General features: G+C 41.1%; 5 protein-coding genes and 1 pseudogene across 11 annotated transcripts; 2 read left to right on the top strand and 4 right to left on the bottom strand.

Moving 5' to 3' along the window:
- The first annotated feature begins 12447 nt into the window (after window positions 1-12447).
- On the top strand, window positions 12448-25056 carry sharpin (SHANK-associated RH domain interacting protein). Of its 4 annotated transcripts, none has more exons than XM_030774364.1 (9): window positions 12448-12859; window positions 13450-13624; window positions 14411-14497; window positions 17157-17298; window positions 18169-18259; window positions 18552-18864; window positions 22404-22504; window positions 22815-22925; window positions 23524-25056. In XM_030774364.1, the coding sequence occupies exons 1-9, from the start codon at window positions 12602-12604 to the stop codon at window positions 23566-23568; spliced, it is 1323 nt and encodes a 440-aa protein (XP_030630224.1). In that variant the 5' UTR covers window positions 12448-12601; the 3' UTR covers window positions 23569-25056. The 4 variants fall into 4 exon arrangements, with proteins under 4 accessions (XP_030630224.1, XP_030630222.1, XP_030630223.1 ...); XM_030774362.1 differs by having other exon boundaries at window positions 22819-22925; XM_030774363.1 differs by having other exon boundaries at window positions 17160-17298; window positions 22819-22925.
- A 503-nt stretch (window positions 25057-25559) lies between these two features.
- Window positions 25560-36018, bottom strand: gpaa1 (glycosylphosphatidylinositol anchor attachment 1). 2 transcript variants are annotated; one of them, XM_030775498.1, is made up of 13 exons: window positions 35942-36018; window positions 35024-35164; window positions 34617-34796; window positions 34393-34504; window positions 33246-33393; window positions 32861-32962; window positions 30725-30921; window positions 28970-29166; window positions 28558-28711; window positions 28354-28425; window positions 27987-28183; window positions 27403-27573; window positions 25560-27132 (listed from the first exon to the last, which is right to left on the bottom strand). In XM_030775498.1, exons 2-13 carry the CDS (start codon window positions 35095-35097, stop codon window positions 26889-26891), a joined length of 1848 nt encoding a protein of 615 aa, XP_030631358.1. In that variant the 5' UTR covers window positions 35098-35164; window positions 35942-36018; the 3' UTR covers window positions 25560-26888. The 2 variants fall into 2 exon arrangements, with proteins under 2 accessions (XP_030631358.1, XP_030631359.1); XM_030775499.1 differs by having other exon boundaries at window positions 35024-35161; window positions 35942-35955.
- Window positions 36019-36372: 354 nt separating this feature from the next.
- exosc4 (exosome component 4) lies at window positions 36373-38709 on the bottom strand. The gene is made up of 3 exons (XM_030775429.1): window positions 38496-38709; window positions 37546-37752; window positions 36373-37183 (listed from the first exon to the last, which is right to left on the bottom strand). Exons 1-3 carry the CDS (start codon window positions 38664-38666, stop codon window positions 36824-36826), a joined length of 738 nt encoding a protein of 245 aa, XP_030631289.1. The 5' UTR covers window positions 38667-38709; the 3' UTR covers window positions 36373-36823.
- A 3114-nt stretch (window positions 38710-41823) lies between these two features.
- prkacbb (protein kinase, cAMP-dependent, catalytic, beta b) lies at window positions 41824-54780 on the bottom strand. 3 transcript variants are annotated; one of them, XM_030773286.1, is made up of 11 exons: window positions 54496-54780; window positions 50177-50185; window positions 49501-49562; window positions 48644-48772; window positions 48351-48449; window positions 48171-48253; window positions 47127-47253; window positions 46415-46510; window positions 45835-45957; window positions 45287-45451; window positions 41824-42236 (listed from the first exon to the last, which is right to left on the bottom strand). In XM_030773286.1, the coding sequence occupies exons 1-11, from the start codon at window positions 54539-54541 to the stop codon at window positions 42111-42113; spliced, it is 1065 nt and encodes a 354-aa protein (XP_030629146.1). In that variant the 5' UTR covers window positions 54542-54780; the 3' UTR covers window positions 41824-42110. The 3 variants fall into 3 exon arrangements, with proteins under 3 accessions (XP_030629146.1, XP_030629145.1, XP_030629147.1); XM_030773285.1 differs by lacking the exon at window positions 50177-50185; XM_030773287.1 differs by lacking the exons at window positions 50177-50185; window positions 54496-54780 and adding an exon at window positions 49730-49739.
- Window positions 54781-71706: 16926 nt separating this feature from the next.
- Window positions 71707-167003, top strand: LOC115812343 (uncharacterized; annotated as a pseudogene).
- Window positions 167004-167487: 484 nt separating this feature from the next.
- On the bottom strand, window positions 167488-243547 carry adgrl2b.1 (adhesion G protein-coupled receptor L2b, tandem duplicate 1). The gene is made up of 24 exons (XM_030774827.1): window positions 243486-243547; window positions 241976-242000; window positions 241798-241901; window positions 222814-223089; window positions 217593-217702; window positions 215987-216001; window positions 213980-214780; window positions 203962-204264; window positions 203543-203646; window positions 202506-202691; window positions 200851-200889; window positions 197260-197443; window positions 192910-193032; window positions 190582-190787; window positions 190000-190173; window positions 188667-188876; window positions 187982-188202; window positions 186651-186717; window positions 182815-182906; window positions 180472-180640; window positions 179430-179558; window positions 177320-177416; window positions 173288-173416; window positions 167488-168386 (listed from the first exon to the last, which is right to left on the bottom strand). Exons 1-24 carry the CDS (start codon window positions 243545-243547, stop codon window positions 167488-167490), a joined length of 4725 nt encoding a protein of 1574 aa, XP_030630687.1.
- Between the last annotated feature and the right edge of the window lie 13090 nt (window positions 243548-256637).

Genomic DNA, 256637 nt, shown 5'->3' on the forward strand with positions numbered 1-256637 from the left:
CACCATCATCGGCTGCATCACTGACGGTGACGATTTTGCTTACAGAGCTGAGGTGAGAGCCCTGACATCGTAGTGTCAGGACAACAACCTCCTGCTCAATGTCAGCAAGACCAAAGAACTGATCGTGGACTACAGGAGACTACAGGGAGAGAGACACACCTCCATCCACATCGGGGGAACAGCAGTGGAGAGGGTCAGCAGCTTCAGATTCCTGGGGATTAACATCAGCGAGGATCTAAGCTGGTCACACCATACAGGAGTGGTCGTGAAAGCAGCAAGACAGCGGCTCTTCTTCCTCCGACGACTGAGAAGGTTCAGGACGGACCCCTGGATATTCACCAACTTCTACAGGTGTACCATAGAGAGTATCCTGACTGGCAGCATCATGGCCTGGTCTGGCAGCTGCACCGCCCACGACCACAAAGCTCTGCAGAGGGTGGTCAGATCAGCGCAGCACATCATCAGGACTGAGCTGCCAGCCATCCAGGACCTCTACAGCCAGCGCTGCAGGAGGAAGACACAGCGGATCCTCACTGACCCCAGCCATCCCAGCCATAGACTGTTCATGCTCTTGCCATCTGGCAAACGGTACAGGAGCATCCGGACCCGTACCAGCAGGTTCAGAGACAGCTTTTCCCTCCCAAGCAATCAGACTACTGAACCACTGACACTACACATGCACACACTGCTTGGACCCTTAGACTGATAACTGTCTGTATAACTGTCTGCAATACATTACACTGCATACCCACTCCACATTGCACTGTTCACCTACTCAATTCGCTGCTGTGTACACCACAACTGTCTAAGCTGTTGCACATGCACTTAAAATTGCTTCACTCAGGGACTGTACATCCACTACACATTCTTATATTCTTATACTCTTATATTTTTATATTTCTACATTTCTGTCCTCTACTTATTGCACACGTATATATTTCCTTTTTTATATCTCTCTTTTTATTACCTTTATATTTACCTTTAATTGTTTTTATTATCTACTTACTACATTGTGCCCATGAATTTCATTACTGATAGTGATGTCCACGTTATTATCTAGTAAATGACAATAAAACTTGAAACCTGAAACTTGAAAAACTTGAAACTTAGTGCTGACACTTGAATAAATCCCCCTTCAGGCGAACCGAACATACACACACGGAGGGCGGGCCTCTCCCGAAACTCCCACAAACATGCGCCCCAGCCAACAGTGCAACATTCTTTAAAATTGTTTATTTTAAACAGTTTTCCGCTTCACATCAGGGTCTTGCATCACCCTGTCAGGGTTTATTTCGCTATAATGACGGCTCACTGTACATTATGCCTTACTTATTACACGGATTTGTTGAATACTTGACTCTGATTGGTCAATTATGGCATTCTACAATCTGTTATTTCTGAAGAGCAGACCGCTGCTATGAATAACAGACCGTTGCTATGGAACATTTTTTTTAGCAGAGGCAATAAAATAATTTTTAAATCAAAAGAATCATTTTCAAATCAATATTTTGTGTCAAATTATTGATTGCTTTATTAAGTTGCTGTGTAATAGTGGGATAATGTACAGCTAGCTGGTCATTACAGCGAAATAAACCCCTGTAACTGTACATCTCAAGTAACTAAACTGTGCACATCTGATAACTTTATACACCATGGTGAACCTGAAAACGCTACAGGACCTTTCAAGGAAGGGAGCCAAATTCCAAAGGCAATTGGTGAAGAGATGGCCCAAACAGCTACAGAAATAGTGAATAGTCTCTTAACCAACCGTATTCTTATAGCTCAATGGCATGTTCATGCGTACACCAAACTACGGAGGAAGAGGTCTGCACAGTCTTTTGCCGAGGCTTTCAACCATTTTCCTGCTCTTGTTCACAACCTGATGCAAGTTTAAGTTAAGTTTCACTGTGAACAGTGAATTTGTATCTGCATTTAACCCATCCAACACACCAGTAGTGAACACACACCAGACACAGGAGCAGTGGGCAGCCTTCCTTGGTGAGCATTGGGGTTAAGTGCCTTGCTCAAGGGCACAAGGGCACACAGCTGTGGATGTTGGGCCTGGGAATTGAACCGGCAACCCTCCAGTTACAAGCCCAGTTCGCTAACCTTTAGACCACAGCTGCCCTGCATTGCTATATATAAGGAATTCAAAGGATGTGCTGTATTATCATCACTCCTTTATCTATTACACACCAACACACACAAACATTCCTCATAGAGGTAAACCTACTTGGCAATAAACCAAATTCTGATTGATTCTATTAGCATACAGTATCAGCACTGATTAGATGTTTGTTATATGACCACTTTAAACAGGCTATTGCAATGCAATATGAAAAGAAAAACACACAATGAAAGCTTTCCTTTAAAGAGTTAATAACTGTATTTTGTACAATATTTGTCGTTTTTTTGGTCTGTACACATAGAAAACATGGTGTTGTTTGTCTGTGTTGATAAAGTTACCCAACCATTTTTATAGTCATAGCAAAGCCAGCCACAGTGACGTATGACCTGGAAATTGAACCCGGGGCTCTTGCTTGAAAGCCCAGAGCCTTACCCTGGTGCCAAGTGCAAGACCCAAATGCAGAAAGCAAGACAAAAGTAATACAGAAAAAGTGATTCTTTTAATGGGTGAATCAGGGCAGAGGTATCCAAGGGAGTCAGGCAAAAATCAGTAAACAATTCCAGGCAGAAGTCAAAACCAGTCAGCAGAGATATCCAGTATCAAATCCAGAGAAAACAGCAGGCAGAATCTTAGTCCAAAAAACAGAGGTTCAGCAACAGGGGACAATCCAAGAAAACACACAGAGCTTACTGGAAGGCCTGATCAGGAATCATACACTAAATAGCAACTCAAGACTGAGCAAAGAAAAGAGGCTTAAATAGACAGACAGAACAAGACACAGGTGAAAACAATACATCAATGATGAACTAAACAGGCACAAACAAAGACTGAGGACACCACATGGCCAAAACAAAAACTACACATCCCAAATACATGACAACTCTATGCGTACAAGTGTGGCAAGCAAACAAACACTAACTCATCTTTTCAAAATATTCAGCAAATGCCAGTCCAATCAAGTTAACCTCCCTTAGCTTCACAGCTAGTAAAAAGCTAATGTTAGACAGCTGATGCTGAGCTAACATGTTTGCTAACCGTCCATTGGCACTAACATTAACTTGTCTTTCGCATTACCAAGTGACTGGCTGACCTATTCGGATGCATTTTGAGGTGTCTGATAAAATTTGATGTGGTCGATCCAGCAGTCTTTATTTTGATACTGCTTACTTTGCATTTAGCCATTCTTTTGTTTGGGCTTTGTGTGAAGGCATCATAGCCAAAAGTTACCAGAAATGGCACAGCAGCTGCAGCTGTGCTTGCCATGGCCACAGTGTTGTTGCTGCAGTTTACAGTAGTGATGTGTCACGAACAATTCGTTCATTGTGAACTAATCTTTTGTATGACTCGGGAGTAACAAGTCGTCTAAGTGAATGATTCGTTCATTTTTTCCTAAGCTGCGCATGTGCACCACTCAGGCTCAGCTTTTTTCACAAACGGGTCTTTCGGGTCTGTGTCTTCCATTCACTTGTCACATAACTGCTGCACAGGCTTAGTGTAGGACTGAGTGATTCGTTCAAGACTCATAACTATGGGTCTTCGGGTCTTGAGTCTTTGATTTACTTGTCACATGGCCGCTGTGCAGGCTCGGTGTAGGAAGGACTGATTCGTTCACGACTGATAACTATGGGTCTTCGTGTCCTGAGTCTCTCGTTCACTTGTTACATGGCCGCTGCACAGGTCCAGTGTAGGAATGACTGATTCGTTCACGACTCATAACTGTGGGTCTAAGGGTCCTGAGTCTCTCGTTCACTTGTTACATGGCCGCTGCGCAGGCTCAGTGTAGGAATGACTGATTTGTTCATGACTCATAACATCTTTGGGTCAGTGAGTCTCTTGTTCGCTTGTCACATGACTGCTGCATATTCTCAGTGTAGGGACGACTGATTCATTCACGACTCATAATTACGGGTCTTCAGGCCTGAGTCTTTCGTTCATGATTCATGTGTTTACAGCAGTAACATGACCAATCCTATTATTACTGGTGAGGAGGGCTTGCTAACGTTAGCTGGTCAACCAGAACATTTTCGTAGATAGCTAGCTAGCTGTGTGTAATGTAGATACTGAATGGATGTTTAATTTGCCTCTCCTTTGAAAGAGTTTATACACTACAGGTCCCCAATGACCAGGTAGGCTAACGTGAATAGCTATCATAGAATGAATAGAATAATATTTTTTATTGATGAGCGCAGCTCTCTCGTATGGGCAGTTAAACATATGGTACATAGTGTTCTTAAGATATTTTCTATATATTTTTATTGTTTTCCTTTATCTCTACTTACTTATACCTGAACAGCATTCAGAGTGGAAGGCAAAGTAATTTCATTGTACAGGGAAACTTGTTATAACTGTGCATGCGACAATAAATGCTTTGACTTTGACTTTTGAATTGAGGTAATCAGTCATTTCAACTGAATAGCTTAAGAAAAGTGAACTTGTGTATTATACTTTACCAAGTGAAGCAAACCATATTGCTCTTAGTGTTTGAGAACCATGCTCTTGCTCTGTCTGTCATCACTCGGATGACAGCTACATCACCACACTAGTTCCAATGAATGAAATGAACGAATTACTTGAAAAATGATTTGTTCATTTTACTGAACGTGATTCAAAGATCGGGGTCAGTAAAAAGATCTTCCCATCACTAGCTTACAGTCAACTTTGACCCTCACATGCGTGAAGTTACACATAAAAAAAGGGAGTGAATAACATCCATCTCGACAGACATTAATGTTAATGCGCTTAAAAAAACAAATAAATAAACAAATAAATATTGTTCACGAGTCCCAAATCTCGAGTCCGAGTCAAGTCTCAAGGACGAATCTCAAGTCAAGTCACAAGTCACGGTGTGTCAAGGTTATAATAGTTTTCCATTTTCGAATTCGTTTTTATTTCGATAAAATGTTTATATTCAGTCTGAATTTCTGTTTAGCTTCGGTTAGTTTCACCAGTGGTTTCATTAGTTTCAGTTTAGTTTTTGACTCATTTCTATTTCAATTTATCATAGTTTCAGCTTTAGTTTTAGTAAGTTTAGTTAAGGACAAAAACTGTCAAGGATTAGTGCAACGTGAAAAATAATCTGCTTATCATGGGTTTTCAGAGTCAACTCTACCCGTATAGTTAACTAAAAATCCATAAAGAACTGAATTTACAGGTTGTTAAAAACTTGTTAAATTTGTTAAATTCTAGCCACTTGTTAAGATTGTCCCTCACAAACTGTCTTGCTACTTCTTTTTGCATGAATAATGTATTCCCCCTGATGGCAACTCTGAAGGTGAACTTTAAATTTGTTGGATTTTCCCCTTTGATTTCTACGCCACAGATGCTGTTACCTGAATTTACCATGCATTTGCTTATACCGCTTTCACAATTAAATTCGAAATAGTCCCATACAGGACTCATACGTTTCCAGCCTGACATATTTGACTTCTTCACTTGACAATAAGGCCTACTTCCATTAGTTAGCAAGTGTAGGTCCTGACACGCTATATCGCCATCCTATGGTTGTCGACAATAGCTACACAGAATTTTGGTTGTGTGATACCCACTATCTTGAAATGATAACGACAATTATTATTTGGCTTTTCTTATTTAATTTTTTGTTAGTTTTTTTAGCAATCATTATTAGTTTCGTTTTGTTTTAATTTTACATTTTCTTCAGGTAAATATTTATTTCAGTTAACGACAGTGTCTCCAAACAATTAGTTTTCGTCTTAGTTTTAGTTTTAGTATACGATAATAACCATACTGTGTGCGGCTTCAGTGTGACTTGAGTCCCCATGTTAAGGCCCGTGCCTCTACCACTGGGTGGCTTGTATGCTCATTCACGTCCTGGGTGTGACAGATTTTATAATACAGTAATCCAACTGTTCAGAATCTGACTTTCATTCTGAGACAGTGTACACTTACTGTCCTGGGAATGTGATTCCCTGACAAACTGCACAAGAACTTAACTCTGATTACAATGCTACATAAACATTTGCTTGCAGGAAAACCCATTTGTCTACATTTGCCTAATACGGGGAAATCCATTTAAGTTTGCTTAAGTGTGAATCCATTTCCATTTCCAAAGTCCATTTACTTAAGCTTGCTCAATGGTGAAAAATCCATTTTGACTTTACTTTTGGTGTCATTACTCCAAAGTATTTCTTAACTACAGTAATTACAAAGTGCAGACTGGTATAATGTTGTAAAATTGACCTGAACTGAATGCAGGATAGCACATAAATAGTCACCTTTTCCAGTGGTGCTCAGAATCACAGAGGCTACGGAGCTACACCCAATTCCATAGTCAATTTAAGGTACAAAACTGAAGATAATTTCATTTATGATGAATGATGATGTGTGTGATAATTGATAATAATTGTGTCTACTAAAGAGCTAATTGGGGTGTCTGTACTTTTCAGTGTGAGCAGGACAGTAGCCATGATGTTTCCGAGTGGACTGAGGATTCTCTGTGTGTTTTCCCTGGCATCACTTGCATTTGGTAAGAATCTCCCTTGCTGTTATTCCAGATCATAAGTGGCATGTTTTAGATGCTCAAAATCAGACCATTCATTGTGAGACGAGGTGTATGATGAACTTTAACTGGTTTAAGATGGAAGATGACTTTCCTTCACTGGAAAAACAACAAACAGTACTATGATTAATTCATAATTTGCACTAAGCAGGCATTAGTAAATGGTTATTACAGCATAATTTTTATTTTATGAATTACCTTTTATTATCATACATTATTTTATTACTGTTAGTCACAGACAATAACTAAAAATAGAGTATCTTGGTTCTGTTAGAAAGAAAACTCTTCTGACATCATCTTTTAAAATCTGCTTTTTGTTTTGTTTTGGTTTGGTTTGGTTTTTTTGTTTGTTTGTTTTTTTTTCAGCTGAAGAGGTCATACTGGGTACAGGTAAGTGAAAAATGATTGTGGTTTAAATGAGTACTATCCAGAACTTGTTTACTTGCTTTATTTTCTTCAAGCACAGTTGTCACAGTGCTGCATGTATGCTGTGTGTGTGTCTCTCTCTACTTGTAAATACATACATATATATATATATATATATATATATATATATATATATATATATGTATATATACCTGGATTCACTCTGACGGTCATTGTTTTAAGTATACTGCCACTAAGATGGATTGGGCTGCTGCTGAGGTAGCTCTTGGAGTTTTCATTTCTTAATGCAAATGTTTTGTACTGAATGACACTTAGTTGAATTCACTCACAGAAGGATATGATCTCTCTTTTGCTCCATCCAAACAGTTGCATTGTGTTTCCATGGGTGCTCATTTGCCTTCAGTGCACAGTGAAAATGAGTATCAGTTCCTCAAGAGTCTAGTCCGTAATTTTGACCCTGCTGAAACTCCCACTTGGCTTGGACTTTCAAACTGTCAGAAGGTACAGTAGTGCTCAGTGGAAGTTAATAATTTTGGAAATGAGAACAATTAAAAATTTCCAAGAGGCTCTCTTCATTTTAAAGAAGTATATTTAACATTTGTGAAACATTTGCAATTTTGCAATGAGTCCACAAAGAGTAAAAGGAAAACATTATTTTTTAAGTCTTAAATAGTTCTCCCAAAGTGTACATTAGGAAGACCTCTATGAAGATCTCTTGTTTTTCACAACAGAGAAACATTTGGTTTTGGTCTGATGGCACCAAAGTGGACTACACCAAGTGGAACTCGGGTGAACTGAATTGGTCCAACAATGAGTGCTGTGTCCACTTCAACTGGTCTGGTATGTGAGAAATGCATCCTAGTCTTACACCAACTATTCTCAGCTCCAGTCTGAGGGGTCCACAAGGCAACACCATTTTGCTGTAGCCCAGCATTGTCACACCTGACTTCACTTATCTACTGATTACTGAGTGTCTCAAGTTAGTTTTGCTGGTGTGTGACACTGATTAAAAGGTGCTGTGTGGTGGGTCCTCAGGACTGGAGCTGAGAGACACTGCCTTGCACAGCCATCATGAAGCCTTTCTTCGTTCTCACAGTTGTGCTACTGCTGCAACTGAGATAAAACCATAAATAACTGTGTTTATTTTGTTTGCAGGGCAGAAAAATTGGAATGACATACCTTTAATCATACTTAATCATACCTACCCCTTTATCTGTTTGAAGAAGGCCAGTGTGAATAGTGAAAGTTAATGTCCTCATGTTGTGTTGATCCATTAAAATGTGATTCAACATGTGTATATAAATGGAACCTCTTTAATGTCAAAGGATGAGTTTGAGGACACAAGGTGTTCAGTAAGACTCTGTCTCTACTGAACAATAATAAAACACCGTACAAATTCATTCACTGACTTTTCTTTAATACTCTGCAAAATGACACTGAATGAAAACTCAAATATGATTCATTGCTTTAATATTAGACAGGGCCTTTGACAGTGTGAGAATGCCCCTTGCCAACATTATAAACTGCACTATCCATTATACTTTATTTGTTAAAGTGTGTTGCTCACATAAAACATTATTTATCTGAATTTGTACATAGATAATCATTTCTTTACAGAGAATTTCAACTTATAAAATCCCTTTGTGAGACACAATGTCCTCATAATGTTAAATATAAAAAGTGCACACAAACTCTGTTGGTAGATATGCAGAAGTATCTCATACAATACATGTAGAAGTGTGAAGAATTTGTGTGAACAGTCAACTCAGCTTGACCCAGTGGTTCATAGAGACCATACTGATGTGCTGAGTTAGAGCCTTCATTCAAATAGTTCACTTTTTCACAATTCCAATCTAACAGGCAAAGTTCAATAACCAGGCAAACAGAAAACACTAAAATAGACTTGAACGAATCCAAAAACATGACAGGGGTTGATACACAGAGACAGCAAACAAACCAAGCTGACAAATTCAAAGGTAAGGGCAAGGTGTAACGACCTCGTCTCCTCCCTTGCCGGTTTCATCCATTCTGTGCTCAGCTTCGCCGGTTTACTAATCACCAGTCTGATCACTCTCATCCTGCGCACCTGCTCTCACTTTGGTTTTCTCTGAAGCAACTCACTATTTAAACCCCTCTGCTGAATCAGTCATTGCGAAGTCATTCTATGTGTTTACTGAGCCGTATCTAGTCCGTATCTAGTTTGGTTCCTTTGCTTTGGCCTCCTGGTCCCCTGGTAAGCCGTCTGAGCTTTCCTTGTTTTCATTAAATATGAACTGGTTACTCCGCACTTGTGTCCAGCTCCATGGTCCTGCCTGACAGTATGAGAGACTAAATGCAAACAGAAGCAACCTACAAAAGTCTCGATTGCAATACAAAGGATTTGAAAGTAATAAAAAAAAACTGCTACACGCAGCAAAATCGGTAGTGTGAATTGGTGTTAATTTTCCAGTGAAAATTATTTCAAGTTGATGGGTGTTGATTTGGGTGGGGGTTTTTTATGCACTCGCAGTGTTGAAATAGCTCTGGGGTGGTGCTCTTTAAGTGAGCTGGTTGCATGCACTCCTAAGTTAATTATACATCAGGTTTTAACGGACTCTTTTCCTTGAAGTCACAGTGACAGTAGAGAAAACCCAGTGTCTTGAATATACTATTAAAAAAGGTAAGAACCAAATGTATTTACCTGGACAACCTGGATATTTAACTGTTCATTAACTTATCTTTAGATAGTTCTGTCAGGCGAACAGTGGTCACCAATGATTTTTTTTACCTGCTGGCAGGCTGGCACCAAAAATAGCTTGGAACTCACGGTGGTGAGGTCGACTGTAGCTGGTGTTTGAGGCCAAATCTAGCATTAGGTCATCTTGATATCTAGCAAGCTCATAGCTTTTCAGGCCCAGGGGTAAGAAACATGCTCAGTCACATAATATGTTAAGACTCCGTCTAAAGTAACCTATATATAAAATATGGCTCCTGTCCATCCAACCGAATAGCAGAGACCAGTATCAGCTGCAAACACTGTGACATTAGAAATTTTGGGATTGACTGACAGGTCTTCCATCAGTAAATTCTGCATGTAGCCTCCGGTAGGCTTACATAAATGGTTGGTTGAGTATTTTTGAAGCTATATGTTGCATAGAGCACTAAAGTAGCTTTTAAGCAGGGGTTGGAAATGTAAAAATAGAAGTAATCTTCCTATAACTTATAACAAAAAAAGTGCTTTAAATAGACTTAAATTGTCCTTCCTGAAAAGTATGTGTGAGTAAAATAGTCACTCGTTTACAATTTGCAAAAACAGTTGTCAGTTTAACTCAGAGTATTTTTTTTTTCAGCAAGAGTACTTCTACTTTTACTTTTTCCACCCCTATTCTTAATAGTTTGTAATTAGCTAGTAATTAGCTTCTGCCTCATCATAGAATTATTTAGCACTGCCAGTGCAGGTCATTTGGGGAATTTAACCACTTCTTTCTGAATTAATAATGTAGTATGTTGGGGGTAGAGGGGCCGAGCATCCCGGCATGCGCTGGGGCGACAAACTGTAAATTAGCCCCAGTTTGCTATTGATGGTTCATGTTTCCCTTTTTGTGTCTAGTCAAAGTATATGTGTGTTGTTTATCATGTTGTCTTTGTGTTGTGGTATTAAATTTATGTGACAGCTGTCAACCGTAATTGTACTTGTCTGTGTGGATGAGGTATCCCCCTCTTATCGTGTCATAACAGTAAATGTAAAACTTTTTAGTTATTTCCTACATGTGCTGCTGATTGCCCTTGAAAGGGTATTACTAAGCTATGGAAAGAGAAAAAAATTTAATATTATAAAATGCTATATGTTTGCCACAATAGTATAGTGATTCTTTCTTGACAGTTTTGAAGTAAACTTCAGTACAATGTTTTAACAGCCTGACTTGAAATTAAGTTAACTTCCTTCACTTGAGAAGCTGAAGCAGTTAAGTTTCTCCGACGTGTGCAGTTTTCTATAGGATGTCATCATGTTGCCAAGGGTGAAATACCAACATACCAAGAAGTACATCAGATTACAGTCAGGTTTCACCTCTTTGGAATTTATCAGTGAAGGTGAGTAGCCATCTTGTGTAAACAAAATGTATAGCTGCCTTAACAAATAGAAGCACAAGGTTTTATATGGCCAAGATATTTCAAGCCACGCTTGGGAAGTGCCATTTCATTTGGAAACCAGTTTGTCTGTCATTGCAGCAAGAGACATGAGCAGTTAAACTGACGGCTAGTGGCGCTTGTGGTTTTCAACTTGCGTATGAATTTTACTGTTTGTCTTGTATGCTCTAATGATGGTAATGACCAAAATGCAACACCATAATACTGCTGTTCACAAGTGAAAGCAATGTGCAGTGTGTTGGATTAGTTTTACAGTTAAACTGGTTGATCAGTCATTCATTATGTGCAGTTTAAAACCTGCTTCTGGTATCTTTATCTGGTGTCATGCTAATCTTCCTGTAGTCAAAAACAAGTTTGGGCTTCCCGATGCAGCTGAACTGCACATTTTTGATGAAACTGACACAGCAGTGGAGGAAGACTTTCTGAACTGATAGAGGCCAATTCTGACTGTCCATGACAGCATTTCAGGAAAAGGTAGGTTTCATTATTAAATCTGTTATAATCAATGCCCAGGGTTTTTCTGCTGCACAAATATTGTCTAGGTGAGACCCCTTTATGTCCCTGACTGTCTGACTACTGTGACAAAGTAGATTGACAAAGAAACAATATTTAAGCAAAAGATCAGCATGCAATTGTCAAAACAGTTTGAAAATGTGGGTTTGGTTGTGATTGTCCCATGCTTGTGTTACACAAGGTCACAGTTTGCTATGTCAAAATTGTTCTGAATTTGTGAGGTTGAAAAATAATGGCTTGAATATTACCTGACAAATAATGAAGATTGTATTTTAACAGCCGAATATTTTGGAACTGTACTTTAGGAAGGTGAATATTTGTGCTCTGAATTTTGAATGCTGGATTTGTTTTTTGTTTTTTTTCAGACTGAATATACAACCCCAGAAAAATTCAAGCATCATAAATGCTATGGGATTTTTTTCAGTTTGTGTCAAATTGCAATGCAGAAAAATTCAAGCATTGTTATTGCGATATGTTTTCATTCAGTTCACGTAATTCAACATGTGATTTTGCATTGAGGACTTTTGGCACTATTATACTTCCATACGTGTCATAGCTGACACTTCAAAGCTTGCGTGAGACAGCACGCTTCACTTCGTCAATTTCGTTTTACAAATTCAGTCAGCACCTTGATTATTTTTTTAAATAACCCTTTATTTAATAAGAACACAATTCACATAAATTGTGGTCCGAACGAAAATACGCATACAATGTTTTAACATTTTAGTTATGAAAATCTGCTTGCTTTTACAGACCACATTCTCCTTAACCGCTGTTTCCAAGGAGCTTAAATAACAGACGGACCAGCTTCCTGTTTTGATTTATTCGTCTTGTCTCAATGGTCTGATGTGTTGACGGCAATGGGGCTTATACTTTATTCTATTAGGCTAGTTGTTTAGGAATAACTTTGCAGTTTAACAGTTCCTAACATGGCTTTGAGCTCAGGCGGCTGGGCTCAGGTCCCTCCACCCGCACCGTTGCTTAATGTTCATGGAACAGCGGCTCGGTCCGGTTGCAGCACTGTGCTGATGTCGGTCCGAGTGTCGGTGTGTCATTCAGGACTTCGACCGCTCTGTCTGCCGGTCACCGTCGACGAGACGCTCCGTCTTCAGCTGAGTATGGACCCCAGTCGGGCTGGAGAGTTTCGCCTGGCCCTCAGAGACACCACCAGCAGCGGTCGCAGTGTGGTAAGATACAGTCTAGTCTAGCTTCACTTGGAATACATTTGCGTTACTTCCCTGGATCAGTGCCACGAGGTAAAATCATTGCTTAAGCGTCTGAATGCCTGCTCACGGCTTATTACTCCAAAACAGACTCTGGGAATGGTTGGGGCTGTAGTGAACCGATTAGACTAAAGGTAGGTCCAAGGGTGAACCAGCTGACGTGAAATGTTTTGAAGTCAACTTACCATTAGAATATGTTTTGACAACTTGACCAGCGAAATACTTGTCTATATAATCTTTCTAAGTGGTCACAGTCTCAGGCATTAATTTTTGACTAAATGTATTGTATAGTGAAAGAGTGTTAGTGCTTGAAAACTCTATCTCTCTCTCTCTCTCTCTCTCTCTCTCACACACACACACACACACACACACAAATTCATTCACTCACTCTCCCTCTCTCTCTCTCTCTCTCTCTCTCTCTCTCTCTCTCTCACACACACACACACACACACACACACACACACACACACACACACACACACACACACACACAAATTCATTCACTCTCTCTTTCTGTCACACACACACACACACACACACACACACACACACAGGTCCTGGTGGAGTTTGACCTACGCACGGTGCTGTATGACATTAAGTCACCTCGTTGCCATGAGCTACGGCTTCTGACACCACCTCATGACTATTTCACCTTTGGGTTCCGCAGTGAGCAGGAGGCGCAGGAGTGGAGCACAGTGGTCATGTCATCCCTGAGGGAGGCACACAGAGGTTTACAAAAATCTTAAGCTTATTCTTGCTCTTCCAGCATGCATTCTGAGTGATTCGCGCCACTGTGCAACAGATAGCATCTGAATACGCACAGCCACTTAATGTTCTTGTTGCTCCAAGCAGTCTTGATTAAAATACAAAGAGCTTGATAATTAGATGACACTGTAAACCAAGGCTGTGAGATGTTTGGGAGGCTCAGAGGCTTAAATAGAAAATGGCAATTAGCTAGTGCTTCTACTTCTTTATATTATGTGGTCCCACTAACAGTTTTCAAAGTTATAGGTCCAGAATATTGCACAGAAGTAAAAATGTACTAATGGTAAAGAAAAGTAAAGTTGTAGTGCATCTTTACAAAGAGGACACCTCTGTTACATGCTGTTTTCACGTAAGCATGTTTAATGGGGGTAGTTGATATGTAGTTGGGCTTCGTTGTATTTAACATGGACAGTTTTCAGTGTTGTTGCTGAACTAACACTTAGATATCAAGCTAATGTCTGTAGCTATGAGCAGGAGAAAACCAAACTGCACAGATTATACCTGCCATCAGACTATAACTTTGAATGTGATCCTGATTGGCTAAGAGCCATAATGTCACTGATCTTAGCTTAAATTGAACCTTGTGCTGGCAGAAGTGGCTGTACTTTTACTCTCAAGCTTCTACAGAGAGAGAAACTGCTGCATGCCATTCCATCATTTCAAACAAAACTCGAATGCGTCATTCAGAAGCAGACAGATTGAATTGTTGTTTTCTTTCATTCTGGCCTCTCTCTTTGACCCTTTTTTCAGTTGCAAACATGTCTGGTCATGTTGTTACGGATGGACAACTCACAAAAGAAACACAACAGAGTGACAGATTGTCCTTGTCTGAGAAAGGTAAAGATTCAGTGTTTTTAACACATACCTTACACCCCCCCCCCCCCCCCCCCCCCCCCAATGAAGTCCCCTCCCACCTGTCCCACTGAAGACCCTTCCCATTCATCCCACTGTGGACCTCTTCAAACCAATAACCACCTAAAACATATCAGTCTCATATATATATATATATATATATATATATATATATATATATATATATATATATATATATATATATATATATATATATATATATATATGTGTGTGTATATATATATATATGTATATATATGTGTATATATATATGTGTGTGTGTGTGTGTGTGTGTGTGTGTATATATATATATATATATATATATATATATATATATGTTTCTGATTGGCTAACAGCTCAGTAACCCTGGTAAACCCTTTCATTGCTCAGACCTGAGTTTCTTAGCCACAGAAGGTCACCATTAGGTCAAGCATCAATGAATGTGACTGAAGTTAAAGTGGCTAATCACTACCCAGTTGAAATCAGGTGTGATAGAGCTGGGTTAGAACGGATATGCATTTGCATGGTCTCAATGATGAAGTTTGAGTAACACTGGTGTTAAAAACCTCATCTATACTACAGAGATACCCAAACACATTTTATGTTGATTTATGTTTCTTTTTCTAAAAGTTCATTCCATATTTTAATTCGATTTCAGTTTCAATTTATTTTAATTGTATAGCACTTTTAACAAGGGGCATTGTCACGAGGCAGCTTTACAGAAATATATAAATTCCAGATAAAATTTTTAATATATAAATTTATCCCTAATGAGCAAGCTGGAGGTGACGGTGGCAAGGAAAACTCCCTGAGAAGATGTGAGGAGGAAACCTTTAAAGGAACCAGACTCAAAAGAGAACCCATCCTCATTTGGGTGACACTGGATAGTGCAATTATAAATAATGCCATTCTGTAACTGTGTGCTATATAGTCAAAAAGTGCAATTGTGTAACCAGGGAATTCATTATAATTTTAACGTGAAGTCTGTTTTGTTGAGGTTATCAACTGTTCACTGATGGAAACTTGAGTACAAAACTGTTTGTGGCAATTGCTGTCCTAAAGCTATCATGGCAATTGTAGTCCTAAGCCATCGTTACAAAACTGTTTGTGTAAATTTCAGTCCAAAGCCATCTTCAGTTTCTAAGTGTATTTTTGGGCTGTCCATGTGGGGCCATACTCAGCTGTACCAAGTGGTGTCCAAATGATGAGAACTCCAACCAGAAGTAGGGCATCAGGAGAGCAGGAAGGGTCAGGATCACTGGTATCTCAGGAGTAGCATGTGTAGAGAGAGAGAGAGAGAGAGAGAGAGAGAGACTGTTAGGTGTGCTCATTGTCACGTAATGATTAAGGACAGTGTACATCATGTGCTTAGTGCAAGCACAGACTCCGGCAAGACTAGCTATGACAACATAACTAAAATGGCACCCTGGGACATAAGGCGGCCAGCCACTCAACCGTCAACAAACCTGAGTGAACACGTGGGAGTGGGAGGGCGACAGCATCCAAACATCTTATTTCACCAAATTCACTCTATGCCTGAGAACCCTCCAGATCTGCTCCTTTACCTAATAAAAAGCTATTAACAAAAGGCTTGGCTAAACAAATATGTTTTCAACCTAGACTTAAACCTAGACTGTGTCTGAGTCTCAAATACTAACTGGGAGGCAGTTCCATAATTGTGGGGCTCTGCCCTCTGCTGTAGCCTTCACAATTCGAGGTACCAACAAATAGCCTGCACCTTTTGATCTAAGTAGGCGTTGCGGATCATAAAAGACCAGGAGTTCGCTCAGGTACTGTGGTGCAAGAACATTCAGTGCTTTATAGGTCAAATTTGATTGGGAGCCAGTGCAGTGTGGACAGGACAGGGGTGAGGTGATCATATCTTCCGGTTTTAGTAATGACTCTGGCTGCTGCGTTCTGGACTAACCGGAGCTTGTTTATGCACCTACTGGAACATCCAGACAGTGAGACACTACAATAATCTAACCTAGAGGTTAGGAAGGCATGAACTAGTTTTTCTGGATTGTGTAATGACATTATATTTCTTATCTTAGTAATATTTCTGAGATTAAAGAAGGCCATCTTTGTAACATTATTTACATGAGTTTCAAATGAAAGACTGGGGTCAATAATCACACCAAGGTCTTTTACAGCTGCACATGGTGAAACAGAAAGGCCATCCAGAGTTGGCCTATATAATAAGAGAGCTTACTCCTAGCTGCACATGATCCTAGTACAAGTACTTCTGTCTTTTCAGAGTTAAGTGAGAGGAAGTTAGTAAGCTTCCAGTGTCTAATGTCCTTTACACATTCCTCAGTTTTATTAAGCTGGTGTCTCTCATCTGGCTTTGCTGAAACATACAACTGTAGAATTGATTATTTTTAGAAGAGGTTCGATTGCTTCTTGTAGTATCTGTTTGAAGAAATATGAAAATTAACCAGAAAATTAACCAGAAATATTTGCCACTTGGCTGTTCTTTGCTGTTCCTATACCTTGCACAGTGTTGGAATTCCATTTTATCTACTCTATTGTGGATGGGGCTTTAGATGGGCCTAGGAGGTCTACCTGTGGAGTGTGAGGGTAGTGTGAATTTGGATTCAGTAATCTTTCGACCTCTGCTCATCCTCATGTGTCCTGGCCACAGAAGAACTGTGTGCAGAACTTTCCAGAGCCATAGAAGCGGGTGATGCCACTGCCGCCATTCACAGCGCCACCTCTCTCGCCAGCCACCAGGTGGTGGTGCAGATCCAGCCGTCTGAGCACAGCTACGAGGATGGGGAGATCAGGTGGGTGTGAGGGAATGAGCCGAACCCATATTAGCAGGACACCCTGACACCTCACAACACACAACTCAGGCCGCCCTCATTCTCCTCTGCTTCTCCCATTTTCAGCTTATTTTACTGGTGGAACTTGCATTTACTAAGTATAACTGAAGTGTCTCTTAAGTGTGCAGAAGTATAACCTTTCCTACAAGTGTGCTGTCTCTACCCTCTGCTTGGGTTTTGCCACAGTGTGTGTCTCTGATTGACTTGATATCGTGAAGAAATCATCCACCACATGCACATGTACACGTAATTCACTGAATTTCACTTTTGCTTTTTTTAATTAGACATAGTGCTTATATCATGTGAGATGTCAGCGAGCGAATATGTAGGCTACATACGAGTTCGTACTTCCGCGTAAGCAGAGGACGTCAGTTGAGTAGGTGGTCGTTCGATGTGGTCAAGTTCGCATTTGCGTTTACACTGCTATAAGAATGTGGTCATATGTGGTCCAGACCACCTCTGAATGTGGTCATAGGCCCTGTTTGCACATTGCGTTAAGATCCGATTTAAGATCTGATCACAAGTGGACAGCATACATATGCGTCTGTTTACACCTGGCTTTAGAGTCCGTATCGGTGATCGGATCTCGATGCGAGCTCAATGCACATTGGATGCGTTTACACCTGTACTTTTGAGCTGTCCACTTGTGATCGGATCACCAAAATCAGATCTTAATGCAAGGTGTAAACAGGGCCTTATATGATGTTTTTCCATTTGTAGTTTTTCTCAACCCAAATAGGCTTGGAGTTCACAACAGAATTATGGAGATTTTTTCCATTAGCTTTTGGTTTGCATTTTGTGTGCATATATGTGTGTGTGTGTGTGTTGCAGCCTGGCAGTAGCAGTAGAGGATGCTTCTTCTTCCTGTTGTGTCACAGTAAAAGTTTTCCTCCACATGACGGTGGCTTCCCTCAAACAGCAGGTGAGAGGTGAAGTACAGTGTGTGTGTGTGTGTGTGTGTGTGTGTGTGTGTGTGTGGGACAGAGAGAGAAAGGAGAGACAAATAAAAGGAGAGATGAGACTAGATGAGAAAACACTCACTTGCTATCATGCTGTATTAATGATGTCAGTTTGTGAGCTTACAGTAGATACACATGTAGAACAAAGCATGTGAAAACAGGTGCTGTGTGCAAAAGCCCTTAATTCAGTCTTTTTGTAGGGTGCATCTCTCCAGGCTCAAAATGATGACGTTTTCATGTTCTCTCTCTCCTCAGATGTTTCTAGACTATGGTTTTCACCCACGTGTGCAGCGCTGGGTGATTGGTCAGTGTCTGTGCTCAGACACCCGTTCCTTAGCGTCCTATGGTGTGTGTCGGGACGGGGACACAGCTTTCCTGTACCTCCTCTCTGCTCGGCAGGCACGTCTGAGCCGCCAGCTGTGCCAACAAGACCAGGAAAACGCTCTCCTTATGTCCACGCCCACGCCCGGCCTGCTACCAACTGCAAAACTGGTGAGCAACGGACCAGCTAGTCAGGAGTGGAGAAGCTACAGCACACTGCCTCCCCGACTGAGTCATGGAAGTACAGGTCAGAGTTAGCACATACTCACACACACTCACCCACCGGCCCGCTCACACTCACTGACACAAGCACACACTCGCACACACTCACTGACACTCACTCACGCACACACTCGCAAACACTCACTGATGCTCACTCACTCACTCACACATGCGCACGCACTCGCTCACACTCACACACACACACACTCATTGACACTCACTCACTCACTCACTCACTCACTCACTCACTCACTCACTCACTCACTCACTCACTCACTCACTCACTCACACACACTTATGCACATACTTGTGCACACACTCGCTCTCACTCACACACACACACACACACACACACTCACTGACACACACTCAGTCGTATTCACACACACTCACTCACACATATAGAACAGCTTCAGTGTGTCCTGGCATGGATTCTACAGCAGACTAAGAGACTGATGGTAGCAGATGTTACTTGCAGGGTTGAAGTCATCCGGTGGGTTACAGGTGAAGGTTGACTGAGAACAGACAAGACGGGGTGAATGAGAACAGTCAGAGGGGCAATTAAGAACAGTCAGAGGGGCAATTAAGAACAGACAGAGGGGCAATTAAGAACAGACAGAGGGGTAATTAAGAACAGGCAGAGGTGACTCATCTGGCCAGTGACTCTTATTTTCCACTGCCTGTCCTCTTTGCACTGTTTTACATGCAATCATGTATTTTAAAGGATTTACGCACTTTAACCTGGCCAGAGTGTTGCTCTCTTTGAAGCTCTTTATGGAGAATGCTTCACGAAAGGCCTCTGGATGTCTTAGATGGATACTTGTGGTCAGCTGTTCCATTTTTTTTACATTGCCCTGCATCTTGAACCACTGTGTGTACATATCTTTTCCTCAGACTTCAGACCAACGTGCCTCAACCACGATTAGCTGTGACACATCAGTTTCCTGTCAACAGTACACCAGCAACCACTCCTCTTTTTGAAACAGAGTTAGTGACACCTCCTCCTCTGGCCCCAGCAACCAGTCCACTTTTATACAGAGTCATTGACACCTCCTCCTCTGGCCATGGGAGCCAGTATAACCAGTGACTGGGCATAATGAGAACCTGTGTGGAAGCATCTGCTTGCAGTACTCAGTGTGTCCCTCATTTCCCTAAAGCCTCCATCATTCTGTGATTGACAGTGCACACATAGCTACCTGAATGTTTGCATGAGACTGTCAGTTGTTTCTGTGGTCAGCTCTTAAAACTGTTCTCACGTATACTGTGTGGTTGAGAGCCCTTGTCTACTGTGTTTTTTTTTTAATAGAGAGTTTGCATTTTGTTCATCACCGATTGGCAAAATAGAGTTTTGCCACAATGTGTGTCTCTGATTGACTTGATATCGTGAAGAAATCATCCACCACATGCACATGTACACGTAATTCACTGAATTTCACTTTTGCTTTTTTTAATTAGACATAGTGCTTATATCATGTCAGCGAGTGAATATGTAGGCTACATACGAGTTCGTACTTCCGCGTAAGCAGAGGACGTCAGTTGAGTAGGCGGTACACATTGCATTAAGATCCGATTTAAGATCTGATCACAAGTGGACAGCATACATATGCATCTGTTTACACCTGGCTTTAGAGTCCGTATCGGTGATCGGATCTCGATGCGAGCTCAATGCACATTGGATGCGTTTACACCTGCACTTTTAAGCTGTCCACTAGTGATCGGATCACCAAAATCGGATCTTAATGCAAGGTGTAAACAGGGCCTTATATGATGTTTTTCCATTTGTAGTTTTTCTCAACCCAAATAGGCTTGGAGTTCACAACAGAATTATGGAGATTTTTTCCATTAGCTTTTGGTTTGCATTTTTATTCACTCCTCCAATGGCATGAGGATGAATTTGATGTTGAATGGAGATTTGCTGTAATGTGGTTCTCTGACTGGTTGAACAGCTCTGGTTTTCAAGTTCAAGTTTATTTAGAGCCCAACATCACTGTTTACAGTCTCAAAGGGCTTTACAGGCCACAACAGTCAAATCAAAATATGATGGCACTCCCTGACTTAATCCTCATGGCGGGCAAGAAAAAACTCTCCAAAAACCCAAGAGGGAAATGGGAAAATGGGAGAAATCTTGAGGAGGACCACAGAGAGAGGAGACCCCTCCTAGGCCAGACAGGCGTGCAATAGGTGCCGACCACGTGGGCAGTTACAAATGAAAGTAAATTGGGGCATGAACAAAGGGGATGGCGATGTAGACAGGAGGCTGACAGGGGGATGAAAGATGATAACACCAGGATGGATCGGTCCACAGGGCGGGAGGAGTCAGGATCACTGGTGTCTCAGGAGTAGCATGTGTGGCCCGACAGAGAGAGAGAGAGAGAGAGAGAAAAAAAGAGAGAGAGAGAGAGAGAGAGAGAGAGACACACACACATTGTTAGATGTTCATTTCCACATAATAGTTAAGGTAAATATACATCGTGTGCCGAGTGCAGGCAGAGACTCTAGCAAGACTAGCTAGTACAGCATAGTTAAAAGGGAGAGCTAGAAGGTAATACGGACATGATGGCACTCTGGGACACAAGGCGGCCACCCACTCCACAGTCAACAAACCTGAGTGAACATGTTAGAGTGGGGGGGCGACAGCATCCAAACATCCCAGTTCACCAAACATTCTATGCCCGAGAACCCTCCAGATCTGCTCCTTTGCCTAGTAAAGAGCTGTTAGCAAAAGGCTTGGCTAAACAGATAAGTTTTCAGCCTTGACTTAAACATAGAGACTGTGTCTGAGTCTCGAACATTAATTGGGAGGCTATTCCATAACTGTGGGGCTCTGTAAGAGAAGGCTCTGCCCCCTGCTGTAGCCATCATAACTCGAGGTACCAACAAATAGCCTGGATCATAAAAGACCAGGAGTTCGCGCAGGTACTGTGGCGCAAGACCATTTAGTGCTCTATAGGTTAATAGTAAGATTTTATAATCAATACGAGATTTGACTGGGAGCCAGTGCAGTATGGATAAGATAGGGCTGATGTGATCATACCTTTTGGTTCTAGTAAGAACTCTGGCTGCTGCATTCTGAACTAACTGTAGCTTATTTATACATCTGTTAGAACACCCAGACAGTAAGGCATTACAGTAGTCTAACCTAGAGGTAATGAAAGCATGAACCAATTTTTCAGCATCTTGAAATGACAATGCATGTCTTATCCTGTTAATATTTCTAAGATGAAAGAAGGCTATCCTGGTAATATTATCTACATGAGCTTCAAATGAAAGACTGGGGTCAATAATTACACCAAGGTCTTTTACTGCCGCACCTGATGAAAGAGAAAGGCCATCCAGAGTAACTATGTGATCGGAAAGCTTACTCCTATCTGCATGTGATCCTAGTACAAGTACTTCTGTGTTTTCAGAGTTAAGTGAGAGGAAGTTAGTAAGCATCCAGTGCCTAATATCCTTTAGACATTCCTCAATTTTGTTAAGCTGGTGTCTCTCATCTGGCTTCGCTGAGACATACAACTGTGTGTTTTCTGATTGGTTAACCAGTTCTTATTCTGATTTGTTGAGCAGGCAGTAGTGGAGCAGCATCAGAGAAGCACAGCACTGGTGACATCATCAACCTTGATATGTTGCAACTCAGTGGTCCAACTGTGAAGACAAATAACGCACAGGTAATAGCACATTACACAGCTTTACTGTACACACACAATCATACACACACATATACACTCATGTGTGTGTGTGTGTGTGTGTGTGTGTGTGTATATATATACACACACATACACACACATTTATGTGTGTGTGTGTGTGTGTCTGTGTGTGTGTGCACACAAACAACACACACACAATGCACACATGATATAAATCACCATTCTATTACTTACTACCAGAATATTATTTTAAATAATCAGAGCCAATATCCGATACACACTCACCCCCCCCCCCCCCCCCCCCCCCCCCCCTTCCTCCATCCGTCTCCAGGCAGGCTGGTCCTGTCCTTCCTGTACTTTCATTAACAGACCCACCAGACCAGGCTGTGAAATCTGTAGCACAGAGCGTCCAAGCCTGCCCGAGCGGAACCTCATACAGCAGGTTGTAACACACATGCACACATACATACAGATACACATATATACACACACATAGACATGCACACTTTCACGCATACGTGTACGCACATGCATGCACATACACAGTGGCTCTGTGTTTCTCTGGTTAAACATGTTTAACTGTACTTTGAAACAGCTATAATTAGCCCATGGGTCATTTTTTATTGTTAAGTTCTAGAATCTTCATTCACCTTTTAAAGTCAGTGTAACTGATTTCAGTATGAATGAAAATCCTTACTACAGTGCCACTGTAAACCAGTACATCAGTACACACAGGCTCTCGTCCTTGTCCATGCTAAATAAAAAGTAGCTGCCAAATTAAAGTTTATTAAGCCCATAGATAAAGTTGAACTGGTGCCTTTGGTTTCAGCACCACTGTACTCCAAAACAAACAGGGCTTTCTGCTCCACCCTATGAAATATGTCTAATGAATTTCAGTAGAACTCCAGACTTAAGGGTTTTTTTGTTGTTTTTTATGACTTATACTGGCACAGTGCCTTTTCTCTGTTTGGTTGTCTGCCTGCACATGACAGGTTTGCGTCTGTTGGCCTGTACTGACGTCCCTGACTTATGTCTCATAGGAGAAAGGGAGAGGAGCCGGTCAAGGCAATCACCAGGGCCTCTAATAAGAACCATGTTGGTACATAAGAACACAGACTCACACATCGCCTGCCTCACGCTGCTGTACACTTTGCCCCAAAACCAAGCCGTCACCTCGGGATGTCCCCTTGTTTCTCCAAAAGTAAGGTTGAAGTATGACCCGCTCCTCTCTGAGCTGTGGCCAGTTTCACTGGGCAGAAATATAAGGGACACCATAAGACAGACACAGGCGTCTTTTTCTCTGCAACTCTCTCTAAAAATTCAAGATCCGAAGTCTACTGCCCTTCCTAAATCTGAAAATCTGGAGCCTCGTTTATCTGATGTCGTGCCCAGTACTGAAGACACATACTCACTCACATTCCTGAACCACTCTTCCCAGTACTGTAGATACATACACCCATCTCCAGACCACTATATCCAGTACTACAGCTCTTCAGGCCCCTCCCTTTTCCTTTGTCTCTGATGCTGAGGAATCATGGTGGATGCTTTCAGTTCTCGTCTTTTCATTTGGAAGTCCAGGTTATCTCCAGGATATATTGTCATGTGGAAACAGTATTTTCATTTTTTCCATCGAGGGTGTATGGATAAATGGCCAAAAGATGAGACACTTGCACCAATGCCAAATGGACTGCTACAGTGGTAATGCATGAATTTCAGGCCCTGTCCTAACTGCTTGACAAACCTTCCTCTCTTTCCCTCCTGTTCCCTGTAAAGACCAGAATGGAATAACCTGAATAGTGAGACCGCCAATTTCCTGCCACTCAGTCTTTAAGTAGAAATGTAACACAATAAATACCCCAACACACATTTTACCCCCAGCACTTCAAACACCCTGACCCATGGGACCTGTTTTTCAGATAATTTGACGTAAATAAATTGAGCAAAACGTGTTGTAGCATGCTCTGTCTGACATCAGCAGGTTTTAGGACTTGGACACGCCCTCACATCTTGGATACTGCTGTGTCTGGAGGATGGGGGTGGTGACATAAAAATGCTGAGCAATCATTCCTCTGGCCTGAGTGGGTTTGCTGTACTGTTATTGTAAATGGACGTTGCCTTTTCACTGATGTTTTTCCACATTTGAACCTCTGTATCCTTGTTATAAGTGTTTGAACAGGAGAAGCTAATGAAATGAAGGACACAAGTGTGAACTGAAGTCTGTAAATACTCCAGAGCATAGTTCCCTGTTTGTTGGACTTGTTAGTAGTTTTAAGGCCTTTCGATTAGAGCTGAATAGTATTTTCATTAGCAATACACAGCAGGGTTATGAGTCACTCATAATGCTTATGTCAATAACATTACACTCGCACATAAACCACCTTCCCTTCATTCCATTATGTGGAGTATCCAGTAAGTGGAAATGTCATGTTCTTTGGAGGTAATAATACGTTATGTAGTGCTAATGAGGCCATCATGGAGCTCTTTCGTAGGACTCTACAGCTAAGGCATGAGTCTTACATTGGTAACAGACTCTTATACATCCACAGCATGTGCTCTGATTGGACAGTCACAGGGTCCCATTCCATACTTTAATTTATATATATAGCATATTTTATTTAAAGATGTTTTATGAATGTGATTTGTTTTAAACATTGTGATGATAGTAATTAACTGTGTTTTTTGCATACCTGTCAGGAATAAACAAACAGACCATAACGGATGCAAAATAAAAGGGATACAAAGCCTGCTCTCCTGTCATCTGACATCACTGACTGATCTTTAAGGCTCTGCTAAAACAGCCATCTGACATCACTGACTGATCTTTAAGGCTCTACTAAAACAGCCATCGGACAACACTGACTGATCTTTAAGGCTCTGCTAAAACAACCATCTGACATCACTGACTGATCTTTAAGGCTCTGCTAAAACAGCCATCTGACATCACTGACTGATCTTTAAGGCTCTGCTAAAACAGCCATCGGACAACACTGACTGATCTTTAAGGCTCTGCTAAAACAGCTATCTGACCACTCTAACACAGGAGGCTAGTTACTGTAGAGAGTCTTTTATTCATGTTTCAGGGTGATCTTACAGGACATCAGTGAAAGGAACACATGGTATTTAAAATAATAATAAAAAAACCCAGGGAGAAGTAGTTGACAAGGTTCCAGTTTCCACAGAGCGACAGCAGTCAGACAGGAACACAGCAGTGGGACGGGTTTGCATTTAAAGAGACAGTCTGAATTTACACAGGTTTCTTACCCATCACTGGTGACACCAGCACTAAAGTAAGCATGGAAAGTCATATTCCCATGGGATTTAGACCTGTGAAGCCTGGACCCTAATTTCACATGTAAAATTTCATTGGATGTGTAAAATAATTTTGGACTATCATTTCAGCAACTACTATACAACTCCTAATTCTCATTTTTAAAGACCATCTGAAGTTCTCTTGTGTACATTTGTAAGAACACAGAAAACATTAGGAATGTTAGGAAACCTAATTATAATTAGTGGAATTCTCAGCACGGCGTATTAATGAAGCGTAATTTCTCCTTTAGTTGGGAGTGTTTAATGCATAATAATGAAGTTGGACTTAGTTAGTCATGGATAAATGAAAGAGAGTGTTAATCAATCATCCAATACATTTATTAATCAAAAATGAATGCAAAACATATTTGTGCAGTCAATAGGAGTTGGAAAATGGAAACTCGCTTTTTTCTTTAATGTAAAATCCTCATTTTGTTCACTAATTTGTTCCAGAGGAAGAACATTAACAAATCACTGTCTTAACTTCATGTGTTCTTCCTCTGCATCACAGACATGATTGACTGACAAGCTTCTCAGCCAATCAGAGTTTTGACACACAATCTGTGTGACTCCCAGTTACAGACCGCTTCACACTCCCTATCACAACAGTGAACAGTTCCTTTGTTTAAGGTTTAAGATATACAAATTTCTCTTCGTATTTTGGTAGGCTATTTTTTGTTATTGAATTTCTCTGTATTACTTTATGAATTCATCCCTGATGTATAAACCAGTTTCAGGCTTAGCTGAGGCAGCTTAGCCCTGTCCATATCCAAGCCCCCAAAAGAGAATAAGATGAACATTCCAACTGAACATCAGAGATGAACACAAACACAAACCCTGCCAAAAAAAACACAGCCATTATTTCTGTCCTCTGTGCCCTGATAAGACCCCTCTGTACACCCAGACCTTGTAGATCTCCAAGGAGGATTTTAACTCCAGCCCCTTAAATCTATCCACTGCCATTCATCAAGCTGCCTCCAGCCCCGACAGGTGAGTTCTTCTGCCCCACAACAGCTGTTCTAAGATCAGTTTCTTAGGACTGGCACAAATTTGAGACAAGACAGCTGCCGTTCCAGAATCAGTGTCTAAAATTCCTCTACTTCCAGAAAAGAATGTTCCAGAACAGCAGCCAGCAGGGGTAGATGAGCAGTGCCAACAGCGGATAGACCAGAGAGCCATAGAGGGTGTGGTCGAGAATACCCTGAGAGATGACGGACAGAAAAATCATCCAACCCTCGATGAGAGAGACAGGGGCTTCCTGTAACTCCTGGTAGATGAAGATGCAGTAGAGCAGAGTGAAGCCAGGACTCAGCATCACCATGACGACGGCACTCAGAGCCCTAAAAGACAGAGAACCTGTCAGAGGCTCACACAATGACTGGACAACACAGAGAAACTTTTTTTTCTTTTTAGGATATTTATAAGAAATGGTGATGAGGAAAAAATCACTGAAAGATTGACATTTTTTGGATTTGAGAGAGCACTCCATTCTAATGTTCTGCTCCCTACAGTCATGGGCATAGCTTGTACACACTACACTGCTGATCAATTCAGCCTCATTTCAAATGCACATTAAACAAAGGAAAACCCTGTGTGTCTGTGTTTGTTACTTGGGCACGTGTGGAGTGACGAAGGCACCAATGGGAACCAGTGTGACGGCGAGGATAAAGCCAAGGGAGAAGTTAATCAGTGCTACGCAGCCCAGTAACACAGCCAAATACAACAGGGCCACCAGCTTCAACACCTTCCAGCCCTGCTCTGTCCCTTCACCTGACAGCAGCCTGAGAGAGAGAGACAGGGACGTTATCTTCAACAAAAACCTGGCAAAAACAGAGAGACTTGACACATCAAACAGACAGCTGACTGAGTTGCATGTCCAGCAGAAAACTGACTTGTATAGGGATCTGCTTAGATGACAACTGATTGGACCTGTAAGGCGGTGCAGCTAAGGCTAAGTGCTGCATGTCCCAGGAGAAAGCCAGCAAATTTTACTGACATTATTCGCTAAATTTGGACACTAGTAGAATTACTACTTTTATAGCTGTTATGCAACAAAAAGGGACCATTCCATGAACATGGTGTTGTGTGAGTGTGTGTGAATCTATGGGTGTGGGTGTGTGTGTACATATATATATGTGTGCGTGTGTGTGTATGTATATGTATTTGGTGTGTTTGTCTGAGACAGTGAGTATACTTGTGAGTGTTGTGTGGGAGGGCCAGGCCAGCAGTGTAGATAGCGATGGCAGTGAGTACGACAGCCTCAGTCTCAGACACAGGGAAGTGTTCCACGGCTGTTTCCTGTGAGCGGACAGGCAGAGTGTACAACGCCATGCCGGTCAGGTGACTGATCACCACCGGTGTCAGAACAGACAACATGCCCGGACCGGATGGCTAGAGAGATGGACACAGAGAGAGAACTCACACACTGGACAGACCAAGAAGGACCACTCTGTAATCAGCGTACAGCTGATGACTGACTAACAACGACTTATTGGTGGGTGAGCTAATTATTTATCTTATTCTTCACACGCCAATGAAAGCGGTTGGTGATTGAGACTGACCTGTTGGAATTCAGCAGGTCCATCTTCAGTTACAGGAGGTGGAGTCCCCAGCTGGACCCACAGATCCAAAGCCTGTGTTTTCATCAAGGTCACTAAGAAATTGACAATGACAATCTACGACACACGTGTATTTTACTCAACTGTTTTCATTTTTTGACGGAACAATAGTTTGCACATGCAGACACACACACACACAAAGGATACTCGGAGCAGTAGGATGACGGCCAGTAGGCCAAAGGCAGGCATGTAGTAGCCAATGGAGACAAAGCGAGAGAGTGATGGCATGAGATAGAAGAAGTAAGACTGGTGTAGACGCTCTAGGAGGTTATTCAGCTTACGGAACATTCCCTCAAGCAACCTGAGAGAGAGAGAGAGAGAGAGAGAGAGAGAGAGAGAGAAAGAGAGAGTGTGTGTAGCAGTAGTAGAAGATCTACTGTTTGAGATACAGATTTTGTTTGTATCATTCTGTTTGTACACTCCTGACACATCTGCTGTGTGCAGTGTCACACCCTGTATTCCTCGTTGGAGAAATCAGATGGACCACAACGCTTCATCTGACCCTTTGGACACCAGGACAGCTGAAATAAGAGCAGAGGGATTTGGGGAAGGGGCGTACCTGCCGATGGTGGTGGCATCGGTTTTATACTGCCGAAAACTGTTGATCCCACGAATAGTGGCTGCCTCGATGTGGTAGCGTAGGAAGAGACCGTGGTCGCCCCAGGGTCGCCCGCTGGCCTGTTTTAGAACCATGAGTGTCATGGTTTGAACTGCGTGGGTGTAACCCTCAGCTGTATCCCAGTCACTTCTCGGCAGCTGAAAACACAACAGGACAGATTTACTAACACTGACAGCCTTAACCAACACTGGCCTTTACTAACACCAACCTTTACCAACACTGGCCTTTACTAACACTAACCTTTACCCACACTAACTGTATAAAAGGCTCGGACATTTTTGGTTGACTGTTACTTTAATGTGCACGTCTCATGGCTGAAAGGGGATGACGTACATGCTTGCTAGTTTTTGGATTTCTGCTTGTGTAAAAGGGGAACGAGTACCTAGGTTCAGCGCGTACCACACTGTGATTTGGATTTACTTACCGCTGACGTTTAATCCTCCTTATTTCTTCTTTTAACTTAATATTCGATTGTAGAGTCAATGACCAAAAGTAAGTACTTCTTGTTTCGCTGTTATGTGGACACCATTTAGGGTATCGTCATTGTTTATGTAACCTGGTCAATGCTACCTACGCGAAGTTATAGTTTGTTTTTTTCTCAAAAGTAATATGCTCATCTGAATGTAACACTTAGCACCGTTTCTGTTAAAAGGAGTATAGTGATGTTTAACAATGTTCATGCCTCAATAAGTCCCAGAGGCTCATTTTCGTTTGTAATGTAGACATCCCTTTATTCATGTTTACAGTCACTTATGTCTTGTTGCTGCTAATGATGCTAGGGCTTAATTGTGATTTATTTGTTCTTTCAGACTGATTACAATACTGGATATTACCTTGTCTGGATACACACAATAAAACAATACAGTTTGGATAAGGAATTGCGTCTCCCTCCCTCATTCCAGTGTTCTGACAGACACACCATCATGTTTACTGTCAAACCCTAGACCAACTAGCTTGTTCTCACTACCTCATAAACACTAGCCTTTACCAACACTAGCCTTTACCAACACTAACAGCCTTTACTTAACACTGGCCTTTCCCAACACTAACAGCCTTTACTTAACACTGGCCTTTACCAACACTAAAAGCCTTTATTTAACACTGGCTTTACCAACACTAAAAGACTTTATTTAACACTGGCCTTTACCAACACAAAAAGCCTTTACTTAACACTGGCCTTTACCAACACTAAAAGCCTTTGTTTAACACTGGTCTCTACTAATACCAAGTATTTACTTAACACTGGCCTTTGCTGACACTAACATTTACCAACAGTGGTCTTTACTAACACTAACAGCCATTACTTAACACTGGTCTTTACCAACATTAACATTTACCAACACTGGCCTTCACCAACACTAGCTGCCTTTACTTAACGCTAACCTTTACCAAGACTGGCCTTGACCAACACTAGTGTTGTAACTCTATTTAAAATACAGATTTTACATCGACTGGAAATAAGGACTGTAGCCTACTGTGAATTCTTTCATGATGCCAAGGATTAGAGTGATATTACATTTGAAACACAAAGACAGGGAACAGAATGTAGTCTTGCTTCAGTTCATGTAAATTGAGATGCAAATAGCTGAACGAGCCTCATTAAATTTCTTAAAAAGGATGGTTGTTTGACATCATTAATAATTAGTTAAATCAATGAGAGAAAATAAAAAGGGTACAAAGGGAAGAGGGCTCTACCTTTCCTTGGATGGTACACAGCACTCCGATCTTCTGACAGAAAGCGCTGAAGAGGTTGGCCAGGTCCAGGTTCGGGAGTTGCCCGTTAAGACCTTCCAGAACCAGGTCCAGACTGGTGATGACATCACTGCTGAGCTCCAGGGACAGGGCAGCCTGAATGGACCCAGCTCGACCCTGCAGAGGTGTCCAGTCCATGCCTGACTCGAAGACAAGTACAATACAAAATCACACTTAATTACACGGCACTGCAGCATATACAGAAGAATGGTCATTTAGTTTATCTAATTCCATTTTTAAAGACAATGTGACCTAGTTGGCCGGTGAGGTTTTCACTGACAGATGTTCTTTCCAATATAAATTAAATGAATGTTGGTATGTTTTAAGAGTTGTGTAGTGCAGTCAAAAATACATATCAAACAAAATACAATCACAATTATGGACTGTTAATATCACATTCTTCCATTACTGCAACAATACTTATGGAAGAACAGTGTCTGTGTAAGTGTGGGTGAGGGAGAGAGAGAGAGAGAGAGAGAGAGAGAGAAAGAGAGAGAGAGAGAAAATAGAAGAAGAGGCAGAGAAATGGATATTGGTGAACAGATCAGGTTGGTGGACAGATCAGAAGACTAGGAGTGACCAGTAAGGAAATAAAGGAATAAAGGTTCTCTGCTACTCCAGTAAGGAAATGAAGGAATAAAGGTTCTCTGCTACTCCAGTAAGGAAATGAAGGAATAAATGTAACTCTGCTACTCCAGTAAGGAAATGAAGGAATAAAGGTTCTCTGCTACTCCAGTAAGGAAATGAAGGAAGAAAGGTTCTCTGCTACTCCAGTACGGAAATGAAGGAATAAAGGTTCTCTGCTACTCCAGTAAGGAAATGAAGGAATAAAGGTAACTCTGCTACTCCAGTAAGGAAATGAAGGAATAAATGTAACTCTGCTACTCCAGTAAGGAAATGAAGGAATAAAGGTTCTCTGCTACTCCAGTAAGGAAATGAAGGAATAAAGGTAACTCTGCTACTCCAGTAAGGAAATGAAGGAATAAATGTAACTCTGCTACTCCAGTAAGGAAATGAAGGAAGAAAGGTTCTCTGCTACTCCAGTACGGAAATGAAGGAATAAAGGTTCTCTGCTACTCCAGTAAGGAAATGAAGGAATAAATGTAACTCTGCTACTCCAGTAAGGAAATGAAGGAATAAAGGTTCTCTGCTACTCCAGTAAGGAAATGAAGGAATAAAGGTTCTCTGTTACTCCAGTAAGGAAATGAAGGAGTAAAGGTAACTCTGCTACTCCAGTAGTATTTGAGCAATTTTGTATTCTGTCTGAGTATCAACATATGAGCAGCTCTCTTTTTCTACATCTATAAACAGATGATATACTTTTTACTTCTGTACTACATTTTTGCTGACAATTGCCGTTTCATTTAGCATTCTTATTCATAGGCAAGTGTTTTTTAATTTACTTTTAATTTTTAATTTTTATCGTGTGTTGGATGACTGAATGTGTGCAGGAATACCACCACCTCAGTGTGTTACAAACATGTCTGTGGCATGACCTAACTGATGTGGATGTACACAAACAGGTGCAAGATCATGTGTAATTATGTGTCTTGCTAATAGGCCAAGCTACACTACTGACCCTGGCATGTACCCTTAACTACTAATGTGAAAGCATTAGCTGGCTTGAAACTCTGAGAGGGCAAAGCAGATGGCAGCAGAGAGCCAGTAAGCCACCAATACTACCAACACATCCATGGCCTTGTTTGAAAGAAATGTTTTCATTTGTTGGTGCATGAGATGGTTCATACAGGATAACATGCCTACACTGTTCACTGTTGGTGGTTCATACAGGATAACATGCCTACACTGTTCACTGTTGGGCTTGGAAATAAGGGCCCTAAAGAAGTGGCCATCAGATCTCAGGTCATGTTTTTGGTCCTGCTGTATTAATTGCATTGTGTTTATTTCAGCTTGTTCTTTTGAAAACTTGAGTGTATTAAAAGCCTGACTTAAAAGTCATTTTTAATGGGTGACTTGTCTCTAGTGACTAGTGTCTTTCTTTTACGGTTTGCATCTTTAACTCGAATGTAACATGTGAATACTTTTACCACATTGCCAAAGGCTGACAGTTTCTCTCACCAGTGATGTTGGTGTGATGGTAACCCTCGAGCCAGGCCTGCATTCCAATCAGGTCATGTTCATTCACCAGGAATATGACATCTTTAGCCCAGTAAATCTGACCTGACAACCGAGCACAAACACACCAGGTCAAACTAAACATCAGCACACACACACACTTACAAATGACCTACAGGCAAATTAACTCTATTTCACTATCTACATGTTACCACAAAAATTGTAGAAACAATCTCATGTGCTAGAAAAAAGACAGGACACTTCACTCTAAGCAGATGGTAGGTTTTATTACGCGAGTGTGTGAGAGCCTTGGGAGGCCATACAGACTGTGTGGGGTTAACCAGTGTGAAACAGGTGTGATAAAGAGAAAAAAAGAGTGTTCTCTCACTCCTGAAGTACTGGGCCAGGCCAAGTAGCAATCCCACGGCCTGGTTATCATTACTGCCTGGACTGCAGGGGGCACTAAAGACCAGAGCCTCTGTCCGCGGGGCACGGGGAGCCCGCAAGATCCCGTACACATTAGTGCCCTTCACCATCTGACAGAGAAAGAGAGAAAGAGAGAGAGATGGAGAGGGAGAGAGAGAGATGGAATTATGGCACTTGACAAAAATGTGAAATTTTGTGGTTTTGTGTGTTCTTCGTCATTGTGAGTGTTCTACGGCACAGATCCCTGTCAAGTGGGTGAAGAAACAAAGGCTAAATTCACACTACAGGTAAAAGTGAACAAATTCTGATTTGTAATCCCGTCTATGACACTAATGCGATACATGAAGAGCAGTGCATACAGCAAAAAATCTTTTCAGTTCTGATTAGGGCCACATCTAAAAAACTAATGACATGCTACGTGTATGTGATCTGAATGAGAACAGCTAACTTGGAAGGGTTCAAAGTTTAATGTGGTGCATATTTTCATATTTTCTGGTATTTTCATTACTTTTAACTCTATCATAACGCTGCATTATATATCTGTGGGGGAAAATAAATAAATAAATAAATATATACATATACATAGATACACACACACACACACACACACACACACATATATATATATATATATATATATATATATATATATATATATATATATATGTGTGTGTGTGTGTGTGATTTTTTTCTTTTTCTCTTTTTATTCCTAATCGAGCGATCATGATAGCCTTGAAATACGAATTGTCTTCTGCTATGATGGTGGCTTCCAACGTTAACACAGCTGACCGTTTGAAGACAGAGATCTGTTCACACTTAAATCTGATTTGGTCACTTTCAAAAAATAGTACAGTCATATGATGACATAAAAAATGGAGTTGCCTACTGTGTGAATTTAGTCTAAAAGTGAATAACTGTACAGGGTCAGTTTTAGCATATCAGCCAATGTAAAAATAATGCAGAAAATCATGTAATTTATCAGATGAATGGAAAGATGAAAGTGAATCTCATTTTTGACAACACACTGAATCTGAGCCAGTTGAAGGTCCTGGTGTGTCATTTAGTGTCTGCTATAGGATTATGTATAAAAAACACAAGAGCACACTCACATATCTCTCTTTGATCTCATCAGTGAAAGGCAAGGTGCGAGAAAAGCTCTGAGTAAACACTTCCAGACCTCTGGCCTGCATGGCCTTCGCCAACCAATCAACAGGCATCCCACTGGAGAGAGAGAGGGAGAGAAGATAGCTGATCTGTGCTGATCAGATTCAGCTCTCTCTATTGACAGAACCAAGCCTAAGTGTCTGCAGTGAGTCGTCTTGCCTCTACTTACTTTGCCTTCTTTTTGTGGACAGCAAACTCCCTGCCCATGGCCAAGGCTCTCTCCCCTGCTGGAAACCGCTCCTCAACCATGGTGGAGCCCATGGCATTTTCAGACATGTATGTTCGCAGTGTGAACGGCTCAAAGGCAAGTCCCATGAACCAGGCTATACCTGCCAAATAGCACACCAGACTACAAACCACACCGAAGAGAGGATATGGATACAGAATTAGAGATTGAACTTAGAACAGTTGCTTTGTTTTCTAAACATGGCTTTAATATTCACATATTTGAGTATATATATATATATATATATATATATATATATATATATATATATATATATATATATGTGTGTGTGTGTGTGTGTGTGTGTGTGTACATACTCATTGATATTTTGTTTAATTTTTCCACGTTACCAGATAGGCGTGTTCAGCCGGGTAAGGAGGTTGATCAGTGCCTTCCTTCGGTTCGGGTCAGATAACAGACCCATGCTGTCTTTGATACCCACTTCTCCGTACTGGGGCAAAACACGGGCTTTTGCACAAGGCGACTCACTACTGCGGGGGTGCAGGTTAATGTTAGTGCATTACACCGTCGTGAATCTGTCTAATTTAAAACTTAAGTTTCAACCGGGCAAACCTTGGTCAGTCCTTTTGTTCAACCCTAATCGCTTAGAGCTGTAGTCGCATACGAATACAGCCATGTGTAATTAATACCATGTTACTCAACATATATCAAAGTCAAAATACCGTTAAAATATGGCAAAAAACCAATTTATTCTCTAGGTTTCCAAGTTATTACAAAGGCACCGCATGTGAGTTAAACGCATTCATAAATGATACTACTATGTGACACAGGTGAGCTGGAAACAGGTCATGCTCTGAACCAAGATTTACACTTCACATTCCTCCCTAAGATGCGTTTCAACGCTTAGACTCACTTTGGGGAAAGCATATACTAGTAAAGGACGATCACAGATGTACAAGGGAGGAGCTAGAAAAATCTGTCAATAATTTTGACAAGCACGGTATTGTTAACCAAACCTTAAACCACAAAAGTAGCCCGTTGCAGGTGAATTAAGCGACCGAATATAACCGAAAACAGGACTGATGTCGCTGTCACAGGTTCATTGATTTTCCAGTTTTTAACCGAATGAGAAAGGTCATCGCTTCCTGCTCAGTATCTACTGCATGGCTTCATTATGTACGGAGACATCGGCACCTCCAGTTACACACTAAATGATTTTTGCTCCTAAATTCTGAACTACGTGCAATTACCTTACATTTCTGGAAGAACTCTTTAGAGTCTTTGATTTACGAGTATACATTTCTTACCTCGGAGGAATGATCAATACAGCTACACCCTACAATGTGCAAGGTGCAGGGGAATTATGTCCTCCTTGTTTCCCCCCGGAGAGAAAATGCTGTGGAGCAGCTTCCTTCGAAACATAACCACAATGTGCGGCTTCAGTGAACAAATGAATTTGCTGCCGCCTTCTGGTTGGGATGTATGAGTCCTACGTTAGCACCTTTGACGTGCCTCTCTAACTTTGTTCTGTGCCTTGTTAAGTTTGAAACCGTTTTCTCTGGTTTCCAACAAAGATGATTGGTGTAAGGTATTTATTTTCACTCAGTCTGTGCAAACAACAAGGCTGAATGGAAAATAGAAGTGTTTTTCCTTCCTGACCTTCACAAAACTTTAGCACAGCACATTTTATGAGTTTTCAAATCTTTATGGAAGAGCCAGGGAAAAACAGGACAAAACAGTATTTTGAACAATATTCTGAACAATTTATAAAGTAAAATACAAAATCTATATGAAAAAGAGAGAGAAAGAAAAAAGCATCTGACCACACTGACCTCCAACGCTGTTGCTTTAATCCAGCTGCTGTGACCTGCCTTACATTTACTCCTGTAAATCTGGTCTTTCCTAAACAGCCAGTGAACGCTTTGTGTGCTGGGAGCAAGGATAATCTCAGAAAAGATTCATACTACCATCTAAGTCATTGTTTTGCACACAGAAGCACTTTACAAAGATAAAAAAGCAAACAAAAACAAAAAACTGGTATACCAAGTCCATCTAGCCTACTCAGCCCTCTCCAGGACTTTTTCACAGACAATAAGACAGAGAGAGAAAGTCTTGTCCAAAGAGTGTGCAGGAGATTGAACATGCTCAGGTGATCAGATCCAGTACGCCTCCCACGGTCTCCGTTCTCCTCAGTCCCGTGTGAGCACCGACACCTCCTGGAGGTGTTGCCTGACCACTCCGTCCAGCACCTTGCTCAGACCCCTGCATGCCTCTGCAGCCGCCTCCATCAGCATGTCCAGGTGGTCCTGGTGCAGACGGGCATCCATCTGAACCAGGGCGATGTGCCTGCTGCGAGGTAGCAGCGCCAGGGCTAATGTTGTACCCCCGCCACTCTCCTCAGCATGGCACAGGTCAGCCAGGGGTGTGTCCTCCACAAAACCTGCGGTGCATGCACACACATAGTCACGCATGGGGATGCCAGCGTCGACCAGGGCCAAGGTGGCGGCGTTTACACAGGCACTATAATTCCCACCGTCCGACTGCAGGATCTAACAGGGGAACAGCAACAGTTTGGGGGTTTAATGGACAAGCAGTCAGCCTGAATTTCTCAGCTGTTTGGGGAGGAGGACTACTCTGTACTGCCAGAAGATATTTCAGCTCTTTGTGTCTGAATGAACAACTGGTCTGCCTGTCTGTGTGCAGTCATACTTCTTTCCATTACTTATGAACATGGTGATGATCAACAGCTGATTAATTAAAGCACTTGTACCAGTTTTAAGGATGTTAACTTCTCCCTGCGTGGCTGAACTGAGGAAAGAGCGCTTTAGTTAGACAGACCACTGGACCAGAGCATAAGAACACTTTTTAGCCCTAAGAGCTACGTCTCTTGGCTAAGAGCACTGTAATTTACCTTGACGTAAATGTCGATCTGTGAACGCGGGTAGAGCTGAGTGAGAACAGCAGCTTCGAAAGTTTGCTTTAAGTGAAGACTCATCTCACTCGACTTGCGGTCCCCGTGGGGTCGTCTTTTCCTCTCCGCTGTGCTGAATGTAGCCATGCTGTACTGACAGTTGATGACAGCCCGGTCATGCATAGTTCGGCTGCGCGAGCCTCGAACCTGAACAGGAAAAGAATGAAAAAAAAAAATCATATAGCCACAGCCTGTGATAAAAAAAAAAAAAAAAAAATTGACAAGCGACACAAAAAAAAACAAAAAAAAAAACATGGAAGCAACAACAACGACAAAACTAGAGTAGTAGTGGTGTACACTGCACTGAATGCAGCAAACGAAATAGCGCAAGCGAACAAACGTTACTGCAGTTTAAAAGCAGTTAAGTTCACACACTGTAGTACCGCTAAAATATTAAAATACAACCCATGCTAGAAAAGACATCTTTAACGGTTCAAATGACCTGCTCAAATTGTGTACCTGTAATCTCACTGACTTTAACCAAAACAACCCGCTTCAAGTGACCACTATTTGCTCACAAATTTTTTTGTTCCTTAAAATCAGGATTACCTAGTAGAACCACACCGAATTTGCTCACCTACAGCACAGCTCTGACGGCCAACTTCCAATGTTTTTCCCGCTGCAGGTGTTTGGCAGCATGCGTATACATGAGACAACTACAAATCAGTAATTCAACCTGGTTAGATCATTCTACAACTCCTCTCTGACCTATAATCAACTGAATTGCAAGTGCAACGCACTAGCTCCTCGACACAAACCACAGAAGAGATGTGTTCGCTCTAGGGCACTCGAAATGGCTACATGTGAAAAAGTAGCGTTAATGTTTACTGAGAAATAGAGAGTACTGGGACTCACGCGTGCTTCCAGTCAAACCTCGGTTTTGTACTTACCTCATGAGGGCCATACACTACTGCAAGCGCTTTCGTATTGCCTTGTTCGATGTAAGCGGATCCATCGGCTTGGGCAAATACACCCATACGGGCCTGTACTTTGCGGAGCTCCGACGCTTTCCTTCCATCCAGCCGATATCCCTGGTCCGACAGCAACTCAACACCTGCCATGTTTAATACAAAACAGTTGAAAGATCCTTCCAGCTAAGGTTCCTTGCAGAAAAACTCTCCCACACACGTGCGTCACTAGACTCAACAAGGTACGGAACGTCACTTAGTCCATACTTCATGGGTCAAACGCTTCTTTCAGCAAAATGAGCCATGTAAGAGCCATCCGGAGAGTGAGCTTCTTACACGCAAAGATGGGATGAAACTCATTCAAAACTATTAAAATTTTCAAAAGACCCATGTTTGGCATCTCATTTGAGTACATTATTTAAAAGGTAAGGATTTGGAAAAACTAAGCAAAATTTCAAATTTTAAAAATCAAACCGTCGTGATGGACGTCTCCAGCATTTATTCAAATTTTGGTTCATAAATGACAACTAAGTAGCTGTAGAGCTGTTCCACGTATCGCTACATACGTTACAACAAGTTCCCTTGAGTCTACCTATTTATTATGGTACCACGGGTATAGGGTTATAGAAGGATGCTCTGTTTTAAGTTTTACAACTGTATTGTATGTGTGATTGTATAAAATGCAGTGTTTGTGTTCTCTCCTGACTGCTCTGCTGTGCAAAGGAGAGATAAAGAGGATAAAACAAGGAGTGCCAATGGTAAAAACCACAGTAGAGTCATCAGATGTGTCTAAGTGAATCTTCCCCCCAAAGTACAACAAGAACAATTCACTTTTAAAAATAAAATTTATTAGCATCTCTCTAATATGTGTATAAATAAAAACATATATAAGAAATGCATATATGCTTTATGAGCTGAACAATAACTGGATAATAAGTGATACAAAGGGGCAGAGGCTACAAACCTCAGCCAGTTTTTTTTTTCTTTTTGTGTATGTTTTTCTGTCGTTTAATAAGTGTGTGCATGTGTGAGAGAATGTACCTTGAATCAAGCCTCTTAAACAATATTCACACTAACAGGTTGCAACTCTACATTCTGTTAAAAGAACTTAAAAAAATCCAACGAGGGGCAAAAACATGGAATTTTGGCAGTTTTACAATTTCCTTTCATGAGTACAGAAGAGTGCTGGCACCACTTGGAGAAAAAAAACAAATTACAATTGCATTTCAACATTTAACATGAAAATCTGCTTTTATTCTTAATTTCAACTCTAATCTCAAAGTAAATTTCATGAATAAATTCACATACAAGTCAAGACTGAAGTTGAAACTATATTTCAGGAATAAGCTCATAATCTCAAAATTTCAATTTTTTTTAAAATTGAGTTCAAACTCGAAACTTCAAGAACAAAATCAAAATTTCGAGTTAGATCTTGAAATGCTGTCATTTTTTATTCCTCTCCAGGTGGCCCTAATACTCTTCCATGGAGGAAAAATAAAAATGATTGCACTTTGAGATTGATCTCAAACTTCAGTCACAAAATTTTGATTTTATCCTTGAAATTCTGTTTCAATTAAATCTCAAAATTTCAACTTTAATCTCGAAATGCAGTTTTAACTGAATTCTCAAAATTCAGTTTCAGCTTTAATTTCAAATTAATTTAGCAATTTCTTAAGCTTAAACTTTTAAAATCTGAGAACAAAGTCCACATTTTTTTTATATTAAACATGAAATTTAGACTAAACCCACAAGATTACTAAATTAATTTCAAGATACAGGTGAAAGTTTAAAAAAAAAAAAAAAAAAAAAAAAGGCAAAATTCTTAGTTAAATCACGAAATACAATTTTTTTTTTTTTTCCTTTTCCTCCCTGGGTGGCCCTAATACTCTTTTGTACACGAGAACTTTGCAAAACAGCTTTTGACAAACAACTTAAGAAGTGGGGGAGACCATCTAAAAGCCTGTGTAAAGAAGGCAAACCACCATTATGAAACTAGCTCAGTGGTTCTCCAGCCCAGGACTAACACTCTTAGACGTTGGGAAGCCCACTCCTAGCCCAAGGTAATCTGACAGGCTATCATCCACAGATACACATGGTGTACAGCTCCCAGACCATAACAATGTCATAAAAACAACACAAACAACAGCTACCATGTTCTCTCACACATTACACGTTTGGTATTAACAACCTAGTTGACACACGCGGGCCTGCTGCTCTTTGGAGTGCAACTTAAATCCATGTTTGTTCATCCTCCTCACTGAGTGGTGACTGCTACGTGACCGTACGTCTGTCAGTCCAGAAAGTCTTTTCATGAGTGATTTTGCAAATAAGCTAGGTAAGCAAACCGTGTGCAGTCAAGGCAGCTTGTAGGAAAAACATAGTGCCTTGAAACGTGCAACAGTGTAAGCAACCAGCAGCCTACCAAGCTCCACATAAGTGAACCACGGAGCCAGCAGAGCAAATCCAAAGGCAATGTGGAGCAGATATTTTATCTGTTGGACATCTGCATTTTCAGAGTTTGTTGAAAACATACAGTACTTATATGCATAACTGAAGTGTTCTACGGGGGCTCAATCTGAGGGTGCACCTGACAGTTTGCACCAAAAACTTACCCGAAACAGACAAATTTCAAAATGAACATGAAGCGTATGTGAGCGTTGGTCAAACACAGTAACTTATGAGGCCTGGTCAGTGCATCTGTGTTTTAGCTCTCTGTAGTGTGGATTTAGCTTACTATGCACTGAACAGATTCTCGCTGTGACACTGCACATTCCATGGGTTGGGGATATTTAAGGTAGAAGAAGAAATTTCTGTACATCTTCTCAGCCGGTCGTTATATTCATGATTTTGGTCATGCTTTCAACACTCATGGTGTTTTGAAAATAAAAATATTGAGACAGATATGCACAGAAGAAACAGTACTACTTCTGAAAGCTGGCCAAACAAAGTTGTCAGTGGTCTAGTCTGAGGTAAGAAAACATTTCTCATTACTTCAAAATAACATTTGTCAAAACAAAGAATTATTATTTAAAAAACAAAAACAAAAAAAAAAAAAACACAGTTTCGGACATGTAACAGACAAACCTGTCAGTAGCCAGAGGCAACACCCCTCTTTCAGGTTAGAGCTTCAGTGAGATACTGCCCAGAACAACAGGGTTTCACTTATATACTATGTTGACACTTGATGTTTAATTGGCCTTTGCTTTTCAAGTTCTAGTTTTTTTTTTTTCCTACATCTTACTTTCACTCTGTTTTTATTAGAAAGATACCACCTTTCAAAAGGAGAACACAACATCCAAGACAAGGACAACGCTTTCCTAGTTGAAAAGCAAAGAGCAGGTTGAATGGGAAAAGAAAGAAAAAGCCTGTGATGTGTTTGCTTTACCATGCCAGCATATGGCAATTAAATGCTGACTGAGCACAAGGACAATGGTGACCCTCCGAACGGCCACATGGAATGAAGGACTACTTCATAAAATTCAGTGATCCTCTGGTCTCTGCTCCTTCTCTTGTCTTTTAGACAGTAACAATCCCCTTATATTTTAAGTGTGGTGTAATAATCATAGTATAGCCCTGATGTTTCCATGTTCTTGCAAGCTAAAATTCAGAAAACTCCTTTGCACATTTTTCTGTAACAGACACACGAATGTCCTCCTCCTCGTAGTCGTCAAAGTTGCTCGTGTCGCCAGGTCCTCTGCACTTTGGTATGAATGGAGCTTCTACCTGAAAGTACAAAGGGGAAAAAAAAACACTGAGATGGTCTGTCAGTACATTAGTATAAACACCCAAAACTGGTAAACAGCATCACTGCTGACTAAGAATGCAATAACTGCCAAAGCAGCAGCTGTCAAGTCATTCTGATAGTTTTGTGCTAACCTCTGTAGCCAAGTTTGCTGTGCTATGAAAGTGAAACTGAAACAAATATAACAAATCACACAAATTAAAATGTGCTGATAGTACAGTGAGCTAGATAATCACTTAGCAGAGACGCTTACTTCAGCCAACAATGGTAATATGAGCTAACTTAATATCAACAATACAAATGCAAACTGGATACAAACTCATACATCACACTGTGCTGGAAGTTTTCTTAAAACTTAAAAGGCTAGATTCTGGAGTTTTCTGGAGTTGGAGGTTCTCCTATAGAATCCACTTCTATTAATACTTTTTACGCAGATGTACAGCACAATGTAATGGGACAGTGTCTGTTTTTTCTTACTTAACAAGATGTGGACATTTCACCAAAAGGTCACACTAATGTTAACGCTTAAAACAACTGTAAAGGACAGTTTCATCTCATAAATATAGCTGCACGCAGCAATGCCGGGGCCAAGCAGCTCATAGGCACCATGTAGACAAGCCCATGTAGATCAGAACGACCCTGGAACAAGACACAAGTCCATCACAGTGTGGGGGGCAGACTGACCCCCACTCTTAGAGCTTTAGCAGATGCCAAGAAAATCCACATAGCACTCCCATGGCGTGTCATAAAAAACCACAGAAAAAAAAGGATAATACCAAGATGGCTATAGAACAAAATGGACAACGCAGAGGCTTCATAATTTCTCAACTAGGGTCTTTTACTGTGATAACTCACAATAATTTTTGATGAAATATCTGCTTTTCTCTGAAGTAATTGGTATTTTACTACATTTTTACTGGTATAGTGCCCCCATGTGGCCAAATTTCGTGAAACTTGGTTGGTACTTAGTAATCCCCCTGGCAATCACCAAGTTTGGCATCAATCCACACAAGCATTGCTGAGAGAAACTCACTTCCTGTTTTAGAGGCCAAGACATCAAAGTTCATTGGACAACAGCGGCAATATCCTTTGGCCTAGCAAAATTCTTTATACAACTTTAGGCCAGACTGGTCTGTAGATGTGTACCATTTGGTGGTGATAGGATCAACGGTCTAGGACTAGTTCACAAAAGTAGGTTTTTCAAAAAACTCAAAATGCCGGATAATCCAATATGGCAGATTTTCGAGAAATGGATCCATTCTCCTCAGCATGACCCAGGCAATAAGGTGACACAAAGGTCAGCACTCTATGTCAATCGGTTCAAAAGTTATAAGCAAAAAAGTACTGTGGAATTTGGCCTGTTGGTGGTGCTAGAGCCAATGATGGAATGACACCAAATTTCGTGATTGGATACCTTTTACTCTGCTCTATGAGGGTGCCAAATTTCATCATGACCCATGAAGGGCTTCTATGGTCTGCCATTGAAAATTACTAATTCCAAGATGGCCAACGAACAAAATGGCTGACGGCTAGGGGTCATAGTATTCCAGTTAGGGCTTGATACTGTGATGATGCACAAGAAGTTTCGATGAAATATCTGCTTTTGTCTTGGAGTTATGGGTATTTGAATACATTTTTTAATGTTTTTCTGGTATAGTGCCACCATGTGGCCAAATTTCATGAGACTTAGTGGGTATCCAGTACACTGCTAGTCAATGAAGTGTACCAAGTTTGGCATCAATCCAACCAAGCATGGCGGAAAATCTAGTTAGGTGGGCTGTGTTATGGTCCTGAATGAGGCGGACTCATCATGGCCCAAGGATTCAGGGAAAGAAAGATCACAGGACAAGCGGTTCAGAAGTTATAGACCAAAGTGTGTAACAATTCGCCTTACTAAAAATTTAAGGAGAACAGCACAACGCAAAATTTTAGGTACGGGCGGATCTGATTTCTGCTGCCTATGGACGCTACCAGCTGGGCCTACGAAAATGTCTGAAAGAAATAAGTGGCAACCGACAAAACTCACCCTTTGATCACCGTAAATAATACATAGCAGACTTGCCGTGCAAAAAAAAACCACATATATTAACATGAATCGAATTAGACCACGTCCGATTTTGGACGAGCCCTACAAAATGCACAACAAATTAAACAGAATATTTCCCTTGATGAATAAAGTCCCACACAAAAAACGAAATCCTCCAGTGTTCGGCTTAAGCAATATGAGACGCCGCGGTCTATAAACGACAGAAAAAACCACGCAATCTCACCAGAGCATCCCGTTTAGAAAAATGAGGTCCTTGTCATGCGGTATTCCAGTGATTCCTTTTTAACAGTATAATCCATAAGCGGAAAGGTAGATCTACTGTTCATCAACTCCTGGTAGTTCCGCGTTTGCCAGACCTCCAAACGTCGCCTTGCTCTCCTGTTTTCGCGCTTCGACAACAGGTAGCACGTCATTCCCGTTCCTCCGCATTTAAACATAAAAGTGTGCATAAAAGTCCATCCCCAAAAGCCGTGTTAACATCGGAAACTGAAAACATGTATAGCATTTAAATTAATTGATAAAAATTAAAAAAACAAATACATGTTTTTCTCATCACGACAATGCCATACACGAAGGTAGACCTTTAAGTAACCATTACAAGTGTACCTTGAAGTTTGGCCTGTTGGTGGCGCTAGAGGGCTGCATGGATTGACCCCAAATTTGGGGCCTAGATACCTTGGACTGTCCTCTAACAATGTGCCAAATTTCATCAAGATCCTGCCATAGACTTCCAGAGGAGAAAATGTAATAATAATAATAATAATAGTGAAAAATTCTAACAATTACAAAAGGGTTCCTGGAGCTTCACTGCTTGGCCCCTAATTATGCATCTTATAACAATAGGTACAGACAGTTTCGTCTCATAAGTCTCTAAACCAAGCTGAACGTAACAGTACCAAAGGCTGTCCTCACCCCTGCATTAAGACAATACCATAGAATGTTCTAGACTTTGACTTGCTCTCTGAAGCCAGGTTTAGGGCCTACCTTTCTCTCATAAATGGCGATCCAATCTGTCGTGGCAAACCATTTGTGGTTTTTGATGTCGTTCACACCGTTCTTTAGGTTGCCATAGCGCTTGGTCAGGTCCACCTGCAGCAGGTTCCGTAGCAGATCTTTCAGGTCAGAGCTGAAGTGTGAGGGGAATCGGACCTTAAGGGAGGATACATGAGAGGCAAGCTTTATTTATGATAAAATTAACAGCTCTCCATGACTGCTATAACTATGAACACTTTCTATGACTTGGCTCCTCTGTTCTCCCTCATGTGGAAGCCCAGATACCGAGCCAACCTGCCTCAAGGCCATGTTTAACAAATCCTCTGTTTACTTCAATATTCTCAGTGGTTTATCTCTGCTCTCTACTACGTTCAAAACTCTCACATGTACTTCAAATTAATGTTTCAGTTCCATTTTTCTGTCCTATCTCCGTGATTATAAATTCCTTGAGACGGGACGTAACCCTTCTTGGCATGATGCGGTTTTACACTGATCCCATGGTGTTTTGCAGGAAGTTAAACTCTGCTCCACTTTCATACCTTTCCAGACACAATCTTCTCATATATCTGGATGGGCTGGTCTGCGAAGAATGGAGGGTAGCCAGCTGCCATTTCATAAATGAGGACACCCAGTGCCCACCAGTCTACAGCTTTGTTATAACCCTACAAACACACACATACACACACACACACACACACACACACACACACACACACACACACACACACAGAACCACAGAGTCAACATTTGTATTCCTCTGATAAAAACAAGATAACTGGCACTCCCCTCGCTTTTATTGTAATAATGTTAAACACAATCATGCCATTCAATTCTGTACCAATTGTGGACACATTAATAAATTCTGCCCTTACTGAACGAGGTGGTGAAGTTGTTGGCCTGGGGTGTGGTACTGAATGAGGTGGTGGACCGGTGTGGGTTGTGTTATGGTCCTGAATGAGGTGGTGGACCAGTGTGGGTTGTGTTATGGTCCTGAATGAGGTGGTGGACCAGTGTGGGCTGTGTTATGGTCCTGAATGAGGTGGCGGACCAGTGCGGGCTGTGTTATGGTCCTGAATGAGGTGGTGGACCAGTGTGGGCTGTGACAGGGGAAAAACTCACCTTGCTGAGGATGATTTCTGGAGCCAAGTACTCTGGTGTTCCACACAGTGTCCAGGTTCTGCCCTTCACTCTTTTTGCAAACCCAAAATCTGTGACCTATGTGATATCAGAAGACCCAGTTAAAACCAAAGTTGCAGTTTTATTTTAAATAAAATACTGACATAGCATTACAGACTGTGTATGTTTCAATCATAGCCATAAATCAAACTGTTTGAAATAACGACTGCGGAGCAACTGTTTGAAATGGCTGTGGAGCCAGGCCTTGTCCAGCCTTAGCATGTGGCCGGAGCAGCAGAGACACACATTTAGGACAAAGTTTAGAGGAACACTCATTTACACCGAGGGATTCTAAAAGCTTCAAATATATCCAAGTCTTTTACCTTTGCCTACTCTCTGAAAAATTGACTGTTGCTAGCATTGTCTTCCAGAACCCAACACAACATGACTCACAGTATTAAAGACAGGGACAGTGGACAGGACTCACAGTACTGAACACAGGGAGGGACAAGAGTATTGATATCAAACTACAATCAAGAAGCATAGTAACTAGGGCAAAGTAACATGGTTCATGGTTAGTTATTAGGAAACCCGTATTTTTCTGTTGATTTTAACAGGCTTATTCACACTGAGGAGCCCTCCACAGGCATGTTGCTGTTAGCTGCTTTTGGAGGCTGCTCAATTAAACAAGTCAAACAAACTGAAAGAAGTCTACCTGTATGTATCCATGCTGATCGATTAACAAGTTCTCTGGCTTGAGATCTCTGTAGATGAGGTCTAGTGAGTGGAGGTACTCAAAAGTCAGGACTATCTGTGCTGCATAAAATCGCGCATGAGGTTCACTGTGGGGGTCAAAGAAAAACACCATGCTAGCCACAGACACATCAATAAAAACTAGCAAACGTGTCAGTAAAACTCAAATTTACTTTACACAGCAGTAATCTTTAAAAGAAAAACTTTACACAACAGCAATATTTAAAAGAAATTTTTAATTTACACAACAGTAACCTCAGAATTTTCTGAATTCATTTCCAAAATGCATATTTACTTCACATAGTGTGGCAGGCAGTTTTAATGGATGCACCCAATATCAGCAATTCTGTCACGATCATAAATAACCTCTCTTTTCAAAAAATGGTCCTCATTTAGCTACTCTACTATAGACAAACTGGCATCAAGACCTCAGTAGGCAGGAACACACTTAAATGGACATGAATGCACAGTCAAAATAGCTGAATGAATGCAATGATTTTCTTTAATATCTCGTACTGATATTTCAAGTTCCTCATGTCTACCGTATCCCTTTTGACATCAAATGTGCGTAGAAGTCTCCTTTTTAGTATGCAAATATGCACAGTACATGTAATATCTACCCCAGAAAGGGGTAATTCAGATTTCTATAATCAATTCAGTTACTTCAGCTAAAGATGCTTATCATGAATCCCTACCTATGTGTATGTGTATGATTGTAGTTAACCTGTTTGCCATGTCTTTGTGTTCTGTCTTTCTCAGTTCCTGTGAGCTTTAAAATATACTGCACAGTGTTGTAATGTTTAGCAAACAGGCTCCACAGAAGTACTGTACTATAACTCAAACTGACTGTTTAGTTACTCATTTAGTTGCTCATTTTTCCACCACATTTGACTGTGTAGGTGACAATAGGCAAAGAAATTTCAGACTGTCAAACACCTAACAGCACCATAAAATCACCTGGGTGATGTGGGACCATGTAAAATACCACCAGCTAAAAGCAGCTCACCTGAACCTGCCAATTCTTCTAAGATGTGAAAACATCTCTCCTCCTGGAACATATTCCATCACCATATACAAGTTGGAGTTGTCCTAAGAGAAGGTCACAGTGTGAGTGAATGGAGGCAACCCCTGCACATTGGTGCAAACACACTTGGGAAGAGGGAATATATAACGACAGTCACCATACCTTGAAGGCATATTCCAATCTGACAAGGAAAGGGAATGATACAGCTTGCAATATTCTTTTCTCATTTAGTGTGTGTTCTATTTGCTTCAGTTTCACCACCTGACGTGCATGCGGAGAGGGAAAAAAAATGAGGCAATTTTTAAAGGGCAGTTCCGGAAATGGACTAAAGTGTACACTGTACCTATTACCCAGTTTCAGACACATCAGAGGAGGTCTACAGATGACTGAATAGTACTACCAATCTGCAGACAGTTAAATGATTATCTGAGTGCAGGGTCACAGTATATACCCACCTTTTGTTTGTCCAGAATTTTCATGGCATAGAACTGCTCTGTTCCCTTGTGTTTTACTAACATGACTCTCCCAAAGGAACCTGTACCCAGTGTCTTCAGTCTCTCAAAGTCATCTAGGCCAGTTGTGCTCTGGACCAGACAAACACACAGAGTTACAAACACATCTCCTTGTGTCCACTCACTTTTACATTCATCATCCTACCGGATGAGTACACAAAAGGCCTCCAATCCTTACTATCTCACAATATCTCAATTACAAGAGCACTACAGCACTCAGAGGAGTTCACTTCAAACATCCTACAAAACTATTCTGGCTTTCAAAGATCATTTCATACATCCATCTGAACTTGGCTGAATTCACCACAGAACAAAAGGACAGAAGCAGAAGTGTCTGTTGAATGAAAAGGAGGTGGGCATTACCCAGCTACAGAAATAACCCAATCTGACTGAATCAGTTAGCAAGCGGTAGCTGCTAGCTCTGCCCACAGACAATACCAGTGGCTACTGCTCGGCCAACCAATGTATTCACATCTTCCTGTTATGTGTAATAATTTGAAATGTTAGATTTTAAATTAAATAAACACGCTAAGAACCGTTTACACAGAGTGGAACTAGCTGATGATATAAAGGCTCAGTAAATGAGGCCGCGATGTTGTTTGTAAACACCACGTTGTACTCACGCAGATTTTGCAGGAGAAAAAATACCTTTTTTTCACTAGAGTTTATATTGATTAAAGCGCTGATTAAGACTGTACCTGTCTAAGACATTCACATGGTTTCCAACAGTCATAAATGAATGAGCAGATGTGAGTTATTGACATGGGTAAAGTGACAAAGAAACTGGCGACACAGCTCACCTGTGGTGGGCACTCCCACTTCCGCAGGAAATCCTCTTTGGCTTTGGCTAGAAATTCTTTTACTGTGAGGGACAAGAAGGAAAAACACACAGATAATCAGCACACAAAACCATCAGAACATTTCTCAGCACTGCCAACACACAACATGGATCTGAGACAGATAAATCTTTTACTGCATGTGAACAGTGTGAAACAGACAGATCTGCCAGAGCTTATTCAAACCAATGACTGACCCCCATGGTTCCACTCACATTTACAGTAAATTACTAAACTAACTGTAAGCTAACACACATCTCTGCAGCTCCACTCTGTCCAACAGGGCAAACACAGGCAGTGTGGGCTGTGGTTGTGGGGACTATCTGAGTTTGACAGAAGCCTACAGTCATGGGGCAGGGAAGAGGACCATTCTCATGTAACATGCTGCCACAGGTTCTTAGCATGGAGCTCAAAATAAAGCTAGCATAACAGTGCTAAAGCTAACAGTACTCACATAGACAGGATACAGGGGAAAAAAAACCCCAAAACATTACACAGATAAACACACAGCCGATTCTAGATGACCAGAATGAGAGGAAAGCCAAAGGCCGATCAGAAACATATGCCTTGTATGAGGTTGGAGGTAGCAAAAATGGCTTCCTGTCATTGTGGCCATCTAAATGAGAGAATGGGATCATACCAAACGTTTCTGCGTCAGCAAGGATTGGCAGGAGCAGTGAGCCACATGGATGGGATAACAGAAAGACAGACGGAGAGAGAGAGAGAAAGAGAAAGAGAAAGGGGAAGATTTATGTACAGCAAGTACATTAGATACACGAAAACATGGATTAGACCTCCTGACTACAAACACGCAGACATCATTATTTTAGTCATTCAGAATAGTAATAAAAAAAAATAGGAAAAGGAGAGAGAAAGCAAGAGAGATTGGTTAACAGAGAAATACTTTCAAATAAATTTCATTTAGAGAACAGCGCACATGCGTGCGCATGGTCACACACAAACACACACAGTTAGAGCTGAGTGACTGTCCTACAGTGTGCATTACAAGCATTCAGCAGGACATCCAAAGGCCATCCAGGATAAAAAAAAGTTCAGCATTTTACTTACATAAAAAACAGGTTTTTGGATCGTTCATTTCTCTGCTGTGCTGTTTACTGCATCAACAGGTATTAGTTTCATGCTATTTTGGGCAAAACTGATGTGATGCTTTTCAGAGTTTAATCTCTGGAACCTGGCCACACGAATGAAACATGGGCATAGAGTGCATGGTAGCCTGCATACCATTCCTCATTACAAACACTCCTCCTTACTTGTGTTTCCCAAAACTTGGCTCACTTTACCCTGAGACCCTGTGTCCATTGTCCAATCAGCCTGTAGGAGCTCACACTAAAACTCTCTGCTCCCCTTTTATGGTCTATCAAATTTAGAACACTCACACAGACACACACAGTAACACAAACGCATCACACACACACAAACTGCAACGATACAGGACGATGGCATATAAAGAGTTGCAATAGTTGTGAGTGTGTGTGAAGAATGGTCCTGGATAGCTTAAAGAGATTTGTTTGAGGAGAGAGAGTCTGCAGGACAAGGCTTCTCGCCATCACATCCTTTTAAGGCAAACTGTTTCCTCAGGAGTGTGTGTAGGCCTGGAGCAGCCCATTAAGCCTCACACAAACTGTACAACCTTCATCGCGGGAACTAACAGAGCCGAGACATTCTAAACCACCCCAGGTTCAGACAGTTCGCCCTGTCATCACTGCCTACTGCACTCTTCCCATAGTCTTTTCAGTCAAATCCTCACATTTACTACCAATGTTTTCTTTTGTAATCCTGTCTTTTAGTTGTCTGAGGAAGCTATTCATTGTAAACATTAGAAAAGAAACTTTTACAGATAGGCAGCTGCACTAGACTGATGTCACTAAGAATATATGTTAGATAAACTTTCTTTGTTCTATATATAATATGATCTGCTCAGTTTACTGCCTAATATTAAAGCATTGAGCCATAAGCAAAATACAAATTTGCACAGACAAATTCCGTTCTGTGCGTCCATGTAATATTACTCTATTTTTTCCCCTCTCCAAGTGACAGAGACACATGGGCAGCTCAAAGCCAACTGACCTGGGGCAGTCCCTTTCCAACAAAACTCCTGTGTGGAAAAATGACTTCCAGGTACTGATTGATAAACACCATGACTCAAAGCCGCCCTGTAGATAAGAGGGTTGCGTGAGGAAAGACACACCAGACCAGGGTCATTCTCCTCAGAAACTGTAGCTGTGTGATTATCAACAGACTGCAGTCCTTTGCCACAGTGCTGTCAGAGTGACACTACAGTTCCTCCTCATTTACATGACTTCCGTTTTAAAACTTGGCACATGTAAACATGACAGAAAACACTTGAACTGTGTGAACAGAGCCATTGATGTTAGCAGGGTGCAACAAGCTTATGGCAAAACAGGTCAAAATTACCGTTCTGACTGAACCAATTTATTAATTTATTTTTCTGTCTGCTCCTTTTCTCCTCCTCATTACACATGCCACAGTAAATGTGTGTGTGTGTGTGTTCATAACACAGAGCAGCATGACAGACCGTGATCACTGACCAGCTGTCTAAAACCTACAGATCTGCAGTCAATGTCTCCTGTATTGAATCACCCGTTTGCCATAACCCCACACCTCCTGCTTTACCGTAACCCAGCCTCTCTTTGCCGCTTTTCACAGTATAGCTCAAAGTGTTCTACTGTCAAACTTAGACATTTAGAATAAAATGTTCATGTTGTCTCTGTCCCACTACTTTACACTGTTTAAACACATACAAATCATACAATGTCCACAGAGCTTACATTCATTTTACTGTTAAAACAACTGATACTAACAAGTGTACCACAGTAATCTACTAGTTAACGCTCACTCTGCGTGTGTGTGTCTGGGTCACAGACAGGACAATTTTTGTTCATGGGGACCTAATCCAGCTCTACAGTACTGATCAGTGCCTTACCTATCAGCACGCGTCAAAGTGTCACACTCAAACTAATACAAGCCCTGATTACGTCAAGCCCTTCGAAGCTCGTAATTACACTTATCCTCTGACGAAGGTCTGATGACAAGCTGTTCCAGTCAATGACAAATGCTCTGTTTGTCTCTCTCTTTCTCTGCAAGTGTATACAAGTGTGTGTGTGTGTATATTAGGGGAGAGAGAGAGAGAGAGAGAGACAGCTGGGGGCTTTCACATCAGTGAGATTACAGAAAGGGTTGGCTCTCCAAACACACAGACTGCAAATAAATCACAAGCAGGTTGGCAGGTTGTGCTGAGAGCCAGTTTTATGAATGGGAGTTGAGCATTAGTCATTTTTTCGCCATATTCGGTCACTGTTTAGTGATGCCCTGGTTAAACAAAAGTAGAGAAGTAATTTACAGAACAACATTAGGACTGAAGAGAATCCGCATGGAATCTCTTCAGACACATCTATTAAACTGTCTAACTGCTAAAGGAAAACAATGTGAAGTAGCACCACATTGTGATACAAAGATAGACCGTGATGTAGGTTCACTTCAAATTTGAGGAAAATATGCAAGTAAATCGCGCCATTTTCAAGAGCTAACCGGGTGTAATTTGTGTGTCGGTGACAGGGGAGTAAAAGCATACGGCCGAGTAGACGACCTGAGGGGTAATGGCCGTAAAAACATAATACTGAAAACAGATGACTTGCTCATTGCCTGACTCAACACCCTGTAGTCTGGGTTTACATCCATCGCAGTGACTTTTGTTATCTTTAAACAATTTGGATAACTTGCTTAGATTCACTAGTTTTCCTGTATTGCAAAAAGATGTAGCACTATGTTCACAAGCAAGAAGTACTTTCCCTCGACAGCTTTAAATAACATTGAAGATTTCTGTCGAAGCGACTCAGAACTACTGCTCTAAATTATTACGTCGCTGTTAGCGGTAGCTAACTCAACTTGCATTCAACGAACATGAAGACGAGATTCATGCAACTTTAGGTATTCGCTAACGGAAATTATCTAAATTAAATTAAAACTGAAAAAACAAACAGTTATATCCAGCAGCCAGCTAGGCTAACACTTTATTGCTGATAACACTATCCTTGACGTTAGAGAAAGACAACTGGCATGCAAGGCTTTGAATAGGCCTGTACAATCATGAATATTAGCTAGTTAGCCTGCTAGTCAAATCGGTTAGCCAGCACAACACCGTCCTAACCTAGTTTAGGTTACATGTCAGATCTATGGAGATCACTAGCTCAGGATGGCTAATACTATCAGCGTCCAATTCTAATTTGACTAGCCGTCTGATCTTAACAAGGTTAATCCTTGACGCAAAGTAAACTAGCATGTTTGGACATTATTCTCCTGGGTTAGTTAGCAAGCAAATTACCAAGCAGACACATAAGATAAACAATACTATTTCATTGCACTCTGTTATGATGTTAAAATGACGTGCCACATATTGTGAAAACAACAGTGCCTGTATTAGGCTCTACTTCTGAATGCAACTCCGGGCCTTGCCTAGCCGTAACATTGACAGTGACTACCTGGCTAGATAAGTTAGCGGTTCACCGCAAAATATTGACAGGCTACTCTAGAAAGCGAACAATCGCTATTTAATTTATTAGGTGTGTGTAACAATGACCAAGAGTCTCAGTAAGCTTTTGCTGGCTTATTTAATATCAAAATAAAAATATCAACAACATAGGCCTCTAGCTATGGACTCATCGTTTCCATGTAGCCAGTTAGCTAAGTTTGTTTCCCGACAACTCACATTACTGGTAGCTAGCCAACATAAACAGGATAGCTATCTAGAAGCTAGTTAGCAAATATGCACACTGTAGATACTGGCAATCACAGCCAACAGGGTACTAAATAACTAAGGAACCGTACTCCAATAAAGCAACAAGAAACCACTGACATTTCCAAATAATTAATTATCTAATTGTATTCAGGCCGTTATAATGGCAAAACACTTCCACTTACCGCTCTCTAGCTCATTGCCTTTCTTGGCGGTTGCAGCGTTTCCCATCGTGAGGAAGACACGGCAGTTGCTCGGAGTGCAAGAGATGGCAATACACCTAGTTTAAATGTTCTCCGCGCCCTATTCCTTGTCCTGATTTATGCAAAATATAGATTAATGCGTATTATCAGGCACAGAGAGTGGAGAAATGCTCTGATATTAAGCCTTGTCCTACTCGTTTTGTAGCCAACACCGGTGAATCCCTTATCTCCGCTACAAAGCGGTAGCGGAGTCTTGCCTTACTCAGACCCTTTCCTCAACTATGGTGATAATTGTAGCTCAAGATTACTTGTGTAGAGAGACCCCGCTCCACCGACTTCCGCTCTTTCTCAAGCCATACGCCAAAGACTGTATACTTTGTGGAGTCAAATGCGTTCTTACTGGTGTACTACAGTAAACATTTGGGGGAGGACAAAACCCGTTAATTTCAGAAGGGTGATAACTTTTGAAGAGGAGAAGGTTATTTAGAAGGATGAATGCATTTCTGAACATTCGAACGACAGGTTTGAAAACTCGTGGACAGATTTTCACTCCTCTTTATAGAGTTATATAGTACTCGAGAAGGAAATCAAGATAGCTATCATCACTTTGATATCTTTCTAATAATGTATTTTTCGACGTCATCCTTCAATCGGAGCAAACCGGAAATAGACGGAGGTCAACAGAAGAGTAGTCGCACAGCGACGCTTAATGGCAATGTGTATGTAGCCGATGTGTAAATATAATAGGTTTTTTTTATTCTATTTCACCAATAATCCATTTTCAGTTTCTGTATGCGCTTTGTTCTTTGTTGTTTTTTTGTATACATGTGCTTATGTATGTTTTTCCTTTGGGGAGCTTTTAATTTGTTTCTTGTAATTTTGTTGTGTGACCTCTGACCATCTCGTGATGTTACTTTGTAAATTCGCGGGTTTCTCCTCAGTTGACTGGACGCTGTAATGAGGAGAGGTAGGTTTGCCCCGATACTCATGCTATAGTATGGTAAAGTGGGTGTAGAAATACTAAATGGAGGCTAAAATCTTACCCCGAACATGTCACAGATGCTGTTTCTTTTGTTGGTGTAATATTTGTTTTGTGTGTATGTACATTTTCTTTATTATTTATCGTGTACAGTACTTTTGCATAGAATGTTAGTCTCTGGCTAGGCTAGCGGAACGCGAGTTTGGTCTACACTGTTTAATTGTCTGTTTTGCTCTTCTGTTAGAGACATACGGGTATAGACGATCGCGTGAGGTTCTGTACTGTTGTTTTTTTGTTTGTCACGCAGGTATGTAAGCTCCCCCTTTTTGTTACTTTGTTGTGTCAATTTGTTTTGTGTGATTAATCTTGTTTTACGTAAGCATAGTGTATATTTTGTTACAATATCATATTTTCGTTTAACTTTAATACTAGCTTTTAGCATTTAAATGGTAAATTCGCGGGTTTCTCCTCAGTTGACTGGACGCTGTAATGAGGAGAGAGACATACGGGTATAGACGATCGCGTGAGGTTCTGTACTGTTGTTTTTTGTTTGTCACGCAGAGTCGGTTGGACGCTGTTAAAGGAAAAAAAGGAAAGAATAAATGCTGCCCCCTGATTGGTTAACCAAAGATTGTCGCCTCACTATACATTCAAACAACACAACGCAGAATTCTAACAGTGACAGACCAGACCGGTCACATGTAGTAACACACAAGCTCTTCACACTGGGTACTTAATAGCGGGAAAATTGAAAGTGACCTTTCGTAGAATATATCGTTATCTGAATATGTTACAGAGCGTTCTCGATATATGTTGTGAAATCATATGTAACCAAGTAGCAATCAGTGAACCGTTAAAAGCTTGCTGAGCTTTTAGATGATGGTTTCACAGGGCTCACAGCGTTTGGGCGGCGTCTGTATACAGCGTCCATATTTCTGCACCGTCTAAACACTGCAATTATATTAATCAAACTCTCAGCTAAACTATGACCCTTGTCTCCTAAGTGGAACTTACTATCTTAGGCAAGTCAGATAAAGGCAGTGTGTAAGGAGGGTCAAGTTGCATTGTTTAAATTAATTTAACATCAGAGGAACACAGCTATCTCACAGAGCTGTATGGCCCTTATCACCTTGGACAAGATAAATGCTGCATTGCACATGTTGTAGGTACAAGTTCTTCGGCCCAGCTCGTAAACATAGAGAGCATTAGACTATTCCACTCATGTGGCTGCAAGCCACCATGACGTTGGTGCCACACTAGTTTCCTGCCACATCCTTTTGTTGCCCTTTGGCTCCACACAAAACATTCCTAACTCCAGGAATCAGTCCCTTGAGAATTAATGCTTTGTTGGCACTCTAGAGTAAGAGATATGGGCTTGGAACCACTGATCTGAGGCACTGTTTTTTACATCCAGGCCTCCAGACCTTCTACACCACATTTCATTACCCATACATTCAGCTAATCAGTCAGTAAGTAAGTAACTAACCAGCTACCTTTGACATTGAACTCTTGTTTAAACTCACATACTAGGCCACTGCATTAGGTTAAAAAAAAAAAAAAAAGGCAAGCAGCCAGACCAGTATTTGCATTGAGCGTGCAACAGACTTTGCTGATTTTTATCTGATCTTTGATGAGAGTGAAGCTGGAATTCAAACAGCTATCTTTACGGGTAATTGTCAGTTTAAAATATTAAAACATGGGCATTATGTCTGATAATATAAATATGAAATAACTAAAAAATATGCAGCAAATGCATTAGCATTAAATTAATGCTACCATCACTAAATACCTATCTTAAGTAATGCTAACTCCTGGTGTTAATTTAACACTTTCTTTGTAAATTTAACACTGGCAAAGTTACTATGTAAATATTAAATACTGAAAATGAAAATAATTCTCCTACATTGCTTCTAATTAATTTTCCAAAACCAGTGGCTTTGCTTGTCCTGTGACATATTTGCTCAAACCACACAGTAGTTTCTTTGGCAGACAATGCTGGGGAAGCATAAAGCAAACTACTCATCAGGATCTGACTCAGGAAAAGCGATAAGATAAAAGGCTTAGAGCAGGGGTGGGCAAATCTGGTCCTGGAGGTCCGATGTTATTCCGGTTTTTGTTTTCACCTTTTAGTTACCTGTTGATTTTCACCTTGAAAACAGGTGTGCACACTCTTCAGCAAATCACAGATTGTCTTTAGTTAGTCAACAAGAAAAACAGCAGGACCATGGCCCTCCAGGGCTGGGTTTGCCCACCCCTGGCTTAGAGTGTTTCAGGACACATATGTGGGTATATATATGGATGTTGGTGCTACTTCTATTCTTATTCTACTTGATCTGAGTGCAGCATTTGACATGGTCGATCACACTATATTGTTAAAGTGCCTGGAAAATCAAATTTGCATTTGTGGCCTGGTGCTCTCTTAGATTAAATCAGTGTGTCCACTATAATAATATGACCTCTGAGTACCATGAGCTTAACTATGGTGTTCCTCAAGGATCGGTCCTTGGCCCTCTCCTATTCTCTATTTACATGCTCCCTTTGGGTGACATTATTTGTAGTTACAACATTAACTTCCATTGTTATGCTGATGATACTCAGATTTTCTTACCTATCCAGCACAATGACCACTCTGAACTGGCTAACGTTGAGGCATGTCTTTGTGCTATTAAGAGCTGGATGTCTTCAAACTTCCTGATGCTTAACACAGGCAAGACTGAAATGCTGGTCATTGGTTCCCCTATGCATAATCATCTTTTTAGTGATCTTACCCTAAATTTTGACAGCTGCAGCATCTCTCAAAACTCTTTTGCTGGTGACTCATATCAAAAACACAACCAAAACTGCCTTTTATTACCTCTGTAATAAATATGGCTGATGCAACCATTGTTCATGCATTGTCATATCTTGCCTCTATTACTGCAATGTTCTGTACTCTGGTCTGCTTTCCTCTAGTACCAAAAGTCTTCAGCTGGTCCAGAATGCTGCTGCCAGAATCCTGACCAGAGCAAGCAAGTTTGACCACATTTCACCTGTCCTGGCCTTTCTTCATTGGCTCCAAATTCATGTAAGGGCAGATTTACAGACACACACCCACACACACCACCAACCCTGCACCCTGCGTTGTCAAGACTCTGGACTATTAGCCATTCCAAGAGTTAAAAAGAAGTTCGCTGGCTACTGAGCCTTTTCCTACTGGTCTCCCTTCCTTTGGAATAGTCTACCTACAGAAATTAGGGAGGCAAATTCTCTTCATACCTTTAAAACTAAACAAAAGACTTATCTAACTTATTGGTAATATATTTTGATTTGACTTTGTTGTGGACATGTAAAGCCCTTTGAGACTATAAATAGTAACATTGGGCTCTAAACAAATTTGTATTCTTCTTCTTCTTATTGTATAGATGTAGAATAAGATTGTAGATCTAAGAAAGGCAAACACTTCTGATTGCATCAGTGATCTTGTTTTGGATCTGTGAGGAGGCTCAGGAAAGACAAATCACACATTCCTTTGAAAGTCGAGTTGAGGCTACAACTAAATGGTTAATACATGAGAATACAATGGCAAGATTAGGGTAATAACATAATTATCTTTTCTTACCGTTCATGATGAATGGTTTTGCACCCATGTAAGGTTGAGTCTGTGCTGATTTTGTAGTGACTTACATCCAGGCTTGATGGCTTTAAACCAGGGGCTCCATGCGTCCTCCCGTCACTGCCAGACCATGCTGAGGTAGTGAGGTGTTTACAGGAATTGTAGTGTATAACTACACATTTTTTGGGTGTGTTTGTGAGTTCAGGCACTTGTCTCTCTGCATTCCGCAGGTGTAGCAGGAAAGACACGTTTCCTTGAATAACCCTAACTATGAAATACAGTGATGATTAGACCACACCTTAGTGTGGAGTAACTGAAGGATAACAGAGGCTAATCTACAGCTGTACAGTGGTTGGCTGTAACTTTCCAGTATTACAGTTCTTAGATCTGTTGCAGTGCTGCAGTTTAACTGAAGTAAACATATACTGCCGAAGATTATTGCTGTAAATGTTGCACAAAACATTTCCCAGAATAGACAGTCTTGTATGCAGTTAAAGAAGAAGAACAGTTCTCTCACATTTGCTGGCTTAGGACAGTCATATTAGGGAACATGTTAAAGGGAAATAAGGGGTTTCCCTCTCCTCCTGTGTCCTGGCTTGTCTTTGACGTGCCTAACCTGCAGATGGCAGTATTTCATGAGTCAGGGAGTGTGCAGTCATTGTTCTGTGCAGTCAAATTTTCCTTAAGACTGTTTTCAACATTGTCTGTGGTTTGTGGTTTGTTCTTTGTTCTAATTCCCCCTTCCCCCTTTTTAACTCTTCCATTGTGTGTATCTATGTATGGAAGATGTGGGAAAGTTTTGGATGGCATTCAAATACTGGCACATTAGGCCTTCTGCACAAACCATTCTGTGCTTTCTCTTTTCCTTCATAGACCACAGCATTGTCTAACAGGTAAATCATCCACACTTTTGTGTACATTTTTTTTGCGTGCGTGCGTGTGTAAAAGAAAAAAAAACCTTTTGCCTCTTTGTTTGAGATGTGCTTTAATATATATATATATATATATGTGTGTGTGTGTGTGTGTGTGTGTGTGTGTGTGTGTGTGTGTGTATGTATATGTATATGTAGAATATATATACACACACACGCGCACACACACACACACACACACACACATATATATATATATATATATATGTGTATGTATGTAGAATGCGTCTTTGTGTTCAGTGTTTAAAAGCTCTGCTAAATATGCTACACTTCGTGGCTGTGCAGACTCCCAAGCCATGGGCCTCATGAAATCCAGACGCTGCACTCAGGACTCAACCGCCTGCCAAAACCCTGCCCCCTCAAATGAAGGATTGATGTGGCAGCAAATCACAGCAATTATAAAGAAAGGAGAACTCAACACAAAACGAGTGTGTAAAAGCAGTTATATTTATTTATTATTTTACATTTTATTATTTCATTGCTAATTACACTTGAAAGTGGTTTAAATCAAATCTGAGACCTCCCCTTTTGACTTATTTCTATCTATATCTGAGGAATAGCGTTGTGTTGGACATTTTCTGATGAAATATGTGCATAACCATAGTTGGAGATATAAATGGTAATAGAAAACCAGTCGTGTCTGTGAAACAGAGCTCAGCTCTAGCTGAGAGAGCTGATTCCTCTTTCAGCATTGGCTGCTTCTCTCGGGACAGTGTCTTGCCATGTAAAAATGCAAGTCCTTAAGGAGTATTCATCCTGAGAAAGTATTCATCATCAGGAAGACTGTGTGTCTTGCTGCCGTTTCGCCTGTTTTCCACTCTGTTGATATGTAAATCCTGCTGATGCGGTCTGTCTCTGAGGCCTTGTCCCATGCTCGGTGGTAACTACTCTATGCAATGGGCTTGATTAACTTCCAGCTGGGGGGGATTTGTCCTGACCTGGAGTGGATTTGGAAACCCACTCCCTCTCTCACTTTGCTCCTCCTTTTTTTCTCCTCCTCAGTTAGATGCAGATGGGGTGACAAATCTTTCCTAGCATTGTTTCACATACCTATATGCAGACTAATGCAGCACTACATCTCAATACAAGATTCTACATTTTTCTGATTTTTTAAAATACAGTGTTGTTTTATAAAGAGTGGCTGTAAGCGTTTTTATCCTCCAAAAAGCCGCTCTCTCTAGGACACACAAAACCTGCTGAGCACGTCCAGACAACGGATGTAAGCGAACCAGGAGCGTTCAGGTGCGACACGACAGGTAGAGGAAGTGAGAGAGACCGCAATGTTACCTGGGCCGGTATTTATAAACAATGACCATGACCCATATGCAGATGCCATGTTTTTTTTTTTTTTAAATATTTCATTATAGGGAGACATGTTTTTATCACCACACACTCATATATAGACAAACTCATATTCATACATTCCTGAGGAGGCCTCTCTAAGACTACAGGTGAAACAGTGGCAAAAAAAAAAAAAAAAAAAAGTTACAAAAAAACCTTGCAAAAATCACGCGTTTTCTTCCTTTGAAACATAATATGTAGTCGTTATCCTGCCACAAACATGAGGTCGTTTTCCTGAATTCAACTACTGACTAGTATTACAATCTGTCAAACAGCGCCACCCTCACCCCAGGTGACAATATGAACATCTATAAGTTCACTACCATGGATATGTTGTCCATTACTTCCAATGTAATTCTAGATCACCTACCAGATCGTCTCCCCTCTGCAGTTAAACGGACTCCCCTCTGCAGTTAAAAGTCCCGCCCCGTGAAGCAGAGCTTACCTGATATAATAGGCTACAATTATGCGCGTTCTCGACTTCTATGATTGTCACAAAACTCTCCGACCAATCACTGCCTTTGTTAACTAGTCATCATTTCACTTTTTTTGATCACGTTAGCTTGCAGGCATTGCCACCGCCACTATGAACATCGTTGACCGCATCTTACAGTATTCTTTCAATTCTTTTTCCTATGAGGAGAAATTAAGAGTGAAAGCAGAAGGGAGACCAAGATCTCCTGTGAAAATAACACAGGTAGTGAGTACTACGGTAAAGAGACACTTCAATTGTTTGATTTATGACAAGGTAGACTGGTTAACGGGGAGTCTACTGACAAACCACCTTTACTGCTGGCCTTGTGTGATGTTCAAGAATGCTGCTGTAGGTGATGGCTGTTCAAAGTTTGCCAGAGATGGATTTGATGACATCCAAAATCTTATTTGATCTGTCAAACTTCATGAGAAATCAAAGGATCACATCAACGCAGCTGTTCAGTTAAGTCTCTAAGGGAGTGTGAGAATTGATGCTCTGATTGATGAGGGCTTGCGACTCCAGTTAGCAAAGCACAATGACACTGTAAGGAAGAATCGTGACATTATGAAAAGACTGACTGATGTGACCTCATTTTTGGGTCGTCAGGAGCTTGCTTTCAGGGGGCACGATGAAAGTGCAAATTCGGATAATAGAGGCAACTACAAAGAGTTAGCAGATGTGCTCTCCCGTCATGATGACGTCTTGGCTGCCCATTTAAAATCAACTGTTTTTTCAGGAATGTCAAAGACGATTCAAAACGATCTGATTGAGGCAGTTGCTACTACTATTCAGGAGGAGAGTAAAAAGGAGATAGACGCAGCACCGTTTTTCGCTTGGCAGATTGACGAGACCACTGACATTTCCTGCAAAGCACAACTGTCTATAATCGTGTGATATGTTGATGTTGCTGGAGTGATTCAGGAACGTTTTGTCGGATTCTTCAACGTGTCAGGAAGCAGGGATGCAGAGTCCATGTTTAATTTTGTAGAGAAGGAAATGGCAACTTATTATTACAGAGAAAAACTTGTTGGGCAAACATATAATGGGGCAGCTGTCATGGCATCATCACTGAATGGACTGTAGGCCAAAGTGAAAGCTGTTGCTCCGTATGCACAGTTCGTTCACTGTTGTGCACACTGGCTCAATCTAGTGCTGAGTTAAGGAGCAAAGTGCATCCCAGAGGCAAAAATGTTCTTTGCCACTTTGTCTGGCTTTTCAGCATTTTTCCGCAAGTCAACTAAGAGAATAATGTTTTTGGAGGAAAGTGATTGCATGCGCCTTCTTAGAAATGTCCCCACTTGCTGGAACTTTTCTTCAAGAATTGTCAGCACAGTTGCATAGTTCCAAACAACTATGAGAAGCTACTTGCCGCTTTTGAGAGGATGCTTGAGTCCGAGAGTGTGAATGAAGAGGACACAATAAATGGAGCAAATGGATTCATCAGAACTTTGGAGGATTTTGAATTTTTTTTCATGTTGCTCACATATAATCAGATTGTGGCAGAAACTGATGTTTTTGACATTTTGCAACAGAGAGCTGCAGATGTTGTCTTCTGCAAAAAATGGATAAACTCTCTTTTGTTCTTTGCCACGGAGAAGACATCAGAAGCGTCATTCTGCACTATTTATGAAAAGGCTGCCAGTATAACCAGTGACCCAGCACATGTCCCAAGGAAAAGAAGATGCTTAAGTTCAGCTGCTCAAGATCCAAAACAGCACTACAGGGGTGTGTACATGGCTGTCTTAAACAACCTCATCAAACAAATCACTGAGCGCTTTGCCAACATGGATGGAATGCGTTTCCTTGAACTGCTCAGTCCAGCTAAATTTCAAGAAATGGCATATAACTGTCCAACTGAGGCCCTCAACTGCTTAGCAAATGGATATGGCCATTTATTTGATTCTGACAGGTTAAAGGCAGAGTTGCAAGTTCTGCACTCAGACAGGGTTCTTCACAGCTGCAAAGAAAAGCTTTGTCACCTCATTGCATTTTTTAAACAGAATGAGCTTGACAAGGTAATGCCACAGGTCTATAAACTGATGTGCTTTATTGCAACAATAGGTGTGACATCTGCTGGCGTGGAGAGAAGCTTTTCATGTCTAAAACGTTTGAAAACATGGGACAGGAGTGATACCGAAACTTGGCGTTTCTTTCAATAGAAAGGAAAATAGTTAAATCCTTGGAGCGTAATCCCTGTTGGTATGACAGAGTGATTGACAACTTTGCCAAGAAGACTAGGGGGGCAGAATTGATCTACAAGGTAAGAGAGAAGTTTTGTATGTTTACTTGTGTCCTTGCCAGGTTGTTACTTCACTTAGTAGTCAAATACATGGGGGGTTGCGGTGTTGCTTCACCAAAAAATTTGGTCACCAGCCGCTACTGACACATTCAGATATATATACTCATATATAAACTCATATAAACTCATAAACTCATATACAAACTCAGTTATTGCTTTGGTTCTTTTGGTGACCCCTGCTGGTTGTTTCCATAGATGTCACTGTGCCAGGAAGTGTGTGACAGGAAGTGAGAGTACCGAGGAAGTAAGTGCAATGGGAGCAATGGCAGAGCATGTTGTAGCCTGTATCCAGGGAAAATCCTTTGCAATCCTCTATTGTTGTCCCTTTAGATGGCATTCCCTGCAAGTAAACCTGTTATTATCCATCTTTAGTTTGAGTACATCTTTATAGTGAAATGTGGGTTGTGTTGTGTATATTTGATAGCATTCTGTCAGGTTCTGTTGAATGTACAGTATATTACCTCACGCTTTTACAGTATTTCAAGTTGTTTTTACGGACAATGGTTAATTTCAGTTAATACTTACCTGTATACTCACCTGTATAGATTGCCATTTCACTGTGCTTTGTCCTCTTGACCTATAAGGTAGTTACAGCAATTGTTGTACCTGTAAATGTTACCATATTTACCTGAAATTTATGTATGTGATACTTATCAGTGTATGTATTTGTATTTTCAGTTTCACACTGTTCATCTATAAAAACCCTCTCAACATTGCATCATGGTCCTCATTCATTATATGGAGGGGTTTAGCTTGCTGGATAAGTATATGGGAGATTCATTAAGACCAGTAAAGTGAAAGGGGAAACCTGCAAGCAAGACTCCCCAGATGGTCAGATTCAAGATTCAATACTTTATTGCCATACAACTTAGTTGTTAGGAATTTGTCTCAGTGTGCTTATGACAAGACAACAAACAATCACATAATAAGAAATAAATATAATACATAATCCCCACCCCATAAAACATAACACATAATAAGAAATAAAAATGCATAACACATAATCCCCACCCCATAAAACATTTCATACATCCGTGAATGTAAGATCAAACTCTTTGAGCTAGTACAGGAAAAGGAGTCTTTGGTGGGCTTTTTTGCGGAAGCAGATCGAGTTGTCATCCCATTTCAGAGAGGAGCAGATAGTTTCAAGTTTCTCAGAACAACAATCTCTACCTCCAGACCATTGATGGTCAGTGGCGGGAGAGCTTTTCCATCTCTTTGAAAGTTGGCCACCAGTTCTTTAGTTTCAAGTTGTGGAGAGAGCACCATTTGATCAGAGACAAGACCTCATTTCTGTAGGCTGGTTCTTTGCCAAATGAGATCAGCCCCACCACTGTCAGCAAATCTGAACATTTTAACAGAGTCGCAATGTACAATACAGTCGTTTATGTACAATGAATATAGGATAGGTGATAGTGCGCAACCCTGAGGGGCACCAGTGTTTATGTATTGGGTTTTAGAGTCTGTTGTTTATTTTGACTACCTGTGTTCCATAGTGTAGAAAGTCTAAAATCCTATGACATAAAGTTATTGACTCCTAGTTGCCATAAGTTATCAAAAAGTTTTGAAGGTAAGATCGTATACATTCATAAAAGCAAAGCTGTAGTCCACAAAGAGAACCCATGCATGTGGAAGGAGCTTCCAAGTGCTGAAGGATGGAATGGAGACAGAGGGACACAGCATCCTCTACAGACCTATTTGCCCTGTATGCAAACTGGTAGGGGTCCAAGCTGATCACGTTGGATAGGTGTTTACATATCAGGTGCTCAAAGATTTTCATTATTAAAGATATAAATGCGACAGGTCTCTAATCATTCAGGAAACTGATATTGGATGTCTTAGGCACAGGGATTATGACAGCTGACTTAAAACATGCAGGAACTTGGCATTCCTTAAGAGACCTGTTAAAAATATCAGTGAAGACCGTAAGAAGTTCACCTGCACAACATTTTAGGATGGCAGAGGATACAAGATCAGGGCCTGCTGCTTTCCTGCTGTTCTGTCTTCGCAGCAGGTTGCTCACCTCATACTCCCTTATGACAAAAAGCTGGCCACTGTTGGGTGTGTTGTTAGGCTTTGATTATCAAAGCGACAATGGAATTCATTGAGACTGTCAGGCAGCTTGGTGTCATCATTGACTACTGAAACAGTGGTTTTATACTTAGTGATCTGTTTAAGGCCTTGCCATACACCCCTGCTGTCAGTGGCCTTAAGTTTGTTTTCCAATTTGCACTTGTAGTTAGCTTTGACCTAAGTTTTGACCTAAGACGGCATTGTGTGCACATCGCGAGGCTCAGTGTCTTACCAGATTTAGCAAAACAGTGTTAATTGATCTGGTTGTCTCCTACGTGTTTGCCCGATTCAGCTACGCAAACTTCACATGCAGCAGACTCTTTTGGATATTAACTATCGGTGCACCTACGTAGTTTTGGACTATCCATTCAACTTTGACGAACTACCAATGGAGTTAGAAAGGACACTGTGGTCGGGTGGACAACTCACCCGGAAGTGTCCAGCGGCGGTGTCGAGACCGTAAACAAAGACAGGGGAAGCGTGGAGGTCTGCATGCTAGGCTAAGGCTAAATCCGCACCGACCAGTGTTACCTAGCATCTTCCTCGCTAATGTACGGTCTCTAGCGAACAAGCTGGATGAACTAAGGACTTGGACCCTCACACAGAGAAGGCTTATGGACTGCAACTTCATGTTTTTTATGGAAACATGGCTAAACAATGATGTCCCAAACAACGTGGTGGAATTGGAGGGGCGTACGGTCTTCAGGGCTGACAGAGCTGCAGTAGCAACAGGTAAAAGCAGGGGTGGTGGTTTATGCATCTATGTGAATAAATCATGGTGCACTGACTCTACCATTGCTAACACTTATTCCTCTGCTGATCTGGAATACCTGATTATTAAGTGCAGACCTTTTTATCTACCACAAGAGTTTTCTTGCATCATTGCTGGCGCAGTTTATGTACCACAGGATGCTAATGCAAAAGTGGCCATGAGAGACCTCAGTGCCACTATTAGCAAACTGCAATCACTGCATCCAGACGGGGCCTTTATTGTTGCTGGGACTCCAGTCACTGCAACCTGCGTACTGTGCTTCCACTGTTCTATCAAAATGTCTCATGCATCACAAGGGGACATAAAACCTTGGATCATGTCTACACAAATGTGGCCGATGCCTACAAAGCCACTCCCCTCCCCCACCTGGGACAGTCTGATTATCCTTCATTGTTCCTGCTTCCCAAGTACAGCCCAGTCATTAAACGTTTGAAACCCACAATGAGGACCGTCAAGATCTGGTTGGAGGGTGCTGACTTTGCTCTTCAGCACCAATTCCAGCACACAGACTAGAGTATGTTTGCTGCCCATGCCACCACAGACTCTCAGACTAACATTGACCCATATTCCAACTCTGTCTTGGATCACATCAACAAGTGTGTGGACAGAGTGACAACACAAAAACAAATAAAAGCTTTCCCCAATCAGAAACCCTTGATGAACAGAGAGGTTCACCTCCTGCTCAAACCCAAAGATGCAGCCTTTAGGTCTGGAGACCAGGAGGCTACAGCTCAGCCAGGGCCAACTTGAGGAGGGGAATCTCCCAAGCTAAACATATATACAAACAAAATATTGAGGAGCACTTCAACTCCTCGGACCCCCAGCGCGTGTGGCAGGGCATATAGACCATCACAGACCACAAACCACCCAGTACTGTGCCCCCATCCAGCTCTGCCTCCCTCCCTGATGAACTCAACCACTTCTACGCTCGCTTTGACCAGGAAAACAAGGAGGTCACCCTCAAAGCGGATCTCCCTCCTGGTGAACTGCCTCTCTCACTTTCCAGCTCTAATGTTTGCACCAACCTGAGCAGGGTGAATGTACGGAAGGCAGCTGGTCCAGATGGAATACTTGGCTGTGTGCTCAGAGTCTGTGCAGGGCAGCTGGCTAGGGTCTTCACGGACATTTTCAATCTGTTCCTGGCCCAGGAAGTTGTCCCCACAAGCTTCAAGACTGCCACCATCGTGCCAGTGCCAAAGCACTCCACTGCTATGGCCTTGAATAACTTCCGGCCAGTGGCACTCACCCCCATCATTGAAAAGTGCTTTGAGAGACTGGTTCTAACGCATCTCAAATCCTGTTTGCCCTCTACCCTGAATCCCCATCAATTTGCCTACTGCACCAACACGTCAGCAGAGGACGCCATCTCCATGGCACTCCACTCTGTTCTGACCAACCTAGACAGTCCCAACTTTTACGTCAGAATGCTGTTCATTGACTTCAGCTCAGCATTCAACACGGTGATTCCCTCCAAGCTGATCTCCAAGCTTAGCCAGCTTAGTATTAGCACATCCCTTTGCAACTGGACTCTGGACTTTCTGACTAACAGACCCCAGTCTATTAAGTTAGATCACCTCTCCTCTTCCACTCTCACCCTGAACACTGGCGTGCCACAAGGCTGTGTGCTGAGCCCTCTCCCATACTCCCTCCTCACCTACGACTGCGTCCCTGTCCATGGTTCCAACACCATAATCAAGTTTGCAGACAACACCACGGTGGTAGGCCCGATCAGAGAGGACGACGAGACGGCCTACAGTGACGAGGTCGAGAACCTGGCTGCGTGGTGTGCTGACAACAATCTGGCCCTTAACACCCAGAAGACCAAGGAGATCATTGTGGACTTCAGGCGTGCTAGGAGCAAAGCACATGCCCCCATCTACATCAGTTGAGCTGTAGTGGAGCATGTACCTAGCTTCAAACTCCTTGGCGTCCACATCTCTGACAATCTCACATGGTCCCTGAACTCCTCCATCCTCATCAAAAAGGCACAACAGCGGCTATATTTCCTGCGGAGCCTTAGGAAAGCTCATCTGTGGTCCAGGACACTGGTGGGCTTTTACCGCTGTACTATTGAGAGCATACTCACCAACTCTCAGTGTGGTGTGGCAGATGCTCCGCAGCAGACCATAAAGCACTCCAGTGGGTGGTGAAAACTGCCCAATGGATCACCATTGAGAACATTTGCATTAAACGCTGCCTGGGCAGGGCGAAAAGCATCATCAAGGATGCATCCCACCCTAACTATGGACTTTTTACCCTCCTCCCATCTGGCAGGCATTACAAGAGTTTCCGCTCCCTCACCAGCCGGCTCAGGAAGAGCTTCTTTCATGAGGCTTTGACCCTGCTGAACTCCACACCGCAGCGCTAAGCTGCATCATTACTGCACTGTCTCAGTACTTTCATATTTGCACTGCTTTTTTTTGCACTGGCTGAACCTCTCATGTTGTTCAGATTACCCTATTTACACTGTACATACAACTTACTGTAAATATTGTCTATATGTACATACAACCCATACATATACACTCCCCTTTCCTACTCTGTCAGCTTCATGTCAATGTATAACATAATTAATGTATTAATGTATATGTATATCTGTATATATTGCTCACCACTGTCTATAATGCTGTACATACTGTAAGGTATAGCATCACTTATGCTGTAGTATTCAGTTATACCTGCACTTCTCTGTAAATAATACTATGCTTTTGCACTTCTGTTAAGATGCTACTGCATTTCATTGGCTTTGTACCTGTACTCTGTACAATGACAATAAAGTTGAATCTAATCTAATCTACACACGCACCTTAAAATTTACCACTCAAAAATTAGAACGTAAATGGCACCAAACTAAATTGGCAGTATTCCAGTTAGCATGGAAGGAGAGCCTCCTGAGCTATAGAAAAGCTCTTAGTGCTGCTAGATCAATGCATCTTTCCACCCTAATAGAAGACAACAAAAATAATCCTAGATTTTTATTTAATATTGTATCAAAACTAACTGGGAATAAGAGCACCTCGGAAACAGGCACACCATCAATATTCAGTGGCGACCCCTTCATGAATTTTTTCAATAGCAAAATTGAAAATATCAGGCAAACAATTCAGACTATAAATTTAAAATCAGATAATTTGATAACTAACACTTTAGATAACAATATAACTATATCAGATCAGCGATTAGAATGTTTTACTCCCCTTCAAACGACCGAATTAACCTCACTAATTTCTTCATCAAAATCACCAACTTGTGTATTAGATCCCTTACCTACACGTTTCCTCAAACAGGTACTACCAGTAGTCATCAAACCTCTTCTAACAATAATCAATTCCTGCCTTAGCACTGGTTACGTACCTAGATCCTTTAAAGTAGCAGTTTTCAAACCTCTAATTAAAAAACCTGACCTCGACCCCTGTTTGTTGTCCAACTATAGGCCAATATCTAACCTCCCCTTTATCTCCAAGATCCTAGAAAAGGCCGTAGCACAGCAGTTATGCTCATACCTACATAGGAATAACATTCATGAAATGTATCAGTCAGGATTTAGGCTTCATCATCACACAGAGACAGCACTGGTTGCAAATGACCTATTACTGGCCTCTGATCAGGGTTGTGTCTCCTTGCTTGTGTTGCTTGACCTTAGTGCAGCCTTTGATCTTTCATCCCCCTGTCAGCATTGCCATCCCCTTTGTTCGTGCTCTGAATTTACTTGCAATTGTAATTGCGGCGCCTATTGCACACCTGTCTGGCCAAGAAGGAGTCTCCTCTCTCTGTGGTCCTTCTCAAGATTTCTCACACTTTCCCATTTCCCTTTTGGGTTTTTGGAGAGTTTTTTCTTGCCCGCCATGAGGATTAAGTCAGGGGGTGCCATCCTGTTTTGATTTTGACTGTTGTGGCCTGTAAAGCCCTTTGAGACTGTAAACAGTGATATTGGGCTCTAAATAAACTTGAAACTTGAAACTTAATCTAATCTAATCTAATCTAATCTTATCTTTAGCTTTTCTGACAGCTCTCTCAAAATCATATTTTGACGCCTTCCCTGTCTTAACCCTTAAAGATACTGGGCTTATTTTTTCCATAATTTTCCCATAATTTTTCTACTGAACCATTGCTTTTTGTTGCTGTATGTAATCACAGACTTAGATGGAACACACACATTTTTAGAAGTTAATGTAGGGAGTTACCACATCAGTATATTTATCAAGAACATGACATGATGCTCTGAAAACAGACCAATCAGTATTGTTCCGACAGTCCCTTAGTCAACCCATTGCTTGGGAAGACCATTGTTTAACTACTTTAGTCATTGGTTTAACAGATTTCAGTTTCTGGTGGTAAACAGGGATGAGAAGGATCAGATTATGGTCTGACTGCCCAAGGCGGGCCAAAGATACAGTGTGAAAGGCGTAAGCAATAGTGCTATAGCATTGATTGATGATGCTGTATCATACCTAGCAGGGTCATGAATTTACTCTTTAAACCATAGCGATGTCCTCTTCAAGTTAATGTGGTTAAAATCCCAGAGTACCAGTATTGTTGAGTCTGGGTAGGAGTTTTCCATTTTCATGATGTGGGCTGATAGCTGCTGGGCTGCCTCAGTGGCTGCTGCTTGTGGAGGTATGTAAACCGCAACATAGAAATGCACACCTTCACCTTTCAGCCTGTGTGACACCTCGGTGTGATCGGCTCAGTGTAGAGAGAAACCTTCCTGGTGTAATGCTGAGTCCAGGATGCCCGCGTTCAGCCAGGTTTCGGTGAAGCACAGTATGGAGCAGTCTGCAATATCCTGTCTGCTGTTGATAAGGATGGCCAGTTCATCCTGCTTATTAACCAGGAAGCATACATTAGAAAGTAAAATACTCAGCAGCAATGTTGAGGGTAACAAGCAGAGGTGTGGACTCGAGTCACATGACTTGGAATTGAATCAGACTCTAATCACGATTATGATGACTTCAGACTCAACTCAAGAAAATGAAAAATCTTGACTTTGACTTTATTATCAATGACTCTAGACTTCACTTGGATTTTACCTTTTTGACTTGTAATGATTTTGACATATTTCATAGGTAAAAATGTTAAATTTATGTATCTTATCAAAAAAGCGTGCAGCTATTTCCTGGTATTCTTGCCCACACAGGACTTCAGCAGAGCCTACAATCAACACAGATGATGTTGCATACACATCAGAAAGACTACACTGTTGTAAACAGCAAATGGAAAGCAATATGTAAAACATGCAGAACTAAAATAACAGATGGTGAAGCAACAACGTCCAACTTTGTTTGAGATTTTATGCTGCACAAAGACTGGTAAATTAAGTATAATGATCTGTGTAGTAATCTTTGGTAAACAATGGCTTTCGCTAGCAAGATACTTGTAAGAGCTAGTATGGGTCTGCCTAGCTCTAGCTAGACTATAAACCTTAAAACAATGAGCTCTCGACACACTCAGTGTGGTTGCACAATCTTGTCTTACTCATTCATTCTTATTCACTAAATCACTCATTCACTCACCCACACACACCTCATTTACTCACACGCCGCACTCATTCACCCACTCAGTTCAAGTTGCTTTATTAGCATGACTGTTAGGATGCAGTGTTCAGAAGTCAAAGCCGTTATTCAGTATTCACTCTCACTTGTTTCATCTGTGAGAAAATGAAGAATTCTTTGTTAGTCTTTGGGCTCGTTATCGTTAGCCCTTTAAAACATTTCAGTTTGGAAAGTTTGAAAATATAATGTGTTAATTTGAAAATATGCTGTTTAATCAGTCTTTGATTTCTAAAGTTTATTCGAATAAACATTTTAAAAGGCATTCACTGTTTGTGTTAATTTAGTACACTAACTGTTACTTTGCAGGCAAAAATGCGAGAGCATTAAATTAGTTGAAGAGTGCAAAGTGACTTGTTTATGACTTGAAACATAAGGTTAAGCAATTGGACTTGGTCATCCTTGACTTGGGACTTTCTTGTAACTTCTCTGTCTTGACTTGGTACTTTATTGTTAGGGCTTGAGACTTACTTGTTACTTGCCAAATAATGCCCCACCTCTGGTAACAAGTTACAAAAGAACATGTTACTGTAATTATACTACTCTCCACCATAACAAAGTAAAGCATTACAGTTCAAATTTCAGTAATCACATTACAGTTACTGGATTATTAAAATGTCTTTTCCTGCATTACACATACCTTTTCAAAACAATGTTTTTCGTGCTGAATATTTAAATTTAACTTATGAAACGGATAGTTCTGGTCCTGGGTGCTCATTGGTCAATGCAGTGTTCCAGCGATGTTAAAATACATGATTATAGAACGAGCTATTACGTGCCACACACCTGTTCACCTTAATTGTGTATCTATAATATGACCACCCACTGTCACCAAGGAGAGATTGGGTCCTTGACCGTTAAATGGAACAAGACTGATGACCGGTTTGTTAGCTAGCTAGCAAGGTCCGCTACATTTGTGAACACCTGAAAATACAGTGTAGCCAACCAGAACAACAATATGGAGAGCTTTAATGTTACTTCTAATCACAAAATTGCTCTGTTTACTCTGTTTTCGTTCGCGTTTGCTTCCGTAGCCACAATTTCTGTTTTCTCTGTTGCTTGTTATTTGCCTGAGTAGCCGCGATCTCTCTTTGCTCTGTTTTCTCAGTTGCCGTATATTACTTACTTCGTGGTAGATTCTTTCAGCTTTTGACTAGGTTTCTTTATCGATTTATAACTGTGTGTTCTGTCTGGTAGCATCACTAGTTTATTTTACTTGGTAGTTTGAATTCCTGTCGCGTCAGCTGTTGAGTTGCTGATCTGCATTTGTTTGTTTGTCAGTTTGGGCCACAGCTGATTTCCAGTTTGTTCTGGTCCCTGATTCCTGAGGGGGCGGGGCTGTAGCCAGACCATAACCTGCAAGCGCTGTGAGTCACAAGGCTCTTTAAGGAGTAGTGCTTCCACTAAGTGGCAGCTGTAGCGGCAGCTGGAGTGGTCTCGTCAGACGAAGACTCGGTCGGACTGAGACAAAGGAGTCTACCTGCGCGAGTTCACCAAGGAAGAACAACGAGGAAGCCAAGACAACTGCTGCCTGCCTGCTACTCACGTGTGTCATCTCCCCATTCCTGTTCAAGTTTCCCCTCTCAGTCTTTGCAGGTGGTGGTCTCTGCATCCTCGCAGTCATAACCTAACCTCATCCATCCGCTGTGCTCTGCTGACGCTACTGTTGTAATTTCAGGTGGCCTATGGAACTGTCAATCGGCAGTACAGAAGGCCAACTTCATCTCTGCTCAAGCCTCCATGCTGTCCCTGCACTTACTGGCCCTCACTGAGACGTGGATCACGCCGGAGAACACAGCCACTCCTGCTGCCCTCTCCTCTGCCTTTGCCTTCTCCTACACCCCCAGTCCCTCGGGGTGGGGTGGAGGAACTGGCTTCCTGATCTCCCCCTCATGGAGCTTCCGAGTAACCTCTCTCCCTTCTATCTCCCCCACATCTTTTGAATTTCATGCTGTTTCTGTTTCTTCCCCTTGTAAACTGCACATGACTATCGTCCACAAGGCCCTCTGCAGTCATTCCTGGATGAACTGGACACCCCCCTCAGCTCCTTCCCTGAGGACAGCACTCCCATCCTGCTGCTAGGAGACTTCCGCTGACTTCTACTCAGTCTGCTGGCCTCCTCTCCCTCCTCCAGTCCTTCAACTTCACCCTAGTGGAGTCCCCTGCAACGCACAAGGGTGGCAACCAGCTGGACCCTCTCTTCACAAGAGATTGTTCTGTTCCTTATCTCACAGTCACACCTCTCCACGCCTCGAATCACTTTTTCCTGTCCCTTTGCCTCTCGATCTCACCCTCTCTGGAAATCCTCTGCTCTGCTCCCAGTCTCAGCTAGACGTAACCTTCGCACCCGCTCCTTCTCTTCCGCGGTCTACTTCTCTCTCCCCTCTGCAGAAGCCTTCTCACTTCTTCCTCATCCCTATCTGTTGATGACTTTGTCTCCTTCTTTGCGAAGAAGGTCAAAGACATCTGTGACTCCTTCCCCCCATCTCCTCCCACCCTGGATCCTGCACCCTCCGAACTCTCCCACCACCTTTTCCTCCTTCTCCCCTTCATCTGACTCTGAAGTTCTTCTGCTAATAAAATTCCACCGTCGTACTACTTGTCCTCTTGACCCCATACCCTCCTCTCTCTTTCAGGCCATCTCTGAGGATATTCTGCCCTTCATTTCATCCTTGATCAACAGCTCCCTGTCTACCAGTATAGTTCCCTCAGCCCTGAAGAGGGCACGGGTCAAGCCACTGCTTAACCCTCTGGAGTTGGCCATCCTGTATGCGGGAAAAAACAGAAGTTTTGACAAACCACTTCGAGAACTCTGCGAGTTTCTGTCCCAGAAACATGAAAAAAAACGAGGAGCTACAAGATGGCACAATCACGCATCTCTCTGTTTCGAGTCAAATTGGACGGATCCTAGGAGTTTCTGGTAAGTGTTTGTGTTTACTGCTGGTCGTTAGCAAAACTAGCCTGCTAGCTGTTGTTATGGCAACAAAAGACACTCTTATTTTCCCATTGAAAATGAGTGGGGAAAGTTTTACAGCTCGGAGGGTTTGCACACAGCGGTAGCAGATAGTTGGATTCGGTGATCTTTTGCTCCGCGAAGTGATTGATCATGTTTAGAGTTATTAATGTGATTGCTGAATGTACATAGCCTGATTGCTGGCATTCTGCTAGGTAAACAACCTCACATAGTCAGCACGTTGCTGTCTGTGGCTGAGAATCACTGTTTTTTTGCAAAAGGTGCAGAGCTTTTAATTATAATGTATTATAATGTTGACTGCTGTTTGGTTGGTTCACTAGTTGTTTTTTTTAATTGCCGTTTTATTTTCCCATTGAAAATGAATGGGGAAAGTCTTTACTGGTATGACGACGGATTGCACACAGCGCCGTGTTCAGAGGAACATATCAGGCCCCTGTAGCGTAATATTGTGTGCTATACAAAATAAGAGTGGTATAATCATTGGAGCCAACTAAATCAGACTCATTGAGGTTATACTGCCCTTATTGTGACAATTAGTCTGATCAGTGCAGGCTATTGTAATGCATTTAGTAATGCATTACAATAGCCTACACTGATGAGACTAATAACTTGAACTTCTGTTATCTATTGTATCTTTGGGTTTGAACACAGCATTTTCAATGAACTGTGAAAAGGCCTTTATTGTCTCTTCTTTTCTTACAACTCACACTGACTTTCCAAACACAATGACAGGCCACAATGACATTCCAGACTGATGGGCCATTACCTTTGACAGTGGGGCGGGGGACTATTACAGGTGTGTTGACACCTACCTCATCAATTTACATTGTGTAGGCCACTGGCTTTGAAAAAAATAGTGTCAGTCCAAAGTTATAACAATTCAGTAGTCAAACCACATGAAATTTCTGAATGCTTGAATCACCTATGTGTAGCCAACACCTGTGTTTACAAGGTTCAGAGCTCAAAAGTCTTGGCCAGAAAGGTTTATAATGTGGCTTTTTTTACAAGATCTCAGCACCTCTGAAAACAGGTTTTTTAAAAGTGTATGTTTACAGTTGATTTAAACAAAAAATAGATTAATGAAATTCTTACTGCTCTCAGATTATTGGTGTTGAGTTTGTGCTGAATATAAGCATATGTAACACTTTGGGATCAATGTTTTTTAGATAGGTGAAATTTATAAAAATGTCAAGGCATGTCAGACTACCTCAAAACTGGCTGACAGGCCTCAGACTCCAGAGGGTTAAAAAGCCCACTCTAAAACCCGGCTGATGTCAGTAGCTACCATCCAGTATCGCTTCTACCATTTCTCTCTAAAACCCTGGAACATGCAGTCTATAACCAACTCTCTCCTTATCTTCTCCAGAACAATCTCCTGGATCAGAATCAGTCAGGATTCAAGGCTGGCCACTCCACTGAGACGACCCTCCTCGCTGTTACAGAAGAGCTTCACTTGGCCAGAGTGAAGTCGCCCAGCTCTGTCCTCATACTTCTAGACCTCTCCGCAGCATTTGACAATGTTAACCACCAGATTCTCCTCTCATCCCTTGCTGGGATGGGCTTCGTGGGATCTGCACTCACATGGTTCGAGTCCTACCTGTCTGACCGTGCTTACCAGGTTTCTTGGAAGGAATCGGTTTCCTCTTGTCGCCCTTTCCAGACTGGGGTCCCACAAGGTTCCGTACTTGGTCCACTCCTTTTCTCTCTTTACACTAGATCACTCGGACAAGTTATCTCTGCCCACGGTCTTTCTTACCACTGCTACGCCGATGACACACAGCTGTTCTTCTCATTCTCCCCCACCAACTCTCAGGTCCAGCCATGGATTGCAGCCTGCTTAGCCGATATCACCTCCTGGATGTCCGCTAACCATCTCAAGCTCAACCTGGAGAAAATGGAGCTTCTCTTTTTTCCTTCTAAGAGCTCCCCAACGATTGATGCTTCAATCACCATTGGGGGGGGGGGGGGGGGGGGGTTCTGTGGTATCCCCCTCCAGAGCAGCCAAAAGCTTTGGCGTGACCCTGGACGACCAGTTGAACTACGGTGGTCACTCAATCCTGTAGATTCTTCCTCTACAACATCAGGAGGATCCGCCCCTGCCTCACACAGCAAGCAACCCAGCTCTTGGTCCAAGAACTTGTCATCTCTTGACTACTGCAACACCTTACTGGTTGGCTGACCGGCCTGCGGCATCAGGCCGCTTCAGCTTGTTCAGAATGCCGCTGCATGACTGGTATTCAACCTCCCAAAACACTCTCGTGTCACTCTGCTTCTTACTTCACTCCACTGGCTTCCGGTAGCAGCCCACATCCAGTTCAGGACACTGGTGCTGGCCTACCAGGCCACAAGAGGCTCCGCCCCATCCTACCTTCAGACTCTGATAACTTCCAGCCAGAGCTCTCTGCTCTACCACCTCTGGTCAGCTGGTGGTCCCCTCACTTCGGGAACCTGGCAGCTGCTCTTCTCGACGACGCCTCTTCTCTGCCATGGTCTTGCTCCGCGGTGGTGGAACGACCGTCCTCACTCAGTCAGGACTGCGGAATCTCTTGCCATCTTCCGCAGGAAACTGAAAACCCACCATTTCAGTACCCACTGCCCAATCCATAAAAAAAAAAAAAAAAATCAAAATCATTTATATTGTTTAATTGTCACAGAATTCCAGGAGCTTGATACTGAGGGTAATTAATCTATAGCCTTATTGTGATGTTTGCTTATGGGGCAATGTGATGTGATCGATGCACTTATTGTAAGTTGCTTTGGTTAAACGTATTACTAGCTACCTCAGAAACTACCGGTAATAGAGCCCGACCAATATATCAGCGTGTCGATATTATCGGCCGATATGAGCTACTTGCCGATAAATCGGTATTGGCGGTTATGATGGCTGACAAATGACAATTAAAGAAATGGAGAGACAGAAGACACTGGGAGTGTTGTCATTACATAGTTTGTCCTCTAGAGGGCACACTACAACTCCATTGTTGGCAACACACGTGCGAAAACAACGAATGACAACAATCGGTTGTCCCAAGCAGAGTCGGACAGAGTAGCCCACGATGGAGATCATCTGTGTTCACGGTAAGCTGATAATTGTCACGTGAAATACATTACTCAAATAATAATAAACTCCTGCCATCACTTCTCCTCTAAGCCCAAATAAGCCTGACAACATTCATGTAAGCCAAGCCTGGTTTTGCTGCAGTAAAGTGAAAGCCCGTACCATCAGTCAAACATCAAAATTATGTTAAATGTTAGGGTATTTGAGTGGTGTAGGCTAAGCTGTCGCAAACTTAATTGTAGGTTTATTTATTAAACAGTGCAGCAGTTGTAGTGAGTAAACAAACAATGGTCCTATCATTTCTCCCTCTTCCGTTCTAAACATTTTCTGGCAACGTTGCTTACAGCAGGTTATAACACTATCCGTTGCTAAATGAGGTTACCCACAAAGCTAGTTAATGCCATGTTTATCAGTGGAAGACTGCTAACATTAGTGCGCGGTTAAACTATAGCGTTTATCATAATTCTGCATAAATGAAGCAATGGTAAATATATCTGCGAAATGTATGTCTGTCGGCTCATTGGAAATTATTAAACCAGAGGGGACACGTAAATAAATGTGAGCTGAGCAAGTATCTAACATGACTTGGTAGTCAAACAAAGTTATCTAGCTTCTCTTTAAAATGTGTAATGTGAAATCCCAAGTCCTCGTTGCAGACAGTCTTGTGGTACTAGATGCATTCAGCAGCAGCGTTTACTCTAGGTCACTATCAGTTTACTGCATAGTCTAAGATGGTATGTTTTAAACGGCGCCAATTGGTGGTTGAAAAATGTATTTTTATACATTTGACTTTTATTTATCAAAACTTTAATATATTTTGTTGTACCTTTGCTCAAAGTACTATTTATGGCAACAAAACAAGTTTGTATTTAAACTGCATTATGTCTCATTTTTTTGGTGAGGACTACACATAACAAATGTTAGGGTAAATCTTTGTTTATGTCATGGGTTTCTTGAAAAAAAAAAAAAGAATATCGGCCGACATTTCAGTATCGTTTTTTTTTTTTTAAATCCTCAAATATCAAAATCGGTATCAGTCTAAAAAATCCTGTATTGGTTGGGCTCTAGTAGTAAACCATTGGTCAAAAATGTGAACTCATGAATGAGGCTGCACTTTAGAGTTATTTTAAAACAGCTAAAGGGTGTTCTTAGGCACTATGCAAAGTGCATATGTGCTGAGGCTGAGCTAGTGCTATAGTTGCTGTAAACAAAGATTGATTTGAGTCACAGATGTTTCTAGAAAGGAAATTTTAACATGGCGGAAGAGACAGAGATACTCTCGTTATTTTCAGTTTACTGCATGAAAAGACAAGAATATTACTGTGAAATGTAAGCTATGCCCAGGTTAGACACACCTTTCTACTCAGAGTACCTCAAAAGTAAAGTAATGAGTAGTGTAATTACTTTTCAAAGGAGTAAGGAGTAAAGCAATCCCATTACAATTTAAAGAAGCCATTGGTAACTTATAACTAATTACTTTTTTTGAGTAACTACCCCAGCACTGCTAGGCAGCGGGGAGCGATGTTTCCGTCCCCTAAGCCAAACCAAAGTACCAGCTCTTTGGCCTCGCTTCCTTGGCCATGGCTGGTGTTTGGGGCCAGCGTTAGCTCCACCTGTGCTAACCCTGGTATCCGTGGAACCAACAACAAATCTGTCACCTCCCGTGCGACTAAGTCCTCTTGTTCAGTTGAGTCTTCCACTGTTTCAAGCACCAGTATAACAGCGACAAAAGCATGTGCTAAGGTCGAAGCTGCCCAAGCAAGAGTTCCATTCTCAAAGAAGCAGACTGAGATAGAAATAGAGAAGGCCTGTCTAGAAGCCACATTAGATGCTTTGTAGAGAGAGAGAGAAGCAGAGGCTGCTCTGGCTGAGGCAGCTGTGATGGAGGCTGCAGCTGCAAACATAGAGGCAGCAGAGGTTGAACACAGGACTCAAACACTGTTCATACAAAGCCCGCAACAACGTACTGAGGAGTATGTGAATGAACATAGTCACATCAACAGCAGGCAGTCACCTGGGGACACATATTGCAACAATGGCTGCATGCTACGCACTCAAACCCCCCAACTTAGTAGCAATTGAAGAGTTGGAAGAAATCCCCCAGCACCAGGGGGCCAACTACCATCTAGCCATCTTGCAGAGCATCAAAGCCATCCTACCCCCTTTAACAGTCAGTCGCAATGAACGCATCTGTATCAATCCCTTACTTTGGTCACCATAACTGTTACCTGACCACTGCTAGCTATCACTTCACTGACCCAGCCTCATCTGAGTTAGCAAAATATCTGGCACGAAGACAGGCACGAAGACAGACCGGGTTCGGTGACTGGTCTGAGAATTATTTATCCTGGAAATCATCATTTCTTAATGTGATTGGGAGTTTAGGTCTTACTGCAGGAGAAGAGACAGATTTGTGAATCAAATGGCTAGGAACAGACTCCGCAGAACATGCACGTCGCATTAGATCAGCAAACGTGAGAAACCCATCTGCAGGGTTAGATCTCATCTGGGAGAGGTTGGAGGAGATTTATGGGTCACCAGAAGCCATAGAAAGTGCTCTGGTGCTGTGAAGCAACTGTCAAATGTTCTGAATGCAACAGTGACAGGCATCCAACTGCCTTCCATCCAGGCCCAGCTCCATAGATTACTAAGTTCTCTCCTCCCCTTATACAGCGTGGCAGGAAGAGGAAAGAAGCATCAGATGCTGCTGTTACATCTAAATGCACTGAGGTGTGTGGAGAAGGCTTTAGTGGGAAATCATGCTCCAAAATAATGCTCTAAAATATGTGAAAGTTTACCCAGCTGGCAACCGCAGCAAAAGCACAAGGATGTACACCATGTTGGACGACCAAAGCAAAAGATTACTGGCGCAGTCAGAGTTTTTCAACATATTTGACATAGATGGTCCAGCGAACCTGCACACATTGAAAACCTACTCTGGAATACCTAAAACAGCTTGTAGATGAGCAATTGGCTACATCGTCGAGTCTGCATATGGTAAAGTGAATGTTCCTCTACCCACACTCTTTGAGTGCAATACAATCCCTGACAATAGAGATGAAATTCCTACTCCAGCAGCTGCACACAGCCATTGCCACCTCAAAACCATAGCTCATGAGATACCACCTCTAGACACAGGCCCTGTTTACACCTTGCATTAAGATCCGATTTTGGAGATCCCATCACAAGTGGACAGCTCAAAAGTACAGGTGTGAATGCATCCAATGCGCATTGAGGTCGCATCGAGATCCAACCACTCAGACCACATTCGGAGGTGGTCTGGACCGCATATGACCACAGTCTTATAGCAGAGTAAACGCAAATGCGAACTCAATCGCATTGAACGAGCGCCTACTCACCTGATGTCCTCTGCATACGCAGAAGTACGAACTCCTTCGCATATGTGGCCTACATATTCGCTCGCCCGTTCACAGGCAACAACAACTACAACAACAGGCAAAATGGATATAGTTTTGATTTCTTCTTCTTCCTCTTCTTCTTCTTCTTCTTCTTCTTCTAATTTCCGACAGACTAGGCACGGGAAGTGCATTGATGCCTTCCGCCAATTAAAAACAACAACATTTAACGTGAAAAAGCTTAACGTGGCTTAATGTTCCAAAACTGCGATCAATGATCACCAGATTTCTCTCAGACATCTCTTGTTAGAAATGCTTCCTCCTGTCAAAAAATCAAAATTGAAGTCCTAGGAGTATGGTCGTTATCTCACGTTAAGAAGAAGTAATATGAAGAAGTACGTCCTCGAGAATGGCAGACCTAGTCACTTTTGTCCTTGTGAGAACCATATGACAGTCAAAGAGAAATTTAGCTCCTCTAAGCGGCACCAGCCTTTAAAGCTACTCAACTGGTGTTTATAATGATTTTGGCCAGTTAGTTTTCTGCCAAACTAAAAATGACAACAAACTGGCATCTTCAATGGAAGACTTTTTATTTCTCAGAACTATGGAGAATTAATTCTTCCAAGATTACACAAATAGCTGGGTAGCCCCACTACCCTTTCGCAAGCCACAGAAGCATCTGCCCAATAACAAAATATGCCATGAGTCACTTTAAGTCTTTACGCCACACCCTTGAAAAACATCCAGTGATGAAAGCTCATTTTATGGAATTTATGCAGAAGATACTGGACAGTGGCCATGCAGAGCTAACACCTCCAATACAGGAAGGCAAGGAGCACTGGTATTTGCCCTTTTTTGGGGTGTATCACCTGCAAACACCTAACCAAATACGTGTGGTTTTTGATTCTAGTGCTCAGTTTGAAGGGGTTTTCTTTAACGATGTGCTGCTCTCTGGGCCAGACATGAACAACAGCCTGTTGGGCATCCTTATAAGATTCAGGAAGAACCCTGCTGCCATCTGACATCCAACAGATGATTCACTGCTTTCTGGTGCGGGAAGACTGCAGGTATATGTTTCCTTTGGCATCATAACAACAACTTAAGCAAAGGGTTGTCGATTATAGAGTGAAGGTGCACGTTTTTGGCACCAGCCCCTCGCTGGCGGTGGCCATCTATGGGTTGAGGAGAGCTGTACAAGAGGGAGAAAAGGAGTATGGCAGTGATTTTTACGTGGATTACGCCTTAAAGTCTGTCTCCACTGTGGAGGAAGAGGTCGATCTTCTGGATGCATTTCCAGTAGAGGAGCAAGCCAAAATGTCCAAAATCTTGACCTGGTTGTGGACAACCTACCTGATCAGTGAAGCCTTGGGGTAAGATGAAGTATCATGTCGGACCTGTTTACATTCCATGTCCCTGAAGTTGAAAGATCCTGCAAACAAAGGGGAGTGCTTTCAACGATCAACAGTCTGTATGACCCGCTGGGGTTCTTGGCACCAGTAACCACTCAGGGCTGACTACTGCTCAGAGAACTCTCAACACATACCAGTGACTGGGACTCCACCCTCCCTGAGAATAGCGGGAAAAGAGGAGGGAATGCCAAAATTCACTGCAATACCTCAAAGATATCCATGTACCCTGCATATGTACTACCATTCCCCCCTCAAAAGCCCTGCACATGGAGCTATGTGTCTTTTAAGACACTTCTGTTATGGCCATTTCTGCTGTCGCTTACCTCAGAGTCACTGGTTATGATGGGCTAACAGAAGCAGGCTCCGTCCTTGGCAAGGCAAGACTTGCCCCTCAGGCTGAACTCACAGTCCCCAGATTGGAGCTGTTCGCAGCAGTGATGGCTGTGGAGATTGCCAGAGGTCATTTTGGAGGAGATAGGCCTCAGACTTGACTCAGTTTCCATACGAACAGCAAAGTGGTTTTGGGTTATATTCATGACCAGTCAAGACGCTTCTATGTTCATGTAAATAATTGAGTACAATTCATTAGGCAGTCTGCTACACCTGAACAATGGCTCTGTGTGCCAACAGAAGAAAACCCTGCTGACTATGGCTCAAAATCCATCCCGAGGTAAAACTTTTGTCCATTTGCATCTCTGAGAGCCACTTGTATTCAAAATGGTGGGAACGCTTCTCCAAATGGAAATCTGTAGTCAAATCTGTGGCTCATCTCTGCCACATTACTCGCTGCTTTGCTCATCCAACAAAGGTTGAAGACCTTTGTAAGAAAAGCTTCTCAGATGACTCACTAGAAAAGGCTGAGAAATTAATCATCAGGAATGTACAGCGTGAAGTATATTCAGAGGAATTCAGGTACATCAGGGGAAAACATGATCTTCCCTCTCAGAGTCCACTTGTGAAGCGGGACCCCACACTTGATAGCAGTGGCCTGTTCCGAGTTGGTGGATGCATCAGTCATTCAGGCCTTGAATTGAACGAAACAAATCTTGTCATTATTCCTTGCAGTCACCATGCAACTCTTCTTGTAAGGCATCACCACGAGAAAGTCCAGCATCAGGGAAGGCACTTGACAGAAGGTGCAGTCAGAGCAGGTGGCTTGTGGCTAGTCGGAGCCAAATGGTGCATAGGTAAAATGCTCAATAGATGTGTTATTTGCAAGGAGCTCAGAGACAAGGTAGAGGAGCAGCAGATGTGTGCCAGCGGAGCAGCTCCAAATGGATCCTCCCTTCTCATATATTTGTATGGACATGCTCGGTCCATGGGAAGTGTCCACGAGGCGCACGAGAGGAGGCCGGGGCAAACAGTAAAAGGTGGGCGGTACTGTTTACTTGCTTGTGTACCAGGGCAGCCCATATTTAAGTTGTTGAAGAAATGAGCTCTTCGAACTTCATTAATGCACTAAGGTGTGGTTCAAACAACTGCACCCAGACTGCGACACCAATTTCATTGGTGCATGTAAGGAGATGCGGATGGATACCTTAGAGCAGAAAAATGTACAGGAGTACTTGCAAGACCAAAGATGCGCATGGGTCTTCAATCCACCCCATTAATCCTGTGTGGGCGAAGTGTGGGAGTACATGATTGGGGTGGTGCGGTTCATATTGAATTGTATGCTGTCGCAGGCTGGTTAAGCACGGCTTACATATGAAGTCTCAACAATATTCATGGCAAAGATCACAGCTATAATTAACACATATCCCCTGGTACCTGTTTAATCTGACCCTGAGCATCCTCACATCCTAACACCCTCTATGTTGCTGACCCAAAAGACAGACACACCTCTTCACCCTCATAGTGACTTCAGCCTAAGGGAGATGCTGAAACATCAATGGGAGCATGTTCAATGCCTGGCTGATGAATTCAGGAATAGGTTGCAAAAAGAATACCTCAGCATTCTGCAATCGTATCAGAAGTGGCAACATAAAAGCCCAACATCAAAGAGGGTGATCTTGTCCTTCTTAAAGAGAAGAAAGTCAGGAGGAATGAGTTGCCTACTGGGGTCGTAGTGAAGGCTTTTCCAGCAAAGATGGACTGATAAGGAAAGCTTAGGTAAAGGTTGTTCAACAAGGGGCAGCAAAGATCTTCTACCAACCCATCTCAGGACTGGTTGTCCTCCTATCCCCTAATTAAACTGTCTAGCTCACATGTAGTAGTGGTATCTTAAAGATACCAGACAGGGAGTGTTCTGGCCCTGCCAATTATTGTTTTGGTTGTCTTGGTGACCCCTGCTGGTTGTTTCCATAAATGTCACTGTGACAGAAAGTGTGTGATAGGAAGTGAGAGTACCCAGGAAGCGAGTGCAGTAGGAGCAATAGTAGAGCATGTTGTAGTCTGTATCCAGGGAAAATCCTTTGCAATCCTCAGTTGTTATCCCTTTAGAAGGCATTCCCTGCAAATAAATCTGTTTGTTATTATCCATCTTTAGTTTGAGTACATCTTAATAGTGAAATGTTAGTTGTGTCGTGTATATTTGATAGCATTCTGTCAGGTTCTGTTGAATGTGTATTACCTTACGCTTTTACAGTATTTCACGTTGTTTTTACGGACAACAGTTAATTTCTAAATACTTACCTGTATACTCACCTGTATAGATTGCCATTTCACTGTGCTTTGTCCTCTTGACCTATAAGGTAGTTACAGCAGTTGTTGTACCTGTAATGTTACCATACTTACCTGGCATTTATGTATTCGATACTTATCAGTGTATGTATTTGTATTTTCAGTTTCACACCATTCATATGATAAAATCACTCTCAACATCACACCGTGGTTCAGAGAGTCATTATTTGGAGAGTTTTATCTTGCTGGATAAGTGAATGGGAGATTCATTGAGGCCACTATATAGTACATACACTCATATACATGCAGTCATATATGCACCCATACATATACACTCACATACTTGCATTCATACAAATCAGTAAATTACTGTCAGTTGTCTTCAGTTAATGTATATTGTCTTAAGTTAATGCATACACACACACACACACATTGTTCTGCTTAAATTATTTAATCTATATTAATCAATAAGACTGTCTGATAAATATAAACATCAGTCTATATGCATATATGTATATAGATCAGCATATTCAATAATTTGTATCACCTCTACTGTAGTCTAGAGAGCAAGAAGGAATTTCTCCTTATGCTTTAATGAGCATTCACACAGAAATGCAAGAAATGCAAATTTCCTTAGAGAAACTTAGCGAAAAAAAAAAAAAAAACTTGTTTACAAAGTGGATAAAACACAGGTTTGATATGTAAGCCACAGTGCTTATTGAAGTAAGCATTACGTCAATATTTAGTACAGAACAATGCTGACATAGCCTTGTAATGCAAACAGTTTACAGTCACTGAAGAATGGAATATTGTTCTATTTGGACTGCACTTCAAGTGCTCAACAAATGTGCTCGAGAAAAAATGTCTCTTTTAAACTCTTTTTTTCTTTAAAAGTCTAAACAAAGACTAATCATCTAGCTGCTCTGTTGCACGGGTCTCTCTCTCTCTCTTTGACACAGACATAAATGTATGCATATTCACACACGCACACAGACACACACTTACATGCACACTCATGAATTGAGCATGAATTTCTTTGGCATATTAATTCTTCCTTGTCATGACATTAGCGCTTTGAATATGAGATGGATGATGTAGCACTGAATGAGCCAGAGTAATTCAGACTTTTGCCCCAGTTTTGGACAAGCTCACCTGATTCAGCCACACAAAGCTCTCATGTGGTTTTCAATAGCTGTGAGGTCTGGATGGTTGGTCTGGAGTACAGCCTCTGTCTCCACAGAAAAGTCAGAAATCAAACAAAAACATCCAAACCAAAACCAAAAATTATTCACCATTACATAACTCACTGACCACTCATAACAGAGAGGCCAAAGCACTGTAGTTTGTGAAGTCTCAGGATAATATGCTGTCTGTAGAAATAGTATAATTCTGAAATAATGACATCACAGTGGTCACTTACAGAACATGAGGGGGCGTGGCTTTGGTTTGTTGCATTGTAACATTGTAGTCAGTCCTGCCATCAGTTTGTTAAGGCTCAGAGTGTTAAAAAGATGAAAAAAATCAAACTAGGCATCACTAAACCAATTTAAAATTTACAATGGATTCTAATACTCCCTTACTCGTATGAAACCCTTTCTTTTGGTACGGAGACAGAGGTAAATGAAATGGAAATTTCCAACAGTCAGCTTTTATGGACATGCATGGGATACATGGGATCTTTTCAATATATAGAGGGGGAATTCAAAGTCATTCTCTTTCAAAGCTGTTAAAATGTATTAACTTATTCTTAACAAAGTTAATTCCCCTGTCTCTCATGTGGAAATGTGTACCAGACTGAGCAGACCCAAGTGCCAGATCCAATGAAGTACACAATAAAAGCATCCCCTTTTTTCAGCCAACACAGTCATAGAAACAAGCCCGGGAAAACCGCCAAGCATAAATTCAACATTTGTTAAATTGTAGTTCATGATTCCCTGCTGCTCAATGTCAAATTAAAAGCTTGGAAGGAGGAGACAAAATATGCCTCAAGACTTTAGATAAACTCTTCTGCTGTATTTTTTAAAAATATCTTTTAAGGTTTTTCTCTAATTAGATCTGTATTTTTTGTTTGTTTGTTTATAATACCTGTCGAGACACTGGTCTTAGAACACGATATTTCTTTTTAAAAGGGGAGTCATTGTCTGCTCAGGGTTTAACAGAGAAATTAAAAGAGATCACACACATTTTCACATAAAAGCATAGGGAGCTGAGGAAACTTAAATGTAAGTGAAAAAAAAAGCCCTGCACAGAATTTCCAACGCTTTCACTTATTGTGTCAGCATTTTGAAAGCATGCTACTTTCTTCATAATATCATATGGTGTTTATCATTGTGGTTCATTCAGAGGAGCAGGATAGAAAGAAAAAAGTGAGACACACTCCAATGACACATTCTTGGTCTGGGAGGAATGTTAAAACAGTCATTTAGATGGTCTGACGGTGGCTGTATTCACTGCATTGCTATTAGTGTGACAGTAATTACATCTCTCCTGGCTCCCACCCCTGTCTCTACAAACAGAGGCCCGTATGTTTTCTACTTGCTGTGATGCGTATGTCACATGAATCATACCCATTTAAATGGTATGACTCCTTTTATATTGTCATCAAACAACTGCACATTTATGTTTTACTGTTGATTCAGTAATAGTTTGTGCTGTTGAGTCAGTAATAGACTGTTTGTTTTTGTTTAGTCAATAATAGATTGTTTGTGGTGTTTAGTCTATAATAGACTTTTTGTGGTGTGTAGTCAGACTGAAACTGTTGTTGTGTTGAGTCAGTAATAGATTGTTTGCTGTGTTGAATCAATAAAATGTTAAGATTTTGGTTACCAAAATTTGACTGCTTTATGAGATGGCCTTTTCATATGTTACTCTTTATGATGTCACACATGCAAGCAAGTGGAAAAATGAACCCCCTCCTGCTCTCTCTCTCTCTCTCTCTCTCTCTCTCTCACACACACACACACACACACACACCCTTCTTCTGACATTTCTTCAAACCAATAAACAGTGTGTTGTGTCCATAGCGAATGCCCAGCTGTTTGCCATATTGGCTTTCATATGCTGAATGAACAGAAAGCCCTTCCTTGCTTTCAGAGCCCATGATTGATTGTATGAAAGAATCCAGTGCCTGTGGTCCAGTTGGTGACTCACGCAGGACATGCCGGGACTGTCTGTCACGCACTGTCTGTTAGTCCCATCGGCTCTGCTCTGAAGCGGACATAACTCTAAATTGATATGACATGAAATCTTGGCTGTGTATTTGTGTTCATGTAGTTATAGTTTTTGAACAGTGTAATAGATAAGACCACAGTCTGTTGACTGGGTGTCTCACAGTGTTGTTTGGTGGGATAGCATAGGCAGGCATCAAACTGCACATTTTTCATTCAGTATATGAGACTAAAATAGAGTAAAGATTTTTAAAAAGCTTTGAGATGGTATATTACATTTTTCGTTGCAGGAATGCAATCTTTCAGCTATAAAAACACAGATGTACATATATCACCAGGTGGTACACTACTTAATCTTTGCCAATTATAAAGAAAAAAATGCAGTGTCACTGGTGGTGACTTGTTTTCTTTTTTTTTTTTTTCTTTTTTTTTGATAGGGGTGAGGTGGGGGGTGGGATTACGTATTCTACTTGTGAACGTGAGACTAGTGCCTGGGAAATGGAGACCATATTTCCAACCACACTGCCACTATACTCCATACTTATTAACATACTTGACTGCAGAGAAACAGCCCACGTGCCTTTGCTTTAAATCACCTCATGCGTTCCAATTAATTGGTGATTTCAAATCATTTTGAACATAAAAGCATTGCCAACATTATTTATTAAACTTCCCGGGGGGTCTAGTCTGCTGTCTCCATTTCATTTGTTTTTCTGCATTTTTTAAGCCAGGTGTTGAACATTTGCATAAATACAAACATGTGGTTATGATGGATTGTTCATCTGATCAATGTTAAGATATGTATCAAATGTCATGACCAAATAAACAGCTCAGTAAAGAACAATGCTCTTTTATGGTATAAATATGAATTCCAGTCATTGGCTGTTTGGGATTCTCAGATTATTATGAACTTTAGCTGTGTCTGTATTTGTGCGTGAAAGAGACAGAGACAGAAACAGAGAGAGAGAGACAGCAGAGGGGAAGAGAAACATGTTCTGGCAGTTTCTTCATTATCAATCACCAGCTCCTATTACAATGCTGAATGTGGTTCCAAGACATTACCCATTTCCTCCTCTTTATGTGAGAGTCACCCCCTCCCTCTTTCCCCCTCCTCTCCCCCCCTACCCTAATGCATTCCAGATGAGCTCAGCAGGACGTTTGATTTAGCGTTACAGAAAAGACATGTACACAGTTTGCTCCTGATGGCCTTATCTAATTAGGCTTGAGAAATGTCAGAGCCCAGGGCTTCTCAGGCAAACTCAGTGCTGTGTCACTGCCTGCTCCAGGCCTGCAGTGATGTTTACACTACCTAGGCCCAAGAATGGGACAGGCCACTGCTGCTCTGCACAGAACCAACGAGCAACAGAGCTCAACTTTTCCAGTCTTTTTTCAGTCTTGGTAGGATTTACAGATATTTATATTGGAAGTGTTCTGTTGTGACGCATTTACAAAAGATTACTATAGGTTATACAGCTGAGTTATCTTATCATAAATATTTCTTATTTTGGAAAAAAAACACAAAAAAAGACTGTCATTATGTAGTGCTCTACATTAACGAGCAAAACTTTCCAGAAACAGGGGTTCTGTATCGTCAGTCTGTGTTGTGAGGGAGGTGTGGGTGAGTGAGATACATGGATGTCAGCAAAGCAGCTGGCTGAGTTCACCCCTTAACATCATGCTCCTTCTGAACAATCTGAACAACTCTTCTATGTATCATTCAGCTGAATCCATGTCCCTAATAAAAGCGAATGTGAACTCTTTTCAGAGCTTTTTATTATGTATTTCATTAGTAACTGTCATCATGGACTTTTGTGCCCCATGAAACGTAGTTCTCTTCATATAAAACATCCCACAGTTTTATATTTTCATTAGCATGTATTCAGTGTGGTCATGAAATGAGAGCTAGACTTGAGAGTTGATGCCTGGGGGGAAATGAATTGTAAAAATGTAATTCGAGAACAAATGGCTCAGGATGTGGAGGACGGGAATTCGGCTCATTCTTAGAAAAACAAGTTCATATGATATAATGGGCAGAGCTACTGAGCAGACTGGCTGTAAATGTAAAGGTAATTGATGGACTGCCTTTCTCCCAATTCTCAGCAATGATTCCTTTCCACTCACGTATTTCCTTGGTTAGAGAATTTCTCATTGTACTGAACAAGTAAAAGAAATCTCAGGGACACTTCACTTGACTGCTACACAAGGCCTCGGTTCTTTATTGGTCCAGTCCATGCAAGGCTGTGGAGAAAGAAAATGAAGAAGTGGGGGAACACTGAACTACTGGCTATTCTTCAAACATAGATCTGACATGACCATTGCATTCAAACCTCTGGTCAACTTATCAAAAGAAAAGAACAGTGAGTGTTCACAGACCATCGACAGGAGAGCAGCTCTTTGTTTGCTGTCACCTTCATCTACGACTTTATCCAGAACTTAGCTGCTGCCAGCACAAAATGGAAAATTTCAAAACTGATATATGTTGTCATATTTCTCATTGACCTGCCATCAGAATATAGCTATCGTGCAACCAGCCCAATGTCATTAGCTAAATTCTTTGCTGATGGGTGTGGGTACAGTAGCAAGCCTAACATGGGGGCACCAAAAGTTGTAGGTACAATAGGATAATCAACTCATGTAAGTCTCATGTAAGTCAGTCTCATATAAATCAGTCTCATAAAATTATTAACCATGAATTTTGGTGTTTAATACTCCTAATAATTAAACTAATAAAATTAATAGAATGATCTAGTTGTAACACTGTACTACAGTCTTAGTGAGTATTGCAGTACTAATGTATTGCAGTTACACTACTAAATCTATAACACACATGAACAACCAGGTTGATGGAGGCAGTTGGAGTACTTTGATGGCAGAGGTTGGCATTCAGTGAATATTCCAGCAAAAACAGACAACAGTATCAGTACATCTGTCAGGATTGGGGAATTTGGCCACCCTGCTGGCCATTCTGTGTATTGTTATGCCTTGTGCTTTTGTTTGTTTTGGTATTGCCATGTGCTTCAGTTTGTCCCTGTGTACTCCTGTCCGCGCCCCCCACCTGATCCCTATTATTACCTGGTTTGTTTCCTCCAATAGTCTGTCTCTGCTGTTAATTGTTCTGTGAATTTAAGTCCTGTGTTTGTACCTGTTCCTTGTCATATTGTGACCTTTTGTTCTTTCTGCTAGTCCGTGTGAGTTTTGCCCTCTGTGATTTGTAAGTTTGACTGTGTTTACCTGGACCTGTTTTTGCCTAACGATTTGGATTTGTTTGCCCTCTGGATTAAACCTTTGACTGGGCACTGTTTTGAGATAGCCTTCTGGTTTTTTGAATAAATCTAATTCTACCCAGTGGGTCTGCAATTGGGTCTTGGTCTGTCAAAACCTCACAAACAATTTATTCCAAAAATACCATTTATTAAAATAATCAACACTACTTATCAACTAATACTGATATGGTAGAATCAGTAATCAGCAGCAAGTAGAATGATCAAGGCACAAATGACAATAAGAGGTAATGAGGCTATGTATAGGTTTTACAGTGTAGGATCAGATAAGTGTAGGTGGACTGGATGCTAGAGTGAGAGAGGAAATGTGTGTGGGTGTCTATGTATGTGTGTGGCTGTGCATTGAACAGAGAAGGAGGAGCAAGGGAGAGAGACTTGGCGCAGGCGCACAGGCAAGAGGTAGGTGTGGCATGTGAGTGTAGTACGCAAGCGTCTGTACTAGGCACCAACGAGAGTGGGGATGGGCACAAGAAGTGCGTGCGAGGGAGAGAAACAAAGGATCTCAAACCTAGGAGCTAGTCTCAACTAGGCCCTAAACCCAAACGTCTACCCAACCTTTAACTAATCCTGAAATCCCAATGTTGAAGTGTGGGGTGTGACGGAGGAAGTTAGAAAGAGAGAAAGAAAGCATGCACGCTCTATCTAATACAGATAGTAAACAAGGAAAACACAACACACTGTCTAAGACCGAATCTCACGTGAATTACAGTGTGTACATCTAACCCACGAATGAATTCAAATAACAACACGTTCCCCCTATTAACTAAACACAATTAAGGCTAACAATTTCCCAGATGCCAGCCTTCCTTGAGATCGCTCTTGCATAGCGACCGAAGGTACGTCCTCTGTTGTCCGGTGAACAGTGCGGAACGCAGGTCCAAGGAGAGCAGTTCTTTTCCTTTCACAGCTCGTCAGCTGAAGATCCTCGGGGCTCCGTAGCTTGTCCGATGATCTTTGAAGGAATATTAATGAAAGGTCGTCGACGTCTTGAGAAATGAAAAGGGTCGCCTTCTCTTTCTTCGAATACTGCGTGGGCTACAGTATAGATAACCGAGATGATCATCTCGGTTATCTATACTGTAGCCCACGCAGTACTTCGAAAGTCGGAACTGCGTGAGAGAAAGTACATTGAACTTTGGCCAGAAGTTCGGTACAAACGGCTCGCTTCGTTGTTCTTGGTTCTTCTTTCTGCAGAGTAACAGTATCTCTTTATGAGCGAGAAATTCACGGCCAGAGAGTAACGGGTATCTCTTTATACGGATAGGATCACTCGCTAGGGATATCCACTGCCAGAGAGAAAGAATTTCGATTTCGCCGCGTTCTTTAAGGGAATTATGTGCTACGGGGCTGGCAGCCCCTTCATGGGGCTGACACTGAATGGTGTAGAGTAGATTTAGTGCTGTGTCTAAGACTGTGTCCCATATCCCTGTACATTACAAACGCAAAAATACGAGTGGAAACCTTGAGCAGGTACAGGGCTTCCCCTTAGCAATATGGTCCAACAGCTGAGGTAACGCAGGGGCAATTGGAGGGAGGCTTTTCTTGATCCCAGGTGGAAATGGAATGCTATTGTGTTTTTAGGAACGTATCCATCTGGAGCACAACGAGTAGCATGGGCATGATTATGGAGCATCTAAAGGAATGAGTAATGACTATGTCTCTGAGGTAGAGAGAAAGTACACTGATAATAATGAGCGAACAGTGACACACACACACACACACACACACGCACACAATTACAGTAGCTAGTCTTTGCCTCAATGAGTCATAGTTTTAATCACCCTTTTGGATGGGCTGCTGTGTGTGTGTGTGCGCTAGGCAGAGACAACAGAGCGAGAGACAGAGAAAGAGATAAAAATCAGGGAAATATTTGAAATTGTACTAGCTTATTACTTTTCCCAGACACAGCTCTGTCTACTTCCCTGGGCTACAGTGTTCTCTGAGCCATTTGAAAAGACCTGATTTAAATAACCTAAACCTCTCCTGTAAGAAACACTCTCATATCACTTTGTAATCATTTTATCTTTGAACCTGAACACACATATGATAACTAAATAAGAAATTAAAAAAAAAAATTCTAGACATTTTTATTTCATATTTAGTTATTAATTTAATTTTCTATAATCAGAGAATTACTCTTTTATTTCAAAAATGTGACAAAAAAGATTCTGAATATTTCTTAAGGGCAAAAGGTTTACTGTGCATACACTAAAACTCTGTGTTAGAAAAGGCAGAGAAATCAACCATTGTGACACTCTGGTTTTGTAACTGCAGCTGCACAAAGCATGTGGACAGAGAGGCCTTCACATGAAAGCTGAGGGCTTTTTCAAGATTAAAAAAAATCATTTTCAGGGTTCACACTTACACTGATGTATTGGTGTGTTTAAAAATTGTTAGCAAGTAATTTTGAAAGTCATGTTATGGCTTGATTAAATCGAACCCTGTTCTATCAAAATAAAATGCTGCTCAGTATGTACTGAATATCTTTAGTGGATGTAGAAATAAAACTCTGTTTTTATGAATTATCCTTCAACATGAACAATGTGAAAATCCAACAAAGACACACTGCACAGGTTGTACAGAGTGGAGAGAGGAGAGACCCTGGGGTGTTCCTGGAGTTTGTCAGGCAGTGATACTGAAATGCCTCCTTCCAGTGTTCTCTGTATATGTGTATGAGCTGCTTGCCTCACTCCCAGGTCCTGGAGGAGTTAAGCAGACTGTACAGCTTGATTCCAGAGTGGGTTATGAGTTCAAATGATGATGGAGTTATGTACAATCTGAACTATGTCTATGCTTTGTCATGAAGACACACAGTTCTCTCAGAGCAATTTCCCCCACACAGAAGAATACTTTAAATGTATTGTGTCTGTGGAAATGTGATGGCTAATTCACTAATATGTAGCATAATGTGTGTCTGATAATAGTTCTACAGAGTAAGAAGAAATCTATCAGGTAAGAAGAAATGGAACACAATTTTAATTTGTGAGTGGAGTGCTCATTCATTTGATCACATAATGTGTCAAACTGCTACACGTTGAGTGTATGAGTCTCTCTCTCTCTCTCTCTCTCTCTCTCTCTGTATGTGTGTGTTTGTGTGTGTGTGTGTGTGTGTGTGTGTGTGGAAGGGGGGTTGAAATGGCCATAGAGTTACAAGTACCATAGAATGAACAATTGTGTACAACATGTTATGAATCACATTAAAAGCAAAGGAAAGATATACAGACAAATAAAGATTTCCTTGACTGTCTCCTTGGACATTCTTTAATCTCTTCTTGGATCTTTCTTTGCCTTGAATGTCCTCGTGTCACACAAGGTGTAAATGAAAATCAGACATCCACACAGAGAGCATCACACATTTCAAATCAGGAGAGAAATCAATGACTCATTGACTCCAATCCCCTGGCTTCTTATATGATGTTGTTGGACTGAGTTCACAAACCAGCACAGCTCCCTGTGAAACCCTGTGCTGTGAAACTAAGTTGGCAATTTGTGAAACTGAGGGCCTTTCCTCTCAAAGCAGAAGCAGGAGAATAGGAAGATAATATTGCGTGACAAGACTGTGTGAGCGAGATCAAAGCCCAGAAAATCAAAGGGAGAGAGAGTGAGAGAGGGGAAAGGATAAGAGAGAGACAGAAAAGGAGATAGAACTCAATGACTTTTGCCTAAAATGTCTGGAATCCTGTGCTTTAAAATGTCTTCTCTTTCCACCCCACTCCCCCACCCCCCTGTTGCATCACCATCCTCAGTGGTTGCTATGGCACCTCTGGAACTCTCATGAGTTCAGCAGCCTCTCTGTTCTCTGACAGGACTACCTAGTTAACCTACATACAGGACCAACGAGAGCTAAATGCCTCAAACAGCCAACACCAGATACTGATTGGCTGATGGACATGAAGTACCCGCCCACTCCGCTGGTGCCTTACATTATCTTTCAGCTTGGTTTTTTTGGTCCATTGCATAAGTAGACCAATGATTTGTTTTGAATACAGATAACTTATAATGGATAGTAATATCTTGGCTTTATATGCGCTATTTTAATGCTTGATTTTACTGTGTTGTAGGTTTTTTTTAAACATAAGATTATTCTGTTGCTGTGTTTCTGTCTGTATGGGCATGGTCTAGACAGCTTCTGAGTCCTCTTTTATGTTTGCACATCACAAAATCAACAATGCAAGATAGCTCTGAGGATTGTCACAGTAATAAGGAAGAAGAAGAAGAAGAGGAAGGGGGAAATATATTGCAGAATAGTTTAATTAATTTGAGCCTGTGTAGTATTCATTTGAACTGGTAAATTGCTATTACATGCTGTGTACATAGACTGACAGGGTAGTTAGTTTGATTTGCTGAATGAAATATTTTTAGATTGCAAGTTTTTTACTTCCTTTGATGTGACATCAGTGAAAAAACAAGACAACATGGTTTGGATTGCAAACATGCATGTTGCCTCTTTCCACCAGCTGAACTGACAGACAGATGAGGTGATAAATTAAATGCTGAATTGAATCCAACCTTGTCTCACAAAGGAGAGGCCCACAGAGACCTGCACAGTGCTGTCTGGTCTATGGGTGTATAATTCCTCAGTAGCAGAGACCACTGAATAGCCTGTAGGATGTGTATGTAGACAGGGAAGCACCTCAAGGCTGTGGATGTTTCTTTCCAAAGGAAACCTACATTAAAAACTTCATATGAGAAGATTTCTCAGGGTTATGGAGTCCCTCGCCACGCATTTTAGTTCAAAATTTCAACAATATATCCCATCCATTCCTCCATCCATCCATCCATCCATCCATCCATCTGTCTATCCATGATTTAATTTGCATTGTAAAATTTATACTTACATTAAATATTAATGTTTTCCTGACACATAGTTAGAAAACACTGCTTTGCAACAGAGAATGTATGGTTCTTGTTGGGAGAGACAGCCCAGCATCCTTAGGGTGGAAATGTTCTCTTTGCTGCTTCACATTTCACAGAACCCTTTGAAGTTTTTTTCTCCCTTTCCTCCAAAGGGTTTTTGCTCAGCTTGCAAAAGCATTTATTTTACTTTGAGTCATCTAGAGCCCTAATACCCCTGTGGGAAATTACTCCTCTAATTATATAAGCACACCTTGGTCAAAGGGAGACTGCTCACTGCAAATCTGTCCTTACTGCAGTGCTGTACTGACAGGCCCAGAAAATGAGGGGAATTATTCCAGCCAGACTTTTTTTTAGCTTTTCTTTTTTTTTCTTACAGACATTCTTGTGAGTAAATTAGGACAGATGATTACCAAGCTATACCTGGTAAGCAGAAACACTTGACTATTGGCCCATATAAAAAAGCTAAGACTACATTTTCCACTTTATGCCTAATTGAAAAAAAAACCCTCACAAACATAATGCAAATGCATAAAATAAATTCACAGCCGTGATGTATGTAATCCCAACTGCTCTGTTAAAACTACTGTGTATTATAAAAGAACCTGAACTGGAACCCACGTGTGCCCTAGCATATGACACAACTGGTCTGCACTGACCCTTAAAACAGATCTGTGTTTTTTCACAGGAAGGGACCATCTTGCTGTCGAATAAGGCTTACCAATTTTAGCTTCAAAAGTAGCAGCACTGGAGTTGTTGAAGTTCAAAACAACAGCTGAGAAGAAATGGTAGAATCAGGGACATCAGAAGTAAAATAAAAGTAAAATGCAAAATACTCAAGGTCTGTGGCCCACGGTAAGCTTCCAGAATGATTGGAGCCAACAGAGGGTGAGCAGTTCCATGTGATAAAATAATTTTCTTTACTTTACTTGATAATGACCTGGGGGGTATTCCAGAAAGTGGGTTTAGTGAAAACTCAGTTAGTGAACTCAGAATAAGTAGTAAACCTCCTAAGGGAAGAGTCCCATGGCTTCATTTCTCCTTGCAAAACAAAGCCATAGGGCTCCTCTATCAGGAGGTTTACTACTTGTTCTGAGTTAACTAACTCAGAGTTTTCACTAAACCCACTTTCTGGAACACCCCCTTGATGTTTCATATCTTGTATCAGTGTTGTTTTTGGAAATTCTGTGTTTTCTATAATTATGTTGTACTGACATTCCTCTTCCTCTTTAACACTTTGGTAGGGTGAGAAAGAGAGATGGGACTGCAAATTTGAACTCGGTCTTGTTGGTTAACTGCAGCCAGCAGCCAATAAGAGCCAGCCTGTGTTTAAGACTGTAACTTCGCACTCTATTCTTTTGAGCCCATTTTACAACATGACTTAAAACCTAAAACAAGAGCCAATGGGCCACATGGAAAGCATGGAAACACACTCCATCACTGTCCGTAGTTTTATAGCCATGTTTGCATCATTAAAATTAATAATCATTTCAAAGGGAAACAGCAGTATTCACAGTAGTAGTGCTTTTTTCTTTTTTCATTTGCTTTAAATGTCCATTGTATGTTAAATAAACTTCCATTTGCAAAACTCTTACATTAGTTCAAGTACTTATTATGATTACCCATCTAAAAATTTGAAAGGCCAGAAAGTAATAACTTTGTTTTCATCCCCAAATGTTGTCACAGTATCATTACTGAGTGTGACAGTGTGAGTAAATATAAGAAAATGAAGTGATTTTTTGGGCTTATTAAGACATTAGTTCAGTGAGGTTATTAGTTCAGTCAGTCCTAAACAACCAGTTTTGTTGACTCTTAACAGCTGAGGAGTATTGTCTGTTGGCTTTAATTGTGTATTTTTCCACTGGACAATCACTCTTTCAAGCCCTAATAATGTAGATTTACCCCCAAGGAAAACATATCCTTTCCTTTCTGTTCTTTCAAGCGGAAAAATGTATTTTCATTTTGTTTGTTGCTTGGTCTGCCTGATTTGTTGAATTAGAATCTGTTGCATTTGTCTTTTAGCCCATGGTGGTTTCTGTGTCTGACTGTAATGCAATTGTGGTGCTGGTGTCCACTACTAACCTTCAGTTTTGCTCCCCAAAATTAATTAGAGTAGAGGCAGTCGCTGGTGCCAGGGCAGCTAAAGAACTTGCGACAGCGGCTTATTTTCGTGAGAAAAAGTTTTTTAATGTCCTTAAGAGCCTTTCAGATATGGTCCTTTGTCTCCTGTTCCCTCATGGTCTGGCTGACTGAGAGCCACACCAATCAGGACACGTACCAATGACATTCACTCAGAGTGGATGAAGCGATGGTTCACAGACGGGAGCAGACAAAGCTCAGTACACTTCAGTTCATCTTCCTTCTGTTCCCTTGCAGTTGAAAAATCACCGCTAATATGAGCCCCCTTACGCATAATTAACACAGGCAAACTACTTTGCTTAGAGCCAGCCGTAGTCGCAAAGCAGACCCCAGCAGACCAAAGACTTGGAGCTGGAGACTCCACCGCTTGCTAGCAGTTTTATTATTCAGTGCTTTTGAATATAAATGCAAAATTGCATGCATAAGTTTAAGACAGATTGGTTGTTTTATTTATGGTGATTTGTAGATGAAGATGGTGATAATGAATAAAAATGCCATTGGCTCAGCTTGCTAAAGATGTTGTGGATTTAAACAGGAGTCAGTGACACTGGAGTCAAGGTCATTTGTCCGAGCTTTACGGTCCAGTCCCCTCCATGGTTGGCTGACCTCTATGTCACACTCACATTATGCAGATGAACACAAGCTAAATTCAGTTTTTGACCATTTGCTGAAATTCCATGAATATACCTCTATACTTGATTCAAAAGCTGAAATGAACATCTACAGACCAACAAAGAAAACACCTTAAGAATTAGTGGCTCAGGAAGTGTTTATGCTTATCGCTGACCAATCCTGGAATCGGAAACTGTTTAGACTGTTGGGTCCATACATCCTCCTGCGGGAATTTGGCCACTTGTGGTGGAGCCTGTGTTTAGCTGATGCTCTCAGCAGATGTCCCAGTTAGGGATTCCATCTTGTCTGCCTCAGATGAATTACACTGCCATACTTTGTCTCGAGGCCAAGCTCAGTTAAATCCCTCTTGTAGGAGGGAGTAGACACAGTCTGGTGATTTGAGATCAGTAACACTGTTGTACTCACAATGAGAAAGATCAAGAAAAAGACTTTAGAAAACTGATGCCAGTTCTGCTGTGAGTGATAGAGAGTAACTTGAGCTTTCTGAAAAACCTCTGTGAACTTGGACTTGAATTGCTTGAGTTGTTGCCAAGAAACAATGTATACAACACTGTGTCTTTGGCTGTCTTGGATCTGTCCCGTTTCTCTTTGGGCACCACTTCAAAATACCAGAGCCACATGGCAACAGACTTGGAGTTAGAGTCGTGAAGCCTTGTCCCTGTGTCCTCAAAGTCTAATGTATAGGGTTAGGAGAGCACTGACGATACTGCTGTACACTGGACCGGTAAGGCTTAGCATTACTGAAACACACAGGCATGTGTTTTAACACAGGTATGGTTCTCAACATAAATGTATCAGAATTATTACTGTACTTGGCAGTCATACAAAGCATTCCTTGCATATAGTCTGATTGTGGTTAATTAAAAACTGAAACTAATTATCCCACAGATGTCAGGAAATCTCAGAGCTGGCTTTGTTTGATCAGTTGCTAGATGACATGTAGCTCATGTTTTTAAAAAAAAAAATACTCCAGTGTAAAAAAATAGTGATTTCAGGAAATATACAAAATGTGGAGAAACTGGAGAGATTTAACATAAGTGTTTGATTCCATTCATTCCCCTTTTTTTGGAACAGGCAATGACATATTTAGAAATTTCTCTTCTCTGAGGTTTTTTCAGCTTGGTTGTTATAACAACGTTATAGTTGGCACCAAAACAAGGTGATTACGCCAGCAATCTAATGGTTTCTGACAATTCTTTCTTTTCTGTTAGGTTTTCTATTTTTAGGTACCCTTAACTGCCACTGTTCAAGGTGGATTTTGTTTTAGAAATAAAAGATTTTGGCCAGAAAATGAAAAGCAAGCAAAGCAGTATTGTCAGTTTGTAAATTATATATCTCTTACTCAGGGAAGTATTGCTGTTGTTGCATAACACAGTAAAACAGGAAAAAAAAGGGGGGAAGTACTGGTCATTTCTTTGAATGTAACAAATTACAATAACTGTTTCAGTGACTCTTTAATTAAACTTTAATTTTGAAATTATGATTATGGCTAAATGTCCTAGGAGCTCTGTGATTTGTGAAGTGCTTTGAATTGTGTATTTTTAAGCACAGGTAAAATCAATTCACCATTTGGAGGATCAGTTTCACCACCAGCAGCCCAGGCAGCAAAAGACAAACTTCAGACATTTATGTGGGCGCTCAGTTGTGGGTCTGTTTCTCACACTGTGCACAGCTCTAAGCATGCTCAGGTGCCATATCCTTTACTGTCAAAGCAAGATATTCTCACAAGCTCATTATCATTATATTAATCATTATTTGCCAATCATTCTCATAATCAGTTTAGCTTACAATATTTTGAGATTTGTATCAGAACCTGTCAATATAGACCAGTAAATCTGGGTGTCTAAAGTCTATTCTTTTACTGAATTGAAAATTTTAATTATCATTTTTCTCTATGTGCCCAAATATTGCTCTATGTCTAGTCTCAAGCATATCTCAATACATACAAAATACATACATAGACACATGTTCCATCCAGTGCTTAAAGTATCATTTAAATTTAATGTTAAACATTCATTTAATTCCAAAAATGTCTACTTTACCTAAGTATAATTTTAAGTGTAATTAGAGCTGTTTTTGCCTTTTGAATATGTAGTATTTTTATTGTAAGGTTGTGAGACTGGAGTGTCTGGGATAGCTACACAGATGTTACCAGTCTACCACATTTTATGATAATGTCTTATGAAGAAATAAATTCTGTTTTCAAGGATGTTAATGGTTGCATTTGGCCAAGTTCAATGTAGATGAAGACAGATTACAGTAAGCACTGAAAATATTATTCTCATTCTTCTTGCTATTATTACTATTCATCATCATCATCATCAATAACAAGAAGAAGAAGAAGAACAGCAACAACAATAAAAATATTAACATTAATATTAATATTATTATTATTATTATTAATACTACTACTACTACTACTACTACTACTACTAATAATAATAATAACCATAAAAGGTATTGGTGATTTAATTCATGAAGGTAGACTTCTAAGTTAAGCTAATTTTTGCTCTTCCAAAGTGCATAACAAACAGCATATTCATTTAGCAGGTGCAAGGTTTGCTAGAGCTCATTCTCATCAGCATTTATTTATTTATTTATTGGCCCTCCACCACCCCCCCCCCTCTTTGCAGGACAACTTTATTTATTTATTTTAAACAAGTGCAGATTCAGTACCTTCAGTGAAGTCGCTCCGTAACCCACCCACCCACTCACCCACTCTTCCTCCCTCATAATTCCTAGACAGACAGACAGACAGACAGGACAGACCTACAGATAGAAGAATGATGAGACATAATAACAACAAGCAAAAGGACAGATAGGCACATAAAGACACAAGCATGAAAAGACATGACAAGACTAAGTAGGCAGGCAGACAGACAGACAGACTGACATAACAAGACAAGACATGACCAGGTATTGCATACAATGAGTTGTATGGAAGTAAATGGGGAAGTATATGTGTGGATGTGGGCGGTACGAGATCCGAGTGTAAGATGATGAAAGGGAGGAAGTAAGATTTCATAGGGGATTGTAATGTGTGTGTGTGTGTGTGAGTGTGTTTGTGTTGGTGGAGTTAGTTAATAGAGAAGTCCAATGAGCTGATAAAAGAACCCCAAATATTTTCGAAGTGTGAGATTTGATGCTGGGATGAAATTTGTTCCATGGACATGTAATCTTTGAGGAGGTTTAACCATTGTGTGATGCTTAATGTATTCCTAGTTTTCCAGTTTAGTAGGATTGTTTTCTTGGTGATAGTTAAGGCGATGAGTATAGTTTTTGGGTTCTGGATTGGTGGTTTAATTACTGAGAGATCTCCGAGTAGACAGAAGGATGGTGATAGTGGAATGCTACAGCCCATAATAAGAGAAGTTCTGTCAATGACTTGTTGCCAGAAATGTTGAGTTGGAGGGCATAGCCAGGTTGAGTAGAAATAATTATCTGGGATATTTAGTGAGCAGTGTGAGTATATGTCATAGTCTGTGAGTCCCATTTTATACATCCTGTGCTGAGTGATGTGTGCTCTGTGTGTTACCTTGTACTGTATTAGTTGTAGGTTGGTATTTTTTGTCATTGTGAAGGCGTTCCTGGAGATTTGGGTCCAGAATTCAGTAAGTAAGAATTCAGATGTAAGTGACAGGTCTTTTTCCCATGCTTTAATTGGAATGGAGATGAGTCTGTGGTGGATATTAGTTTATATAATTTTGAAAGAATTTTCTTCTGGTTGGTTATTTTTTTTATTTCTTCTACAAGTGGGGGAGGTAGTAAGTTGTTATTTGATAAACTGATTTTGGATTTTAAAATAGACTTTAATTGAAGGTATTGAAGATATTGTTCTTTCCCTACGTTGTAGTTTTGGACCAGATGTTGAAAAGTGATAAAATTGTTATTCTGGAAAAGATGGTGGAGGTGCGTGATACTCCTTTGTTTCCATGTGTTGAAGATAAGTGGTGTCTTGTTTAGTAGAAAGTCAGGGTTGTGCCAAATTGGAGTATATTTACAGAGTTTCATTTCAGATTTGAAGATTTTGTAAATTTTCCACCAAGCTGTCAGAGTTGTTGAAATTACTGTGTTATTAAAGCAGTTATGGTGTTTTATCGTGTTGCTGAGAAACGGGAGGTCGGATATTGAAATTTCTTTACATTCTGATTGTTTTATTTCTAACCATGAGTTGTTCTGCTGGTTTGGGCAAATCCAGTTGGTGATATACTGTAGCTGATTTGCCAGATAGTAATTTTGGAAGTTTGGGGCTTCTAATCCTCCTTGAGTTTTGTGTTTCTGTAATGTGGCCAAGTTTGATTCGGGGTGTTTTATTTTTCCAGTAGAATTGCTTGTTCTGGAGTTTAATGAGTTGAACCATTTAGTGGTGGGCCGGGTTGGAATCATTGTGAAAAGGTAATTGATTTTTGGTAATATGATCATTTTTACGGTTGCTATTCTACCAATTAATGAGAGAGGTAAATTTATCCAGCGGTTTAAGTCGTCTTCTATTGTTTTTATTAATGTGGTGAAGTTCAGGTGGAACAACTCTGACAGTCTGGTGGAGATGTTAATGCCCAAATACTTAATCTGTCCAGTGGGAATGGGAAGATGTGGGTTTTGAGCTGCAGCATTCCAGTTGTCACCACCAACGGGTAGAATTGTTGATTTGGTCCAATTTATTGCATAGTCTGAGAGCTCGGAGAATGAGTTAATGACCATGATGGCTTCTTGTAGAGAGTTAGATGGTTCTTGTAAATAAAGCAATACATCATCTGCATAAAGGCTAATCTTGTGGTGAGTGTTGAGGGTTTGGATTCCTTTAATGTTGTTGTTTTGACGTATTGCAGCAGCGAGAGGTTCGATGAACAGGGCAAAAAGTGATGGAGAGAGTGGGCATCCTTGTCTGGTTCCCCTGTGCAGTGTGAAGCTCTGTGATGTTAACCCATTAGTAACAACTGTGGCCATTGGTGAACTGTACAGAATTCTTATCCATTGGAGGAATGACTCTCTGAAACTAAGTCTGTGTAGTGTTGCAAATAAGAATTTCCAGGTTACTCTATCGAAAGCTTTTTCTGCATCTAATGATACTATTATTGTTTTCAATTTGTTTTGTTTTGATACATTAATTAGATTAAGTAATCTGCGCATGTTGTTTGAAGAGTGTCTTCCTTTAATGAAGCCAGTTTGATCTGAGTGGATTAATGACGGGATTACAGTTTCAATTCGGGTGGCTAGTGCTTTGCTGATGATTTTGATATCTGTGTTGATGAGTGATAGGGGGCGGTAGCTGGAACAGAGAGTTGGGTCTTTTTCAGGTTTCAGTAGTACTGAGATGAGGGCAGTGTTCATGTGAGGTGGGATTGTTGAGTTTTGTTTAATATTGGGAACCAAAAATGTTTATAAAACTCGGCAGGAAAGCCGTCAGGTCCTGGAGCTTTATTGTTTGGCATCTTATTAAATGCTTTGTGGAGTTCATTAGGTGTTATTGGTGTGTCCAGTTCATCTGCTTGTTCCTTATTAAGTCGGGGAAGTTCTATATTACTGAGGAAGGTGTTCATATCTATTAAATTGGGTTCTTTGTCAGGTGTATATAATTTGTTGTAGAATTCTCTGAATACGTCATTTATGTCTTGGGGTGACTGCATAGTGCTTCCTATGGAATTCTTTATAGCTGGTATAAATGGTTTTTCTTTATTTTGTTCGAGTTGATTTACCAGATATTTTCCTGATTTGTTGTTATGTTCAAAATGATCGTGTTTGAGTCTGATTCAGGAATTGGTTTTTTTTGTTTATGATATGGTTGAGCTGCGATTTAGTCTCTGTCAGTTCCTTTTGAATTTGCTCTATGGGGTTTTTAGCATATGTGTCAGTCAGTGCTTTAATTTTTTGCTCAAGAATATTTTCAAGTTCTTGTTCCTTTTTTTTCTTGTATGATGAGTATGATATAATTCTTCCTCTCAATACTGCTTTTGCTGTTTCCCAAAGTAGGGTAGATGAGATTTCCAGAGAGTCGTTAGTTTCCATGAAGGATGCCCACTCTTTTATAAAAAATGTATTAAAGTCAGGATCTTTAAGCAAGGAAGTGTTAAATCTCCATCTGGATATGGGTTGTTTGACTTGTTTGGTGTTTAGATTAAATGATACAGGAGCATGATCGCTGATTATGATGGGATGAATTTTAGGATCTGTAATGTTGGATATAATCGATTTACTGGTGAGAGAAAAAGTCAATACGAGAGAAAGATTGATGGGGTGGAGGAAAGTGTGAGTATTCTTTGAGTGATGGGTTATTCAGTCGCCAACTATTGCCAAGACCAAAGTCATTCATGTATTGTTTTAATATTTCAGTGGAGCACCAGTTTCTGGAATTAGCTGTTGTAGAAGATCTGTCCAAAGTGGGATTAATAACTGTATGAAAGTCACCTCCAATTATGACTGTAGAATCTGATAAGTTAGATAGTGAATCGAAAAATGTGTGGTAGAAAGCAGGGTCATCGGTGTTGGGTCCATATATATTAGCAATAGTGTGGTTGTTGTTGTTAATGGTAGTGTTGATAATAACATATCGTCCTTCAGGGTCAGTGACAGTGGTACTATGGATTAATTGAACTTGCAGTGTGTTTCAATTATATTTTGAGATGATATATAAAAATAGTAAAAGCAGAAATGTTGATAACACTGTGAAGCAGCTTCACCATAATCGCCCCTATTACAATACCATATAAATTCCCTTTCTCCCACATTTTCCAAACTAGCTGTGACAGACAGACATGGACAGACAAGAGACAAACACAAATAATATGCATACGCGGAGAATCTGAGAAAATCAGAGAAAAAGAGAGAGCGAGACAGACAAATAGTGATTGTAGGGTCAACAGTGAGCGTAACAGCAGGGTGTTAGTTTTAGAGTGCTATTTTGGTGCTGACGTGTGGACTGTTAGCCTATGTATTTGGATGACTGAATCCAAGTGGTGATGTTGCGATCATGGTAGAGTTGCCCGTCGATATACAGCTTGTCCACAGATAAAGTCGCTCGTCTTCCCTTCTCCCGAAGTTGCTTCAAGATCGGGAGAAGTTTTTTTCTTCTTTCTTGTATTTCTCTGGGGAATTGGTCATTGAGGCCGTAACTTTTCCCTTTCAGTTCCTTTCCTTTGCTTTTAATGAGTTCTTTTTGTTTGTAATGTTCGAATTTTGCGACGATGCCTCTTGGTCTTTCATTGTTGGTGTTTTTTGCGCTGAGGTGGTGAACTCTGTGAAACGTTATGTTGTTCACTGTATCTGGTGGTAGTTTCAGGGCTAACTGCAGAAATTGTTTGATTGCGGCTTCTGGATTATATGGTGTTCGTTCTGGGATTCAGGAGAAAATCAGATTGTCGCACATGCTGTGGCACTGGAGATCCAAGATTGTGTCTTTCATGGCTTTGTTTTCGTTCACAAGGTTAGTAATTTGAGTGTCTAGAATTTTGACGGTTCCTTTTAGTTCGTTGGTTTCTTTTTGTAGTGTTTCAATTTGTAATTGAGAAAATTCGAGACTGGATTTCAGCTCTTTGATGTCTGCGTGCAATAATTCCAATATTGAGAGTCTATTGGTGATGGATTGGAGTACACTGACCTCGACTGTGGTTGTTTCTTCCTCCGTCTCGGTAGACCAGTCTCGTCTCGGTTGTTTTTTGCTGGGTTTCGCTGCCATTATGGACAGGTTGTAGAAGTAGTCGTCGATGAATGTGAACAGGTTTTCCAGGGTTGAAGAGTTGGACGATTCGGTGTTGGCAATGGAGTGATGAGAATAACCGGGGGTAAGTTTGGTTGCAGTGTTTCAGTTTGCTAGGAGTTTAGGAGAGGGTCGCCGCCATTTTCAGTCTCATTCGCTGTCTCGCGATGTTCTCAGAGCTCCGCCATTCCAATCACCTCAGAGCCTCATCAGCATTTAAAGGGAATACTTATATTTTCTCTTCAATATTACATTCTACCCACTGAATTTCTTGATCTCAGGATCTTTAGTACATGGAATTATCTTTTTTGTTCTTAAGAAAAAGCTATTTTGTAGTAATTTTACATAATACAGTAATTTTATTATCTAAATTCATTGCAGTGCCTGTAAACCCTGTCGTATCTGATACAAAAAGATATATTTCTTCATCTATATCTGTATCTGTGTGCCATACAGATAGATAGATAGATAGATAGGTAGAGCACTGTGTTAACTGAATTGCAGAATTAATGTTTTAATAATAAGCTTGCTGTACAGGTTTGAGTCCAGTTTTTATTTTCAAGCATTGTGGCTTGAACATGACCTGCATCAAGACAAAGGTAACTACCGAATTTCTCACTCACTCACTCATTATCTAAGCCGCTTATCCTGATTAGGGTCACGGGGGGTGCTGGAGCCTATCCCAGCGCACATAGGGCGAAAGGCGGGGAAACACCCTGGACAGGTCGCCAGTCCATCGCAGGGCAGACACACACACTCACACACACATTCATACCTAAGGGCAATTTAGTGTCTCCAATTCACCTAACCTGCATGTCTTTGGACTGTGGGAGGAAACCGGAGCTCCCGGAGGAAACCCACGCAGACACGGGGAAACATGCAAACTCCACACAGAAAGGACCCTGAGTACCCGGCAGGGAACCGAACCCGAAACCTTCTTGCTGTGAGGCAACAGCGCTACCCACTGCGCCACCGTGCCGCCCCTACCGAATTTCTGAGGGTCTTTAAATTGCTGTTACTTTGATGTGTGAATATTGCTTGATATGAGTATCATGCTTTTGTATGCCATTGTTCGTTAAACGGGAATTTGAGAAAATTAGTGGATTATTAATTTTTTAATAAAAGTTAATAAGTTACTAGTTACTAAAAGTTCCCCCTTTTGATTATGATGATGATGATTTTTGTTGTTGTTGTTGTTTTTGTTTGTTGTTATTATCATTATTGTTATTATTATTATTATTAGTAGTAGTAGTAGTAGTAGTAGTATTAACAACAATATACATTTTGATTCTTTGTTCCCTTTATTCTTATAAGTTCAGATTTTCAGATTTTACTGTTAGGCCCTCACTGAACAGCGAAGTATCCCAAATCTGTTATGATTCTCTTGTTTGTTTCTTGTCTTCATGTGAGTTTAAGTGTAAGAATCATGCACATGCTCAGACTAGTACAGTAAAGAGTTGTCTGGCCCTCTTCAGCATTACAGTTAAGTCCCTACTTCAGTTAAAAAAACGAACAAACTGAACTATCAAACCCAATGTGAACGCCTTCCAACCTCTGGCCATCTTACTAACTCTTTAGTAGTTTTAACTGCAGCCATATGGGGGCGCTATTTGTACTTTTCTGACGCTAAATAGGCCTGTTTTAACTTTTCAGCCTGTTGGTTGATATTCATTAAAAATGAGGCTTGATAATAAGTCCCACAGACCATATGATGTCGTGATGAGGGCTTTTTACATTACACACACACACACACACGCACACGCATATACAAATATGTGCTAGAGACACCTACACATAGAGCTCATCTCTTTCAGATGTGTACAAAAACCCTTTCCACTGACCTGCAGTAAAATACATGTATATGACTACTCTAGGCCACTGTCCGATGCTGTATGGAAATCAACGCCATCATGCAGGTCACCTGCTTTATGCCTGTGACTAGGTTGTTATATGAAATCAGTGAGAGTGTTCAGCAATGCCACATGCGTCACGAACCCCAGAAAAATGCAGGCAGCTAATGCAGGCATGTAACGTCCGACATGTTTGCCAACTGTTCAGAGGACTGTGTGTGAATCGGTTCATCTTCATTCCTAAATCCTCTCAGCCCCACGAGGTGTGCATTGGCTGGATGCAGCATTTTTCTGCCTTTTCCCCTCTCTCTGCATTCAAACCCAGATGTCACACACACACACACACACACACACACACACCACACACAAACACACACACACACACACACAAACACACACCACATCCCCTCACTGTTCTAGAATATTCTTTGCAATACCGCATCAGCAGAATAGCAAATTCTATTTACATACCACACCCATTTGACAGAAAAAAAGAAAAAAAAGGAAAATCCAGTCAATTTTGTTACAAGTGGTCTCCTCCCAACAACCATCACTATCACCATCACCATCAGCTCCATCCTCACCCAAAAATGACACTGCGGTTTGATGAGATCTGTTTATTCATTACAGACAGGCAGGAGCAGCTCAGTGAAGGATGTTTTTTGGGGAGGGTTGTGCGGAGGGTGGGGGGGCACTCTTGGAGACTTCCTTCACACTTATTACCTCTCGTGTTGTGTGTGTAAAAGTGCACAGCTGTGACAACAAGTCCCTCTGACTTATGCATGAGGTTATGGAAATTGTCAGCATCCACCAGACGAGAACAGCAACAATAAGTTTCTCTCTTTCTCTCCCTAGGGAGCAAAGCAACAGACTACTCTTCATCTCACAGATCCCTTTTGGTGTATAAATATCACCTGCAATATACATGCAAAAGTGAAGAGTAATGTTGCGATGTAGGAAGAAAGGACAAAATATTTACTCTAAATTTTAGGCGAGAAATTCAAAAGACATACATCTGTCTTTCTGTCTGTCTGTCAGTCCGTCTGTCTACATACCAAGTTGTCATTCAGTGTGCTCATGCTCAAATATGAAGGTAACTGGAATAGGGCACTGGAGCTAGCGTATTGGCCACACCCCCTCTCCAGTGATTAGCATATATGATTTGACCACACCTATACTCTGATCTCTGTCCAGTAATTTCTCACATTTATCTCAGTGCTGGGTGAGGGAGATCGTGACAGTTCACAGAGACACTTTACAGATTGGAACTTAAGGCAACACATTTAGCCTATCTGTATGTATGCTGACTTAACGGCAGCTACTAGGCTAAACTATGCCAGGAGACACTACGGCAGAGACTGAGCCTCACCGGATGGTCAGTTTAAAATTATGCTATCCATACGATACAGAGAATAAATGAGTCTTTAGTTTGGTTTTAAAGGTAGCAAGAGAGTTTGCCCCTTTGATTTCTATAGGTAGGCTGTTCCAGAGAAAGGGTGCACATTAGGCAAAGGTGCAATGGCCAGCAGACTTCTTTTTAACTCTTGAAACAACTAATAATTTAGCATCCTGAGAGCGCAGGGTGCGGGGGGGAGGGGGGGGGGGTGTAATTAATTCGGATAGATTGGCCGGTGCAAGCACATGGAGAATTTTAAATGTTAATAGGAGGACTGTAAAATCAGCCCTCATGTGAACTGGGAGCCAGTGAAGGGAAGCTAGGACGGGAGTGATATGATCGAAGTTCCTAGTTCAGGTCAGGATTCTGGCAGCAGCATTCTGGACGAGTTGAAGACTTCTGGTACTAGAGGCAGGCAGACCAGAGTACAGAACATTGCAGTAGTCAAGGTGAGACATGACAAATGCATGAACAATGGTTTCTGCATCAGCCAAACATAGTAGGGGCCTAATTTTGGCGACATTGCAGAGATGATGAAAGGCCGTTTTGGTAGTGTTCTTGATATGAGTGACGAGCGAGAGACTAGAGTCAAAAACCAAGGTTTTCATCTGTGGAATTTTGCGAGTGAATGCAGTTGTCAAAATTTAATGTAAGATTATTAAAAAGATGCTTATGCGCAGGGGGACCAATGACTAGCATTTCTGTCTTACCTGCGTTAAGCATGAGGAAGTTTGAAGACATCCAATTTTTAATGGCAAAGAGACATGCCTCAAGGTTGGCCAATTCAGAGCGGTCACTATGCTTGATTGGTAAGTAGATCTGAGTATCATCAGCATAACAGTGGAAGCTAATGTTATAGCTGCGAATAATGTCTCCAAGAAGGAGCATGTAAATAGAGAATAGGAGAGGGCCAAGGACCGACCCCTGAGGGACACCACAGTTAAGCTCTCGGTACTCAGATGTCACATTATTGTAGTGGACACACTGCTTTCTCTCTGAGAAATAAGATTTGAACCAGGAGAGCGCCAGGCCACGGTTGCCAATTTGATTTTCCAGGCGCTTTAACAGTATGGTGTGATCGACTGTGTCGAATGCTGCACTCAGATCGAGAAGGATAAGTATTGAGGTATCACCAGCATCCATGGCTAGTAATAAATCATTGGTCACTTTAGTTAGTGGAGTTTCAGTGGAATGAAAACACCTAAAGCCTGACTGAAACACTTCAAACAGGCTGTTGGAGGACATATCAGTGATGAGTTGAGCAGCTACAATTTTTTCGAGTATTTTAGAAAGAAACGGGAGATTAGAGATTGGCCTATAATTATTCAAGCTTTCTGGGTCGAGGTTAGGTCTTTTACGTAGGGGGCTAATCACGGCTGTTTTAAAAGCAGAAGGTAGGACGCCCGACTTAATTGACAGATTTAAAAGGTTGAGGATTGTAGGGCCGAGGATCGAGAAAAGTTCTACGTAAAGTCTAGGAGGTAGGGGATCGAGCAGGGAAGAGGCTGGTTTAGCGGAGTGCACCAGTTTGGAGAGCGCGTCTAGGGAGATTTTGGGCTCAAATTGGGTTAAAGAGTGCACATCCTGATTATGCTCTGGGGCAGCGATGAGGAGTATACCGGCGCATTGATTTTGTTGACTACTTTGAGTATCACAACGGATTAAGTCTATTTTTTGCAAGAAAAATTTGACAAAGTTGCATGCAGTAATAGAGCTGGATTGAGGGGAGTGATTCTGGGTCAATTTTGACACTGTATCAAATAGGAATCTCGGGTTGTTTTTGTTGAGATTAATTATTTTTGAATAATAGGTGGATTTGGCCGTGGAGAGGGGGCATTTATAGGCTATCAAGCTATCATGCCAGGCGAGGCGGAAGACCTCCAGTTTAGTGGCAGACAGTATAAACTGGAGGGTACAGTTTATACTGTCTGTCAGATCGTTCAAAGACCCTTGTTGATCATCAAGGGAGGTGAGGGCAGCGGGAAGCAAGTTAGCGAGCACGGCAGTGGTGGGAGCATTAATGCAGCGGCAGCAACGAACCACGGTAGAGACTACAGGAGGAGAGGGGAGCGTGACCTGGAAGGTAACGAGAAAATGGTCAGATAGGGCAGTGGAATAGGGAGATACAACCACATGAGAGATAGTTACGCCGTGAGCTAGAATAAGATCTAAGGTATTGCCATTGGAATGAGTGGGCTCGCAGACGTATTGGTTGAAGCCAAAAGTGTCTAAAATAAACGTAAATGCTTTATTAAGAGAATCACAGTTGTCATTGATGTGGATATTAAAATCCCTCATTATATGGATTTTATCCACCGTAGTTATAATGTTAGAGATGGATTCAGAGAATTCATCTAGAAATTGACTTTATGGCCGAGGGGGCCAATAGATCACTACTATAAGGAAGGATGAGGTAGAGCAGGATTGCTTCAAAGAGAGCAGCTCAAAGGAGGCAAAGTTTGGTACATTAAAGATGCTAGGAGAGAATTCAGTGTTATAAATTAGGGCTACACCCCCACCTTTCTTCGCTGCTCTAGCAGCATGTGAAAAGGAATAATTGGGGGGTGAGGCTTCATTTAAAGAAAAATAAACATCTGGCTTCAACCAAGTTTCACACAAACCCATCATGTCAAGGTTAAGATTAGTGATAAGATCACTGACCTGCAAGGCCTTATGGGAGAGCGATCTAATATTAATAAAACCTAACTTCAGGGTTATCGGGCTTACAACGATCAAATTGGAAGAGGGGGTCAGTTGAATTGGAAGTAAGTTGTTGTGAGAAATGGGCTGTCTAAATCTAGACCAAAGTGGTCTGCGAGGGCGTGAGAGTACGTTACTAGCAAAAACCAAATTGCTGCTGACAGAGGGATGACCATAGTGCAGGTTATGTTGAGCAACTGAGGCAGAATGAGGACCAGGCTTAAAGAGGGAGCTAGTCACTGCTGAAGCCTCTTCACTAAATGAATAACTACTCATATTAATCTTAGCCTTATGTTGGAGGAGAGGAGTCATTGACTCATGGGACTCAGCAGCCTCTGAGGGGTTTTCCTTAGCAGGTTCTCTAATCACCTGTGACCTGGCCTGCTCTAGTGAAAGATGTCATAGCTGACTCAAACATCTATCTATGTTGCCTGATAAAACAGCGGCGCCGTGCCCATTAGGGTGCAGGCCGTCCGCTTTTAGCAAGCCAGGTCTACCCCAGAAAGAGGGCCAGTTATCTACTGAGTGCCCTATAACTAAGGTACGGGGCTTAGGGTGGTCGAGGGAGGCAGAGGACCCGGGCTGGCAAACAGGAGAAACAAGAGTAGCATAGCGATTCACCACCAGGAGCGGCTGTGAGTCGGGCCGTACAGATGACGGCTGGTATCGGCGTCGGCGAGACCTCCTGCCACTCACGACCGTAACAAACTCCTTTTCTGCCGGCAAAACTGCACTAAAGGGAGAGACTGAGCTGAGACCGGCTCAGAGGCTAAACTAATGCTATCTGGGGTGCCCGTCGTATCTATAGTAATAAAACTAGAACTAGCGCTACCCTCCTCTAGCTGACGGACACATCTCTCTAGGAGAGACAACTTCTCTACGAGAGTGAGGCAGCGAGAGCGAGACATAGTGGCAGATAATGAGAGGTAACGTAACTGTTAATTATCAACACACTATTGCTGTGTAAGTAAGGTTAACAAGAAGGCTAAGCTGGTGTTAGCAAGCTAGCAGCCAAACAGTAGAAAGAATGTGTTGATAGAACGCTAACGAAGCAGACACAGAGCTCAATTAAAACAAGCACACAAGCACACACGATTACAAGTGCAGCACAACGTAATTGTTAACGACAGACCGTAGAGCAGTGACGAAAATCAGCACAACAGCGACAGCAGACTTGCACAGGTATGAACCAGAAACCGGAAAATAAGCAGATAGGACAAAGACAAATTTGGTCCCTGATTGAATGATTGAATTATTGTTCTTATTCACTCAAACCTTACTGTTCTTACTGTTCAGGCTGTGTGAGTATGATCTTAGAGTGTGACGGATTCAGCGGACTTCCATTTGTTTAGATTTAAATTGTTTAGCCTACCTGCTACACCTTGTAAATGGAGACAGAGAAGGAAGCGAGGCAAAAGAGCTGGAGCACTGGTCAGGCAGAGACAACAGAAACAACAAGAAAACCGTCGCCCTCTTCGAAGTATCCTTCTAACGAATAATGTTCATCGTAATGAACATCATAATGTTAAGACTAATATGACTATGTATATAGCTAGTAGTGACATTTTTCCCATTAGTGTACTTTCATGCCCTTGTAGCTCATTTCGGTCTAGAGTCAAACAGACCATATTTCGTAGCAATTTAGTTCCAATTCAACTGACTCCCTCCTCCGATATGATTACTGTAAGCCCGGTTATGCTGAAGTTAGGTTTTTGTCAATATCAGATCGCTTTCACCTAAGGCGTTGCTTGTTAGTGACTTGATCAGTGATCTTAGCCTTGACATGATGGGTTTGTGTGAAACTTGGTTAAAGCCAGACGTTTTTTTTTTCCCTTTAAATGAAGCTTCATCCCCTAACTATTCCTTTTCCTGTGCTGCTAGGGCAGCAAAGAAAGGTGGGGGTGTAGCTCTAATCTATAATACTAAATTTACTCCTAACACCCTTAGTTTACCTAATTTTGCCTCTTTTGAGTTGCTCTCTGTGAAGCAATATGGTACTGCCTCAACTTTTCTCATAGCAGTACTCTACCGTCCCCCGGGGCCCTATAGTCAATTTCTAGATGAGTTTTCTGAATTTATCTCTGTTATTCTTACTAGAGTGGATAAAATCCTGATCTTGGGGGACTTTAATATTCACATCAATAACAATTCTGATTCACTTAATAAAGCTTTTACAACTATCATAGACACTTTTGGCTTTAACCAATATGTCCACGAACCAACTCATCTCAGTGGCAACACTTTAGATCTTATTCTAGCTCGCAGACTAGATATCTCTCATGTTGTCGTCTCTCCTTACTCCGCTGCCCTCTCAGACCATTTTCTTATTACTTTCCAAGTAACTCTTCCATTGACGCTAATTGTCTCTACTGCGGTTTGTAGCTGCCATCACGTTAATGTTTCCAAAACTGCTGTGCTCGCTGATCTGCTTCCTACTGCTCTCGACTCTTTCAATGATCAGCAGAGATCTTTGAACGACTTGACGGACAGCATAAATTCTACCCTTCATAATGTACTAGATGTGGTAGCACCTTGGTTTAATAAAGAAACTCGCGCGCTGAAGCAGGTGTGTAGGAAATTGAAACGAAACTGGCGGGCAACCAAACTAGAGGTTATTCGCCTTGCATGGCACGACAGCCTGATAGATTATAAACGCGCTCTCTACGCAGCCAGATCCGCGTATTACTCGAAAATAATTAATGTTAACAAAAATAACCCCAGGTTCCTTTTTGATACAATATCTAAACTTACCCAGAATCACTCCCCTCAATCTAGCCCTTTTACCGCAAACGATTTTGTTGAATTTTTCTCGCAAAAAATAGACTTAATTCGTCGTAATATTCAAATTAATTTATCAAATCAGACTGCCTGCACGCTCTCTGTTACTGCGCCTAAAATTAGTCAGGATGTGAAGCCTTTAACTCAATTTAACCCTATCTCTCTAGACGCACTGTCCAAATTGGTGCACTCTGCTAAACCAGCCTCTTGCCTCCTTGATCCCCTACCTGCTAAACTTTATATCGAGCTTTTCTCGGTTCTTGGCCCAACAATCCTAAACACTCTAAATATGTCACTTAAATCTGGTATTGTACCCTCCTCTTTTAAAACAGCCGTGATCAGGCCTTTACTTAAAAAAACAAATCTTGACCCTGAAGCCTTAAATAATTATAGGCCAATCTCTAATCTCCCTTTTCTTTCTAGTTTACTTAAAAAATTGTAGCTGCTCCGCTGATAGCCCGTATGTCCTCTAACAGTCTGTTTGAAATATTTCAGTCAGGCTTCAGGTGTTTTCACTCTACTGAAACCACCCTTACTAGAGTAACTAATGATCTTTTATTAGCCATGGATGCTGGTGCTACCTCTGTTCTTATTTTGCCTGATCTGAGTGCAGCATTTGACACGGTCGATCACACTATATTGTTAAAGTGCTTGGAAAACCAAACTGGCATTCGTGGCCTGGCGCTCTCTTGGTTTAAATCTTATCTCTCTGAGAGAAAGCAGTGTGTCCACTATAATAATGTGACCTCTGAATACCACAAGCTTAACTATGGTGTTCCTCAGGGATCAGTCCTTGGCCCTCTTCTATTCTCTATTTACATGCTCCCTTTGGGTGACATTCTTCGTAGTTACAACATTAACTTCCATTGTTATGCTGATGATACTCAGATTTTCTTACCTATCCAGCATAATGACCACTCTGATTTGGCCAACCTTGAGGCATGTCTTTGTGCTATTAAGGGTTGGATGTCTTCAAATTTCCTGATGCTTAACGCAGTCAAGACTGAAATGCTGGTCATTGGTCCCCCTACGCATAAGCATCTTTTTAGTGATCTAGCTCTAAATTTTGACAACTGCATCATCTCTCAAAACTCTTCAGCTAAGAACCTTGGTGTGATTTTTGACTCTAGTCTATCGCTAATCACTCATATCAAGAACACAATCAAAACGGCCTTTTATCACCTCCGTAACATTACTAAAATTAGGCCCTTTCTAAGTATGGCTGATGCAGAAACCATTGTTCATGCATTCGTCACATTTCGCCTCGATTACTGCAATGTTCTTTACTCTGGCCTGCCTGCCTCTAGTACCAATAGTCTTCAGCTGGTCCAGAATGCTGCTGCTAGAATTCTGACCCGAACGAAGAAGTTTGATCACATTAGCCCTGTCCTGGCTTCCCTTCACTGGCTCCCAATTCATGCAAGAGCAGATTTTAAGGTCCTCTTATTAACATATAAAATTTTACATGGGCTTGCGCCTTCCTACCTGTCTGGCTTAATTACACCCTATAACCCACCTCGCACCCTGCGCTCTCAAGATTCTGGATTATTAGTCATTCCAAGAGTTAAAAAGAAGTCCGCTGGCAACCGAGCCTTTTCCTACCACTCTCCCCTCCTTTGGAAAGGTTTACCTAAAGAAGTTAGAGAAGCAAACTCTCTCAATACCTTTAAAACAAAACTAAAGACTTATCTATTTTCTCGAAATTATGCATGATATAATTTTGATTTGACTTTGTTATAGACATGTAAAGCCCTTTGAGACTATAAATAGTGATATTGGGCTCTAAATAAATATTATTATTATCATTATTATTACTGGTCTCAGGCTGAGTGAGTATGATCTTAGACTGTGACTGGTCTCAGGCTGTGTGAGTATGATCTTAGTGTGTGACTGGTCTCAGGCTGTGTGAGTATGATCTTAGTGTGTGACTGGTCTCAGGCTGTGTGAGTATGATCTCAGAGTGTGACTGGTCTCAGGCTGTGTGAGTATGATCTTACAGTGTGACTGGTCTCGGGCTGTGTGAGTATGATCTTAGAGTGTGACTGGTCTCAGGCTGTGTGAGTATGATCTTAGAGTGTGACTGGTCTCAGGCTGTGTGAGTATGATCTTAGTGTGTGACTGGTCTCAGGCCGTGTGAGTATGATCTCAGAGTGTGACTGGTCTCAGGCTGAGTATGATCTTAGAGTGTGACTGGTCTCAGGCTGTGTGAGTATGATCTTAGAGTGTGACTGGTTTCAGGCTGTGTGAGTATGATCTTAGACTGTGACTGGTCTCAGGCTGTGTGAGTATGATCTTAGAGTGTGACTGGTCTCAGGCTGTGTGAGTATGATCTTAGAGTGTGACTGGTCTCAGGCTGTGTGAGTATGATCTTAGTGTGTGACTGGTCTCAGGCTGTGTGAGTATGATCTCAGAGTGTGACTGGTCTCAGGCTGTGTGAGTATGATCTTAGACTGTGACTGGTCTCAGGCTGTGAGAGTATGATCTTAGAGTGTGACTGGTCTCAGGCTGTGTGAGTATGATCTTAGTGTGTGACTGGTCTCAGGCTGTGTGAGTATGATCTCAGAGTGTGACTGGTCTCAGGCTGTGTGAGTATGATCTTAGACTGTGACTGGTCTCAGGCTGTGTGAGTATGATCTTAGAGTGTGACTGGTCTCAGGCTGTGTGAGTATGATCTTAGTGTGTGACTGGTCTCAGGCTGTGTGAGTATGATCTTAGTGTGAGACTGGTCTCAGGCTGTGTGAGTATGATCTTAGAGTGTGACTGGTCTCAGGCTGTGTGAGTATGATCTTAGAGTGTGACTGGTCTCAGGCTGTGTGAGTATGATCTTAGAGTGTGACTGGTCTCAGGCTGTGTGAGTATGATCTTAGAGTGTGACTGGTCTCAGGCTGTGTGAGAATAAGGAACTGAGGGGGAGGGAGAGACACTGAATGATCTCACAGGTAAAATGAACAATATGAAAAATTTGATCTCTGTGTGTTATGGGTGTGCATGGCATGTTTATGCTCCCTACAAAATTTGCCTGTTGGAAATTAGAGGAAAGGAAATACACCCTGATAATGTAGTGAAATTTTGCTGCAGGAGATATGTGGCTGACCTGTATTTGCCCTTGAAAACGAAAGCATTCTCTTTGGTGGTCTTTGTTTGATTTTGTCTCATTTCAGTAAAACTGTTTAATTTGATGGCCTCCATAAAGCAGTGACACTATGCTGTTCTGTTCTTCCATTCAAATTAAAAAAAGGAACATCACTTGCTATGAATAAGAAAATGAGCAAGGCTTCCATAATGTAATAAACATTCACGTGACCTGACACAAAACACAAATTCTGCAATGATAACATGTTATAATCTATGCTATATATGGACAAACCAGTTTAGTCTAAATTTGTCAGTCATGTGAATATTCAGGCGTTCATTTTTGCCTTTCTCCAGGGAGGAAGTGACGCTCTGACAAATTGCGCAGACACATGCGACACGAGGCTTTCTGCTTCTACATCGAATATTTGATTTGTAAGGGAATCGGATTTGGAGTTGATACTTCTCGTGTATCTATGTAAATGAATACTACAGTGTCAGCATGTGGAGGGAAAGGCTGGATATGTAATACAATTAAGACTTGCTGAAGATTTGGTTTATGCTAATTTTACCACAACTGCACAAGAGACAGAGATATGAAAGGGATTAATTCAAACGTTTTCCCTGTTCCCAATAAAAACACAATGTTCTTTTTTTGTTTACTGTGTGCAAAAACAACAGTGCTGACAAATGGGAGCAATTAAGCAATGAAATCTCATCCTCCTAACCTGATTTACAGATGAGAAAACGAATGCATTATGGTATAATATCAAAGCAAGGAATCACTGGATGAAGTGCTGAAGGTGTAAAGGAGGGGCCATTTAAAGCGTAGTTGACAGTGTAAATCACAACGCTTCACTAACATAGTCCTTCAAACCCACGTGGACAGCTGGATCTGACTGTACAGCCAAGAAGTGCTGTTCTGATGATAACTGACACCCTTAGTGCTGAAGCAGTGATTGGGGAGTATGGCTATGAAATGATGAATTAATGGTATTATAGATATGCACATACTCACATCCTCCAAGGTTAAAAGTTCATAAAACATATCAGACTGTAGGAACTGAATTCTTCTGAGAAGTTGAATAGTGTTCTTTGGAGGCACTTCATTCTTTAATGAAGTTAAAGGTCAAGCAGGGTGTTTGCATAGTTTTATCTGTGTAGCCTGTTTGTTGTTATGACCAAAATATAGAGTGTCACTGGTACACCATACTAAAAAGATGTCATGGATTGGTATGGACTATTAGAACTGAATCTAAACTGAATCTCAGTTTAGCTTTATGGGACTTTTTCCTCTATGCAGCCTTCATGTGGGTAGGGGTTATATGCTGTTTTGAGTTTATGGTTTTTAAAGAGAGTTGTGTATAATACAGAGTGGAAAAGCTGTCACAATGTTATCAACAATTCCATTTGTGACAGGATTACAATGATTGCAGATTTGTTGCTGTGGAAACGTATTAGTGGTCACAGTCTATTGTCAGTGTAACCCTGCGCTCACACTGGCAGCGACTTTTTGTCGCTGTGTCGCTGTCACTAGCAGTCGCTTAGCTGTTGCTTGCCACCAGCTTGTGGGTGTTGCCAACGTAGTTTTGTGGAAGTTGTCTACAAATGTACTGACAGGAGATGCCAAAAAAGCATATACTGATAAATATTACAAATATATATGTTATATTTATTTATATGCTATATTTACATTGTCTTTGCTATATTCATCATGGAGTTGTATGTTTGTCTTTTGTGAAAGGCAAGCCTATTAATATATCGCCCAATATATGTGTGAACAAATCAGGTGCATTCTGGCAGAAAAATATGTTTTGGAGGTAATTTATTTTCCTATAAATAGTGTGATCTTGCTTCAATCATTACCGTTTCACCATGGACTGCAAAGTAGCATTTGCAGTCACCACTATCCATGTGGGGAGACAACACTGGGAACCAAATGCTAATATAGGAACTAAAGTTTACGAAAATGTTTTACAGCGAAAGAATATAAGAGGAACACATCTGCCTTCTGATTGGCCGTCACTTGACTCTGTCGCTGCTCATTTGCATAAAGTTGAACGTTGCTCAACTTTTTTTGTCACTAAGTGGCGCCGATTTTGTCACTCAGTGACTATAGTCGCGCCGTGTCGCTTAGTGTCGCCCAGCGACCATTGGAAATGAATGACTTCCTGTTGCTTTGTTGCTTGTTGTCGCTGCTGGTGTGAACACAGGGTAAGAGGGAAGACACTGAGCGTGATTAGATAATACACACTCATTTTGAGATATTATATGTTTCATGTTTTCTAAGATTCTTTCCTTTATTTTTCACTTTGAATAACTACTGTCCTACACTTCTCAGGTCTGTCAGAGGAAAGAGAGGGGACTGATATCCTTATATGCAACTAAGGGAAAAAACATCCTTTCACAGTTTGTGCATGGTTTGCATAATCTAGCTTGTTTAAGGCAATGTTTTTCACAGTATGTTTTTAAATCAATTTTACGAAAACAAACAAGCAAGTACATACTTGTATACAATAAGCTACCTCACTGGACTGATAGAACTGCAAATTTCTGTTTATTCAAAGAAAAAGAAAACTCAAAGGGAAAATAATAGTTCTAAATTGTAGAAGTAATAGAAAGTACTGAAAAACACAAAAACATTTTGTAGGACTGTGGCCAGTAACATATCTTTACACACACAAACACACACACGCACGCACAAAATCCACACAACCACTCATTTGTGTACACTTGATGTACACAAATTTACATTTAAATTTGAGATTTAAATAACAGTTAAATATGTCCCCTGATTTCAGTCCAGTCTATCCTTTCACTGTCAGTATCCTGTAAAGACAAGGACACATCCTCTGTCTTTGCCTGGATGCAACCTGTTTGTAAAAGTAGCAAGCATTTTGTCAGTTAGGTGCCCATCACTCTTATCACCTCTAGTTTCATAGCTATCACCTCTGGCCCTTTGCAGATATTCAATTTGATTCATTTTATTCAGTTCAATTCAACGCGGTTCAATTTGGTTGGCACTTTTTATCACAGGCATAGTCACGCACCAGGTTTACAGAACACAGGGCCAGAGATATCCAGTGGACAAGCTTAAGGTGACGGCTGTGAAAAACAAACAAACTGGGGTTAAAATAGACTGAAACTTTGAGAGCAACCAAGACTGAAAAGGGGTTACGGCCATCTTTCTCCGGATGACACGGGGTTGTTAAAATAAAGTTTCAGGGAAATGAGACTAAAATGATTAGAAAGTGAGTAGCTGGATTGACTAGGGGACTGACAAAAGAAATGTAACATCTGATTTAAGACATTTTTTTATGTGGGTGTGGAGACAATGAGTATTAAGGAGGTCTTTTTGTCTGCATGTGTATAATTCATGCATTACATTATGTTCACTGCATAATACCTATGTACTGACAAATACATTCCTCAGACTGCATTGTCACAATACTGAGTCTTTCTTCTCATAACACTGAAAATGAAGAAAGAAAATATTAAAGCTCCCTCTGCTATCATATTTCTTTAGAAAATTGTTACAGCATTATAAGTAGATCCTGATTAGTCTTTCGAGAAAAGCTAATGACTTTAGAATTCAGTGCTGTACAGATGTGTTTCATATTTTTAAATTTGTTAAAAAACCACCTCATAAACAGCAGATTGCCTAATGAGAATTCTTAATAAAAAGAAAGAAAGAAAGAAAGAAAGAAAGAAAGAAAGGAAAAGAAAGAAAGAAAGAAAGAAAGAAAGAAAGAAAGGCAAGAGTAATAAAATTTAGAGAAAACCTCTCTCACTGTCTGGCTGCCAAAGTCCATGAGAGCACATCAGATTTTCCATATACGCCCTAGATGTGTGTATGCATATTGGCCATGAGCAGACGCTCGCTGTTTTCCCAGAGATGATGCGATGCATAGTTTAGCTGTCCTGCCTCATTATGGAGTTACCTAGTGCCGTCACTGAGATTAAGCACATTTGCAGAGGCACTCGCAATTCTTTGCCAAGTGTCGGTACCTTGGAAAGCGGAAGGGTGCTTTAGATGAAGACATACCTGAGGTGACACAAACTTGGCAAAGACCAAATCATTTCCAGATATTTAATTAACCTTCCTTGACGGGTACACTGGGAACAGCCATGGTCTTGGTGTTTGGAGGATAAATACAGCCGTTTGCGTTGACATGTCTTGGCACGTTTGTCTTCAGTCTGTCATGTGCTCTTGTATGGCCAGCATTTCCTGTGCTCCAGTTGTAATGGGATTTTTCAGGTGAAACTGGTCAAAAAAGACAGAAAAAACCATCAAACAAGGTTTCAGGGTTAAATGTCAGACATGCCTTGTATTGTAAATCAAATAGTAAGAGTAAGAGATGACAGGGGGGAAAAAACAGACCAAAAAAAACCATGTTTAGCATATGCTGTGGCATATGATATGAGGTGCTGCAGCATCATGGGAATTTTCCCCTGAATGCATATGTCGAGTCACTGATATGAGGACACAAAGAGCCAGTGGTTAATAATGTAATGAGGAATCTAAGTGCTAACACAAATGACAAAATGAAGATAATCTCAGAGTACACAATGGAGAATCACACCATGAGGAACAAACCTTCTCAAAATGCTTCAGTTTAGCACTGTGTGATTGAACTTCAAGATAAATAGTACACACAGTACAGTTACATAGTTACTTTCCACATTCCTTTATTCTCTCTCTCTCTCCCTTTTTCTTCCAGGCCGTGAAATGATGGCTTGTCCACATGTCTTGTATTTGGCTCGCTAAAACAAACCAACAGTAAATCAAATCCGTCTTGTAGAGCGATAACGTGAACGAGATTTTTTTTACGGGGCAATGGCTTGTGTGGCTGCCAACCCTTGGCAAACAGCGCATGTGTTTGAATTACATTAGTCCAAAGCTAATTAAATCCATTTGGAGGGCAATGGTGCTCCACTTGCTGAACAGGAAAATAAAGGTAGCACTTCAAACATGACTAGTTTCAAGCACTGAGCTGTTAAACACCCACTGCTATCTAATTAGCCGTAAATTCAGCACATGTAGCTGGGGGGTAGGCAGGGTTTGGCAGGGTAATGCATACCAGTCAGTTATGCGTGATGATTATATTGTCTCATAACCCCAGAGTGACACTAGCAATGACAGTTAGGATTTCACCATATCACACACGCTTAGCAATTAACTTAGCTACGGGCTGAGAACATTGGTTTGGTCCCAAACGCTCTCATCAGCATGATGCTCATGGGGAAAGCAGCTGGAAGGAATGAACACAGAGAAACTTCAAAGAGACACTGCTCAGAATCAGCGACAGTCGTCGGATGGTTGTCAGTGTACTTGGACTTGATAAACTGTTGCTCTAATCTTCACCCTCTTCACTGAGGTGCTGATATGAGGCTCTGACTGGATTACATGTGGCTTGGGCCTCTTTAGCAGGAGGCCTAGACTGAGAAAGCAGTCTTCTTTTATGACAGCTCGTGATGAGAAAGACTTTTCCCCAGCAGGAGTAATTAAAGCCAGACAGACCTGGAGGGGTGTGTTAAGGCCAAGTGTTAACATTTAGTTTTTACTGTGTCATTCTGAGCCTTCAGCTTCAGAGAATCTGCAGTATGACAGTGATCAAGCTGAACTGTTCCACGTTAGACCCAAAAACCAGTGTTACTACCAGTAACCAGATGTCAAGCACAGAAGATGAGTTTTAGGTTGAATAAAAAAGGCTTTGATATAGCAGTGTGAGTGCTGAGTTTGGAAGACATTTCCATGTGTTTCCAGGACAACAGCAGAGTGTCATACTGGGAGACATGACCCATCATTTCCTGTGAGATGTGGTTTTTGAGGATATTAGATGAGTGAAACGTACCTCACAAACAAGGACAAACGGTTTTAATATACATTGAATTTGGGTGGAGGAGCTGAAGAGAAAAAAAGAAGAGAGAAAGAGACACAGAATAGCACTGCTTTGTCTCTTGGCTGAAATGGTTCTTAAGAAACAGAGCAACAGCCAGTAGCATACAGCCAAAGCCTTTAGCTGCTATTTTTGTTATTGTGTTTCAGAAGGGGGAAGTGAAAGCAGGAGCCCTCAGCTAGCTTGATAATGTTCAGCTGAAAAACTATATTGTCCAGTAAAAAGAGGAAGAATGTGATCCACAATATTCCCCACTAAACCTCTACTAAAACTGAATGTTACATTACATTTGCAACTACCTATTCAATTTGGGCCACAGTCCCAAGGTTTGCGATGAATGTAATTGAGAAATGCTTTAGATGGTTTCACCCAGTTGCGCTCCTAAACATCACTCCTAGCATTTATCCTGCTGTTATCTTTATGCAGTTTATTTCTAAACTTTGGGCCTGAAAATGTTTAAATCTTTTAGACTGATCTCCTGGAAGGTGATTCCAGTTCCGTCCCTCAGCAGAGCCAATACAAAACGTCAGCACCGCCACGTTGACAGGACTATGGCTGTACAGAACTTCTCCTGACTTGTGTCCTCGTTATTGCTGTATATACACACATTAATTCCAATTATTGGGCTCTATCTACTTCATTAATGTGTGTGGTTGTGTATAGTGAGGGAGGGGGTGGGGTGTGTGAGGGTTGCATAGTGTTAAAATATGCTTGGTGGTCAAAGTCAAACAAACCTGAGTAGAAACATCTGTGGGATCACAACCCTTTGCCTCGTCGGGAAAGAAGGACGAAGGGGGGAGGGGGGGGGCGGAGAAGAGATCATACATGTCAGTCGGAATGAGCATGGGAATGGTGAAGATGGATCCGAAGTGAAAGAGGGAGTGATGTCTCTGGCAGTGCATGCAATTCTTTAGAATTAATAGGAAACAGCTGGACTGAGCTAGAGTGGCCAGCAATGGATGTCAGCAATATTAATTTTATACAGGTGGTTTTTTTTTCTTTTTCTTTCTTTTATTTTCCTGTGTCCCATCTCTTCTAGGCTGTGATATCTTAGCTGTGGATTTAAGAGTCCACATGCAGTTGTCTTCGATACCATGATTAATAATTCTCTGTTTTAATGGGTAACAAACAACATGGTAAAGAAAAGAAATTTTCATGGTTAGGCTGTGTGACAGAGATGTTTTTGTATACGCTCTGGGTGTGTTTTGATAGTGTATGTGCTTTGAGTGCATTGGTGGAGTTGTGCTTTGAATGTGTTGGTATTGTGTGTGTGAGTTTATTTTTCCTTTGTTAAATAAAAACTATAACTTCCTTTGTGAATGTCCAGGTGCAAACCTACCTAACTTTTGGTTGGACCGTGTGTCAATCAATCACATTTGTGCAACTGTTTGGGACAAAATACGGAATTACTTTGACCCACATAGATGTTTTTGAATATTTTTGAATACTCAGATGGTACATTTTGAAAAGAAGATTAGTTAAAACTGTAACTGGGTCCCAGAGCTGTAATGCATACACAGCATTTGCAGGTTGAGCTGTGTTCTGTATGTAACTGTTTAAAGCAACCCCATGATTCGTTGGGGTAGTTTCAAAATAGATTTCACAAGTGCTACCAAAGACATTGTCAAGATTTCCAGACTTTGCATTTGGCAGCCTCATAGCTTTTAAGGACTTATGATGGCAGATATTTACATTGTTGGCATTTTGGAATGGTTTAGTTTATTTCATTTGGCATATCTCAGATATGTGGAATGATGGCCAAGAGATATATGCTGCAGAAAAAAAAAGATCATATCATTTTGAGGAGGTCAAAGTTAAACGGGCATGTAAACAGGAAAGCCTGCATAAAATGAGTCAACTTCAGTTGAAGTTTCTGACAGAAGTATGGAGTGCTCTGACACAACAGAGTATGTTATTATTATGTACAGTATGCCTGACCCTGGTCAATAGAGTGGTAATGCTGGAGAGAGGAGGAATCTTCACTGGCACTGTGCAACGCCCAGTTTCTCTGGACTGCCAAACTTTCCTCAAGCCAAAGAAAACAGTGCTATACTTTTCAGTAATTTGTTAAGGGAAACTCACAAAAACCCTCACCAGGTTATTAGTACACCCCTCAATGCCAGGCACAATTTGGTTAAGAGTCTTTCTGATGCTTTCTCGATGTCGTCCTTCCCCAAGCCCCATTTTTCTTTTCTTTTTTTCTTTTTTTCCACCATGGAGCTCCTGTCAAACTCATTTGTGTTGTTGTAGGCTGGCCAGGGTGAGTTTACTCAGGGAGGGGTTGTCTATATAGAGGGAGGTATTTGTCTTGCATTCACAGGGCTGCCTGAGCCCAAAACACATCCAGATTTTTAAGGGGTTGAGAGGAAAGGTGCCCAAGTTGTTTACACTGGGAACATCGGCACTCCCTGATGGCTAGCGCATCACTGCTCTGGAATTCTCTGCCCGTTGACCTGCATCTGGATTTCTTTGCTGGCGGTCGGCCCAGCCCGCCCTTCACAAAAGACTAGAAAGCAGCAGGAGCACCAGACACAACCAGACCATGCCCCCAGGCCCTGCAAATCACTCTTAAGAACACTCATGACAAAGGACATTAAAAAATAAATAAACACATAAAAAAATGCATCATATTTGAGTTAACGATGAGTGTGAAAAGGTGTTAAAGGCTTTAATTCAAACTCCCTTTTGACTGCTAACTGTCACAGCAAAATTAATCAGAGAGTGAAACTGAATTTCACATCTGGGTTCCTCCCCTTCTCTTTGTTGAGCAGAAAGACAAGGAGAGTTTAACGGTTCCACCAACAGGAATAATTGAAAGGGAGCAGTGAGGAGAAGCTCTCACAAGCAGGAGTAGCTGAGACAGAGACAGAGACAGAGAGGACAAACTCTCACAAGCAGGAGTCGCAGAGACAGAGACAGAGACAGAAAGGAGAAGCTCTCACGAGCAGAAGTCTCTGAGACAGGGTTTCCAAAAGCAGCTTTTCCAAAAGCAGCTTTTAATCCAATCATTAGAGACACTGGTTCACCTGTAATCATTCATCCAAGTTTCATTTTAGCAGCTCCAGAGGGGAGCAGGGGAGAGGTTGGTTGGTTCAGATGAAGTTGGAGTGCATTCAGCTTTTTTGAATGGTCCTGGGAAACATTGGGGTGAATGATACTGGAACAACTGGTTCATGAATTTATGAGCAGACTGAGAGCAAGGCAGGAATTCACTGGATGGAAAAGAACTTTAGCTGAGTCCTCAGATTTAGAGGTAGCTGAATGCTAAACTTATATTTCAGCATCTGCCAGTGTTGATATAACTCTCAGAGACAATAAATACAAACATACACATACACACGTATCATAAAGCACACATAAAGTAATGCAGTAGATTTCCCATATTACAGACATACAACATTATGACACATTCATTGTCATTATGACAGGATGAGAGGAGAAAGTTAGTGATTCATTTCCATATCGCCATTTTCTGAACATTCTATGTAATCCATATTCATGCAGCTACTGTGCACATGAATGCCTATCATAAAGACATTAACACAAATAATGAATAAATAACATTGTGTTTGTGTCTTTTGGAGGTTTTCTGCTGTTTGACAGAGTTCTGTGACAATGTTCTAGAAGCACTCATTGAGACTGTTGGCCAGGTGTTTTCATGAGGGGCACACGAGTGGTTCTGAGGTCTGTAAAACAGTTTAATTCCCCTTTGTGTCATTTTGACACTTACATGATTCATATTGGCAAGTACAGAAGGTGCTGGTTCTCCCTCCCCCTGCCTCTGACCAGAGGGAACAGGGTCAGTAAAGCAGAGGATATTACCTGGCTGATGTGGGAAACGTTTGCCTCTTGTGGTTAGTTTGATACCTCGAGGGATCTCTAGCAGTCTCCGTTTGAATGATAGAACCCACATGTATACCTGCCTTTTCAGGTATGTTAGAATCAAGGTCACAGGCTCTTTTGCTGCTTTTTTCATTCTCAGTCTCATTCTAGAGAGGAACTGTTCTGTGTCAGAGCCAGTGTGCAGGGACTTGTCTTCAGCCTCCCAGTAGTAGACAGACCCAGATAGACACAGTTAGTGTAATAGTAAAAGGTAGACACAAAGAGACACAGTTAGTGTAATAGTAAAAGGTAGACACAGAGGGAAACAGTTTGTGAAAGTCTCAGCTAAATATTCTCACTGTCTAAAGCATATTTGTGTTCAAAGTATGTTTTTGTCATCTTTTTTTCTCAAATGCAGCCACTAACACTTGGTGCTATGTTTCGGTTTCTCATCAATATACAAATGTAATCGTATTAGATTCAAACGTATGTTTCATGACAGTATGTTTCATGACAGTTCAGATGGTCCTCACAGGATGAAGATGTGGTCACCTCTCCATATCTTCTGTATGAGGACATTCATTCATAGAGGAATCAGCTGAAGAATGGTGATAACAATGAATGCACACATAGGTATGTTGGCTCAGTTTCAGTAAACTATCAAATACCACGTATAAATGATACAAAAATTAGTCATTGTTGCCATAGAAATAACATCACCAAGAGATTTTGTTACCATTTTAGACAAACAGAACCTTTGCATATTGTGACATCATCAGTGTCAAATTTAATTCAGAATAGAATCACTCTTTATTAGCAATTCTTCCAATTCCAGGTGTAGCTGTAACTTTTAACCTGTAGTTTGTTAGCTGCCCACTTTCACCCCAGTAAGTGGGCTCTATGCTGAAGAATGTCATCTCAGATTTACATTGAAATCGACACTGATATTTATAATATTAAAATCAATACAATGTTTTAAAACAAAGATTATTAAAACAAATAAAATGATAGTAAATATGTAATATAAAAATCTGCTTGTAGTAAACTGTAAGTGGAGTCTCTGCTTTCCGTTTGAGAAGCATTACAGTCAGACATGTTTTCTGCTCCCAAGCCCACTCTGCACTAGGGATGTACCCAAATTCAAATGCATTATATGGGAAAGCACAAATAATGTGATGGAAACAGATATTTCTTCTACCCAAAGTTGCTCATTATTATTCGGGGGGAAAAAAAAAAAATTAGTGTGTCAGCCATTATGTTTCTTCAAATCGATTCATATCACTGTGGATGGAAATAAGATAAAAATGCCCATACTGTTTGTACTGTTTGTAACTGTTTGTACTGTTTGTAAGGACTTTGATTTCACTAACCAGTCGTTTTGTTTACTACACAGTATTGAAAAGTGATCACTGTATTCTGTAGTTGCCCCCACCAAGTCAGGTATGGGAGCTAGCGAGACAAAAGCCTGGTGTGGCAGCTGGATTACCCCTGCAACTTGTACATCAAAATGAAGCCTAGAACTTGTCATTTTAGGTGTATGTGTTAATTTCCTCCATTTAAAAAACCCAGTCGAAAGTCGTTTCATTTACTACACATTATTGAAAAGTGATTGCTATATACTGTGCAAATTACTGTTGTAAAATAGTAATTCACGTTTCCCTAGTGAACCGCAGTAACATTAACACATCAAGAATCATGAATGCAGCATCATTAGCGCTTGAGCACCAGAGGCCGTATGCACCAGAGCTACATGGCCCTATTGCTTTCCTCAGGATAGGGCCTGAGCACCGGAGGTGCTGCACCTCCGGCATCCACCAGACACATTCACTGGAGGTGCAAGGCCCTATTGCTTTGCTAAGGATTATTATTATCAGGGTCCAAGCACTGGAGGTCATGTTTTTATTATTATTATTATTATTATTATTATTATTATTATTATTATTATTATTATTATTATTATTATAGCACATTCACCTGTTTTTCAGGCATTTGTGAGGCTTGAAAACAAAAGAAATTCGGCAAACGCATCATACTTGCTGAAAATCAAAAAGTTACGTAGTGCATGGGCTTGGGCGAGGTTGGGGAGCTCCACAGTAATAGCAATGGTCAGAATAAAGTTGCTTGGAGGTGCACAAGATTTGTTATGCCAATTGCTCTCATCATATCAGACAAAGTTCACTTGGTTGTATCTGACTCTAACCAACAGGAAGTCAGCCATGTTGGATGGAATATTGTAGGATTTTCAAATTTTCACAGTGTCTTGAAGGTCTTACAATGGCTGGAAACTCATGGAACTTTACATCTGCATTTATCTCAGGACAACTTTTGATTTGATATCACAACTCAGCATAGGCGTACTACACTGGCTCCATAGCACCCCCCCTAGTTCGAAAATGCATATTTGGCGCCCTCTGATGCCTTTGGAATGCTCAAAAACTCAAGAAATTTGGTACACTCATTAAAGTTTGGCAAAGTTTTAGAATTGTTTGGTCAGTTGCCTTGGGAGTGGCCAGTGGACTCCATAGCGCCCCCTATCATTTCTGAATGAGTTTATTGCTGTGGTTGCCACGAGGTTTGTCCAGTATTCAAGAATTTTGGTTGGGACATTGTCCTCATCATGTCAGACCTAATTTCCATTGGCTTGTATTAGCTACGCCAAACAGGAAGTCAGACATTTTGAAATTTAACATTTTTCACAAAATTTTCTATGAACTCTTTTGATCTCCATCTACACAGTTCATCAGATTCCCTTGAAATTTGGTTAGTATAAACTCCAGACATGTGTGATGATAAATTGCGAAGGATTAGTGGATACCTCAAATGAGGATGGCGGGCAATTGATTTGCTTGAGACAAAACCCTAAACCAGATGCAAGGGTCTACATGGTCAGGACACAGTTGCTTTGACATTCATTAAATTTGGCATGAGCATGACTATGATCATTTTTGAAATTTTTAGCATTGGTTCGAGTGATTCCGTCCAACAGAAAGTCAGCCATTTTGGAATTTGTGCATTTTTCACATATTTTACATACATACATAAGAAACTTTATTGTCATTGTACTGCTGTGCAAGACATCAACACAACGAAATTATGGTGGCATTCCCTGAATTGAAAACACTATTAAATACAATTAAAAATATAGCTGCAAGTGGCGATCAGCGGGGTCCAAGTAGGTCAGGTAAAAAGACTAAAGAGGTCAAAATTTAAAACATACTAAGAGTAATAGATCAATTTTCATATGAATGGCTATTAGACACACCCTACACAATCCTGCAAAGTGTCAAGATATGTCTTAGCAAAGCTAGTTTAAGGGCTGCTGAAAGTTGATTGGCTAATGGCAGGCATTTGTTTTTAGCTATGACCTTGTCTATGTAGACTTTATTTCAACTTTTGACCAAGACGGAGTACACAAAATTGTAAGTTCGTCAGTCAGTTGGTTTAGGAATTAGGACCGTTTCCTTGCTACAATGCCACCTATGGATGGATTTACACCAAATTTTGTCAGCTTAGTCTCATGTCCTATAAAGGTCATGTCTCAAGTTTTGTGACGATCGGACATTGCGTTCAGGAATTAGACCTCATTATATCAATAGAGACCACACCCCAAAATTTCATTGGCTTACTGCAGCCAAGTTTTTCAACATAGCAACTTTCTTTAGATAGTAGTCTGAAAAGGTTGTGTACCAAATGTCACGCAAACTGGCCAAACTGTCTAGGAGGAGAACTGGTTTCATGTTTGCAGGACAAAGAGGTCAAATGACCTGTTAAATCTGCACATATTTCACAATGCTCTATAGTGCCACCATTGGGACAACTGGAAAAATATTCATACAGATTGCTCTTTGACACATCGTAAACAATCCTACAAAGTTTCATGATGACAGGCCATAGTTAAGTCAGTTTAAGGGCTGCTGAAATTTGATTGGCTGATGTCGGCCATCTTGTTTGAGCGATCAGCTTGCCCTTGTAGCCACCATTAGGACTTCTGACCAAGACACAGCATCCAAAGTTTGAACTTGATCGGGCAACAGGTTTAGGAGTTATAACCATTTTTTTGCTATAGCACTCCCAATTGTTGAATTTACACGAAATTTTGAAAGCTTAAGCCTCATTACTTATTATAAATTTCATGTGTCAAGTTTTGTGATGATTAGACATTGCATTCAGGAGTTACACCTCACTATATCGATGGAGGCCACACCAAAAAAATTCATTGGTTAATTGTAGCTGCGTTTAGTAATGCAGCAACTTTCTTTATATAACTTAAAGATACTGGTCTGAAGATGTTGTGTACCAAATTTCATGCAAATCAGACATAATAATAAAAATCAGAACAAACACAATAGGGTTCCAGCAGTTTCACTGCTTGGACCCCTAACAATTAAAAAGTCAAAAAGAGCATTTAAAAAGTCAGAAAGAGCAGTAGTCAAAGTGCAGACCGGTGTGCAAATAAACTATAAATAATAAATAGTAAGCAGCTAGCAGCATAAACATTTAGCAGCATCACAATTGAATGGGCTCATGTAAACAAGTATAGCATATGGGCATATTGCAAGGTTGAGAGTTCAGTCAGTAGGAGTTTGCATGTATGTATGGTATGTGGTATGTATGTATCTCTGTATGAGTGTGTGTCCGTTTTTGCATTGTAGTGGGTGTGTGGGTGGGGAGTGGGGGGGGGGGGGGTGGGTATCAGGCCATGTTCAACAGTTTGACAGCTTTGGGGAAGAAGCTGTTTTTCAGTCTTGTGGTGCATGCATGTATTGTCCTGTATCATCTGCCAGACATTGAAATTTGGTTGGAATAAACTTCAGACATAAGTGATGATAAATTGCGAAGGAACAGTGGATACCTGAAATGAAGAAATAATGGCAGTAGATTGATTTGCATGAGCGGTCTCACCAAAACAGGAAGTGGATATAACTTGGTGACACTTGGTTTGATCAGCCTCAAATCATGCATGGCTACTAATGGGCTACTTCTGATAACAATAATGTGGCAATTATGAGTCATAGTTATAGTGCCACCTATACTGAAATAATTATACTACACTTTGAGATAGGCTTTATATGGGTTTACCGTATGGATTTATATGGGTTTGCCAGAGGGTTTATCTGATTTGCCTCAAATGTAGTCACCAAAGCCTACAAATTAAGGTGCAGCATTAAGCAGAATAGGGTCACTTGATGTGTTGTTGTGTCAGGGTTGCCACTGTGATGAATGATGCCATGCCAAACAGTAAGTGAGAGTAACTCTGTGCTGCTTTGGATGATGGGCCTCAAATTTACCCCGCCTTTTTCCCAAAACCATTCATATCCAGCCCCTCTTCTGACCCATTTGGCGGTTTCCCCTGGCTACCCCTTGCACTGTAGTGCGAAGGCCCACAAGGAAGGACCCCTTGTTATTTGTCATCTTCAAGACTTTGCCATTTTTGAGGTGGTTCCCATGGATGAAAACTCATGAAATTTGGTACACACATCAGTGCTTGTGTCAGTTACTCAGGGACAGAGGCTTGGCCCTGAGTGTGGCCCGGGGACTCCATAGCACCCCCATATGTCATTGAGTCTTGTGCCCAGAATATAGTTTCACCTGCACACACCAAATCTGGTAAGCATGTGGGTCTCACCAAGATGAAGAAATTTACACTTAGATTGTATTAGCCATGCCCAACAGGAAGTGAGTTCTTTTGGATTTTGCGCACATTGATAATTGTTACATTTTGACATACTCTTCCTAGACGAGTCATGTCAGATTTTCTATATATGAAGCCAAGATGTTGCTGATTTGAAATTGCAAAGGGATTTTTGATATCTTACAAGGTGTTGAAATGGCAAAATGATGAATTTATGTCTTGCCACGCAAACAGGAATGCATCATAAATTTGCCATGCATTACTTGATACGGCTCAAACTTCACAGGTTATTGGTTATGATGGTTACGATGACATCCACATGCCCAGAGTGACATTCTGGTATATCACCACTATCTGGCAACAAAAAGTGTGGCTTTTTCACCAATCTTGGCTATAGAGCTCCTACATGGTTCATTGGATTTGTTTCAGACTTGGTGTACATGGAGTCATGAGTGTCCTGATTTTATATTATGAAGGGATTTTTATTATGTTGAACAGTGTAGCCATAGGAAAAGGCTCTGAACAGATTTTTGGGTTGTTTCACCAGTCTGATGAGTGACAGGATGTTTAAGCAATCAAATGAATGAGTTGTAGCATGGAGGTTGGTTTAGAAGTGCCTACGTTATGATATACCCCTCGAGATACATTCGGACAAGGGTTGCCGCCATGTTTGTTTATGTGTTTAGAGCACATTTGCAGTGTTGCTAATGCTATTGTGTCAGGAGGCATGAAGGATATTTTTCTATATATCTTTACTCTAAATAGTTTCTATTTCCAATCCAATGCAAAATAGAATCTTTCGATTTCTAAAACATTTTTTCAGTTTCTGATTGTTCAGTGTCCCCCAATTAAAGGAGTGGGGGAGGGGGAGGGGGAGGGGGGGTCAGACAGTTCATAAAACTTAGTTTAGTTAAAAATAGAGAGAGAGAGAGAGAGAGAGAGCGAGAGAGAGAGATGAGAAGTACAGTAGGAGGATGTTGAAATATATTTATATATATAATTAATTATATGCAATATTAAATCAAGTTGATGCTTTGAAGGCACAAAAAATTGCATTGCTAATGAATATTAGGTTAGAAAATACAACATTTGCCCAATTTAACGTGACATCTGGTATAAACCACGCCCACTTCCAGTCTACTATCCAAATACAGATACAGAGACAGATAATTTTATTGGCTGAACAGATACAGATACAGATACAAATAATGACGTCTCTGTACACCTCTACTCTGCACACTGAATGGGTGTGGATTGTCCACATTAGATTTACTGCCATTTTCTGACATTCAGAGAACACAACCCAGTACAACCAAGAGCTGTCAGTCATTCGTTGGTCTATGTGCTTGGAGAGCTTAGTGTGCATGTGAGTTTTTTTTTTCTTTTTGTTTGACAACCATTAAATCTTGGTTTATTCAAATTCCATTTCTATCAGAACACTGTTAAATGTGTCTTACATGAAACAGCCTGTGTGTTTTCTAAGTGACATGCTTCACATCTAGCAGCACATAAGCTGTCTTTGCAGACACAGTGAATTTTCTTTGTCAGTACACACAGCTTACCATGCAACCCCCACCCCCCACCCCAAAAGAAAACTGACCCTGCAGGAAACTGCCATTATCACAAAGTACAGCACTTACAAAGCCCCTGATGTCCCTCTGGATTACTCATAGACCTTAAACCATATGGTTTAAAACCATTAATATCCGCACTGACCAAAAACTGTGCCACACACCGGAGAGTGTGTGTTAGAGATTTTTTTTTTTTCTCGTGGCATGAGCTGGACTTGGTTTGGTTGAGCGCACTGAGCTGAGGCAGGATTCAGCACTGACAGTGACGTGTGGGGCAGACGGACCACTGAAGTCCGGTATGATACCAGGGGGAGAGAAGAGAGGAGTTCTGCTTCGTTGATCCACTGTGACACTGATGGACAGATTCTGAGATAGTTGCTGATAGATAGATAGAACTGATAGTTGCTGTTTTTTTTTTTCTTTTTTTTCTTTTTTTCTTTTGCCATGGGCTTTTTTTTCCTTTTTTTTTTAAATTTTGCTTCAAGCTGGACACGTTGGTGAATGTATGGGAGGGATGGGCATGTTGGTGAATGTATGGGAGAGATGGACACATTGGTGAATGTATGGGAGGGATGGGCACGTTGGTGAATGTATGGGAGGGATGGGCATGTTGGTGAATGTATGAGAGGAATGGACGTGTTGGTGAATGTATGGGAGGGATGGACGTGTTGGTGAATGTATGGGAGGAATGGACGTGTTGGTGAATGTATGAGAGGAATGGACGTGTTGGTGAATGTATGGGAGGGATGGACACATTGGTGAATGTATGGGAGGGATGGGCACGTTGGTGAATGTATGGGAGGGATGGGCATGTTGGTGAATGTATGAGAGGAATGGACGTGTTGGTGAATGTATGGGAGGGATGGACGTGTTGGTGAATGTATGGGAGGAATGGACGTGTTGGTGAATGTATGAGAGGAATGGACGTGTTGGTGAATGTATGGGAGGGATGGGCATGTTGGTGAATGTATGGGAGGGATGGACATGTTGGTGAATGTATGGGAAGGATGAGTCACATTTTTCACAGTCAGAGATTTACCAGATGAGTCAGGCTTTTCTTCTCATTTCTTTTCTTTTCTCTCTTTCTCTGTTTTAAAGAAGCTGTTCCTCAAGAACCAGATATATTATGTACCTCTATGGCCCCAATCCCCACAAAAACTATTGGTTTTGAAGCACATATAAATGTTCAGGAACATGAACAGAATTTCTGAGCACCTGTGGGATCCCAATGGATGCTAGGCATTTTTTGCCTGATTGGCTACTTGTCTTCTCTTGTTTCAAGTTTCAAGTTTATTTAGAGCCCAATATCACTGTTTACAGTCTCAAAGGGCTTTACAGGCCACAACAGTCGAAATCAAAACGGGATGGCACCCCCAGACTTAATCTTCATGGCGGGCAAGAAACTCCCCAAAAACCCAATAGGGAAATGGGAAAATGGGAGAAATCTTGAGAAGGACCACAGAGAGAGGAGACCCCTTCTTGGCCAGACAGGTGTGCAATAGGTGCCGCAATTACAATTGCAAGTAAATTCAGAGCACGAACAAAGGGGATGGCGATGCTGACAGGGGGATGAAAGATGATAACACCAAGATGGATCGGTCCACAGGGCGGGAGGAGTCAGGATCACTGGTGTCTCAGGAGTAGCACGTGTTGCTCGACAGAGAGAGAGAGAGAGAGAAAGAGACATTAGATTAGTTAGATGTTCATTTCCACATAATGGTTAAGGGAAAATGTACATCGCTATTAGCTATTACAGCATAGCTAAAAGGGAGAGCTAGAAGGTAATACGGACATGAGGGCACTCTGGGACACAAGACGGCCACCCACTCCACCGTCAACAAACCTGAGTGAACATGTTAGAGTAGGGGGGCGACAGCATCCGAACATCCCAGTTCACCAAACATTCTATGCCCGAGAACCCTCCAGATCTGCTCCTTTACCTAATAAAGAGCTGTTAGCAAAAGGCTTGGCTAAACAGATAAGTTTTCAGCCATGACTTAAACATAGAGACTGTGTCTGAGTTTAGAACATTAATTGGGAGGCTGTTCCATAATTGTGGGGCTCTGTAAGAGAAGGCTCTGCCCCCTGCTGTAGCCGTCACAACTCGAGGTACCAACAAATGGCCTGCACCTTTTGATCTAAGTAGGCGTGGTGGATCATAAAAGACCAGGAGTTTGCTCAGGTACAGTGGCGCAAGACCATTTAGTGCTCTATAGGTTAATAGTAAGATTTTATAATCAGTCCGAGATTTGACTGGGAGCCAGTGCAGTGTGGATAAGATAGGAGTGATGTGGTCATATCTTTTGGTTCTAGTAAGAACTCTGGCTGCTGCATTCTGAACTAACTGCAGCTTTTTTATACACCTATTAGAACATCCAGATAGTAAAGTATTACAATAGTCTAACCTGGAGGTAATGAAAGCATGAACTAGTTTTTGAGCATCTTGAAATGACAATGCATTTCTTATCCTGTTGATATTTCTAAGATGAAAGAAGGCTATCCTGGTAATGTTATCTACATGAGCTTCAAATGAAAGACTGGAGTCAGTAATTACACCAAGGTCTTTTACTGCTGCACATGATGAAAAAGAAAGGCCATCCAGAGTTACTATGTGATTGGAAAGCTTACTCTTAGCCACACGTGATCCTTGTACAAGTACTTCTGTCTTTTCAGAGTTAAGTGAGAGTAAGTTAGTAAGCATCCAGTGCCTAATATCCTTTGGACATTCCTCAATTTTGTTAAGCTGGTGTCTCTCGTCTGGCTCCACTGAGACATACAACTGCGTGTCATCAGCATAGCAGTGGAAGCTAATACCGTGTTTACAAATAATATTACCTAGAGGTAGCATATATAAAGAAAAAATCAGTGGGCCTAAAACAGAACCTTGCGGAACTCCAAACTTTACCTCAGTATGTGTAGAGAAGTCACCATTTACATCGACAAACTGATCAGTCAAGTAGGACCTAAGCCATAAGAGGGCCGTTCCCTTAACTCCAACAACATTTTCTAGTCTATCAAGGAGAATAGTACGATTGATGGTGTCAAAGGCTGCACTAAGGTCAAGCAACACAAGCAAGGAGACACAACCCTGATCAGAGGCCAGTAATAGGTCATTTGCAACCAGTGCTGTCTCTGTGCTATGATGAAGCCTAAATCCTGACTGATACATTTCATGAATGTTATTCCTATGTAGGTATGAGCATAACTGCTGTGCTACAGCCTTTTCTAGGATCTTGGAGATAAAGGGGAGGTTAGATATTGGCCTATAGTTGGACAACAAACAGGGGTTGAGGTCAGGTTTTTTAATTAGAGGTTTAATAACTGCTACTTTAAAGGATTTAGGTACGTAACCAGTGCTAAGGCAGGAATTGATTATTGTTAGAAGAGGTTTGATGACTACTGGTAGTACCTGTTTGAGGAAACGTGTAGGTAAGGGATCTAATACACAAGTTGGTGATTTTGATGAAGAAATTAGTGAGGTTAATTCGGTTGCTTGAAGGGGAGTAAAACATTCTAATCGCTGATCTGATATAGTTATATTGTTATCTAAAGTGTTAGTTATCAAATTATCTGATTTTAAATTTATAGTCTGAATTGTTTGCCTGATATTTTCAATTTTGCTATTGAAAAAATTCATGAAGGCGTCGCTACTATATATTGATGGTGTGCCTGTTTCCGAGGTGCTCTTATTCCCAGTTAGTTTTGATACAATATTAAATAAAAATCTAGGATTATTTTTGTTGTCTTCTATTAGGGTGGAAACATGCATTGATCTAGCGGCACCAAGAGCTTTTCTATAGCTCAGGAGGCTCTCCTTCCATGCTAACTGGAATACTGCCAATTTAGTTTGCCGCCATTTACATTCTAATTTTCGAGTGGTAAGTTTTAAGGTGCGTGTGTGCTCATTATACCAGGGAGCTAGTTTTTTCTCTCTGATTATTTTCCTTTTAAGTGGGGCCACATTATCTAAGGTGTTGCGGAACGCTGACTCTAAGGATTCAGTTGCCTGATCAAGTTCTATGGGGTGTGACAGTGATCCAGTCAAAGTTGATAACTCTGCGAGATTATTGATAAAGTTCTGCGTAGTAGTTGGCGTAAATGTACGTTTATTATGATAGCGTTGCGAGGTGCATATATTATTACTAAGAAACATTTTGAATGAGATAAGATAATGATCTGAGATAGCTTCAGATTGTGGAAATGTGACTATACTTCCTACATTTAATCTGAGTGTTAGTATAAGATCGAGGGTGTGGCCACCATTATGAGTGGGCGCTATGACCGTCTGATTAATCCCTACTGAATCTAGAATGGACACGAACGCTGTTCTCAGAGGATCTTCTGGGTTATCAAAATGAATGTTAAAGTCTCTGACATTTAGAGCTTTGTCTAAAGAAATAACGAGGTTTGAGATGAAATCTGCAAATTCACAGAGGAATTCAGAGTACAGCCCGGGGGATTTATAAATTATAAATAATAATTAGTGTGATAGACTGGGTAGACTTATTTTTTTATGGCTACATATGTTATGTTTGTATAAAGAACTTCAAATGCACTGAATTTATGTAAAGGTTTTTGTATGACGCCCAGATTATCATTATAAATAACTGCAACGCCTCCTCCTCTGCTAGTGTAGAGCTAACTAATGTACATTTAGCACAAACAGAGCTGTTATTAATGACGGAGGAAGAATGGCTAAACATCCTGCTAAACACTGAACAAGCTGAGTATTTGCCATAGTGAGTGTTTCACGTACCTTAGTCGGAGATTTGATTGGTATTAAATTAGGCATCGGTATTTAAATTAGGCAGTTCATTCATAGAGCAGCAGCAGAGTCGCACAGGAACAAACCAGAAACTGGAAACAACCTCTCTTGTTCTCTTGTCCACTTATCTTTACAAATATCATATAGTGACTGGGTTGAGACCAGTCCTTGTAAAATCAGTTTGGCAGACCGGAGGGTTCAAATGAATTTTCCTTTGCTGGTAAGTGGTGTTGGTCAGCATTAGGACAAATCTAGATCCAAACAGACAGTTCTCTAGCCCAAAGATTACAGGCAGTAACTGAGACGCGTGTCCCCACAACCATGACTTTTATAAAGGCTCTGATGGAGATGGCAGCTAAGTCTATATGCTCAATAAAAAGTTGGATGCACCTGTATCTAGATGTGTTGGTTATACTGTAATATGGTTTAGTGGGGATGATAGGTTGGACACAGAGGGACTTCAGTCTGCCGCATTAAGCCCTGCCCTGTTCCACTTGCAGCTATGCACACTGGTCAGGGTTTTTTTCTCACTCGCCAACTAATTAATTCAAGAACAAATGTCCCTGAAGGCAGCAATTAATGATAAACTTATTAGACACTAATGCCCCTTTGGGGCTGAGGATGTAATCTGGAACGTCATGCCTACAGTTGCACCACTTACTCAACTGTCAGGGCTGATGATTCACCAAAATGAACACAGGAAGGACTCAAATCTGTCTGTGTGTCTGCATCTGTGTGTGTGTGTGTGTGTGTGTGTGTGTGTGTGTGTGAACTAACACTTTTGGCTGATACTTGAAATGTTTCGGTCAGTGGTAGACTAGTTTGTCTTTTGCAAAATTAAATATATTTGCCATATCATATAACGGGTGGAGAAGATAATGGAAACACATGAAATAGATCTTAAACTTGAAACAACATCACAATTGCAGGGGCAAGCACAGAGGGGTTAACTGAATGTTAAATGACCAGTGTGTTAGATATTAAAGAGCTTTGACAAGCAGCATTTTAATGTGAATTTCAGATGCATCATGAGACACCAAACGACTTTTGAAAAAGTAGCTAGTGCCCTGCAAACAGTTGCTAGCTTAAAATGCAATGCACCAGTCAGAAAAAATGGCTAAATGCTTTAATGTGGCACAGTGAACAGTGGTACAATAGTAACGTCAAGAAAAGACAAGCAGCCACCACAAGTCTCAACTCATTGACAGGAAGAGATTGACACATAGCATAACAGTTGCTAAAAAACCCAAAACAACTGCCTCAAAAATGACCAGAGAATTGAACAAACACCTCTGAGCTTAGACCTGGTCTCTATGCCAACAGCACGTCCTAAGCATCACAAAGCTGCGCGTAAGGCTGCCATCTGAAAATTATTTGTAGCCATGGCCAAGGTGGCAAAAGGCAGAACACAGTATAACAAGCACAAAACACCAACCCATTGAGTGGTGGAAAAGTAACAGTAAAAGTTTTTGGCTTTTTCCTCCATCCAGGCAGGTTTAGGTTTGGAGAAGGTAGACAAATACACTCAGTGTGTACTGCCTGTTATAATCCATCAGCCGAAGTGAGAGAGCAGGGCAATAAACTGTCCTGAAGTTTTGAGTTTACACATTAGTGTTACTGTAGGCTAGGGCTATTGTCACAATGAACTCAACTGCTTGCGTTCAACCATTAAGAAACAGCATCTGGAAAGCAAACTCAAAGCTTTCCCACTCAAAAATGATCCAGTATCCCACAGAAGACAGTTCAGACCTTGTATTATAACATTTCAGAGGACTGAAGCTGATCTGCAGGTGAGGAATAGCCACATTACTTATTAGTTAATGGAAATCACTGCTTCTTGGCAATGATTCATTGCAAAATGTGTGCCGTGACCAGTCTATACTGGCCTCTTACAGATCAGACCTAATCAGATAGTATCAGGTGTTTCTACAGTGTTCCCAGACTTGTTCCTGGCAGACCTTTATGGGCAGTGGTAATCTTGACAATCCTGACACGTAGAACCAGTAAGCCATGGGCAAAAACACAGTTTTGTAATATGCTAATTTGTCACCCAGGTGATCGCATGAGAAACAGCTGTCTTTGCACAAAAGCTGAGGAGGGAATTGGGTTACCACTTTGCTATAAGACTGCCCTTATAAAGGATTTATAAATGGTTTACAATTAGGCTATTAATTAGGTCGTAAACACTTTATAAATCATTAATAAACAATTATAAACAAGTTATAACATGGTTTTCATACATCAACACAGGCTCACAATTTGGCAAGATCAAGCTACTGCTGCACTTTTTATCTCTCTGTGTTAAACAAAGTGCAAAACATAGCCCCATTTTCCAGTGAGTTACTAATATGTTTAACTGCCAAAAGGGTGCCATGTTGTAAAGTGTGAAAGACATCGCCATTTACTAATGAGTTACTAACATTTCTAACTGGCAAAAGGAAACCTTATTATAAATGTAAAACACTTCACCATTTATTATGAGTTGCTGGGTTTTCTCTACAGTGATGACACTGGCTTTGCTCTTTTTGCAACACACCTTTTATTTTGCAACAGTGCAAACCAGAAAGTAACACTTAACTTGCTGACACAGTTGGAGGGAAGTACATCTTTTACGCAGACATTTACATTTACGCTACACAGATAACATTAAACTATCACAAGAATTAACAACACAATGCAAAGACTACATGATGAACAGTACACAAAAACTTGATTGAAAATCTATTTTTTATGAAGAAACAACTAGACACAATGGGAAACATAAACTGAACAATAATGAACTGGGGCTAAACAATAACCCATCGCCCAAAGGCATGCTGGGAAGCCCTGCCCATCTACCCCCCCAACACGCCTCACAATATGCCAATTTAATATCCAGTGTGCATAACAAGCTGATAGCATATGTCATATCAACACCTGTGATAATAATTAGTACGGCTGCTGATACCATACTAAAAAAGGCAAGGTAAACAATATTGCCATAGCCTTAGTGTATGAATCTTGTAATTTGATATTTTAATTTGATATGCCATAATTTTATATCCCAAATGAAACTTTTTGACTATTAAAATATGCTGAAGGTGGTTAAATGCTAGTAACTTATTAACAACTTTCTGATGAAGCTGACTGGCTGATGGAGAAAACAAAGTAAGCTAAGTAACCAATGAGATCAGAGGCTTAACAGTACAAATAAATGTAGGATCACTATTTGGCAAGCAGCAGGTCACAGTTGCCCTTTTTATCTAATATGTTATAACAGCTTATTAATGATTTATAAAGTGTTCACAACCAAATTAATAAGCTAATTAGAAACCATTCATAAACCCTTTATAAGGGTAGTCTTATTGTAAAGTGGTACCGGAATTTGTATATTGAATGAAAATAATCAATAGCAGAATAAAGACTAGCATACAGCTAAAAATGGGCCGACAATGACTCACAGTTAAACGAATGCGAAAGCCTTTACTAAAGATCTCTTGGTGTTGCTGAACATACAAATGCAGTTCAACAGTGCAGTTCAAAAAGTAAGATCTTTGAAAGGGAAGAAAATACATGGATCCATTCTTCAAGGAGGCTCTTTCAAGGCTGTGATTATGTCTGTTTTGGTTCTGTTCCCTTTTTCTCTCTTTCTCCATTCAGGGTTGTGCTGTTTCAGGAGGAGAGCAGGTCTACCACACTACAATACTATTATGATAAAACTCTGAACTCTCTTGTCATTTGTACTGCATTTGCTTCTGAGTAACCTGCTAGCTAGGCATGATACATAATGGCAAAATGAATGTTTTTTTTTTTTAATCCGTTCATTAACATTATTACTGTTACATCCTAAGATGTATTTGTTGTTTCGGGTGTCTCTCTCTCTCTCTCTCTCTCTCTCTCTCTCTCTCTCTCTCTCTCTCCTCCTCCTCCTCCTCCTCCCCATTTCTTTTCCAGATTGCTGGCAGTTTACCATTGGCTGGATGATGGGTGCGGGAGGTTTGAAAAGACAACTGCTGTGCTAGGCACGGAGAGCTCATCCTCCTGAAAAACCTCTGCCGCCACGCGAAAAGCTTGTCGAAATCTATTGCACATAAGATGTGGAGTCAGGTTTCCACATCGAGAGCTTATTGTACATAGTTGTAAATAGTCCTGTTGTATTGGGTTGTGTTGTGTTGTGTTAAAAATACTTTTTGTTCAATGTTTGTCAGCACTGGTAGGGGGTGGGTGCCGTTTTATTTTGGCTCACGTTTTTCTCCTGTTTATGTTGGTTAGGGAGGCAGGGAACTTTATTTGTATTTCTTTTTCTTAATATTATTTTGGGTAGGTAAGGTAGTTCCCTCTCCTCTTGGTTAGTGGTGTTTTGTTTATTATTTTGGCCTTGCCCACCCCTGAAGTCTTTTACGTTTCATTAATATTTAAAATAAAGCTGACTAACGATTCCAAACATTATTATGTTCACCCTACCCTAGACGGGTCGTAACAATCACTTTGTTACCCCTGAGAAAATATGTCATGTTACTGGTATGTTATTATAACTTTGATGTGTAATATATGCACCTCTAATGTGCTCCCAGTACTGGTATTTTCCTTCTGGCACCTGCTGCTATGCAAATCACGCAGAACCATTCCACTTATTTACAGAGACTATTTGATGCCATTTTCCAGGGATGAATCATTGAGAGTTCATCAAATTCTGAGTGATTTTTTTACATTTTAAACCATCAGCATCTTTCATTCACCTATGTCAAGTATACAGAAGGAATGCATCAAATAAATGCGTGAATACACAGTTCAGTGTATGCGAATATAAAGCATGCATATTCCAGTTCAGTGCCCTTCAAGAGTAGATAGTGGAGAGATACTGACACCACACTGATCAACAGACATTTGAAAAGACCCTCAGATAAGTTAAGTAATGTGTCTTTCTGAACCTTATTTTTTCATGTTATAATAGAATGACTTGACAATAACCCTACCATTCAAATGTCTCTTTCTTCCTGGTTGTCACTGCAACTGTATGTAGTTTTGACAACCTTGGGGGGGGGGGGCGAGGGAGGGGGGGGGTGAAAGAAAGCCTGGAAGTGTGAAGGACCAAGAGCGGTTAAAAAAAAAAGATAGCGAGCCCTTTGGTTTCATTATTGCTAAGGTTCTGATGCTCCCTCAGATAAATACACACTAATTTAAAGAGATGTTTAGAACTTTGTCGCTGGCCTGTGAAACTGAACAGTTCAGTTTTTTTTTTTGTCTTTTTTGCTCAGATGTGAGGAACTGTCGTGTTGACAACACTGGGCTAATGGGACTTGTCAATGTTTCAATGTCACTACACAAATTCTCAGAAAGTATGTCAAAAGGGAATTTGAAGCACCTGGAGGTGGCATTCAAATAGGGCTCTTTTTGAAATGAACTGAATGAAGGCAAAGAGGAGAAGTGCACTCCAAGGCTACTGCACATTGGACTGAAGACTTACAGCACTTGCTGAAGAACTCAGTTCTCTTTTTTTCTCGGGGCCATTACACTTCAGTTTCCCTGACTACTCTAATTTATTCTGAATGACTAATTCTCTAGGCAAAACTTGAACATTTTCCAAATACAGAGGTTTTTTTGTCATTATAAATGCAGACTACATCCCCACACACTCTAAACTGACATAATCAGCCTCAATTTTCTTACAATCCTTTCCTTTTCATCACAAATCAACTGAAAATTAAGGGGGAGAAAATGTAATCAACAACTGCAACAATTATAGCATTACGTCAATTCCACAATAAGCACCAGACGGTTGAGATGGGACTGTTTAAAAGCATGTGAGTTAATATCTAGCTGATACTTCAGTTATTCAATGTTTATTAGATCAGCTGTTCAACAGGATGAGTGCAGACTCTGTTTAACGATGGTCTCAAAAGCCCCATCACAGTGGCTCACCTTTCAAATAAATCTTAATTACCAAGATACAAATAGACAGCTTACTTATGAGGACAGTGTTCCTTTTGTAAATATTTATGTGCCACCCAATCACTAAATATATTTAAATGGAAAGAGTGCATCGATGTTTGCACTGCAAACACAGGACAGCTATGCCTGCAAGCAGCTTGAGTTCAGCTTAATTATACTGATGTACATTAACAGTACAACTCTAGGACTGGTCTTGCTGGTGTAAGCTGGTGGGTGTCAGTGACACTTTAATTGAAATCAGTGACACTTTAACAATGAAAATGTTCACCCCTTTTGACTGATAGACTTAGTACTCTTACCTCAGTTCTTATGAGCCCCTCGAATGTTTTTTTAAAGTTTTTTTGATTTAGTGCCATTCATGGTTATGACTTTGAGATATTAAAGTGAATACATGGTTTTTAAAATGTAGAACAGGTGAAAAAAAAGACATAATATTTTCCTGCCCAGGGTTTACTGAAAGAAGTATAGTTATGCTGATATTGTTCTTGTTTTTTACCCACACCAGGCAGCAACGTCTTTTATTATTGCCCTTAAGACAAAACATAATGTTATTTGACCTTGGTCAGCTGTGCTTGAATTGCTTACTGAATGTCAAAATTTACACAAAAACACTGACCAGTCTATGGAAATAACACATAAGTAACACGACTGTGTTGATATTTTCTTTACAAAGAGGCAAATGTCAAAATAAACTTATATCAATAAGGATAAACTTCCTCTTTAGAGTATATATTTATATTACTACAATATATTACATTTTTCTAATGAACAAACTACAGGGAAATGCAAGAAGTCCTCTCAGCATATCCTATTTTCTGCCATGCAATTTTTCTGCCATGAGTTTTTTACCATGCAATGCGGGCGTCTCCCAGGGTGGTTAGTTCAATAGACGGTAGAGGTGTACAGAGACATCATTATCTGTATCTGTATCTGTATCTGTTCAACCAACAAAATGATCCATCTCTGTGTCTGTATTTGGATAGTAGGGCAGAAGGGTGTGGTTTATATAGGAAGTCGCATTAAATCGGGCAAATGTTGTATTCTCTAACCTAATATTCATTGGCAATGCAATTTTTCTGCCTTCACAGCATCATTGATTTAATATTGACATATAATTAATTATGAAATATATTTTCACATCCTCATACTGTACTTTTCATCTCACTTTTTTTATTTTTACTTTAAACTAAACTAAGTTTTATGAACTGACTGAACCCCCCACCCCCTTCAACGGGGGGACATTGAACAATCAGAAACTGAAAAAAATTATTTATAAATCAAAAGATTCTGTTTTGCATTGGAAATAGAAACTATTTACAGTAAAGATATATAGAAAAGTATCCCTCTGGAAATAATCTTAAATTGCAGTGATGCTGCGTTTGCGATTCTTGATGTGTTAACGTTACTGCAGTTCACTTGGGAAACGTAACTTAAACGTAACGTAACGTAAACGTAAATGTAAACGTATCAACAGTAACTTGCGCTGACTTGTTGGGGGCGATGACAGAATATAGCGATCACTTTTCAGTGTTGTGTAGTGAATGAAACGACTTTTGACTGTTTTTTTAAATGGAGGAAATTAACATATACAGCTAAAAACTACAGGTTGCGAGGACAAACCTGCTGCCACACTAGGCTTTTGTCACACTAGCTCCCGCACCTGACTCTGTGGGGCCAACTATAGAATACAGCGATCACTTTCAGTAATCTGTAGTAAATTAAACAACTAGGCTAGTTAGTGAAATCGAAGTCCTATGCTGCAAACAGAATGGGCATTTTTATCTTGTGGCCATTCACAATGATATGAATCAGTTTAAAGAAACATAATGGCTGACGCACAGACATGTCAAACATATATTTTTCCCCGAATAATAATGAGCAACTTCGGGTGGAAGAAATATCTGTCTCCATTGCATTATTTGTAAAATCTCAAACTCCTTCTAATAAGGTCCACACAAGAACAGTCATAAAACATACCTTTAAATGTTTTCACTGTTAAAACCGTGTAATATTGGAAGCAAACAGTTCTGTGAGATTGGAACAGAAATAAACACATGCACCGACTAAACAAGTGCAGTACGCTTGACCATGCTTCTGTCGAGCCTATAACAACCCAGCGTGACAATGCAGTTTGTCTTATTACAGGTATGCAGCACTGAATTAAGAAAAGAAACTCCCTTTTTATGTTTATAAATTCCAGCTCCACTTTGGTTGGTCTTTGGAAAAATTTGGGTGACTTGTTTGTGTTTTTTGATCTGAAAAACGCCAAAGGCTAGAAATGGCACAGACTTTGAGAGTTGTTGAGAGCAGTTTGATTTTTCTCTTGCTATCACTTCATTTCCCTCTGTGCTTAAGATTCATTTTGCTCAGGCTCGTTGCTATGAAAATAGGATTTTCACTGTCACATGGCACAAAGGTAGTCACATAACAACAGCGTCTGTGTACTTTATTTTTATTTTTTTGGACAGGACATTCAAATGTTGCCCTCCTTTTTGTTGCCCACTGTGAGATGCTCCAAGCTGCAAGGTTCTGATAGCAGCAGACATGGTACACTGACAGGATTGCTAATACACAGCCAAAGATCCAAAGGTTCCACAGTCATCTTTCAGCTCTCATGGTCGAGCCTGAATTTCCTGTCAGCCTGTCGCCAAACCATTTTGACAGAATATTCACTGTCTTTTCTTATTTTATTCCCATTTTCTGGACTGACTTTGGAATGCTCAATTACCCATAGGGTTTCCCAAGAGTCTGAGTGAGTAAGGCTTAGGCTGTTACATGGGTTCCGGCTATGCATGTGAAACCAGTCTGTGACACTGCCACATGAAATGTGTTTTTAAATTAAATAAATATGTAGCACCTCATTATAAGGAAAGGGTTTAAAGCTAAAAGCCTTGCAAGAGTAAGCCTTTTCTGGGGGGCTAATATATATATTGAAACTGTATGTTCTTGTTGTCAAAGCCACGTTTTATACAGGGGACCAAAATGCATTGTCTTTTGTTTTTATTGTAATGTAACGATGCCTTTAACAACATTGCTGGCAATGCAAGGGGCGGAGCTTCTGCGAACAGGAAGAGCAGCAGAAGTATATCCAGGTTGGCCTGAGGAGGAAGGAGGAAAAAGGCCCAAGGAGGAAAAATGGCAGTGTGAGGAGGGAAGAGCAGTGTTTGGTGTGTTTGGGAGTAAAACACAATATCTCAAATCCACAAACTGAACCCTATAAGACCAACTTTACGTGTGGTATCCCTGATCCAAAATCCAAGATCAAAAGGAACTCAAAAATTAAAGATTACTCTTCAAACTCTTGGGGAATCTTGGGAAATCAGGCCTGCATGAGCCGGTGAGACCCAGCTGGTTATTTATGCTTATTTTTTGCAATGCGTTGCTAAGCACTTGCTCTTTTTGGTTAATCATTTTTGTTTTGCTTTGTTTTTGGCCTTCTGCACATTCTGGTTTGGATTGGACTTCGGAAAAACTGGGGAAGGGAGATGTATATATTGTATATATTGCTTATATGGTGCTTGTTTTGGTAGTATTTGATTGTGCTGGTTTTGGTATTGTTTGCGTGGGATGATTTGGTTTTGTGCTTGTTTTTTTTGTTGTTGTTTGTCATTGATTGTTCACCACTTTGCACAATACAGTTTCTTGGGGAGAATATAAATTGACTGACTGGCGTTTAATTATTCATACAACTTCTAAGCAGATACAGTGTATTTTCGTCGAACCTTTAGTGTAACTTCTAGCTGATAAGAAAGTCAGGGGGATTGTTACAAGTCAGTGCAGGCTGTCTGCTCACAGCACACTGTGTTTGTGTGGCTGTATCCATAGTTACACTCTTGTCTGACCACGAGTGACCATCAGCCAGAACCTCACAGGGTTTATGGCCCACTCACCATCCCAAGGGAGCAGCCTTTAACCAACGCAGTCCGTTAATGTGACCCAGCTGAGAGGTTAGCCATGCATATCAGGATGCATCTTTGTGCTGATAGCCAAGGGCAAAATACAGTTTGACTAATCTTACAAAATGGACATTTTGGATGGACAGAAAATCAGTTTTCTTCACATTCCTTTGTGGTCCTAAGTAGCTAAACAGTTTCCCTCTGGTAAAGTTGTCATATATATTCATTTTGACACTTATTTGAGGTTTGTATGAAGTCTGACAGGCTGAGCATAAAGGTTTGGTGTGCAATGCATATCCAGTTTCTTCAGTAACCAAACCAATAAAGTCCAGATGGTCATGGTTCAAATTTAGGGAGAGGGGTCTCACCCCTCTAATAAAGACTTGGGCCCCCCCAAAAGAGGTAAAAACAACAGTTTGGAGAGGGGGGGGGGGCGGGGTCGAAACATTGATCTATCCTGTGCTATACAGCCCTAGACAAAAAGTCGACCCCTCAACTGTCATTGTATAATTCACACTCTGCAGATGGTCTGTTTTCATTCTGGAAACTGTCTGCCGCCTTTTTGTGGGGGTCTGTGTGCATGGACTGGTAGTGCCTTCCGCTCCTTTCCACTCAGTGTTTGCACCAAAACAAATGCATCAGAGTCAAGACATCAGCTGTAGTGCATGACCAGTTTATGTTAAAATCATTTGTCAGTGTTTGCATAAAAGCACTTTGTCAGATTCATATAAACCAACTGTACCTAAGTCTATAATGTTCTAACAGAGATATCTGTGAGACATGATTATTTATGTCTAGCCTTTTCATGTGTGACTCTGGCTCTATCACAGTCGGTCCAGTCAACACAGAATGATGAATAAGATAAAGATGATGCTGCATATCTCTGAGTGAGAGAGAAGAAGCCAAAATGGCACAAAACCTGAAATGCAAATCCTCAATGCAAAGGGACGAATGTGAAAACAGGAAACTGCAGTGGAGTGAAGACAATTTAACACAAAAAATGTGGTTGCTGTGTTATAAGAAGCTAATGATAACTTCAAAATATTGTTTAGAAAAGTCTGGCTGCCAACACATAAGGCTTGTTGCCAGGTAATGGTGGGAAACTTCTACGAGCAGCCTGATTCTCAAAGAATGCCTCCTCTCAAGGTTGTACAAACAAACATGCTAGCAACTGCAACCTTTGATTCTTTTTTTTATATACGTACTAATAAAGGAGCCATGCTGAATGTAAACAGACGTTATGTGAACATGTTGCAAATTGCCCTTGCTCAAAAGCTGTGTATATGTTGCCCTTGAGAAAAGGAACACTTGTCAAACCTCCGCTGTCAATTTGTGATGCTGGAGCTGTTGTCATTTGTGTGATGTTGCCCTGTGTAGACTCTGTAGCTGCCCTCTTTTCAGTATCGTGTATGGAATCAAGACAGGTTTATCTCTGCGTCTTTCAGTGACTTTCAGAAAGGCTGTCAACAATGAATGCTGCTTCTGTGGTCCAAGTGTCACATCTCTGTTGTTGTTTGATTGTAAGAACAGAATCTTCAAATTCCCATAATATCTTCAAATGCCCACAAATTGAAACACTGAATAGACAAAAAAAAAAAAAAAAAAATTGTAATTCTTTTGCGCTGATGGATAATATCCTTTTGCATTTTGCTAATGAACAGTATAGAGGAAATATTTGACAATAATCCTTTGCAGGCCATAACACACTACTGAATGGGATTTTGACACCATATAAGGGTTTGAAATATTTCCCACTGCTTCTTTCTATGGTTATGATCAAAAACTCACTACACTGACAATAGCCACAGTATCAAATATAGACTTTCATTTTCTGGTCATGAGTAAAATCTTCAGTTAAGTCGTAAAAACATTTGGAAACCAATATAGACATTTTATTCCTAATCTGCAATTAGAACTTTACAAACTACAATGAAATCCCACCTTGCATTTACAGTGACTGACAACAGATATGGCAATCCTTCCCATCTTCACATGGCAATCCTTCCCATCTTCCAGTGAACTTGCAGGTAAAACACATTCATATCCGTAGACTTCACTTATCTTAGTAACAGTCCCAACCTTAAACATAACTGTCTATGTGGATCTTCACCCTCAGTTCCTAAAGCAGTGACTCTAAGTCAGGAGGAAACACTGTTGTTCCTAAAAACAACCATTCTATGGTGTGGCATCAATTTTCATAGCTCTATGATTATCTCCATATGGCCCTTGTCAGTGTTAAGGATTTTTTTTTCTTTGTGAGAGAGTTATTCAGCGTGAGCACTTGCTGTGTTCTGGAAACAGTGACATAAGTAAATTAGCTGTGAATATGTGCTGGTGGGAGCCCAGCATTAATCCAAGACACCCTGCTGTCCATGGCTCTAATCCACCCCCCCCCCCCACCCCCCCACCTTTTGGGGCTTCAGCACTGAATCAGGGAGAAGAGAACAAGCCGCCTGAAAACACCATTGTCAGATGCCAATTAATGGCAAGGCAATGCATCTTTGATTACAAATTACATTACATTTTTGGAAACATTACCATTCTTATCTGATAGAGATATTGCTAAATGCATTTCAATAACTTGAGAGGCTTAGCAGGTCTGCATATTTTATTTTGAAAAACTTCACTTCTTCTTTGCTTGATTGCATCAAATATTTCAATCTGCAAAAAAGACTCCCCTGGCATTGCTGCAGATATATGTCTCAGAGGGTGGCCCATCCCTGCAGGACTGACAATGGGATTAAGAAAGTGCATTTAATATGCTGCCATCTCGGCTCCGGTGGGAAAAGCTTTTCCAATAACAGCACTGGTCAGGGCCACCAAAAGGCCCACCCAGCGCTGTGCTTCTCTCATAGACTAATGAGACTGCCAGATCACTGCAGGCCCACCAGCATTACAGAGACACCCGCACACACACACACACACACACACACACACAGACACTCACCCATGCACGCACGCAGACACGCATGCACCCAGGCAAGCTGTGTGCATACCCACGCTCTTATATTCTTACATCATCTCTTTCCTCTTCCTCTCTTTTTCTCTCTCTAACACACACACACACACACACACACACACTTGCAGTCTGAGCACTCTGCCTCTCTCTCTCCCTCCACAGAAACACACACGTGCGCGTCCTTTACATCATACTAAATCCACTGTGACCTACATAAAATACAACATCACCCAGGGAAGAGCAGTAAATCCAGGCCTGGGGCAGAGGCTTGCTCTGAGGGGGTTGGGGGGAGACTGGAGGGCATGTAATTTTATATTGTCCTTACTCAGCTCCATTCACCCTCTCAACTGCTCAGAGCTCAGAGCTGACACCAGCACAGCTCCTCCTAGCCTGAGAACCAGCCCTGAGACACAAAAGACCAGTCTAATGTGATGTTAGTGACTCCCCTCCAGGTTCTTCTCTCTTCTTTTTTTAAAGCCCCATTGGCACATTCAGCAGTGGGATTAGCAATAGTTTATTGCTCTTACTTTACATCAGTCTCTTACATTATAAATGCAGCACACTTTTGAAGGAGAGAATGCCTGTGATATGGTTGCAGTATAAATTGCTGTCTAACGTCATAACACTCAGGAACATAGAGCCACAGGCAGTGTTACGTCATTATTTGTCAAGCAAAATGGCTGCAGCTTTACCAGGCTGTAATTTACCTGCAATTATAATAGGCACCCATGACTGGCACATTATAAGGGTTTTCTATTTGACTGAAATTGACCATGAAAGGGCTCTTAAGAAGTTGGTTTACACTGCTCAGCTAACTAGCCTACTGCAACTGATGTGTCGCTGGACCACACAGATGCACGCATGCAGACACACACATATACACATGGTTCTGATCTCTGGGCTCCCTGTACATGGACTGTCAGAGATCTAGCTAGCTAGATCTCTGTATTAAATATCACTGTCTGTTACCACTCATTTCCAATAGAATGGATAGCAATAGTCTGTCTCTCTGTCTGACAGACATTCTCATCTATAGATTATACTGTACTGGTTTTACAGAATATTTGTAGTTAAAAGTAAATAAATAAATAAGATTCTCTCCAGAAAACGAAATAAGCTTGTAAAATTAATTGTTATATCTAATTGTGTTTTGTCTTAGTCTTTAATTGTTTATGCCAGTTAAAACAAAGCACAGAACTTATTTATTTATTAAAATAGAAATTATTATAATTGTAAAATGATTTATTAGATGTAGTTTTATATGAAAATTACATTAAAAAATATTACCAGATTTTATCCCTGTAATTTATTTGATCACAACACACAGCTGATTTTGTCAAATTTTCACTGTAATTTATTTTTACCATTTAAGTCTTGAACCCAGTGCTGCCATGGATGGCTGTGTGTGTGTGTGTGTGTGTGTGTGTGCGTGCGCGCGTGCGTGCGTGCGTGTATGTATGTATATTCATGCATGCATGTGCATGTGTGTGTGTTTTAACTTTTTAACAGCGTGTCCTTTAAGCAGGCTGTGTTGTACCTCAGTAGTGTTTCCTCTGAGTTTTATAACCAAGGCAGAGTATCGCTCATGTTAAATGAACTGAAAAGAAAACAAAACAACACACTGTACTGTTTTGACACATGACCAATCACATGTGATATGGAATGTTTACCATCCTCTGTCTGCTAAGTCTGTTACTCCTGTGTGTTTCTGAGACTGCAGTAAATACTAACTCTGTTACTCCTGTGTGTTGCTGAGACTGCAGTAAATACTAACTCTTTTACTCCTGTGTGTTGCTGAGACTGCAGTAAATACTCAGTGCAGATTCACAGACTGACCAGACAACAGTAATCCAATGGTGTACATGTCACTGCTGGATTATTATAAAGGTAAAAAAAAAAACAGTAGAAATAATGTTGATAAACGCATGTTCTTCGCAAAACTGCTGTCAGTAAGTTACTGCTGATTTACAAAGACATATTTTACTGCAATCTTAAAATTATAGTAACAGGTCAAACTGCACGCAAATTTTTTTTAAAATTAAAGGCACTGTTCAGCAGTGGGTAGAGTAGCCAGAAACTGAACACAGGTAAAGGTGTTGTTACTCTAAAGTAATAGGAGCACAGATAGTCATTCAGGTAACTACCTGAGTAAGAGTAAGAAACTATCTAGTGAAAAGACTACTCCAGTATTATATTACTTATACGATCTGATTTCAAATTCAGAACATGCAGCGTAATTTCTGTGAAACTGCACAATCACAGTTTGATATGCAGCAAAATTAATGCAAATAAAACGTCCACATGCCCAAATATAAAATTCAAACATGCTCTTTCAGTTAAATCGTTATAAAATAAACAAAATATAAATCTAAATCATATACTGTTATAATAAAACAATACACAATAATAAAAAAAATCTTTGCCAGACAACATAAATAAGTCTGTTTCAGCTCCAAGAAAGAGCACTAACGAAGCTCTGTGGCAAATCCTCCATGTTTCTCTTCAGAAGTCTTAAAGCCCTCAGGCACTGGATTTACATACAAACCAAGTGAAAAACATTCTCTTCTATCACTCTCTTTTTCACAACATAAAGCTTTTGAAAGAAACACCTAGTTAACGATGTTGTGTATGAACTCCTCAGACTTAGAGGTTATTTACAGTCTTTGCAGTGACGGGTTGAAAAAAATCAGGGAATGTGACACTGAGCATGTGTGTATAGATGAATATGTGTTTTTTGAAGGTATGTTATTTTGTGTGTGTGTGAGTGTGCTGGTGAAAGTGAGCGTGTGACGGTAGTGGGACTATTTTTATTTTAACAGTTCGGGCGCCAGGTGAAATCCACCACCACTCAGACAGTTAAAAATAAAAATATTATAATAATAAATGTTACTGATGCCGGCCTAAGCTACAGTGAACCAAACACAACAGGCACAGTTATTCAGTTATTTATTTATTTGTCTAAAGAAAGTAAATCCTGACCGCAAGCTTCCAAAGATGCGTTGTATTTTCGTAGTCGGTGCGCAGTAACCAAAGTCTCTTGGGGTTAGGAAGTTGGGGAAGCGTGGACAAAACAACGAAAACCAACAAAACAAAACAAAAAAAGAAAGAAGAAGAAAGAAAAAAGTCCGTTTGAGCCCCTGCTTCCAAAAGAAACAATTTCCAAACAATTATGTTCAAAATTATACACGTGACATTACGACAATCCGACTTTTGAAGTTGCTGTAACAGAATAACCTTAAACACAATTTCCAATACATCAACAATAAGAGGGCAACCCGGGCGCCATAGGAAAATAACAATAAAATAAAACAAAACTGAAATAAATGGAGAACAGAAGAGCTATCCCAAGGTTAAAAAAAACCCTTTCGCAAGGGAAAAAAAACCCAAGCCGTAGCCCAAGGTTACGGCTTCTAAAGAGCGGTCAGTATGGAACCGGAAAAAAAAGAAAAATCACAATAAAGTCTTAAGCAGGAACTGAACTACCGGTTGAACTTGTAGGGTTCAAAAGGTTCAGAATAGAGAAAAAGAAAACCTCGCTCTCTCTCCGATACTCAAAAGAAAACCCCAAGCGCGTCCGGACAGCGCAGACACCTCAAGGTGTCCTAAAAGCGCACAAGTGCGACACACCAGGCAGAGGAAGTGGAGGAGAGACCGCAATGTTACCTGGGCCAGGTATTTATAGACACGGATCATGACCCGTATGCAAACGCCATGTTTTTAAAAAGAATATTTTATTATAAGGGGACATGGCTCTTATCGCCACAAGCGTGTTCATGGTCTGAAGAATCACTTTGCTGAACTTTGAAAGTATCTGGCTCTGAAGACTTTTGCAGTGAAATTGTGATCCTTTGGGAGTCAGGGTCATGACCAAAACTAAAAAAGATGGTTTTTATGCCTGACATTATTTGCTCACTAGTTAGCATGGCTAACTGTGTAAATAATCTAATCTAAGTGAAGTCAGGGAACTCAGGTTAATTGTTAGCATTATGACATCCAGCAGCCGCAGCCACAACCACAACTTACCACAACATGTTTTCCCAATTCAAGCATCTGTCTTTAATAATAAATTTTATTTACAACTGACTGTTATCAGAAAAAAAAACCTTACAGGATACTCATTGCAGTATGTAAAAAATATTACTGAATCTTATTCTTAATTTAAAGATGGGGGAGACTACACATTCTATTTGTGCTCTTTTCTCACAGTGAGACCAGATTAAGAAAGATACCTCAGTAGCTAATATGGAGGCCAACTTGTTCTGTTTCACACAGACACAGACGGAGGATCAAGTGTCATCACCCCATAAGCTGATAATGCGTCTGCACTGTACCATTGCTGTGACAGGACTGTCTCACAGAGGCAATAATAGCATATGTAGTCACAGCAAGAGTGGTATTATTCATGCTGGAGCCTGCTGAAGCTAATGTATGATAGGACTTCCAGCTATTGTCACTACTGAGGTCATAGGAACAGCTGTTGTCTCAATTGTGTTAACAAAGGTATCTGTGTTTACTTTCAGTGTGGGTAAATATAATAATTATACACGGTCAGGCAAACCGACCTTAAATTTTGTTGTTCACAAAATGAGACTTCTGTGTTTGGCCGATTTTATTGACTAATTGGATTTGTTTTTGTTACTAATAAGACAGAACACAATTGGTATATAAAGGTAATGTAACAAAGGTTGGTGTCAGCACCATAGGCAAACATTATTTTTTAGCATAGCCCCATTTATATTTGTGTGCTCTGACATCCTTGATTGACTGACACATTGACTTCACTCCTGTTAGTCAATGCAGATGAATGGAAATAGTCAAAATGTGTGTATGTTTTCACTGGAAGAATCAACAGAGATTCCATGGCTGAGTCAGAGTGACTGAGTTACATTAATACAAAGATCACAGTGTTTGATGAGAGTCACTGGATCAATAGAGCATATAATACACACCATCTGTGTGATTGTAGTAAATCTGTATGATGTGCTATGTGACCTTTTTCCACTTCTCTAGCATTTCTGTAGTGTTTACAAACCACACATGAGCCTTGTGGAGTATCACTGTTAGTAATGAAGTCACATTACCATGGAGAACAAGTCAGATGCTAGCTTTTGTTCCCTTTAAATAAACTGTCATTTCAGCTTTTATTTTGTCTTTGCCTTATGTTTTGTGTCAGACTAAATGCCATTTGTTTTGTGTTGGGCTTAATGCCTTTTATCTCAGACATTCATTAATTCTTATTGAGTAGAACATTCTTCTTAACAGTGTGGCTGCAACTTCAGTAGGATTTGTATGAAGTCAGAGGTAAAATGGATAGTTGTATCCTGGATGCTGATTGGTCAATGCAGCATCCCAGCCATTTGTATAATGACACTATAGAATGGCATGTATTGGATTTGTTTTGGTTTTCTATTGTTTTCTCCCCAGTTTGTCCATGTTCAGAGTCTCACCACAGCATGACCCAGTGACCTGTGTGTCAGGGTGAACACTTACACGTGTGCCCTCTGACACATGCCAAGTCAGCCACCATCTCTCTTCATCTGTCAAGGTACAACTGTTTCCATATATATATATATATATATATATATATATAGCTGGTTTAAAAATGCGTAAAGTTGAATTTTTTCAGGTCTGTCTCTGTCTTTTGGGGGGTGTGGTCATGGACAAATAAAGAGAGAGTGTGGCAAGGATGGCCATATGTGTGTGGGCACTGCTCTGGAAATGACAACCAATCAGGATGAACAGAGTAAATTTATGATGAAAACATACAGCAGCTCAAACACTACACGTTCAGTTGTCTCATTGGTCAGGACAATGACAGAATATCAAGGTTGATTTGATGTCTATTAAAAAAATGTTTATGAAGTCTTAAACATTTCTGTGGATCACTGAAGATGACCATGACTGTGTGAGTAGTTCTTGTCTGAATAACTAAGGCTACATAAGCACCATGCTCTAGAAACTGCCCTGATGACTAACCAAGGACAGTGAGCTCATATCGTTGTTATTAGGGTGGTGAAACACTGCTAGCAAACTAGCTTCCTGACCCTGTTACATTTGGAACACTAACATCTGGCTTTGTGTCAGACAACACTGAATAAATGATATGAGAAATTTGACACAGCAGTCAAAAAAAAAAAAAAAAAAAAAAAAAAAAGATTATATAAATAATTAATTCATGTGGCATGGACTGTTATGCTATGTTTTTTGTTTCAAATTGTAAGGTTCAGCAGTAACTAATCATGTCACAAACATGAACCTGATAGCACAGCAGCCTAAAAAGTCCTGGCCACTGACAGCTGTGCATATATTACCTCACGTCAGTGTGAACGGAGAGCACAGATATTCCAGAAATATAACTTCAGATCAGTGTGAACGGAGAGGATCGCTATTCCAGAAATATAACTTCAGTGTGAACGGAGAGGATAGTTATTCCAGAAATATAACTTCAGATCAGTGTGAACAGAGAGGATAACCATTCCAGAAATATAACTTCAGATCAGTGTGAACGGAGAGGATAACCATTCCAGAAATATAACTTCAGATCAGTGTGAACGGAGAGGATAGCTATTCCAGAAATATAACTTCAGATCAGTGTGAACGGAGAGGATAGTTATTCCAGAAATAAAACTTCAGGTCAGTGTGAATGGAGAGGATAGCTATTCCAGAAATATAACTTCAGGTCAGTATGAATGGAGACGATAGCTATTCCAGAAGTATAGCTTTAAGCTGACTTGGAGTAAAAAAAATTTAAGAGACTTTGCAGTATTTGGCCTGTGAGATTGTAGCTTTCTCCTGAGATAAAGAGGTAATGGGCTAAATATATTAAATGGCAAGAGTTAACTGTAAACTGTTAAATTTAAACTTTCTTCTCCCATCAGCAGGGCAACAGGACCCAGTGGACACAGCCAGACCCCAGAGTAGCTATCCAAATCCGTTTAGCTATCCAAATCCGTTAAGTAAGACAACAACAACAACAGCAAGATCAACAACGATAATAATAATCACATTACTTCACACACACACACACACACACACACACACACACACACACACACACACACACACACACACACACACATCACCCTGAGACCTGGTTTCATACCATTAAAAAAGTCCCATGACACTCCCTATAACCAGTGAACAACAGGACAGTTATTTACACACACACACACACACACACACACACACATACGGTCTGATGGTGATAATGTATCATTTTGTCAGAGGGGCTCCCGTCGTGTTTCAGACCTCCTGCTCCAGTGATCACCCTTTGTCCAGCTGTGTCCAGAGTTTATTTATTTCATCCTACCTTTATTTAACTGGGCAGTCCAACTGGGACCAATGTCTTATTCTCACCCATGATTCAGTGGCCCAGATATTGGGATGGAGATCTCTTTACAGCTTAGTCTGTACACCTGGCCAAAGAGCCATTGGATATTTAATGACCTCAGTGCATTGAACTCACAGAAAGCTCTCTTGGCAGAGCTAGATCTCCCTCCATGGCCTGATGCACTGAATTCAATTTTATTCTGAGAGAAAAGTATCTGTCCTTAAGGGTTCACTTTCAATAATAAAATCAGCAATGATGAGGTTGTTTGTCACAGCTTCAACGGCACTGTAAAAATACAATACCACATGAATGAAAACATCAGTTACAAAGGCACAAACACATACTCTCATCTCAGATTTCTCACTAAGGACAAAATGAGCATGGTTCTATCATTGTTAAAATACTAATTTGGGTTACAGTGACAAACAAATAGATAGAAACAAATAGATACCTATGTTATATACCTACATGCACCGATGCCGGTACATGAGAACACAGAAATTTACACACGCTCTCCCTGGCCCAAAACCAAAGGAAGAGGTAAAATGTCCTTTTTTAAGAATACTATAGATAATCCCTGTTTCCTTAATAACACATGTATGCGTATTCTCTTCAAAGGAAAGACACATACACACACACCAATGAAAAATGGAGAGGAATGTGGGTCTGATGTTGTGCACCGGGCCCTGAGGTAACATTAGACTGCTCCTGGTCTGCATGTGCTGCCGTAATGCAATTATGCAGTTTCCGCATCTGCACAAGTCTGGTATTCCTTAACAAAACATTTTGCCAAGGACAGACACTTCTCTTTTTAGAGAACATCATTCCTCATCACTCATTAAAAATAAATAAAATAAAATAAGTAAAACAGATGCTGGTTCAGAAGCATAATGGTGTTTGAAAACACTGTACGGTTCTAAACTTCAGTATGTTTGGGTTTCTGGATTATTCTCCCAGTGGTATTTTCTCATTCCTGCAGTATTTTACCACACACATCATCATGTGATTTTGGGGGACCAGAACTTTTCTATTTGTCCATCAAAAAAAAAAAATCCTTTCAAAGCACACTGACACACTTTGAAAAATACTCACCATTTTCTTTGATGTACTCACCAAGTCAGTAGATATAAATAAATAAAAAGTCACTGATTAAAATAAGCCAAGATTATATGCATGTTTCACTTGAGGAAAAAAAAGTTTTCATTTTCATTCAGTTGCCATTAAAATTATATGCTTTCACTGCACTCCAAGAAATGAGCCATCCTTTTTTTCCTGACAAATGACATAAACATCCACTGCATTTTCTATCTCAGGAGGGTCACTCACATACACTGGTGACATTTTCTACATTGATTTTGACTCAAAAGGCTTCACACTGTCATGTTCTTAGTGTGCATTTCCTTATTTAAATCAATAAATCCTTTGATGGACATGAGTAATATCCAAGGGGTAGAGAATTCATGAGAGATCTTAGGCAATATTTTTCTATCTCTGTGATTGGAATGCAAGCACTGAATCTCACGTTTGATGTCGTTTGAAGATAGACGTGAAGGAAAAAAAAATCACTGCCAAGCACACCAACATCAAGATCTGAGGGAAATGAAAGCATCTAATTTGAAGCAGCCCTCCGAGGGTTAATTTGGTGGGGGTGGGGGTTGGGGTAGGAGTTTGCTAACATCTCCTGCATAGTGATGCTATTGACAGTCACTGGGCTATCGGCTTCTCCCGGCAAATTGAAAATTGATGGATGAGGGAACTTGTCCCATAAACTAACCTGCTGATGTGGTGTGAAGTCTTAGCTTCTGATATCAATACATTTATGAAGTTTTCTTACAGTGTTGGGACAAAATCATGTATAATGTTTTGGCAAATACTTCATGCATTGTCACAAAGTCTATTACAAATGAATCGGGAATAGCAGGCCTGCGGGTTTAATGTAGTGACAGTAAATAATGTCTTATGTTACACTGACATTATTTACACTCTCTGCAGTTCAGGCTCACTATGAGTCTGAACTGTTCTGGAGTTTATACTTTTTAAAGGCTTTATAATACATTTTTCAAATTTTGTAAAGTCCTTAGAAACATTTCCTGAACTTGTTAATGATGTATGCTACAAACAAACAAAAAAACCCAACCAATCTCAGCTGCTGATGGAGTGAATTTTACAGGGCTTTTGTATCACTCATAAAAATGGCAAAACCATCTGATGCTTGATAAAGTGATGTATGGCATGTTTCTGCAGACACATACACATACACACACACTAATAGATGCTACTATCAATAAATTAACATATATTCCTTGTTTGTACTACGTATGCGACCACTCATGCAGTTATTGTCACAACACAGCCGTGTTGTCTGTGACCGGTAAGATTCTCTCTAATGACTGAGAGTGAAGTTTAGTTTCATGTCAAAAGTACAGCAGTGTCTGCAGCTTTATATGAAATGGAGTGAGATAATTAGATTCCTGAAAAGTTTTTTTTTTTTTTTTTTTTTCAAAAAACGTATTTGGACTTATCTGGAGTTATCTGATCTTCAGTCACTATATTAATGTGACATGATATAAAAAATGACAGCAATAAATATTCTTTGCAATTATTTGACAACAAAAATTAATGGAAAGGCACTATCCTGGGTCAGACAGAGTAAGTGAGTGAAGGCATCTTTTCAGTGGCTGTTTTTTCCCTCTCTTCAAACACATCAGGTTTGACTGTTTACTGCATTACCAATCAGGTCAAACAGTCAGTTCTGTTGTCCTTGCTGTTCCTGCTGTAGAGGGCATAAAATCCTTTCATCTAAGACAAGCACACTCCATTAAACTGTTCCTGTCAACAGACTCCTACTGCCATCAGTGTTGTAATCAGCACTCACATAAGATACGACTGTTATGATAATGTAAAATAGATAAGAACTATGGCATTGTCAGCAGTTTGCATCGAGCAGTTAATGTGTCTTATCATGTCTAAAGGTGATAATTACATGGGGACAGAATGGGACACACTGTTCGCCCAGCAACAATGAGCCAATATACATGCATAATACCACAGAAGCTTGCAAAAAGATAAGACTTTCAATAGGCCTTTGTCTCATATTCCAGCAGATCACTGACTGGCTAACGCAGCATAGCACCAAATATCTATGTCCTTTTTGTATGTGGCACTGTTTGCCAGTGTTTATCTACAAAGTTTTCACTCTGACGCCTGCACCAGGTAAACGGTAATCTCACCTTACCATGGGACCAGGATGTGACCAAAAGCTGGTGGGTGCTGTCAATTTTCCTCAGTTCATTTCCAAGCCCAGTGTGGTGTTGATGGGAAATCCTGTGGGGGAAGCTCCACTCCTCCAAAATGGGCCAAAAGGGGTGTGAAAGGGCCACTCTTCCATGCCTTTGTTTTATTAATGAAATGGACGACTGCTCCAGAAAACTCTTGTTTGAACTGAGATGATATGAAATGTTTAGGGAGCCAAACATATCTGACAAGAAAACGCACAATGAGCTTTTGGGAATCGTTTTTGTGAATCGTGTGTCTAGGCCTTACCCTTCAGACTGGTTTCCAAAGGTCAGGAAACAGGAGTTTATAAACATTGTCTTCATTCAGGATGTTGGAGGAGGTAACAAACTTCAAAAGATCGGAGATTAAATTAGGATTTATAGGGTTTGAATAAAATGAGAGCTGTTTATGAAAAAAAAAATATTTACATATGGCACATGCTTGTTAATACTGGTCATAATTAATAATAGTTAACTTGCCAAAATATCCAGAGAATAATCTTCAACAGGGCAGACTTCATATTGCATCGAACTTTAGTTTAAAACAATTTGTATGTGTATAGATGGTATGTATATGAGGTAACAAGGGAAAAAGTAAAGAACTGTAAAACAAATATTCTTGAAAAGGATTCCAGTCTCTCAGTTAGACAGTAACAGCGGGAAGGCTTAGACAGTGCTTTTCAGTCTAAAGATGACATTTCTCAGGTAAATACTGGACAACAAAGCTTTTCTCAGCCCAAGATAAAACCCCGTCAGTTTACTGTGAGTCACAAAGATACCCAGAGACTCTCCCTGTGATTGAGATGTATGCCACAGTCCCAAGGACATCTGTTCCCTCATACTGCACACATCTCTATGCACGTGGACACACTGCAGCCCGACTGGATGTCACTGGGACGTCAGGACCAAATATGAACCATCGGGACAAAAAAGCGATGGAGAGTGGCTGTTATGAAAGACATGTAATAAAATACCCCCCTATACTTGTTTATATCAGTGTATGTCTACAGGCAACACCTGTAATAGTTACATAAACTGGCAGACTTCCTGTTACCCAAACAGTCCGATTTTCCACTTCTCCTGGTTTCGGATCTGTTGGTGTGTCCTGTGGGCACAAACAAAAACCAACACGTCCCAGTCAGCCCACGGGGACCATCTGCTGTCTCCAGTTTAAGTGTCTGAGTGCACTGTTGGCGGAGTCTCTTCCTCTCTTCCTCAGCAAACCCTTCACCCAAAGACATCAGTCTTCAATTCAACTCTCCCTCCTGATTTGGACTTACCAAATACATTAACTCCAACACACTCATACCTAATGCTGTGCATTAAATATGCCTTATTCAAAACCTATAAATAATAACTGATGAAGAAGACGGCCTGTGATGTTGTATAATGCTTGTTGACCCACAGTAAACTTTGCTGATATTTCACTGAAAATAAGCACAGTATTCATGCATTTGCAAACAAGAAAAAAAATTCTCACATTTATTCAATATCAAACAAGAGTTGAATTTTACATCAGTGTCTGAGAATGGGCTCTTACAAAAGACTGAAATGAATATAAACATTTGATGATGCATTTTCTCTCTTCCTCTCTCTCTCTCTGTCTTTTTCTCTGTCTCTCTCTCATTCACACACACACACACACACACACACACACATACACACACACACACACACTTCAACCCTTCACGTTTGTGATTTTTATAACACTTCCAATAAATTATTTAGTGTCAAAGGCGGAGACATGTTGTAGAGACGTTGTGGTGATGTAGAGATATTTTGATTCTTGACAAATTTCTGTTTCTGTAAATCTTTATACAGTAAAATAAATTACATATTAATCCAATTCCCTCCAAATTTGTGCAAGGTGTAGCTTTTTTTAAAGTTGAAAATGAGTAAAAATTTCCACTGTACACATATGTTGGCAAAAAAAAAAACCCACACATTTTTTCTGGCAAAATCCATAAACGGATGAAAGCAAATACGCTGTTCACAAGTGAAAATGTGATGATGACTTAATGGGTTTCTTCTTCTTGTGTCTGAGGATTCTACAATGTGTAAAGTTTGGGAAGAATTGACACATTTCAGTACGAATGTACCGTCTCCTCCCTTATGATCTCTTTCACTGAAATGTCTCAGTTACAGTCACCATAATTATTATTAGCATCATTCTCATTTTCCCCCTCTTTTACACTTGTGGTACAGCAAAATATAACTTCTTTAGCTGTCATTCTTACAACAGTTACATGTGCAATAAGAGGAAATATAAGGCCTGAGACTGGAGTAGTGGTTCTTCATTTCTCTTTTTTTTCTCTCCCTCCTTTTTCAGCTCTCATGATATTTGTAGAGGAAACCCCTCGTGATAGAGCAGTGGAATGGGAGGCCATGGCCACCCAGGCCAGAATGCTCCCCGTGTGAAAGAGCACATCAGGAACTGCTTTAAGGTCTTACAAAATCAAAATAAAAACAAAACAAAATAAAATAAGACAAGAAAAAAGACAATAGCATTGGTGTGTTCTCTAAGACATCATACATGGCATGTCCCAGGTGAGCCTCATCGTCTGCCTTCTCACAGACACCACGCAACGTTTTCCCACCTCCAAAGACAACACGCAACCATAACATTTTCCCACCTCAAAGTTCAATACCAGAGCTGTTTTAAACACACAGAAGGCTTGTCCTTCAGAACAAACGGTGTGTGAAATTTTTTGTTTGTTTTGGCTCATCATGAGTCCAAGCGAAAAGAAAAAAAAAATCATTATTATGCCTCCCACGAGCTGTTTCTTTGCCACCTCAAAGAGAATGGATAGAGCGAAAAGGAGGAGGGGAATTTTTCAGGGAAGAGAGAGGGAGGAGGTGTTTTGTTGAGACAAGATGGGAAGGAGCTCTGACCCTTGTTTACTCAGAGGCTAGTGATGAGTTGCATTTGTCCATCTTTGTGAGGTTCTCCCTCGGCAGGACCACAGGCTTCGGGGACTCCTGTGCCGACGTAGCCCTCACTGCTGCCATGGCGACTGATGTGGTAGTAGGAGAGCGGGGTTGGGCCATCACCCAGGTCCGGCATGCTCTTATGGCACAGCTCCTCAGCCCCGCTGCGCGTGGAGGACGACGGCGACGGTTCGTCCTCTCCATGAGCTGGGTATGGAGAGTCTGACGACGAGTCTCTCAGGTTAGGCATGCTCGTATACAGAGAGTCCCTGTTACTGGGAGACTGTATGCAATTGTCTCCTGCCACCCTCTGTCCCTCCTCTTCCTCACCCTGCTCCTCCTCCTCCGCCTGCGGCCTGGCCAGTCTGTGTGGGCCACGCTGGGCGCTGTAGAGCAGTGAGTGAGTCCGCAGGGGCAGCAGAGGAGCGTCCAGAGCCTCCCGCCGCTGTTGATGCAGGAGCAGCTCCAACGCCGGGTGAATGGTGCTAGCTGGAGGCAGGGCGGAGTCCTCCACATCATCTGCCACGATAGCATCGTCCTCACTCGCACTGCTGCTTCCGCCCATGCCACCGTCAACACTGACACGAGTCTGGACCAGCGTCCTGTCCCGCCCACACTCATCCTCACGCTCCTTTTGGGCGTTGGTGTGGCCCCTGGGCACGCCACGGGGCCGCAGGTTATTGTGGACCATCTCTGAGATGATCATCTTCTCAAAGGCGGCCTCATCCAGGCCCAGGCCACACTCTGTGGGACAGCTCAGGGCAGGGTCCTCGTAGTCGTCAGGGCGAAGCAGGTAGCTGTTGTTGAGGTTACCATTGAGAGGGAGGGTGTCCATGGCACTGACATCCCGGCTGGTGGTTAGAGAGTGTTGGCCTACAGTCAGAGAAAACACAGTCAGCATTCAGTCCCAGCAGCACATTTCTCTTTAGCACAGTAACACACCAGTCTAACCACATTTATCCATGAGAACCGTTCAATACTGCTCAGGACACACTCACTGGTTTGGTCTTCAGTAATGGAAGGTCCAATCAAAAATCACTTAGTTTCTGCATGTTTCCTATATGATTTTTTAAAGGCTCCATTCACAAACCAATCCAATAAATCAGGATTTGCAGAACATAGTATTTTTTTCACTTTCTTTTAAATAATAAAAATAAATATATCCTGTTTGTCCTTTACAATATTAAAAACAGACAGATAAACATTAAACATTCACAAACATATGTTACTGCAAGTACACGCAAGGCTACCACAGAGCACAATGAGCAGATGTGTAAATAATAATAAAAATAATGCTAATAACAACAATAATCTTTAAAAATGATTAAAAAAAATAAAAAGAAACTCTGGCAAAAGGAAATGAAAGTGGATTTGAGTGGCTTAGAGACGTGTCGAGCCCACAGATGGCTAGTCGACAGCACAGACAGGTAGACAGACAGGTGGGCAGGCAGACAGACAGGCACGGTGTAATGAGTCACTTTGCCACCACTCACATTCATGTGTGTCTGCTCAGGCTAGCTGGCCTGATAGCTGCCGACGCGCCAAAGAAAAAGTCAAACACAACGCTTTTTTTATTAGCAAAATGACACAGGTGTGAAGTCACCAAAAAGAAAGAAACAAAGAAAAACTGGTGCCTGAATTCAGTCCATCCTCCTGTGGATCTGGCTGTGTTTCAGAAAGCAGTGAATAATTAGCCAAATCTGAGGACACTTATATGTTAGGGATGTTATTAAGGATGACAGTGATTGGTATTCAGTACAATAGTGAGACTCTATTGATTGCAGAGTTACAGGTACATAGGGATAATCAAATCAAATCAATGCACAAATTTTGAACAAATCTACTGAGTCATCTACATTTCTCTCAATGATATTTATTAATCTCCTTGATCTGAAGGGAGCAATTGACACAGCATTTGCAAGCAGAGTTTGCAAGCAGAGTGTAACAGAGTGTTGTCTTACTGGCATGATTGAACCAGAAAAACAGATCTGATGGATGGTTGAATTCAGGATGTGGCAAGTGTAAAGGTTTAGCAGCAAGCAACCACAGCCTCTAGTTTTCCAAACTATTGCCCATTTACGTTTGTGCAGGTAGCTAAATATTTCCAGTCTATGGTCTATAGGAGTTCAGGGAGCCTGATATAAAGTTTCTACACTGAGGTCCTCTCCAATGGTAGTGATTAACCAATAAATTCAAACAATTAAAATGAAAGCAAAAACAGCAGGTAAAGGCGAGAGAAAAGGAGAAAAAAAAGAGAGAATGGATGGAAAGATACAGGTAAAGGGGATGAGGCCCATTTTCTTGTTTGCAGCTGCGGTTCACCTTGGACAGACTTTTGTTTTCCACACCAGACAGACACAGCAGTGAGATAGCAGGGAAGACAGAGAAAGGGAGAGAAAGAGAAAAGGAAGGAAAGAAAGAGAGACAGAAGGATAAGAAGAAGGAGATGAGGAGAAAAAAGAAGAGAACAAAAGAGAGAGAAAATCTGTATTCTGCTATGACGTGCCATGGTTGAGATAAGAAATGTTTCTTTTGCAGAGTGGGAAAAGAAAGTAAAAACAGACATCAAAGAGTTTAACGGGTGACAGAACAGGGGAGGGGGGAGGAAAAAAAGGAGGAGGCAGAAGAAAAAAAGAAGATATTGAAAGACCATGGTACACTGCTACTGCCAAGATAATTTGCATTTGTTTATTTACTGCCAATGGCATTCTTTCCATCAGGTAGAATCTGGATAGAGGGAACCCAGACACAGGGGAACACAAAATGACTGGACATACTAAGCCAGTTGCATTCTGGGAGCCTGGCCATCTCAAGCCTCACCCCATGCCTTTTACTTTCAGACACCCAGTCAAACTCAAAAAGTATAAAAAAAAAATCTACAGTCATCTTCAACATGTATTAGATGAGAATGGATGGTGAGGGATGTAGGAGGGCCTTGTTAAGGTCTTTATTTTGACTGGGTTTTTATTCTCCTGCTTTAAGATCTTGATCAAAACTAATATCAAAGGATTATAGCACCCAACTGGCCCAGATCTGCAGTCAAATCATTAACTGTGAGTAGAGAAAAGAGACGTGAGTACAAAGCTACACAGCACTACGATGCTTTTTCTCTGTCTCTCTCTTTCCCTTTCTCTGTTTCTCTCTCTCCATGTCTTTCAACTCCCATGTCTGAGCTCTTGGGCTGAATGGGACATTCTTACTTTTGAAAATGGAGAGAGACACTTTAGATATTTAGGAGTTCATATGAGAAATCATTCCTCTGATTGTTTAAATAATTCTGGATTTTGTAACATTTCATTAAGTTCTACAGAGTATTTCTCAATATGCGTTCTTGTGTACTCTTGGATTCTCATGTTCTTATGAGTCCGTTTTTGCCAGTGAATTTGGCAAGAGCATTCGTCTCAAGGATGCTTGTGTTCCTGGTGATGAGAAACAGGTGAAAGGTCGGACAGCAATCCAAACATATTGCTTGGATTTGGACATTTAACTAAAAACTATCCTTGCAGGTATTATTACTACTAAAAGCTGCCCCCCCCACACACACAGTTTATACTGATCTCCCAGACAAAAAAAAATAGACCTCTTTAAAAAAAAAAGGGGGGGGGGGCATTGAAATGAGTTTTCACCTTCATTTTTAAGCAGAAAAGACATTTGCGTTTTGTGTGAGATTACTGGTGTATTTTTGGCTAATGATGCCTTCTCCAGGTCTAATCTGTAATGCAGAAAAAAATCCAGTGTTTGCTTGAACGCAAATTCTTCCAGAAGAAAAAAGGTTAAAACCTGAGAGAGGTGGGGAAAGTGGAAGAAAATGGCAATCTGTGGATGATTATAAGGGTGACAATGGCTCAGTTTGATTTGAGATGATTAAAAAAAAAATAGCATGACAGAACTCAACGTCTGCTGTGTAAATGGTGCGTAGCAGGCTAGAGACAGATTCATGTTTAGAAATTTTCATTGCTGCTTTTATGACCTGATTTTTACCTGCTCTTTTTAGGCATCATATTTTTCATCCAATTATCACCCTTTTCATGTTAAAAATAAACAGAAATTCCCAAATAAATAAATACATTCTGAAAAACAGGAACCACAAATATAATTTTTTATGGGCCATTTGCATCTCAGGTACCACATGCTGCTTTCTTACTTATATTTTCTTTTTTCTTTTCTGTTTTTTTCTCTCTGAGTAAAGAAAAATCCAACACATTGTTATCAGACTTACGATGGATTACACACATGGAGCACTGATATATTTATACATATATAGCCATACATAAAAACAATTCTCACTGAACACGAAAACCCCCTTTATACAGTCGCATTTACTTAAACACATCTCCTGTTTGCTTTGTGTAACTTAAGGCATTGAAAATGCCTCTTACTGCGCACACAGCGTATTACCATTCATTTAAGAGCATTACTGTTCATTTTTTCAGTGGCGGAGGCACTGTGCAGACATGAGTATTTTGCGCTCGAGCTTGTTCGATGGTAATCCTTTCCGTAATTAAGTCGAGTGGATGGTATCTGTTAGCCTCCCGCCGAGCTCTGACGCTAACGCTCGATAATAGAACTATTCTTTCCATTTTAATGTGTGTGTGTGATCTTCCAAAGAGCATAGACATCTCTGTGGGGGGCTCTGAGCTGGGGGAAGGGAAGGGGGACAAAAAAGGGCACTGAGCACTGAACTTGGTGAAGCTATCTGCTGTCACCATCAGTTGTTTATTCATTTATTTAAAATCATATTTCACCGAGTTTATTATCCATTCATATATACACAATGTTGTGAGTACATTTTTCTCAGACGCAACCTATTTATTTCTGTCTTGCTGAGGTGCACACTGAAAAGGTTAGTGACAGTGGTTGACAGTACAAAGTTGTAGAATTCCATTGCCCCGATATACCCTAACCTAGATTGCATCTTAGTGTGAAATGTCGAAAAATCATATGCGTTTTTTTTTTTATCTGAACGGTGATTATCACTTATCTCCCCTTCACAACAAGCATGACAGAGTAATGCTCAGAAACGGAAATCTGTCTCTCATTTCAGTTTCGACAATGTCGTCCACAATATCAGCGCTAGGACCATAGGAGAGTCAGTCCCCATTAAATTTTAAACGTGCATACTACAGGACAGTCAGACAAATTGTAAAATTTATCATTTGGCTGTGCTCTCCGCTGGCTAACCTCTCCGTGCAGCTTTTCTTCACTCCTGTCGGTCTCTCATCGACAAACCCTGTCAAATTGAGTTCTCACACAAAACAGTAGTGCGATACATTATACGGTAAATAGATTTGTTTGCGCTTATTTTGGGGGAGGAAAAGTAGGTTGAAGACAACACTGACAAACTGCCAATCACACCAAGTCTGGCTTGTTTTCGCAAATTTTAGGAGTCAGATGAAGAAATGAAATTAATAGCAGGAATATTAATAATAATAATAATAATAATAATAATAATAATAATAATAATAAAGCCTGCCTGTACATTAGCATGATGTACTGCTGGACAGATGTATAATACAATACAGAGAGCATTTTGGCACTGGGGAAAATGGGAGTATGAACTTGCAGTGGGAATGGGTTCACTGAGAAGCCTGTTGAAAGACTGAGAAACAAAGCCCTCACAAAAGAGGAAAAGAAACAGCAAAAAATGTATATCTCCATATGCTCTGAATGCTATGAAGGAACAAAAGCATCTAACACCGCAATGGAAGAAATCCCCCCTCTCTCTCTGGCTTGCATGCACACATGGAGATCAGTAAAAGGTAGGCATGGAGCACCTGGTGAGTGAAATGCTGGAGGAGAGTTCGTGTTGCAGACGATGGTTTCGGCAAGCAGGTTGTTATATGGGTCGTTAGTGTCGTGGGGTCGAAGAAGGGGGTTAGTTAGGAGATAGTTGCCTGTCATCCCTGCAGAAACAATAAAGAGAAGGAAAGGAGGCAGAAAAGAAGAAACAAAGAATGAGATAAAGGGGAGAGAGAACACAGATGAAAAGAAAATCTCTATGGTTACAAGAAAAGCAATTTTTTTCTGTCTTTTCAGTGAAGATTACCACAGACGTAGGCTCTCTCTCCATCTCCCCCCCCCCCCATTATCATTATGAAACAGGATTAGACTCTCTCTATCAAAAGTACCATGGACTACAAAGAGAAATAAAACATGCAGTGTTTTGAAAGTAATTAATCCACTAAGCTTAAAATTCTGTTATCATTTGCACAGAAGCTTCAACAAATGCCACACTTTTTGTTCTTTGTTCAACACAAAGTAAACATATACACACTCCTGCGTGTTCCTGACTGAAGCTACATTCTGTGATCAGGAAATCATCTGCAGACACTCACTTTGTGTAGAAGAGGGCTGTTCGCACAGCAGCATACTGCATGCAGCCCACACTCTCACACACAGTGCTAAGTCAAACCAGGAGCACCACGCTGCCTGAGCTGAGGGCAATGGTCAGACAGTAAGGGCTGAGGGCAGTGGTCAAACATTAAGGGTTGAGTTTGTGTTACCTCAGACAAAATAGAGAAGTTAAGAGGGTCTCATGGGTGTACAGATGGAATATATATGTACAGATGAACTCGGTTACCTGTAGTTTTAAACTTTAAGCTTCAGCACTCCTGTACAGTCTTACACAGAACACACGTCCCTGTGTTTTTATATCACCAAGTAAATAGTAAAATAGCTGTATGAAGCTATAACAGCATAGAGGTGAAGGCAGCAGGTGACAGCATATTGTACACTTTTTTAGCTCTTTAAATTGTGTGAGATAGCACTCAGGGCCTACAAAAATACTCTTAACAACAAATAGCCTAATAAATACCCAAAGGCAATCATATGGCCTAATCATTGTGTAACATCTGACAAGCAACGTGGAGACTTTAATTGCTAGTTTTCTTTGAAACTGAAGCGTACATTTCTCTGTGGTTCTGAGTTTTTGAGTAAAGTGTACCAAGGTCGGTCAGAGTTGTACTACACTGTCAGACTTCTCCTTTGACATGGAGGCTGAGTAATTTAAAGCTGAACTGCTTTGGCTGTTTTTCCTTCCAAATCTTGGGATGGGAGTGAACACTTGTTTTTAAATAAAAGTCACCTGATGTTGACTTGCCCACAATTTGGGTATATTTTCACCGCATAACAGGTTATGTAAATATGAGTGTAATGGGGTGGAACCGAATCCGAATACAGTATTCGGCAAAGCACAAATCGAGGGTTTTTACACATATTTATTTCGTACAAATATTTTAAAAATGATTTGTTATCGGGAAGAAAAAAAACATGTCAAATAGCTGGTGTTCCTTATAACTGTGAGCGCAGTGGATATATGTGCTCCACCTGCTTGTGCTGACCTGAGAGGAAGATAATAGGAGAGTGGAGGGGAGAGAGAGAGCACAGACTGAAAAGGAGCAGCGCAGCCTGATTAAAATATAAGCAAAACGTAGTACACTGCTTCACCACTATTTTATTTTGATTAGGTTTTCTTTTCTTTAACCTTAAATGGTTTGCTGAGGTAGTTTATTATAACGTTACTTGTCTTTTTCTTTCCTGTTGGACCTGTACGACAGAGTAGTATGGCCACATTGAGGAAAGAAAAATTCTGAGATTTCATGAATAAAGTCGTAATTGAGAAAAAAAGTCATAGTATTATGAGACTAAGTTGAAATTTGATGAAAATAAAGTCATAATTTTACGAAAAAAAATCATATTACGAGTATAAAATCATAAAATTTAGAGAAACTAAAAAAAAAAACAAAAAAAACAAAAGAACATAATTTTCACTACCAGCCACTTCCTCCTCCACAAAAGAGGCAATTTCCTCGAAGTCTGTGTGGTTCTTTCTTCGGAATGGACAGTTTCTCACACAGTCTTTTCAAAGTCCTAATACTTATGATAATGTGGTGCTGATGTGCCAAAAGATTAAGTATTGCGTCATTTGCAAAACCTATACTAAAGTATAACTTCACAAGATGCTCCACTTTCCTCATTTTAATGCAGGCAGCAGGTCTGATATTTCCACTCTAAAATAACACGTAGCCTAAAATTACGACTTTATCCTCCTAATATTACGACCTTATTCTCGAAATCTCAGAATTTATTTTCCTCATTGTGGCCCTAATACTCTGTAGGAACTGCAATATGTGAAGCCAAGTTCGTTTGACCGGGAGTAGGAGACTAGCCTATGTTAGCTCTGGAAGTGTGGTTAGGGGTACTTCAGAGAGAACAGTTTTTATTAGTTGGCCTATTGATTTTTTGTTTGTTTATATTCTGTCAGCTCCGCATCCTCCAATTAGGGCAGGTGGTGGCGGGGTTCACAATGTTCACATAGGCATTTATTAGTTTAGAGTTTAGTTTATTGGTTGGTTTGAGTGTGGATTAGGAACTGAATGTTCATTTTAAAATTATTTTCTTTTCAATGTTTATGGTTATGCATGTTTATTGCTCAGTTTATGAAAACCATAAACCAATACTACATTTAAGTGTTCATAATTATCATAATAGTTTATTGAAGAACACTTACTATATTAACACTTTGATATCCTAAAATTAGAAGCAAAAACAGGATTGTTAAACCTATTTCCACTTTTATTTGAATGCAAATACAAATACAAATAATTTTGCTACCTCAACAAATACAGATACAAATACAAATACTGGGCTCTCTGCACATCCCTAGAGTGTAAGAATGGGTTAATGGACAAAACATCACTTTGATAATCATGACATCATAATGTTCTACTGATGTTCTTTAAATCGAGGTCAGGACATAAAGCAACTCCTCTTTCCAAAAGTCAAGTCTCAGAACAGTAGCAGAGAAAAGCCCAGTTTGCTCCCATAATTCACCAGTATCTTTGCCACTCCCCTCCACACAGTCAGTCTCCTTTTGATAACCATATCCTCAGTGTAGCACTCCTGGGCTAAGGACAGAGAAACAGCTCTGTAGAGTAATCCTGAGTAATCCTGAGTAATCCTGACCTGGGCAGCTGTGGCCTAAAGGTTAGAGAACTGGCCTTGTGACTGGAGGGTTGCCAGTTTGATTCCCAGAACCAACATCCACGGCAAGGCACTTAGCCCCAATGCTCCCCAGGTGCAAGGAATGCTGCCCACTGCTCCGGTGTCTGTGTTCACTACTGGTGTGTTGGATGGGTTAAATGCAGAGGACAAATTCACTGTTCACAGTGTGTGTGTGATCACAGAGAGTTACATTTACATTTTTTTTCCCATGGGATTGAGAGAGAAATTACATACACGTCCCTGAGATTGACTTCGGGGGCATGCTTCAGTCACGCTCTGACTTTTCAGAAAGGCACTGATGAAATGTGTGGCTGCCCGTTCTGTGACAGCCCAGAGATCAGCTCACTGAGCCAAACTCTTCACCCCGACAGGGTCTCCCAGAGTTGAACAGCATCTTCTCTTTAGTCAGTCTCCTGCTCAGTCTACATAATTGATCAAACCATTTTTAATGCCCCTACCAGTTCTGCTTGTACCTTTTTAAAGTGAATACGAAATACAGAGTTTGGCTTCTCTGACAAGGTCCTAATACAAAACATACATTTCAACTCCAAGGGTTGCATTTGTGTTTCTGCTGTGTTTTTGATCATTATTCAGCTATTTTCTCTACGAAGGCACTGCCCACGAACATGTTTACAGAAACTGCATGACATGCACACCGGTCTATTGACACAGGATTGAGTGTAGGCGAGTTGCGTTGGTAGTATTTTGAGAGAGAGGAAAGAGGAAAGAGAGCGAGTTAAGTTACAGGTAAACTGAGCGGAACATGCAGAACCAGTGATGGCTGTAATAAAACAGGTTCTGACCTTGATTGAGCGTTGACGTGCTGTTGATGTCTCCTGAGATGAAGGAAGATTCCGACTGTTTCCTCACAGTGTCGTTCCACATTCTTCTGATACGACTCTGTTGCACGTGTCAAAACAACAGGACATTAGTTTTAGCTTAGCCACTGAATGGCTATACCATGACTGAATATGGCAGAATATAAAGAGTGACTGTAACTGAAGTGGTTTGAAACCACCGTCGTTACCAGTGCAGGTGTCTGCTGTGCCCTTAACATGGGGACTTGCCCGGAATTCAAAGAAATGTCTTACAGAGGACTTCAAAAGTTCACTTAGAAAGTCAGTTTGAGTGTGTGTGCGCGTGTGTGCATGTAAATGTGTGTGTGTGTGTGTGTGCGTGTGAGATTTTTAGAGAAGGAACCTGAAGTGATAAGGAACAGTGACTGGCCTGTACAGTTAGGAGCTTTCCACATCTGTCCATAATCCATATGCTAGCTGCCCAACAGAGCTACCAAATTCTCCATGACAACACACACAGTTAAGCTGTCTGAGGTTAAACGTGCTTAAAAGTGTAAATGTTGGTCAAGTGAACAGAGTGTAATTCCTGGTTAAAAGCAGTCATTTTGAAGCTGTAAGAGTTAGAAGCTGAGAGAGGAGAAGGACCATCTCCTGCATTTACGTTCAGTGCAAAAGAAAACTCCACAGCGAGGTGAAAGCATACTCAATTAACTTTTCTACTCAGCTCCACTGAGTCAAAAATTTAAAAAAAGGGATTTGCCTAGATTTTCTCTGCAAACTCAGAAGCTTCACTCCTCTTCAGTGTGTATAGTTCAATGTCCTTCAAACACAATGAGACCTGGACACCAATAAAAGCTAATTATTTTCATTTCACATCACTAATTTACTTTCTCTCTCCTTTTCAGGATCAACTGAAAGCCAAAAATTGCGAGCTGACAGTCAGACAGTCAGAGCTGTAATAACCTTCTGTAGTGTTCACTTTGTCCTACAACGAGCCCATATTTCTCTTTTCGCACTATTTTCACCTCATCACATGAGATACAGAAACTCCTTATTCAATATTTTCATACAGTCAGCTACTGCATGAATTCAGTTCAACAGGGAATGACCTGACACCTCTTCCACTTCCCAACAAAAACACAAGAGTCTAGTATTTCAGTTCTGGTGTGACAATGAACCAGTCTACATATACACTGAACTGGTCTGTTGACTGGTCTACCTTGTAAGAATGACGTAGTCCTTTCCTTAGCTACTCACTCAACTCAGTTATTGGTCTTTGATGAGATGACAAATTGTGACATGGGACAGTGGCATAATAAGAGGCAGGTTGGAATCCAATCTGAATTTACCTGCTTTGGTGTTTTGTCATTTGTTCTGAGCAGTACAGAGAGAACCATGTGGTTTAATGTATGAGGAGCACAGAGAGAACCGTGTGGTTTAATGTATGAGCACTACAGAGAGAACCGTGTGGTTTAATGTATAAGCAGTACAGAGAGAACCGTGTGGTTTAATGTATGAGCAGCACAGAGAGAACCGTGTGGTTTAATGTATGAGCAGCACAGAGAGAACTATGTGGTTTAATGTATAAGCAGTACAGAGAGAACTATGTGGTTTAATGTATAAGCAGTACAGAGAGAACCGTGTGGTTTAATGTATGAGCAGCACAGAGAGAACCATGTGGTTTAATGTATGAGCAGTACAGAGAGAACCGTGTGGTTTAATGTATGAGGAGCACAGAGAGAACCGTGTGGTTTAATGTATGAGCACTACAGAGAAAACCATGTGGTTTAATGTATGAGGAGCACAGAGAGAACCGTGTGGTTTCATGTATGAGCACTACAGAGAAAACCGTGTGGTTTAATGTATAAGCAGCACAGAGAGAACTGTGTGGTTTAATGTATGAGCAGCACAGAGAGAACCGTGTGGTTTAATGTATGAGCAGTACAGAGAGAACCGTGTGGTTTAATGTATGAGGAGCACAGAGAGAACCGTGTGGTTTCATGTATGAGCACTACAGAGAAAACCGTGTGGTTTAATGTATAAGCAGTACAGAGAGAACCGTGTGGTTTAATGTATGAGCAGTACAGAGAGAACTTCAATTTGGATGTTGCTGTACCTGCGTGGCGGAGGAATAGCGGGCCGTAGAGCGTGAAGCAGACGTTTTGCCCATGCTATGTGCCCCCTCGGACGGAAGACCACCGCAACACCGAGACTGACGTAAACATTTACTGTACTCTTTACGAACCTGTGCAGACAAGACAAAAACAACATGATGTTTTATGCTCAAACACACGTACACAACAAAACATGTCACTGTTGCAGAGTTGTGGATTTCACATGATCATTCATCAAGGCCAAAGACACCCGTTCTACTGTTCTGGGATCAGTTAATTACCACACTTACATTCACAGCCATAAAGAGGGTTACAACCTGTATTCTTTGCGGGATGCTGTCAGTTCATGAGAAAGCTCCCACAGAAGCTTTAGGTGCTCTGTGATCCATCTGTGTTTGAATACTCTACCTTTCTTTGCCCAGTAGCACTCTGCCCACCAAACCAAGTACAACTTCCAGCACAAATTCAGAAAAAAAAAATCAGAATTTTCATTTCCATCAAAAAACCCTTTAATTCTCCCACAGGAAACGGTCAAGCTAACATACGCCTGTACATGTGAACAGGTCAACACCGCATTCAGAAATGTGAAGGAAAATCAATCTGGGGGTAATGCGTATAAAATCCACCACTCGTAAAGAATCACTGATGAAACCAACACAGCTGAATGTTCAGTTTATGGAGTATCATCCAATTCACTTTTAAAGCTGTTATTGTCCATGTCTTAGCTGTCTCAGATGAAAGAAAATTGTAATCAGAATAGGCTTTTTTTCCTCAGAGGAGGCTACACTTAATAGACTAGAGGAACAGCCTATTGTCCTGACAAGTGCAATGATGTGAGACAGAAAGCAGAGGTCAGAGGTCAGGATTCAACAGTTGATGATAGTTATGTAAAAAACTCTCTCTGGTTGACAGGTAGTCAACTAAAGGTTTGAACAGACACTACTGAAGACAGGACACTACTGAGGACAGGATATTTATGGCTGTCTCAGAGTCAGTGTTTCATTAACGACTGTTTTATTATTTTATCCCAAAACTGATCCTTACCTTCTTCTGAAGAAGACAATGGAAGATGAAGATAAACATTCCTTGTAAGGTGTTGAAGATGGTGAAGAGGTAGGCCATGACTATGGAAGACTCATTTAAAAAGAACAAACCGAAGGACCACGTGAGGCCTAGCAAACAGAGCAATGCAAAAGCCCCCAGAACCCAGGACCTGCACACAGGAAAACAAACACATTAGCCTACACTTCCAAATCGTGAGTAATGGAGCATAAAACAATAAAAATATTTTTTAACTTCATCGTATGGTAAAGTTATTACCACTGCTCAGACCACTTTCCCAAAACCAGGCTCATAAAGAAAGCGCTGATACCTCTATGTTCATATTAGCTATGGAAATGCTTGATTTCAGTAACGCAAACATGCTGTGGGAAGAGCATACATGGTCCTTCTGTAAGTGACTTCAAATACCAAATCTGAAGTCATAAATTATAAGAATGCACTGGGGCAGTTGTAGAGATTCAACAAGGATCTCAAGAGAGCTGCTGGAGTTCTGGGCTGTGGTGTATTATTGGGCTGTGGCCGGGTGGGCTGGGGAGAGTGTGGACACAGCAGTTTTTCTGCTCGAGATTCCAGGAACACTTAGAGCAGATCAGATGACCTGAACAGCACACTGGAGCGATCAGGCCTTGGTGTAGATACACAGGGGATTTTTTTCAGTCTCTGGTTTCTGAACTGGGTTTTTGCACGCAGTTGCAGGTTGCAGGCAAGTGTCCCATTAGACTTGTGAGTTCAAAGGAAAGACTGTCTGCGGGGTGTGTGTGTGTGTGTGTGTGTGTGTGTGTGTGTGAAAATATCTGGCCAGCCCTCAAGAACACGTCCTATACGCTATGCCCCGCTGGGTAATTGTTTGCGCAGCCCTGAAACCAGCAAGGGACAGTTCGTTAACAGCACTGGTCCAAGGGTTAATGCTTTTCCTAATTATACCCATAAACTAAGCAGACTTTTTTCCCCCCAACCATTGACCGTCAGCTTAATGCCAGATTCAACTTTTTGCCTGTCCTAAGGCCTTGACCTTTAACCCAAACCCAAACCCATTTTTAACCATTTTAACCTACCCCGGCTGAGCCCCCTTGCTGTTTTATTATTCTTTATTTTGTCTAGTTGTTGTGCTTTCATTTTCATTATCGCAGTGTTATTTGCAATTTGCCCACTGGGTCAGCACCTACTGTACACCTGGCTGGCCAAGAAGGGGTCTTCTCTCTCTGTGGTCCTTCCCAAGATTTCTTTTCCCTAGCATCTGTTTTTTTTTTTGAGGAGTCTTGCCCCCTATGAGGATTAAGTCAGGGGGTGCCGCCCTGCTCTGGTGGTTGTAATCCTGCGGGCATGTAAAGCCCTTTGAGACTGTAAACAGTGAAGACACCACCATTTTGCCCTATGCAGTTTCTAGATGAATTAACCTAAAAGTTCCAACCTACCCCATCTGTACTCATGAAATGGTACTGTCAAATTGTAATTTTAAAACTACAAATACTGGAAAGAAAGAGCAATTAATGGCCAAACAGAAAATATCCAAATGTGAGATACTTGAGCGAGACTGCACAGAAATAAACCAGACCCTGATTGTGACGTCTAATTCCATGTTAAGACAAATGGTGGAATATAAAATTCTTCTTTTGCCCACAATGACAAACAAACAAAATCTCAATCGCGTGACTATATAAAATGTGATAACCTTGGCTAAACATGTCTGTCTGGGTTGTTAACCACTGTTAATATCTTTAACAAGTTAAAATCTACGTTTCATTATGTTTGACACCTACTAAAGACACGGACCTGTTCCGCAGAGACATACATGAGACAAATGAGGTGAAAAAACACCAAAGTTTGTACTTAAGACAGTGTGGCTAAGCAGCTACGCTAAGCAGTTACAAATGCTAGTTAGCCATTCAAAAGATTATCAAGTGATTAATGATAACTCAAATGTGTTGAGCTGCAATCAGAGCAACGTCAAAAACAAAAACAAAGCTGGTCAATTCAGTTTGTGAGCTAGCGTCATACCGCTTGAACAAAATGAAACTAAATGACCCAGTAGTCTAGTGTTAATTTCTTCATATTGCATTTGATGTAGATAGTCAGGTGATGATTGTGCAAGTGTGCAATCCTGTTGGGAGCATTACTCCCTACAGCATCTCTGTTCCATCTAAGATTGGAGTAAAACCATGTTACATTCTGGCCTTGTTAGCTTGTGCTGAATTGGGCAGTCTGAATATAGTGCATTAATAGGGTCATGGACATAGATTTTTGTGAGTGTCACCATAGCACTGGCACAGTTAGTGTCATGTATCCAGTGTCAGCTTAGGTAAATACATTGAAAGGGTAACATACCTGATGCTTTCCAACCTGCTGGAGTCAGGTTTCATGGAGGTGGAGTGTTTCACCATCTTGTACAGGGTCACCACCAGGAAGACGAGATTGAGCTGTCAAAAGAGTTAGATCAAAGGCTGAGCAGACCAGGCAGTGCGTTCAGATTTCCTGGAGACCAAATATGCGTTTAATTATTCTGAATGACATGTTGATCACATTTCATATGCTAACGTTTTCTTTTTCTTTATTTCTTTTTTTGCAGCTGAACAATTTCTGAGGCATGGAACTAACCAGGAAAGAATCAGACAACCAGCCAATCAGCTCAAACTCTTGGACCACACAAGATGATTTACAATTACTCCTTCATATTGTGCTAAGATGTGGAAAGTTTTCACTATGATACTTGTGAACAACAGCCTGAATATGGGTGTGCTAAAAAGGATAACATCTGTGAGACATACAGAGTTTAGTCATAAAAAAATACATATTTATCATCTGTGATGACAGCACATTCATAAACACTTTGCAATGTTGCACTTATTCACATAGTTTATTCACGTAGTTTAGCCACAGTGTACTAGGAAGCACCCTACTATCACTCTTGACACTCAGTTCGTGAAAGTCTTGGATGGAAAACCAGTTGACCTGTTGTTTGTCATGTGATCTCGGGACATGTCTGAGAGAAAACGTCTTGTGGACGCTCTCTCAGGCTGATGTTTGGTAGAGCTATGAGCGTACATGCCTGACTCTGGGCGCTTCCCTTCATTGCCAGGAACACGGGGATATAAATCCAAGTGAACGTCGGTTACATGAACAAAGCTCAAGGGTGAGAAAAATGGCAAGATAGCAGAGTAGATTTAAAATAGTACTTTCTAGGGAGAGTGCAGCAGACAGTTGGGGCTGTGTTTAAGCTGTAAGAGAAAAATGTTTCCAACAATCCAGGAAGTCTCCCTACAGGTAGCGGGGGGGGGGGGGGGGGGGGGGGGGGGCCCCTATAGGGGTGGACGGCTAGAGAATTTACCTCGGCGTGGCTCAGTGCCATCAACCCCCCCAAAAGGGCCCTGCTATAAAAATGGAAAAAAAAAATATCAATATCTAGATTCAAATGTTATTAAAAGCCTCTGTCAACATAATCTGCCATCCATTGCATACTTTGTGCAGCCAAAAATGAATGAAGGCGAGTAATACACAGGCCAGAAAAAAAGGGATAGTCAGTAAGAGAGGTATTGGGGTTATTGAACAGAACATGATGGTGGTTGAATGTATGAAGAAAATCCACTCAGCGCAGAGTGTAGCAGGGTGTTTGAGATGAATTTGCCTTGAAATGTTTTTCCAAAGAAAAAAATAAATAAATAAAAGCAAAAACAAATCAATACTTAAAAACTTTTTTGTGCAGTTTTACTATTTGTCATTCACATATAAAGGTAAAGAAGACTTGGTAAATCAGATCATCTCTACATTTTATTCAGAATGCCACTTAGTATCCTTTAAGTGAATCTGAGACACTCTGAAATCCAGTAACTGCATGGGACAGAAAACAATAACCAGATGCAGGCTCAGCATGGTCTGCTGGGAAGTCCTGCCCATGTACAATCCTCCAACGACAAGCGTTTTTCTAAAGTAACTACACACAAGCAGTGTGGCACAATGGCAGGGCCAGCTTAGTTATAAACATCCCCTGTGAAAAAAACAAACCACAAAACAACCTAAGCTAAATTGAGTAATGTAGTGTAAATAACAGACTAAAATCTTTATTTAAAATGCTCCCACACCCTACCAGCATGCTCCTGTCAACTTTAAGCATTAACAATCAAGACTGTAAGCACATCCATGTCCTCATATCACAACCCAGTGCTGGAATAATTCATAACCAGCAGCAGTGGAGGAAGCAAAAATAGAAGTAGCTGGTATAGCTCAGTGCGGCCTTGCTCTGTAGTGTGGACCAGTGAGTGAGGTTTTACCAGCCATGCAGCAGGGATGCGTGCAGCTGACTATACTGCTCATTGTACAATCCTCTACTTCGCTAACAATGCAGACAGTTTCATTACCTGGGTTTCTTCCATTACTTCACACTCATTAATACAACTGAGACTTTGTACATTAACAGGTGCACTCTGTTAAACGATAACAAATAGTCTTTTCCTCTGAATTCACAACTCTAATCTCAGTGTGTTGAACGGACTCAAAAAACAAAGCTGAACTCAAAAATACACAAATACTTAGAGCCCTGTCTGTCAATCAAAGACCATGTCCTGTACAGTCTGGCCTTTAACAGCATATGAAAAACGATGATTCATTTCACTTCAGAAAATTGCAGAGAGGAAGGAGGACTGTGTTTCTTCTGGAGTTAAAAATGAAAATAGATTTTTAAGCTTATCAGCCACAAGCAGACAGATAAGACACACGCAGACAGCAAGTGTTGGACAGGAACAAATACACCTTCCCTCATGCCGAACCACCAGAGAGAGAGAGAGAGAGAGAGAGAGAGAGAGAGGGGGAGACTAGTGAAACTGGGCACAGAATATCTGAAAGCAACACTGTGAGAGAGTTATCTTAACAGAGGGAGACAAAATGGGGTATTGATATGCCAAGTGAGTGTAAGAGAGAGAGGGTGAAAAAAGCCTGGGGGTGGGGGAGCTCTTAGATTGGCCGTTACAGTGTGGTTAGGTTTAGTGTGCCACTATCCAGGGCACAGCCTCGGTCAGCTGCAGATGCATGTAACCCAGCCCAAAGTCTTGACACAGACCTGATGAGATAGGTCAAGGCACAAGAGACAGGACCTGCCGAAATACAACCCCCCCCCCCCAACTGTCCTCAAGACCCCCCCCCCCCCCCCCCTCTTCCCACTGCTCCCCAAAAATAGCACTGCTAAGTGATGTCCAGTAACGGAGAAAGAGAGTCAAACAGGTGGAAACACTAAAGCTGTTTTTTTCTCATGTGTTTACACACACGACAGTGTCTGAATGTCTGCACGTGTGTGTGTGTGTTTGTGTGAAAATACAGTCACATTCCATTTTGGTGTGAAATTAGTATTGTGTGTGTATACGTGTGTGTGTGTATATATATGTGTGTGTGTGTGTGTGTGTGTGTGTGTGTGCGTGCATGTGTATGTGTGCGTGCGTGTGTATGTGTATGTGGGCGTGTGCGTGTGTGTGTGTGTGTGTGTGTGTGGTCCCACACTCTCATTACCTCTGCACTCCACCACTTTCTCCCAATGAGAAACTGACCTTCATGGCTCAGACAGATGTCACCCTCTTCCTCTCTCTCTCTCACACACTAACACACACACACACACACATGCACACATACTCACACACACATGCACGCACGTGCGCACACACACACACGCACGCACGAGTCTCTTTCTCTCTCCCTCTCTCTCTCTGTTTCTTTCTTTCATTCTCACTTTCACTTTCATTCTCATTCTCACACACAAACACACACAAACACAAACACAAACACAAACACACACACACACACACTCATTCGCTCTCTCTCTCTCTCTCTCTCTCACATGCACGCACACACAATTCTAGAAATCACTCAATCACTTCTGATTTCATACCTGGATGATTGTCAGCACTGTCCAAGACCCTACAGCCCTTTTCATTCTTCGATGCAAATTTATGACAATAGAAGAGACTTGATATGTCCATATGGATGGACATTCTGTTGCAATTCTGTTGTGTTCCAACAGAACAGAATAATTTCAGCCCATTAAAAAACTTTGGTTATTGTATTTTTGACTCAAGTTTGTTTCGGGCGATGCCTTTGTGACCACTGACCAAATAAAAGATACTGAAATATTGAATCTCAGATGACATGGCACCGAAACGTGGGCCCAGAGGACTACTCACCAGTATAATTAAGGTGACTGGTCCAATGAAACTCCAGATGAAGTGGTTATCAACCCTCAGCCAGCAGCTGCAAGGAAAAGTTTAATGGGAAATCTTCTCAAAGAGTAAAAATAGTTTCAAAGTTTCACCAACCAGTGTGTTCACAAAGCAGGCAAAGTATCACTGTGCCTGAGATATCCTGTCTTTGAAACCAAGCCAAGTTTTAAAAACATATAAACATATATAGGTTTACATGCATTTACAAACATTTACAACTAAATTACACCAAATACTTTTATAAAACGTCAAGCAAAGCAGGGGTTTCATGAGACATGCTGTCTGTGGGAGCTTCCTAAGCTTGTGTCTGTAATAACAGAGCATATTGGAATGGCAGCAGTCATCATTCACTTCACTGTAGTGCCTCTAATTTAAAACAAGAGTGCCAAGCTCCTCGTTGAATGGAGCCCTTAACGTCACACCGGGGCAATTAACACTGAGAAATATAAGACCAGAGAGGTGGCTTTCAAAACCCTGTTTCTGAGAACCAGAGTCAGGGACCAACACAAGTTGATGAAGGTAAAAAAGTCTGGACAGGATCTGACAGTTAACAGATTATATCTGTGTAATTATTTCAAGAACTCTTAAAAGTTTTAGTTTCTGTGAGAGTGCATGCTGTTGTACCCGTATGAGGTAAAATTACTTCATGTGAAACGGCTCGCAAAAGATGGTCTGGTACACCTTGGACAAAAGCTTAGATCCACAAATTTAACACGCAGAAAATTGTGGAAAATGTGACAACACGTTACACATGTATTCTGCTCAGCCTTTCATATTTCAGATATACATAGAGAGAGATTTAAATGAGAGTCTGTTGTACTCATTAAAGTATGTAGCTTTCTTTTGGTAGAAAACAGCACATGACACCTACGAGGTTTTAAACTGAGACAGGGGAAGGACTAAACATCCTGCTTGTGAACTAGTCTAAAATATTTTTAAAAAGCTAAAACTCATATTTCAATTATGCAAGTTAGAAAAGCAGTGTAGTCAGAGTGGGAATCCATATAAGGCTGTGTTTTGCAATGGGCTTGTTTCTCTTTGCTGTGATGTTGTGTAAATTTGCCTGAAGGCAGTGGGGAAATATGCTCTGTGATTGTGGTCTCATTAGCACAAACATCTCACTAGGAAAAAGGAGTTGCCTTCAGAAAGCACAAATTTCTTCTTGCAGGCCTTGAAAAGGGCCTGTGTAAAAATGTCTCTTGACAAAACAGACACATAGTGCATCTTTTCACTGACTTTTTATACAAGAGGAACAGAAAAAAATGATATTTTCTGTGTGAGAAAAGTCTACTCACGCTTGCTTGGTCCCATAGCTCCTGTAGTCGATGGCTGCAGAAATCCCAACCACCAGAGCTGGGAAGAGGTAACCAGATATATAATAGTACTTCCGCCGGGAGAACTCACTTTCAAAGACCTCCACTAGCATGAGGTAGAGCTGTACCCCCTCCAGACACATCCATGCAAACGCCGCCAGGAAGAAGAAATGCAAAACTCCAGCTATAACCGAGCACACAATCTAAGCATAGAGAGAGAGAGAGAGGGTGAGAGAGGGAGAGATATTAAACAGAAACACTGTGTAAGGAAATTCAAACCATGCGATCGGTTAGATATATGACTGTTTAATCACACTTTTCCAGCTGATGTTCATGAACTGTGGCTCACCAAAGCCCAGTGCCTGTGCATTGTCAGGCATACACACCTCCGGTCATTTGGATTTAATATACATCATTTAGACTGGAAACATCTTGACCAATCAGAACAAAGGAATCCACAAAACTGAAGACTGACCTCTCTCTCTAAACACGTAGTAATGAATTAATGCATGTGTGTATATATGTATATGACTGAAACTCAGTTAGTTACTATATTTGGACTAAAAAAGGAAAAACCCATAAACAGATGGGGGACATCACATGCGTTCATATGCTGAGACACTGACATATTCCCAGTTTATCTCTGTCCTGTGAATGTTTGTCCTACCTGAGGTTCTGTCATGTTGATTCCCACAAGGAAGAGGAGTTCTGCAATGAAGAGGTTGATGCAGAGGTTTTTGTGGATGGTGTTGCGGTCACTCTGCAGACCGCGGAAGAAGCAGAAGGTGAAGATGCATATGGCCAGGCAGACCAGAGACACTGCTATACCCATACGGGTAATCACCATCAGCAGCAACTCGTGAGTGCTCCCTTCACTCTGACAAAAACAACCACCCACCGTGATGTTAACAACCACAAATCCTGACAGATATCTCAAACATCTCAATTCCTCACTTATTCATCTCACAAAACTTCTGCACTGTTACACATACAATACTAACTGTGCTATCTTCAGCCCACAGAGTGGTATTGCTTTGATTAAATTTGTGTCAGGGCCGGCCTGAGTTTTTCTGGGGTCAGTATGAGGGTCGACATGCTTCAAGCCTGGACATAAGGCCCTGAAATGATAATTGTGGTTAATGAGACAGCGAATGGGTAGGGTAGAGTTCACGGGGCAAGACGTGTAATTACCTCCATTTCAAAACCCCGCATTTCCACATTTATGACCAGCTTTTCCATGGCTGCACCCAATCTCCACCGTCTAATCAGACTGTTATTTAATTGAACTCTGAGTCTCGTCCTTCCCCCTTCCCCCAGCTCGGCCTGAAAATCATCTCATCGTGCTAATTTCCCAGGGTTCCAGTTGAAACATGTGCTTGTGGGTTATTCGTCATGGACTATAGATACAGATACAATTTATTCTCTTCCATTACAGCAGGTCATGAAGGTACTTACTCCAGTGGCTCCACAGGAGGTGCCTGGTCCTCCAATGCCTCCGCCCATGTGTGCAACCACATCTCCTCAGATTTCTGCTTCTGAATGTCATACCCTCCCCATGCTACCCCTGCCCCGGCCTCCATCAGTGTAATCATTTCTTGTGCCAGCATGCGGCCAAACCTTTTCTCATTATGTGCGTATGTGCACAGCGAGCCGATAAAGGCACAAAGAAACTCACTTGGTCTGAGTGGAAAATGCTCCAAGCTCTCTGATCAGGTGTCCTTTCTGCTCTTATTGATCGGAATAAGGATTGGGTCTCTAATCACATTACTTCTACTCATACTAAACCAGCTGTATGTGGGCATGCATGTCAATTATGGGTACACAAAGAGAGCATCTTCTCCAGGCTGGAGCACTTTTACAGTTGGAGGATGCTTAAGAGATGAGACTGAATACATTTGGCCCTTTACTTCTCCTGATGGATATTTAATAGGGCACCTGAAGCAATATCAGCAAATTGAGTGTTTCCACTAAGGGCTGTAACCATGGAGATGGTTTCTCACCACATGCCCGCGGTGTGCCATGAGAATGGCAAAGTTGGTAAGGTGACTGCAGGAACAGGTCGTGTGAGTTTTGTTGGTTCCCAAAAGCTTACAGCCCTGGGTGGACCACTGGCCCATCATGCTCCGCTCCGAGTAATTCCAGAAGGAGCAGTTTGGGTTGAAGTAGTTCTCCGTCTAAAAAAAATGAAAAAGAAAAACAGATGAAGAAATTGCAAATCTGAATTGATAAGATAACACTTCAACATTTTATATTCTCCACTGACGGGGAAAAACTGCCATCTGACATCTGCTAGTGAAACGCCATAACCATCAAATCTCTAATAAAGGATATAAACATGGCAGCCCTCAGGGTATGCAGAATATTGATATTAAACATAATTATAAAGCGCAGGGAGCAGTTTGACTGCTGGGCTAGATACTTCAGGCTAGGCCTGACAGACTTCCAGTATGGAGAAATCCCATGTCCAATTCACCACCCTTCAAATGTTACTCCCTGGCCTCATAGTTCTCTCACTGTTTGACTTCCATCACCTGAGTAGAATCTTAAGAGGGTGGGCGACTGTGTAACCTGAGGGGACTCACGTCAAGGTGCTCCAGAGTGAAGATAACAGGTTCGGACACAAAGACTCGGCTGGACTCTTTGTTGATGGAGGCAGACAGTATGTGGGAGTTGATGGTGAGCGTGTGGTTTCTCAGGACTCCGTCACTCATCAGTCTCAATGTGGCATTCTCCGTGCTCAGGAACTGGCCCAAGTGCTTGTACAGGACAAAGACCAGTTTGGCAACACCTGGATAACAGGGTTGAAAAGTTACAGGTTCTGAGACACGAGCGATTAAATTTGTCTGCTGGACTACTACTGGTTACAGTTTATTCCAAAGTGATATCTAATGCAATGTACTGGAAAAGAAACTTTGAAAAATTCAAGCTATAAGATTGTAAGAGTGGAACCCGTTTCATTAGCAAACAAACCAGACTAATGGAGAGCAACTCACATAACTGTAGGGCTTTCACCATTTTAAGCTGCATAATTAAGGTAAATTAAAGACGGTATAAAGGCTGGATGGTGGGCAGAATGAATGGATAGTTACAAAGCAAAGGATAGTAGAGGAATTTAACAACCATAATCTAGATGATTAGGATGAATGGACTGAGTACGGTCTTTAACAGTGTCCTGCTGGGTGATGAAACCATAGGCCAACACGCAGAATAAAGGAAAGAGAAAGAAAAAGGGGGAGAAATGAGGTTCCAGTAGAGTGTGGTCATAGTAACACTAAGGCCTGGGGTAATAAGTGTAGCAGCAGAAGTACATACATTCTTATGTATATCTTTCATAGGTAGTGAAGATGGGGAGAAAAATAACACAGGGAGACACAGGGGGGATAACTGTAATAATGAGTAAGGATAGTGCATAGAGCAGACAGCTCAGAGTCGTTTAACCAAAGGTCTGTGATAAGGCCACTAACTTATATTTTAAATAGGAGCATAAAAAACAGACAGGCCATAGACAATGAAAGATTTGGTGGGCAGGTGAAAGACACACAAAAAGATAAATTAGTAGAGAGGAGAGAATAGATTATGACAGAGAAAACTGGCAGGAAGTTCCTCAGTTTTTGGACTACACATGCCGACTCTTAAATGACAACTGACTGCTCTGTACTTTTTCAGATCTGTCCCTGCTTCTAGATTAGAACTACATTATTCATTTATATGGAGTCATATATTCCAGGATAGGTTATATTATTTATGGTCTGGGTAATGACACCACGTGTTGTTGTTGTTTAAAATGCTTACACGGTTGACATTGTCACTGAGGCTGTTATAATTGTCTGCTCTGTTAAAGCACACATGCACAGCATGAGAAGCATGGTGCATACATTTTCTCGCAGTGAGAAATGAAAAAGAAAAAGGCATACCGGATTCAAATTATGATTAACATTGTACTCAGTGATGAAAAGCACATACAGTGTAGAATAAGCTGCAGTACGAGGAATATTTACTGGCGTGGCATCACGTTCGGAAAATAAAAACTTAGAAGGCTGAGGTGAAACAAATCTGTGGTTCAGTGCACACACACACCATCTGAGGACCACAGAACCTTGTTTTTTGGTTCCAGTTCAAAACCATTACACCCCTACACTGAACTAGCTACTAACTGTTGCTAAAACAGTTGTTCATGCAGTCTGTTCAGCTCAGTTCACGAGAATGGCTAAAAAAGTGGCTTGTGAGGTCACCATGACTTGATACACTAGAAGGGTTTAAACTGTGGTGATCATGACAATGACAGGGGTTAGTTCTGCCTTCTCAATGACATAACAGACTGGCAGTCCAATAAATTAACACTGGTATACTGTATGGTGCTGGTGGAATTAAGTTTATCTTAATTAAGTTGTGGTCAGCACTTTGGATACCTAGACCATTCTGCACAAATGAAACAGAAAAGGTTGGAATTTACACTTAAAGCGCCCTTTCCAGCATGATGTTGCCCAGGACAGATTTGGGGACCAAAGTATATTATCCACTAAGTGTATTATCTGAAGACTGGTGTGCTGTTCTGAACCTTGTGAGAAACTATGAATGTATTTTTGGAGAGGCAAAAGTGAAACTGCAGATGCAAGAGGCTTTTTTTTGTATTGATGATGGGAAGTGAAATGTGAACTTGATTTCACTCCTCAGGTGAGACTGTCCTGTGTTCCAACAGTGCACATAGCCCAACAGTGAGAAACTCAAAGTCTATTTTGGGACCATGTGACCTATTTTGACAGATCAAATAAAGTGTCTGACACCCTTTACAGTAACCCAAAAGGAATACATAATGAGAATAGCACAGAATAGGTTCTGCATCAAGGAATCATTCAGCAGTTATCCAAAAACGGATGGCATGGTGGGTAAAGCTCCGGCCAATCACTCACCATTTTTACTGTTCAGTTTGACTGTGTTTGCAGAGAGCTGAATGGTGGCTCCTCCTTTGCTGCTCTGTGGAAACCTGAAGTCCTGTACCTGACCGTCTGTGCTCAGCACATACACGTCCAACACTGGATGAGGAAGAAGAAGGACATGTATTAGGACATACACGTCCAAAAATGGATGAGGAAAAGGAGGGACTTGCATTAGGACATACACCGCCAACACTGGATGAGGAAGAAGAGGCACATGCATCAGAACATACATGTCCATCACTGGATGAGGAAGAAGAAAGACACAAACCCAAAGTTGAGCTTGTGTGGTCACAAAAGAACAGTAGGATCTTTTAATGATGTCTTTCAACAAAGTTAAATCTGTGGTATTGATATGACTGCAATGACGTGTAAAAATACAGGTCAACTACTATTACTTTAACTATTAAACTATTACAATTAAATTAAAATTTTAAAATGCTGTATACATTGAGACTGTTGACAGCTAAGCTGGAGAGACATGATTCCATGAATGTCTGAGTCTCTTTAATCAACCTATCACTGTATTATAGAGTAGTCAAGAATCTCTTATCATTCAGTCAGTTCACTAACATAATGCCTTATCATTCAGTCAACTCACTAACACAATGCCTTATCATTCAGTCAACTCACTAACACAATGCCTTATCATTCAGTCAACTCACTAACATAATGCCTTATCATTCAGTCAACTCACTAACACAATGCCTTATCATTCAGTCAGTTCACTAACACAATGCCTCATCATTCAGTCAACTCACTAATGCAATGCCTCATCATTCAGTCAACTCACTAACATAATGCCTTATCATTCAGTCAACTCACTAACGCAATGCCTTATCATTCAGTCAACTCACTAACACAATGCCTTATCATTCAGTCAACTCACTAACGCAATGCCTTATCATTCAGTCAACTCACTAACACAATGCCTTATCATTCAGTCAACTCACTAACACAATGCCTTATCATTCAATGATACCCTAATGATAACAATACCCCAAAATGACATTACAACATGACATAACTTTTTTTTCTCCCTCCAAAAGACCAGTGTCTCCACACAGCAATAGTAACTGAACGCTGTGGTCTTTCAATGGTGTAACCAAATCAATTAACATTCATTTATTTCATTATTTACTAAATCCTTCAAAGATCAAATCAGAAAATCATTGGAAAACAGTGTGAGTGTCAAATATACCAGACATCATGACTATCTCTAGGCTTTCAGCCCCTTTTCCCAAGCCCAGCTCCAGTTAACTCTGGCTATTCTGCAGACCCAGGCAAAGCCAGTGATCAGCTCTGACTCTGGCCCCGTTCTCTCACTGGAGCCCCGCCCTATCAGCCCATGTTCCTTTGATGTGTGAAATGACAAAGGGGTCAGAAGGGCATTTGTATCAGCACACATGAAAAGCCACCGCCCCCATGTCTCTCTCTCTCTCTCTCTCTCTCTCTCTCTCTCTCTCTCTCTCTCTCTCTCTCACTGTGAGCTATCCTAAACTCATTACTTCTCACTGATGAAAAAGAGGTATTGTCTTCCATTTTTCCTCTCTCTCTCCCTCTCACACACGCTCACTTACTCTCTTTATTCTCTTTAGCCATGCACTGCCATTCGTGAGGCAAAATTAAGTTAATTACATGACAGGAAATGACTAAAGCAGATCATTAAAAAAAAAAAAAGAAAAGAAAAAAAAGAAAAGTCTCTGAGCTGCTTGGGGTCCAGTCCAGTCCCAAATCCCTGAGTCCCAGAGCTGGCCTGAGCTTCTCTGGCATTCTCCACCTTCGTCTGGAGACAAGGAGACAGCCACACTATTCCCTTTCATTGGTGCTATTAACAGAGGACGAACTGGTTTCTCAAGGTTCACAGGTCAATAGGCCCTATAAGAATATTTCCTTCTTCTCCATAATTCCGCTTGTGGAAAATATTGCCTTTTTTCTCCAAAATGAGATGCATGATGGGATGTATGCAAAGTGTTTGATAAACTGAGGCTGGTCTTAGAACAAAACCAAGGGATTACACATTAACAATCTCAAATAATCTCATGCAAGAGCATCTCTTTTGATAACAGTAAATGTTAAAGAGACGAAAGCTTTGTGGATATTGATGCATTGGTGGTGCTGCTGAAGTTCAGTGGGCCCATGATATCTGACTACTCTGTAAAAACCATTCTGTACTGACACACTAATGCTGATATATTGCTTTTGAACTTGCCAAAGAGATGGCAAATTCTTTTTTTTTCTAACTCTGCAAATTTAATAATGAATTCTTTTGATATATTGAGCTTCTTTATAATACATGGTATGTCCACATCCCAGCCTTGATATTCCAGCAAATCTCAAAAGAAGAGCTTAAAAAATCAAATAAAACAAATGCACATATTCAGTGACAGGTAATGATAGTTTCCAATCCAGCTGTCTGCGAGATCAAGGCTACGGAAAGCCTCTGGGGAAAAGGTTAAAGGGGAAACCATGGCAACTGAGAAGCACTGTGATACACAATGACAGTTGACTGCACAAAGCTGATTTATATGAATGAGATCATGTTACTGATGAAGTCAGCTCGTACGCTTGCATTCGCTTCTCTATGCGCTTGGCAGAAATCAACCACTCGCACCATGGTTTCCATTAAATCCACCCTTTTCCAAATACTCTCTTCTTCTCCTCTAGATAACCCATAGAGTTTCCTCCTCTTTCTTGTCCAGTTCAACTATATCAACACAGAAACTACTCTATAGCTTTCTCCACTGCATTAGCAATAGAAATAGACTCCAAACAACATGTTCAATGCTGAATTTGACCAGCATTGAACATGTTGTTTGGAGTCTATTTCTATTGCTACTGCAGTGGAGAAAGCTATAGAGTTGCTGGTCAAATTCTTATTCTAATCAGCAATGGTAAACTTGCTCTAAAACAAAAGGCATTGTGTACAAAATATAAACTTATTAAATACGTTTTTGAACCAGACCTTTTGTCCAGAACTAAATAAATACTATCAGATATATATATCTGTGTATATTGTGTATATATATATATATATATATATATGTATATATTATGTGTATATTTGTGTATATTGCATTGCTCAGTAAAATGTGTAGGTGTGATATGTGAAAGATGTGTCCATGGTAGCCGTGGTCTAAAGGGCAGAGAACCGGGCTTGTGACTGGAGGGTTGCCAGTTCGATTCCCAGGCCCAACATCCACGGCTGTGTGCCCTTGAGCAAGGCACTTAACCCCAATGCTCCCCGGGCGCTCACCAAGGAAGCTGCCCACTGCTCCCGCGTCTGGTGTGTGTTCACTACTGGTGTGTTGGATGGGTTAAATGCAGAGGACAAATTCACTGCTTGCTATTCACAGTGTGTGTGTGCAATCACTGAAACTTAAACTTAAGCATGGTTTGTCAGCCCATTTGCTGTAACAATGACTTATTTTCATCCTATTAGATACGGAGTGGAGAGAATGCTGCGAATCTGGCCAATATATATATATATATAATTATTATTATTATTATTTTAAGATAAGTGTGTTGATCATTGATCACTCAAAAAAAAAAAAAGAAGAAAAAAGGTGGACAAAAATTCCCGTTGAGTCTGAGTACCAACACCTTATCTCTGAGCAAAAACAATTCTCTCAATATATCACAACAGAACTCAAAACATATCACAAAATATCAATATATCACAACTGAACTCCAACTCAATGATCAGTACATCACAACAGAACTCCAGATCCTACAGCCAGAGCTGGTCTATTTCACAGACAAACAGCCTTTACAGGTTAACCCTAGGCCAAGCAAGTCCTCACACTTCACAAGTGCGATGGCGTGTTCAAGCTTTACCCAAGTCATGTGTGTAATGCTGACATCAAATAAAATAATTTTCTGACTGGCTGAATGTTGTAAACAAGCTGATTAGCTTGGTTGTGTGGAGACACTGGAGAAACTGGGTGAAGTCTGTTCAACATCTCAAATGTGACAATTCAAAAACTGAAACAAGACCAGAGCAAACATAACTTGTGTTACAGCTGTCCACTCTGGTTCATTCTTGTGGATCTCTCACACCAGAGCATTCGTCAATCTATTGAGTATCCGCCCATGGCTTCAGAATTTGCCTGACTAACTGAGTCTAACAGAACATTCCTCTCACACAGAGACACTGAGCTCTTCAATATCCCTGCCTGCCTAATTTCAAATTTCTGCAGAACCAATTTTCATAAACAGAAATTACCCTGGGACACAGTCATTCAACTTGTGGTCCCAGCCGGCAGTTTGCACAGGGGACTTGTCAAGACTTTTTCATGAGTTGCAGGAGGAAATGAAATGACTCACTGATGTTCTCAGCAGGGACTTTGACAACAGCCGGTTCAATCAGGTTGTCTGCCAGGACAAAGGCTCCTTCCTCCAGGGTATCCAGTAACATGGTGGCGGCGTGCGTTTGCTCCGTAGAATTCATGTCCTGCCAGGATTTCAGGGCTTCCGGCCTCAGGAGGTTGTCAACTGTGTCCACAATGGCCTGTATCCGTGGAAACAAGAGAAATGTCAGTTTATTGGACCCCCCCCCCCCCCCAAAAAACTTCGCATAAGGGGCACACAGCGGACAGCCCACAGCAAATGGGACCATTGACAAGCAAGAACAACTATGATGAAGATTTTTAAAAAAAAGGGTTTTCAATCTGTGGACATGGAATAAATTCAGATAATACAGCTGGTCTGAAGCAGGCAGTGTGCAGGTAAAACTAAAGTTGATAAAGGCAACACTTCTCTCTCTCTCTCTCTCTCTCTCTCTCTCTCTCTGTGTGTGTGTGTGAGAGAGAGAGAGAGAGAGAGAATTTGTGTGTGTCATAACTGCAAAGTTCAAAGAGAAAATCAAAAAGATTCTTCCTCTCTTCCTCTCTTTTTTTCCATCTACTATTCCAGATCAGTGCTTTTTTTCCCAGAGAGCAATTATCTTCACTAACAATGATTACATACCATAACAGGATCTGATCACAGTGACCTAAAATGGATGGTTTTCCTGAAGGGTAAACTGTTATCGGTTGGAAAATCTTTATTTTTTCCACAGAGTGACTGGCTTCCTAAAAATGGGATATTCTAGTTTATTTCCAATCAAACCCATTTGTTTTGTTTTTTTTGCTCCATGGCTGTCACGCTGGTGTTGTGGTGCAGGACCCAAGTGCAAAGACACGATGATGATAGTGAAAAACGGAGGACTTTACTGGAACTGAAGATCAAAATACAAGTGCAAACTAATAACAAAAGCCGATAACAAAAGCCGATAACAAAAGGTGCAGCATGACAGTGTGCACAAAACACAAACGACGATAGACAAAGACAAGGCAAACACTAGGACTTAAATAGAGGGAGAACTAAACAGGGCAAAACAGGATTGGGTAAAATTAACAAGGTCAATAATTAGACAAACAGGAACAGGTGAGGGGCGGAGACAGACAGAGAACAGGAGCACAAAGACATGTCAAACCAAAAGTCCAAAATGGCGGTGCAGGTTGTGACAGTGGCTTCCACACCTTTAAAGAATCATAAAACCTAAAATCTGTTGGTTTTAAAGTTAAAAATATTATTTAAAAAGTTAAGACATTATTTCTTTCTCCTTTTTGTGAAAATGGCTGAAAGGTCCAGCCAATATAAGAGGAAGAGAAAAAACACAGACTCACAGTAATGTCTTTAACACCAAGAGAAACATGCACAGTTGTCCAAACCTGCACGGAGATGTTCATTGACAGCATATTAGCCAAATTAGACTATGTATTGATGCACCTTCATATCTATTCCTTTAACAGACAAGAATCTGATCTCAAACCAGCAGCAGCAGTAAAAGCAGCACCAAAGTGCACCCATCCCATCCCCAAGCTAAAGAGGATTCACTGCTTTCATGAGTCAAACTAAAGAGGACTCACTGCATTCACGAATCAAGCTAAAGAGGACTCACTGCATTCGCAAATCAAGCTAAAGAGGACTCACTGCATTCGCAAATCAAGATAAAGAGGACTCACTGCATTCATGAGTCAAATTAAACAGGACTCACTGCATTCACGAATCAAGCTAAAGAGGACTCACTGCATTTGCAAATCAAGCTAAAGAGGACTCACTGCATTCATGAGTCAAACTAAACAGGACTCACTGCATTCATGAATCAAGCTAAAGAGGACTCACTGCATGCATGTGTCAAGCTAAAGAGGATTCACTGCATTCCCAAGTCGAACTAAAGAGGACTCATTGCACCCATGAGTCAAGCTAAAGAGGACTCACTGCATTTATGGGTCGGCATCTCTCAACACCACATGGGTTATCGCACACAGTAGCATGTGCTAGCATCACATCCATTAGCCTTAGCACACTAATACCCAGCAGCAAGTCAAAGGGAACACTAGCTAGCAACGCAGTCACTCAGTGGGGACGTCTAACTCTTGTCTCCAGACTTGGATTAAATCTGCCTGCTTAATGACTAATGTGTGGGTAGCAAACTCCCCTCTCCCTTTTCCTGCACAAAGAGAGGTGACCAAGTGACTCCCACATGAGCCTCGCTACTAAAGAAGGCTTGGGTGAGAAAGTAATAAGGGAGAGAGAATAATAAGGATCTCCACTACTGATTACAAGTCCCACAAATACTGGTCCGTCACCCTCCTCAGGAAGCCCTCTCAGCTCCAGACTACTGGCAATATTGTGTCTCTAATTTGTGGTATGTATGGAAACCTGCATTTGGGCAGTGAGATCCCTTTAATTCCCATCTGAGTGGAGGTGAGGAAAACCACTCTGAAGAAGCTGGTGTCACACAGTGAGCAGTAGGAGGAGAGCTGACGTTTTGAGAAGTGTTGCTTCAAACATCCTTAATCTGCGGCTTCTATAGTTAGTGTTAACAACCCGCCTGAAATGAGTGAGCCTCTTAAGACAGAGCGATAAACATTTGCAGTCGAGAAAACTGGCACTAACCACAGCCAGATATTGCTCTATTTCTCTCAGCAGACAAAAGGAGAAAAAAAATCACATTATCACACAAATAGGCCCCAGCAGTCACAGCGTACTGAACCGCTGTTGTTGTTTTTTTTCCATTTTCTTTTCTTTTCTTTTTTTCTTTTCTTTTTGTGCAGTCTGTGTTTATGTCAGTATAGTTTCTTTCAGCAGGACTAGGCCTCAGAAATAAACTCCACAGAGAAAGGAAAAAAGGGAAGGCAAAATGCCATTGGAGGAGAAAGAAACATATCACAAATGAGTGTAAATATAGTGGGGTAGGAAAAATCAGTCAAATAATGCCAGGAAACTTTTGGCAGAAAACAAGGTAGACTGAAAATGGTAAAAACAAAACAAAACAAAAAAATAAGTTAAAAATAAAAGAAGCTGGAGAGAGGGGAAAACCGAGGACATTACCACTTTGATCACACAACTGGCTGACAGGGCAGTACGACTACAGCTGTGGGGAGACAATTACAATACACAAACTACAGAGAGAGGGAAGAGAGGGAGAGAGAGAGAGAGAGAGAGAGAGAGAGAGAAAGAGAGAGAGAGAGAGAGAGAGAGAGAGTGTGAAGAGGATAAACAGAAGAACAAATAGGCAGATGAGGTCAGAGGGGAGAGAATGCAGGGCACATGAGCAGAAGATAAGCACAAAGCCAGGGACACAACAGGTGGCTAGACATTGATTAGAAAATTAAAAAAAAAAAAAAAAAGCCTTTCATGTTGCAGACAAGTAGACACAGATTCACAAACAGAAAGAATTACAAAAACAGAGCCAAGCAAGACAACCAGCCCACCAGCCAGCCAAAGAGAGAGAAAACAGATGAACATATGCACAAACACATAAGGTGACATGAATGAACAACAAACACACAGCAACCACTGAGACAATGTGCAATATTCCAAATATGTAATATATAGTATTATATGTAATATGTACCAAATAGATACCTTCATATAGGCCCTGCAGGTCTTTTCTCTTTTTTGAAGCTTTTTTAAATAAAATACAGAGGGAAAGATGGAGAATAAGAGACATGCACAAAGTTAGAAGACGTCAGAGTCTGTTTAAAATTTGGCCTAAATAGAAAAGTAACATCTGTTTACAACACAACACAGCTGTTCAGGTAAGAGTGGACTCAAAGCTCACAGCCGACTGAATACATGCATTCCCTCTCCCAGTTCACTGGCCTGATTCCTATGAAAAAAAGGGAAGTTTTTGGAATATATAACTAGCTTACATAATAGAAGCAGGAGGAGTGTGAGCGGAGAGCAGGGGAATGTGAATACGGCACTCTGTGTAAAAACCAAGCCAGAAAATCCATTAACTCCACATGCTGAGCACAACCAGGTCATTTGTATCTGATGGTCAGGATTACTGTGTGATCTGGCAACAAGATTGTTTCAAAACTTCACAACAGCTGTTCCATCAGAAGAAAATGTTTTGTTCTCTGTCTACCTGCACAGAGACAGCCCAGAATGAAAGAACTAACAAAGGATTTCTGCGATGTGTAAGATGTGTAAGAGGTTCACTTCAGGTAAGGCCATTCACACAAACGAGCACTGCAATTTCTGCCTCACAGAACACTTCATTTCTCTTTAATGTTAGTCTACCAGCACAGTTTGTGTCTTTCATGGCATTTGAGGTGGAAGAATTTTTCTGATCTATGTAGGTCCATCTCAGACCGCACATGTGTGGTCCTGTTTTGCTTCAACATGAAAATGACAGCTAGCAGAATGGTTGGGGGGGGGGGGGGGGGGATTACACGATGGTTTCTATCCATCAGCAACAGCTTTTACATCTGTAGCAGCAGGTGAGCGGACTGCGTTAACCCTATAATTACAGGAGAGGCGCAGTGGAACAGACTGGCTAAAACCCTGAGGGACAGGTGGGTTCTGTTTCTGACACAATGACCCAGGAGATGGACCAGAGTCTTAACAGGCAAGAGGAGATGGACTGGAGTTTCAACAGGCAAGAGGAGATGGGGGAGGAGACCCTGAAGGGGAGGGGAGGGGACCTTTTTTTTTCAAAAAGTCTACAAAAAACTGTTTGGGGTAGAATTCTAGGTTTCCTAAAAGTCACAAAAGTGGGTGGTGATCCTGGAATTTCATAGGCTGTGATAGAGCGTTCTCAGGGATTCTTCTGTGGCGGGAGAGATAAGGCTGTGGAATTCTGTAAAGGCACAAAGTGTTGAATCCAGAATGCGGCAAAGTATGTAGAAATCGAGTGTGAATGCAGAATACCACTTTCGCTTGAGACAAGAAAAATATGGGCATGAGAATCCGTCCACTCTGGTTAAATATTAAACTTCTGACCTCGCACAAATGTAAATACTGGATATATAAAATTAACAACCATTTTGTCGAACCAAAGACCGATTATTAATTGAACACTTTTAATTTGATACTTTCAGATCTGCAGAGGCAAATTGGCGAGACAAACACTGCAATTAGTCTAGACTGATCACTAATTACATTATGTATCAATACACCTGCCATTCAAATAGAGTGGGAGCAGAATAAAGATGTGCAGTTATGTCATTTCCAGTGAAGACCAGAGTCTGAAGCAGAGATCTAGAGCAGTAACACTCATAAGAGACCAGCTGTACCTTGTTAAAGCTCCGTCCGGCTGAATCTTTCTCACTGGGCCGCAGCTCCTGGAGCTGAGCATCCAGAATATCCACCAGTTGCTCCATGAGTCGCACGGACGAGCTCACATCACCAGCAAACACCGGGCCCTGGGTGTGCCGAGCCAGTTCATTGGCCAGATTCGCAGCATTCTCTCCACTCCGTATCTAATAGGATGAAAATAAGTCATTGTTACAGCAAATGGGCTGACAAACCATGGACACATCTTTCATATATCATACCTACACCTTTTACTGAGCAATGCAATATACACAAATAAGCCAAAACATTATGACTACCTGCCTAATATGCTGTTGGTCCTCCGTGTGCCACCAAAACAGCACCGACCCACTGAGGCATGGACTCTACAAGACTCCTGAGGGTGTCCTGTGGTATCTGGCACTAAAACATTAGCAGCAGATCCTTCAAGTCTTCTTCATGGCAATGGTATTCCCTGATGGCAGTGGCCTCTTTCAGCAGGATAATATGCCCTACTACACTGCACACATTGTTTGGGGGTGGTTTGAGGAACATGATGAAGTGTTTAAGGTATTGCCCTGGCCTCCAGATTCTCCAGATCTAAATCTGATTGGGCATGATTGTGGGATGTGCTGTACCGACAAGTCCGATCCACAGTGGCACCACCTCGCAGCTTACAGGACTTGACGGACCTGCTGCTAATGTTTTAGTGCCAGATACCACAGGACACCCTCAGGGTTTCTTGTAGAGGCGCTATTTTGGTGGCACACAGAGGACCATTAGGCAGGTGGTCATAATGTTTTGGTTCATTGGTGTATTTCTGCGTAGGGTGAGTTCTAAATCTGACAATTACAATTAATGTCAATTATAACTGGGTGGAAAGTGAGTACAGGAGTAAAAACCAGTAAAACAGAAACATGAGTTATTGATCAAGGCAGTGGTAAGCAATGGAATATGTTCTAAATAGAATGTGATATAAATATGAATAAGATCACTATAGGGAAAAACTGTTCATTTTAGGGCCAAGTCTTGGACACACCTTCTGTGCCACCTGCATGACCCAGTGGGATGTGCAGTTACTCAGATCCGGCCCTTTGGGATTCCATGTTCCACTCATAGCCATACACAAATAGGAAGCAATGCCTAGAGGAGGAGAGACACAAAGGACGGTGTGGCACAGTTCTTATGGCACTGTTACGGTTCCAATGCAGATTTGGCTTTGTATTGAGGATTTAATAAAAAAAAAAGCAGTGTCTGAGAAAAATGATCATTTCTTACCATTTTTACATAATCAAATGGGTGTATTTATTGACTGGTTTAAGTAAATAAAGGCCTCCAATGACCCAATCACACATACATGCACATGCACGCACACACTGACACACACGCGCACACGTGTGCTTATCATCCCAAACCAAATCAAACCTAGCCCTAACCCAGTCCCTTGTCATGCCATACCTCTGGTTCCTTTGGGACAGGGCCTTTCCACTGTCATTCCTCGATGTGTTTGGGGCCAGGATATGCCCCTCCGCTCTGCTGCTTCGCAGAAACGTCGTGAAGAGGGGGGCATGCTGCCCGTGGTTGGGATGGCAGTGCCCGGCCAGTCTGCAGGTGAATCAAAGCCCCCTCTGCCTTGCCTTGGGTCGGCTGTTCCCGTGATGCTTAGCGGTGTTCTCTGGGTAGCGGTGGTGGAGGTAGTGGTAATGGTTGGGGTGGTTTTCAGAAGCACTGTTGGTGTGGGCTCCTCTGAAACAGTGGACACTGGCAGACAAGAGAGAAACACAGTCATTTGTTTATTATTGTCACCAAACAAGGTCTTTTGTGGCCTTCCATGTAGCGGTTGTCAAAGCCAATGGAATGAAACTGCACTAATATGCACTGCACTCAACTGGGTATACCATCATATTAGATTTCCTTTCAAACTTTGGATTGCTCTCCCAGAACATTCTACTTCAATAGTGCTTTGTACTATATATATATATATATATATATATATATATGAGTATTTTCTGTACAAATGATAAGGATTAGGACTGCACGGTGGCACAGTGGGTAGCACTGTCGCCTCACAGCAAGAAGGTCCTGGGTTCGATTGCTGACCAGGCACCCAGGGTCCTTTCTGTGTGGAGTTTGCATGTTCTCCCCGTGTCCACATGGGTTTCCTTTGGGAGCTCCGGTTTCCTCCCACAATTCAAAGACATGTAAGTCAGGCGAATTGGCAATACTAAATTGCCCCTTGGTGTGTACCTGAATGTGTTTGTCTGTGTGTCTGCCCTGCAATGGACTGGCGACCTGTCCAGGGTGTTTCCCCACCTTTCGCCCAGTGAGCACCCCCCACGTCCCTAATTGGGATAAGCAGTTTAGAGAATGAATGAATGAATGAATGATTAGTATTATGGCCAGATCAATTCAGTTGGAAAACAGAAAGGAGTAATGTTTAAATTCCATCTTCTTGTTGTGATATGTCATGGACATTGCAACATCAGTATTTAGAATTTAGTTGGCAATTTTTATCCTGTGTGGGCCCACATGACTGATTACCAAAGTGTACAGACCCTCATGCATTTGCCGTTGAATGGCTTATGCTCAGAGTATGGTTGTACACAAACAAGATCAGGAGTTTCCAGTGAAAGCTGGTGAGTCTCGAAATATATATTTGGGGTTAAATACATGCATCTGAAAACTAGGTTGAATGTATGAGCTGTTTTTTAAACCAAGCAGGTAATATGTAGCCTACTTCTTTCAACTGTCACAAGCTAGTTACAAATGTCACAGAAAAACAGAAGGAGAAAAGCAGATTTGATTACCCAGAATGTTATTTTTGTATACTATATTCTCAGCATCCAGGCGCTGATGAGCGTTATCTCCTTACACTAAAAATGACACCCCTCCAAAGTCTGAAATCAGAGACTGATAGCTCTACCGTTTAAGCTTGATCCATTTTTGCAAATGCACAGCACAAATTTTCAAAGTCCTGCAAGTGCTGCCTAACTGTAACTTCCTCAATCAGCGTGCAGCCCAAATGCATACAGTGAAACATAGACAAGACACACACAGACACACACGCACACGCATGGACACTTACACTCTCTTCATTCTGGCCTCAATAACCAGCAGCCTGGTAGAAGAATTTACATTTGCGTGAAGGCCAGTGCTTTTTGTGCTAATTATCCAACACCCAAGAGATTAGGAACCTGCACGAGCACTTACTTTTATTCATTTCCACTTGTATCTGTCCTCTTATTGGATACAGCATGCATCCGATACAAGGAGACAAAAGAAAAAAAAATTCCCTTATTCGAACCCAGGTATCAACGACAACACTTCACGGCACTTTTCTTATGTATGTGCGTGCGTGTGTGTGTGTGTGAGTGTGTGTGTCTGTGTGTGTGTATTTGTTTTTGCTAACTTAGGTGGACATTTAACTGAAAGGACAGTATACCATGTGTAAAACTGGGGTCAAAATCACAGTTCCCATAAGCAAAACCATTGCACAGGTATTTTAAAAATTAAAGATACTGATGTTATTGGTAAAACTCAAGTGTGAAAGTGTTGTTGTTAAAGGTTACTGTTAGGTTCTTGTTCCTTACTTTTGCTATAATGGAAGTCAAAGGACGATCCCTAGAATCTTGTATACAAGGTGTGTGTGTGTGTGTGTGTGTCTGTGTGTGTGTGTGTGTGTGTGTGTGTGAGCATACCGGTGTGTGTGTGCGTTTGTGTGTTGTGTTGTTTCTGGTGAATCTTTGCCTAGCTGCACTTACTTAAATATACCACTGACATGAGCAGACAAACCAAGTGTAATTCCATCAATCTACATCTGAATGGCGGTGAATTTCAACGATGAAATCTCTGGAACTGCCATAGAAAAACCAATCACATTTATTTCCCTTTCACACAACGTTGCCTATGAAGTAAACCACACAATGGCTGTGTGCTTTTTTTGTCAGTCTTTTCCATCAGGTATTCGTCTAAATGGCCAGGCCCAGGACGACATTATAATCTTTTCATTTCTAAAGGCTGTTTTGCAGGCTTACTGACCATACAAACAGTCAATCAGTCATCTACATGGATGGTCTGATGTGTGTAAAATAAGCTGCTTAACATAGCTGAGCCCTGGGGGCTGGTGTAGTTTGTTGGCAATTCAATTAGTAAGGGCTATATGACAGGCCGCTGTCAGACACATACATGTTGGGCCGTTTGCCAGTTCACCAGTCTCAAACAGCTTTGCTTTCTTTCTGTGCAAAGGCAAAATATGTAGATCATTACGATGACCTCCGGTCCAACCCCTCCAGTCCCACCAGCAGCTACACTTCCAGTAAGGCCCCGAGACTCTTCTAGACACTACCAGAGGGAAAGTCGCGCGAAAGCTTCAGGGTCTGGAATTAATCGTGTTGCTGAGGTGACTGAAAGAGAAAGGAATGGTTCTACAGCAGCCCTGCAAAAGCAGAAAATTGGCATTTTAGTGCCAGCAGGCATCGTAGTGCAAGATGAACGTAAAGTTTTTCTACTTTACCCTCTTTTCCTTCTTTCTCTCCTCACTTACTCCAGCCACGTTTACAACACTGTTCCTCTTTTTGCGCAGACATGTCACCTCACAAACTGGAGCATCCTTTAAAGTTTTTAACAGTGTGACATTTACAGTCTTACAATTCACCATTGCCTACTGCCTTGGCCACAGGCTTTTTAATAAATACGAAGGCAGAAAGCCATTATCTTCAGTGAGGGCAGCAGATAGCTCACAAACACACTGACATTAATATCAGAGAATGTTCTGTCTTTCACCTGTCTGACCCTATCAGCCCACCCAAATGAAGCGGGCAGAACGTCACTCCATTCAAAAACCATTTCTGACCCTGCTGCCTTGGGCCTGCCTTCACAGCCTGTCTTCTCATCATATCTATTTAAATGCTCTACTTCAGCCATACAGCTCAAGGTAAGAAAAAAGAAAAAAAAAAAAAAAAACGAAACGGTGAAGAGGAAAAAAGCATGGAAATAAATATGGAGGTAAACTGCCTGTCAGTGACCTAGCATGCCCCGTCTCTCTGCTGACATCTCCCTACTCCGGGCTCCACAATTTTCTCCTGATTATCCCGAGCAATTTCACCGACTGGCAGAGGAAGAATTGGCACTTTGAGGAAGAGAGGGGCCTCAATTAGCCGTCATTTCACAGAGAATCCATGAAGTCACTCTCCAAGGAGGCAAAAAAAGGCAGACAACAAGGACATATAGTACATCAGACACAAGTCGCTCAGAGAGGGGGGGGGGCTGAACTGTTATAACAGGTTGTAAAAAGGAGAAAAAAGGCAAAAAGGAGCACAGGTCTGTCTTAGCCATCATAATACTATGAAGCAATACTTCAGAGTGATTGCAGATGCTGGACATTTCTTCACTCTATCATAATGCAATGTATCTCTTTTATTTTCCAGTGCCAACATCGGCTTATAGCTCAATACATAGAATGCAAATGCCAACCCAGTTTTGTTTTTCATCTGCTTTCTTGTGGAGATAGAGAGCAGATGGGGAAAAAAACTGCACTGTGGGGAGGGATCAGTTACCCCTTTTCCACTGACGCAGTGTCGGTGCCTAATCTAGAACTGGGGCCACGCATTTCCACTGTTACTGGTGCCGGCATGGCTCCCCAAACTTGCTTTTCCCAAAAGTTGGAACCACTGACATCAGTGGCTATGCAAATGAGAACCACATGAGAACCAATCATTCAGCTTGTGATGTGTTTGGTACATGACGTTCTCTAGAGAGGCGGGAGTAACAAAAAAGCCTGACCAAGATGGCAGAGGGTAAAGGCTACATGTAGCATGAAAACATGTATGCGATTAAAAGATGCATGGGCAACCATTTGTGTCTGCATCAACACGTGTTGTTGTTTACATGTTACATGAACGTAGTTGGGGCCAGAGCGGTCGAAAAACTCTCTCAAGGCTCTGGTCGGGGCAAATAGACCACTGTAGACTTTCATTTAAGCACTCAAACTTTTGAGCTAGATGAGGCTTGCTGTTTTCACGAATTTCACCCCCAGAGAAAAAGTGGTAGGTGTTTTGCTGTGTGGAAGCCTAGCATGAAAATAAATTTGTAAAAAGCAAGCAAAGCAGATGCGTTCTGTCCGCCATGATTTTTTTCCCCATGGAAATTACCCCAACTTTTGCTGTGTAACGTTCGGTTCTCAAACCTGTCGAAATGTGGGCCGGTTCTCAAAAGGCACCAAGGCACAACTTTCTGCGCGTCGGCACCGTCCTGGTGGAAAAGAGCTACGTGTAGGCACGTTTGGACCGGGTGCCGCTTCAGTGGCTTGGTGAAGTGGACCTCAGTGGAACAGGATTTTGGGCTGGCTCTCTTTTCTGTGCTTCCAAAACAGACGTGAAGGTGAAATTGTCACATTTTGAACCATGACAAGTTTGAATAACAATTTCACAAGTTGTGGTAATGCAAGTGCACCACTAGAACTGCCCAAGGCAGAGATGGATAACAGAAAAATGTCTGTGTTTCAAATGTCAAGACCTAAACATTAAACAGCTGAATGACCCGACAGTTCTCTCTCTCTCTTTCTCTCTCTCTCATTTGTACTCTTAAGTGTGAACATGATGCACCCACTAAGGACTTAAAAAACAAAACTGAATCCAAATGTTGAAATACAACACCATACTGTGCAGTCTACAGCTAAAGTTTCAGGCCACTCCAAACAAGCGCAACACAAAAGGGCTCTCCAGCCTAACAGGCCTGCAGAACTTCAAAAGTCAACAATATTCAACTCTCAAACTATAACAGTGACATCTCTCCTCGAGGGCAAATATATCTTTTGGCTTCAACCCTGCTATTGTTTATGTGACTAAATAATTCAAGCAATTGTTGACCAACTGACTAGAAAATCTTCTCCCCAAGTTTCCTGAGCCCTAATCAAATTTCAATTGAGATGGATGACTGTCCAATGATCTCCTCTGTTTCTCAGTTCCCACCATGCCTCTCTGTTTACTGCCCCTCCCTGAAACACCAACATCCAATCAGTTCTCTCCATCTCTGCCTTCATCGAAACCAGCATGGAACAAAACAACTCAACTAGGCCCATCAGGCACATGTGTGACATTGGCAACTCTAAGTCGCTCGTCCAGTCTGCTGTGATCTTACGTCAACTGGTTCTGTACTGATCCCAACCTCGCTCTCTTATCCAGTTGGTGCAGAAGCAACCATCGCGACTGTCTCATTCGGATGTTTCAAACTTTCACACAGCAGCAAGGCCAAAAAGACCTGACCAGACAGAGGGAAAGCAGTCATTTTTCCTGCATGTTTAAGCACCAACTGCCCCACAGAATACATCAGTATTACACATTGGCAGCAGTCAATGTTGACTAGCAGGTGAAAATTATGCCACAGTAACCAAACAAGAGTTAACCGAGTGGTATGTAACGGTGCCGTGCTCTTTGAGCCAGAGAGAGATAAAGCTGCCGGTCTGAGTCTGTGTTTACACACTCCTTATTTACAAGGACACAGACAGGTGACTGCTGAGAGCAAAACACACTGACAGCAGCATGAAGACAATCCTCATACTCAGACACTGGGTAGGCCAGACTCAGAGAGAGGGACACAGATGAAAGAGGAATGAGGGAGGTGGAAAGTGAGGAGAGAGAGAGAGAGAGAGAGAGAGAGAGAGCCCAATCTCCACTACTCCACTATTTTTTCATTCTTTCATTCCACATAGCTGCAGCATTTCTTCTGTCCTTTCCAGCAGAGTGCTTCTTGCATTCCAGTGCCATGGTAACATCCCCTCCTCACTTGAGCCTCAACTCGAGGACTGTGCCCTTTGACCCCACACAGCTCATGACAGAGACTCTCTAATGACCCTGAACGCGGGAGTGACATGAGCCGTATGAGCTTCGTCAATGTTTTCAAAACAAACACCCATTTCTTCCCTTTTCTCTTCTTTTCTTTTTTTTTTTTTTCATTTGGAGCACAAATCTGTGCTTTTGCTCACGAGTTAGATAAATCTGATACATAGCTTGTGTTTCTCTTAGAGGCTCAATCTGACATCTCTCCATGGCTTTTGTCTCCGGGCTAAAACTCGTTCATTGTACAGTTTTACTGCCTTTCACTACCTCTTTACCTTTATGATCAGTGACACCTCAGTGGCAAGTTAATTTTCTCTCTTTGTCCCATGTTACTTTGAAATGTTCCTGCCAATTATTGGAGCTTTTGATTATACTGTGTTTGATTCGTTGGAGCAAAATGAAGCAGTGTCTTTGTGTATCCCAGACATAAAACATAAACGTGTTTTAACTGTCACTTAAAGGTTTTTCAATCACTGGTACTTAGATATACATTTTATTGGCATGCTTTGCTCTAAGACGACAATCTCTCACAGGATGAATCGGGAGCATGTGGTGATTCTTAGATTCCTTCTGTCTCAGATTTCACTGTGGGACTTTGTTCCTTTGGATGTGATGGTCAAATGGAACGTTGAAACATTAAAAAGAAAAAAACTTTAAGAAAAATGGTACTTTTCATAGTGTCTTACTATCAAGAGATTTCATAGTAAGTAAAAAACAGTTTTCTATTTTTTTTTTTTAAATGAAGAGTAACTGTTAGCACAGCTACTTTTGTGGCATCACGTGTGTACTTTGGAATTCTACATATTCAGACTCAAACCACACTGTGTGAGATGCTGCGGTTAAGTGTCAGTCATATGGGGAAATGCTACAGTGAAATTAACTGTGTGCTGCTGAGGGGAGTGACTCCCCCTCTTAGGCCCCTGTACACTTAAATGCAAGAACTCCTCTTGGCACTGAACAGGTTTAAAAAAAAAAAAAGGAAAGAAAAGAAAGAAAAAAATTACTTTTGAAATCTAATTTTCAACAAATCAGTCTTATTTACTGTGACAGGTCTCATTTCAAACCTAACTCTACATGTCACTCATAAGAAGACACAGAGCAAAGCCTGTCCTGAAGCATTTCATTTTAAACCAGAAACTGAATCCTTAACCCTCTCATCTAACTTTCAGAAGGAGCTGTTTAGCTTTGATACAGACAAATTTCGAGTTGTTTAGTTTTTATATATGTAGGTTTGGAGGATGCACTGAACCTGTTTCTGTGTGTGTTGATGAGGAATAAGGTACGCCAACTGTGACACACACATTCATACAAACATCCTGCTTTAGAGGGTGACACAGTACAGTCTCACACACACACACACACACACACACACACACACACACACACCACCTAAACACAGACCAGCATACACATGAGCAGGCATGAGCATTCAGTCTATATGCTGAAATGACTCCATTCTCTTCTGGCCTCGCTTCTGTTGAAGGAATGAATCAAATTAAACAGTAACGGTGGTAGCCTTACATGGACACCGCTGCTGGCATCGGAGCAGCATGTTTGTGAGGGCTGTGGCGATGTTGTGGCGTGTAACTGTATAAGAGGCGCTGTGTTGCTCTTAAATGCCAAAAAAGTGAAGTAACGTGTAATTACGCGCAGCACGTCGTTAAGCTTAATGGGAACCTTGTAAACTTCAGTAATGACACGTAAACGATGCTGTGGATATCCCTGAATAGGGTATGGAAAATTCTACAGGGGCTCTGTGAAGAGAGGAGGTGCCTGGGGGCTAGACTGTAGGCCCGGTGAATCTTAACGGACACCATTAATTTGGTCCATGGCTCAAGCGTTTCTCAGTTCCGGTGAAAGAGAGATTATCTCAGCACCATTAGATGCCCTATCTCAAACAGCTTTTTTATTTCATCCTATGTTACAAACTGCAATAAAACACAGTTCTGTAATGGAGGAACAGTTAAGAGTGTAGAATGTGCCTAATTAACTAAATTAACTAAAACTCAATTAAAGACATGTAACACTGACAAAAAAACTCAGTCAAAGACATTGTAACATTGTAACAGTCAAAAGGATGTAACATTGACAAAAACAGTCATGAACCATACTCAGAGTCCTGAGTCTTTTCTCTGGCTCAGTTTTCTGCACAACAGAAAGACACAAAACACACCCTGGGAAAAGTGTTGAAAAGGCCTAACAGAAATGAATATTTTACACTCCCTCACCCAAGAATGCTGTTGAAGCCAGACAGATCCCTTTCAAAGGATGGTAATTATGATAATTCTGTTGTTAATCACATTTACATACATACAAGCATCAGAGAGATGTTAGGGTGGAGGAGGGGGGCTGTTTGCACACATTCCTCCTCGCATAGCAAGCCCATTAAAATTCCAGTGTCTCCATCCACTTAATTGTGGCTTGGCAGGAAGTTGCTCCAGAGCTAAACCTTTTGTGAGACTTTCAAAGCAAGGTGACACACTAGACCACTGCCCAAACAAACAGGCATTGTGGGTAAGGGGAGGGGAGGTCGCACCCTCTGTGTGGTGTGGATGCTTGTGGAACTGGTTGCCAGGGAGGGAGAATGGGAGGGGCGGGATAATTATACTTATTATCTGGGTGACAGAGGAGAGCTGCCTCCTGACACATCTGGTATCCTGTGACTATTTGAGAGATGAATTTCAGATCCTTCCCGTCTAACAAATGGTCCAGTGTAACCGATCTCCTCTGTTCTGTGCGGTCATCCTCCAGCCATGTCAGAGTCAATGAGTCAACAGCTCTGCTGGGCCTGGCCCAAAGGTTTGCCTTTCACACTCCCTCAGAGTGACGCAGAAATTGTCCAAATCTATCAAAAATAGGAATGGCCGACAGCGTTGCCATGGCAGCGGGTACAGGAATCCATGAGAGTAGGAGTTGTGGTGGTGAAGTGGTGAGTGAATGGGAGGGAGGCCAAGGCTTTGATCATCTTTTATCATTATATAATATGGATTTGCCAAAGATGGAGAGAACATATTTTACATTTGACAGTGTAAGTGCTAGGGGATGGTTAAGAGGCTGGAATCCATCATGGATTGGCCTACGTCAGGTGATCAGGCACGTGATGAGACGGGACTACGAGAAGCTTGGCTGACCCTCCAGCACTCTACTAATGCATCACCCCTATGACTGAGTCTGTCCCTCACTGCATCACCCCCATGTCTGAGTCTGTCCCTCACGGCATCACCCCCATGTCTGAGTCTGTCCCTCACTGCATCACCCCCATGTCTGAGTCTGTCCCTCACTGCATCACCCCCATGTCTGAGTCTGTCCCTCACTGCATCACCCCCATGTCTGAGTCTGTCCCTCACGGCATCACCCCCATGTCTGAGTCTGTCCCTCACGGCATCACCCCCATGTCTGAGTCTGTCCCTAACGGCATCACCCCATGACTGAGTCTGTCCCTCACGGCATCACCTGCCATCTCTGTTCATCAGGACCCTTCCTTGACAGGCCTGCACACACAGGCTCTCCTCCTATATCACACACGCATCACTGCCCAGAATGAAAAACCCAGCCATCTGTGACTCCATATGCACTCTACACAAACCCACCAATCAACACAGCTTGCAAATTCAAACAACAAGAATGGAACAAGTGCTTACCTTGATCAGGGTCGGGAGGCCCAAACTCCAGATCATATCGGAGGATGTAAAAATTATTCCACACGTACAGCTGGTTGTCCCTGGGGTTGTAGTCCACGGCAGTGACATACTGGTACGGATTGGGAAAGAGGATGTCAGTGTACTCTCCCTGGCTGAACTTGGTGTTGTACACGTAGTCGATGTGGCTCTTGCTGGCCTCGCTTTCATTTTCTTCATAGGTGGTGCGTACAACATGGAGTACGCCACACACCATGAAGGCGTTAGATGCAGAGCGTTTGTCATAGGCCGTCTCCCAAGTGGCCTCGAAACGCAGCGTGTACGGGTTCAGCTGGCTGAGGACAATACGGCCGTTGTTCTGCTCCGTGGCGTAGATAACCCACAGACCCCTTTCGTCCACCGCCAGGTCGATGTCTGTCTTCCCGCCCCAACGGTACGGCGAGGTATCGTGGTAGTTGGCGTTGGCAACGATCGCCTCGCCGCTCTTGATCCGGGTACGTAGATCGAACTTGACGATGTTACGCGTACGTTCCTTGTTGAAGAACATAGCGCCATCATAAGCCACAAAGCCAGTACCGTCGACCCGGTGAGGGAGCTTGTATGTGGTGGTCTGTCGACCGTTGCGGAAGTCGTCAAGGGAAGTGTACTCGATGAGGGTGTCTGTGCGATACGGAGTCCAGGGCATAAAGTAGATCTTCTCTCCTGCCTGCAGCGGGTCTTTACACCAGGCTCCTGCCTGTTGCTCTGCCTCAAAGATGAAGGACGGCTCACCGACCGCTTTCAGAGTCCCAGGACAAATGAATACTGCAGAAAGGAGAGCGAGAAACAAAACACAATCAGACAGGGAAAAGCAATTGTTTTTTACGTCGTATGTTAATTTAATCTAGAAGTATTCTGTGGAATCCATGAAAGGTGAGGGGGAAAAACATGTATTTCAGAGGCTTATACATCACAATCTCTTTTGTCAGTGTTGGGGAGCTGGTGTTTCGTGCATAGTTGAGAGGAAAATTAAGTTATCACATAAATGATGATTGGAAATGACCCTGCTCCCTGAGATTTTCACACAGAAAAACAAAAGGAACAGACAAAAAAACGACCAAAAAGGGACCAGAACAAACAGCAAAAGAAGAGGCCCTGCAAATGAAGGAAGACGACAGAGGACACATATTCGGATTGGAATTAGTTTAAATTTGTTGTTCTTTTTTTGTTGGTTTATTTATTTGATTTGGTTTTATTGTTTGTTTGTTTATTTGTTTTGTTTTTTGTTTTGTTTTTTTACTGAGGGGGACATTGTAGCTTTTACCGCCAGTGTTAAAGCCATACCTTTGAAAGTAAACACACAAATACGGTCTATGAATCATGCCTGAGGAAAGAGCTGAGGACACACACAGGACAAGGGCAGAGGGACAGAGCGAGGGAAGGAAGAAAATGCAGGAAAAAGGATGAAAGTGCTGTTTAGGACAAAGAGGATGAAAACCAAAGAAGAGCTACTCCACTGAAGTCACTTAAAATCACTTAGAGACGACCTACTAATGGGTGAGGGAGGCTGAAATCTATGGTATTTCGGTCTTTAGAGCTGAATCAGTTGAACATGTATAATCTGACCACTGGTGGAAGACAAATCACAGACCTCACTCTCCCATTGCTACCATGTGCCTTTAGGTGAAATGACAATGGCCAAATTTACTGTGTGTAATAAAGCACCCGTCGTTTAAGTATAATATAAAACTTGCTTCATGGATTTTGTGTGTTCTACTTTTGTCTCCAGGCTCTTCGAGTTGGACGTCACCAGAAAAAAAATCACTAAACATGACGAGAGAATTTAATTAAAATTTGGAAATGTTCAACCAATCAGGTCAGAATGTTCTGGTAAGTGGACTCAGCTGATGAAGCAGGGCCCGAGTGTGTCTAGAGATCTACGCGCCACAGAGGGGATAAGGGATAAGGGATAAGGGAGTGGAGAGACACAGAACACGGAGCTGAGGACTGAGGCCCAGAGCTGACATTTACCTTTTTGCTCCACTTCTATTTTAAGCATTGAAAAAAAGAGAATGGAAAGAGTGTCAAAGGAGAGAAATAGGAGAGATTTTTCACAGGTATATATACAAACAGAGATAAATGTGTTAAGATAGATAAACTGACAGGGACAGAGTTATATCTAAATACACAAGGATTGAGGCTGGTGGTTACTGCTGCTACATCAGGCGAGTCCTAATCAGGAAGAGACAGAGGTTAGTTAAAGACAGAGGTTAGTTAAAGACAGCTAATGTAACACTGACTCTTGGGAAATTGATGGAGAGATAGGACAGAACAGAAAGCCAGAACAAAAGAGACTGAGTGTACATGTCAGAGAGAGAGAAAGAGAGGAAGAAAGCATAAGAATAAGAGAGACGGGAGGAGGAGAAAGTAGAGAGACAAAGACAGAAGGAGAGAGAGAGAGAGAGAGAGAGAGAGAGATGTTTGAAGCGGAAGAAACAGAAAGACACGGGGGGCATATTAGATGACGAGCTAATTCACAATTTCTTTCAAATGTTCAACATTTAGACTTGAAAAACGCAGCTGTGAGTCTTTTTGTGAAAGTTTTTCAACTAAAACATGTTTCCTTTCTCCTGTTTTTCTTTTTTTGGTCATCTTTGTCCTCAGAGCTGTGACTGATTAAACATGGGTTTGACTTAGCCATCTTTCCAACCATCCACATCCCACAATCAATACGCTCAAAGTGTCTTTTCAAGTGTCAAACTCGCTTTGTGTTCATACACATTCAATGAGAAAAGCACCCATTTCAGACAGAGAAAACCCTGACAAGTTGTCCTGCAATATTTTTTCCCAGCGCGTTGTTGAGAAGAAAATGTTCAATCACGACAAAAATCAATACAAAATGGAGCGATGTCTGTGGTCAAAATACTGCCGTCTAGAAACTCTATATAACATTAATATAGAATAGTCCAGGTACCTCAACTGACCGAAGACAAATGAGAAGATTTTTGAAGAGTTAAGAACATTAGGGAAAAAGAACATCTGGAAATATGATTAAGACTTATATGGATGTCCTGAGTGTTGATACAGCAAACAAATGTAGCCATCAGAGCTGAGAGCTACATAGACAAGGTCCTGTGAACAAACATCTAATGAGGAGAGTTAAAAGGGTTCACGCAGAGACGGCACAACAAGAAAAAAAATAACACACTTACGCAAAAACACAAGAGTAAGATTAATTAGAACATGATCCCACACAAGTTATCCACAGAGACACACTTCTCTTCAACATCACGTACTCTTAAAAGGATGTTAATGAGCATAGTGTTCTGACAGTTTCTGACATACAATGACAGATAGAGGCCTTACGGTTGTTTTTCAGACTAGTCTGTCACACACACAGACGCACTCTAACACACACAGACGCACTCACACACACACACACAGACACTCACACACACAGAAACAGACTCTCACACACATAGACACACTCACACACACTCTCACACAGACACATTCTCACACAGACACATTCTCACACACACACAGGCACACTCACACACAGACACACTCTCACACCGACACACTGACAATATGAGTTTGATTTGTAAGGACAGGACAAGGTAACAGTGTTACTCACTGTAGGGCACACACTCATACTGGACCTCCAGGTACTTGTAAGTCCCAGGACAGGGATCGGGAAAGACATCTGATCCGGTTACAACCACGCACTGCGTCCGATTGTTGCACCTGTAGGACGAGACAGAGATTGGAAGCCAAAGAATTAAAATCCAAAATAACAAATGTGAGTATCATAGTGGAGTGTGTGGGTCTAAGTAAGGTACAGCTGTGTATCTGAAATGCTGGGTTGGCACGTCTGGGCAACATGTCTGCACACAGTGAAAGATAACAAACCACCACAAGAAAAGAGAAAACAAAAAGGCCGAAAAGACTATCTGAAATTCAACTATTTTGAAAAAGAGCAAATACTAAACACACGCGCGCACACACACACACACCAGGGATGCAACGGTACAGTGGGCCCTTGGTTTGGTATGTATAATGGTTTTTGGGGTACGTTAACGGTATGGTTTCAATATCTTTATATTTAAGAAAAAAACATAAACACATCACCTTTTAAACAATGAACTCTTTATTTTTCCTCCTGACAAATAAAACTTTCCATTCAGAAAAAAAAAATGGCAGCATGACTGACTAGGCCGACAGTGGCAAAGCAATGCTTGCACACTGTACTTACGTTATTCTTACCCATGTCATCGTATTGAATGCTGAATCCAAAATGTTCTCACACGGCGGATTTCTACGACGGAGTATTAGGGCCACAATGAGGAAAAAACATTCTGAGGTTTCCTTAGGGATCAATAAAGTATCTATCTTTCTATCTTCTGAGATTTCGAGAATAAGGTCGTAATATTACAAGAATAAAGTCGTAATATTACAAGAAAAAAGTCATAATATTACGAGAATTATGTCATAATTTTAGGCTACATGTTATTTTTGAGGGGAAATATCAGAAGAGCAGCCTGCCGCCTGCGTTAAAATGAGGAACATGGAGCATCTTGAAAATATACTTTAGTATATTTACGTGAGACAAACAGCAGTTGCCAGAAGCAGGCTGAGGCTGCCATTGACTGTCCTCTCGCCCGTTTTGTTGGTTGCTAGTAATATATTTTCCTAAAAATTATGTTAATTCCCACAAAATTTTATCCTTGTAATATTATGATTTTTCTCATAAAATTGCGACTTTATTCTCGTAATATTACAGCTTTTCTTTTGAAATATGAATTTATTCTCGTTAAATTACGACTTTATTCTCGTATTACTATGACTTTATTCTCAGTTATGACTTTATTCTTGTAATATTATGACCTTATTCTTGAGAATAAGGTCATATTCTTGTAATATTACGACCTTATTTTTTTCCCTCGATGTAGCGCTAATATTCCATCATAGATTTGAAAGACGGCGGTGCCTCTTCAAATTTGCTTTTCTCTGTCTAACTAGCACTCGCCATTGTCACATTGGAGCTGAGAGAATATTTGTTTTCAGTCTTCCCCCTCTTCTCCAGCTTGTATTTGCATACAGAGTGCTGACAGGTTCCAGTGAAATTCTGAAAGGCTCCAGAGATGTTTTGCAGATCTGTACAATGTGCATGTAGTCTGCAGCGCAATAAGCAAGTTTTGGAAATTACAGGAAAATGACAGGCATATTGTAATACCGCAGTTCACATGTGTGCATTGAACCGCGGGGGCGTACCGTATGGTTCAACAACATACCGTGTATTGTTGCAGTACACACACACACACACACACACACACACATAGACACACACAGTTTTCCATGGCTTAGGAGAGTCAGTGACTTTCGAGGTGACCTTGGCAATGATGTTGGTGAGCTTTATGAATAAAAAATGGGAGCCATAGTGTGTGCGTTTGTGATTTTTGCGTGAGCGAGTGTGTACAGGTTTTCAGAGTGATAGACAAGACAGACTGGGTTTGAGTAAATACAAGATGAAATTGGCCAAACTTCAATCAAGCCTTCTCAATAGTACAGGGTATTGGTACAGCAAGGGAGGCAAACAGATCCTCCCCAAAACAAATCTAATAAAAAGGTCTTTCAACAATTGGGAAAATGTTGATAAATATTTTAGGGGGTCAAAAGTAAAGTCAAACAACTTTTCTTAGAGAAATGTTGGATAAAAACATTGAGGGAATATGCCTGCCTAAGATAAAGTGGCAATTCGGGTGAATGAATGAATGAATGAATGAGCGAATGAATGAATGAGTGAATGAGTGAATGAGTGAATTAGTGATCTGCTAGGTTACACTAATGTTTGGCCACGATCAGGGTGAGGGGGTGTAACACAGAGAGACGAGACAGTTACAAGACACTTCCAGGCAGTTTCTCATTCCGTGGTTTTAACCAACTATACAAATCAAGTTCAACAAGATCCCTCCAAAACCAGACGAGAGGAGAGAATCTAAAGAACATTCCAAAGCAGACACTGAAACAGAGATTCAATAACCTCAAAAAAGGAAAAAAGAAATAATCTACATCAAGTATGAATTCCTGTCAGAGGCCATGTGTCGCTTTAATTACGATAAAATACCGTAACATTTCTGTCCTTTAAAACGACGTCTCCGTTCTGCTAACACATCATCCAGAGGGGACCAGGAGACAGCTCTCCGCAGACAGCAGTGACTGAGAGACGGTTGTAGCTGAGAGCAACCTAAGAGCTCCAGACAGGAAATATTAATTAAGAGAAATTTCATTATCCTCTGCCTAAGGCTACAACTGCAAGTCACCCTGAAGGGGAGGACTGCAGCTTGGAAGCATGGAAAACCCTGGAGATCTTCCTGTTCCATATTCAGAGGAAGAAAGTCTGGTTTTCTTCAGAAATTTTTTGCTCGTCTCCAATGACAGGTCAAAGGCAAGACGATAAGACAGATCTAAATAACAAACAACAAACTAACTTATTTGTAACACAAACACTAAGCAGTGAGCAGTGAAATGGAGCCTCTACATTTAACCCATCCCAACATCAGTGAGCACACACACACACACACACACACTATGGGCCAGGAGTAGTGGGCAGCCACTGTCGCCAGTGCCCAGGGACCAACTCCAGGTGTTTTTGCCAGTGCCTTGGTCAGCTAACCAAGTGCTACCCACTGAGCCACAGTGAAGCACTTAGATCTGTTTGTTAAAATGTTGCAAAAGCCATAAAAAATCATTTCACTTGGATACTCTCAGTCATACCTTATTTTCACACTTGCTTAAGAGCACAAACTGAACCACGTTCACTCAGCGCTCTTTCCATTTTACTTTGACTGAGGTAAGCATTGCTCTGACAGGAGCCTTGAGTTATTCCCACAAAGACACAGCCTTAGCAGACTTAAGGTTTCTAATACACATTAAAGACCGTAGTTTCTTCACAATTTTTTTCCCCTCAGGGCAGTTTATTTTATTTTTTTTCCTCTGGGCAGTTTGTTTGTTTTTTCTCAGGGCAATTTGTTTGTTTGTTTCCTCAGGGCAGTTTGTTTGTTTGTTTGTTTGTTTGTTTTCCTCAGGGCAGTTTGTTTGCTTTTTTTTCTTCAGGGCAGTTTGTTTGTTTGTTCGTTTGTGTTTCCTCAAGGCAGTTTGTTTGTTTTCCTCAGGGCAGTTTGTTTGGAGCTGAACCCAGCCTGACTCTGTCTGGCCTCATCTGAGATGAAAGAGTGACACTGAAACATTTTCTCGTTTGGGAGTCTGCACACACACCCCACACAGAGGCATTTGGCAACCAGGACAAAAACTCCTAAAGAGGCTGAAACCATTGAAAAACATTTCACGTTGTATCTGGACGTTTCTGTTATTTTGACGACGTAATCTGACTCTCCTACAGATTGAAATGAGTCCCAGAAAGGCTTTTGTTCTACCCATGGATCTAATGCACCCGCACCGAGACGGCTGGTCCTTCATCTCGAACGGGAGAAGTTTCTAACACTTGATGGACTGAGGTAGCAGGAGCTGTCAATCATAAAGCAATACCACCCTGAGGAGAGCCTTTGATATGGAGAGGTTTATGTAAATCAGCTCTGTCGATAAGGAGTTCCACAATTTGATTTCTCTGTCTTTGACCATGAACACTGCTGAATATTCATGACAAGGAGCAATGGCTGTGCCAGATTATATATTAATTACTTAGACAAAGTTTAAAAAGTCACACACATTGACTTTGTCACTCTCCAACTTTGGCATCTCAGACACGGCATGTTTTTTGGGTTTTTTTCCCTGTCCAGATCACCAGGGGTGAACACTTGACAAACACGTCTCTTTGTCAGGCAGTGAATCTTTCTGACTGATGGTTCCAAAGACTAGTTTAAAGTCTACAGCACTAGTTACAATCTGGCTCCACCCTCAGGAGTTTACGTGGTGCTTGAGACTAAAGAATACTAGAATTCTTGCAGGGAGACACCGTAGCAGCCGCAAAGACAGTCGACAGAGCGTAACTTACATGCTTCCTCATGTCTAAACAGAAAGCACGCTGCACTAGAAAAGCTTTGTTGAATTAAGCCCATCCATACAGCTTCTGTGAGGCACCATACAGTAGCCGCCATGCTGCAGGGCTAGCACTGTGTTTGAGTACACCAAAGACCTTTGCCATGTCAGAGGAAATGTTCATCTGGGCTGTTTAAAACATACACCAACATCTAGCACAATACAGAGGTCAATACAGAGGTCCTGTGTGTGCATGTGTGCATGTGTGCCTGTGTGCGTGAGTGTGTGTCTGGCAGGGACAGAGAAGTATCCAGGGAGAACCATGCAAGCCTGAGTGTAACTAATATAGATGGCGGCGAGACAGCCGCTTTCAGCATCGGTTTTAAAGAGAGGAGGAAATACAAACAAATTATAGGAGATTTTTGAGGAGTGGAAAAGTTCAGTATGAATGAACTATACTCTGCTGTAAGGTGAAGTTGACCTAATTTGTCTTAGACATACAACCCCCCCCCCCCCCCCCCCCCCCCCCCAAAAAAAAAACCAAACACAGTGGACTTTATGAAGTGGTATATCAGTGGAAGCTTTAGACACTGGACTAAAGAGTCTGGGGAGATGAACTCCAGAGGACGAAAGGAACTGAGCCAAGTGTGAATGGAGTAGTCAAGTAGTCCTGTCCACTAACTCTGGCCTTGTGAGGCTGAAAACATCTTTAAAAATATCCATAGATTACACAACAGTCTCCTGAGCAGTAACAAGCTGCCACAAAACAACTGCTCTGCCTCTTTCCTCTATCTGGATTTCAGTTGGAGGGCAGGAAATGAAGACCACATTTCAAGCCTGAGTGCCGGGCTGCTCTTTACCTTTGAGATATGATTTTGTAGGCATCAGGGAGGTAGCAGTTGGTATTCTCCATCTGGAAAGGGTCAGCGTCACAGATCTTATCGTCCGTCCGTCCGTAGTTGGCCGTCTCAATCATGATTACATCACTCCCCGGGCAGCGCAGGTCGATGGGATAGCCCTCACAGGACAACTCACGCCTGACCAGGCCAAAGGGCAGAGCCGCCCGACTGAAGGCTACCAGAGAGAGACAGAGAGAGTTGACAGTAATCAGCAATAAAATAACCCATTCATACACACTTGTCACAGACAACACTTAAGCAAGAGAGAGTGAGAGACAGAGAGAGAGAGAGAGAGAGAGAGAGAGAGAGATCTTTTTTGTGCTATTTCATTGATCTTCTGCCATGTGTTTACCTTTTCTTGCAGATGGACAATTGCGTGCAGAGTTTGTGTATATTTCAGTGAATTTCTAAATGAGACAAGTCGTCCAAAGAGAGGACCTAAACTTCCTGACGCTATAAGATGATGAACAACTTATTAGCAGTATTTTTATACAGGAGCCACAGACTGGCACACGGTCCACTCTGAGTCAAACTGAATACACTGCAATGAAACCATGTGGGGAAAATCAGCACAGAACAGGTTTTTCCTCACAACCAAACATGAAATACTAAAGCATGGAATAAAACTGGAATGGAAAAACACCAAAAATGGACAAACACAACAAAACAACAAACAAATAAAGAAACAAGAGCATGAAGCTCAGAGAAGAATAATGAAGTCCTGTCTCACAAGGGAAGGCCAATCTAAATGAAGAGGCCAGTCAAACTAGCTCTAACAACCTGTGGGAATACGTTTTTCTCTTCTACTGTAACACTGACATAAAACACTGGGTGAAACATGAACACTGCCGAGAATCACAGAATGAGTGGCCAGAAACCAAAGGCATTATATAAACAGAAATAAATTGAAAGTTAAACTGAATTTTGTTCTGTCACGAGCAAAACAGTTCTCAGGAATGAACAATTAAAAGGATTGATGCATGTGTCTGGGTTTTAATGATGGGCATGAACCCACATGTCACCAAGAAGACAATAAAAGTTTGTGTACTTATTAAAAAAGGCATGTAAATTTAGATATTAACTGCTTGCCAGTGAGCACCACTGTGATACTCATTTTCTTAACATTCACATAGTGTACCTTATATTCTGCTGTTCAAAAAATAAATAATTTTAAATAAATAAATAAAGAGAAATGAAAAAGTAAAAGGTCAGGGCAGCACAGAGATGCTCAATGTAAAATGTTTATGACTTGAACGGAGAGTAAAGCATATTAAAGAGTTCATCCTAAATCCCAGAAAACAAGTTTATCAAGAGAACATAAAAACACCATTGTTCAATTAATTTAAACCTGAAAGTCTCAGTGAATGCGGTGCCTCTGTAGCTGGTAAAATGGACATACTCTGTGATTAATTACCGTCTGATGTTGTTTCTTAATTCACTTTACAACTGTTTTATATCGACATTACTATATATGTACACATAATATCAGAAAAAATGTTACTATCATAACAACCAAAACATTGGAGTTACAACACTGCAGCACCATCCTAAATTGTTAGCCATCACATCCTCCATACCTTCATGAGAAAACCCCACACTTCTCAAATCAACTGGGTCACTTGTTAACGCACATGGGCTTACTGAGTGTGTGTTTTCCATAACTACAGCCGCAGAGAGAGAGAGAGAGAGAGAGAGAGAGAGAAGGGGGGGGGGGGCATGGAGGGTGGACAATGAGAGGAAGAAAAAAGCGTATCCTAGCAGCATGAAGTGTAATTTTAGCCATTATACAGTGCTGGAAATCGACAGAGGCACTATGTGGAGTCCACACAGGAGGCAAAATCTATAAGCCAGGCTCGTCAGACTTGAGTGTTGCCAAACAGCCATGCTTAGGGGGAAAATTAACTATTTTGCTCGATTGTGTTCCCCTTCAACAAATTATTTGAAAAGGCTGTTTTTCCAACTGAGAAATACACTCTCAGACAGTAACTGCTATGCACAGAAAGACACAGAAAGAAAGAAAGAAAGAAAGAAAGAAAGAAGAGTTTGCTATGACATTCAGAAACAGTGTAGAGCGGGTGTCAGAGAGCATGGTTCACTTGCTCAACTGCCAATAAGCACTTATTACGCAATAACTCTTACCATAGGTGTTTTCCTGCTCTTATCCATATACAATGTTGAGAGGGAAAGACTTGTGCCATGTGATCGTCTCATTTAGCACTCCTGCACTAATTCCCTCAACACAGACATCAGGGGAGGTCAGACAGCCCACACAACCATTAGCCTGTGCCAGACACAAATGCTGCCGCTGTTCTCAGCCTGTCCACTGCTCACCCTTAACAACACTCATTCCTAACCCACGTCACATCATGCATACAAACCCAGACTCACACCCAGGGGCAAGCTGACCTTCACCAACACGCACACAAAACTTCTGGATTTACTGATATCCTAAAGAAAAAAACAATTCTGCTTACAGAAAAAACAATTCTGAACACATTCGATGGATCAGACTGCTCTACAACAGCACAAAACTCCTACTACAGAAACCACAGCCCAAAGACATCACACTCCATCATTCCATACAAGTTTTTGGAAGAATGAATCAATGAATGACACATTCATGACCATTTGACAAACCAAATGAGCATACTTAAAAGGGTTTAACATACGTAGACTCAGCTGACCTTACATTATTAGTGATCTCATTCTTACAGCAAAATCATAATGTTGTATTACTACCTACTGTCTAAAACTCAGGATTTTAACAGGGCTAAAAACACTCTAAATGGAAGTTTCATTTCTTTTACTAATCACAGTTTGCAACAAGCTTCTCCATTCACACTGCCTATTACTTATTACCTAATGTTCATACTCTGTACACAAGGTAGAAAAGGAAGAGTTGTCTACAGAAAAAAAGCTAACATAGTCTAACCAGCAAAAGTTCTGGCACAAAATCAAAATCTTTGCATGAACAACAATATCTTTTGTGTGTGACAAAACTACAGAGTCTTGTGATGTTTTTTTGATAGGTAAACAGTCCAGCATTCTCAGAGTTTTATTCAGCATACAACTTGAAGCGGCTCAGAGAACACACTGGGAGCAGCTACGGTGCAGAGCGCTATCTCTGTCTGTCATTCATTGATACGTGAGAGGTGAGCTGGAAGAACACACCCCTGCCTTTGGTTAGAGCCTCCAGTGACTACAGCCATCCATAACTTCATTAAAGAGCTGTCCAGAGAGGTGTGGGAGCCAAAACCAGAGTGCTCCCTCTGCTCCACCAGCAAGGACTGATGGCTGGTGTGGTGGTCGTTTCTCACTGAGCAGTATGACAGCTTTATCACATTGAAACAGAAAACACTGAGAGAAAGAGAGAGTGAGAGAGAGAGAGAGAGAGAGAGAGAGAGAGAGAGAGGGAGGCTGCGTTTGTAGCTTCGCGAGAGAAAATGTCGTATGGTCTTTGACGCAAAACCACCTCTCCCAACCTTTCTCTCCTGCTCTTCACCAAAGAACAGTATGCCACATCCATCACAAGTATGCGGTCCTACTGCAAACAGCTTGTCAACACAGGCCGAGCAATAGATGACGCCTTAGGCCTGAGTGCTACTCTCCCCCCGCCTGTCTGAGCCCACCCCCCGTGTCCGAGAGCTGCAGTGGGTGTGAATGAACGGCTAAATCAATACTGGAGGAGAAGGAGATTCTGAACAGTAATTACACTGTTATTCAGGTCTGGGCACAGTCACCTCAGATTAGCATTTTTCTTCTGCCTCAGGCCAGTTTTGTGTATTAAAGTTTAGTGAACAGCCTGTAAAATCAGAACTGCCACTGGTGGTTTTCACCACAGGCTTCCCAAGAGAAGACTATATCAATACACACCACTGGGCCTTTAACACAGTGTGGTGGTATGTTAAAACTCATCTAGTGTTACTGGACTATGATTGACATTTGTGAATATGCAGGAGCACTGTTTTTTTTTGTGTGTGTGTGTTGTTTGCTAGCTCCTCTCTTGGTGCCTTTGCAAAGATACATCACATCATGCTCCTTGTCCCAGTTGATTCTTGAAATTCTGCCTTAACTCAAGTGATGTGTTGGCAATGGCTGAGACTTCCGCTCAAAGGGAAGAAAAGCGGAAAAGAAAGAAAGAAAGAAAGAAAGAAAGATAGAAAGAAAGAAAGATAGAAAGAAAGAAAAAAAGAAAGAAAGAAAGACAACAATGTCTCGAAAGTCCCTTAAGGTGAAAGCCCAGGCCAGGATCTCTCTTTATCTCACTGTCTCTTTTTGAATAAGATCATGTTAAGGGGGCATCGTGGGCCATAAATAATATATTACATAGAATGGTCAATCCCATTACCATGGCAACCATGTTGGCAATGCTGTAATTGGCTGTTATTCCCCTAAACCCCACCCCTCTCTATTCTCCTGGCCTTGCTGACATAGAATCTTATCAGGCATTCTGGTCAGTGGAGAAAAGTAGCTTTTCTTTTGCCTCCTCCCGTCCACCTATCTAAGCCTGCGAATGAGCCGAGCAGAGCAGCCACACAGCCCAGCACTGCTGCACAATGTCTCACACATTCAGAGCCGTTCCCCTTTCTTTTGGTCGCTGGACCATACTTTACGAGTACAAATCCTCTCTCGACAATACAAATTTTGTTTTTTATCAACACCCTTAAAATTGGCTGTGGCACCAAAGGCTCAGATGAATGCTTTTGGGAGGAAGAAAACAGAGGAAAAGAGAAAAACATAAAGCAGACGTAGCCTTATGGGACTCTGTCACAGTTGAGGGAGCTTAGGTATTGGATAACCGTGACTGAGAAGGACAGACAAAAGTGTAAGTACATTTCATCTCTCCACTGGAGTTGGCCAATACCAGGCCAGTGCTGACCCATTCCACACTTGTCTTCAGCAGGAGTCTCTCCGTGGGCTCTGAGCACTGTCATTAAGAGCTAAATCTGTCACCAATTCTGCCACTCTCAGTTCTCTCACATGACAACATCAGACAAACACAGTAGGCCCCAAAAATCTCATCTGGCTAGGGGAAAAAGCGGGTTTCCCTGGTGATGGGGCAGAGTGGACTGGGACATTTCCAGACAGGGGGTCCAGGCGTCACATGATGCTTGTCACCCTGTATTACCATGCCTTTGCTTGGTCTTTGTCGGCTGTGGTAACAGCAAACAGCTGCATGCAAATCCACCACCACGCCAGCTCCTATTGTTCTCCATTCAAGCCTTGACAAGGAAGTTTCCCTCAGAGTGGGGGAAGTTGGGGGCATGGGGGAGGAGGGTGGAGGGTGTAGGGGGGTGGGGCATGGGGGAGGAGGGTGCAGGGTGGAGGGTGTAGGGGGGTGGGGCATGGGGGAGGAGGGTGGTTGTTGCCTTTGGCCAGGGAAGAAAGGCCCCACTGCAGGCTCAGCAGGGGCTCCCTGAGTGGTGTTTGCATTTTTTTTCTTGTAGTCTCATTCTCAGTATCATTTGCTCCTGACATTGTCATGAGAAGAAAAGATGGTGAATCTTGGAGTTAAGCACTGCACTTATGCTTCTGTAATCCAATATCAGGAGCAGGGGAGAGGTGTGAGCGGAGGAGATGTTTGGGGATGAAGACAAGTTTTCCAAAGGAAAAGAGAGACAGGTGGGGGTGGGGGGTGATCAAAAACATATTCAAAATACCTCTCATGAAAAAGCAAAAATATAACAAAATATAACACACCCATGCACACACACAAAATGAAATTAATAAAATAACAGAGTTACCATGTCTCTTCATAGGAGACACTGCAGTGATATTCAAAACACAAAGCACTTAAGGCCTTGTGCTTTTCTTTTTAATGTGCTACAACAAAACAGAATACTAGATAAACCTAGTGTCACCAAAAAGCTACTAAACATATTTTTTGTTCAATATGAACAGGTGAAACAGTTTTCCTAACAAAATATTCCTCTGGTAAAATGATGTTAATAGGCTTATGCAAATAAAGAGACATTTGTTCTCACAATGTGTCCAATGTTAGGGCCCACTCTAAATTTTGTCCCCGGTCAGACATTTGAGAATTATCTGTTATTGATGTAGCCATGGCTGGAGAAGGGTTCAGCAACACCAGGCCTGCGTGAGGGGCGCAAGGATACATCCCTCCCTGGCTGTCTCGTGTTACACTAATTCCATTCTGCACAACTCCACTATGAAAGCCAGATGAGACAGCTAACCCTGAAGGATAGAAAAACAGCATTCCTGTTTGGGTATTTTTGAGAAGTTCCAACCTTAATGTTTTGAAAAATGGCACAGGCGAAAAAGGTTTATGGAGAGAACCATCTCATTTTGGTTTCCTAATTCATCTGTGTTGCCGTGAACACAGCTCACTGCTGCTCATTCAGGTATCATAGGAGTTGTATTCCACCCAAAACTAACTTCAGCAGGACTTTTAAAGGGGCCTGACACATTAAGCATGTTCACTCTTGTCTTGTCTTGGCTGGAGTCAGGTGTTGCTGCAGCTGAACTGAAGTGGGTCTTGTGGTGGAACAGACACCTGGATTCCTCACTTCTGTAAACAAGAGCACTCTGGTGTAAAGGTATGTAAGATTAACCTAGCCTGGACCCAATCTCTCACCTGAAAGTAAATTAATAAAAAAGGGGGGACGGTCTGATCTCGCTTGCACACAAATACAGAGGTCTTAATCTGCTGTTACGTAGTTGAAGTCAAATTCAACCAGAACACAGCGAGTTGGTTCAGAATGTGCTGTTCGATCAGACAGCTCCTTTCAATTCTCCCCATTCAGACCCAATGCAGGAACATCTGCTGTGCCCAAAGGAGCCAGCCTGTCTGAGAGACTAAACATATGCCCACTTGGCCTTGAAAGCAAAAACAACAACAACGGAAATCTACTTAATATGGCTGGTCTTATGGTGCTTTGACAAACTTGTTTAATCTGAAGATCATTTCCCTATTAATCAGTTGTCTGACCTCTGACCTCCTCCTTCTCTTGCTATTAGAAAGCATTTTCTGAAGCAAGGAGGAATCATAATGAAACATATGTTCATAATCCGCTGAGGATTACAGAGGTAATCCATATCCCAGAGGTAATCCATAGCCCAGCTTGTCCTGAAACCCTTCTCAGTCAGGAAACGAGAGGCCATTCAATTCCTTGCCACTCCTATTCTCTTAACTCTCCACACTCATGAAGATTCTGCCATTTCAGACTTTACACACATTCGTTAGCAGAAACTACAGGTCAATTGCTGCAAACTGAACTGCTCAAATGTTCACACAGTTGTGCATCATAATAATACAATGAATCATTTAATACTTAAGAGCGCACTAATTCAGTGAAACTGGATTTAAAAAAAAAAAAAAAATTTACAAAAGTTCTGCTGGCTGGTCTGTTCAGCACCATCTTCTCCCCCTCTCTGGATATTTACAAAATACAAGTCATTCTTAAAGCTTTCTGAGGCCAATTTTTCTTTAAGAATAAAAGGAGTTTTGTGACTCACTGAACGTTACAATAAAAATTTGTACCGAGCAAGAAGAATGTCAACGTGGTAATTTGCTCACTGTCGAGAGAGGACAGAAAGATTGGACTGTCTTTTTTTTGTTTGTTTTGTTTGTTTGCTTGCTTGTTTTCAACATTATTCTTTTTTCTTCTTGACTGGTCACAGTTGAGGCTGTCAAACACAAAAACAGCAATTCCTCAGTACGAAAACGTTTCAAGGTGGTCACGGCACCAGTCTCTCTTCAGAAAGAAAATAACCCAACTATTCACATCTCCTACCTGACCCGAGTCCTCAACAAAGCACGACACCTGGCTAATCTAATTTGTCCAGTTTGAAGACGTTTGTGATAACTACTCCATTAAAAGACAGAACAAAATGTATGAGAGGAACAGAACTTAAAACATCCCTAAACACAGACGAAACAGTGTCATTCAAAAAGCCGCAAAAGCCCAGGAGATACCTATATGTTTGATCGTCAAATGAAACATTTTTAGTCAAAACACTATGTGCTAATTTACCTTTATGGCAATTTAAATATACATACTAAAGAGGGGAAAAACCACAAAAAATGTTTTATTCTGTTTCATGACAGCTGAATCTCATTAATCTGTAGTGAACTAATTAACACTAGATGAACTTTTGGAAAAGCTATGACACAAGTCTGCATAATGTCACTTGAACAGGCAAGCTAATGGGAGAAAACTCATCCGCCTCTCCCCTCCGTGTCTCATTACTGCTCTCTCCAGTGTTTGAACGCTCTGAGTGTGAATGCTTTATTTGTCATTCAGTGAAGATTCTTTGCTTCAGTGCTTTGATTCTTTGCTATTGTGAATGATTTTATATACAAACCTTCTCTACTTTGCTCCGCTCTGCCCTTGTGAGCTTAACGTCCCACATTCAGCATCCTTTAACCCCCCCTTCGAATGAGTCTTTTTCAAACTGCATACACAACACCCGGTATAACTGGTACACATACATACCTCTCTCCATTAAACTAAACAAACAAACTAAAGAAAAACATATTTATGTCAACAAACCAGTTCACTGTCTTTATGAGAAATCACAAAGAGCATGAGTGACTCAAAAGAGACAGTTATCCACACATGTGACAAAAGCCACAGGTTCTAGGCCGAGATCTCTCTGAATAAGGCTGCTCTCTCTGGCTCACCAAGTACACATTTCTTTCAACGTGAATTATGGCAAACTCAGACTCACAACTAAACACAACCCAGTCAGACTCACAACTAAATACAACACAGTCATACTCACAGAAAAACACAACACAGTCTGACTCGCAACTAAACACAACACAGTCAGACTCACAACTAAACACAATCCAGTCAGACTCACACAAAAACGGAATACAGACTCACAGAAAAATGGAAAACAGTCTTACTCACAGGAAAACACAACACACTGACTCACAGAAACACAATCAGACTCACAGAGAAACACAACACACTCTGACTCATAGAAAAACACAACACAGTCAGACTCACAGAAAAACACAACACGGTCAGACTCACGACTAAACACAACACAATCAGACTCACAAGTAAGCACAACCCAGTCTGACTCACAGAAAAACACAACACAGTCTCACTCACAACTAAACACAACATGGTCAGACTCACAGAAAAAAAAAAACACAACCAGGACTTAAACATCATAGGTTCAGATGATAAATATCGCGGGTACAGATGAACAGTTTACGGCAAGCATTTGAAGTGTCCACCACTCACTCACTCACTCAATCATTCTATCACTCTATTTTGTCTATCTCTCTAGACTCTATCTTCTTCCCCATCCTGATTGACTAGAGATGACCTTGTGCATGCGCCTCTTCCCTTTTTAGGAGGTTGGTGCAGGGGGACAAGTATGTCATCTCTCCAGAGGCCTTGCTGATGGACGGGCTGCTGTCCGTCCCCTTGATAAGTACGTCTGGCCCAGCCACTCCACTCAGGGAAAACACTACATGCAGGGGGTCAACAGAAGCAATACAGGGCAAACAAAAACCATCTTTGTCTGCCTGACTTAGGTGACATTTCTACACCCCCCCCCCCACTGCAGTGTATTTGGCCGTGGTGGGGATGGGGTCCTGTGCACTGAGGGAAAAGGGCCCAAGACAATCTAGACCTGTGAGCATATGAGGCACAGAGGCCTGGCTTGGCTGACAATTCCACTCACAACCATGGCACAAATACTACAATACATTTAATTAAAATCACATCTAACAGTATGTTCCAAATTTTCTCCCGTCTTTCTTCCATTATTATCTTTTTTTTTAGTCAGTCATTTAAAAATAAATTCATTAAAACTCATCTAAAACAAATTAAAACTATATATCAGGACATCTAAAACATTAGCATTTAGTCACAACAGATAAAAACTTTCCTTCAACAGATAAATATTTTCCTTCACCTGCTCATTGGTTAGTTTAATTAAATCTTTGACAAACATCATTTGTTGTTGCTATGTATTCCCTTACAAACATGTATAACAAAGATTAGATAAAACAAAGTTATATAATATAAAGTACAATAAACATTCACGTAACGTATATCTCAGACTCAATGACATTTACTGAAAGAGGAAAATGATGAGAATTTTTTTTTCCTCTATGTAATCTGCTAGCATCTTAGGTGTCCTGTGTCGTATAAATATTGTTTTACAGGCAATATCATTTTTGTTGCGAGCCAATGCTGACAGCTTGATGAAGCCTAAAAGCTTCCTCTCCAGATTAAATGCACTGCTTTGTCATAACAGTTGTCTGGTGAGCCAACCACAGGAAGGGAAGTCCCGAGTCAGAGCTTATAGGAAAGCAAAGTGTTAGTTTACATGTCCCCTATTTTTACTAGACATTATCTACAGATAAAAAGCAGACGGCTCTATTATTAAGAGAAAGCTCTTGGTTGGGTGGGGGGCAGGGTGGTGGGGAGGTCTGTCAGGAGGCCTGGGACGGGTGCAGAAAGCGTAAGTGGGCAGTAATCCTGAGGTGCATTGCCTTAACGCCAGGTGGTGAGAATGGACTTTGTGGCTGTGGAGCCGTCAGGGGGGAGATTTAGGATGAGCTTAGTGCCCAAACTCAAACTGTCAAGAGCCATGTCTCCCAACCCTTTAGAGACATGCAGCAATCCGTTCATCTCCGACGACATAAAACTAGGGGTTTTACTATCAGATGTAAACAGACAATAAAGTGTATTCGACTCCGGGAGCCCTGGTGCTCCACCATGAGCTCTTAAATCCACTGGGCTTGTGGGAACTTTTGTCCTGATCAGGGGTTTATCCAGCCCTGTTCAGCGACTAAATCTCTGCCTGACGCCCCCTCCCCTCTCCCCCAGGCCTAATATTACCTCTCATCCCTGCTTCCTCCTTCAGTGACCAAAAAAAAGAATCATGCTTATGCTGTCAGCTTAAAGGTCGTCTTCCTCTGGAATTCACATTGTTCTTGCACTGTGGCCATGTTTCCCCAGGTTTTGTTTTCACTCCGTTCAGTTTTCTGGTTTTATTCCAAGTGGTCACATTATGAGTGAAGTAAAAAAACAGATGTTTTCGCGTGTCTTTGTGGTCACATTAGGATGGTGGTTAAAATGGTTGAATAAAGCATTCAGTGAACAGCAGTATGTAGTTCTCCATACCTCCCCATTTGTCTGAGTGAATGGCCAGACTTTTGACTGTTCAGTCCAAAATACACTTGAGTTAAAATGACTTCAGCTTCAGTTCTGTCTTGCTGCAGTATTGTAAACACTGTATAAGCACAGGCTGAGAATGCTTTGAGAGAAAATGCAAAGTGGATGTAAAAATGAGCAGCCATGACTGTCAGAAAACCCAAAAGTCATGTATGTAACATTCATGTGAGTAACACTGTAACCAGACAAACCCAAAAGTCATGTATGTAACATTCATGTGAGTAACACTGTAACCAGACAAACCCAAAAGTCATGTATGTAACATTCATGTGAGTAACACTGTAACCAGACAAACCCAAAAGTCACGTATGTAACATTCGTGTGAGTAACACTGTAACCAGACAAAATGAGAGTACTTAAAACTCAACTCCCTGAAACCAAATTTACTGACTCTACCAAGCACTGAGTTAGAGAACCTGCTGACAATGAGGAGACAATCAAATAAAAAAATTTAAGATTAAAGAGCAAAAAACAGCTAAAGCTAATTTTACACTGTGAAATATGAGTAATGCTGGCATAGGCTGCAGTCAAACCTGTAAACATCTGTCATATCAGCCAGTCAACCTTGCACTGGTAGTGGGTCAATTACAGGGGGTTACACCAGATAACCAATGACAAACAACTTGATTTCCGTGGTGTCAATGAAATACAAAAAGAGAACTTATTGCTTTACTGTAATTATGAGAGAGGAAAAGACATGCCAAAATAAACCACTGAACAAAACCATTTGATTTTTTGGAATGAAGCAGTACATTCCAATGTTCAAATGATACTTATCATGAATGCAGACCTCTCCACAAAAACATTCTGATCTGCTCATTTGGGTTGAAGTAAAAGATATTCATCGTTTCTCTTCGTTAATTCTTTCATTTAATTTTTTCAGCTATTTTTCAAACTTGACTTCAACATGAGACAGACCTGTTATTAAAATTCATCTTTCATCCTTTTACAGAGACTTAGCTTTTCCTATGCAAACACTACTGTTAGTCATTACAGTGTGTTTTTATTGAAATCCACTGGCTTAAGATATTATATTTAGCATAATGCTTCACAAAACACATTTATCAAATATATGATTTCAGCTCATTTAAAATTTTGTTTTATTACCATTTTGGAACTTTGTATCCCCTGACCTAGTGGATCCCTTGTTGTCTGTTCCTCCTCGTCTCAGCTCAGAGCGGTGTTGAGAAGGCTCGGTGAGCTCAGACTTCAGTAACACTACTAATCCAGATAAGTGTTTAAAGCTCCTCTCTGACTTAATGTCTCTCTATCATAGCCTTATTAGACAGGCTAACAGCTTTATATTCATGACATAACGCCATAAATGAGTGTTAAACCAGGACCATGGCTGTGTACTTTACAAACCATGACTTTCTGTTATTCACACCAAGAAAAGTATCATTAGAGGGTTAGCATTCTGGCTACTTTTGATGTCTGGAACTTTCAGAGATTAGATCTGAAAATGCAAAAACAAAAACCAGACCTATGCTTTAGGTAATTTGATTTTAAAACTGCTTTAACTCAACTGTTTGCCTACATTTCCCAGGTTTCCACTGCAATATAAGATCTGATGATGGGGACAAAAAGAAACAAAATTCCCATTTTTGATTTTCGTTCCCAGTCACTACTTCTTTTCACTTATTAGCATGGAAGCATCTCCGTGGTAACATGGCATTCGTGGAGACCCATGTTATTTGCCGGGATTTATCTGTAAGTTCACAGAGTCACTGACCCTCCCAGAGCACGGCCTACTGTGTTCTCAGGCATGCCCAAGCCAGCCGGCGGTGAGACTCAGATTTGAACTGAATGGGCAATGCCCTGTTTTCACTAAGGGGAAGAGAATCATTTCCCCATTCACTGTCATTAAGGTCAGAGAGAGAGAGAAACATGACTGGAGAGGTGTTACATTTTTCTTCCATCAAAAACATTTTGATTTGATACCTTGTTTAGAACAAACTCAATTGGTCAATGGCTCAGTCAAATATGTGTTTCAATTAATAGTGTTTAGCTTTTAACCACTCTCCCAAGACTGCCATTCCTCTTCACAGATTCCATCAGCAGCAGGCCGGAGATCTCAGCCACACAGCTGTACTTGCTTCATGGATGGTTTCTGTTCTGGGAAGGAAGTCTCTCAAGACCAAAGTCGTGTTTTTTGTGTGCATGTTCTGGGCTGCACCACTGACATCGGCACCATCTTCCTCTCCCATGGTAATGAGGCGATAATTCATGTTAACCCTGTCAATGAGCCCCCATGACCCAGACAGGAATCTCAAACACACACACACACACACGCAATCAAGAACTCCAAAACAAAACAAAGTCAAACTGAGCGTGATAATGGATGACAGAACAGTCATTTGACAGAAGACAGAGGGAGGCGTCCGGACAAACGAGTTGGGTTTTCACCACGAGACCTGGAAAGGGTAGCGAACAAAAGGCCTCAGAGTTTGTTTTCCCTTCTCACCGAACCGCCAGACCTCCCAGGCACTATAACCCAGCTCCATGCGATAATTAATTTTTTTTAGACTAAATCTCATTTAACATAGTTAGATGTCTTTAAAATCCAGATGTCCTAAACACTGTTATTCAGCAGGCTTAAGCCCATAAAGTGCCCACCCTGGCTGCCTCCGGAACAGAGCATTAACTACTGGTTTTGACTTTAACTTCTGGCTAAAGACCATATTTTATCCATATTTTTTTTCAGTAGCTGAGGAAGACTGATTAGAAATTTTAAACTGTTTTTCAAATGAAGAGAAATGTTTCAGTGTAATGAGTGGAAGATGTATTCAGCCCAATTATACTGCAGCAACTTAATGTCCTTTCATTTCCACAGTACATTCACACCTCCAACCCTCTGTCATTTGGCAAACAAACACAAACTGCAGCAGAAACCACAGCTCTCAATATTTTGTCAGGCCAAACATTTGTTACGCTCAAAACAAACAATGCCTCCACGACTGGAAATGATCCCTGTCTACTCAGAGATTACGGAGATAAATCACCACTTCATGTTCAGCCCCTGCTCAAACACCACAGTGTGCAGTGTTGTCTAATGATGTGAACAAGGTAGCTATCGCATTCCTTCCGTTTACACCAGAACAGACATCAACACGTCCACAAAAAACACTCAGCAGACAGCATAATGGACCATGCTCTCCTCTTTGAAGATCGTTAAAACATGTATTCCCCAACCTCGGCAGGTGGGAACCTGCACAGAGGCCACTCCTCTGTAATGTTCCTAATCCTGTTGTAACTGAAACCTTTAGTCTATGTCTGTGAGCCCACCGCCAGCCCACCCCTGACCCCTCAGTCAATGCCAGTGCTCCACAAGCTGTTCCACAGTTTTCCAATCAACCCTGAAAATAAAACATAAGAACAACAGAGCAGAAGAGGAAGGCAACATAAAAGGGGCAATGCTTTGGAGAGAAGGAGTCTGTGACAAATCTGTGTTTTGTATTTCAGTCGCTGTAAAATCAAAAGGACGTTTGAAGTGTGTGCTGTGCACACTGCTTATGACACTCATGCAGCAACAACTAATCACATTATTTTATGCTTTTTGCATTTTTCACTGCTGTCAGCTCATGTTTAACTTTTTAAGCCATTTACAAAAAAATTAAAACAAAATGTTTGTCTCAGAGAAACACGATCAACCATTCATTCCACAGTGCTCTTTCAACAAACTGCTATCAACACCGACGATATACCAACAATGTGTTTACATCTTCCACCATTCTAATAATTATCACCTAAACCAGAGGGAGAGAGTTTGAGGAATTTCATTAGCATGATTTCAAAGTGTCTGTTACATGTTTTCGGGTACGCGATCACAAAGCCGCTCTCACGTGTCTCACGGCACGGAGAGAATTTTGCCCGGCATGAGTGGAGACTGTTTACCCTGAACAGTCTCAGTGCTGGCAGGGGGGCAGGGTGTACGGACAGGGGGGCAGGGTATACGGAAAGCCATTTTGTGGATGGACAACACATTGTTTTCACAGGAACCCATGCACATTCCTCCACTGATGGATGCGCAAACAATCAGTCACTCCAGAGTCAAGAGCCCTCGAGTCTATAAGCCACGAGAATAAGCCATGAATTTCTATATACCAAATGAATTACTGAAAGTAAAAACAAAGTTGTACAAATCTGTGTCTCTTTCACAAACGTTTGCTCTATTTTTTTTTTTTCGTTTTTTTGTTTTTTGGGTTTTTTTTTGTGTCCAAACCAAGAAAATTCCACAAGCGTTGCATATACTTGTGGAGAATCTGCCAAACAAAATAAACATTTTTTCACTATCAAATTAAAATGAAGCAAAAATAGAGGTCTTGTGAACTGTGTAAAGCACAGAGAAAAAAAAAACATAATTAAAAAGAAAGCTTCTTATAAATGTGGAGCAATCAATGTTTGGCTCAGAAGTGTGTGATTAAATTGACTTTGTTCTCGCACACACACACACACACACACACACACACACACACACACACACAGGGAAAGAATAAGAAAGAAGTGGTTGTCATTACACAGAGATACCAAGATCAAGGCTTCTGATTGAGTGTAGGGAAGCCATTTTATGACTAGACTTGTAATTACAACCAAACATGCTAATCAGAGTCAGAGTCATGCAGAAAATGAATGAAGTCTTGGCATTTTCTTGAGAGATTACCGCAAATGTTGGCTACATCTCTGAACAAACTGTCATTTTGACGACATGCCTAACTCTGCATTGGATGTATTCAGGTGCAGGGATTACAGGAAATTGTGGAATCGGCAGTTTAGGGGGAAAAAAAGACGAACACCTGCTTCTGTCTGCCAGATCTCTAATTCCTCTGTTTACCAGTATGATTGAACTGGGGCAGTCTTGTTAATTGATATGACTTAACTGTTGGTCTTTGCTAAATTGTATGATTTAACTGGGTCGGCCTTTGTTAACTGGTATGATTCAGCTGCTTTGGTCTTTGTTAACTGATATAATTGAACTGGTTTGGTCTTTGTTAGTTCATATTATTTAACTGGTTTGGTCTTTGCTAATTGGTATAATTTAATTGTTTTAGTCTTTGTTAACTGATGTGATTTAACTGTTTTTTTTTTTTTTATGAAATGATACAACTGAACTGGTTTGGTCTTTGTTAATTGATTTGATCTAACTGGTCTGGTTCTTGTTAAATTATATGATTTAACTGGTTTGGTCCTTGTTAAATTATATGATTTAACTGGTTTGGTCTTTGTTTTGATTTACCTGGATTGGTCCTTGTTTATTGATATGATTTAACTGTTTTGGTCTTTGTTTACAGATTTGATTTAACTGGTTTTGTCTTTGTAAGAACTGTGTGATTTGAAGCCCTTACATGTCACCAGTGTAGATTCTATTTTAATCGACACAGAATTGCCAGAAAACTTCTGCATTTACTGACTACAATCATCTGCAATACACACCTCTGCAATGCCACCACACTCTCACATAATTAGTACCAAAACAACAGAGAAGGATTTCAAACCTGTCCATGTCATACAGTGTAAGACCAGAGCGGATGTCCTTACAATAATCCTAAAAATAATCAATTCCTCCCTTAATACTGGCTATGTACCTAAATGTTTTAAACTAGCAGTCATCAAACCCCTAATTAAAAAACCTGACCTTGACCCCTGTTCATTGTCCAACTACAGGCCAATATCTAACCTCCCCTTTATCTCCAAGATCCTAGAAAGGGCTGTAGCACAGCAGTTATGCTCATACTTACATAAGAATAACATCCATGAACTGTATCAGTCAGGATTTAGGCCTCATCACAGCACAGAGACAGCACTGGTTAAAGTCGCAAATGACCTCTTACTGGCCTCTGATCAGGGTTGTGTCTCCTTGCTTGTGCTGCTTGACCTCAGTGCAGCCTTTGACACCATTGATCATACCATTCTCCTTGATAGACTAGAAAATGTTGTTGGAGTTAAGGGAACGGCCCTCTTATGGCTTAGTTCCTACCTGACTGATCGTTATCAGTTTGTTGATGTAAATGGTGAGTCCTCTGCACATACTGAGGTAAAGTTTGGAGTCCCACAAGGTTCTGTTTTAGGCCCACTGCTTTTCTCTTTATATATGCTACCTCTAGGTAATGTTATTCGTAAACACGGTATTAGCTTCCACTGCTATGCTGATGACACACAGCTGTATGTCTCAGCGAAGCCAGACGAGAGACACCAACTTAACAAAATTGAGGAATGTCTAAAGGATATTAGGCACTGGATGCTTACGAACTTTCTTTCACTCAACTCTGAAAAAACAGAAGTACTTTTACTAGGATCACATGTAGCTAGGAGTAAGCTTTCCGATCACATAGTTACTCTGAATGGCCTTTCTCTTTCATCAGGTGCGGCAGTAAAAGATCTTGGTGTAATTATTGACCCCAGTCTTTCATTTGAATCTCATGTAGATAATATTACCAGGATAGCCTTCTTTCATCTTAGAAATATTAACAAGATAAGAAATGCATTGTCATTTCAAGATGCTGAAAAATTGGTTCATGCTTTCATTACCTCTAGGTTAGACTACTGTAATGCCTTACTGTCTGGGTGTTCTAATAGATGTATAAATAAGCTACAGTTAGTTCAGAATGCAGCAGCCAGAGTTCTTACTAGAACCAAAAAATATGATCACATCACCCCTATCTTATCCACACTGCACTGGCTCCCAGTCAAATCTCGTATTGATTATAAAATCTTACTATTAACTTATAGAGCATTAAATGGTCTTGCGCCACAGTACCTGCGCGAACTCCTGGTCTCTTATGATCCACCACGCCAACTTAGATCAAAAGGTGCAGGCTATTTGTTGGTACCTCGAGTTATGATGGCTACAGCAGGGGGCAGAGCCTTCTCTTACAGAGCCCCACAGTTATGGAATAGCCTCTCAATTAATGTTCGAGACTCAGACACAGTCTCTATGTTTAAGTCAAGGCTGAAAACTTATCTGTTTAGCCAAGCCTTTTGCTAATAGCTCTTCACTAGGCAAAGGAGCAGATCTGGAGGGTTCTCGGGCATAGATTGTTTGGTGAACTGGGATGTTTGGAAGCTGTCGCCCCCCCCCACTCTAACATGTTCACTCAGGTTTGTTGACTGTGGAGTGGGTGGCCGCTTTGTGTCCCAGAGTGCCATCATGTCCATATTACCTTCTAGCTCTCCCTTTTAACTATGCTGTACTAGTTAGTCTTGCTGGAGTCCCTGCCTGCACTCGGCACACAATGTATATTTACCTTTACCATTATGTGGAAATGAACATCTGACAATGTGTCTCTCTCTCTCTCTTTCTCTCTCTCTCTCCCTCCCTCTCCCTCTCTCTCTCTCTCTGTCTCTCTCTCTCTCTCTTTCTCTCTCTGTCGAGCCACACATGCTACTCCTGAGACACCAGTGATCCTGACTCCTCCCGCCCTGTGGACTGATCCATCCTGGTGTTATCATCTTCCATCCCCCGTCAGCCTCCTGTCTACATCACCATCCCCTTTGTTCATGCCCCAATTTACTTTCAATTGTAACTGCCCACGTGGTCGGCACCTATTGCACGCCTGTCTGGCCAAGGAGGGGTCTCCTCTCTCTGTGGTCCTCCTCAAGATTTCTCCCATTTTCCCATTTCCCTCTTGGGTTTTTGGGGAGTTTTCTCTTGCCCGCCATGAGGATTAAGTCAGGGGGTGCCGTCATATTTTGATTTGACTGTTGTGGCCTGTAAAGCCCTTTGAGACTGTAAACAGTGATATTGGGCTCTAAATAAACTTGAAACTTGAAACTTGAAACTTACCTTCTGAGGAGTGTAGGAGCAGCAGGGTGGAGAGCAGCCAATAGAGATGCAGACACTTCCAGAGCCCAGCAGCCATTCTGCTCTCTCAGGACAGTCTCCAGTTGCTGCCCACAGATAGTCAACAGATGATAGTGAAAGATGAAACAGGCCAAGGTGATCAGCGTTCTGTCGTTCTCACAGGTCCCTCACCAATCATCTTCCATCTGAAACACAAAGACATTAGGAAGATTATCGGAAACAAATTAATTTTAAAACTGAATTTTCACTTAGTGCCATCCAAGAATCCTCAGTGCTATCTCATTCTGTAGCAGATTACTCAATGTTTTTCCGAAATAAAAAGAAAAAAAAACTTTGCTTTTCTCTTAAACAGATCATATTGATCATATTGAATGAGCTTTGGATTACAAAAAAATCTTTGTTTATGTACATTTCACTATTTGAACTGTAATTCTAATTGATCAGAATATGAGCCATATTTTGCCTACACCATAGAAAAGCAAACACACAAGTGATTGTTTTAGCCAAAACATTGCATTATCTAATGGAGGGTTCTCTTCTTCTGTTTTAAAGCTCCCTAGAGTAAGCACGCATTACACAAAGAAGACAGATCAATTCTTTGCCATAAGGGACTCTCTTACTCTACTGGTGGGTACTTCAAATTCACATATTCACATGGAAGTCTGTTTGGAGATTACTGTCAGCTGAACGTTTGCTGAGAGTCTGTTTGGCCTTTTGCTTCAGTATTCCCCCGGAGTCCCTCGAGCACACTGTCACTGCAGCAACAGGCTCAAGCCAGGACACCATTAAAATTACCTGTGTGTTTGGCTATTGTTTCTTTCCTTATCTCAGGCAGAGATACAAACAACCCAAACCGCTTTGTCTGCCTCTGACAAAGGTTTACTACAGGGGAGGGGAGGGGGGGGGGTGTTATGACATATGTAAAATACTGAAGATGGATGGTGTGCCACCGCCTGTCGCCCCACACATTCTTACCCACAGACACACACACACACAAAACCAAATTACTCTTTCATCTCTGAAACACCACTCCGCACACCCATGAATCCTGCATTATTCCCCCTGCACACTCTGTTTAGCACAGGTAGTTTGTAGGCTCTGAATCAGTTCAGTCACTTGCTTTGAATTGGCTGAATTTCACACTTTGATGTGTGGAGAACATAAGCCTTCCCACTGCTCCTCCTCAAACAGGCCTCCTCATCAACTATCCTGATTATTCTATAATGAACCTCCACACAAGCACTGCTGCACTTTCCTTAGATCCTCCTCGAAAAACCATCATGCACACAGAGATATTTTTGGCATTCAGAGGGAGGGAGGGAGGGAGAGAGAGAGAGAGAGAGAGAGAGAGAGAGAGAGATTTGGATCAAAACATTGAGAGCTTGTCTATTTGCATACAGAGCCAGAACTGAAATGAACTTTATAGATTCTGTCTTAAAGGGGCTGACAGGTCGGAGAGAGACAAAGGTGTGTTGAAAAGTGTCTAAACTAAAGGCGTTTTTGCACCGGAGGAACTTTTCCATAGTTCTTAGAACTGTTGGAGAAAGTACCCCCTTTTTCACGTGTTCGCACCGCAGGAACTTAGAACGATCATAGTTCTTAGAACACCATTTTGAGGGGCTTTTTTAGCTCCTACTTCAGGGTAGGTACTTTCGCAGCGCAATAGGAACCTTGTGACATAGGTGTACGGCCATTGGTCCAGACGTACGTATACGATGATTGAAACCGCCATTTTTAAAGATCCGTGCAAAATATAAAGTCTTAGAACGTCTTACATTTAGTTTTTGATATTCATGTCTAAAAATGTCGTAAAATGTCTGGAATTGTAGGAGGGGAGACATGGTTTTTATGTTTTATTTTACTGGTATTTTATATCCCCCGACAATGACCATTTCTGCAACGTCCAATGTATATTTGCACATTGAAGAGATAGCGTACACTCCGCTTTGGTAGGTGCTTGTGTGTCTGCTTGTGTGGCTGTGATCCACATTTGAACCTAAAATAAGAATGTGTTTATCCAGCTTACGATTTGAGGGCTGCTGTGGGGAAAAAGGGAAAAAAAAAACCCACGATGCTGCGATGCTGCTATATGTTATCTAATGTGCACTCAATATTTCTGTCATTCAAATTCAATAAAACTCATTAATTGTGTATACTGTAGTCTAGTTTGTTGATTTCTTTTGCCGCAGTAATGGTATTTTTTTTTCCTTTTGGAGGTATTTAAAAGGTCTTTAAAGTACTTAAAAATGTGCAGCTATCCCGGTTAGTCGTAAACAACAGCTCTTAGCTGCTATACCGTCGGCTGGCTTACGTCACTTCAGCGTTCATACCGGTGATGCGAATGCAAACAGAAAAAAAGCCCTAGAACGTATGTAGTTCTAGGGGAAGCTCCCCAGGGGGTAGTTCCTATCAAATGAGACCCTAGAACTGTTCGGTCCAAAAGCACCTTAAGACGCATGTTCATTAAGATACAGGGTCACAAAGGGACATTAGATTGGTTTAGGGTCACTTAACCATCACAGCACTGTTGGCCAGACTGCAGCCAAATGTGGCCAAATTAACATCAGTGAAAAAGAAAAACATTCACCTCTTTTAAAAGGGAAAAAATCAGAAGCATATGTCATTACAACCATTTACCGATGCATCTTGGCATGTTCTGTCACTTTAGTGGTACAAATCCAAAAAGAGGCTGGATATTTCACATGATTCTCAGTATTATTATTATTATTATTATTATTATTATTATCTCAGTAAACATTTCTGTCTGAGCGGAGAGCTGCTCATCAGAGACATGAGAGAGGTTTCCCCTGGTCCTGCACAGAGCTGGGCAGCGCGGCTGGACAGGGGGCTGATTACCAAAGCCTCAGACTGAATTCATCATGCCAGCGGTTTCCGTAATCACCAATGACGGACGTACTGTGGGAAATTCTCATGCCCTGCTGAGTTGGCAGAGCAACTTATCTCAGACTTCCCTTGGGGTGTCAGGGGTGTGTGTGTGTGTGTGTGTGTGTGAGGGCCTGTGCAACCCTCCTGGTGTGTAGGGCTGTACTCCTTGACAGAGCACTCACTCAACCCGCCCTGGTGAAGAACACGTTTCCTCTCTGCTTAGAAGCTTAAACATAGGAGCCTGGCCATTACCAAGCCCTTAAAGGCCGCTCTGTTTGGTACATTTTCCGACTAGATTTGGTGCGACTTGAAATAAAAGGATTAGTCAATTAGCATTAAGAAGCTTTCGTGCCATTCTTGAAGGACGCATCATAATTTCACATCAGAGTGAAGGGTGTGTGTGTGTGTGTGTTTGGGGCTTGGGGGATGGTAACACTTTTCAAGCATGCTGAGATTAACAAAGGAAACACAGTTAAGATTGACCTTATCAACAGACCTCCACTGTGTGCTGATTCCTGGAGCATAAATGTTTCCTTCTCTCTCTATACAAAGGGTCCTGATGCCGAGAGACCCTGTGCTCTCTGAGAATCCACTTTGCACTACACCAGACTGGGTCTCGCTCAAAAGTACTGCAGTTTCCAATCACTACAGTTACATCAGCATTCTTACAGTCAGTTAGACTCACAGGTCACATACACTCTAATGTTCACTGTAATCAGAGTTACACATTAGGCGTTCCTTTTTTCCTCCTCCCTTCTTTTTTTCCTCCTTACTGCTATTTGTATTTTCTTGTCACCCAAGAACCAGTCGTTTGTCAAAACCAGAGGAATAACGGCCAATATTCTCTAAATACATCTGTTTTTCTTTTCCTCCCCTATGAGAAGAAGCCAAAGTTGTCATCGAAGCCAGGGATGGAAAAAGTTACAGAGCCTGGGCTAGTTTCTCATTTTATCTCATTTTTTAGAAGATAAAAAATAAGCAAGCTTTTAAAGGGGAAGGCAAGCAATTAAAATATAATTAGGATAAATGGAAGGAAGAAAGACACTCGGCATGCCTTAGCATGAAATATATGTCTGTTTGTGACAGCGCAGTGAATGGACTGGAGTCTCTCACAAAGCTCCTCTTTTCCTCTCTCAGGCTGGGGAGGCAGCAAAAGAATAGCCCTGAAGACAGAGAGTCCTGGTCTTTAAGATGGGTGGAACAGAATGAATGGAAGAAAGAGAAGAGAGGAAAAGAAAGGGGGGGAAGCAGAAAAAAAGGATTGTTGAGGATCACGGCAGAAGATTGACAGCTTGTGAGTACAGCTTGACCTGTGGGGGCCGGACTCTTGCTATTGTTGACAGGCTTAAAGACGGACAACATAAAGAGCTGGAATGTTAATTTATTTTCAATTGTCTGCTCCTGCTAGAGAAACCATAAAGAATGCATTCTTACACACATATCAAGAGGAGCTAGAACAAAAGTGAAATGTAAAACAGAATCCAAGAGTAAGCCCAATAGCAGTCTGAAATAAAGATGTGGAGGCTTGCTTCTTTGCTTATTTATTTAACTATTTATTCATTTATTTAGCTGCGTTTGCAGCTAAATGCTACCTACAAACCTCCCACCCTTTCCAGAGAAAGCTTGCAGAATTTGACAGTTTGCCATTTTTTGGGGACTGGGGCTCAAGCACAGGCTGAGTTACTGCGAGGGGGTCCAGGTATGTGGCATTAGCATGTTAAAAAAAGTGTGGATGTGCCGTGGGTGAGGAGTACGGGTTCATTATCTCCAAAACCAAAGATGGGAGGGGGGTGTCTCCTTGGATACTCCCTTCATTCTGATTCCAGCCCTCTCTGAGGAGCTGTACTTTGTCACTACAATCCCTGACAAGGCTATACCAACTGGCCACCCCCCACCCACCCACTCCCACCTTGCAGAAAAAGCTTGATTGACAACAGGCAGGAGACAGCATGCACCAGCCGCTGACGTCAGGCGAAGATGGCCGTGCATCCATCTGTTGGGTTAGACTGGACTGACAGACAATTAGCTGACCATTTTTTTCTATTACAATCAACGCAACAACTTACTATAATCTCAGACAACTGCACATATGGAAAAAAAATACCTCCTCATTAAGTGGTACTGCTCACCTTTCAAAAAAGCTGATTTTAAAGTGTCTGTTAAATTGATTATGCTCATGAGAAAGAGTCCAGGTCCTCGTACGTGTTATGATCCATCTCTCATTTCCAGACTCCAGGGTAGCGTTAACACTGCTTACCCTAATGACAAAAGATGATATGAGAAAATCACAAGCAAAATCCTCCTGAGACCCTCCTCTCCGTGAGACCCGCGGCTGCTTTGATTTGTAAAGGTTACCTGATCTTAATGAAGGTTTAATGTAAATTCTGCTTGATAATCTTGCCATTTGGCCAAGGGAAGGAAATGGAAATGTTTTAAATGTCATACTCATTTATGCCTGAAAAAGACATCTCCCCTAGGTGTGAGACTGAGTAATTCTTCAACACTCTTTCCAATCCTTGGGCCTTCCTTTTTATTTTTTTATTAAAGCATTCACATAAATGAGGCAAATGCCAGCACAGTTAAAACCTCTAGGTGGTTGTCTCTCAAATTATCTTCAAATGTTAAAAAAATCCTATTATAACATAGTATTTTTTAACCTCTGTAACTATCAGAGTGATCATAGATGCTTATAAAACCCAGATTCTTTAGAACATTAACTGATTACAGATAATGTTGGAAAAATCACATTCAGGTTCACGGCAAAAAATGACAAAACATGTAGTGATCACCATAAAAACCATCAGCATGGGTCTGTCTTTTCACAGTCCTGTGGCAATGCCATGGCATACTCCACCAACCAGCACAGAACACTTGTTTCAGAGAGGACATTTATTAGCCCATAAGATAAGTCACTGTGAGTAGCAACACTTAACCACCAGCTCACCTCTTTCTTAAACTAAATACATTTTCCATCTTTCACATAAAAATCTCTCATGTTCCACTTCAACCTCCCGCTCAAGCACCCTTTAAGGTTTTTCACCTCCTGCACGGCCTCCGCTTAAAGTCTTTAATGTCTAAGAGTGAGTCTCTATGACTCTCAGTCAGTGCCACAGCCTGCCTCTCCCTCAGGACCACTGCAGTCTCACTGCCAGTTCACAACCAGCTCCACAGAAATATGACTACAGAACGACTGCAATACTACTGTCGGGAGCCTAACCAACACAGGATTTTGAAGACCGATACCGATTTCGATATTTGAGGATTTAAAAATCTGATCAGATATATTATCCAATGCAAGCTACAAGAAACCATTTTTCAACCACCATTTCAACCACGCCATCTAAAACATGCCAGTTTAAACTATGCAATTAACTGATACAATGACCTAGAGTAAATGCTGCTGTTGAATGCATCTAGGACTTGTGACTTTGGGATTTCACACTACACATTTGAACGAGAAGCTAGATTGTTTAACCATCAAGCCATGTTAGTATGAAGGAGTATTAGGGCCACACTGAGGAAAAAAAATTCTGAGATTTCAAAAATAAGGTCATAATATTATGAAAATGTCAGACAAGTTGCATGTTAGATACTTGTTCAGCTCACATGTATTGACGTGTCCCTTCTGGTTTAATCATTTCCAGTGCACCGACTGTAACTACAGACATGCAAGTCACAGATACATTTACCATTGCTTCATTTAGGCAGAATAAGTTCTGTATAGTTTAACCGCTCATTAACGTTAATGGTTTTACACTGATAAACGTGGCATTAGCTAGCTTTGTGGGTAACCTAATTTATCAATGGACAGCGTTACAGGCCGCTGTAAGTGATGTTGCCAGAGAGTTTTTAGAAGTGATAAGGGAGAAATGATAGGACCATAATTTGTGTACTCGCTAGAACAGCCACACGATGACAACACTCATAACATGGTTGAAGGGCCCCATCTTCCATCTTACTTTCTGAACTGTCATTTATCGGCCGTTATAAACGGCAATACCGATTCATTAGCAATTAGCTCATATTGGCCGATAATAATGGCACGCTGATTTATCGGTCGGGCTCTTCTGCTGTTACAGAAGCACTGTTACATTAGTGCTGTTACATTCATACCGTTACATTGCCACCGTTATAGTACTACCATTACATTCATACTGGTACAGTAATGGTACAGTAATACTGCGGAGTCTCTTACTCTTACCATCTTCCGCAGGAAACTGAAAACCCACCTCTTTAGAACACACCTGTCCCCCAATGCCTAACCTCCCTTCCCCCAATGCCTAACCTCCCTTCCCTAGAGAAAAAAAAAAAAAAAAAAAAAAAACCTTTGTCTTGTATTTCTGTTTATAAAAGTATTCCAGGGGCGCAATGCGAAAGGGCAATTTGACGCTCAGTCTTATTATGATCTCTGTTGAAGGTATTCGAAATCCGACTGATGCACCAATTGTAAGTCGCTTTGGAAAAAAGCGTCTGCCAAATAACTAAATTGTAAATTGTAAATTGTACTGTTACATTAGCACTGCTGCATTACTAATGTTACATTTATACATTTAGCACATGCTTACATCCAAAGCAACTTTCAAGCGTGACAAAATATAATCCAAGCATCTGTGAAAGACGCGGCTGTGGTCCAAGTACTGCAGCTTAGGCCCATGACTGATTACATACAAGTGTAAGAAAGGCTGAAGGAAATAAAAGAGTAAACTAAAGAAGAAGACAGGTAGGAAGAGTGCTGATGAGCAGGCGACTGGAAAAGTGCAAGAGAGGAAGCTTTGGTCCAACGTGGGGAATGAAGCGATGCTAATAGTTGGGATTCTGTGAACCATACCCAACAAAACAGCTCTACTACCATACCTTAAAGGTCGAACTTGGCAGCCAACGGATTTTCGTTTTAAAATGAGAAAACCAAACCATTTTTTGTGAACCCGGAAATTGCTTTTCAAAATGTAGTGTGGCAGGGGAAGACTCAGTAATATTCATAAAAGAAGCGCTACCTGATTGACCGATACGTTCCCGCTCTGACACGTCGCGTGAGTGCATAAAGCCTGTCAAAACCATGGCAACACTAAACTGTCATCACAGAATTCGCCGCACTCACTGACCGTCAGTATGTGTCAGAGTGTGCGTCCCTTAGTTGCGAAGAGATGTAAAATAACATACATAAAATCATGTCTTAAGAAGTAAGTAACGAGCGACAGTGAGTGTGTGATTCTTCGAGGATTATATAGTTAGTGGACGATCGACATATGTATAAACGAGCCGTGATATCTGCGTAGTGTTTGGGGGCTCGCGAAATTTCGTTACTGACTTCTTAAGACATGATCTGTCATGAAGTGGCATCCCTAAACACTGATTAGATATCACCGTTTGTTTTGCATGTTTCGATGGTCCACTAATTTACATAATAGGCCTAATTTAATTTTTCATAAAACTGATTTGTGTAATTGAAAGAGGACACTAGACCTTATCTTGAAGAGACTTACCAACACATAATAGTCAAGAGATACAATCAAAACAATTGCCATGCTTTTAAAAACTAACTACACAATTAGAATTCCATTTTAATTTTGTTGTGTGAATTTGACAACTGACTTTATTATATATTGGTTAGGAAAGATTATGCATAAGTGCATTAGTACTTATTGGAGAGTGGCACATTTCGAGGACCTACATTCTATTACAAAAATGGATTTCTGGCAAACACTTCTGGCAAGCCTCTGGTAATGTTGCCGCAAGTTTATAATAAAATAAATGGACAAACACGTAATTTACACACACTTAATTTATTGATGTATGTTTGCGATCCAGGGACACACGCTGAAATAATCAAATCAACACAAAATTGAGATAGAAGATTTCCACACACTTATTTTAATTCCCGATTTCCATTCCTAAACACATGAAAGAAAATCAGATGACGGGTCGTTTTTTTTCGTTTTCCATTTTTCTTATCAAAACAAAAGCGGGTTGTTTTCCGATTTTTTGTTTCTCTATCTCTAAATGGTAAGTCGGGAAACAGCTCGTTTCCCGATTTTGGTTTTCTCATTTCAAAACGAAAATCCGTTGGCCGCCAAGTGCACGGACCCTTAGAGGTCAAGAAATCTTCATCATAAAAAGTACATGGACACAGGACAGCAAAAAAAAAAAAAAAAAAAAAAAAAAATCAGCAGAAACTATTTATCAGGCAGTGTCAAATAATATACATCACAGAGTCAAGAGTAATACAATGGAACATAGGTCATCTGAACCATCAGTCAGTAGACAGGAGTCAAGTGTAAGCGAATGGGTTGGTCTGCAGATATGGCAGTAAAATTTTAGGGGAGGAGATGTTGAGAGAGAGTCTGGTGGTCAGATGGTATTGGGCAACTCATTCTACCATCGAGGAACTACGCATGAGAAGAGACCAGCTTGTGGCTTTCTGTCATGCCATGGTGGACTCACCAAACACCATTCCCTCATGGATACTGTTAGAGTATCAGCATTCAACACACACACACAAAGATACATACTTTAGCATGTTATGAACCACTGTTAAATTGTCTGTCTGTCTGTCTGTCTGTCATTTATGTCCATTTGTATTTAGCACTATTTTCCTGCTGCAGTAACAGGGTGAGGTGTTCTCTAAGCCCTGTGTGACGCCCTGCCTGGGGGGCGATGATCTCTGACTGGGTTCTGTAGCTTCTGATCATTGTCCTAATGGCAGAGACACATCAGAGAAAGCAGAAGATGCTTTCATGCAGCCTTGGTCACTTACCAACACCTCCTCACTGTTGAAAGACAGTCAAACTGCCATCCACCTCACTGCCTAACATGTGCCCCTAGTAGTGAACTACACATGGACAGTTTGTCCAAATAAGACTAACGTTATTCAAAACCTCCATCAGCGATGCCCAAACACACAGGCCCTCACACACTCCAGCCCTTAGTTTGTACTGAAAGAATGCAGGTCATAGTTCGCAACTATTGGTTCTGAGAAAAAAGCAAACAGAACACAAAAAACTCAAATTCTTTGTAGTGCTCTCCTGAAATCACACCCTGGCTAACTAACAAGCTGACCATCAAAAAATTTGTCTGTTTACAACATGATAGCACTTTGGCAACAACAGACTATACTCATAACTCGTTTTTCAGGTGAGACTCACATCAGCTCTCATCAGCCACGACTCATCAAAGACCAACAAGCACAACCAATTTTGCTCATGTTTTCTGCCAAAAGCTCTTCAAAAGGTAATCACAGACAAGGCTAGAAGAAATTCAGTCTTGCTGGAAGTGTGGCCAGAGTCTTACCACTGTGCATTTTTTAAAATTTAAATTTGAATGAAAAAACATCTGTATTTTTATCCATAAAATAAACACAATACACAAACATCTCTCCAAAAATGTAACTGCTGTAGAAACAGAGAGAAGAAAAATGAACAAAAACTCACTGCTCATTGTGCCTCAAAAAGCTTCACATGAAATGAGAAAAGTGTTAGAAAAAGACTTGAAGGTTTTCTTTTCTCTCTTCTCCCTCAACTTGCTTTCTTTCCTGTCCTGGCCCCACAACTCACTTAGACACCGTCTTCTTTTTTTCTTTTTATTTTCAATCCCCAATCTTTTATCCAAGTGTTTTTTCCTCCACCAGTGCATCATTCCTTTGGGTGTTTGTGTAATGTCCCTTGGTTGGCGGAGAGAAGACGCAGCAGCTGGGTGAGTTAAAAGCCTGCCCCCCTTCACTGGAACAAGAGCATCAATAATTCATCTGCATGGGAAGGCATTACCTAACAGTCAGATTAAACTTTCAGTGTGGTGGGTGACTACATGACAGCGAGAGAAAAGTGCACTGCAAAGACGACACTCAGGGAGGTAACAGATGTGATTAAGCTAAAGACTGACTGAAAATCTGGTCCAGTACCCATATTATTCATATACAACATTTTCTCACAGGTTCATTCCAAAAAGACCCCCATTCACTCCCCTCCTCAACACTCACACGCACCAGCCAATTGGTACATTGTGGCTTTTCTTTTTTGTTGTTGGTGTGTGGGGGGTCTCTTCTGTGTACTCATTTCCTGATAAATCTTTTGATACCTTGATCACTAAGGGTACAGAATACAGGCAACAGAGTCAGGGACAGTACATACTATACATTATTTGCATGATGTACTCTATATAACATACACAACATACTGGGATAGCATCCCTATCACACACCTCATCCTGATAATGAATTTATTATGTCTTATTACAGTACATTCATCCACCCTGACTGTCATTATTTTATGAACATATAGTGTGTGCTATGGCCACAATGGCATCCGCAGGAGGATGAGCAGAGAGGAGTGGTGCCGATAAAACACCACGCTTTTCTCTCACTGCACTGAGAAAAGACTGCACACAGCCTGTGAGAGAGAGAGAGAGAGAAAAAGTCCATCTAAGCCAAGATCAATTAGACCCAATTCCAAAGTAATTAAAATGTCTGACCAAAGGTCTCTGGGCCAAAGACGCAGAGAGCTCCAGAGTGAAATGGAGCCAAGCCCTGTCTGAATTAGTTCTCCGAATTAGTGCGCTCTCAAGGACCTCTACACCGTCCGCTCCCCTCTGACATCACACTATGTGAAGTGAATGCACATGAATAATCAAGGACGCGTGGGCTTCGTGGGAACAGGCTTGTGGAATGCCAGCAGCGATTCGATTAATTTATATACAAAAACACAGAAAGCCTGTTTTGCTGGAGGTGATGATCTTAAGGCATATGGTAATGACAGGTTGCAGAATGCTTTGGTCACAAGCAACCCTCTGTGTAAACTGACAGTCATGCTTTCACAGTTTCACCTCTACTGCAACAGGACTTAAGTGTCACTGTTAGCTGTCAAAAAGCAGAACTGCAGAGGACAAACTGCATATTAGCGACTGTTTTGCAGACATAAAGTGAAGCTGAAACAATGATTACAGCTGTGAGAGAGTGAAATACTTTTATGCGAATGGTGCATATTATCAAAGAATCAGGAAAAAAAATATAAACAACAACAACAAAAAAATCTGCCCACAGTGTTGTCCACTTAAGGTATCAGTAAAACACTGACCCAGTCCCTTAAAGAATCAGCTAACGAATGTGTCGTTCCCCTGAGTGCGTTTGATACTTAGCCATGCACAGTGGAGACATGAGAGCCTTCTTATGACTTCCATAATTAAAACTGCAAGCAATCAACAATCAAAATCCCTCTTGCCAAACAACCTTCAAGATGTAATTTGTCAGTGTGATCAACAGCACGCACTCTGTCTCTCCTCTGGACACATTTTCCTAGACAAGGCACTCCATGGCTCTTCTGAAATGGAACAAATCAGTCTCCAATCAAGAGGGAGCGGGTGAATTAGCCCATCTTCTTCATCTTGTACCACTCAGCCCGAGGAGTAGCGGCTAGGTCTGTCGTGTCTTTGTTTTTAGTTTTTTTTTTTTTTTTCGGTTTGGTTTTTTTTTTATCTTCCATTATGTATGTCATGCAGAATACTTGAGGAAGGCCAAACAAACATTTTACAGCTGGGACTAGTGCCGTACCCTCACCAAACATGCAGACTTCAGGCCATCTTGGACATGTTGTGCTCAGAGCCAAATACTGCTCAGTGTCATGTAGGACCCAAAATCACAGTGAAATCAAAAAGTTTTAATCTGTAGGTTGTCTGAAAAAGTTTGAAAAATTAAATTTTAACAATATACTCCATTGGTCTAATGTAGTTTTTTGTTACGTACCTGCAATTTTAACTATTTTTTTCTTCTTTTTTTCCTTTAAAAAGCAAAGTACAACAAAGTTCAAGGTCTAAAAATTTAATCTAAAGCATTTTAAAATGTAATAATTAAAAACCAAAACAATTAAAATGCATTAAAAAGTGAAGTTGCTTTTTGTCTAAAGTTCATTAGTCAGTGGCTGAAGTGCGCGTCACCTGTGTGGTCCTGAACTATGTTCCCTCTGTCAAATGTGAGAGATGTTTTGCCATGAATGCCTACAGTTATATATATATATTGTGTGTATATAGTGTGTGTGTGTGTGTGTGTATATATATATATATATATATATATATATATATACACATACACACACACACACACACATATATATATATATATATATATATATATATATATATATATATACACACACACAGACACACACACACACACACACACACACACATATATATATATATATATATATATATATATATATATATAAAAACAGAAGTATCATCTAAGACAAATTGTATTTTTTTTGACACCTGTTGCCAAATTGTGTAATCACTTTTAAATATGATGATTTTTTTTAGATTCTTAAAATTTAAGTATACATCACAACATAATATAGGCCTCTTTGAAGTTGAAATACACATCATAATATAAACACAAATCACACATTTTAAATAAAGACATCCTTTAGGCAAAACTGTTTTTTTTTCTTCTATCTGTTATCAAAGAAAAAAAAATCAAAAATCACAAGAGACTTGACCTGGCTGAGATTTTAACTTCTGTAACAAAAAGAGTTGAACAGATTTTAATCATATGTTAGTCAATATTGCCTGCCTTCTAGCCAACTTATTTGGCACTATATTTGGCTCAAATTAAAAGTGCAGGTTATGCAATCTCAGAAAACACAGGAAACAAATATGACAGCAATCTTATCGTACAATAAGGCAAAGTAATACAGTTAACGTTCACATAAAAATTAGAATCTAAATTCAAACAGTTACCTCCAGGACTATATAGACATCACAGAACAGACTGCACAGAACATATCTGAATTTGAATTTCAGCTTCAATTAAGTTTAACAATCAAAATACAAACATCAAAACGTATTTATACTCATTATAACATCTAGTAGTTTCTGTTATGGAAAGCTCTCAACTTATTTGAAACACCTGCTTTTACTAAAGTATGAACAGAGTGACGTGTGAATTTCCCTACAAGATTCAATTCAACTACTAGCAAAAAGCTAATGCAGGCAAACTGAATTAAATTCAGTTCAATTCATTTTATTTCTACAGCGCCTTTTACAATGGATATTGTTACAGAGCAGCTTTACAGGACATAGAGATGGAGAATCTCAGTGAGCAAGCCCAAGGCGACAGGGACAAGGAAAAACTTGTTTGGGCTACAAAAGGGAGAAACCTTGAGAGGAACCAAGACTCAAAAGGGGGCACCCATCCTCCTCTGGCTGACACCAGCAGAGGTACAGTCATTAGATTATACTGTAACTATACATGACAGATACTGGACATGAAAGACATTAGACATAACACAGTACTCTAAAGGAAATTAATCTCTACTGAGCTCACTGCAGAGTCAGTGTGGGTTTGTTATTGGCCTCAATGGAATAAGAATAAAGAGAAATCCAGGAGAAGTGACACAAAAAGTCTATGAAGAGTGAGATACATCCTACAACATTCAAGCTCGGTACCGTTTATCATGGACATCTAAACAGTAGTTCAGTCAATGGCATTTTGATAACTAGCATGTTTACACTTTATTAAAAATAACAACTGCTGACCCAGCAGGAGGTAAAGTTTTCATCTGTTGCATTTCTGTTACAGTAGACGGCGTAAAAGGCTAAACACTTTTAACACAAGCTGTTTCTCCACAGCAGAAGACACGCTGCATTTTCCACCGCCCATAGCCAGCACCCAAAAGCATGCAATGTCAATGCAATGCTGTAACCACGGTGATACTAAGATTCCGGCCTCTTTAAAATTGATGTTGAATGAGTACACTGGAATGTGCCTTGACTCTCCTCACAAGGCGGGTTGTGCCTCATACAACACAGTCAGAGTAGGAGCCCACTTTGCACTGCCTGCCCTCATTGTTGTTTCACTGACCAAATACAGGGAAGAAGAACTTGACCTGAGAGGGAATCAACAATATTAGAACTGGGAATACATAACACAGTGAGACTGTAGCCAACATTGA

Source organism: Chanos chanos, chromosome 5 (assembly GCF_902362185.1).
Source record: "Chanos chanos chromosome 5, fChaCha1.1, whole genome shotgun sequence".
Lineage (NCBI taxonomy): Eukaryota > Metazoa > Chordata > Actinopteri > Gonorynchiformes > Chanidae > Chanos > Chanos chanos.

Bases quoted from the DNA above. Each gene is read 5' to 3' on its own strand.
- sharpin (XM_030774362.1), top strand. From the start codon at position 12,602: ATGGCTTTGAGCTCAGGCGGCTGGGCTCAGGTCCCTCCACCCGCACCG. The intron at 18,260-18,551 runs GTGAGAGGTGAA...CTCTCTCCTCAG, and splicing joins TGGCTTCCCTCAAACAGCAG to ATGTTTCTAGACTATGGTTT. The intron at 22,505-22,818 runs GTAATAGCACAT...GTCTCCAGGCAG, and splicing joins TGAAGACAAATAACGCACAG to GCTGGTCCTGTCCTTCCTGT.
- gpaa1 (XM_030775498.1), bottom strand. From the start codon at position 35,097: ATGGGTCTGTTATCTGACCCGAACCGAAGGAAGGCACTGATCAACCTC. The intron at 33,394-34,392 runs GTGAGTGTGCTC...TTTCTCTGTCAG, and splicing joins ATGAGATCAAAGAGAGATAT to ATGGTGAAGGGCACTAATGT. The intron at 32,963-33,245 runs GTGAGAGAACAC...CTCGGTTGTCAG, and splicing joins CCTGGCCCAGTACTTCAGGA to GTCAGATTTACTGGGCTAAA.
- exosc4 (XM_030775429.1), bottom strand. From the start codon at position 38,666: ATGGCAGGTGTTGAGTTGCTGTCGGACCAGGGATATCGGCTGGATGGA. The intron at 37,753-38,495 runs GTAAGTACAAAA...TTTCCTGTTCAG, and splicing joins TAGTGTATGGCCCTCATGAG to GTTCGAGGCTCGCGCAGCCG. The intron at 37,184-37,545 runs GTAAATTACAGT...TTCCCCTGTTAG, and splicing joins AGATCGACATTTACGTCAAG to ATCCTGCAGTCGGACGGTGG.
- prkacbb (XM_030773286.1), bottom strand. From the start codon at position 54,541: ATGGGAAACGCTGCAACCGCCAAGAAAGGCAATGAGCTAGAGAGCG. The intron at 47,254-48,170 runs GTGAGCTGCTTT...TGACCCCCACAG, and splicing joins AGAAGAATTGGCAGGTTCAG to TGAACCTCATGCGCGATTTT. The intron at 42,237-45,286 runs GTAGGCCCTAAA...TTGTACTTTCAG, and splicing joins TCGCCATTTATGAGAGAAAG to GTAGAAGCTCCATTCATACC.
- adgrl2b.1 (XM_030774827.1), bottom strand. From the start codon at position 243,547: ATGGCGGTTTCAATCATCGTATACGTACGTCTGGACCAATGGCCGTAC. The intron at 197,444-200,850 runs GTATCTATTTGG...CCACGGATACAG, and splicing joins CCTGCAGGGCCTATATGAAG to GCCATTGTGGACACAGTTGA. The intron at 182,907-186,650 runs GTGAGTAGTCCT...CTCTTTTGACAG, and splicing joins CAGTCACCTTAATTATACTG to CTCAATCTCGTCTTCCTGGT.